Below are 288,358 nucleotides of genomic sequence, written 5' to 3' on the forward strand. Positions count from 1 at the left end.
TAAGGAGATCTGCCAGTAACCTTTTGCTGGTCAATAGTGCTTATGTGCTTCACTGGTCCCAGCCATTCTAATAACACATCCACCCTTGGCATTGGGTAGGCATCAAATTTCATGATGGCATTGACCTTCCTGAAGTCGATGCATAATTGAACCGTACCATCTGAATCAAAAACTATGAGGCTCCTCTATTCACTTTTGGATTCTATAATCATCCCCATCTCCAGCATTGCTCATACTTCCTCTTGGACCATCTCAGACATCCTTCCTGGTAAGGGTATAGAGTTCACTTGGACTACGATAGTCTCTAGGTGATGCTGGACCAAACACGTTCTCCCTGGGCAGTTGGAAAACACCATGGCAAAGTCCCCAATTAGTTGGAGGATTTGTTTCTTTTGTGCAGTGGAGATCCCTTCACCCCCTTGTATTGTTGCTGGAACTTTGCTGCTTGACATCTGGGGCTCCAATTTGGGTTCCGTGCCCTCCAAGTTTTGAGAAGGTTCATGTGGTAGACCTTGATTTCCCTCCTCCTCCCTGGTAGATTGATCTCATAGTCCATGGGCCTTACCTGCCTGCCCACTTTGAATGGACCCTGCCATCAGGTCATTAATTTAAACTCAGCTGAGAGCAGTAGTAGAAGAACATGATCGCCTGGCTGAAAAATTTGTAGCCATGCCCTTTTATTGTAATTTTTTTCGAGGGTGCACTGGGCCTTTCTCAAATTCTCTCTGGTGAACACCCCTATATTTCTGAATTACTCTCTAAAAGTGCACAATATATTGGGTTGTGCTTAAGGCTCCCACATATTGTTCTGCCCACCCTTCTCGCTGCAGGTCTGAGATGCCCTGCAGTTGGCAACCACAGAGCAACTCAAATGGGGATAACTCTGTACAGGCTTGTGGGACATCCCTTATGGCAAATAGGGAGTAGCCAGTCCCACTACTTGGGTTTGTCGCTGATAAAGCATTTCAACATCCCCTTCGAGGTCTTATTAAACTGTTATACTAGATAGTCGGTCTGCAGATGGTACACTAAGGTCTTCAGGGACTTGACCTTCAGAAGGTAACATAATTCATGCATCAGTTGGGAAGTGAAGTTAATCCCTTGGTCCATTAATATTTCACAGGGAAACCCTGTGCATGAGAAGAGATTCAAGACCTCTGGAGCTCTAGCTTTCACTTTTGGGGAGCGGAGAGGAACAGCCTCCAGATACCTGGTTGCATAGTCTATGATCGCTAGTATATACTGATGCCCTGTGCAGTTTTTCTAGGGGTCCAACTATGTTTGCCCATATTCTTTCAAAGCGGGTCTCAATCAAAGGCAGAGGGACCAAGGGTGCCTTGGGGATCCCTTTGCTGCTAGCTAGATGACACTCTGGGCAGGAGGAACAATATTCTCTCACTTCATGGTGTACACCTTGCTAATATCTGAGCCAAAGTCTTTTCTCTCCCCAGGCATCCCGTTCAGGGGATGTCATGTGCCAGCTGCAACATGGCCTGGCACGGTACTAGCAGCTAGTCCTGCACCACCCCCATTTGATGATTCTTCACAATTCGACACAAGCATTCCTTCTTGAGTGCAAAGTGTGGGTATTGATTACCTCCCTGAGACACTGTCATTTCTCCATCTATGGGAGCCAGTTGTTCACATGCACAGCTTAACATAGGGTTGCTCCTCTGTTCTAACACAAAATTCCTGTCCCATAAGAGGGCTTCCAGGTCCTGGTGGCCTGGTCTCTTCCTCCCCTGTGGGGGTATGTGGCTGTGTTGCTCAGGATGTTCCTTCCCTGGGGTCATTGGCTTCTCCAAGGTTTACCAAGCTCCAGAGAGCTGGTATCATTAGCCCCTGTTCTCATTTGCAGCCAGGGTCTGGATTTTCATTATAAACTGGATAATTGCTTTTGCTTCTTCTGATAATTAACATGTAGGAGTTTCCTATGCTAATATGCACCAGTTCATTTTCCATTAGCTCTGTACGTGGTAAAATCCTGACTCCCAGATACAAGCTGGGGTCACTTACACAATTCATTTATTGCCCAGAACCATGCAGATGTTGAATGTTTGGTCATTTTTAGTACCCAGAAGAAAGCAATGAATTATTACTAGACTTTACATTCACTAGCTTTAGGTTCAGTTTTTCCACAGGTCAGATTCAGAACAAACATTCGGTGTTTGTCTCTTGTGTCCAGTTGATTTGACATGGCTACTTTATTGAAGTACAGTAATTAGATTTGCTCTTTAGTTCCTTATAAGTGTGATGGGGTGTATTGGCCCCGCACTGGTAAGGTGAAAGTTATTTTAGCTGCTCTGGATGCAGGAAGCCACACTTCCTCACCTGGGCATGCCCCCACTGGAGGAAGCATTCAAAATGGAGCAGCTCAGTTGCAGCTGACCAAGGAGGAGAGCAGTTGTGTGCAGCAGCGCCCTGGAGAGAAGCTACTGGGACTCCAAATAGCTGGAACGAGGCCTCTCAGCCAAGCCACTGGAAGCCCTTTGACCTCAGGAGCCGAGGGTGACGATTCAGTGCCAGGGGAAGAGACTCTGGAGATGGACCAGGAGAGGTCCCAAGACCAACCTGTGGCAACGATGGAGAGATCAGAACAAGGATAGAAAGCTACCCAATGAACACACATGAGCACCAGACCCCAGGCCACATGTAGGGGCTACTGTTTCAAAAGGCCCTGGGTTGGAACCTCGTGGAATAGGGTGGGCCCAGGTTCCCCTACTTCCTCCCTTTATGTTGTAGCTTCTAGGCAAGTCAACCTTGGACTCTCACCACTGGGCAACACTATCCTGAAGTGTAGCTGCTAGGCAAGGCAGATTACTCGTCATTGGGCGACACCACCCCCACCCCAAAAATAAGGTAAACCAGTGATTCCTCTTAGATGGACATGTCAAGTTCACAAGTACAGTGAGTCTGCAACCCAGATGCTTACTGTAAACATAGTTCAATCTGTTTCAAATAATCCAAGATTATTTGTTTAGATTTATAAAGCACAAATATTAGGAGCATCTATTCCAAGCTCTTGGGCTCATTCCAAGCTCTGAAATCAGTGGGAGTGAGGTGCCTAAATACCTTTTGAGGATCTATGTTTGGGCGTCTGTTGAAAGATTTAAAATTTGCAATAATCACAAAAATTACATTAAACTGCTTAAATCCATTGCCACTGACCATCATAAGCACCTGGCCCAAACTTAATTATCCCATGTCCAAAAATTAAGCCCTCACCTCACCTCTTCTCCAAAAGCCTAAGAAAAAAAGACTAATTTTGCAGTAAATCTAGACGCGTAACAAAGGGTGTTCCAGAGTTGAGCAGATGTCGCAAAGAATGTCCTGCTGGCAGCTCCCTGGCAGCTTCTACATTGATGGTACTCCAGCTTGAGTGCCTTTGCTGAATGACAACCATGGCTGAATGGTAAGGGGAGAGAGACTGTCTATCAGGTCATCTAGACTTCAAACCATTTATGGCTTTTAAAGGTCAACACTGATACCTTGAATCCTGTAGGCAGCCAGTGCAACTCAAAAAGCATTGGTGTTATGTGTTGTCAACTTAATCGGATTAATAAACAGATGGCATATTCTTAATTAGCATCAACTTCTGAATGGTCTCAAGATGTAGCCCAAAGCAGAGTGTGTTACAGTAGTCTGTGGTCTTGTCACCTTGAGATTAGAGCAGCATAGCAAGGTCCAGGTCCAGAGTTAAAAGTCTCACACACTTTACCAAGACCTTTGAGGCTAAAAGTTGGGAAGGAGAGGAATGAGGAGATGTGTTAGGAGCACATAATATTACATCCAGAAAATCTACATTAAAAGAATATTAAGGTTGCAAAGTCAACTCCAGAGTTAGGAAATGACAGAAATAAGGTTCAAACTGTGAAACTTTAGTTCAGTCCCCTTCGTGTGTATGCATTAAGATACAGTGATTAATTGTGTGCTCACGTATTAGCCCCATCTGTTATAATGAATGGTATAGAGAAGGCCATTAATGAGCGGCAGTTAACCCTTTCCTGTAACACAAGAATAAAAGTGTGTCCTGTGAAAGTAAAAGAAAATACATGTTAATACAGCTTGAATTAAAAACTTTCTTATACAATCTGTAGTTAATCCATAAAAGTTGCTGGTGCAATGGGTTCTTGAGTCACATCTCTTGATGAGAGATGGCCCCAATCTAAAACCCCATATCGAAGCACCTCAGAACTATGGCTAAATTAATTTTGTAAGTGAAGATCCAGACCCAAACTTTGCTGATTGGGCCCATATATAATTTGGTACGATTTATCTTTTTTTAAAAGGACTAGACATTTATATGAACAAGATTAGCAACTGTAATTACACTAGCTAAGATTAAAGCAGCTTTGCAAATTTGTGCTGTAAATTTACCATCCTGGACATAGGTCTATTTGTCCATGCTTTACTATGCTACTCAAAAATGAAAAAAATTATAATTTACTTGTCTATTCAAAAATAAATTGAAATTGTAAACCTGGGCAACGTTTTTTTCCCCCAAAGCTGGAAAAAAAAACATGAAGTTGATCAATTCTTATGCTTAAGGATATAAACTGATCACCAGCTAGATAAGGCATTGGTTCCTTGTGATACTGCACAGTTAAATAGGTGTTTTATAGCAGTTTCACATCATCCTTTAAAGTGTCCAGGATTGGCCTCTGTCAGAGAGAGGCTACCAGAGCAGATGACATGTTGGGTTTTTTGGCATGGAAGCAGTAGAAAAGTCAAGTTTGTGTATGGAAATGCACATCTTGTGTTAAGTACAATTTTGTCTGGACTGTGATGCCCTACTAATGTTGGCTTAACTCCCATATTCTTCAAAGCTCTCTGACTCTTACAAGATAAATGGGTATTTAAATTGTAGGAAGCACTTTGCTGTGTTGCATTAAAATTAATGACAGGTTTCAGAGTAGCAGCCGTGTTAGTCTGTATTCGCAAAAAGAAAAGGAGTACTTGTGGTACCTTAGAGACTAACCAATTTATTTGAGCATAAGCTTTTGTGAGCTACAGCTCACTTCATCAGATGCACTAACCAATTTATTTGAGCATAAGCTTTCATGAGCTACAGCTCACTTCATCAGATGCATTCAGATGCATCCGATGAAGTGAACTGTAGCTCACAAAAGCTTATGCTCAAATAAATTTGTTAGTTTCTAAGGTGCCACAAGTACTCCTTTTCTTTTTATTAAAATTAATGAAAATCTTGCTGTTTCAACTGTGGTAGACAGAACAGTGGAAAAATATTTAGCTCGGGGACTAATTAATAAAACAGGGGAATTGAATGCATGGGGCCAAATTAATCAGACATTGATTTGGCCCATCCATAATAAATGGTATAATCATATATTTTGTGTGGCTAATGATGTTAAATTCCCATATAATACAGTTCTCTAGACACTTGTGCAAGTCGAACACATAGCTTTATCCAGCCCCACTTACTCAAACTTGCACTTTGTTCAGAAATGATGAACAAGATATGATTAGGGCTGACGATTTAATTGCAGTTAACTCACCTGATTAACTCAAAAAAATTAATCATGATTTAAAAAATTAATCGCAATTAATCGCAATTTTAATTGTACAGTTAAACAATAGAATACCAATTGAAATTTATTACATATTTTTAATGTCTTTTTACATTTTCAAATATATTGATTTCAGTTGCAACACAGAATACAAAAGGTACAGTGCTCACTTTATATTACTTTTGATTGCAAATATTTGCACTGTAAAAATGATAAACAAAAGAAATTGTATTTTTCAATTCACCTCATACAAGTACTATAGTGCAATCTCTTAATAGTGAAAGTGCAGCTTACAAATATAGATTTTTGTTTTGTTACGTAACTGCACTCCATAACAAAACAATATAAAACTTTAGAGCCTACAAGTCCACTCAGTCCTACTTCTTGTTCAGCCAATCACTAAGACAAACAAGTTTGTTTACATTTACGGAAGATAATGCTTTCTGTTTCTCATGGGCGGCATGTGAATCGCGGGCTGGGGGAGGCCAGCCCCGCCCCTTCTATAGGGTTGCCAACTTTCTAATCACACAAAACCAAATGCCCTAGCCCCTTCCCAAGGCCCCGACCCCCACTCATTACATTACCCCTCCCTCAGTGGCTCACTCTCCCGCACTGTCACTCACTTTCACTGGGCTGGGGCAGCGGACTGGAGTGTGGGAGGGGGTGAGGACTTTAACTGGGGGTGCAGGTTCTGGGGTGGGGTCAGAAATGAGGGGTTCAGGGTGTGGGACAGGGGTCTGGGCTGGGGCAGGGAATTGAGGTGTGGGAGGGGGTGAGGGCTCTGGGCTGGGGCTGGGGATGAGGGGTTCAGGGTATGGGAGGGGGCTCTGGGCTGGGGTGCGGGGGGTGAGGGCTCTGGGATGGGTGCAGACTCTGGGATGGGGCTGGGGATGAAGGGTTTGGGATGCAGGAGGGGGCTCTGGGTTTGGTGGGGGCTCAGGGCTGAGGCAGGGGATTGGGGCATGGGCTTGGGGTGCAGGCTTACCTCCGGAGGCTCCCAGTCAGCAGCGCAGTGGGGGTGCAAAGGCGGGCTTCCTGCATATCCTGGCAGTGCAGACCACGCTGCACCGCAGAAGCGGCCAGTAGCAGGTCCGGCACCTAGGGGGACGTGCACAGGCGGCTCTGCTCGCTGTTCTCGCCCGCAGGCACCACCCTCCCAGCCAATGGGTGTGCAGAGCCTGTGCTTGGGGCGGGGGCAGCGCGCAGAGCCCTTTGGCCCCCCTGCCCAAGAGCCAGACCTGCTGGCCTCTTCCAGGGTGCAGCACGGTGTCAGAATAGGTAGGGACTAGCCTGCCTTAGCCGGGCAGCACCAGCAGCCAGACTTTTAACAGCCCTGTTGGCGGTGCTGACCGGCACCACAAGGCTCCCTTTTTGACCAGGTGTTCTGGTCAAACCCTTCCACGTGCCTTCCATGTGCCCCAATACCCAGAGTGCCCCCCACCGTGGCTCCCAGCCCCCGCCCCAGGCTGGCTAGTGCCCACGGCCCCCGAGCCCCGAGGCACCAGGAGGGAGAGTGTGTGGTGGCGTTGTTGCAGCCTCCCCAGCCCCAAGAAGGCAAGCGGCATGACCCCAGCCCCTGGAGCCCAGCAGCACCACCAAAGCAGGGCCCTGGGACGGACTGTGAGCCTGGCTGTTTGGGAAGGCACAGCCTCCCCTACCCGCCGCCCATGCTGCTTCTTATTTACAATGTCCCCTGAAAGTAAGAACGGGAGTTCAAATGGCACTTTTATAGCCAGAGTTGCAAGATTTTTACGTGCCAGATATGCTAAACATTCATATGCCTCTTCGTGCTTTGACCACCATTCCAGAGGACATGCTTCCATGATGATGATGCTTGTTAAAAAAAAAAAAATTGTGACTGAACTCCTTGGCAGAGAATTGTATGTCTCCTGCGCCATGGTTTTACCCACATTCTGCCATATATTTTGTGTTATGGCAGTCTCGGATGCAGATGTGACAAAACACAAAGAAGGTTCCAGTATCAGATTTCTAAAGATAGCTACAGCACTCGACCCAAAGTTAAGAATCTGAAGTGCCTTCCAAAATCTGAGAGGGATGAGGTGTGGGGCTTGCTTTCAGTAGTCTTAAAAGAGCAACACTCTGATGCAGAAATTACAACCACCAAAACCACCGAACCACCAAAAAAGAATATCAACCTTCTCTTGATGGCATCTGACATAGATAATGAAAATGAACACATATTGGTCTTGTCATAAATATAAAGGGAAGGGTGAACCCCTTTGAAATCCCTCCTGGCCAGGGGAAAGCTCCTCTCACCTGTAAAGGGTTAAGAAGCTAAAGGTAACCTCGCTGGCACCTGACCAAAATGACCAATGAGGAGACAAGATACTTTCAAAAGCTGGGAGGAGGGAGAGAAACAAAGGGTCTGTGTGTCTGTCTATATTCTGCCTTTGCTGGGAATAGACCAGGAATGGAGTCTTAGAACTTTTAGTAAGTAATCTAGCTAGGTACGTGTTAAATTATGATTTCTTTAAATGGCTGAGAAAAGAACTGTGCTGAATAGAATAACTATTTCTGTCTGTGTATCTTCTTTGTAACTTAAGGTTTTGCCTAGAGGGGTTCTCTATGTTTTTGAATCTAACTACCCTGTAAGGTATCTACCATCCTGATTTTACAGGGGGGATTTCTTTATTTCTATTTACTTCTATTTTTATTAAAAGTCTTCTTGTAAGAAAACTGAATGCTTTTTCATTGTTCTCAGATCCAAGGGTTTGGGTCTGTGGTCACCTATGCAAATTGGTGAGGCTTTTTATCCAACATTTCCCAGGAAAGGGGGGGTGCAAGTGTTGGGAGGATTGTTCATTATTCTTAAGATCCAAGGGTCTGGGTCTGTAGTCACCTAGGCAAAGTGGTGAGGCTTTTTACCAAACCTGGTCCAGGAAGTGGGGTGCAAGGTTTTGGGAAGTATTTTGGGGGGAAAGATGCGTCCAAACAGCTCTTCCCCAGTAACCAGTATTAGTTTGGTGGTGGTAGCGACCAATCCAAGGACAAAGGGTGGAATATTTTGTACCTTGGGGAAGTTTTGACCTAAGCTGGTAAAGATAAGCTTAGGAGGTTTTTCATGCAGGTCCCCACATCTGTACCCTAGAGTTCAGAGTGGGGGAGGAACCTTGACAGGTCTGTACTTCTTTGGATCGTTATTGAGCAAAATCCGTCGTCAGCATGGACGCATGTCCTCTGGAAGGGTGATTGAAGCATAGGGTGACCAGATGTCCCGATTTTATAGGGACAGTCCCGATTATTGGGTCTTTTTCTTATATAGGCTCCTATTACCCCCCACCCTCTGTCCCGATTTTTCACACTTGCTGTCTGGTCACCCTATTGAAGCATGATGGGACGTATGAATCTTTAGCGCATCTGGCATGTAAATATCTTGTGACACTGGCTACAACAGTGCCATGCAAATGCCTGTTCTCACTTTCAGCTGACATTGTAAACAAAAACCAGGCAGCATTATCTCCTGCAAATGTAAAAAGACTTGTTTGTCTGAGCGATTGGCTGAACAAGAAGTAGGACTGAGTGGAGTTGTAGGCCTTAAAGTTTTACATTATTTTATTTTTGAATGCAGTTATTATTTTTTACATAATTCTACATTTGTAAATTCAACTTTCACGATAAAGAGATTGCTCTACAGTACTCATATGAGATGAATTGAAAAATACTATTTCTTTTGTTTTTTACAGTGCAAACATTGGTAATAAAAAATAAATATAAAGTGAGCACTGTACACTGTGTATTCTGTGTTGTAATTGAAATCAATATATTTGAAAATATAGGAAAAATCCAAAAATATTTAAATAAATGGTAATCTATTATTGTTTAATAGCGCGCTTAATTTTTTTAATCGCTTGACAGCCCTAGATATGATATATCCTTTTTATTACTACTGGATTTTGCCAATGATTTTATTTTCTTATATAGTGCTTTAGGGTTAGATTCTGCCATCCTTACTCATGCTGACTAGTACTTTACTTAGGTACTTCTCAGTCAAATAAAAGCAGGAACTCCAATGAAACCTGAAGTGTGTATAGACAGCTCTCCCAAACATCAAGTTCTTGGTTCGCCAGTGTGCTTACCTCCACCAAGGGTGCGAGATGATAACAGTGAGGAAAGGCAACAAGATATGAGCGTGCACCTTTACGGCTGCTTAATAATAGTGGCAGAACATCCTAGCTATGTTCTTAGAGCAGGGAGCAGTGAAGGAGGCAGCTTCCAGAAGAAGCAGTGTGATGAAGTGTATTAATCATAGGACTAGAAGTTGGCCTCTACTACATATTTGATGTGTGGCCTTTAGACAGTCACTCCAACTCAATCTGCCTCAGTTCACCTAATCTGTAAAATGGGAATAATTGTATTTGCTTATCTGCTAACCTACCTGACAAAGATGCTGAGAAGATTAAGTAACTGGTTAGTGTTTGTAAAACCCTATGCGTATAGAAGCACTAAATAAGTTATAAGTATTTTTATTTTCAGTCAGTTCAGGTGATTCTTATAATTAGGCCAATAGCAGCACTCCCTGGACAGTCTGGAAATTTTCACTGTCATTTTTTTTTCTTCCATAAGTTTTTAAACTCTGTGAATAGTGTGAAACTGAAATGAGTGTGAATATTTTCAGTTCTAGAGTATATTTAAAAACAGAAGCACCATTCATTTTCATCAAAGTTAGGTTGCAATGGAAGGGTTTGGGCTGACCCTAGTAGACCTCCAAAATGGGAAGTGGACTAGCCAAAAACAAGCATTTTTAGTTCACTGCATTGCTGATACTGTCTCAAAATTTGCTGAAATGAAGGGCATGGCTAAGAAAAACAACTGTTGCTTAAACAGCCCCCTAAAATATGGATTGAAGGCAGATGGATGGACACATGCATATTCCCATATACAATAATATCTGCTAAATAAAGTTTACATATAAGACATTAGCAATCCAGAATTGCAAGCTGGCTGTTGACCGTCCCTGGAGTCTACATTCCCCAAGACCTTATGAAATCAGGTTGCCAATTTTATAAAAAGTACAGTGCTGCTCCCACATGTCTAATACAAAATTTCAGGAAATTGCACTCATGTTTCTTCCACTGGCACTCACTAACAAGACTCACTTTTCAGTGGAAAGACATTCAGAAACACATATTAAACAACTACTACCCTCCACATGGTCTAGGATTTCACAATACTGAAGTAGAGTCTGGCGCATAAACCCCAGACTGCCTTTTACATTTCAAAGCAAGAAGATCATCAAAATGTCATACAGAGCTCTATTACATCAAATCAGTAGAGAGGCAACTTGCGTCCTACAGCTGAGTGAAATGAAAGATAGAGGAGAAAAGCAGGCAGGCTAGTAATCCAATGGAGATTAGCAAAGCTAGATTAAGGAAAAAAGGGCATCCAGCCTGTCCAGTTTCCTTCCCCACTCTGAACTCTAGGGTACAGATGTGGGGACCTGCATGAAAGATCCCCTAAGCTTATTCTTACCAGCTTAGGTTAAAAACTTCCTCAAGGTACAAACTTTGCCTTGCCCTTGAACCCTATGCTGCCACCACCAAGTGTGTTAAACAAAGAACAGGGAAAGAGCCCACTTGGAGACGTCTTCCCCTCAAAATATCCCCCCAAGCCCTACACCCTCTTTCCTGGGGAACGCTTGATAAAAATCCTCACCAGTTTGCATAGGTGAACACAGACCCAAACCCTTGGATCTTAAGAACAATGAAAAAGCAATCAGGTTCTTAAAAGAAGAATTTTAATACAAGAAAAAGTAAAAGAATCACCTCTGTAAAATCAGGATGGTAAATACCTTACAGGGTAATCAGATTCAAAACATAGAGAATCCCTCTAGGCAAAACCTTAAGTTACAAGAAGGCACAAATATACACAGGAATATACATTCCATTCAGCACAACCTATTTTACTAGCCATTTAACAAAAGGAAATCTAACGCCTTTCTAGCTAGATTACTTACTAACTTAACAGAAGTTCTGAGCTGCATTTCTGACCTGGTCCCGGCAAAAGTATCACACAGATAGACAGACCCTTTGTTCCCCACCCCCCTCCAGCTTTGAAAGTATCTTGTCTCCTCATTGGTCATTTTGGTAAGGTGCCAGCAAGGTTATCTTAGCTTCTTAATCCTTTACAGGTGAAAGGGTTTTGCCTCTGGCCAGGAGGGATTTTATAGCACTGTATACAGAAAGGTGGTTACCCTTCCCTTTATATTTATTACAAAGCCCCTGCATGATCCAGTGCTATAGAAGGACAGTAGACTCCTGGGCCTCTCCAGGAAAAGGGGAGTGAGGATTCTCACGAGAGTGGTCTGTGCCTGTATATATGTATGTCATAAATATAAAGGGAAGGGTAAACCCCTTTGAAATCCCTCCTGGCCAGGGGAAAGCTCCTCTCACCTGTAAAGGGTTAAAAAGCTAAAGGTAACCTCGCTGGCACCTGACCAAAATGACCAATGAGGAGACAAGATACTTTCAAAAGCTGGGAGGAGGGAGAGAAACAAAGGGTCTGTGTGTCTGTCTTATGCTGGTTTCTGCCGGGGATAGACCAGGAATGGAGTCTTAGAACTTTTAGTAAGTAATCTAGCTAGGTACGTGTTAGATTATGATTTCTTTAAATGGCTGAGAAAAGAATTGTGCTGAATAGAATAACTATTTCTGTCTGTGTATCTTTTTTGTAACTTAAGGTTTTGCCTAGAGGGGTTCTCTATGTTTTTGAATCTAATTACCCTGTAAGATATCTACCATCCTGATTTTACAGGGGGAATTTCTTTATTTCTATTTACTTCTATTTTTATTAAAAGTCTTTCTGTAAGAAAACTGAATGCTTTTTCATTGTTCTCAGATCCAAGGGTCTGGGTCTGTAGTCACCTAGGCAAATTGGTGAGGCTTTTTACCAAACCTTGTCCAGGAAGTGGGGTGCAAGGTTTTGGGAAGTATTTTGGGGGGAAAGACGCGTCCAAACAGCTCTTCCCCAGTAACCAGTATTAGTTTGGTGGTGGTAGCGGCCAATCCAAGGACTACAGGTGGAATATTTTGTACCTTGGGGCAGTTTTGACCTAAGCTGGTAAAGATAAGCTTAGGAGGTTTTTCATGCAGGTCCCCACATCTGTACCCTAGAGTTCAGAGTGGGGGAGGAACCTTGACAATGTAAATAGATATGATGCCAGTAGCTGGCACTCAATAATATGTAGCATAGTTCCTGGATCTTGTACAACCATTTGAACTTGTGTGCTCTACAGATGGTTTCTTCTTTGCAACTTCTTACATCAGCTCTCGTCAGGGGTGTAAGAGAGAGTGGGGCATTCCCCCAAGAAGACAACACAGGTAGGGAAAGGAGGGGTCTATTGGAGGGACTTAGGACCTGTTGTGTGCCCCAATATTTGGTTAATTCAGAGAAGCTTTTGGTACACATTCATACTGAGTCAAACCTTCAGACTTCCTCAGGACTTCCTGTCATTACGGCAACAGAACACAAAAATACAGCAGTGCCTACTACTTTGTTTTTTAACGTCACCTCCTGGCGACCGTGAACATAATTTGTCTGATGGTTCAACAGAGAAGTTACATAATCACAGGCCTATGTTTCACTTGTTTCATTTTATGGAAAACGTCTGGATAATTAATTGTGTAACAACCTTTTGGTCTTAAGAGGTCTGTCAGTACAAATATATGTACTTCAAATAATATTAGTCTCATTTAAGGTGGACATTCTGCGGACAGTGAGGTGAGAGGGAACTAAGAAATTAGGTCTGTGCTTGCCTGCTGGAGCAAAGCATCTTGAATAATCAGCATATACACAGATAACACCCAACCTATTAGCTGAGCACTAGCCATACACAGGAACAGTTCAGATCTGGAAACTCCTTCTAATATCCAGAGCTGAATGGCAGAGGGATTTGAAACATGATCCACTGCCCTGCTGGTGCTTGGAGATCTGTAGACAGTGGAGACAGCGCGATTGTATTCTAAATGTTGAGTGAAATATTTTAGTTCAACCTCAAGTTATTGGGTTCTGTGCAGGAATCGCTGGGTGAAGTTCTCTGGCCTGTGTTAGAGGAGGTCAGACTTCATAGATTTTAAGGCCAGAACTCAAGAATTTTGCAGTACCTTGAAATGCTTTAGAAAACCTCCCAGAAGACTGATTCATCATGAAGAAACTTTGTTTTATCCCCATCATTACTATGTGATGTACATAGAAGCAAAATACACCCCCGGGCTACCTTATGCTGAGAACTCACCACCATCTTCTTGAAGTTCCCACATACCAATGGAATGCTCTCAGTTACCAGAACACAGAGGCTGGAGCGGCCAGCTGTGAATATAGTGGGGTTTCTTTTCTTTTCTTTTCTTTTTTTTTTTTTTTTAAAAAAAGCTCATTTCAGAAAAATGCCCTGACTCAAATGTTCAGTTGGGTTTGTAGTTGCATGCAGGCATCTGGGTTACACACCAACTGGTTTAAAATTGTTGTTTGTCCACAGCAAAGGCTTTGTAGCAAACTGACAGTGCTGCATGTTCAGCCAAATGCTAACTTGAGCCACACTAAGAAAGAGGCTGAGCTACAGGAGAGGATTTAATTTACACACTGAAGGAGGCAACAGTTTGCATTAGAAGAAACACTAGAAAACAAAATATCCAGACTGTGTTTCACAACCTGCTTGTAAAAAGCCCCGAAGGGTATGTCTACACTGCAGAGAAAAACCTATGGCACCAAGTCTCAGACTTGGGCTTGTGGGGCTAACTATAGCAGGGCAGACATTCCCACTCAGGCTGGAGCCAAGACTCTGAAACCTGGCAAGGGGGGGAGGGTCTCAGAGACCAGGTTCCAACCCGAGCGGGAATGTTGAAACTGCTACTTTTAGCCCAGCAGTCCGAGCCCTGTGAACCCAAGTCAATTGACCCAGGCTCTGAGACTTGGTGTTCTGGGTATTTATTTGCATCATAAGTCATTGTTGGGCTGCAGTTTTGCCAGGTGAATCCATTTTTGGTTTAGCCAGAGACCACACAACATGGAATCGGAGTGACAGGCAGAGGAAGGTTTGAAATGTGATTCACTGCCCTGCTCATGATCAGAGACAGTTGCTCAGATGCCATGGTGATGAGCATGAAATAAATGCCTTGATAGATTAGTTTATGCGTTTTAATATTCAATAAAGGGACTTTTCATTTTTGTGGCATAGCTTTATACATATGAGGTAGCTGGCCTGTGAGGAGTCCTTACTTTTTTTCAGTGTTGCATATGGAACACATGCTATGATGCTTGTGTGCATCTTACTTGTAACAGAGACAACAAAGGGACAATTCGTTCCAATTAGTGTTGGAGGTATTCATTCCTTAAGGCATCTGAAAGCCTAACCCAAATATAATTAAAACCAAGAATTCTTTAAAAAGCAGCATGACCCAGTAAACAGATCCTAGAGCTGGCATAAATCTCTTTTATCTGTCTAGGTGCTTATACAGCCTTAATTACCATAATACCTGAGCATATTTTAAAAAATCCCCAATAATCTAATACCACAGCAACCCATAAATAAGCCCCTGTCTTGAGCCTCATACAAACAAAGGAGAAAGGAACAAAGAAGAATGTAGCAACTTTTGGAAGTAAATTGAGGACAGCACTAGTCACTGGACTTTGATGGAGAAGGCTCTGGTACCTGTCTTCTGAAAATGACATCACACAATGGCCCGAAGTTTCAACCCAGGGAATCTCAAGTGCCACAGCAAGAGGTAGGTCAGTAGACAATATCCCAGATTGGTCCTATATTGTTTTAAGCTTGAATACTATAGTGGTCTTGATGGGCCCTCACTGGCAGCCAGCTATTCAGTGCCGCTTGCCAAGCACTGCCAGCATCTCTGACTCAGAACAAATGCCTTGAGCAGTCATACTGCCATATTCTGCATTAATTACTATCTGCACATTCATGACTGTAATCTAGTTTGCAGTAACAATGGGTGAGCACCACTGTGGTGAGACGCATACCTAGAATAAAGGTTGTATATTCCAAAATGTCCAGAGTTGGAAAAAGTCACTTCTGACCACAGAAAAAACATGGGCTTCCATGTTCAACACACAGTTAAACAGACAAACAAAAACCACCTCTCACATTGTGAATCATATTTACCTCCTTGAGACAAATCACTTCTATAGAGAGGTTGCCACCGAAGAGGCGATACCCTTTGGACATGTTCCTCCTGACCACAAACTGTTTCTCTAATTTATCAGGGTTGAGTTCAGCTGCTTTAGATCCACTCTGTAGTCTCTGCTAGACAGAGGTGAAAGTAAGCCGGTACGCCCCGGTATGGCGTACCGGTAAGAGCCGGTGCGCCATACCGGGACCGGCTTTCCCAGACCGCAATTTAAAGCCCTGGGGTAGCAGCGGCAGGGCTGCGGCGGGGATTTAAAGGGCCCCGGAGCTCCAGCCTCCGCTACTGCCCTGGGCCTTTAAATCCCTACCTGAGCCCTGCTGCTTGAGCCCTGGGGTAGCGGCAGCGGGGCTCTGGCGAGGATTTAAAGGACCCCGGAGCTCCAGCCGCCGCTACCGCCCCGGCCCTTTAAATCCCTGCCTGAGCCCTGCTGCCCAAGCCCCGGGGTAGCGGTGGCAGTCGGGAGCCCCCAGGGCTCCTCAGTGATTTAAAGGGCCCAGGGCTCCACTGCAGTAGCGGCAGCTGGAGTCCTGGGCCCTTTAAATCGCCCCCGAACCCCGGGGCTCCCAGCTGTCTCTGCAGCTGGTAGCTCGGGGGGTGATTTACAGGGCCCCGGGCTTCCAGCCGCCATTCCCATAGCTGGAGCCCCTGGCCCTTTAAATCAAGATTTAAAGGGCCCGGGGATTTAAGGCCCTGCCTCTTCCGGTTGAGGCCACGCCCCCTGCTCAGGACTCCGGCACACCGGTAAGTCCTCTAACTTACTTTCACCCCTGCTGCTAGGCAACATAATGGCACTCAAGATAGAATTGCTGGAATCAGGAGGATAATAATACAATTCTGGGTTCCATCAATGTTCTGATGTTAACTCAGGCCATGACACTGAATCAGCTTTCTGTGTGGATTTATATGCACAATAAACAAAGATCACAAAACCAACCACTACTGTATACAAGAAGGGCTCTTGGGGTAAATGATTTATTACTCAATATCACTGAGTGAAACCTCCTTCGAAGCAATGATAAGGACTCTAGTCCAACCCAGTTAATTGATTAAGTCAGTTCATCAATACCTTGTGGTCAATGATATCAAAAGCAGCTTGATAGATATGACATTGTGTTTATGGAAAGCTGGCTCTCAGACAATGTCATCCCAACTATCAGCCTCTCTGTGCTGTACTGTGGCCTGGAATCAGAGTGGAAGAGGTCAATGAATCCCATTCAGTCCAGATATTCCTGGAGTTGTTCACCTATCACGTTCCTGATCACCTTCCCAAGAAAAGATAATGTAAGACTGGACAATAATTAGGTCCTCAGAATCAAGTGATGGTTTCTTAAGTGGAAGTTGACAATTGGTGTATTTCAACTGCTCTGATATCTTGCCCTGCCTGAAGAAAGCACTATTAGTGGAATTCTTCACCAGGATAATGCATCTGTGGTGGCTTTCACAAGCCAAGGGAGGCTAAGATCTTGACCATGGATCTAAATTCCGAGGACACTCTCTGAACACTGTTGAGGCTCTGCAGAAAGGTAAACAACTGTAAGTTTTACTGATCATGTTTGCACTGTATAAGCATCACCTACCACTGCCTAACATCCCAAAGTCCTTTCCAAGCATGTAACGGGCTCAGAGTATAACTATCAATGGATTTCCTGGGAACAGTCTCTTCATAGGCTCTTCCAAAGTTCTTTCTAAAATTTGGCAGGGATTTGCCGAGGACATTACATTCGCCTGTCTGGAGCAGGTGTAAGAAGAGTAGTGAGGCAGTGCAGAGAGGCTTGCACATACCACTGCCCATGCTGTACCTGTAATGTGGCTAGACAGAAGATGTCAGTTTTCAGAGATGTCAATCTATTGCCTTCACCATTACAGTATTCCTTAAGAAGGAGAATATTTTTAGGTGGAAATATTTTCAGAGCAGCCTAAGGTCCTCATGCCACATTATAGTGTTCACTAGAATAATCATAGAATATCAGGATTGGAAGGGACCTCAGGAGGTCATCTAGTCCAACCCCCTGCTCAAAGCAGGACCAATCCCCAATTTTTGCCCAAAATCCCTAAATGGCCCCCTCAAGGATTGAACTCACAACCTTGGCTTTAGCAGGCCAATGCTCAAACCATTGAGCTATCCCTCCACCCAACTAATCCTTGGTTAGTGGTTGTGTCTTTCCTGTTGCTTTTCAGAAACCTTCAGTAGTAGCCAGGTCTTAAGGTGTATTCTTGGCTGGTGTGCTTATTTGATCGCTCTCTCTCTCGTTATTAAAACTAGCTAAATAAAATGATATTTCAAAACCATCAGGGACTTTCCTGGTCTGAATGTCTTACAAAAACATTTCACCAACCACACAGAAAACTATTTAAAGAAAAAAGGGAAATAGCATGTTTAGAACAAGCTGAAAAAATAAGCGTGATCTAAACTTCTCCTTTTTTTTTAATTCAAAAGTGTGTCCTTTCCATATTTTTAAGGAAAACGTGCCTATGTGCAACAGTATGCAGTGCCTGATTGTCTCTGAAAGGAGAGATCATCTGTAAATTCTTTAATGGTAGAAAACAATGACAAATCTTTCCTGTTACTCATCAGGACTGAAGTCTTGCTGATGATTACTGCACAGTTTCCTGAGCTATCACACTTGCATTGGTTATAGCTATATTTCCAGAGTATAAGGTATCTGACTGATTTTGTACTTAATTTAGCACAGAATATTTACAGCAAGCAGATGAGTCAAGTCTGAGAGAGCTTTTTCATGTGCTAACATTTATAATAAACTAGGAACAGGAAAAAACTCAATAAGCTTCTAATGTTTAAAGTAAATATTTTATGATTAAAAATGGGAAAATATGCAGCAAATATAATATATAACAAATAAGTAAGGGAACATTTTAACAAAAACTAATCAGGGAAATGTTACAGGTTTAGTAAATATTTTAAAAAAATTACTCATTTAAATTATATACTTTATCATCACATTTTTGTGGTCTTTTTTTAACTTTTGCTACAGCTTCCATCTGTCACTTTGCTCTCTGATGTGCCTCACAAGGGAAGGAGTCTGGTTAGAACAAGGGAGTTAGCAGCCAGATACCCGGGGTTCTGTTCCCTGCTTTGCCACTGATTGTGTGTGATCTTGGCTAGTCATTTTAAGCTCTTTGTGCCTTGATTTCCCTGTAAAAATAAGTATGCTAATACTTAGGTATTTCTCAGCAGTGTTGTATGACCAAGGGCCTACTAACTCACACATGTAAACCTATTGACTTAAATCCTAATCCTGCACAGACTTATGCACAAGCTTAACATTATTAACCTTGATTCAGCAAAGCACTTGGGTTCTTAACTAAGCACTTACTTAATTCCCATTGACTGCCATGGGACTGAAGCACATGCTTAAAATGAAGCACATGCTTAAACGCTTTGCTGAATTGGAGCCTGAGAATAATCCCACTGAAAATACCAGGTCTACTCACTGGCCCCATGTCAGGAAAGCATGTAAAACATGCTTAAATCCAGCTGAAGCAAAACTGCAAGCATATTTGTGTCCCTATTTGAACTCATATAGACATCTAGGTACTGTCAGGTAGTTCAGACAAAACATTTCCGAAGTGGCCTCCTTGGGCCTGATTTTTCAGCGATCCCAAACATCTATAGCTCCCACTCGCTTCAACTAGAGTTGTGAATGCTCAGCGTGACTGAAAATCAGTGCAATATTAAGTTTGAGCACCCAAAATCAGTAGACATTTTTGAAAATGTTGGTCTAGGTTTCTAAAAGGATGCAGTTGGTACATTTTATATCCAACTTTATTTAATTTCAGCTACAAAATTCTCCCCTCATTTTTGAAAAAGTAACCATAAGACATACACAGCACTTAAATATGTTAAAATACTTAATATCTACTTCTGCAAAAGGACAGAGGTTCAGAAGGGGCAGCCAGCTACACCTCAGATAGTGTCTATTATGCCCATTTTGAAAGTCCCCTGTATGAGGAGAATAACTTCATCACATTCATGGACCACAGTGAAAGAGAAGAATGGGAAACCATTCAGGTACTCCACCCACATGACGAATCTGTATCTGGGACATTAACTGTATAGAATTTATAACAGACCAGTTCCAGCACAGACATCTACAATGGTTTTGGGAGCCTGCTTAACTACTTTTGAAGGTAGCATACTTGACATACACAGTAGGTTTATGCATTAAAATTCAGCCTGCTGTATGCAGATTTAAACTCATAAATATTTATTGTGGAAGGTCTATTCACTAGCCAATATATGTAGTGCCAAGTACAGTTAAACATTCATTTGTAACATAAAAAATAAGAGGATGTAATGAATTTCTGTTTAGATTCTAGACCTGAAACAAATGACAGCTACAGTAACCTTTTAGCCTTTTCTGCTATATATTTGAAAAGTAATGGCAACATAAAGAATCAGATTGAAGGAGACATACATGTTTCTGATCTACACCAGTACATAAGAAGAAAGATGAGCCAATGATAGGGAAGATAATGAAGCTATTAGTTAAGTGTCAAAGGAAACAAAATACAGTAGGATATGTCATGGGATTAAGAGATTGATGAACATGAGATCTGGTCAGAATTTTAAATTTTGCATGGAAAATTTCAACTTTTTGGTAAAACGGAAATATTTTGACTGAAAACAAATATTTCAATTCAGAAATGCCATTGCAATGCCTCATGGGAGTTGTCATTCCAGTGCCTCATGCACCTATTCTCCTCCATAGGTCAGGCTTCCAGCCTGACCTCCTCTTCCATGATGCACTAGAGTCTCCCCTCTTGGAGAAGAAAGGCAGTGCACCATGGGAGAAGTCAGGCTGGGGAGTCCAGCCTGTAGAGGAGAATGGGAACATGAGCCCATCGAACTTACAACTCCCCTGAGGCACCAAAGTGGCATATCCAAATCAAAATGTTATGTTTTTCAGCTAAAATGTTTCAGTTTTTGATTTTCAGATATCTGTTTTTTCATAGAGTCACAGATTTCAAGGCCATAAGAGACCATTGTGATCTAATCCAATAGTTTTCAACCTTTTTTCATTTGTGGGCCCCTAAAAATTTTAAATGGAGGTGCAGAACCCTTTTGAAATCTTAGACATAAATCTGTGCACCCCAACGGATCCGCGGACCACAGGTTGAAAACCACTGTTCTGTGGTAATGACAACCTTTCATGGCCCCCTAGACATAGTCTGCAGACCTGTAGGTTGAAAACCACTAATCTAGTCTGACCTCCTATATAATGCAGGACATAGAACTTCCCCAAAATAATTCCTGGATCATATCTTTAAGAAAAACATCCAGTCTTGATTTAAAAATGGCCAGTGATGGAGAATACACCACAACCCTGGGTAAATTGTTCCAGTGGTTAATTACTCTCACTGTTAAAAAAATGTATGCCTTATTTCCAGTCTGAATTTGTCTAGCTTCAACTTCCAGCAATTGGATCATATTATATCTTCCTCTGTTAGATTGAAGAGCCCACTATCAAATATTCATGCCCCACATAGATATTATAATATATTGACCGAGTGGTTCAAAACAACTGTAGAGGGAACCAGAATCTGGCCTGCTGTGTTTTTTGGTAAATTCGTTATTATGTGAATAACACTTTGACATCTTTCTAATTACTATGGAGCGATTTATAAATTAAAATGTGGACAAGACAAACAAATTGGAAACTCTTTTTTTCCCTTTAAGAACTCTTGCATTTGTACACACATCACTCAAAGATTTGATGATGTCAATGTGCTGTCACCAGGTCACTTAAATTGCAGTTTTCTTTCCATTGTTTGTTGCTTTGAAAACCTCTGTGAAAGCAGTGTCTGTCACAGAAGCTGGTCTTGCCAGTGAAGCTATGTATGTTGTACAGTGTATTTTGAAAGGATTTAACTGATGAGGGAGTGGGAAGTGAAGCAAACAGTCGGTTCTCTACTTTCTTACACAGCTCCATCAGAAAAGTCATGTGGGCCTGATTTTTTCCCTGATACTAATCTCCTAATAGCTTGTTTTCCCTCCTCTGCAATGATGGGTTGATCCAATCTTTCCTGGGATTCACATGATAAACTAGAAATTTTTCTAACCTGCAATAGAAATTCCTATGCTTCCACACTGCCTTTTACTTTCAGAGGCCCGTGTATTAATACTTGATAAAATGGAAGGAGAAGGTATTATTTGTCTCTTGCTTGAGGAAAAATCCTTAATTTCACAAGGGTCTTCTAGTGAAAGTATCTGATCCTGTTACTATTTTTTTCTTTTAATTGCAATGGAAAGATCTTATCTTTTTATTACCCCCTTATTGTGACAAGTGCTCTAATGGCTCACTCTCCACAAATGGCTTGGCTTATATATACAACTGGGACAGCAGTTTATTCCCCCCCCCACGCCGCCCCCTCCACACACACACACACACACACACACACACCCCTTTCCTTAGCCTTAATCATTTGCCTAACAACTGAATTCTGCCAAAGTGGTTCATGAATCCCTTCCAGTGCTGCCGTTTCCTTCTCAAATGCCTGTTCTATGTCTGTCTCTCTCTAATTTCCAGGCACAGAGCAGGCTTGTGACTCCTTCTCTAATAACTGCCTGAGGTGCAGGAGACCACTTTACAGGAATTCAGGGAATTCACACAAGCCTATGTTAAAATAACAGTAAAAAGAAATTTGTGGAGGAAGGGAGCTATCGCATGTGAGGCAAATGCCCACTACACCCTTAACTCAGCCTCATTGTGGCTTTGCACTGTAGTATGTTTAGCAGTGTAAGGTACAGTGTGTGGAAAATATGGTTTTATGGATAAAGCACAGAACTAGGACTCAAGAAATCTGGGTTCTCTTCCCAGCTCTGCTACAGACTTCCATGCATATGTCACTAAACCAATTTGCACTTCCTTTCCCTACTTGGGCACTAAATCCAATGGCTTAGGTCTTCTCTCTCCACATGGGACACTGCAGCAGCAGGTGGGATGAGCTCACAGGTGGAAGACTCTGGAAATTCCAAGACTTTCAGTGTTCCCAAAACAACCAGCTCCAGCCAGTGTGCAAGGGATAGGTAAGTTAGGGCCTTCTAGGTGTCCCTGCTCCCTCACTGAATCCAGAAATACCAACCTTGGACATTAACCTCTCTTCACGTAAGAAACTGTAGCAGCCAGGAGGAACCTTCATAGCGTCATGATTCAGTCAATTCTGAAACTTCATCTATGGAGATTTGGGGGTGGGGGAGTTGTTGGTGCCCTTCATCCCGCACCTCTCCCATCACTGCAACACCTCACCTGGCCAGCTTCACTCTCCCTGCACTTCATGTTTCTCACCTCCACTGTTCCCTTTCTTCCTCCCATTCACCTCCTTAACCCTTTGTCGACTTCCAGCTCTTACTCCAGCAATCCCTTCCCAGCTCCACTTCAACCACACTATAATCCAAATCAGACAAGTGCTTCCTCAAAAAGTCAAACTAAAACATGAAAAATAAATACATAGCAAACCTGACATGAGCCTGCCATCACGGTAGTCACTTTGTTTATGTCATCCTCCTTTCTTTTCCCTTTGTCTGTTTTTGTCTTTTAGACTGTAAACTCTTTGGGGTAGGGACTCTCTCTTCCCGTATGTTTGTTCAGCGCCAAGCAGACTGGGGCCCCAATCCTGATAAGGGCCTCTGGGCACTACTGAAATATAAATACTAATAATCTATATAACATGGGGATCAAAATATTTCCCTATCTGACAGAGGCTTTGTGAAGCTTAACTTATTAAAGATTGTGTAGTGCACTATGTGGTGTATGTAGCTATGAAATTGTGGTTTCTTTATTTTGGGGGGGTACTGTATCTTTAAATGTCTAAGAGTGTTGTCTCTAACAGAGAGAGCAGCCTTTTTGTTCTGAGACCTACCACAGTCTGTTTCAGACGAACACACACACTGTGCTCTCTCATAGAGCCTTTGCTCTCGTTCTTTTATGCTGTATTCCATAATCCAAAATAAAATTAATTCAGGCTGAAGACATGGTTGTTCTTGGTCAGTGAAAGAAAATATCCCCAATTATTACAAATCCAGGAGGGAAGGATAGGGAGATGCCCTGAAGTGAAATTCTCCTCTTTATAGACACAAATGAAGTTTATTTGTAGCTGTCCTGCAGAGAGAAAATAAAAGATTTCAATAATTTTATTAATATTTGCTGAATGCCCCCAATACGCAGTCTAAGATTGGCATCCAGCATCCTGTGTCCTATAAAATGTATCTGTCTCCTTTCAAGTCCTGCAGTATACTTTCCCATTACATGCAGGCTGGAGCTGAAGGCAGCAAGACCATGTCACAGACATCAGAGACCCTCTGGAGTTGTCCTTTACAGGGGGAAGTAAGTGCTGTCTTTATGTTTTGTGAAGCCTTTGTTATACTGCCAGCAATGCTGCATGTACTGTAAATTTTACTTGTTTAATTTTTCAATTGGTTAAATGGGTTATTTGGAATCTCTGGACACATGTACATCAATTTAAAAACAAAGAATATAGTAACAAAACTGACAAATAGCTACCACTAGAAGAACTCCCTTCACATCGTAATTAAAACTCAAACCATGTGCTTGAAACCAAAGTTGGAGTAATTAGATGAGCCATGCCTACGTCCTGAGTGTAATCCAAATCAGGCTTTTTTGTCCAAGTGGGGGAGAAGGGGGAGGGAGTTCCATAGTTAAGGTCTGAGAATGCCTTGCCTCCAGTCCCCTATACTCATATCTGAGGTCTGTTAGCAAATATGCCTCAGCAGACCTCCGCTGTTGGGATGATGCATAAGGAAAGCACCCTTGTTGCCAACCCAAGAGTTCAAAAATCATGAGTCAAGCCTGAAAAAAAATCAAAAGATTGGCTTAAATACTGTGAAATTTTAAAAATAAAAAGTATTCTTTTTCATTTGCCTTCTCATTTTTGAGCCTCTAGAGTTCACATTTTTAAGCTGTTCACTGCAACATGAGGGCTAGAAACTTGCTCTTTGTAAATGGAAGTGGAGATTCACACACAATCACAGGAGTTGGGCTTTAAGAAAAACTAGAGCAGGTTAGAATAATTGTGACAAAACCTTTTTTTCATTCAAATTGACTGATTTGTCTTTATTGAAATGTTCTGTGCAATGTTTGGACAAAATTCATTTGGAACCCAGGAAGCTTTTGAAATCTGCCACCAGTGTCCATGACTTCCAGAGCAGCCAGCCAGGTGGACTGCCCCAAGGTGGGGATCTTAGGGATTCCAGGGTCTGTGACTCCATAGCAGCCAGATAAGCAGATGGCCCTGTTAGTGGGGTCCCTAAGGCTTCCAGCATCCACGGCCCTGAGACAGCCAGCCAGCCAGGTGGATTACCCCTGAGTTAGAGAAGTCAGGGCTTTCCCTTTTGTGGAGAAGTTTGAAATTTTTGGTTTCATTTTGATTCTAAATTAAACCAAATTTCAAAACTTCGTAATCCTTCGCTAAATGGAATTACGTTTCTCTGTACAGCTCTAAGAAAAACACAAAATACTGCAAGATTAACAATAAAATCATAAAAGCAGCAAAGAGTCCTGTGGCACCTTATAGACTAACAGACGTATTGGAGCATAAGCTTTCGTGGGTGAATACCCACTTTGTCAGATGCATGTATTCACCCACGAAAGCTTATGCTCCAATACGTCTGTTAGTCTAAAAGGTGCCACTGGACTTTTTGCCGCTTTTACAGATCCAGACTAACACAGCTACCCTTCTGATACATAATAAAATCATAAGCATTGACAACACTGAATTCCAACTCTAGGGGCTTGTCTACATGTAGTTCTTGTACTGATTGAATTAAATCAATAGAAAAATTGGTTTAGATAAATCAGTGCAACCCTCTGTCATGGAGAGAATTATACCCGTATAAAGGTGCTTATACGGGTATAATTTGTTTCAGTAAAATTTCACAGAATGTTCAGCAGTATAGCTGTTACTGCTCTTGGCATTAATGTATCTCTAGCTGATGTGTTCTGCAATGCATGCTCATCTGAAGGCAAATTACTTTTTAAATGTGTCCAGGGGTTAACAGGAGGCTAGTAGCTGTGAACAGCAGTGCCAGAAAGTTGCTTATGGAATCACAAATCAATAGAATCAACATAAATGGAACCTGGGGTTGAAAGTTTTCTAAACATACTCTTTAATGTACAAATAGGGGACATACTTTTGGAAGCCAACCCCTGAACTCAAAAAGCATTTAATAGCTACAATCTCTACAGTCCTCACAATGTAATTTCAGGTCTCTGCTTCTATTAAGAACCATTTTATACTGTTTTCAGAGTAACAGCCGTGTTAGTCTGTATTCGCAAAAAGAAAAGGAGTCCTTGTGGTACCTTAGAGACTAACCAATTTATCTGAGCATAAGCTTTCGTGAGCTACAGCTCACTTCATCGGATGCATACAGTGAAAGTTGTAAACTGATCAATTATATAGTCTGCATAGACGCTAAAATCAGGACTGAGATGCAATTCTGAGACATAATTTTTCATGACAGGATCTCAGAGTCAGCAGCAGCAAGCAGCACTTTCCCCCTGTTCCATTAGGGATATTATAATCCAACCCTATTTGAGAGGAGCCTACTGTATCTTTGTTTTCAAAATGGAAAAAGCATCACTGTTTTTAATTTTCTGTCTAACTATGTTGCCACATGCACACAAGACACGTACGCACTGTGCAAATCCAGAGGCAGAAAACTAAAACCTTACACTGCCATCCTGTGGTGAAAGGTAAGAAGATATTATATTGTCCAGCTTAATAGAGTCAGATTATTCTCTACAAAATGTGAACATTGGGCTGCTTTGGAGATCTTGAGGCAGAATTACCAAGAGCTCTGCACTGAACTAGTGATCATGGAAATCAATTTCTTACTCCTTGGAAGAGTAGATCGAGATGTTACGAAGGTGTGACACCCTCAGCTTTGTATGAAGGGAGAAGGTTTTCTGATACTCTGGCTTGTTCTATGCTAGGAATTTAGGCCAGCATAACCACATCACTCAGTGCTATGTCAACTGCGGGGCTTCTCCCATTGACATAGCTACTGCCTCCTGGGGATGTGGAGTACCTATGTTGATGGGAGCGCTCCCGTTAGCATAGGTAGCATCTTCATTAAGCACTACAGTGGCACAGCTGCACTGGTGCAGCTCTGTAAGTATAGACAAACCCTCAGAAGCAATCCCCACCAGACCCTGATCCTGTCTATGCAGGGATCAGAAACTTCCTGGTTTAAGCATGATTGTTGCAAACCAAGTTCTATAGCTTGTATCCCTGACCACTGTGGATAGGGAATTGTTTTATATTAAAAAAAATTTAAATCTATGACAGTTTTAGAAAACTCTGTCCACACTGTGTAGGAAAACTATGCTAAAACCCTGATAGCAACAACCATGCACACAACCCAGCATATTTTTGATCCCATTCTGTATGGTAGGGGATGGAGCACATTCTGCTCTCAATTATGCCAGTGTAAATGCAGAGTAACTCTATTGACTTCACTGGAATTACTCCAGATTTTACACCAGCATTGTCGAGAGCAGAATCTGGGGTAGTATTTTATTTATTTATCTCTGTTCTTGAAATAGCACCTGAAACCTACGCACCTTGCAAACACAGAAGACATGCTCTCTGCATTCTGAGGCGAGCTTAGTTAATTTGGTCAGGGTGCGGTCATGTGACTGAGTAGCATTCAGGGAGATGCTACAGAAGTCAGTGGGAGCTGAAGCATTCAGCACTTTGTCGGATCTGGCCCTAAATGCAGTTTTTGGAGTGGTGGTTGTTTTTGTTTTGTTTACTTGGGAGGTGTGGGGGGGTTGTTTTTGTAGACTTGTGAAAACAGGGTGAACTCCATTTTGTAAATATGTCATAAATTCCTGTTCACTGGATAAAAGGACTGTTTTCCAATGAATCAACACAGGGCTTTACATTTTTTTTTTTTTTAAAAAGAAACAAGCCAAAAGGAAAAGGCCATAAGTCAGCTAATAGGGGAAAGAGAGAAAAAAGAGATGTTATATAGATAATGTGCAAAATATGCAATGAAAAGATAGAATGTTTACCAGAACGTCTGGTCTATAATTGAATGCTGCAGGGGACGGTTCTAACTTATGCTCTGACACGTCAAACATGGTTTTAGTCTGAAGCCTTTAGACCACAATTTACTATTTCAGAAAAATGTGGATTTAGTATGGTGAGCACTATACCCCTGGAGAGCTACTCTTTTCTCTTTCAAGCTGTGGGACATGGAAGCATTTTTTCCAAAAAAAAATATGTAGAACGTGCATTTATCTAAATACTTGACAGCTAGGTTTGACACTGAAGCCTACAACTGGCTTCCCCAGTCCTTACCATGTCTCCTTTGAGGTACTGGTCCTATAAAATAAGTCATAAGTTAGGCCTGTGTTAACTCAGGAACTGCCTCTCCATCTGAGTTGTGTTGCAGGAACTGTGAGCTGCTGGCATGTAGTGGCTTAGAGGACCTCAGGTAAAACTACTAAGAAACAGTGGCAAGGCTTTCTCAACTTAGGGTCCTGAGCTATGGAACTGCCAGTCAACAGAGATCAGGATGAGCCCAAGTTTTGCCACGTTCAGGGCATGATGCAAAAGTCACCTTTTCATAAAGGCTTTCCCCAAATAATGGAGTGGAAAAACAACCAGCAGCATTCATATGAGAGACAGAATTTTTGGCTAAAATAAGGGAAAGGAAAGATTTAGATCCCATTTTAGGTAGAATTCACTGTGATTCTCAGTGTATGAACTTATGATAATAGGTTCCTTAGTAATACAGTTAGACCATAAAGAACTCACTCCCACCATCTCAGCCACTTAATCCTAGCTTTACAGTCTCAATCTGTAGTTTGCAGGACAACATTATGTGGCTGCCGTGTGAGCATTCTATATTCATGCTGCAGCTAGTATGTCATCTCTGGTCACTCATGTAGGTATACACATATTCCCCCATCCCACTTAAAAGTACTGGTATCATCCTCTCTTTTGCAAGACAAAATTCCTCACTTGCTAATGACCGTCCTGTGGCCAGTCTCTTTACTCAACAAGAAACTGAAGAAAATACTCTTCTCATATCACCCTTCTCAGCGCAGCTTCCTTAATCCCTTTTGCTTTCCTTCATCAGGCTTCTCACTCTAGGACAGTACCCCTGGGGTCCGCAGACTATGTCTAAGATTTCCAAAGGGGTCCACACCTCCATTCAAAATTTGTAAAGTCTGCAAATGAAAAAAGGTTGAAAACCACAGCTCTAGGGTGTTTCTTCACTTTGCTTCAATCTTGGCTATCATTTCTGTGCAGATGAAAAGCACCCTGTGAACCACTTCAAATTTTACCTTGAAATCTTCCTATTCAAATTAGTGGATGAGGAATGTTTTTATTTCACTCATCTCAGTCATCCCTCACTGTGACTAGTGTAAAGGCATGCTTGCATCTTCCCAGTTGAGCATTCTTTTCTTTTGCTTTAGCCATTGTTTTTCATTGTTTTCTCTTTCTGTATAAACAAGAGTTATTAGATCCAATATTTTGCAACTTCATCTCACTCTGTTGAGCATTCTGTGGCATTTTGTGCAGAGGAGCTATAGACAAATATTGTATCATATGCAGGCTTTTAAAGAAGTCCATTTGTGCCACCTTGTGGGAATAGATAATAACACAAGCCACCGTATCTAGCTGCACGACTGCCATCAACTTGTCTTGAATGTGTGTTCAGAAACATTTCTTTTTCATATTTAAAAGGAATAAGGTCTATTCAGTGGCCTGTGGCAGAAGTCTGTAAAGGTTTTTGTTTGAGTAATTGAATCTTTATATATACTTAATGAAAGCTCTACTCTTTTATTTAAAGCGTTGCAGTTAGGAGGAGGTCCTGGAAGCAGACTGGAAATTCCCCAACCCTTTTGGCTACTTCACCAACGCACCCATAGTTGTGAGTGCAAAGGCTATGTCAGAGCCTTGCCTCATGCTCTTTGGCTCCGTCTACTCCAGGATTACTTTACAAAAATCTTCCACTTTTGCTAAATGGGGTTAAGCTCCACTGGTTTAGCAACATTAGAAGCCTTAATGTAGACATCCCATTAGTGGCTGACACTTCTAAGCACCATCATCTCACCTGCTCAGAGCAAGTGTACTAGACACAATGCATCAAATGGTGTCGGGTGCCGGCAGGCTGTCTTGTCTACACCATGACACTAGCGCTCCTAACAATGGTGGAACTGAACAAGTTTTAGCCTATTGTAGACATGTCCTTTTTGGTCAATGAACTTGTCAAGAACTTTTTAGAGGACCTGTACTGAGGGAGGAGGAAATGCTGAGTCACACAACTCTGCCCTACCAAGGGGAGTGGAGAACTGCTGAGTCATGCATCTCAGAGAAATTTGAGCTTCAAGGCCTAAAGCCAAATCCTAACAGTCTCATGCAAGTAGCCCCTTGGAAGGCAATGGGATTGCTTTTATGAGTAAGGATGCCTTCCCTAAGGATTTACAAGATCAGGCCCTAAGGACTTGCCTGCACTGGAGATGGAGTTGTAGCTACATTCATGTAGATGTGTTAGTGCAGTGAAGATGTATTCCAATTTGCACCTGGTTTGAGACAGGTAAGCTGCCCTGGCACAAGTCAGTTTTTACACTGGTGCACCATATATACACCAGGGCTTTGCATTAGTGCCGCTATGTCTGTGTAGTTGCAGCAGTGCAAAAATACCCCTTTTGTGCACAAAACCCAGCTGGGATCATTTAAATGCTACCATTCATGGACCCATTTCTTTTCTTTCTATTTTGCTTTCAGGTTTCCTTTAAAATAAATAAGTAAATACAAATAAAGAAGCAAAACTAATCTCTGATATGCTTCCACAGAAGTCCATAAAGTTTCACCGGGGTGTTTTTGCAAAGAAATGAAATGCAAGAAACGATGCTAACTCAGCAATGAGGCTCCATTTTCAAACACAGAACCTGAGGTAGCATAAAAGTTAAGATTCTCTTAGTGACATTAACTCACTGACATTGCACATCTATAATATTGATGACTATTATTTATTAGGATATTAAGAGTTTGCTTATTCTCCCTAAGGCAATAACAAAGCTTCTGTTGACTTGAGTGAGAAGAGGATTGAGTCTCAAATGTACATTTTATTATATGCAGTGTAACAGAATGAGTGTAGACTCTGCACCTGTAAAATTGGCACAAACCTTGGCAGAGGGTCCACAAACCTTGGCTGAGGAGAAGCACGGGAGGAATTGCAACAATGGAAAGCATCTGCAACTGCACCTCCGCTGGGGCTCAGAGTCAGCCAGTTTAGCTTCAGTATCAGATAGTGTCAGCTGGATAAGAAGTGTGGTTAGAATGGCTGGGGGATCATACACATCTCCTTTGAAGCCTCCTCGAGGGGGGCTTTTGTGGAGCACCTTGCTGAGATTAAAACTGTCCTCCCCTAGCGCAAATCCCAAGGTAAGGCATGTGGCAATGCCACCGTTTGCCCTCCCTGAGGTGAATCATACCAGCTAGGGTGCAGTGAGTTAAATTAGCCCAGTATGTACAATGCAGGTGAGGTAATACTACTAAGAGAACCCTATCTTTTGAATGTCCTAATGGCTGTGTTCACATGTTTAAACTTAGCTGCACTTAGCCCTCTACTACCTCCCTAGAATTACTACAGTAAGGTATCAGTGCAATTTAAATGTACTATGACAGATCTACACAGCGGAAGTCACCCAAGCTGAACAGAAAAACAGACAGCCATCCTAAAGAGACCGCATTTAATACACTTCAAGTTTCTTTGTTAAGGATCGAATGCCTAAAACAGGGTGGGGTATATTTTATTTCAAGGGAAGAGGAGTTCAGGTTAGTGAGATAGAAGCTAAAATAAGTTAACTGTAAAGTAACTTTTTTACCTTCTCGCAAACCAATCCTGTATTTTAAAATTCCTTCAAAGCCTTCACTCATTGATCATTTGAAATCTTGTTTGCTCAGGGAGCTGTAGCTACCAGCCCAATGCCTTACAGGCTGCAGTCCTGGGAAGCTGATATCTAGAGCAAATGACTTTGTTCATGTTATGCAGTTAAATAAGTGGGTGTGGTTAATTCTGATGTCCTTTTCTAACTGAAGACTGTGGAAAACATCTGCTTTTTAATGTAAACCATCTGCTATTACCAGACACAAAGTCAAGCATTTTAACACAGTATATGCCTCAGAATTACACTTGCTGAACAGAACAGTATTACAGATTCGCCTCCCAATGTTCTCACCACACACCAACTCAGGGATTTTCCCTTGCACCTTATCTGGGATTGATCAGTGCAATTATTTTGTAAAGGTCTTTGTCAGTGAATTCAAAATAACTAGAAACAATAATTATTATTATTTAGGATTTAACTTGTAATCTTCCAGCTGAGATGCTGCCTTAGCTTTGCACAGTTACAGGTGCAGCGAAAGTCAAAAATTGTTATTGTGCAGTTGTGTGTGCAGAGCGAGGGCGGGGGGCAAAGGGTTGCCGAGCTAGTTCATTACTATTTGACATGTGGAATACTCATTTAAATACTTAGCATTGTTGCAAAAGCTACCCTGCTGAGTTTTACAGAGGTCAGGAATTTGCAAACACCAGAGTATTAGGAAGCGTGAGGGAGGTTTTCCTTGCCTTACTGGGAATCACCCCTTCCCAATGGAACAACATTGACATTTCTAGCCCTGCAGGACCATGACATATCAGACTTCAAAGTCATGACATTTTTACACCTACAAACCGTGTCACTGGTAAAGGTCTGCATCTTGTCCACTCTGACCCTCAGGAAGCTGTAAATTTTTGGATGGTGGGTAGGGTGCAAAGAGTGTTAGGCTGATTTTTAAAAACTGGCAGCTGTTTGGAGTGGCTCATGGTTCAGAATGTGAGAATAAATACTGGAGATGAACTAATGTAAAAAGAGTAGATGTGGCTGTCAAAGGCTCATGATAAATTCATTCATCACATGGTTCTGCAATTTTGTCAAATGGATCTCACCTCACACTGGATCTTGTTATAGGGGGCTACTGCAGTTTGACAAATATTACTTGTTTAATGGAGGTGATCTAATACAGACTGAGTAGAATTATACTCATTGAGTTTTGGGATACTTTGAGTGGTCTCTTAAGGCACAAGTTTGCCTAATCAGGGTTGTTGCTACTGGTGGAAACCGAACAAATCAATGCTGTAACCCAGAGCTGATCTTGAGTCTCCACTCCCCTCTCCCAATAGGTCTAGAGGATGCTGTTGCTAAGTGGTCAGCTGTTTCCCTTTCCCCCATGACTACTTCTCACCATGGGATAGAGAGGTTTTCAGTGGCTCTCCACACCCTAGCCTGTCTTATTGCTAGGCCCAAGGAAATTTCCTGAGCAGTTCTCTTGCTCCCTGGTGATGTGTCGCCTTCTCTTTTAGCTCTTTGGTCTCAGCAACCTATCTGTTCGTGGGATCCCTTTTCTAATCCCTTGAGCAGAAACAGGGACATCTGAAGAGGGAGGGGCTCACAAACACGGAGAGCAGGTCTCAGCATCCTGCCCAAACTCACTGGCATAGGCACTTTGTGCTGCCTACTACACACAGAGGGAGCCAGAGGGAGCCTTACTGAAGAGTGGCAGGAACAAAAGGGAATGGGAGGCAGCAATCAAAGACATAATCTCATTGGTCAGAATGAGAGTTGGGGGTGGGACTCTTCAGGCCAGCACATCCATTGGAGTTCCTGTGCACTGGGGGTCTCAGAATGCAGTCCAGAGTGTGTTCTGTTACTCTCCTTGATGCTTGTTGCTTACATAGGTTTTGATTTCTCATACGCAAAGAGCAAAACATGGATATTTCACTCTTACTTACTTTTATTTCAGATTAAACCAAAAACAAAACAAAACAAATGAACCCATAAAGTCTCCATGAGGGTGAGAGAGAGTGTGTGAGAGAGAACAGAGACTCACTGTGTAACATTCTGTATCTGAGTTAAAAAACCAAATGCCAAGTGCCTCCTACCTACCCAAGCAACAGTCAGGCAAGATTTCTGTACATTTTAAAAGTGTTGTATGCAAACAAACAAAAGAATGACCACATCTTCTTTCAATTATATTGCTATACTATACACACAAAAACTATGCTAGAAGAACACTATTAAGGTTGTAAAGTCAAGTACTCAAAAGTTAGAAATGTCAGAATTAAGGTTGCCCAACCTTAATTTGCCCGCCTTGTATATATGTGTTAGGGTAGCGTCTTTAATTACACTATCACATACTATTTTTTCCACAGGATCCCCGTCAAATTCAGTGCCCAGGATGGATCTGCTCTGGGAAGGAAGCAGGCATGTGTAGTAAAAGAGATTGTCAGTAGGCCCCCTGCTTCATTTGTTGTGGAAGTTAGAAGGTGTGTACTATTTGCAAGTACTGGGACAGGCAGGTTCGAAGGTAGGTAATGAAGGAGGCAGGAGACTGCAGGGAAAGTAAGGAGGGTCTCATAATTAAGGCAGTTGAATGCTGTCTTGGTGGCACACAAGTGGGAGTCATAAGGGGTAGAAGCATGGTGTCTCAGTTGCTCTCTGGAGATTGTGCAATGCACAGTCTGGTCAGCACTAGGAGCTATCAGAGTTTGAAGCATGCTCATTGAGAACAGAACCTTTGGAGAGTTTAGCTGCTAAAACCTAAGAAAACTCTACTGAGCATGTCTGACCTGTGATTTGTGAAAAACTTATAACTAGGGCTTCTGACTTTTGGTTCTAACCAATAAAACACCCCCCATACAAAAACAAAGAAAAAGAAATAGGTGTTAATCCAATAAACTCTGGAAAAACACTGGAAATGGTTACTTGAATCTAAGGGCTTGTCTATGCAGAGCAGCTATGGGGGTGTGATTTCTAAAGTGCACTAATGTGTTGCACATTAATTGGTCCACGTAGACCCTGCTGGTGAGCCGAAAGGTTCCCTAGTGCACTTCAACAAAGTGGTGTTTGAAACAGTACTATGTTAAAGAGCACTTGGGAACATTAAAAGAGATTACTCATTACGTTATACACTACTGTAATGAGCCACATATATAACATACAGTACTCATTACAGTAAATACAAAAATTAAGACATAGAAAACCCTGATTGGTTTGGACATCTACATAAAACTCCAACTTTGCTAAAAAGACATCCCCAAAAATGAAATTAATAATCCCCACCTCCAAACAGAAGCCCACCTTCCAACTTGGACAAATTTGGGCAAAGAGCCACACTCCTGCCAAATTTCAAGTTCCTCCTCCAAAGCATTAGGGGAGGCAGGGTGCAAAAGCATTTGAAAGAGAAGGAAATGGAAGAATTTTTAATGTGGGAAAAACAACATATTTTCCCCTTCCTCATTCTTGGAAATGGCTGAATATTTTTGGCTGAAATATTCAACACAAGTATGTTTAGCCTCAGGCAGATGCCCAGCATGGAAACTTTCAACCTGTGCAATTAAAGTTCAGCGAAATTATAAGCAACTGAAAACAGGGGCTTATAATGAGAAGTGTCAGGCAACCCTCATACAGTAGGACCCCATTTATCTGATCCTCCATTATCTATCTCTTGGTATTAACTGAAACGGGTGGCAGGGCTTGGGTTGTCAGCCCTGGGTGGTGGGGCTGACAGCTGGAGCACCACCTCCTGGGGTTGACAGCCCAAGCCCTGCTCATTCTCCTAATTATCTGAATTTTTGATTATCCAGTCTGGCTGGCCCCAGTCCCAATTAGATAAATTGGATAAATGGGGTTCCACTGTAGTAGGTGGTGCTACCAACCTGTCTATAATTCAGAGTGCTGTGTATATCTATTCAATCTATATTTTCTTTATTTAAAGAAAATTTCTTATACTCATGAAAAGGCCACTGGTGGTCTAGAGTTTTCATTGATTATCCAGAAAATAGGTACAAACAGTGGCAGTAAAAGCTTTCTCACCTCATGGGCCTCACTTTGGCCTGAAGAGACATCCTTTGTGTGTGACAGGGTAACTCAATATACAGTCTTTGGCCTTTCTGCTGAGACCACAAAATAGGTGCTAGTAACTCTCAAATGTGGCGGTGGCTTTTGTGATGTGACCTGATGGTTTTTGTGACATAATCATTTCCCGTAGACTGAACAGCCATGAGATAGTAATGCCTTTCAGCTACTATTGTCCTGGGCTAAATCTGAATCAGTGACCTAGAGTTCACAGGTTTCAGAGTAACAGCCGTGTTAGTCTGTATTCGCAAAAAGAAAAGGAGGACTTGTGGCACCTTAGAGACTAACCAATTTATTTGAGCATGAGCTTTCGTGAGCTACAGCTCACTTCATCGGATGCATACCGTGGAAACTGCAGCAGACTTTATATACACACAGAGAATATGAAACAATACCTCCTCCCACCCCACTGTCCTGCTGCTAATAGCTTATCTAAAGTGATCATCAGGTTGGGCCATTTCCAGCACAAATCCAGATTTTCTCACCCTCCACCCCCCCACACAAATTCACTCTCCTGCTGGTGATAGCCCATCCAAAGTGACAACTCTTTACACAATGTGCATGATAATCAAGTTGGGCCATTTCCTGCACAAATCCAGGTTCTCTCACCCCCTCACCCCCCTCCCAAAAACCACACACACAAACTCACTCTCCTGCTGATAATAGCTCATCCAAACTGACCACTCTCCAAGTTTAAATCCAAGTTAAACCAGAACATCGGGGGGGGGGGCGGTAGGAAAAAACAAGGGGAAATGGGCTACCTTGCATAATGACTTAGCCACTCCCAGTCTCTATTTAAGCCTAAATTAATAGTATCCAATTTGCAAATGAATTCCAATTCAGCAGTTTCTCGCTGGAGTCTGAATTTGAAGTTTTTTTGTTGTAAGATAGCGACCTTCATGTCTGTGATTGCGTGACCAGAGAGATTGAAGTGTTCTCCGACTGGAGAACTTCACAGCCTCTCACCCTGATTCTCTGGTACAATGAGGCAGCTTTGTGCGGCTCCACCTGTCCAAACCTGTCCTAAAGTTATCAAAGTGTTATGCTGGAGCGTGGGTAGCTCCCCGTTAGTGTGTCTTTGATCTCTGCATAGTAACACACCTCACTGAGGCGGCATCTACATTTTGAGCTGAGGGTGTGATTCTCCCCAGCTTCTCTAGACATGCGAGCAAACTAGAAAGAGTACAGTAGTTGTGGCTGCACAGCCAGCGGCAAGCTGTGGCACAGGCTGAGTGCATAACCACAGGATCCAGGCGGGCTTGTTCTGGGAGCCACGTGCTGCTGCCTGGGCTGCCACAGCTACACTAGCGTTGTTAGTGTGCCCACTTGGTGACAGCTAGTGCCAGTATGTCTGTGTGAGCAGGAGATCACACCCCTAGCTCCAAGTGTAAACATTAGCCTGAGCGTGAGGGGGGTGCTAACTGGCTTCTGTTTAGGCTGAATGAGGGAAAAATTAAATGCTCCTTTGTTTAGTGATCGCTGAAACAAAGGATGCCACTGCCCAAAGATTAGACTGAACCCAAATGCTGGAGCTGGGGGCTAACTGGCAGAGCAGTGTGTCTCAGAAACAGCCAGAAAGCAGGCAGAGAGCAGCAGAAAACCAGGAGACAGCAAAAGAAACATTTAGTGTGGCCCTAACAGAAAAGAGAAGGAGAGTGATTTTTAGGGTGGAGTGCTGGCTGAAAAGGCAGGCTCGGAACCGTGAGCAAGGGAACTGAATCATGTTGCCTGTTCCCACTGTGTTCAGGGAAACAGGACTTTATGTACATTTTGTAAATAAACAGGATTGCATCAAAGAAATACCTGACTCTGTCATCCATTTCTCCTCCTAACAGAAACAACCTGGAAGGCCCTGAATATTGGCTAACTGCTTGGGTCAAAAGTTATAACAAAACCTAGCCATGGGGGGTGATTCCACCAGTGTAAAGGAGTCCTTCAGTGGTGTAAAAACAGTGTAGGGGCTCCTGTGTCAGCAGTGGATGGCAATTCTTATGTCATGCTAGTCCCTGTGCACTGGACCAGTAGGTGGGGCTATAGGACAGTTTAGACTAGCCTTCTGAATGCTCTAAAATTCACCTAGGGATTGGCCTAATTCTCACCAACTCCAGGAGTGGATAAACTTCTGGCTAATGTCACCAGTACTACTAGTCTCCTGAGAGGGGAAAGGGTGAGGGCAGCTCTGAGATGGCCTGCTATTGGGAGGGGAGGCACATGTTTTTAAAGGGTGGCAGAGTTCCCGTTCCAGCATGCATTTTACGAGAGTTTCTAAGGAAGATAGCCAGAATTTCTCCAGGGACTTGTGCTCCATCATGTGACCATCATCACCCCTTCTGGTGCCAGCCATAGATTTGTTGCCACAATGTAGCCCACAGGGTGGTGATGCTGACCCTCCAGAATACATTACCAGCCAGAATTCTTTCTGGGACTACTAATGTAGCATGGCCCCACTATTTAACCCTTTAGGCCAGTCCCTTTAAAAGTCAAGATAAGGGATCATATTGGGACACAAAACCTTTCCTGGGCTTTCATTTTTCTTTCTATTACACAGAATGGGGTGACACTATAAGAAACAGGTAGGCTGCTCTGTTCTCCAATTTTAAGTGCTTCGAGATGCCTGGAAAAAGCGCCAATGTTAACATAAAATAGATCTTGAAAGAACTCCATAGAATACGGGCATGGTTTATGCATCCTGCCCTCTATACCAGTCAATTTGTGTAGGTTGCGGAAGATTGGCGAGGAGCTAAGTCGCGGACCACGTACGTGACTGAATGTAAGTGGAGGATGCAGGCAGTTCAATGAACTTTGTCCAACAGACCCTGCCAAAATATAGTTTAGCATAGTTCAGCATATTTTTTGCCTGTAAACAAGTCAGTTTATATAACAAGTATAAATCATGAATGTAACGGATGTAACCAGCTGTTGACCCCATGTAACCTCGAGATAAGCGCGGAGAATATAACACCGCAGGAGACTCCCCCCAGCGGAGTCCTGCCTGGTCAGCTGTCCCGAACGGCCAAAGTCCCCTGCAGGCTCTCCGCGTGCCCTAGGGACTCCCCGCGCAGATTGGAGTGTAAGTTCTTCAATAAAGCGTAGCTTGCTATTCTTAGGCCTGAGTGTCATCCTTTCACTGGTATCTCCCCACCTTGCGGGCACAATTTGTTAGATCATCTGAGTACCATGTTGCTGACTGATAGAAACTAACATATTTTCATGTCTCTTATTCTAATCAGTCATGATCAGATAGGTGCCAGATGCTTTGACAATGAACACAATCACCTATGTTTGAAGCAGGAAGCAAATATTTCAATTGCTTTTTTGTTAATTATTTAAAGCAGTCTGAGCAATAGTGGCAAAACATTCAAATGAATAGCAAAAAGTTCCACAGAGATGCTGTTTATATATAGAAATGTATATTTGTTCTGGTTTTCTTAGGTAAATATAACAAATGATTGAAAAACATTGTTTCAGCAAACCTATGCAATGGAATTCTGTTCTGTTGATCCTTGTTTGCCATGATCATTTGGCTATTTGGTTCTAACCTTACTTTTCAAAACCTGTTTCATATTGGATTTGTGCCTCACTTATACCAATTTTCGGTTTTAAGGGTCAGAGTGAAAATTATTTAATTGGTACAGTATTTCAAAGGCAGGGAATTTCAATGGGATTTAAACACATGCTTAAAGTTAAGCACCTAATTGAGGAATCAGGCGCTGTGAAAGGAAGAATAATTTTGTGCTTCGAGCACTCTGGACTGGAACTCTGCTCTGGCCCAACTCTACCACAGGCTTTCGGTGTGACCTTTATTTGGAATCAAATTTTTTTAAGTGGCCACTAATTATTGGTACATAATTTTTTTGGATGTCCATCTTGTGTCACCTTAGGCATGATATTCAAAGTTGAGCACGCAAAGTTAGGGGACACTTTTGAATATTTTAAGCTTAATCTCTCAGCGCCTCTATTCTCCATCAGTAAAACAGAATTAATTAAACTTCTCTATCTCACACGTGTGTTGTGAGAAATTCATTACTGTACATGAAGGGCTCAAATGATGCAGTCATGAGTACCACTGAAGATCTTATAAATTTCTTTAAATATATAGTTCACTGGATTTAAAGATCATTAATCTTTGGTCATTAGTCTTCTGTATTTTTTTAATATTACCATTTGCTAATGATGTCCTATGCTGAGTTATTTATCTTTGGGTAATTCTGGAATCAAATATCAGAGGGGTAGCCGTATTAGTCTGTATCCACAAAAACAACGAGGAGTCCAGTGGCACCTTAAAGACTAACAGATTTATTTGGGCATAAGCTTTTGTGGGTAAAAAACCCACTTCTTCAGATGAATGGAGTGAAAATTACAGATGCAGGCTCTCAGGGTTCCCTCCCCACTCTGAACTCTAGGGTACAGATGTGGGGACTTGCATGAAAGACCCCCAAAGCTTATTTCTACCAGCTTAAGTTAAAAATTTCCCCAAGGTACAAATCCTTCCTTGTCCTTGGATGGGTACAGCTGCCACCACCAAGTGAGTTCAACAAAGATTCAGGAAAAGGACCACTTGGAGTTCCTGTTTCCCTAAAATATCCCCCCAAGCCCCTTCCCCCCCTTTCCTGGGGAGGCTTGAGAATAATCTACCAACCAAATAGGTAAACCAGGTGAGCACAGACCAGACCCTTGGTTTTCTAGGACACTAAAAACCAATCTTAAAAACAGAACTTTATTATAAAGGGGAAAAAAAGTAGAAGAAACACCTCTGTAAAATCAGGATGGAAGGTAATTTTACAGGGTAATAAGATTCAAACCACAGAGTATTCCCCTCTAGGCAAAACATTAAAGTTACAAAAAAGAGGGATAAACCTCCCTCTTAGCACAGGGAAAATTCACAAGCTAAAACAAAAGATACTCTAACACATTTCCTTGCTATTACTTACTATTTCTGTAAATTAGATGTATCATTCAGTAGGAGCTAGATTACTTGCTTGGTCACTCTCTTTGTCTCCGAGAGAACAAACACAAAGAGACAAAGCAAAAACCTTCCCCCCCCACAGATTTGAAAGTATCTTCTCCCCTTATTGGTCCTTTTGGTCAGGTGCCAACCAGGTTATCTGAGCTTCTTAACTCTTTACAGGTAAAGGAGGGATTTTATGCTACCCTTAGCTGTATGTTTATGACACAGGCATAAATATACTGACACATAAAGAGAAGGGAGTTACCTTACAATTGGAACACCAGTGTTAACAGGGCCAATTCAATCAGGGTGGAAGTGGTCCACTTCCAAAAATTGATGAGGAGGTGTCAATACCAAGAGAGGGGAAATTGCTTTTGTATTTTTATTATCTGTTTTTTTTAATATACATAGAAAAAGAAGAAAATGCTAATATTAAAATTGTGTATAACTTTTATTCTCTTTTAGACTCAAAAACATTAATGTATTTGAAAACAATCAGTGTATTACATAAAAATCTTTGTTAAAGCTATACATCTGACAAAATATGGGCTCAAACGTATAAAACTTACATAGGTGAGTAACCTTCAATAGGACTACTCATGTGAATAAAGTTACTCATGTGCATGCTTGCAGAATCAGGTCCCATTTTGGGAATGTATACACAAGTGCATTCATGGCCAAATCCTATATTTCTTAAACAGGCAAAATTCCTATTAAAGTCAGTGGGAGTTCGGCCTGAGTAAGAAAACAGCATGATCTTTTGACCATTGGGCGAAAAAAAAAAAAAGAGAGAGAATATTCAGCCCTATCCACTACTCCCTCATGCATCTGTGAGTTGTAGGGTGACCATATATCCGAAAGTAAAAACAGGATGGCCTGGGCTCACCCAAGATGCCCTTCTCCCCACCCACAGGACTCGCCAGAACTACCCTTCGCTGCTCAGGACTGGAGCTGGGGCCACCTCTCCCTCTTCCCCCGCCTGGGGCTGACAGAAATCCTTGAAATTTGTTAGTATCATAGAATCATATATTTTAAGGTCAGAAGGGACCATTATGATCGTCTAGTCTGACCCCCTGCACAACGCAGGCCATGGAATCTCACCCACCAACTCCTGTAACAAACCCCTAACTTATGTCTGAGCTACTGAAGTCCTCAAATCGTGGTTTAAAGACTTCAAGGTGCAGAGAATCCTCCAGCAAGTGACCCGTGCCCCACGCTGCACAGGAAGGCGAAAAACCCCCAGGGCCTCTGCCAATCTGCCCTGGGGGAAAATTCCTTCCAGACTCCAAATATGGCGATCAGCTAAACCCTGGGCATGTGGGCAAGACTCACCGGCCAGACACCCAGGAAAGAATTCTCTGTAGTAACTCAGGTCCCACCCCATCTAATATCCCATCACAGGCCATTGGGCACATATACCACTAGTAGTCAAAGATCAATTAATTGCCAAAATTAGGCTATCCCATCATATCACCTCCTCTATAAACTTATCAAGCTTTGTCTTGAAGCCAGATATGACTTTTGCCCCCACTGCTTCCCTTGGAAGGCTGTTCCAGAACTTCACTCCTCTGATGGTTAGAAACCTTCGTTTAATTTCAAGTCTAAACTTCCTGATGGCCAGTTTATATCTTGTGTCCACATTGGTACTGAGCTTAAATAATTCCTCTCTCTGCATGGTATTTATCTCTCTGGTATATTTATAGAGAGCAATCATATCTTCCCTCGGCCTTCTTTTGGTTAGGCTAAACAAGCCAAGCTCCTTGAGTCTCCTTTCATAAGACAGGTTTTCCATTCCTCGGATCATCCTAGTAGCCCTTCTCTGTACCTGTTCCAGTTTGAATTCATTCTTCTTAAACATGGGAGACCAGAACTGCACACAATATTCCAGGTGAGGTCTCACCAGTGCCTTGTATAACGGTACTAACACCTCCTTATCTCTTCTGGAAATACCTCGCCTGATGCATCCCAAGACCGCATTAGCTTTTTTCACAGCTATATCACATTGGCGGCTCATAGTCATCCTGTGATCAACCAATACTCCGAGGTCCTTCTCCTCCTCTGTTACTTCCAAGTAATGCATCACCAGTTTATAACAGAAATTCTTGTTATTAATCTCTAAATGCATGACCTTGCACTTTTCACTATTAAATTTTATCCTATTACTATATTACTCCAGTTTACAAGGTCATCCAGATCTTCCTGTATGATATCCCGGTCCTTCTCTGTATTGGCAATACCTCCCAGCTTTGTGTCATCCGCAAACTTTATTAGCACATTCCTGCTTTTTGTGCCAAGGTCAGTCATAAAAAGATTAAATAAGATTGGTCCCAAAACCGATCCCTGAGGAACTCCACTAGTAACCTCCTTCCAGTCTGACAGTTCACCTTTCAGTGTGACCCGCTGTAGTCTCCCCTTTAACCAGTTCCTTATCCACCTTTCAATTTTCATATTGACCCCCATCTTTTCCAATTTAGCTAATAATTCTCCATGTGGAACCGTATCAAATGCCTTACTGAAATCGAGGTAAATTAGATCCACTGCATTTCCTTTGTCTAAAAAATCTGTTACCTTCTCAAAGAAGGAGATCAGGTTGGTTTGACACAATCTACCTTTTGTAAAGCCATGTTGTATTTTGTCCCATTTACCATTGACCTTAATGTCCTTAACTACTTTCTCCTTCAAAAAATTTTCCAAGACCTTGCATACTACAGATGTCAAACTAACAGGCCGGTAGTTACCCGGATCGCTTTTTTTCCCTTTCTTAAAAATAGGAACTATGTTAGCAATTCTCCAGTCATATGGTATAACCCCTGAGTTTACAGATTGATTAAAAATTCTTGCTAATGGGCTTGCAATTTCATGTTCCAGTTCCTTTAATATTCTTGGAGGAAGATTATCCAGGGGCCCCGATTTAGTCCAATTAAGCTGTTCGAGTTTGGCTTCTACCTTGGATGTGGTAATATCTACCTCCATATCCTCATTCCCATTTATCGTCCTACCATTATCCCTAAGCTTCTCATTAGCCTCATTAAAGACTGAGGCAAAGTATTTGTTTAGATATTGGGCCATGCCTAAATTATCCTTAACCTCCACTCCATCCTCAGTGTTAAGCAGTCCCACTTCTTCTTTCTTTGTTTTCTTCTTATTTATATGGCTATAGAACCTTTTACTATTGGTTTTAATTCCCTTTGCAAGGTCCAACTCTACATGGCTTTTGGCTTTTCTCACTTTATCCCTACATGTTCTGACCTCAGTAAGGTAGCTTTCCTTGCTAATCTCTCCCATCTTCCACTCCTTGTAGGCTTTCTGCTTTTTCTTAATCACCTCTCTGAGATGAAAAAAGAAAAGGAGTACTTGTGGCACCTTAGAGACTAACAAATCTATTTGAGCATAAGCTTTCGTGAGCACAGCTCACTTCATCGGATGCATACAGTGGAAAATACAGTGGGGAGATTTTATATACACAGAGAACATGAAACAATGGGTGTTACCATACACACTGTAATGAGAGTGATCAGGTAAGGTGAGCTATTACCAGAGGAGAGGGGGAAAAAAACAATTTTGTAGTGATAATCAAGGTGGGCCATTTCCAGCAGTTGACAAGAACATGTGAGGAACAGTAGGCGGGGGGGAGAGGGGGAGAATAAACATGGGGAAATAGTTTTACTTTGTGTAATGACACATCCACTCCCAGTCTCTATTCAAGCCTAAGTTAATGGTATCCAGTTTGCAAATTAATTCCAATTCAGCAGTCTCTCGTTGGAGTCTGTTTTTTGAAGTTTTTTGTTGAAGAATTGTGACTTTTAGGTCTGTAATCGAGTGACCAGAGAGATTGAAGTGTTCTCCAACTGGTTTTTGAATGTTATAATTCTTGATGTCTGATTTGTGTCCATTTACTCTTTTACGTAGAGATTGTCCGGTTTGGCCAACGTACATGGCAGAGGGGCATTGCTGGCACATGATGGCATATATCACATTGGTAGATGTGCAGGTGAACGAGCCTCTGATAGTGTAGATAATGTGATTAGGCCCTATGATGGTGTCCCCTGAATAGATATGTGGACACAGTTGGCAACGGGCTTTGTTGCAAGGATAGGTTCCTGGGTTAGTGTTTTTGTCGTGTGGTGTGTGGTTGCTGGTGAGTATTTGCTTCAAGTTGGGGGGCTGTCTGTAAGCAAGGACTGGCCTGTCTCCCATGATCTGTGAGAGTGATGGGTCGTCCTTCAGGATAGGTTGTAGATCCTTGATAATGCGCTGGAGAGGTTTTAGTTGGGGGCTGAGAGTGATCTGTTATTTTCTTTGTTGGGCCCGTCCTGTAGTAGGTACCTTCTCGGCACTCTTCTGGCTGTGTCAATCTGTTTCTTCACTTCAGCAGGTGGCTATTGTAGTTGTAAGAACGCTTGATAGAGATCTTATAGGTGTTTGTCTCTGTCTGAGGGGTTGGAGCAAATGCGGTTGTATCGTAGAGCTTGGCTGTAGACAATGGATCATGTGGTGTGGTCTGGATGAAAGCTGGAGGCATGTAGGTAAGTATAGCGGTCAGAAGGTTTCCAGTATAGGGTGGTGTTCATGTGACTGTGGCAAATTGCCGGTACGATTATGATGGGTCCCGTGCTTCCTCTTCTTGTGGGGGGTTCAGGGAGCAGTTGCCTGCCCCAGAACTACGGTATCTACTGTCCCAATAGTAACCCAGAGAAGGGTAGTGGAGAGGGAGGGACCTGGGCCCACCCTCTACTCTGGGTCCCAGCCCAGGGGCCCTAGGGATAGTGGTAAACCACTTGAACTAGTGCTTCCTTCCCCTGGGCTACTTCCCTCTCCTGCTCTTCAACTTGTGGGGCTTCCTGCCCTTTCTCTCAGCACAAGCCAGGTGTCTCTTTACCTAGGGTCTTGGTCTTCTAGCCAGCCCCAGTACTTCTCCAAACTCTCCTCTGCTCCAACTCCAAACCACTCTCAGCTCCAACTCCTCCTGGTCTGATTGAAGCAGGGGGGTTTTATCATGTGACTGGCTTCAGGTGCTCTAATTGGCTTCAGGTGCTTTAATTAGTCTATAGCAAACTTTCTTCCTTCTACAGGGAATAAGGCTCCCTTCTAGTACTCTCCTGCTGCCCTCTGGCCATGCTGTATCACAGTGACCATCACTTATTAGCACTGTAGTGTCCAGGAAGTGGAACTCTTGTGTGGACTGGTCCAGGCTGAGGTTGATGGTGGGATGGAAATTGTTGAAATCATGATGGAATTCCTTAAGGGCTTCTTTTCCATGGGTCCAGATGATGAAGATGTCATCAGCGTAGCGCAAGTAGAGTAGGGGCGTTAGGGGACGAGAGCTGAGGAAGCGTTGTTCTAAGTCAGCCATAAAAATGTTGGCATATTGTGGGCATACATGTTGGCATACTGTTGGCATACATGCGGGTACCCATAGCAGTGCTGCTGATTTGAAGGTATACATTGCCCCCAAATGTGAAATAGTTATGAATGAGGACAAAGTCACAAAGTTCAGCCACCAGGTTTGCCGTGACATTATCGGGGATACTGTTCCTGATGGCTTGTAGTCCATCTTTGTGTGGAATGTTGGTGTAGAGGGCTTCTTGCTCATCCAGCTTGGTCTACAACTCCTACCTATTAATTTTTTCCCATTTCTTGGGATGCAAGCTTCTGATAGTTTCTGCAACTTTGACTTGAAGTAATTCCAGGCCTCCTCTGCCTTTAGATCCACAAGCTTTTCAATCCAATCCACTTCCCTAACTAATTTCCTTAATTTTTTAAAGTTAGCCTTTTTGAAATCAAAAATCCTAGTCACAGATCTACTTTTGTTTATCCTTCCATTTAGTTTGAACTGAATTAGCTCATGATCACTCAAACCAAGGTTGTCCCTTACAATCATTTCTTCCTCACAGCTCACCAAAACCAAATCTAAAATGGCATCCTCTCTTGTCGGTTCAGCAACTACTTAGTGAAGGAATCCATCAGCTATCGTATCCATGAAAATCTGAGCCCTATTATTATTACTAGCACTTGTCCTCCAGTCTATATCTGGGAAGTTAAAGTCTCCCATGATCACACAATTCCCATTAGTATTTACTTCATTAAAAACATATCCAGATCGGATCCCGGCGGTCTATAGAACACCCCAAGCACTATCCCAGGGCAGGCTTTAGTAGTTTTCTTCCCCAATGTGATTTTTGCCCAGACAGACTCTGTCTTATCCATTCCATCACTTCTTATTTCTTTACAGTCTACCTCATCATTGATATACGATGCTACTCCACCACCTTTACCTTTATTTCTGTCTTTCCTAAACAGCACATACCCTTCAATAGCTGTACTCCAGTCATGACGACTATTCCACCATGTGTCTGTTATCCCTATAATATCTGGTTTCACTTCCTGCACTAGTAGCTCTAGTTCCTCCATTTTGTTACCTCGGCTCCTTGCATTAGTGTACAAACATCTTAATTTTTGCCGTTTGGCTTCGCTCACATTCTTTACCTGATTGGGCACAGACATTCTACCACCAATATTACCTATTAGATTGGTATGTACACTGCCCTTCCGCCTAATATCTATTCTCCTACCCACGGCTGTATCCTTTCTTGCTTCGTTTTCTTCCCTCTCAAAGAGAATAACTGGCGTGGAGATTACCTGGACATCTCCCAACCATCTCCCCCACATTCCTAGTTTAAAGCTCTCTTGATCAGTTGTGCCAGCCTCCATCCTAGAAGTCTATTTCCCTCCTTACTCAGGTGAAGTCTATCCCGAGATGTCTGTGGGAAATGCTGCCATGTATCGCAAATGCAACCTTCTGTGTTGCAAATGCTGCTTGAATAAAGAATTCGGCTTTGAATGTCTATAAATGACAAAATACTGAACAGTATTTCGTCATTATACATCCTCAACTCTGTTATTTAAATTAAGAGCTATGTGGGAATTGGGTTTCTTTTGCATTGCAGAGAGTACACCATTTGTTATCAGAGACAGCTTCCCACCCACAAGAAGGAGCTAGAGCTAGAACCTCTAATGGCCTGAGCTGTGCAACGTATTATATAATAGGATGTAAACAGTAAGCACCAGGTAGATCAGAGTAACAAAAGATAAGGAAGCAGTCAGTGCTGCAGCCCTGTTTGTAATATCTCAGATATATGAAATACAGGTCTGTTATTGAAAAGTTTCAGGGATTTCTGTGCATTATTGACAGAACCAGAACATGGTGTCAAAAGTAAATGTGCCACTGCAAGTACAAAGCAATTAGCAGATCTGATTGTTAGACTTACATAAGCAGACAACTAAACACAAAACTCCGTCATAGCAACCAACCTGCTTCTGTTCCTGAAGCCATGGACATGGAAGGGGATGTGTTCAACAACTGACTGTTCTTCAGAGCACAATTGGAAAATTATGAAATTGCCACAGGACTGAATGAAAAAGATAAAAGAATACGGGCTACAACAGAAAGAATGCCACATGCTCCGGCAGCACCTGGACATGCCACCAACAGTCAGAAAAATTTTGGGTGCACTCCAAAAACATTTTGAACCTACAAGAAATGTTAATATGTGAACACTATCTCTTCCAATGTAAGCAAGCATCTACAGAAACCACTGCCCAGTATATTGTCAAGCTGCACAAAATGGGGCAGATTCATGTGAGTACAGCATTTTGAAAGAGGATTCTTTAGTCATAGGAACCAAAGACAAAGTTCAGATAAGAATGCTCAGAAACCACAAGTTAACACTGGCAGGAGCCATAGAAATGAACAAAGTGAGTGAACAAGCTCTCACTCCAATGAAGATGATAAACACACATGAGACTGAGAGTATACATTATATATACAAAAACAAATATAGGAATCCACAGGAAATAAATAATAACACCACATAAGTACTGGAAAAAGGCAAACACACCTCACAGTGAAAGCTGTGGATACTGTGGTACAAGACAAATGTCCAGCTTACGGACTATATGCAGGAACTGCAAGGTAACATTGAAGTGGTGGCACAAGGAAGAAATAGAATGCCAAATAGATAGTGGAACATCTGTAAATATAATGGGATAAAAGGACTTCCTCAACATCATACAAGATGGAGCAGCAAAACTGCAGCCAAACAATGCAAAATTAAAACTGTATGATGGTATCATCCTCACAACACTAGAGCAATGTGTGTTACAGGCAAACCAAGGGAAGGTATACTAGCTAGAATTTCAGGTTGTGAACTCCAGTCAGAAACCACTTTTATCAGCCAGTACAAGTGAACACATAAACCTCTTGCCTACAATTCATACAATCAACTAACAAGCAAAAGAAACCAATGCACACGGACAAACACAACCAGGTGGTATCTCCATGACTTGATTCCTGAGGAATTACAATGATGTTTTTTGAAGGAGTGGGGTTCCTCTCAGGCACACTACACTTGCACTGGCTAGGTGGTTGCATCTCTTTGCCACATCTACCATGCAGAATCCCCATAGCATTAAAAGAAAAAAATACTGAAAGCAATAAAACAAATGGAAAAGGGTGGCATTATTGCCAAAGTGACTGAACCTGCAAAATGGATAAACATGGTGGCCATAGAAAAACCAGGAAAACTTTGTATATGCATAGACCTAAGCAATTTAAATAAGGTGTTGTTGAGGGTTCATTACCCAGATACCCACAAAAGAAGAAATTATACCTGACCTTGTTAAATCAAAGATATTTTCAGCGATGCATGCAAAAGATGGATACTGGCAAGTTCTACTGAAGGAAGAAAGCAGTTATCTCACCAACTTCCGGACACCAGCAAAATGATACAGATGTCTGATAATGCCATTTGGAATCAAACCAGCTGCAAAAGAATATCAATGCCACCAGCAAGATGTATTAGCAGGTCTCAAGGGGATTAGCATTATAGTTGAGGACATTTTAGTGTACAGGTGTGGAGACATAATGGAAAAGATCCAATATCAGATCATGATCGTAATCTCATTAATCTCCTAGAAAGAACCAGGGAGGTCAACCTAAAACTCAACAAAGAGAAGATGACTCACAGAGGTACCACACATGGGATGCCTGCTGACCTCACAAGGTCTGTGTAGGGGGCAGTCACCCGGCTCCGGCTCAGCAAGGGTTAAAGCCAGCCTTTGGAGGGGGCTGGGGCTGAGAGCCAATCAGAAAAGGCTGAGAGGCAGCCAATCAGGGCCAGGCTGGGCCCTATAAAAGGGCTGCGGGGCCAGAAGGTAGGTAATCTCTCTTTAGCTGTAGAGAGAGAAGGACCTGGCTGCCTGGAAGCTCAGGATACTGGGAGTAGTGCAGTGCTGGGGAAAGGCAAGAGGAGCTCCAGCCTGGTAAATTCCCAGGCTGTGGACCTTGCTAAAGGCCAAAGCAGGTACTGGGGTTGCAGAGGTAGCTGGTCTGACCCCCTTGCCAATGATGAGTGGCGATTACAGACTGCAGTCTGCCCCAGGGAAAGGGGGCTAGATGATGACTGGCAGTAGCCACTGAGGCAAGGTGGGCTTAGGGGGATGGGGTTCCCCTAGGAGGGGAAACCCACAGTGTGGGGGTACTGCTGGGGGCAGAACCCTGAAGAAAGGGGCACCAGGTCTGGAAGGGACAAGAAGGCTTGAGGCAGGTGAGACACTGGCCAACAGAGGGCGCTCTGAGGCTGGAAAGAGCTAATTCCCAGATGACCAGCAGGAAGTGCCATGCCAGTGACTCATCGCTCTGTGACCCGATCCAGAAAAGGTGAGAGCAATATAGCAAATTCCCAAACCTTCAAACACAAACGCCTGCCATGGCTTTTAGGATTTGTAAATTACCTGACCAATATCCTTCCTTGTTTTTCAGAGGTATGTGAGCCTCTTAGACACTTACTAGATACACGTGCAATGTGGATTTGGCTACCCGAGCATGACACAGCTCTCAAGCGCATTGAAGACTTAGTCACTGCAACCTTGTACTAAAATATTATGATGTGAAAGAAGCAGTTACCATATAGTGTGGTGCCAGTGAAACTGGACTTGGAGCAGTCCTCCTGCAAAAAACACAGTAAGTAGTCTTTGCATCAAGGTCCTTACCTCTGACAGAATGACAATATGCTCAAATGGAAAGAAAAAGTCTAGCAATAGTACTTGCCTGTGAAAAAATGTATCGGTACATACCAGGTGAAAAATCCATACATACTGAAAGTGATCATAGGCCTCTTGAAGTCATTTTCAAGAAATCACTATCAGCTCTAAAACGCCTCCAATATACACTATTAAACGACAATGTCACCACCTAGGTGCATGCTATTAAAAAGGAACCAAAACATATATAGCATATTTCCTCCCCAGTGAAACTGTGCTTCAAGAAACAGGTACAGATGAACAAGAAATCCTTAACCTAATTAAAAGAAATGGAAAATATTAATCAAGCCAGCTAGGACTATAGAAAGTCCCTGAGCATAAACTACAGGATAAAGAGCTACAATTTCTGACATCTCTTATGTTAAGAGGATGGCCTGAAACACATGAAGAGGCCACCTGTGAATACTGAAACTCTTGTGATGAATTCAGTGTGAAGGACATCATTATATTCAAAAGCAACCAAATACCTAAACCCTTAAAAAGAGAGAGATCCTTCTATACCAGCCCTTCTGGGATAGAAGGTGGTCTGTGAAAAGCTAGGGATGTAGTATTGTGATGGGATCCCCGGGGTACAATCTGGACATGGGGTACCATTGTGCCCCCTTAACTCTCCAGCCTGGGCTGTCTCTCACACTGCTTTGCTAGTGACAAGCAGCAAACCCCTTCAGGACCTGTTATCCCTCAGTATGATAGCATGTAGAGCCCCACTCCCAACTAAATTGCATGTATGTTCCTTGAGCCAATCACAGAGAGGCACTAGCAAATTTCCCAAGCCCCCAGCCTTGCACCCCAGAACTGTACCATCTTGCCCAGGTCAGAAACCTGACCAGTGTAAGTTCATTATCCAGTCTGCCCCTCCCTCAATGTGGAGAGGACACACACTGGCCTTTGTAACCTGAAATAAGATTTCCCAAGCACTTCAACCAAAACACATTGTTTTAGGTAAAATATAAAACAGATTTATTAACTACAGAACGATAGATTTTTAAGTGGTAGGTACAAATGGTCAATGATACCTTTTATTTTCTTTGGTAACTATGCAGTCTAAATCTTGAACATTAACAGACTAGATGGTATTTGGATCAAGCACTTTCTTTCACCCCACTGGATGTTGCAGGTAGATTACAGTTCTTAATCACAGGCTTTCCCTTTAAGCCTGGGACCAGTCCCCTCAGTTCAAGCCTTTGTCTTCCAAGGGTTCTTATCGCCTTCAACGTAGGTGGAGGAAGAGAAAGGTAAAAGCACAATGCCACTGTCCCTTACTTTATACCCTCAGTCTATATATGCCTGGAAAATACTAGCGTGGACGTGTCCTGGTGGGCTTTGTTGAGTCACAGCAATACCCCCCATTGTGGGATGCTTGCACAGTTCTCTTACAGTTTTGTAAATCTCTTGTTTACAACTCACCTGCTGATTGATGGTCGTTTCACACCCTCCTAGGAGTGGATCATCTTCTTTGCTGTCACTGGAGAACTGGCAGTGCACACCTCTCAAACTTACAACATACTTCAGTGGTAACCAAAGAGCAAAATCTCGTAACTTCATACACACTAACGATATACATATTTTGACAGAATAATGGGTTTCAGAAGATCATGACACTTCATATGATACATGGCATGCTTTTTATGAAATATCACAACAATAGATGAATGATGAATATGGAGGTTTCAGAGTGCTTCTTTGAGGTACAGAGTGGAATTCGCAAATTTTGCTAAAGATTGGACATTTAACCATGTTACAACCTCCCTTACAACAGTCAGTCCAATGGCAAAGCTGAATCAATGATCAAAATGGCAAAAATTCTTTAAGGATTTTTTTAAAGAGAGTAAGGAAAACAAGTGACAAGCTATCCTAAAACGGAGAAATATCCCCACTGAAGGCATGACCAGCAGCTCTGTTCAACCTCTAATGTCCAGACACACATGCACACTGGTACTTATAGTCAATGTGCTATTACAGCCTGAAGTAATGGAAGGAATCACAAATCCAATTAGAGAAGAAGTGCAACAAAGCTACAACTAGGCCAGAGACTTTCCGGAGGTACAATCTGGAGAACCAGTTAGAGTGTGATTATTTCTTTAAGTCAGATCCTGCAGATGGAAATGGGCAACATGTATGGAACAGATAAACCTCCACTCCCATACTGTTGTGGTTGATGGACATACCTGTCATTGGAACAGTGAATTAATCCATCCATTACAATATCCTACAGCCAAGGAAACCTGATATGGGGTGAGGAGAAAGGCAAGATCCTCCATACATTGATAATTTGAATACATTGAATTTGCTACCTAACAACACACACATGACAGGAGTGGAACCACTAGAATATGCCACCTAACAACCTGAAAAGACAAGTAAAACCAACACCAATGACAAGTCAAACACATCAGCCTTTCCTGGCCCATGAAGAGACATCAAACCCCATACTTTGTATTGATTGAATGGTGAATGTTTGACCCTCTCAAACTATATCAACTGTTATTGCAGTCAGGTCTGTTCTGGTATTTGTTGTGTTATGAAGTTTTCTTACAGAACCACACTGTGGTGTTGAGGTATACTGCCCTAAACAAACATGATAAAGGGGATGTTATGTGAGACAGCTTCCCACGCACAAGAGGGAGCTGCAGTTAGAACTTCAAAGGGCCTGAGCTGTGCAACATCTTGTATAACAGGATGTAGAAGAGAGAGACAAGGTGGGTGAGGTGAGGTACTGTATGTTATTGGACCAACTTATATCAGTAAAAGAGACAAGCTTTTGAGCTATGCTCTGCTCATGTGTAAGCTCAAAAGCTTATCTCTCTAAAACATAGAACATAGCTGTAATTCTGCAAAGCTGTAATTTGACTCCAACTGGTTCGGTAGCAGCTAATGTTAGTCCCCAGACCCCCGCCCCCCCTATAGTGGCAAAGCCGGTGTCCCCTTCATCCCCCACACCCCCACCTTACAAGGGTAGGATGCCTCGGGTTACAAAAATTGCCCCCTCGGTGAAACTCTATCCTTTAATTACCAAGACTGTTGTGGCTTGCCCAGGGGCAAACTGACGTCAGGCTACCACTATGCAAGTTTACACCCATGTGCCATTCAATCCAATAAACTTAGCAGCTTTTAAAACACAGGCTGGGGAATTCTCAACAAACCCAAGCTGGTTTATTTCAGTCTTTAAGGGGTGCCTCAGTAGTCACAAGCCGAATTAAAACAACTGTAATATCCTCCTAAGAACCCTGCTGTCTGAGGTAAAGCCAAATCAGGTTACAGCTAAGGCAAGGGAAGTGTCAGCTTCTTTTTTTTTTTGCTTGAAAGCTATCTGTCAAGTCCCTACCCCAAGCACTCATAAATGGCTCAGGGCATCTCAGGGCATTTCTGGGTATGGCAGGCTTTTACAAAATATGGATCCCAGAGTTTGAACTATGGGCTAAACCCCTGTACGACTGTGTTTAAAAAAAAAAAAAAAAAAGGGCAAATCATGACCCCAAAGGCTAACAGGCCATTTAAAATGGCTAACAGGCCATTTCTTGAAAAGGAAGTTAGTGAAAGCCCAGGCTCTGGGCCTGCCGAATCTCTCTAAGCCTTTTCAGTTGTATGTACATAAACAAAAGGGGGTGGCCCTAGAAGTGCTCACACAGCTGTTAGAAACATGGAAACGTCCCGTGGCTTATTTTTCTAAGCAACTGAATCTGGTTGCAAAGGGTTGGCCAGCATGTTTACGGGCAGTCACAGCTACTGCCCTAGTGCTTAAGAAAGCCAAAAAGCTAACATTGGAAGGGGTTATGCAAATTTATACTCACCATATGGTCCGAGCCCTGCTAGACACCAAGGGTGGGCTCTGGTTCACCCAGGCTCGGATTGCTCGGTATCAGGCTAAGCTGTTAAAAAACTCTAAAGTCAACTTACAGCTTTGCCCCTCCCTTAGCCCAACCACCCTCTTGCCAAAAACAAAGAAACAGGAACATGACTGTTTAAAGATCATAAATGTCCAGTACTCCAGCCGTCCCCGGATTTAAAGAATGTACCCCTCCCAAATGCAAATTATAAGTGGTACACTGATGGTATCAGTACAGTAATAAATGGGCAAAAAAGGGCGGGTTATGCTGTTGTAACCCTCCATAACACTGTAAAAGCTAAAGGTTTGCCTGCTGGGACCTCTGCCCAGCTTGCCGAACTAATAGCCCTGACCCGTGCACTTAAACTGTCAAAAGAGAAGTGGGCAACATTTTTACCAATTCAAAGTATGCTTTTGGGGTGCTACATGCTCATGCTGGCCTGTAAAAGCAAAGGGAAATGCTAACAGCTCAAGGCTCTCCAGTCAAGTATGGGCCCCAGATCCTCTGGCTCCTAGAAGCCGTACAACTTCCCTCGGAAGTGGAGGTGGTACATTGTAAAGCCCATCAAAGGAAAAATCAAAATATGGCCAGGGGTAATGCTAGGGCAAATAAAAAGGCTAAGCGTGCTGTCACCCTACCATCCCCTCAAACTAAAAACGTCCATATGCATGCCCTTATCCCATCAGTAGGGAAGCTTCCAACCCCTCAGTACTCTGGGGAAAAAAAAACAGCTAACTGACAAACTCAGTCTCTGGAAAAAGAAGGAATAGCTCCATTCCCCGGAAGGAAAGGTCCTCCTACCAAAGGGCCTAATCCGGCCAGTGCTGCAAAAACTATATCAAACCACTCATGCCGGCAGGAAAGCACTTATCCAACTAATGAAAAAATACTTTATCACTTCCAAACTCCAACCCCTGGCTACCCAGGTACAAGCGGACTGCTTAGTCTGCCAAAATAACCCCCGACCGGAACATCCTGTGCCACCAGCTGCCCTAGAACCCACTCCAGGCCCCGAACGGGTGTGGCAAATAAATTTCACTAAGTTTCCCCGGACCCAAGGGTTCAAATATCTCCTCGTCTTAGTAAATCGGTTCAGCGAATGGCCAGAAGCCTTCCCATGACGTAATTGCACTGCCAGAACAGTGGCCCTCAAGTTTGTTTATGTAAGCAGTGTCAGGATGAGCTCCACCCTGACATCTGGTGGTGAGGTGTGGCAAGTTGTGGAAAAGAACTTCAGGGGCCGATCTCATTTGCATAGCCACACCCACCACGCCTAGAATGAGACCATAGCTGCCCAAATGGTCACTTTGGCTGCTGTGGGATCCCCAGTGTCTCTGTTATTGGGGCAGGAAGAATAAATTGTTATTACCCTGATTATGGGAACTGTGCTTGGAACTGTACGTGGCCTTTTGTTATGATGGAGGGATTCACCATCAACTAAGTAGCACTCGCTAGGCAAGGGTCATGGGTTCCAAAACTGTGTGAATGGAGAGAGGCTGGGGACAAGTATTAATACTTGGTGGCATGGGCCCCTTGGTGAGGGCCTTACATGCTAATTGCACTTCCTCCTCTCTCCACTGTGGAATATCAGAGCTAATTTTGATTTCATTAGAAGTCTAGTTATAGGCTGCTGAGATCACTTTGGGCTGACAGTGCACCAGCACTGGGGCTCCCCTACTATAAGCTGAATTCACCTAAGAGCTGAAATCACTGAGTGTTGTGTTAAGTAGTGGGGGAGCCTGAAGATATATTGTGGAGCAGTTTGCGGGACGGCTGGTGAAGCAGTTCGACGCGGCGCAGTGTGTGGATGGCAGGAGCTGCTTGTGGGCCGTGGAGCTGAGTGAAGGAGTTCGTGGGGCGGCTGGCGGAGCGGAGCGCAGCTGAGCGAAGGAGTTCGTGGGGCGGCTGGCGGAGCGGAGCGCAGCTGAGCGAAGGAGTTTGTGGGGCGGCTGGCGGAGTGGAGCGCCGCTATGGAGCTATGGGGCGGTCAGCTTCAGATCATGTAAGGTGCCTCTTACCCCCGTCCCATTTCCACCCAGGTTGGGAGGTAAAGCTCCGCAGATAAACTTTCGAACTCTGGGGCTGCCCTGACCAGGGACAGAGACTTTTGGGGCATTGGACTTTTGGGACTTTGGGTGATTTGGGGTTGCTGGACTCAAGAACCAAAGGGAAAAGGGCATGCCCCAATTTGCCTGGGGTGGGTTTTTTTTTGCTCATGGGTTGTATTATGAATCCTGTTGGTGGTGTTTCCCCAACATAATGCCACATTGTTTCTCTCTGTTATTAAAAGACTTTTGCTACACTCAGACTATGTGCTTGCGAGAGGGGAAGTATTGCCTCTTGGAGGCGCCCAGCGGGGGTGGTATATATTTGTCCCAGGTCACTGGGTGGGGGCTCGAGCCGGTTTGCATTGTGTTATTGGAATGGATCCCCTAGATATTGAACCCGGCCCTTGTTGCTGCCAACTCTGACAGGCAGAAGGGTTACATTAAGAAGATCATTCCTCGCTTTGAACTCCCCCAGTGAATGAAATCTAACAACGGAACACACTTCACATCAAAAATCATCCAAAGCATCTCAAATGCCTTACAAATCCCCTGAAAACTCCATACGCCCTGAAAACCGCAAGCCAGTGGTGTAGTAAAGCGTACCAATCAAACCCTTAAACAACATCTCTCAAAAGTGTGCCAAAAAGTATCACTGCAATGACCTGATGCTTTGCCCCTCGTCCTACTCCATATTTGCGTTCTCCCAAAGGGTAAATTAGGGCTTAGTCCCTTTAAAATTATGTTTGGAAGGGCATGGCCTGTAAATGGCACCCCGGTTCTGTCAGGGAAATGGAAGTTGGGTAATGTGTTTTTGTCTCAGTATATGTGTTCCCTGTCTGCTGTTCTCTTGCCTCTTCACAGGTATACCAAGAATTCCCAGCCTCTCCCCTTGAACTCTCCCGTCCACTCCTTACAGCCCGGTGACTCCGTGCTTGTTCATACCTAAAAAACAAGCCCCTCCAAAAAAAGTAAAAAGAACCCTATACCGTCCTGCTAATCTCCCATACAGCGGCAAAAATGAAGAAACACAAGAACTGAATCCATCACTCTCGTCTAAAGGCAGTACCCGCCCCCTCGTCAGCAGAACAGTGACCAACCTGCTGACTCCTCATCTAGTAACAATCTCAGGCTAAAGCTACTGTTTAAAAAACACAAATAGCGGGCACCTTAATGCCAAAATGGGCCCACTCAGGTACTGAAGACCCTGGGTTGGAAAGACTCTGGTAATAATTAATTGGGTAACATTGTTATTCTCTATATTGTTATTTCCAAACTGAGCATATTGAAAGCATAACTCCTTTGTTTCGCTTGCATACCATGTTGCTACTTTAACAAACCAAACTGATTACTGGGTATGTGCTCCAACTCCACTGTCCCCCAAAACGGAAATGCCCCTTAACATGCTGCCCCTGACCCTAGCAAAATTAGCCTCCACCAAAAAGCAAAAAAGAATGAACTTGCTGTTCTGGAACAAGACCTCTTTACAGCAAGCCACCTATCAGGACCAGGAGTATTCAGTTGCAGTATTCACTGAGGGAGTATTATGTTTTACCCGAAACCAATCTGATTACTATAGGCGTCCTGTGGGAAAAAGCTCCTGTGTTATTACACAGTGGGCTGATGGGTATTGGATAAAGACCAAAAGGGGAGGCCAGCAGTGTGGGTGTAATGGTTCCTCCCCTTTTTAGGGAAACTGTTACAAATAATCTTACCACAAAAAAAGGGTTTGGAAATATAACTTGCCATCCAGTTAATATCTCCAATGTAGCAAGCCAATGGTGGGTTTGTAGTGGTCCTTATGGCAAGTGTAACTTAAATAGCATAATTAAAAGCACTCCCACTTGTACCCAATCAGAAGAATGGGATGCCCCCTTAGGGGCATATAAACTGTTTGAAAAAGCAGCCAAAACAGCCTTAAATATCCCAAAAATCCCCTTAAAAAACAGTCCTTACTGGGCCCTACAGGGTCACTATTTTGTATGTGGCCAAAAGGCTTACAAGGTGCTGCCAGCCAACTGGACAGGTAGCTGTTATATAGCTCATAGAGTTCCTCATCTGTCAATAACTGCCACACTGCCCAAAGAACAAAAAACCTCAGTTAAGTCACAAAAAAAAACCCCTGCGGCAACGAGCTACGGCATTGGAGGGCAATATAAAAAATTCCCTCACAACTGAAAAGCTTGTAGGGTGCTCTGTACTAAAAATAGCGCCACTGTTTACCGGGCCAGCCATGGCATGCATAGGCCGCTATACTGTAAGGCTGCAAATGGTACTTAAAAAAGTTGCCTTAAAGTTAAAGGACTCGGTTAGTAATTTAGGGTCAGCAGTAAAAACATTAAATAAAGAGGTACAGCAGCTCAAAACCTTTTCCCTCCAAAACAGGCTGGCTTTGGATTATCTCTTGGCATCCCAAGAAGGGGTTTGTGCCCTCGTCGGGCCCCGATGTTGTGTATATGTAAATAATAGCAGTTATAAAATCTATAAAAAGGTGATACAGGCTAAGGCCCATGCCCGAGCCGGAGCACAGGTTGCCTATACTGCCCCCGAAAGCAATTGGTTGCAAACCTTGTTTTTAGGCTGGGGTTTGTCGTTTTGGCTTGGTGGTTTATTTAGCTTGTTATTGAAACTTCTCTTTCCTGTATTGCTTGTATTAATGGTATTATGCTGTGCAGTATCATGAGTCAGGACCCTTTTGCAAAAGTTAATAAGTCATTCTCTTCAAGGCTATCACAAAGTGCTTATGCAAAGTCCTATTGTAAAAAAATAAGTAGCCCAAGTAAGAAAACTCACAGCCAAGGCTGTTAAGTGTTCCCAAAGAAGGGAGTAGTTGTTGGGGACACTGGGGCATGGCCACTAGGTATCTCAAGGGAATAAAAAACCAAAAGTGTCGATAAAGCCCCCTCACACTAGGCCCAAGTGTCCTTCCCCTCCCCCCCCCCCCCGCCTGAAGGCACGCGCAGCAGTTACGCTAAGGATCTGCAACAATATGTTGCAGAGTCAAACTGCCTAAAACTAAACAAGGCCAAACAGGGCAAATATAAAAGAACAATACTAAATAAAACAGCTTTATGTATGGTTTAACAAATGGTACAAAAAACAAGAAAACTAGCTGGTAACTGAATTGGCTGGCTATATAAATACTGAGGGCAGCTTGCTATTAAATAAGTATGCTAAACAAAAATGTATAAAAGCCTGTGTAACTTCCTGCTTTGTGTGCAGGATTTAAGATTCTATTCTCCCTGTACCTTGTTTGCAGCTGCAAATAAACTTTTCTGCTTCTCCACCCCGTTGTAATTATTGGGTGACGCATACCGGGTAACAAACCCCTGCTGTTGTTCGCCTCTGGCACTGGGTGCCAGCAACACAGGGGAGGCTCGTTCATCCAAATTGGATACAATTAACTTAGGCTTGAATAGAGACTGGGAGTGGTTGAGTCATTACACCAAGTAAAACTATTTCCCCATGTTTATTCCCCCTTAGACCTCCCGCCAACGTTCTTGTTAACTGCTGGAAATGGCCCACCTTGATTATCACTACAAAAGGTTTTCTTCTCCCCCCCACTTTCCTGCTGGTAATAACGCATCTTAAGAGATCACTCTCCTTACAGTGTGCATGATAACACCCATTTTTTCATGTTCTGTGTGTATATACATCTCCTCACTGTATTTTCCACTGAATGCATCCGATGAAGTGAGCTGTAGCTCACGACAGCTTATGCTCAAATAAATTGGTTAGTCTCTAAGGTGCCAGGAGTCCTCCTGTTCTTTTTTCGTTCATCCCTGCGAGCCTCTTAGCCTCCCACTGTGCCCTGTAGCCAGAACAGCGCAGACGGAGCACCCCTAGGCCGCTCCTCCGCGCTGCAGACTACAGAGCCCAGCATGCAGCGCGACTTCCCTTGCGGGCCCACGCTGAGGCTCACCCTAGCAAGTTAGTACGAGGGGGAAGCGCGCGGGGGGCAAATGGGAGCAATGCATTTTGGGAGTGGTAGTTCCTTAGGTGCTGGGAAGGTCAATATGGAGCTTTGCCTGCCGGGAAGAGTAGTTCTTGTGTGCCGCGTTGCATGCCGGGATTCAGGCGGGTTCCTGAGTGTGTGGAGCACCTATTGAGTTCTGGGCGGTAAGTACGCGCTCGCTGTTGATTGTGAGGTCAGCACGTGGTGCCGGAAGTGTGGGCCGGAGGGGCGTGGCTGTCACTTTCCTTTCCTAGAGCGGGAAGAGTCAATGTGCGTGAGTCTTTCCCTCGCTGGCTCCGGGAAGCGAGTTCCGCGTTACTGTCCCTTTAAATCTGGACGGGCGCGGGTGTAGAGTGCCCTGCGCGTGCGTATCGGGGCCGTGACCTCGCGCCCAGTCGGCGCCGCTCGTGACTGTTTGGATTTTTTTTTTTTAAGGGGCGGGGGGGGCGGGAGACTAACAGCTCCGCGTTCGAGCCCCTTATTGAGTCAGTGGCGCGAGTGTTGCCATAGCGACCTTCTCCTTGGCGGCCTGGGGCCGGGACAAGCCGCCGCCGGAGCCATGGAGCAGACGGAAGGAGCAGGGGCCGCCGAGGGCCCTGGGGCGGCGGTGACCGAGATCCGGGTGCCGGGCCCGCGAGCGCTGCGGTTGCTGGAGTGGAAGGTGTCCGCGGGAGCAGCGGTGAAGATCGGGTCGCTGCTGGCGTTGTGCGCGCCCCTCCCGCCGCCCGGCCGCGCCGCCACCCCCCCGGCCCAGGGCCCCGGCGCCCGGCCCCCGCGAGCGGCCGCCGAGCGCCGAGTGAAGGCGGAGCGGCCCGGCGTGGTGCGCGAGCTCTGCGCGCGGCCCGGACAGGTCATCGCGCCCGGGTAAGGGGGCGACGGGAAGCGCGGCCGGCTTGACTGCGCCGCGGGCCGAGGGAGGCGGGCGGGAGGCGGGGATGCGGCCGCCGCGGGCTCGCAGAGCCGGTGCCGGCCGCAGCATCGCTCAGGCCCGACTGAGCCTGCCGTGACCGCCCCCGCCGGGCCGCAGCCCCGGGGCTCGGGCAGCGCTTCGGCGAAAGGGGGCCTTGGAGGCGGCGGGCTGGGCTGGGCGACTCGCGGGGTCTCTCGAAACCATGCGCGTCTCCGCCGGCCCCCCACCCCCAGTCTCCTGTGTGTGGAAACTTCGTGGCTGCCGCTGGCGGAGCGTCCCCGTGGCGGTGCGGCCCCTCAGCTCCCCCGAGCGACTAGCTCGAGGCGCAGATGCGCTGTCGTAGGGGTGGGAGTTGTTCAGCTGAAATTACGGTTTCGGACCAGTTCAGCTTCAGAGAACTTGGTTTTCTGTTTCCTCTGCTGAGTGTCCGCTGTGTGCTTTGTGCTCCCTTTCCTGCGGATAAAACAATACAACGATCACCAGTTACACCGGGCTTCTTCCATCTGCTGCTGGTCATATCCCCTCGCTTACGGGACTGGGGCTCCCAACCCCGAATTCTAAAACGCCCCCACCGAACTGACATAAGTTATTAATCTGTAGTTCACACCAGTGTAAAAGTTTAAGTAACTTTGAAACACCAGAAAATTTTAATTTAAACTGACAGCATACATCTTACTTGGAAAAAGTTCTATAACCAGGAAGACTGAGTTTAGCGTGTCTGCTGCTATACCACTGAAATGTGGACACTTACAGCAATAGAAGGGATTTTTTGGTCACTGTAGTAAGTGCAACTTAGGAGAGATGTTAGCTTGGTCTAGGCAAAAATTCTTCCCAGCAGAAAACTTTCACAGTCCTGAGTGATGTAGCTAGGTAATCCTAAATTTTAGGAGTGCACTAGGCTAGCCCTTGATACTGCTGACATCTATGTTAAAGAGAAGGCAAGGTGAGTTATAGAAATAGCTTTCATAATGATGTTTTCTCTCTCTTTGCCTCAAATTCCTCATCTGTAATATGGGACAACAATATTTCTATGCCTCACAGGGTTATTGTGTGGCTAAACTATTTCATATTTGTGACCTGTTCAGATCCTATGACGATGAGTGTGACAGAAAAAGCCTATAAAGAATTATACTGATGGTATGTCTAGCAGAGAAAGGGATAACATAGTCCAGTGGCTGGAGATTGAAGACAGACAAATACACCCTCTGCATATGCTCTAGAACACCACTGAAACATTGTACGTGGATTATCATTTAGTGTTAATACAGTAGTGCTTTCAACACAGATCTGTGCAAATAGATGCATGCAGTTTTTAATGTATTTTTGAAGCAGTAGTTTCCTGTTTGTTTTTGTACGTTGCAGGAGTGAAGATCAAATAGTGAAGGAATCTAACATTTTTCTGTTAAAGTTGTAAGTTTAATCTGGAGATCAGTTTGCAGTAATAGAAGAACTCTTGTTTAAAAACTACAACATAGTTGCTATAAACACTAAAATATTTGTATACCAACTCTAGGTATTAAAACATTTTAGTGACCCAGCTCTCAACATTGAGAGATATTAAATGACAAATATTTCCCATTGTTTAACAGTGTTCATACAAACTATTGATTTGACTTCTGACTTGTTAAAAATGTTAAATAGTTAGTCTTTGCATTCCCAGCTATGAATAGCATGTTTCAGCTCTCTGGGTGAAATTGGGCTAATGGCTTGCTACCCTACTCTTCAAACAGGTCTTTCTCAACAGGAAACCATTGAAACCTTCTACTTCCTTTGTTTTACGATGGCAAGTTATTTTCTTTTATTGCAGATCTTTTGATATTTAGGTGGATGCAACCAGGCCTAAATTTTCTTTATGGAAAATAAATGGCATATACAGAATATCTATGTAACTTTGGGTCTTTTCTAAGATCCAAGAAACTAGTATCAAAGCATATATAAACAAAATTATTTTTATCAGTCAGTAATAGAAATAATAATATAGAAGACCATTGAGTTCTTCTTCCCATGGAGAGCACTTTCTTTTAGTCATTTTTATTCTTGTGGTAGAACTGAGTGTGTGTGGGGGGAATAGAACTACAGGTTTCTACAAGTGCTGCCTCAGTATGAGGCAAAGTATATTTTAAAAACATTATATGTTTTGTCGATACTAATCTGGAACAAGGGTATGCCAGAAGGTTCTGCTAAAGTTATCCAAGGGCTTTGTGGTGGGAAGGATACAGAGCGTATGAGGACTAAAACTCTGAAACAATAAATTTGGTATTTAGATGGTGTGGGCGAGATACTAGATTGTGTGGGAGAGATACGGTGTGGGCCCCTTACTGAATGCGGGAGGCAACCTAGTGACAGAGGATGTGGAAAAAGCTAATGTACTCAATGCTTTTTTTGCCTCTGCTTCACAAACAAGGTCAGCTCCCAGACTGCTGCGCTGGGCATCACAGCATGGGGAGTAGATGGCCAGCCCTCTGTGGAGAAGGAGGTGGTTAGGGACTATTTAGAAAAGCTGGACGTGCACAATCCATGGGGCCGGACGAGTTGCATCAGAGAGTGTTAAAGGAATTGGCGGCTGTGATTGCAGAGCCATTGGCCATTATCTGTGAAAACTCGTGGCGAACGGGGGAAGTCCCAGATCACTGGAAAAAGGCTAACGTAGTGCCAATCTTTAAAAAAGGGAAGAAGGAGGATCCAGGGAACTACAGGCCAGTCAGCCTCACCTCAGTCCCTGGAAAAATCATGGAGCAGGTCCTCAAGGAATCAATCCTGAAGCACTTACATGAGAGGAAAGTGATCAGGAACAGTCAGCATGGATTCACCAAGGGAAGATCATGCCTGACTAATCTAATCGCCTTCTATGATGAGATTACTGGTTCTGTGGATGAAAGGAAAGCAGTGGATGTATTGTTTCTTGACTTTAGCAAAGCTTTTGACACGGTCTCCCACAGTATTCTTGTCAGCAAGTTAAAGAAATGTGGGCTGGATGAATGCACTATAAGATGGGTAGAAAGTTGGCTAGATTGTCGGGCTCAACGGGTAGTGATCAATGGCTCCATGTCTAGTTGGCAGCTGGTGTCAAGTGGAGTGCCCCAGGGGTCGGTCCTGGGGCCGGTTTTGTTCAATATCTTCATAAATGATCTGGAGGATGGTGTGGATTGCACTCTCAGCAAATTTGCAGATGATACTAAACTAGGAAGAGTGGTAGATACGCTGGAGGGCAGGGATAGGATACAGAGGGATCTAGACAAATTGGAGGATTGGGCCAAAAGAAATCTGTTGAGGTTCAATAAGGATAAGTGCAGGGTCCTGCACTTAGGACGGAAGAACCCAATGCACAGCTACAGACTAGGGACCGAATGGCGAGGCGGCAGTTCTGCGGAAAAGGACCTAGGGGTGACAGTGGACGAGAAGCTGGATATGAGTCAGCAGTGTGCCCTTCTTGCTAAGAAGGCCAATGGCATTTTGGGATGTATAAGTAGGGGATCAGCGAGCAGATCGAGGGACGTGATCGTCCCCCTCTATTCGACATTGGTGAGGCCTCACCTGGAGTACTGTGTCCAGTTTTGGGCCTCACACCACAAGAAGGATGTGGATAAATTGGAGAGAGTCCAGCGAAGGGCAACAAAAATGATTAGGGGTCTGGAACACATGAGTTATAAGGAGAGGCTGAGGGAACTGGGATTGTTTAGTCTGCAGAAGAGAAGAATGAGGGGGGATTTGATAGCTGCTTTCAACTACCTGAGAGGTGGTTCCAAAGAGGATGGTTCTAGACTATTCTCAGTGGTAGAAGAGGACAGGACAAGGAGTAATGGTCTCAAGTTGCAGTGGGGAAGGTTTAGGTTGGATATTAGGAAAAACTTTTTCACTAGGAGGGTGGTGAAACACTGGAATGAGTTACCTAGGGAGGTGGTAGAATCTCCTTCCTTAGAAGTTTTATGGTCAGGCTTGACAAAGCCCTGGCTGGGGTGATTTAATTGGGGATTGGCCCTGCTTTGAGCAGGGGGTTGGACTAGATGGCCTCCTGAGGTCCCTTCCAACCCTGATATTCTATGATTCTATGATACAGTTATGTACCTTAACCAAAAACAAGGACATCTTTACCATGCTGTGTCAGTGCAAGGCTTATATTTGTCTTTCTCATTTCTAAATCATAGTTAAATTAACATACGTAATCTTATGTGACTTGAGACAACATAATTTTCAGACTGCTTGCACATATTAAAAACTAGTGGAGTGTGGATTTATGTTAGACTTAGTTTCCAGTAAGTATAAACATTTTGATGTTGGTGCATGCACAAAAGTTGTGCACAAATTGTGTTGGATTCAATTAATGCTTATCCTCTTGATTGGAATTAGCAGATGTTTGCATTAGACCCTTCAGAAAAGAAATACGCTGGTTGACTTCTAATCTCATAATATTCTACTGTAGCTGCCATATAAGCTGCGCTTGGTGTTGTAATATTGGTTTGGGGCCAGTTGTCGTCATCTTGAGTTTTGAATATTGAGTTAGTACATTTATTTGTAGGTCACTGTTAACTTAGTATTTTAGGAATAACTATAAGAGAAAATTGACATCCTGTAACAGAGATGGAGGATGGTCCAGTGATTATGGCTCTATTCTGGGACTTGGGAGAAACAGATTCAGTTTCCTATTCTATTCCAGACTGTAAAATGTGATGATAGCACTTCCCTATCTCACAGGAGTTTTGTAAGGATAAATATATTAAAGATACTACAGTTAAAGGGGGGGCATATTAGTACCTATATAGAAAAATTACATGTGTATACACTGATCTCTTGGGATGTTGGAAGGGATTTGTTGGCCTTTCAGTTTGGTGCAGTTGGGTCAGATGTTGCTTCCAGCTTCTTTTGTTAAAAACCCAAGATGTACAGAAATGTTTCTAAACTTTGTTTCTGAAAGTACTGGTGAAAACAGTTTATAAAATTTGTATTCAAAACCACTGTATGGAAATGTTGTTGTTTACAACTCAAACACATACCATTGAGCTAGTTCATGATAGCTTAAAAGTTAAATTGACTATTCTCTCTACCTGGGTGGTAACAGAAATACAAACAGTACGCAGTATAAACCGATTTATATTTTTTTAGAATTATTTCCATTTTAATAATTCCCTTTAGGCATGGTTAATAACAAAACAAGTAACGACATCTTTATTGTGACTGTCCCTTTAAGGAAGGTACATTAGAGGTCTTAAGAGGTTGGCAATTTCCCTGTTTAACATTGAGCTATGATTAAAATGTCACATGGAGGTGAGGGTGCACCTGTAAATAAAAATAATCTACCAGAGAGATCAAGGAGCTGAGGACTGTAAATGGCAGGGGTGGCAGCAGCAGTTGTGTTAACATCAAAGAATTCTCACCAACTACCATGGCAGCAACAATGAAGAACATGCCAAAGAATTGCTGGCCTGTGCTCTGTGTATTTTTAGGGTGTATATTTGTTTCTTTCTTTTTTTAAGTGGCAATGAACTTTTTAATACCAGCTGTTTCCACTGAGGTTAGTGTTAAAGGGTATGTCGGGCATTGTACTGGAATAGTGTTTTATGTAAGATTACATAAACAAAAAAAACCAAAGCAATCTTTATAATGTGAAGCTGTTATTCCATCTCTGGGTCCTGATACCTACACAGACCATTTGAGTTCGCTTTCATTATTCATGTTGGCAAAACCTCTTAATGGAATTACTACCTCAGAATTCCAAGATGCTTGCCTGCTTTATCTTAATATCTGGCTCTGTTTATTATGTGATACATTTTATGGTATATCTTAGTCGGAGCATTCTCTGTTGCTGAAATGTTTTTAGGATTCCAGTGAAAAAGACATTTAAGAGGCAACTGATTTTTGATCAAAGCGGAAAAAATATCAGTTGCTAAAAATCTTACAGTGTAAGGTGTTGCTGTTTGGATTTTTATTTAATCTATAATTTGACTTTAAGAAAACTGAAGGGAGAGCAGGAATTGGGGTGGGGGAAATGACCTGACTCCCGTTAACCTCAGGACTTAGTCTGCTAGCTACAGAAAAAAAATCTTTGCTCTCGCTCCCTCAGAGATACATATTCTACATTTTAAAGGAATCCTATGTCTGTGTACTGTTGTGTACTATAGCTTATTTTAACGTGATTAGATTTTAATAATATTTTAATAAATCTTGTAGGTAGCTACAGCTAGTCATATAAAAATATTTTCCTACTATATTGTTTGGTACAGTTCACTTGCATGTGTCAAATATTTGGCCCGCTATAGCAGTGATAGATACGTTTGGTTTATTCATATGCTTTTTTGCAGTATTCAGTCAGTGAAGAAGGCACGACGTACTACATCTCTCCAACTTTCTTTCCTCCTTTGACTTCACTCTACTTTTTTTCTTTCCAATAATAGTTCACAATGTATATTTTCCTGTTTGTTCCCCCACAATGTCTCCTATCTTCCTTCTCTCTTCCCTTATTGTGCACTCTCCATTTTTCTACAGGGTTTCCCCTATCTTTTCCCCTGTATTTTCTCTCCTCTCCCCCAATTTATATATACACATTTCACATCTCTCTCCATGTATCTCATCAATTTAGTCTTCTCCACCATTGCATAAGGCTTGGACACTCTTTTGTCAGGCATTTGTTAGAGGGCTAAACCTAGCAGCCATAAATAGATATGAAAGATGGTGGAGACTGTCTAAGAGGTAATGCCTAGGGTGAGAAACCAACCCCACACTTGTGACTGAAATTGGAGCAGTTGCTGGGATTCTTAGCAGGATGCTGTAAGTGGAGAGTCTTCCATGTTCTACTACTTCCCCCATCCTTTTGTTGTGGTGTTTTGTTTTGTTTTACCCTCCATAGTGAATAGATCCATTCTGTACCTTTTCTGCTGCTTATAACTTTGCAAAGGAGTCCCAGAGTGAAATTGGCAGCAGCGTAACTGGCAAGAATCAAGTCAATGAGATTCTGGATAGTACCAGTGAAGCCTAGTCAGTTTTCACTCTGGTGCAACTTGGCAAAGCAATGTGCAGGGGTATTGGAGAGTTGTCTGTCTGCAGATGTAGGAGAATAGCACTGCTTACTTTCATATTTATAAAGTTATTTTTGCGTCCATAAAGGCTATAAATGCAAATTTAAATTCTGCTGAAACTGCTGGGACCTATCCATGAAAGCGTCTTACTTGCCCTGGATGAGTGGGTTGTCTTGAGGGCCAGTGTGACTTTTTTTCTTTTTGGTGGTGTTCAGGAATATACACTTTGATGTAAAAATATGACCATGGTTCATGACATATTGCACAAGTTTATGGAGAGTGTCCTTAAATTTTTAATGTTTCCATCTCTTCTTTGCTTTCCCGATGGGAAGCTATGATGATCCTTCCCTTTTAGGGGTGGTTATTGTCTGCAGTGTTGTTTTTGTTTTCATGATAGTCTACTGAGACTGACTTGGTATAAAAGTGAAGCTGGCAGTGAATCTGTGCACAAAGCTTGAAAATCACGTAATTGCTGGAGCGTTACACATCAATTGGGAAGACTGGAAATTGTCAACAAAAACAAAAGTTAAATGGACTGAAATTAAAGTTAGAAGTAGGATCCTGCTTTTCCAAAAGGAGGAAAAAAGTCTCAACATTAGCATACTGGAATCTGCAATATTATCCTCAAATTCTGTGAACACCGCGGTTTTCTTCCCCATCTCTATGAAAAATGTGACTATGCTGGAAGTAAACATCTGTAGGTGTCTTTTTAAAAACTAATTCCTTGTTGGAATTCTACAACCCATAACGTCTGCACTCTTCACTGAGAGAAGATTTGAGCACGAGAGTTTGAGCTTTGAGTAGATGCTGGCTTATTATGCCACAGGTTTCAAGCCAAAGAGAATTTATCAGAGCCAAATTATGTACTGGGAAAAGCACAGGGTTAAAAGGGCTGCCATATTTCTTTTTCAGCTAGTTAATTTCTTTTTGTATTCTATCCTAAAATGTTCAGGATATACATTGAGGGGCCCACTGTCATGAGCAGGTTTTGGGGCTTAGTTATATTTTGTCTTAAGTTCTTAATAGGTACAGTGCTTTCTGCTCTCTGATTTAGCTCCTCAGAGACTGTTGATGAAATCCAAAAGTCTCTTGTATTTCATCTCAAATCATTATATTTTAAAACTGTTTTGAAGCTTGAGAGTTGGATTTGAATAATGAAGTGGTTTGGTTGCATCACAGTTGAGTCTGCCTGCTGTGAATGCAGGCTTCCTGTGTTGTAGACAAGGTTTGGTCTCAGAAGTGAGCTAAGGTCTCTCCATTTCAAGTTTTAATTTTTACATTTGTGCTTTTTGACCTGTTGCCTAAGAAGCTAAATGATGCTGTGTGTATTTCATTTTAACTTACAATACGCACACAACGTGCCTATCAGAGACCTTAGGCGCTTGTGTCATAAAGGAAAATAGTCACATAAAAAGATTGGACCAGTAGATATTCCTAACCCCCAAACAAGAAAGTAATTAACCAAAGATTAAATCCAAACTTAATCAGTACCCCTTTCTCTCACGATTAGTGGGATGCAGTGTGCAAGTAGCAAGTTGTATATAAGTGTAATTTGAGGAGAGCTATTTGCCCAAATCTTTGGTTAATATACTGTATTCATAGTCTCTGTCCTGGATCTAAACTGACACCATTGCATATTTGGGTGTTTTTTAAAAAGGTTAATTCAATTAATTCAGTCAGTAATAATGAACTGTTCTCTTCTTAAACCTTTGAGCCCCAAAGTACATATCTCTTATTGAATGGGCCATTTAAAGCAATTTTGAATCATGATTGAAATGTATACTTCAAACTCGATCGGTTTTTGGATATTGGTGAATTGCTATTAATTTAAATGTTTAATAAATCAGCATTTGTTAAAGAATTCAAGGTGTTTTGTTTTGTTGTTTTTCAGAGGCATTTTGGTGAGACTGGAAGGATGTAGCCATCCTGTTGTTATGAAAGGTTTGTGCGCAGAATGTGGCCAAGACTTGACTCAGTAAGTATTATTTAGGCTTTTTTCTATTTACACTGGCAGAAAATTAAGATTTATTTTTTTTAATGTTGTTGATCTTAGATTCTCTTCTCTCCATGTCCCTTCTAAAGCGGTGGACCTTAGCTGCTACTAGCAGCTGTGAATTAAGGGTATAAGAATAACTTGGAATCTGAAAGTATTGTATCAGCTTTTGATGGAGAAATCTATGTAATTGCGCTCAAAATATTTCATAAGAGACAAGTTGACAGGGACAGGAAGAGAAACTGGTACACATAAGCCTTCCTAGATATCACTGTACTGATAGAGTAGAGATCAGCAAGTTCATGCCAATATTTCAGAAAGCTGAGTTCACTACAGTATTTAAAGCACTATATAAACATGATTTCATCCTGAATTGATATTTGTACTACTTGAGGTGTACATCTGTCAGCATAGAGCAACTTGTTAAATTAATAACTTTTTTCTTCCCTTTAGGTTCACATGTAACTAGTCACAAAACCCAAATAAGTACAGTAAATAGTGTATATTTAGTTCAGCTGTAACTTAGAAGAGATTATATGACTGCAAAGGTTGTTAATTAATTTAGGGATTATTTAGATAGTCTAGTTAATGCCTGACAAGCTGAGGTGTAAATCTATGCAGCACACTAGAATACTGCAAATTAACTGGTTGTGTGGCACCTGCTACCCTGCACTGCAGAGTCCCAATTGCTCTTTGGATCTGTCAAAGTGCATGGCATGGAAGCAATTCTGTTCTTGCTGAGTTTCATGACTAAGGCTAAGATTTTGGCACAGGGAATTTTAATAAAAGTCACAGACAGAATGTGGGCAATAAACAATAAAATCACGGCAATGTACACAGGGTTGGCACTGGGATTAGCAAGCAGGGCAATTGCCTGGAGCTCCATGCCCCAGGGGGCGCCATGAGGCTAAGTTACAGGTGGCGGGGCTTGGGCTTCAGCCCCAGATGGTGGGAACTGAATTAGTGGAATTTTGAAGAAGTCGCAGAGGTCTCACAAAATCACTGAATCTGTGATCTCTGTGACTGACTTGTCGCCTTACTCATGACTAATGCAGTCGATAAAGTGCCTTTTTATAGAAGGGTATTAATGCAGTGTGTTAATTATCAAAAGATATCGCTTGATTTGAAAGGAACTGCTTTGAGATCTACTGTACACAAAAGAATCCTTAATCTAATAACCCACAATAATGAGGGTATAAATTCAATTAAAACTATGAGCCAGTATAAATGGCTAGAATACTGAAGTTTGAATTTCTGTTCTGTGTAACAAATTTGACACTGCAGAGATCTAGTTAGTGTTCTCTATTTCAAAAAGATGTGAATAAAGGGGAACTTGTTCTTTGTCTCGTGCAGAAATTAATTTGCTTCCTTGATAGTTCACACTAACAGCTGGTTATCTTCTGGTTGTTGACCGCATATACTTACAATAAGTGGTCCTATGTGAGAAACGATGCAATCCTGAGCGAAGTTGTGGAGACATTAAATCTGATAACTTGGTTCAGTCGTTGCTCAGAAGTCTCTCTTCATGATCCCACACACTGAAATGTTTAGTCCAGGTAGTAGTAGTATAATTTTAATGAATTAAAGCAGGTAAATATAATCTTGTAAGACAAATAACTAATTTGGTAAAAGAAATTAGGCATCTAATAAAATAGGAAAATAACACATACGGCTGTATTGTAATGCAAGTATTAAATCTACCTGTTTCTGGTTCTTAGAATGAGAGTGCCATCCTAATTATAGCATCACTGCTACTATAATTTTCCTTAGCTCCCTATATAATAATTTTAATATTTTCCAGATTAACCTAGTCTGATTATATAGTGAATGTCACTGTCCTAAATATAAAGGGAAGGGTAACCACCTTTCTGTATACAGAACTATAAAATCCCTCCTGGCCAGAGGCAAAACCCTTTCACCTATAAAGGTTAAGAAGCTAGGATAACCTTGCTGGCACCTGACCAAAATGACCAATGAGGAGACAAGTTACTTTCAAAGCTGAGGGGAACAAAGGGTCTGTCTGTCTATGTGATGCTTTTGCTGGGACCAGAGCAGGAATGCCAGTCATAACTCCTGTAAAGAGTTAGTAAGCAATCTAATTAGATATGCATTAGATTCTGTTTTGTTTAAATGGCTGATAAAATAAGTTGTGCTGAATGGAATGTATATTCCTGTTTTTGTGTCTTTTTGTAACTTAAGGTTTTCCCTAGAGGGATTCTCTGTTTTGAATCTGATTACCCTGTAAGGTATTTCCCTTCCTGATTTTACAGAGGTTTTCTTTTACTTTCATTAAAATTCTCTTTTAAGAACCTGATTGCTTTTTCATTATTCTTAAGATCCAAGGGTTTGGGTCTGTGTTCACCTATGCAAATTGGTGAGGATTTTTATCAAGCGTTCCCCAGGAAAGGGGGTGTAGGGCTTTGGGGGGATATTTTGGAGGGAAGACGTCTCCAAGTGGGCTCTTTCCCTGTGCTTTGTTTAACACGCTTGGTGGTGGGAGCATAAGGTCCAAGGACAAAAGGTAAAAGTTTGTACCTTGAGGAAGTTTTAACCTAAGCTGATAAGAATAAGCTTAGGGGGTCTTTCATGCAGGTCCCTACATCTGTACCCTAGAGTTCAGAGTGGGGAAGGTACCTTGACAGTCACCTGTATTCCCAATAAAGTATTGGACCGCTTTGAAAATACATTATCAGTTTATTTTGTTCAAAATGCTTTCTGGGTTTGGTTGAACTTGGGAGAGATAAATGACAATACAGCAGGGAAAACTTTCTATTACGCTTGTCGGAATTACACTAGACGCAACTTTAAAGACTCACCACTCTTTCTGATTTGAAAAATGGGTTCACAGCCAGCATGTAGCGGTACCTTGTTAAGTGTCTCAATCAATGATACACGTCTCTTTGTTAAATTCATGTTTTTGTGCAATAAATAACCTAAAATGAGTTTTAATGTATTTTTAGAAAAGAGACTAGATATCTGTTTGAATAAACTATTGGAGGCACACTGGAATATGAACCAAAGAAATGAGGAAGGAGAGACAGGGTGAAATGCATTTTATAGATTGGGTGAAGGGTCTAGATAATGAACTTGCGTTTGATTTTGGGAAATGATAGTATTTTCAAATACTACTTGACTCAATGAAATGGGTCAAGCAGGTTTTTTTTTTTTTCAGACTATTGTTTCCATTATGTAACATTTGCATAATTCTTTCATAATGTACCCACTAGTAGAATATTGGGTGGTGCTGCATGTCATGATGCAATGGGATTACATGAGCTGTATGGAGAAGCTTGCACAGACGCTGTAGACCAGGGGTCTCAAATATGCTGGCAGCCTGCAGAGTTATTTGCTGTGGCTCGCCAAGCTCCCCATGCCTCCCCCTGCCCCCCCCCAAGTTATTTCCTCTGGCCACCAAACTCTCCTTACCCGCCGCCCCGCTCCCCCCTTCCCAAGCACACTGCGTCCCTGTTCCTCTGCCTACCTCCAGGCGCTTCCTGCCACCAAACAGCTGTTTGGCAGCACTTAGAGCATTCCAGGAGGGAGGGAGAGAAGCAGGGAGCTGTGCACTCAGGGGAGGAGGCGGAGAAGAGGCAGGGCCGGGGTAGGGATTTGGGGAAGGGGTTGGAATAGGGGCAGAGGAAAGAGAGGCAGAGTTGGGGTGGGGACTTTGGGGAAGGGGTTGGAATGGGGGCGGGAAAGAGGTGGGGCAGGGTGGGGCCTCACGAAAGGGGTGAAGTGGGGGCGGGGGCGTCAGTGATGTGGCCCGCGGGCCAATGTATTAATCCTCATGTGGCCCTCGTGGTCATTTGAGTTTGAGATCCCTGCTGTAAACCTTAAGCTTGGCTGTGTCTTCTGTAGTTCTAAAGACCCCTTGCTTTACATCAGTTTAGTGTGTAAAAAATGAGGGGGAAAGTAGTCGTTTTCTCTTGTTTTGTGGATCATCCCTTAAATTGGGTTCTAGTCTTAAAAGGTCTGCTTCCTGTGTATGTACAGGTTTGTTTTTGTGAAACACATTTCCTCCCCACCCTTTTTCTTTCCTTTTGTCTTCTTAACAGAAGACTAGATGCTCATAGAAGAGTGAACTTAATTCTGGCTCCAGTTGCAGTACCAGATTCTGGCCTTAGTGACACCTGTGAAACATGATTGAAAACACAGATAAATTTGTTAGTCTCTAAGGTGCCGCAAGTACTCCTTTTCTTTTTGCGGATACAGACTAACACGGCTGCTACTCTGAAACAGGACAGGGTGAAATTTGGTCTGCTGAATCTCTTGTGGGTAGTGAGGCATGAACCAGAAATACAGGAACTTGATGTAGATATCTCAGGATGAGGTTGCCAGGCTGGCAGTTACTTGTAAACGAACCCATTTTATGTAGAAGTTAAGATACCAATATGCTGCCTTGTGGTGTCACTCCTTGGTGCGTTTTCAGAGAAGAATTGCACATTGTAATCTGTCCTGTAGAAGGTAAATGTAGAGAGAAGCAAAGAATGTACAGTAGTTCTTTACATTCTTTGTAGAAAGAAATCAGTATGCAGCCATGCTGCTATGGGTATGTAATAGCATTGCCCATATTCTCAAGTAAGTGCTTGCAAGACATTGTGTGCTTCAGGGAGTGAGTCATTTTAAGTAACTTCAAACAGCTAATTTGGAGAAGAGGAGAAATTTAATCTCATACCTTTGGTTAACACTAGGTTAATCATTCAAATTTAAATAAACTGTTTTAATGATGTCCTTTTAAATCTGTATTCAGTAGTTCTAAAACGTTCTAAAATGTTGAGCAAATGCAACAGATGTAAAAATTAATAAAAGATAACTTAATCCTGATGTCCATCTTTATATTCTATAAATTAGTCTTCTTAAGAGTTCTAGTAACAAAAGTTACAGCAAATAGTCATACTTGTATGATATTATAAGCAAGCTTCTTGGGTTCTCTCATCCATTTTGTTCAGAAATCGGTGCTATAATGATCCTCTGAAAAAGGGTGCATCATACTGAATCAATATATTAAAACGAAATCATGATTTTTGACAGCTGGTTTGACATTGCAGTTTTTAATAATTAACCACTTTCATTGGTGGAAATTGTTAGCTGAAATGTACTTGACTGAAACTTTTGATTTTCTTCCCTGTTTGATTAGGCTACAAAGCAAGAATGGAAAACAGAATGTGCCATTATCCACAGCAACTGTATCTATGGTTCATAGTGTTCCAGAACTGATGGTTAGCTCTGAGGCAAGTTGAATCACACTACTTTTATTCCACAGTTTGAGATTTCACTTAGCCAGGGGTTCCTCAAAGAGATGTGCCCATTTAATATAAAATATTGGATTGGCCTCACTTTGAGACGGAAGCTGAGATTTCAGTAAATATGACTAAGATCTGCAAATCTGCACTATAGACATGTATTTAGTTTTTTCTAATAGTGTTAGCATGTACCGATATAGATTATAGAAATGCATTAGCAATTGCATCTGATTCTGCAGTATTTTAATTTTTACTTACTGCAAAGCTATGATGCCCTTGTGGTGGTGGCAGCTTTGAAATATTCTGCTTTCCATGAGGTGTTTCTGCCTTTTCAGAAACAAGCAATTGGTGAAAGTCTTATTTTTACCACTTGTAATAAATTCCAAAGGCTGAAATATTTCTGAAACCCAGTTTCTCCACATTTCAAGGGAAGGAAAGAGAAATGACCCGTTGTCCTCAGTAACATTTTAGTATCTGTGACATAAACTTTGTATTTGAAAAGCTTGTGAGGCCTAAATATTGCAATAAAACTGAGCAGTGAAGATGTTAAAATAAACAGGAATGTTCCTGTCTCACTGGCCTTTTTGGGAAAAGGAGTTGATTATTTTAAATATAATAAAAAAAAAAATCCCTCCTATGTCCCTGTTTTTTTCACCAGCTTTCTTTGCTTTTTTTCTTTTATACTAACTCTTCTTCTTCTTCTTTCTGTCCTTCTCCTCTACTTTGTTCTCTTTTTCCTCCTCTTTCAGTTTTAAAAGTTTATAAACAAATAGTTTGGGGGAAGATGCAAGAGTCTAAACAGATGCCAATTTTGGCCGAGCTCTTCAAAGGCACAAAGGGTGGTTAGGACCCAACTCCCATTTGTGCCTTTTAAAAACTCAAACGTTGACTTATGTAAATTACTTGCATACGTAGCTGGGCACCAGCCAGTTATTCCAGTAAACTACCTGACCTAAATAAGGAGATAAGTATAACTCACATTAGAAGGCCAGTTTGTGTTTAATTATAACAACTTGTAAGTATGTTAAAACTTATAAGAGAAACAAATGGATCTCTTTAGTTCAAAGAAATGTACTCAAATACGGCTTTTCATAATGTTAAATTTGCTTACTAGCCATTGATTTTAAATCTCTTCTTAGAGCTTAAAATTATCTTTAAAATCTCCCATTTGTTCCATTTGACGAACTTCAGTTATTTCCTCTAGCACTTTTTGTCTGTTTTGGAGGACAAGCTAAATATGACTTTGTTTGTTTGTTCTTTTTGTCGTTTGCAACTTGTATATTTTCATCTGTTACACCAACTTCTCTCTGCCTGGGGTGTTAGTGAAAGAAGAATTCACTGAAATGGAGGAGGTTAATTTATTTTCAACTTGAATACTTTATTCTGTTGACGCAGGACGCTCCAAAGGGAGCGTTATTAGAAGTGATTTTCAGTTTTTGGATGCACAGTTTGAGGCACCTGATTTTTTTTGAATATGCTCAGCTCTTTCTGAAAATCAGGCTCTACTAACATATCGCAAGTTGTGTATCAAAACTAGTAGGAGTTACTTTTGAAAATCTTGGCCTTTAATGATTTTTGGTGCCTTGATATGTGTTGTAGATTGGTTGCTTTTAATATAAGAGCAGCAGTGTTTGACAGGTTTCTATACCTAAATTATGCAGTTCCTTTTACTGAAAGATGTCTGGAAAGCTAGTGAAAGTAAAGTGGGTGGGTGGCAAAATCTCTTCTGAAGTTACTGAGCATTTGGGCTTCTGCTGAGTCATAAATTTGATTTATTTAAAATTTAATTGACTTGTCTCAGTTTATGCTTAGTCTGTAAATCTCTTTATTATAGCAAGCTGAACAACTAGGGCGGGAAGACCAGCAGCGACTACACCGAAACCGAAAGCTGGTGCTGATGGTAGATTTGGACCAGACGTTAATCCATACAACAGAACAGCACTGCCAACAGATGTCTAATAAAGTAAATATTATTTACTATTATGTTCTTGCTATTACTGTGGCTTGAGAAGTTTTCTGTTCAGTTCTAATGAAGTGACAGTTCTGTAAGAATGTACATTAAAATGTAGGAGAAAAGCTAGTCAAGGAGTGAAAATACATGAGGGGCACAAGATTATGAAGCATATTTCAAAATGTTTGTCATTAGTTAATGAAACACCTTGATTGTTTAAAATGAAATTATTTTTAAAGTAACTAATTTACTTTCCATCATTTATATAGTTCTGTGCTTTCTGTTTGTCAGCTTGTACAACAAAGCTAAGCTAGTCATTTTTAATTCTTGGTTTTCATGCTAATACAGGGTGTCTTTTCAGGTTACAGCACTAGAAAAAAAAAATAGCTGAACAGACTGTCTTTTAATTAAAAATAAAATGAAAATTTCCATTCATATTAGGTTAATTTTGTCCCATCTCATACTGTGTTTAACTAAACCTACCATATATCTGGTCTAAGCTTCTAGGGTCTTAATTAGTAGGGCATCTTCATCTTGAAAACTAAGAAAATGAGTTAAAAGTACCTTGGATGCTACATGTCCATCTGTGTGAGTCTGCCAATCCATGGGTTTTTCAATAACATCTAATGTTTTCCTGTCTCTCGTTGCTGCGTGAAAGATTCTCTCTCTCACAGGAAAATAACTATACAAAGTAAACTACTAAAAATAGACTTTTTTCGATCTTATCTCTTATAGTTCCGGTGTTACTTCTAACTAGTAGGTAAAACATTCTGATGCAATTAATTTACCCCCAAAAAATCCTCTCTGCTGCCCCTTAGCATTTTTTCTGTTTCCCTGACCTCCCACCTAGAAACAGTGCACAGGACGCTTCTAAGGGAGTGTTGTTAGAAGTGATTTTTCAGGATAACACCAGATGATTTTCCAACTCTGTCTTTATTCTTGCTTGCAAAAAAGTATTATTGTGCTGCTTCAGGTAAGTGTCAAGTTGTTTCCTTTTCAGAGAGGTTGGTAGGCACCTGCATAGATGAAAATTTAAAGTTTGTTTTTATGTTTCCTAGTTGGAAACCTTAAAACAAATAGAGTAACTTAACCTTACACTTCCACAGGGTGGATTTGGTTTAAATCATTATTTAAATCACTAATCAGGAAGACTCTATTTAGTCATGAATTTCTACATAAAAGTGCATTCTTGTTGATTGTTATAACCTTAATACATATTCTTCACAACTCAGAGATAGATGTAGGTTTCATTTTTAGAAGGGGTACACGATACATTTTTAAAGTGATTTATTTTGAAAACTTTTCAGATTATTTTTATAGCTATATCAGAAAATGAATGATTGGTTATTTCATTTACCAAAGGTAATTGAAGCAAGTATTCCTGAAGTCATTGAGAGGTGAACTTATCTCCAGTTCAACAGGTTAATCATTAATATTTGGAGGATTTTTTTTTGCCATGCTGTATTAGGAGGAGAACATCACCAGATAGACATTTTAAATTGTTTTATTTAACTAAAACAGCAATATGTATTCTGGATTTTTTTCTCCAACAGCAAACATATAATATTATAACAAAACAAGCATATGAATTTTTGAATGTAGTTAAACATTCAGGGTTTTTAAAATCAGGTTTGTTTTTATTAAAATTGTTTAACTAAAATAGTTAAATGGAATATTTAAAAACAACAAAAATTAAATAGACTATGTCAGCCAGGACAACATGAGAAACTTAAGATATTGGCTTCTGCAGCTAACTCAGTCATCTTCACCTTCATTTTCCTGTTTGTTCATAATCTGGAAAAGAAAAACAAGCTTTCCTGCTTTTTCAGGTCCCAAACGATTTCTCAATTTGAAATAAATTAGTCCAAAGGAAGAGAATATTCTTTCTACACCGGCAGAAGAAGCTACTGATGTTAAAAGTGAGGTTATCATTTCACCAGTCTCTGAATCCAAGTGCTTAAGTGACTTCCACCAGTTCACTGGTGTGACTTTCTTTAAAACATCATCAGCAAACATATATTTCTTGAATGGTTCACCCTTAGCTCTGAAGTTTATTATAGTTGGTGTTATGGAGGGATGATTACTGGATGTCCATGTCATAGCCAACTCCTCTTCTTCAGCAGTTAAGGTTTGACCCTGGTACTGAGTATTGAGAATATTTGTAAGAAAATGAGCTGGAGATAGTGCTTGTCCCATTCATTTTTTTAATGCTTGTAATGTAACTCTGTCATTGCATATTTCTCTTTTTAAGATCTCACTCAGTTCCTTCCAGATTTCAACAGCGTCAGCAATAAAACACCTATTTTCCTGCATTTTTTTCAAGGCTACAGAAATAGGCTTCAGGGTACTCAGCATGTGTTCAGCATTTCTCTTAAGCCCAATGTTAAGAACTTTGGCTGTGACAGTGCCATCTATTTTTTCCCGATTTTGTTCACAAACTGTCATCAGATTAGGCCAGTTCTTGATCTAGTGCTCAAAACAGTCCACTGCTGAGTTCCATCGCACGTCTTGTGGGAGAGTTAGCTTGATTCCTCCCACTTTTTTCAGCTGCTGCAAAGTGGTTGTTACGGAAGTATTTTGTAATTTCAACAACATTAGTGTTTGTTTCTGACACAGTGAAGTCTTTGGCTAGGAGGTGCATCAAATGAGCACTGCAACCGTATGTTATTAGCTTGGGACTCTCTCTTCTAAATAATTTCTTCTTATCTTGGATACATTTGCAGCATTGTCTGTGACCAAGCTGCGTACTAGACATTTGAATTTTTTTTTCAGTTTGTTATAGCTTTTACTGCTGCTACTTGTAAGTATTCTGCGGTGTGTGCATTTCCTGATATATCAATTGTTTCTGTAAGGAAGACATTCCCTTCTTCTGTTGTCACACAAGCACATACAACAGGATCATTGTGGACATTGCTCCACCCATCAAGACTCAGGTTATCAATTTTACTCTCTAGACTTTTTGCACACTGCTCAATTTCTCTTTCATACACTTTTTCCAGCAATTTGCCTGCGACATCTGCTCTGTCGGGTAGACTGTATCCTGATCTTAATGACTGAACCATGTTAATGAAGTATGGGTTCTCAATCATATGGAAAGGGGAGTTTGTTGCATAAACAAACGGGGCAGTTTTTTTCATCGGTTACTCTTTTTGTAATTTGCTGGTTCTTATCACCAACTTATCTATGGTTGTTTCTGGATGATAGAGGGTTTTTCTTCTTCTTTTTGCTACAGGTGATATACTGTGGTTATGTGACATACATGTTGCGATTGAAACACTATCATTGGCAGATAACTCTGAAACTATAGAAAATGATGGTGGTCTTGAAGGTGGATAGTCTTCAGAATCCTGTATGTTGAGGATGGATTCTCCTAAACAAAATAAGTCAATGCAGTTATTTAATATTACCATACTGCTCATTTAGTATTACTCATTGCATTCACTGACACTCAGTACTACTTTAAAGGTGAAATTGTAAAAGGCAGATCTGCCTATTTCAGCTATTTATTTTCATCACAACTGCATCTAAAATGATAGTACCATAGAGTAACAACTATATTTTTTGCTCAAACATGAGAATTCAAGAATAGTCCAGAAGGAAGACAAGCAGTCCTTAAGAAAGGAATATGAAATAAAAAAGTTTACCAGCGTAAAGATCCTGCATGTTACTTTCATCATTTTCAACGCAGCTTCCTCCTGAGAAGGAACACGTCTCATGATGTTGTTTCATTTGGGCAACCAGGCCTTGCATTTCTTTGTTGCACTGTTTGCATTTTGCACGCATGTCTGTCTTACCCACAGGTAGACATTAAATATTAAAATATTCCCAAACTGGGTCTCTTTTATGGCCTGCTGTCATAATAGGTTTTCTCTTCTAGTGTGAGAATGGTATGGTAGATATCAAGTCAATGAAGGCTACACTCAGAAAGACCTCAAGACTTCTGGAATATGCTGCTCACACAGTTTCACTTGTTTCCACTGCCTATCCCTCCCTTCTCACATTTATCTCCAGACTTCTTCTTCTTGTCCAGATCTATTCCACCCCCAACAATCTTCTATGCATTGAATTTTTTTAAACTATTCACTTTTAGCGAGAGGTAAGGGATTGACTCTGTACACAAATTTGCAGAGGGACAGTAGGGTTTAAGGTCTGTTATTTCTCACTTCTATTTATTATTTATTTTAAAACTTTTTTGCTGTTGGCAAGCATGTTACCTCTGGAGACACAAATCCACAGTTTGAGAACTGCAAAACTAAGTATCTCTGATGGTATCTTCTAGACTGAGCACTGAGTCCCACTGGGTAGATAGAAGGATTAACCTAAATAATCTATACAGAAGCCCCTGGAACCCCATAAGATTGGTCCCTAATCCATGAACTATTGGAACTCCTTTACAAAAGTTTTCTTAAACATTACATGAATATGTTATCTCCTACTAAAGAATTAGAATTTATAATCCCTATTCCATGATGAGATATCTTTGAGCTATAATGTATCTTAATTAAAACTATCTTTAGATAGGTTTTTTCCTCAAAAAGCATTTTATCAAAAAAATCCAATTTAAATAAAACAAATCTATTTATTTTTTTTATTTCTTAAATCTTTGATTTTTTTTAATCCACCCTGTACTTCCATATGCCTGACATGGTTATACTTGTTAATGTTTTCCCTCATTAGAGAGGGATCAGTGACGACAAAATAAAATAAATGACCTGCATAGTTCAATGACTGTCTGTCTGGGTAAATCCATGTTTATAAAACAAGTATTCAGGGGGCTCATAAATGAGTGCTCAGCTTACTTTGACATTTCTGTGTATCCCTTCCTGAGCTGCTATATGCATTTTCATAGGTAGAGTTTTTTTCATTCAACACAAATTGGCAGTTTGTTTCATTTTTCAGCCCAGTGTGTAGTAAAACTGCTCACATCACTGAGAGTAAAACAAACTCTTTAAGAAATGTAATTAGATATTTTCATAAAATTTGTTGTGTAAACAAACCTTTGACAGCCTGGGTAACTCTTTCAATATTCTAACGTAAACAATTGCTGCAAGTCAAAAATGTGTTGTACTGCCTTATAAAAACCAAAATATGCTTTGGGTCAAATATATGTCCAAATGAAAATCTTATTCAGCTTAATTGGGCTGAAGTAGGATCTCCGAATAAAACTGAGGTAAAGGGAGGTGCTTTTAGGCATGTTTGTTTTTGTACTAAACTTAATTGCTTTATAAGTCTTGCTATGGGGTTATTTATTGTCTTCTAGGGAATATTCCATTTCCAGTTAGGTCGAGGTGAACCTATGCTGCATACTCGTTTGCGTCCTCATTGCAAGGAATTCCTAGAAAAGATTGCCAAGCTGTATGAATTACATGTTTTTACCTTCGGTAGCAGACTTTATGCACATACAATTGCAGGTGAGTAGCATGCTACTTGAGTTATCAGCCTTTAAGATTTGATGCGACTTTGACTTTCTGTTCTTTTCCAAGTCTCTGTCCATTTATACCTTGAAAGAAGATTCTGTGCAAACTATAATGCCATTGAAGACCCAAAACTGTAAATTAATAATGCAAATTAAAATATTGCATTGAATAAAGAATAGAGTTCTATAAGCAGAATGCTTAACTTTTTTGGACCACAGTCCATATACTAATTTCTCTTTTACTTAAATACAGTCGTGTTTATTTTTTAGGAAATGAGCCACAACTTTTCTTCTGTCTTTGCATTTAAAGAAGGTCCTTACTGGGTGGATTCGATGCGGTATCTGGGTTTCACCCTATGCCTTCCTCAGGCAGTCTGAAAGCAACACTCCCTTCAGGAGAGGGAGTGAGAGACATAAATCTTTTGTCTCCCTTCCATAGAAGTATCAGTGTTAATGTCAATCAGCTGACATGAGAACATAAGAATGCCCATACTGGGTCAGACGAAAGGTCCATCTAGCCCAGTGTCCTGTCTTCCGCCAGTGACCAATGCCAGGTGCCCCAGCGGGAATGAACAGAATAGCTAATAGGCAAGTGATCCATCCCCTTTCGCCCATTCCCAGCTTCTGGCAAACAGGTTAGGACACCATCCCTGCCCACCCTGGCTAATAGCCATTGATCGACCTATCCTCCATGAATTTATCTAGTTCTTTTTTGAACTGTTATAGTCTTGGCCTTCACAACGTCCTCTGGAAAAGAGTTCCACCGGTTGACTATGCGTTGAGTGAAGAAATACTACTTTTGTTTTTAAACCTGCTACCTGATGGTTTGATTTGGTGACTCCTAGTTCTTGTGTTATGAGAAGGAGTAAATAACACTTCCTTATTTATTTTCTCCACCAGTCATGATTTTATAGACCTCTATCATATCCCCCTACTTAGTCATCTCTTTTCCAAGCTGAAAAGTCCCAGTCTTATTAATCTCTACTCATATGAAGAGGTGCTCATATGGAGACCTCAAAGAGATGCTTATATGGTAGTTCTATTTGTGCCTGTCTCTTGGAGCTGCGATTCAGTATTGGCATTTATTAGAGAATAACGTTTTGTATTTCAGTGTGTTCATATCCTTTCTCATCAAGTTATAGATCTTGCCTCTCACAACCTCATTAAAACTTGTTCTCAAATGTTTTAATTTAAAAGGAAAGGGAAATCTACAATATCATTTTCAACAGACATAAATGAATGTTAATGTTAGACACATTACCCTAACATGCAAGTTGAGGACACGACCACCAATACATGATTGAACTGTAAACTTGGCTGTTTTCCCCTCCTGAACCTCATGTTTCAGTGTAGTATTTTGTTAATTTCCTTAGTTTTTGCTTTTAAAAATACTCTGCTAATATTCCGTTAGGATCATGTCAATAGCAGCTAAGTAATTCATTAGTTTGTGACGCCAGTGGAAGAAATAAAAATACACATTAATCTGTCTCAGTCTAGTGAATGTTGTCAGTGAGTAAAATTGTACCTATTGCTGTTATCCATATCCTTTTCCTTTTCCTCCTGTTGTATTGTGTTTTGTGTGTTTGTAGAGTGTCAAGCACAACAGGACTCTGTTTTTTATTAGGGCCTTTGGGCCCTGTCTAGATACCAGTGTTAAATAATGACCTGAGATGATAAACTACAAGGGATGACAAACTACAAAATAGGGGATTTTGTAGAGAATTTTGATCCAAGTAAGGCATTGAAGATGCAATTTGATGTGCTTAAAGATTGCAAGAGACTCCTGTAACCTGAAACTAATGATTTAGAGGATCAAAGTAACTTTACTTCTGGAGAGAAGGGAAGGGTGTGTCATCCACTTTGGGACAGAACCACAAGACTTGTTCCCTCATTGATTATAAATCATTCGTTATTTGGTGACTGATATACTTGGTGAAGCTCCCTTTAGAGGCTATCAGTGTCATTATAAGATTATAAATTTTGGGGACAGGGACTGTCTTTATTTCACAGCACAGGACACAATGTTTATATGTTAACTTACTCCCATTTTCCTGATGAGAGTGGTTCTGGTTTGTTCAGGGAATGAGGAAATGGGACTTAAGCTTGGTTCTCTTGCATAGTAAACTTTAGCACTAGATGTGATATGACATTCTAGCTTTTGCTAGTTTCTGCTGTAGTATCCTGTGCTGGCAGGAAGAGAAAGTTAAGCTGCTAATGAGTATGTGAGAGTGATGGCTAAGCTGTAGTAATGTGAAACTTGACATAGTCTGTGCATGTGTTGAACGCTTGATGGCGGTATTGTTCAGAGAAATAATTTATAGTGGGAAATATTCAGTTAGTATTTAGCAAGGGGTAGCAGATAGCTGGAAGGGAATAGATGAGACTTGAGGAAATAGAAGATGAAACAAAGGAGTCTTTTATCCATATGGAAAAACTTAAACCACTCTGCCTTGCCAGATTTCACATACACCGTCTGTATGCCTCCCCAGATCTTCTACACACACTTTTGATGGCCCCTTTCTGCATGCTCCTGAGATCTTTTTTCTTCTTGGTAAGGCCCCTATATCTGAGACCAGAAAACATGATTCCCCGGCACGCCTTTGTTTGCCCCTCATGTACATCCAGGTCCTGTACCCTCTTCACTGTATCTCTTCCCTTCCATATTTTCTGCTTTTGATCTCCTATTTGTATAAATTTTGCACAGGCTGTCTTATGAAAGGAGACTCAAGGAGCTTGGCTTGTTTAGCCTAAGCAAAAGAAGGTTGAGGGGAGATGATTGCTCCCTGTAAATATATCAGAGGGATAAATACTGGAGAGGAATTATTTAAACTCAGTACCAATGTGGACACAAGAACAAATGGATATAAACTGGCCATCAGGAAGTTTAGACTTGAAATTAGATGAAGCTTTCTAACCATCAGAGGAGTGAAGTTCTGGAATAGCCTTCCAAGGGAAGCAGTGGGGGCAAAAGACCTATCTGGCTTCAAGATTAAACTCGATAAGTTTATGGAGGAGATGGTATGATGGGATAACATGATTTTGGCAATTAACTGATCTTTAACTAGTTATGGTAAATAGGCTCAATGGCCTGTGATGGATGTTAGATGGGGTGGGATCTGGGTTACCCAAAAAAGAATTCTCTGTAGTATCTGGCTGGTGAATCTTGCCCACATGTTCAGGGTTCAGTTGATCGCCATATTTGAGGTTGGGAAGGAATTTTCCTCTAGGGCAGATTGGAAGAGGCCCTGGGGGTTTTTCGCCTTCCTCTGTAGCATGGGGCACAGGTCACTTGCTGGAGGAGTCTCTGCACCTTGAAGTCTTTAAACCATGATTTGAGGACTTCAGTAGCTCAGACATAGGTGAGAGGCTTATTGCAGGAGTGGATGAGTGAGATTTTGTGGCCTGCATTGTACAGGTCGGACTAGATGATCATAATGGTCCCTTCTGACCTTAATATCTATGTATCCCCACACCAGATATGTCCAGATGCAATAGGGAACAGTGGGCTGATCTCCCACTGAGACTGGCTGCCACTTACAGACTTTCGGGCAGTTCCTGTGGCCACCCATCCTTATAAAGAAAAATCATATGTCCGATTCAGATCGGAGGAGGTAGAATAGATGGGTGATATGTTTCCAACCCCAATATATAGGGCCCTACCAAATTCACAGTCTATTTTGGTCAATTTCAGTCATAGGCTTTTAAAAATAGTCAGTTTCACAGTTTCAGATATTTACATCTGAAATTTCATGGTGTTATAACCGTGGGGGTCCCAACCCTAAAAGGGTTGTGAGGGGGTTGGAAGGCTATTGTAGGGAGCTCGCAGTATTGCCACCCTTACTTCTGCACTGCTGCTGACAGTAGCACTGTCTTCAGAGCTGGGCAGCCATAGAGCAGCAGGCAGCGCAGATGTAATGGTTGCATGGTATGGGGGGGGGGGGCAGCCTTACAGGTGGGTGACTGCCCAGGGCCCCATGGTCAGGGTGGTGTGTTGTGATCTCCCCCCCCCACCCCCGAATAGTCAGCCCAAGGCCCCTTTAACTCCCCAAGCGCTAGGCCCAGAGCCAGGGAGGGGCAGGGCTTAGGTGTAAGGGTTCTGGAAGCTTTGTAGAAGTGAGGGGAGCCACTGGAGGGGCTAGAGGCTGTGGCCCCCACTTTTTAACATGAGTGTAGTTGGGGGAAGGGTGGGGACGGGCAAACTGCAAGCTTCTGGCAGGCGCAGCGTGGCATTGACGGGCTGCACTTCACTGCAGCGTTGCTCCCCCAAACTGCAAGCCTTAGGCAGGCATGGAGTGGCACTGGCAGGGGCTGCACTTCATGGCAGGGAAGCTAATAAATACGCCTGTGTTTAAAAAAGTGTGGGGGTGTGACCCCCGGCCTTCCCTGTTCTGGTGCCATGGGCTAGGGGTGCCCCAGCCCGGGGCTCCTACAGTGCACTGGCCTCCAGCTTCTAATCCCGGCTGGGCTGAGGAGAGACTGGACTTCCTCTTCTCCTGCAGGAGCAGCTGCTGGGGCTTGGTCAGACCCATCTCCAGGAACCTCCCCTGGCTGCAAGAAGTTCTGTGGCTGCTCCCTGTGCAGTGACTCCTCCCCCTGTGGCTGGAGAGTGGTGGGGGAAGGAGGCGGGGCGGGAGTGCGAAGCTTCCTGCAGCGAGAGGAGGTTCCCGAAGGTGAGTCTGATCCAGACCTGGAAGCAGCCCCTGCAGGTGAAGAGGAAGTCCTGTCCCTCTCAGTCCTGGAAGGACTGAACAGCTGTAACTCGATGCATGGTAGGAGCCCCAGCTGGGGCACCTTAGCCCTGGCTCTCTCTAGCAGATTTCATGGGGGAGACTAGATGACAGAATTTTCATGGCTATGAATTTGGTAGGGTCCTTCCAATGTGTTATAACCTGGCTGTTTTCTCTCAGTTAAGTGAGTAAACTTTTTCATCACATGTATAATTAGTATAAGTTGTTCGCATAAAATCTCTAGATATCTGGACTTTCAGCCTTATCAGATAGAACCTTTTTATTGAAAGTTACATGCTTTTTAAAATGGAATAACTTCTTTAGTTAGCGGCTATAGCTAATTTTATAATATTTATATAATACACAAGTGAATATAAAAATTTAGTGATGCTATCTATGTTATTTAGGCTCATGACATAGCTACTGTGAACCTAGCTACTGTAGAAGTAGCATGGTGATAAATCTAATGAAGATGCTGCATGTGTTGCAAACCTGATTGATTTCCCAATGAAAATGCCTCTTGAGCAGTAAAAATCATATTGCATGACAGAATTTGAAGAATATGAAATAAACATAGTTGGCCAGTGTGTCAAACCAGAACAAAAAATAGCATGACTTGCCTATAAATGTAAGTACTGTATATGGGATAATTTTAATACAGATAAGTTCACATCTTCAAATGTCTGATTATAAATTTATTTGGCAATGATTTTTGTTACACATGCCAAATATCTTATGGTATTAACATGATGTGATATGAAACACGTGTAAGATTGTGTCTTCAGTTTATGTAGAAACAACATATGTTCAGCAACTGGAATACACGTTTTATCTGTAACTTTCAGCTGAACATATTGACCCATCTCCAAGTTTTAGCAAGAGTGTAGAGGCTTCTGCCAGAGATGACTGGTGCCTGCTGAGAGTGGGCGGGACACAAGTTAAAGGTTTGGGCTCCTCCAACAGCTTGAGTCAAGGCCCCCCCCAAGCACACCTCCCTCTTACGCTCAGCAGGCCCTCCCTGCAACTCCCAGGTGTTAGTTCCGCGTGGAGACACAGCAGCAAACAGCTGGAAGCTGCAGGAGGGGCCACTGCACGGAGAAAGGTAGCAGCAAAAACAGTAGCTCTCCGTGCTGCTCCCAGCTGTTTGCTGCCAGCTCTCCCCATGGGCTGCAGCTCCAAGGTTGCTGGTTCCAGCAGCTGCCGTGGTATGGAGGGGGCCTGGTGGCACCATGTGACTGAGGGGCCCAGCAAACCCTTGTAGAAATCTGGGGAGGCATGTGACCCCATGTCGGTCCCGTTCCTCCCCTCCCCTTTGCCCCCCCCCATGCATCACCTCTGGTTTTTGCCCAGCGGGGAGGAGGGTCTTGGGGCTTTAGCCCTGTGGGGTGCACCTCTCAGGGCTAGGGGCTTCAATAGGAGTGGGTCTGAAGCCCCAGCAGGCGCCTCCCACGGGGCTGAAGCCCTGGCTCTTGAACTTCTGAAGATTGTCATATGTGGCTCGGAGGGTCAGTAAGTTTGACCATCTCTGATCTATGGCGAAGTAGGTTGTTCTAGAACTGAAATAGGTCACCAGGGGCTGAGAATCCTTGACTCCCATTGGAGGATCAGGTCAGTAACTCTTGCCAGATTCTACGGTAGATAAGGGAATGGCAGACTTAAAGTTGAGACTTAATTTCTGTGGTAAGCCCCATTTTGGTTTTATTTTGATATCCCCACTAAGGAAGGCTATAATTTTTGGAATAGGAATTTTTAGTAAATTTTAGATCAGAGGTGCAGGGGGAAAAAAATACGTCATTGAAAGGTTGCCAAGTGTAGTTTTCACAACATCAGCATTCATGAGTATACTTTGAGATGCTGAAAGGTAAGCCCCAGGGAATGGGGTGTGGGGATTGGAAAGTGAGTACACGCCACAGCATTGGTGCCTGTCCCATGGGGCTGGGCCTGGCTCTGGCTCTCTGCTCTGAGTGCTGTGACCTGGAAATGTGTATAATATGGTAGAGGAGGTAACATTTGAACAAAAGCATTCCCATACTGAAACACTAATGCTCTAGTTAACATGTCTCCTATGTTGGCCTGTGCTAGATGTTTCAGAGAATGACTACTTCTCTAAAGCAGCCAGCCGTGTTATGGTCAAGGATGCAGGGAATAAGTCCAGAGCTTTCCTGCCCAAACCCCTCCCATATATGGTCAAAGAGGCACACTTGGGGCACTGGGCCCAGTGGCTTCCTCTCTGAACTGAGAGCAACAGTAGCAGAGAGATACCTCTACCACCTCGTGACGTCCTTCGTTCAACTCTGAAACTTGGCCTGTGGACCTTCTTTATTACTCACTGTATTGCTGTTCCTCTGTTACCACTGCAATTTTAGCAAGAGTGTTGAGGCTTCAGCTATCCTCCCATAGTCTCCCTGGGCACACATAGCATTTTCTACTGTCCCTTGCTTTACTCACTTCCTTCTTACTCCAGCAATTCCTTCTCCTCCCCACTTCACCCATGAGTTGTCACCCCTCAAACTACCCTAAAACTAAGTTTGTTGTTTGTTTGTTTTTGGGGTTTTTTTTGTGGTAGAGAGAAAATATATAAGCAGATACATAACAGACATGTATGCCTGCCATCAATCTGATCGTTGTGCTAGTTTGTGTCCCTTTCTGCACTTTTCATCTCTTTCTGTCTGTTGGACTGTTAAGCTCTTCAGAGCAGGGATGCATTCTTCCCACACTGTAGCCTAGCACAATATAAATGTTGATAGTTTAATTGTGCAGAAATATAGTATGGAGTGCAGGTGCTGTAATCACTTGCACATTCATCTTCTGTCATCTGATCTTTATTGTAATCAAGACCATTCATTTTTCTATGACTGAATGGTAAGCTCACCCAAAAGGTGCACAGATCCTGGAGCTATAGGACTCAAGAAGAACCAAAATAGAGTAGATAGACTCTTGTGTTATACCCAGAGGCTTCATTAACATCTTGATTAGGTTTTTGGTGATTTTCTGTGATGGCATCCTAGTTAAACTTTATGGTTTTCCTTCAGATTTATACAAAATAATTACATATGTTTTCTCCCCAGGGTAGCTTGTGAAAGTGTTTAACTTTTTTCCAGTTTGTGACAAGTACTGGGTTGTAACTGTATTCATTCCCTCTTCCTCCTCCTAGAGATATTTGTCCCAGATAAAACATTTCTGTTTACCTTCTGACATCTGATAGACTAGTTGAGCTTTTAAATGTATTGAGGTCAGATTTAAGATAGCATACTTTAAAATATTAAATATCACTATGTACCCCTGTGCTCTGTATTCATTTATCTAAAACAATTGAAATGGTTAAGCTGTAAAATTAACTAATTACTAACTTTGAATTATAAACTTAGAAACAAACGAGTCCTGCACTTTTAAGAAGTAGGAGACTAAATTCTTCTCTCTGTAGTTTTATATTATGTCCATCACCACAGTGTCTGAGCATCTTGGGGTAGAAAAATCAAGTATGGTGATGTATCCGTGGTATTGTCCTCTTTGTCTCTCATTCCCATGTTCTGGTGGTAGTGGTTGTTACTTTATCTTAATTATTTTTAATGGTAAACAATTCCATAGCAGGGCAAGAAGTTCAATGGGCTGCAACAACTGGGGGACAGGGTGGTGGTAAAGGGGGGCTGTAATGAGTGTCACTTAAAGAATTTTGGATTTCTGTAGAATCTCTGTGATGTCATACAGCTATAGAGAATTTTCTAGAAGTATAAAAGCAGGAAAATGAAGAGCTGATTACACAAAGATGACAATGGAACATGTAATTGATTAAAAATTGTATTCAACAAATGGGTGGCTGCTTAAAAGAATAAGTAGACCTATATAAACTCACGGTTTCTAGTTAGGACAGTTTCTTCAGTTGTCCACTTTGGTTTCTATCAAAGGCTTTAAATAGTCCATGTTTGGCTGTACTTGTATGTGAAATGAGCTTTTTTTGATGTGTGCTAAGATGTGACTTGATGGGTAAATGTATTAATGAGTAAAATTCATTTGTGAAGCTCAATGTTAAATGCTGTTTTGAGAAGTACATACATTGTGCTATGAAAAATATAGAAAATGTATGCTAACTAGTGAAAGGTAGCAGTTATAGCCTAACAGGAAATGCTATTTATGGCTTTATTGTTGAAAGCAAGCAACACCCCCTATTTTTTCTTCTAATGTGTAGCTTGGTAAGTAATAACATTAAGAGTTTTAAAATTTTTCACTTGACATTTTCTGACATACCTCCCAAGAGGAAAAATGTGTGTAGTTCTAATTCTTTTTGTGAAGAGGAAGAAAACCTTTAGAAATGAACTACAAGGAACTTTGTGTTTAGTCAGTACCTGCTGGTGGATTAGTTGATGTTTTTTGTTAATACGTGGTCTAGCCACTGAGTGTCTCAGTTCTTCTTGTATGGAAGAAACTCACTTCGTAGCCAGTACTGGTGAAAAGTTATTCTTCTTCTTAAAGATTTAAAGACAAACATTTTGTTAAAGCAAATTAACCTTATTCCATCAAAGAAATATTATGTGCCTCCCTTATGCCATTTCTGGGAAATATATAAACAAATGGATATTATACTTTGTTTTTCCATTGACTTGGCAATGTTTTAGAAAAGTAAATTTGAGAGAGAAGCTCCTTAGTAAAAAGTATGCCTTTTGGTTACTTAGTGTACTTCATTCAATTTAACACCAATTTATAAGGCTTCACTGAAAGTTTGTGTGACTAATCCATACTGAGCTGTATTAGAAACTGGTACGGTCATATGAAAGCTTAAACTCTTAAGATAAAGATGTAATGGACCTGACTTTTTTCAAATTGGGTCTTCAATTTGTGGGGGGCAGTTTTGCATCTGTAGTGAACTGTCCTTATTTTTCTTTTTACTTGCCATCAGTTGCCAGGAAAAAGCATAAATGAACTAGACTTTTCCCAAAGCCCTGTTAAATAACTGTGTACTTCTGCATCTTCCATCATTATTGGCTGTCAACACTTATGTATGTTCAGGTTTCCTACCACATGTAATGTGACAATGTAGCAAGTACTAGATTGTGGTTTCGCTGACGAATTAGGCAGGAATGTACTAATGAGAATGGAAGGCTTCTATTTTACTCAGATGACTGGCGAGGGGGAGGAACAGCTGACGGTGTGACAGTTGTACAATAATGCCGTATATGATGATTTACATACAGTTTGTCAAAATATATTCTTTCTGTGTGTGGCAATGGTTCTCTGTAGTTAATATTTTCAATTCATTATGCCTAGGTACTGCAAGGGTCTCTCTACAGGGGATGATTCTACATGCGTTTGCTGCAATTCTTAAGCATAGTCGGGTGAGTTAAGGTTGAACTTCTGTCCTTAACTCAGAATTTTCTTGCTTTTTATGGGTTTTAAGTTATTCCAATTACACATTTATATTAATACATATAGGTCCAAATTTTCGAAAGAGATTAGGGATTTTGTTTGCTCAAACTGAGACACCTAAAAGGGGCCGGACTTTCAGAAAGTTCTGAGTACACACGCTTTGAAAATTCATAAGGTCCCTGGAGTGAGCTTCAGATTTGCCTTCCCCCCTGCCCCGACATCAGTAGTCACTTCTGAAAATTTGGGCAATAGACTATAACATGGCCACCTTTTTTGAAATTTGTGTTTGTATAAATAAGTAATGATTGTGTTATCTGCAGGAACAGTGAGAAGTTCAAGCTAATCTCAAAGCAGGTTATAATGTAATCAGTTCAGCAAAATGGCAAATTCAGAATAATACATGAAACACCACTTTTTTGTTTCAGAGCAGTTATGAGACCACAATGTCTGCTTATAAAGAAAGGTTAATTACATTAACAGAGAGGTCAGCTGCATTACCATGTTTGTATATGGATGAATTTGCCATTTTGCCAAACTAATTGTATTTTATCTTGTCTTTAAATTAGCCAGCATACCTTCTCCTATTTCTTCTTAACAAACAGCGCAGTCAGCACAGATTTATGTAAATGGGTCTAACATTTCAAGAAATCCTGTGATTTATTCTTAGTTCAAGTACAAATGCACTAAAACAATGTTATAGGCACAATTTAAAACAACAAATGCAAGAGTTCAAACTGAAACTGCCCCTTAATTTGCCCATTATGCTTAAGCATTGCAGTACTTTGCCAGCTCACATGAGACTTCTCTGCAGACCCTAGGCACAATGTGCTAAGGACAGGATTTAGTCTTAAAGTGTTCTAAATGTAAGTTGCCAGAACCTTATTTAACTGACAGCTATGCTTACTTCCTTTTACCTTGATTATTCACTGATGCCACAAGTTAATTTTTGTAACTTCATTATTGCTTTTATGTTAAAGGAATTGGGATTGGATATTAGGAGTCCTACCGAATTAGTGACAGATATCTAACCTACTATGTTTATTCTTTACCTGGTATATAACAAATACTTTTTGGAGCTTAAATATCTCAATATTTGGTTACACCAATATCACAGAGTTTATTTTAAACTTCTAATTGAAAGGCTGTGTTGCTCCATTTGTATTCTGTTAATGCACAAAGATGGGCTTAGTGTAGTATGGTGTGATAGACTCTGAAAACAGATTATGTAGAATGTTAACAGGGAGAAAATGTTGCTGTGAAGGAATATTAACTTCAAACTCTTCTTTCAAAAGGATTTTTGGACCCTGAAAAGAAACTTTTTTCTCATCGGATATTGTCAAGAGATGAATGTATTGATCCATTTTCTAAAACGGGGAATCTTAGGTATGTATGGGGGTGCGAAACGTCTTAATAAATAATTCAGCAGAGGAAATGAGGGCAGAATGTTGGGAACATAAGTATTAAAGGGAGAAATTGTCTTTATCCCTTCTGTACCCCATAAATCTGTACCTTCACAGAGAGTAATAAAACTGAGAAGTGCGAGCTGATGCTTATAGGCTTCATCTACTCAATGCTTCAGTGGGTGTTACACCCTGTAATGTTCAAGCAAGATAATTTAGACTCTCACATTCAGTGATAACCTCTGTTTTCAGATGTTTTATGCCTGCAGATAATTGCAACTCAGGGCAAGTCTACACTACAGCGCAACATCATCATAGCTGCACCGAAGCAGCTGCGCTCTTGTAGCGCATCTGGTGAAGATGTGCTTTGCCATCGGCATAATTACTCCACCTTCTTGAGAAGCGTAAGCTATGTCTGCGGGAGAGCATCTGGACAGTGTGGACAGCACGAAACTTGTGTCACTTGCGGGGAAGTAGGGGACTTTTTCACACCCCTAGGCGACATAAGTTAGATCAATTTAAGTGATAGTGTAGACTGGCCCTACATTTTTTCCCTCTGTGGTTTGCAGGCAACCAGTGTTATTTTATTTCATTTTGTGGTTCATTTCATAATATAATTTGTGCGTTTTTATATTGTAGAAATTTAAGCCAAGATTTTTCAAAATAGTAGCCTAAAGATAGACTCTTAAATCTGTATTTAGGTACTTACATGGCCTGACTTTGCTGGGTCCGCATCACTTTTGAGTTTCATTGATGATCAGCACTTTTGAAAAATTACACTTCAGTGCTTAATTTAAGCTCCTTAACCCATATTTTAGGCTCCAATTTTTGGCAATCTTGGCCTTTTGTCTGTGTAAAACATAGGATTGCCTGATATTTAATAATAGCCATATTGGAGCTGTTATGGGGAGGGGAGGATTCCTCACCGCAAATCATACATTTTTTTTCTTATCCTGGGTATATTTTTGGATCTATTCTGAGTATTCTCCTGTCAGGTTTATACTAAGACTTCTTGTTTAGAGGTAATCTTTGTGGAATGAATAAGTGTGACCAAGTTACTATATAGGATATTGTTTAGGTAAAAGAACCTAGACTGAAATTCCGTGTAATACACTATGTATACTCAAATTTAAACTTTGGGAGGGCTCATATTTTTGACCACTAGAACCAAAGGGGACAAATAAATGTAATTGCCATTTTTTTTAAGACTTTTGTGTAACTCACTTGAAAAATTCTTTCTAATAATTGTTCATAAAACTTTTTAAAACCACAAAAAGATGATTGGTAGAGTAACCAGTAAGAAGAGCTGCAGACTGTATGATAACTGTTACAGGTAAATGAATGGACTCATCTAGAATCCTAATAAATATGTTGATTTTTCAGAAATCATTCATGTTTTAATTCCTTTAACACACACAACTAACCAGAATGTCAACCCAGAGTGTTTTAAATAGTAATCTTAAGACAATAAAAACAAGGTTTTTTTTGTTTTTTGTTTTTTTAGAAATCTCTTCCCATGTGGTGACTCTATGGTTTGCATTATTGATGACCGAGAAGATGTTTGGAAGTTTGCACCCAATTTGATAACTGTAAAGAAATATGTATACTTTCAGGGTATAGGCGATATTAATGCACCACCTGGATCAAGGGAAACTCAGATGAAAAAAAAGGGTAATTCCATTTTACTTATTTTACTTTTGGAGCAGCAGTTGACTAGCAAACCAAAACCATGCTAACAAAGTGTTGTCTAAAACAAAAAACTAATAGTGGGGTTTCAATGTCTACCAAACTCATCCATTTTGCATTTGACAGAATTTTATTTTCCGCAATCTGTAAACAGTGGAAGAACAGATGCTATAGCAGTGGTTTTCACCTGAGAAAATGGGTCTGAAAAGGTGATGACTGGGTAGGCCAATATATCCAGGATTTATTGAAACTCATAGAAGTAGCTGGAAAGGAACCTACTTTATTTACAGTTGAGTATTTTGGAGAGAAGCTTTCATTTTAGGATAGTTCGTATTTTTCTGTACATGTTTAGTTCCTGTTGAGCCTGTTTACTGTTCTTTTGCCATTGTTATCATCTAGAAATGAATTCAGTTCTATGTTAATTTTACTCTAGTAATGTTTCATGTGGTTAAAAAGTATAAGAATGGAATGAATAGCCTGACAGTCTGCTTCTCAAAATATAGAATGAGATCAGCATGCTGTAGTGGCAATAGTGGTTACCAAGGGGCAGTCAAGTCACATGTATGCCTTTTTATGAACAATGTGGTCATCTCTGCTAAGAATGGCCTTGGCTATTCCTGCCAAGAATATTAACTGCATTTGTCTGCTGCTTGTCAGCTGCCTAAAAAACCTGTCTAAAAGCTATTTATGGAGTAATCCTTTTCCTGCATATGAAGCACACTGCTCTCGTTTGTTGCATCTCACTAGTGCCTTCTTAAAGGGTTTGATCAACATATTTTGATGGTAGTAAAATATATTTTTCAATTTCTAAAGCATTTTTCTTGGTTGTGTATTCAATCAGTTCTGAAAACAGACTGTAGAAAAAATATGGGCAGAACTTGTAAGTTCATAAAGAGGATGATCTTATGGCTAATACTCTGGATTGGGACTCTGGAAAAAGCTCTGACCTTTGGCACATCGTGTGTCATCTAAATGGGAATGATACTTCCTTACCTAATAAGATAAAGCATTAAGTTTTGTGAGGCAGACAAATAATATGATGATGAGGGCAACATAAACTGGGATTTTCAAGAGGCTTAGGCACCCCACTTCTATTACGTTTAAATAGGAGTTGAGTGTCTATAAATCTCTTAAACCCTTTGAAAATCCCAACTGAGAGTATTCTGATCCATAGATATGTTTAGCTGTAGATTGAACTCATTTAATTTATGGAGGAAAGGAATGATGAGTTTCTGAAAGCATAATTGAAAGCTCATCTACTTGGAAGGATAAAAGAGGGAAACTTCATCTTATTTTTTGTGTGTGTTTGTTCAGTAAATCATTCTTCAAAAACAACTGAACCATCTGATCCTGCAGTGGTAACAGCAAAAGATTCTGAAGAATCAAAGAATATTTCGAGTGTGGAAGAACAAAGTAATGGTCTTAGGAAATCTACAAAAGAGATATGTACTACAAATGGTAGTAACTTTATGAGCAGCGAAACTTCTAACTTGGGGTTGAATTCCAATGACAAATTAAATGTTAGAGACTCCTTAAGTGATACCATTGATCATAAAACAAATGCTGCCGTCATTGATTCAACAAGTGTTAAGGAGTCTCAGATTTCTTCAGAACAAGATGATAGGACAGTTACAGAGAAGCAGCAGACCCAAGACAAGCCAACAAATAACTTGGACTTTGAATTGTCTAGTGACAGTGAAAGTGACAGTGGATTAGATGCTAAGAAGTCGTCGTCCTCTTCTGCCTCAGATAGTGAAAGTGAGGGAAAGAGAAGCTGGAAAAAATCAAAGCAGCCTGTACAAGCTGAAAATTTGCAGCAAGAATGTTGCACTGATGTGAGTGGGGGAAAGGATGGTCAAGTGAACCATTCTGGGGAGGTGACGGCTCCACCTAGTGTATACCCTCATGGCAAGACAGTTGATCTTGAAATGCAAGAAGAAAGCGAACAGGATAGCCTTTGTGATCTGGGAAATGGGTGTGCAGACAAGAAAGAAGCAGAGACAGAGTCCCAAAATAGCGAGCAGTCTGGGATTACAATGGGTGAGTCTTTAGATCAGAGCATGGAAGAAGAGGAAGAAGAAGACACAGATGAAGATGACCATTTAATATACCTCGAAGAGATCCTTGTTCGGGTGCACACTGATTATTATACTAAGTATGATAAATACCTGAAAAAGGAGATCAATGAAATTCCAGACATAAGAAAAATAGTACCAGAATTGAAAAGCAAGGTATTGGCAGATGTTACCATAATATTTAGTGGACTCTATCCAACAAATTTCCCCATAGAAAGAACCCGAGAGCATTATCATGCTACAGCACTTGGAGCTAAAATTATAAAGAACCTAGTACTGAATGCTGATGATCCCAACAAGGCAACCCATCTGATTGCAGCAAGGGGAGGTAAGTAGGTGAAATTTATCAGTTTTCTGTTAATGAAAATATTGTTTTCATTCATGATTTTATTTACACAAAAAGTTGGCTGAAGACTTGGAAAGGTTAAATATGGGCCTTGATCTACTTGCCATCTTTAATGTTGATTTAAATTATGGGGGAAAGTAGCTTAAAGGTTTACTGCAAATCATTTTTTAAAAGGTCTTGTATCCTTTTTGCTTCCTTAGGTTTAAGAATTTTTTTAAATTGGTTTTTCTTTTAAAAACAAACATTCATCAAATCTGGTCTGTCTTGGTCTTGCGTGTGTCAGATGGGAAGTGTATTGCTAGCTTTTACTCTTTGATGAAAGGGGGGAAGGTGCTGATTATTCAACGAAGATGTTGTTCTAAAATTATCAATGTCAAGTATTTAACTGAAATAGGTGTAACTGAAAAGAAACAAGTGATAAGCAGTCTTGACTTAAAGTTCTCCTCTCACTTGCTCAACTTTCATAAAAATAAAAACACTTTTTAAGTCCTCTTTATAAACCATGAACAAGCAAACTAAGAACACGAGTCCAGTTTTGTCACCTTTGATTTCTTTTCCTAGCCTGCCTACTTTCTTACAAGATTAGAATATATGCAAAAATAAACATTAATTTCATTTCAAAGGATTACAATATAAAAACATCATAGTATATTTTTGTTAGCGTGGTGAAGCTTTTTTCACCCAAATCTATAACTTCAGTGCAAGCTCATAATATCCTTTCCACTTTAATCGTCTGACCAATTCAGTCTTCCATCTTTTTTCTTGAAAAAGAAATATTTTTTCATATTCATCATGAGTTCTGCACTGAATATTGAAAACAATGGTAATTTCTAGGTTCCCAAACTTTGATTTGTAGCACATCATGGCAAAGAACATTTTTGATGAACTTGGTTTCAGTGGTTTAAAAACTGTTTGGCTAGATGAATGGTGACTAAGCCCCTGTCTTCACTGCCAGAAAAGCGGGTGTTGTTACAGTGGGATAACTAGCTTGGATTAACAATCTCATTGTAAAATCCTAATGGAGACATGGCACAGGTAGCTTTTACTGTGATATAGCCAGGTAAGATATCAGTGGGCAAGGTGTGTTTGTAATGTTGATCTTGGCTAGCTAGGTTGTGGTAAAAGCTACTTGTGCCTCACCTCCACCTCACTTTTACAGTGAGATACATAACCCGCGTTACTTATCACACCTTTTAATACATACCTTTCTTAGCTGTGAAGACATAGCCAAAGTGTCCAGATTGGGAACCATTTTAGATTGAGTGGAGTTGGGGACTTCCAGTGCTTGCAGGTGTGCTAGTTGGGACTGTGCATTCATATAATTCTCATTTTGTGAATGTGTTTGGTGTATGCTTCTGAAAACTTGGGTCACAGTATTTCATGACCCCTTGGGCTCTGCTGCAGTTGCTGTTGAGCAGATCTTAGTCTGAGAATTGCGCTGATATCAATGCAACTCCATCATAAGAATTAAGCTCAAAATGTGAGTCACATTCCATTGGAAATGTAAAGGGCTTGAGTATTTTAGTCATAAAAATCACTAAATTGATCTCTTATGTGTTTCTTCAGGGTTTTCTATTCCAAATTACAAAATGCCTCAAAGGGGCTTTGCCTCTTATGGCCACTAATCTGTTTGTTTGTTTTTTTGCATAAAAACAATAATCCTGAATTTATGACCAAAATATTTCCATGACAGATTCTCTCAAGATAATTACACACTTACATTTGCAGTATGATAAAGAAGCTGGAGCAAGGGGAAAATAATGCTTGAATGTTTAAGTATTGAGGAAAGAATACAGGAACTTAGCATAAGAACTTGATTTTTGTGTTTATTCTTGTCTCTTCTCAGGTGGTGCAAAGTAAAAGCTCAGTGCACTATTTTAGGAACACCTAGTTTTGCAAGGCTATATAAAAGTTTCATAATATACATATTCTACCTTGTTTGCCTTGCTGTTCCATAAATAGGAAGGGAAACTGACAATCCAGTTTTCTGGAAAAAGTCCTTGTGTATTTAGTTATCTAATTTGTAGACCTAGGTATAAAAACTTGTTCTGCAGGGCTGTTGTGCATATCCAAAAATATTTGTAATAAATTTAAATTGGCATTCTATTGTTTAACAGTGCAATTAAAACCGCAAGTAATTGTGACTATTTTTTAATCTCGTGATTAATTGTGATTTTTTTAAAATCATTTGACAACCTTAATTTTAAATGAAAACTTCAAGTCTGCAGAAATAGATGGCTTGTGTCCCCTCACTCACCAAGAAGAGCTTCCCTTTTCCAGTAGTGAGTGGATATTTTTAATCTCCTCTGATTTTGATATGAGGATCTAGATCTCCAGGCTCTCACTCAATAACGTAATTTAAAAGGCAAAAAAACCCCAAACCAGCTAAATTTATTTTGACTATGTTGGTGGTTTCCGTTATTTTGCTCTCAATATTTCACTTACCACAAAGAGTAAACACTTGGTATTGCTTACAAATTAGTACTGCAAACTGTGTGTTTTATTTGGCCTTTTTGCATGCCTTTGGTGACTTTAGCCTTGCAAGCTTGTAAGTAAAAACATAAGGATGGCCCCACTGGGTCAGACCAGTGATCCATCTAGAATCCTTTGACCCCCTACCGTCCCCCCAAGAATTCTAATAGATTAGTGAGGCATAATTTCCCTTTACAAAAGCTATATTGACTCTTCCCCAACATATTGTGTTCATCTGTCTAATAATTCTATTCTTCACTGTACTTTCATCCAGTTTGTCTAGTACTGAAGTTAGGTTTACCAGTATGTAGTTCCCAGAACCGCCTCTGGAGCCTTTTTTAAAAATTGCATTACATTAGCTATCATCCAGTCATGTGGGACAGAGGCTGATCTAAGCATTTGGTTACGTACCACAGTTAGCAGTTCTGCAATTTCATATTTGAGTTCCTTCAGAACTTTCGGTGAATGTCATCTGGTCCTGGTGACTTCTTATTGTTTAATTTATCAATTTGTTCCAAAACCTACTGTTACTGACACCTCAAACTGGTACAGTTCCTCAGATTTGTCACCTAAAATGAATCCTCTGCAGTGAAAACAATGTAACAAATTCATTTAGTTTCTCTGCAATCGCCTTGTCTTCCTTTGGTGCTCGTTTTGCACTGTGATCGTCCAGTGGTCCCACTGATTTCGACAGACTTCCTGCAGCTTAAAAAAATAAAATTGTTTTTGTTTTGTCTTTTTTTGTTCTTTTACTCTGCTCTTTACCCATGGTGGCATTTTGATCCTCTGACGGTTCTTTTGGTTTAGTTTGAGCCTCTATCATGGTGTTTTTAAATAGTTTCCATGCAGCTTGCAGACATTTCACCCTTATGACTGTTCCTTTTAATTTCCGTTAACTAGCTTCTTCATTTTTGTTTAGTTCAGTGCGATTGTGATGGGTTTCTTTGGTATTTTCCTCTCCTTTGAGGATGTTAAATATAATTACATTATGGTTATTACCAAACGTTTCAGTTATATGCACTTCTTGAACCAGATCCTGTGTGCCATTTAGGACTAAATCAAGAATTGCCTCTCCCCTTATGGGTTCCAGGACTAGCTGCTCCAAGAAGCAGTCATTTATGGCATCTAGAAATTTTATCTCTGCATCCCATCCAGAGGTGACATGTACCCAGTCAATATGGGAATAATTGAAATCCACCATTATTTTTGATTTTCCTGTTTTTATAGCATCTAATATCTCTGTGTGTTTCATAGTCACTGTCACCATTGTGGTCAGGTGGTTGGTAGTATATTCCTATGCTAGACTCTTATTATTCAAGCATGGAATTTCTGTCCATAGAGATTCTGTGATAGTTGGATTCATTAATGATTTTTACTATATTTGACTCTATTCTTTCTTTCACACATAGTGCCACTCTCCCACCAGTGTGACCTTCTCTGTCATTACTATGTATTTTGTACCTGGTATTACCCTCTCCCATTGATTATCTTCATTCCACCAAGTTTCTGTGATGCCTATTATATCCGTATCCTCATTTAATACTAGGCACTCAGGTTTACCTATCTTACTGTTTAAACTTCTAACGTTTGTATGCAAGCACTTATAAAATTTGTCAATATTTAGTTGTCTGCCTTCATGTGATGTAATTTAAAGTATCCAATATAACTCTCTACTTCCTTAAGTAGTCACTTTTTTAAAAAATACATTTTTGTCCCAGCTAGTTCCACCGTCATAAACACTCCAATTTTGATCAAACAAAAATATGTTCTACTTTTTGATAACCACTTTTATAGAATCTGTTTTAGCTATACAAATGTCTCTGCTTTTTAGAATGCTGAGCTTTAGATATGAATGCCCTTTTTAATCTAGTCTGTAGTCACAAATCTCTCCTTCAAAACTCTCCTTAACACTTTCCTCTGCTGTGATGCCTATAACAAATCATCCAGCCAATGCCATGGCTTGTTTGAGTGGGAGTCAGGGATAGCTGATTTCTTCCGTATGTGAGGACGGATGTTTGAGCCACTGAATTGTGCAATAGCCAGTATACCTACAAAATCTTTTAATCAATTTTCTTCTCTTCCTTCTCACTTCCCTATTGTTTGTTACACTTAGTGTATCTTATTTCAGATTAGATTATCTGGCAAAGAATAATATCCTCCTGAGTGTACATACCACACTTTGTCCAGTGAGGCTTTGATCTGTTTGGGGTAGTTGGTCACTATCAAAATGCAAATGATAAAGTTAGATTTTATTTTTTGTTTCCTTATGTACAAAATAAACTTTATGTAGTGGAGCCAAGAAAATATTTCTAAACTCTCCACAATATTGTTGCAAAAAATATATGCATCAGTTTCCAGTTCTGGTTGTTCTTGAAAGCAATTGTACAGATAACTTCTGGACGTATTTATTGTGATTTCTTTGTAAAATTGACCTCTGTGATGTAATTTTAATGCTTGTTCAAAAATATCAGTATTATTCAAGGCTAGCTGGAGAGTAAGGCACATAAGGGGTTCTCAAACTTCCTTGCACCATGACCCTCTTCTGACAACAAAAATTACTACATGGCCCCAAGAGGGGGGACAGAAACCTGTGCCCGCCCGAGCCGGCCAAAGCTGAAGTCCAAGGGCTTCAGCCCCAGGCAGGGGGCCTGTAACCTGGGTGGTGGGGCTTGGGTTTCAGCCCGTGGTCCCAGCAAGTCTAAGCCAGCTCCTGTGATCCCATTAAAATGGGGTCGCAAACCACTTTGGGGTCCCAACCCACAGTTTGAAACAGTGAAACATTTTGCGTGTTTCCTTTTTTGTTGTTTCTGAAATGTATAACTTCACTATTAACATGATTTTGTTAGGAGTGTATGGTATCTTTCTACCAAAATTAAAAAACAAAAAAACCCTGAGACTAAATAAGAACTCAATTTGCAAAACTGTTTTTTATCACAAATGTCTTTAATGACTGCACATCCTTCAATGAATCATCCACTATTGTTAGCTTAATATAAATATTAGGTTTAACTTTAGGGTTTAATTATATTAATATGCTACATCATCGTATGTGAACTGAGTATTAATGATTTGAAAACTAGTTAACAATACTGTACGTGAACACTATTGCAATAAAAATGAGCCTTCACTGTATGGAGTGTTAAGTAATAGAGAGGGTAGCTCATCTTTACAACCCAATGATCAGGAATGTAGTCCTGTGTAACCGTTTTAGCAGATTTCCATAGCAGTGGTGGGAAAGAGTTCTTACACCAAGGTAACACCATTGTACCTTTTCCCACACTACTACAGAACAATTGAGTCATACAACTTGTATGTGGCTGTGGAGTTACTTTTTCTCTCCTATGTACAGATAGTAGTGATTGTGCTAGTGATTGCCCTTTGGAGTAGAAATTCTGAACTACTGACCTAAGATTTCTAGGTGGGAACCGTGCCCTTACAGCATAGTTGGGGACACAATTACTCAGCTGTCTTCATGCCTTTTGTGCTCATTCTGTTGTGGCTGCTTACAAGCTGGTATGTGAATTTCACTAGGGCATCTGTGTTATATGTTATGGGTAACCTGTAGAAATTTTGCAGCTCTGTCTTTTCTTCAGGCAGTCCCGCCTCTTTAACATTATTTCCACATGGATACCATATGTCTTTGTCTAACAACTGTTGACAAATGTACCAAAAGACCACCTAAAGACATGTGCCTGTGGGATTTGTAGGTAATTGTGTGGCTGGTAATTAGTTTGCAGTACAATCCTGGCTCCTTACACGGAATATATGAAGTGACAAAACAAGTAATATGCTTGGAGGCATTTTGTGACCTCAAATCCATGACAATAAACCGCAACAAAGGCTCCAAGGGCGCTGGAGTGAAGTCAGAGTCTAAAACATAAATTGTGCACTTTATTACAGTAGTTGATAAGCAGATGAAGATGTAAAATGCTGGCTGGATCTTTTGTTTGGTGTCTAGTGTTTTCTTGAGACTGAGGCACAATGAGAATTTTATACATCCTTAGATTGTAAACTCTTCGGGGCAGGCACAGCCTCTACCTCTGTCTCCACAAATCTATCAAAACAGAACTCTGATCCAGATCAGGGCATGTGGGTGAAAAATAATATAAGTATCCACTCTTACACACACAGACTTTGATGTCTCCTTTTTTCAACCTGAGATAGGTGAGACATCTTGCTGTTTGCCATATAATGGCAGAGCATTAATAAGCATTTGCAGAAAACTTGAATGTTTCCTTTTAAATATACAGTGTTTCTATGCATTGTGCTGTACGGTCTGACAGCCTTTTTTTCTTTTTTGTGGACATATCTTCTGTTTGAGCTTATTTTACTACAATCAGTTTGGGTAAAGTTCAGTTTATACCAGAATTTCCATTTTAACAGGAGAAAAAGGACTGTAATAAGTGTTTTGAGTTAGAGGATCAATTCCAAATGCTTATAGTTTATGAACCACATGAATTTTTATGACAGTTTGTGATAAAATAATACAAGGTTATTTAGACTGTTTCAAAAAGTGCTGTGACTAAAATTTTTCTAGTGCTGTTTTTTCAGTTTTATTTTTAAAATGTATTAAAGCAGTCTGAGGCATGAGTTTAAATGTGAGAGATTCTTTGGCCATTTGTAGACTTTGGAAGATGTTACACTTGTCAAATTAAAGCCTGGGCGGGAGGCCACTGGCAATTAAAGACCCATAGCATACTGTAGACAAGGCAAACGTGTGTTGGCTGATGTGTCCCAAATTATAATCTGGACCAGTTGTGAGTAAATTGTGGGAAAAGGGGCACAAGGGGTTTTTGGGTTGCATGTGAAGAAACTGGCATCCCGTGGACTCGCTACCATAATAGCAGGAGCGGGATAAAAATAGAGTGGGTATTGTGGGCCAGGAGCGGGATTAAAAAAAGAAAGTTCCCCTGTGCTGCAAACAGCGCGAACACCACCAACACCTATTCCCATTGCTTCAGCTGATCTCTGAACAAATATGAATAGGCTTGGCAGAATTGTATTTTTATCATTTTAATTTTTTAAAACTTTGAAAGACAATATTGACTATTTTTAAGCTTTTTAAAAAATTTATGTAGTTAATTTTCCACAACTGTAAAAATTCACTTGGGGGGGAGGCATCAGACCATTATATAACAACAGTGTAGGTTGAGATTCAAAGAGTTAAAACTTCATAACTATTAAAACACAAATTGTCAACATCACATGTCAAAATATATGGAGTAAATATCCTTAAATCAGACTGAGTTCTCAAGCAGTATTTTTTTCTTAGCATATTTGTAAAATTCTGTTTTTAGAAATTGCTTTTACTCTTTGTGGGTGGGTGGTGAAATTGACATTGGTTTTAAAAAATCTAATCTTTCTGCTCCTAAATATAAAATGCTTTGAGTGGCTTTCTTCACTGAGCTTTAGCTAGAAAATAAAGCTGAGCAGTTTCTTGACAGGGCTTGTCTTTGGCGATATTGGGGTAGTAGTAAATGGGACAGTGTCACCAAAATGTTTCTTCTTTTTTAAAAGCAGAATAAATTTAGTGACCTTTTCACCAATTTCATCCCAAGTTATTACCCAGTCGTCATAATTTATGACAAAGCTATGGGACTGTAGAAAGCTACATGACAAGCATTTTAATGTATCCAGTGTTGTAGCCATAGATCTGTTCCAGGATATTAGACAGACAAGGTCGGTGAGGTAATATCTTTTATTCGTTGGACCAACTTCTATTGGTGAGAGAGACGAGCTTACACAGAGCTCTTGTTCAGCTTTGGGAGTTCAGTGACATTAATTTTGTGAATGGGCCATAATAAGATTGAAGATTTAATCTGATGAGGTTCAATAAGGATAAGTGCAGGGTCCTGCACTTAGGACGGAAGAACCCAATGCACAGCTACAGACTAGGGACCGAATGGCTAGGCAGCAGTTCTGCGGAAAAGGACCTAGGGGTGACAGTGGACGAGAAGCTGGATATGAGTCAGCAGTGTGCCCTTGTTGCCAAGAAGGCCAATGGCATTTTGGGATGTATAAGTAGGGGCATAGCGAGCAGATCGAGGGACGTGATCGTTCCCCTCTATTCGACATTGGTGAGGCCTCATCTGGAGTACTGTGTCCAGTTTTGGGCCCCACACTTCAAGAAGGATGTGGATAAATTGGAGAGAGTCCAGCGAAGGGCAACAAAAATGATTAGGGGACTGGAACACATGAGTTATGAGGAGAGGCTGAGGGAGCTGGGATTGTTTAGCCTGCAGAAGAGAAGAATGAGGGGGGATTTGATAGCTGCTTTCAACTACCTGAAAGGGGGTTCCAAAGAGGATGGCTCTAGACTGTTCTCAATGGTAGCAGATGACAGAACGAGGAGTAATGGTCTCAAGTTGCAGTGGGGAAGGTTTAGATTGGATATTAGGAAAAACTTTTTCACTAAGAGGGTGGTGAAACACTGGAATGCGTTACCTAGGGAGGTGGTAGAATCTCCTTCCTTAGAGGTTTTTAAGCTTAGGCTTGACAAAGCCCTGGCTGGGATGATTTAACTGGGAATTGGTCCTGCTTTGAGCAGGGGGTTGGACTAGATGACCTTCTGGGGTCCCTTCCAACCCTGATATTCTATGATTCTATGAAGTCTAGTAACATACCAGTGGTGCTTAGAGATCAAACTGCAGTATGAACTGGAATTCTTTTACTTCCACCTATTGTCAGTAAATCTTGTTCCTCTGAGTTTGGTTCTGCTGATTCATACTAGGCAGGCTCTTTTGTTTAAAGTGTATTGTGGGGACCAGAGCACTTAGACTTTGGAGACCATCTAAAGAGGTCTGTCAGTCTACTACCTGATTTGGTTTAATACTTTTTAAGGGGTGTCAGGTTTAACATATCTTCAGCACAGGTCTGTGGACATATAACATGGATTGCTCAGACTGATCTTAAAAAGTCCAACTTTTGTAATGCATTTAGCTTGGGTAATGACTATAGATAAGTCAGTTTGCTTTCTGGTTTTCCTGCACTAGCTCAGTGCTGCACTGTTGAGGTTGCAAAGGCTACGAAGGGATGGGTAACATGTAAACTTAGTGAGAATTTATAAAGGAGAGAATCATGAAATGTTCTAGTTCTGTAAAACTTTGTTTTTACAAAACATAACTAAGCTAAGTGCCCCTCTAATAGTCCAGCTATCAACTTCATACACACTTAATTCACTTAGGGCAAAATAATTTGTTTTGTTCAGTCTTGTCTTAAGATACCATTGTTGTATAAAAGCTTCAGGATCTGGCTTTTAAAGAATGTAGGCATGTTTACCTATTTATCACTAGCCCCTGCTTTCTGAAGAGGGGAAATACTCGCCCTGTTCCCAGAGCTAAGTATGAGGCAACTGGTAGGACAGCTAAACATTTTAAATAGTATTGAAGTTTAGAGTAAATTTGTCCATAAAAATTAAGTTAAAATCTTATTAGTCATTCAAGCCGCTGCAGTATTTAGACTATTTTGTATTTTAGATGTGCCAGAATAATCTCCTCAAAATATTTGTCCAGAGGACTAGAACAATAAAATGTGTATAACCCAAAAATCACAATAAAAATAGTATTGCATTGTTGCTTTTATTATTTGTTAGTTACAGATTGGGAAGGTCCTGTGTGCAATAGTTTTTTGCCACTTTTAAACTGAAAGTGACCAACAATAGGAGTGCTGTTTCCTTGCTTCTGTTGCTAAGACATCAAACAGCTCTGAGAAGGACATTGTTTTCTACTTATTATGTCCCATGTTGTCATGCTTTTCTTTACAAAAGGTAGTGAATAGCCTGGGTTCATTTTTTTTAATGCCTAAATTGACACTGGTCAACAAAATTTCTTTTGCAGTTTGTGACTGGTATTTTTTTTAAACAGAATGCAAGATAAAATTCTAGGCATGATCATGAAGCTGGAAAGGTTTCATGAGTGCATAGAAACTAGCCTGTTTCTTTAGCTGCAGACACAAATGATGTTTATAAGCCCAGAACTGTTCTGTTTCCTAGGAACAGAATGTATTAAAATAATAAAGGCAACTTCTATAAAGACTCCTACAGGCTTTATCTCCTTTATTACTGCAACATAGAATTTAAAAGTAAACAGTCTTTTCCCAATATTATATAAATGCAGTTCTGCTCCTCTGAAACAAATATGATGTCCTGTGGGTTTTTTTCATCATAACATATAAACCAGGGGTCTCAAAGTCCGGCTCCCCCCCGCAGCTCCCATTGTCTGTGGGAGAGGGACAGAGATACCATCACAAGTCACTGGGCAGAGTCAGCCATGGAGGCAACGTCACTTTTTTCCACAATGAATATAAACAAGTCAAAATACTGAACACAACAATCTGATGCACACTTTGCTGCAATCCTGAAGGTTTCAACTGCTCAGTCACTAAGGCCAAACATCAACAAATTGACAGAACTGAAGCATTGCCAGATGTCTAGCAAACACTAAAAACTCTCTGGCAGGCAAAGAATGGTATAAAGCTGTATGACCGTTTTATTATTTCTAAGAAATTTGAAATGAAAAATACAATATAAACATTTTCTTTTCTGAACGCCATCTTCAGTGACCTTATTGGATTTGAGGACTGGCACTGGCCCTAAGGTAAATTTGATTTTGAGACCCCTGATATAAACTGTCCTCCCCATCTAGCTCCTTTTTTTCCACTTCTTGAAGGGATAGATTCAAGACCATTTGAAGCCTAACAGTTATGTGGTGGGGGAAGGGAGAGAGGGTAATCTGCAAAGGAAATAAATCTGTAAAGAGTGAGAGTTGAAATATCTAGCTGGTTGAAGTAGTTGTTCCACGCCCCTTCAAAAGCGTTACCAGCTGGAAGGTCTAGAATATTCATAGAATCTCAGGATTGGAAGGGACCTCAGGAGGTCACCTTGTCCAACCCCCTGCTCAAAGCAGGACCAGTCCCCAGCTAAATCATCCCAGCCAGGGCTTTTTCAAGCCTGACCTTAAAAACCTCTAAAGGATTCCACCACCTCCCTAGGTAACCCATTCCAGTGCTTCACCCCCATCCTAGTGAAAATTTTTTTTCCTAATATCTAACCTAAACCTCCCCCCAGTGCAACTTGAGACCATTACTCCTTGTTCTGTCATCTGGTACCACTGAGAACAGTCTAGATCCATCCTCTTCGGAACCTCCTTTCAGGTAGTTGAAAGCAGCTATCAAATCCCCCCTCATTCTTCTCTTCTGCAGACTAAATAATCCCAGTTCCCTCAGCCTTTCCTCATAAGTCATGTGCTCCAGCCCCCTAATCATTTTTGTTGCCCTCTGCTGGACTCTTTTTCCAGTTTTTCCACATCCTTCTTGTAGTGTGGGGCCCAAAACTGGACATAGTACTCCAGATGAGGCCTCACCAATGCTGAATAGAGGGGAACGATCACGTCGCTCGATCTGCTGGCAATGCTCCTACTTATACAGCCCAAAATGCCGTTAGTCTTCTTGGCAACAAGGGCACACTGTTGACTCATATCTAGCTTCTCGTCCACTGTAACTCTAGGTCCTTTTCTGCAGAACTGCTGCCTAGTCATTCGGTCCCTAGTCTGTAGCGGTGCATGGGATTCTTCCATCCTAAGTGCAGGACTCTGCACTTGTCCTTGTTGAACCTCATCAGATTTCTTTTGGCCCAATCCTGTAATTTGTCTAGATCCCTCTGCATCCTATCCCTACCCTCCAGCATATCTACCTCTCCTCCTCATCTGCAAACTTGCTGAGGGTGCAATCCACGCCATTCTCCAGTATTTTTTCTTTTGGATTGATACTTTCTCAGTAAGAGTGGGCCTAAAAGTAAAAAGTGCATATGGGGGGTTAAGGTTCATGTAGTAATACTCTCTCTCTATCCAATTAAATTGACTTTCACTAAGTTTCACTCTAGGAAGGTCATGTATGCATTAAACACTTTAATTCTTTTCGCTAACTGAAATCTTGAGAAGGCAGTCCCCAAAACATCCCCAGTTTATTCAGCGTTCATTGCCTTGTTCCATATTTTCAGTTAACTGTATGATGCAGATTATTGTAACGGCTCTGTATAATTGCATTGTAGAAGTTGTCAGGGAGAAAGCTGGAAGTTTTGGTGTCCAAGTGGGGGACAGTAGGGTTTTTGGGCCTGCACGGCATTTTTAGTGTTCAGTGTTGTTAACCTATAGAAATGAATGGGAGCTGCTCACATCTCTGAAGTACTGTTTCAGGCTTTGTACAGATTAAAGAAGACAATATGGTATCTGTTTTTATTGCTTTCTTCACAATCCTGAGGACTAAAAATAACTTTTTTTTTTTTTTAATGAAACGTTAGGTTCTGGAGCACCATTGCACAGGAATATTTGATTCTACAGAATTCTGGAATATGTGGAACCCTGAATGTGGCTGAACTCAGTTTTTTTTCCCCATTCAGTGGGGGTCTGACATGTGCTCTCCATAAATTTCTCTCTTCTTCTAAAAGTGTGTGGGAGAATTTCCTTTCTTCAATCCCTTACAAATGAAAATGAAATGATGGTACATATACCCCTTTATCACTTATGTGGGACCTGGGCATTATATATGCAGGCAGTTCTGGACTTTGTGCATCCCACAAATCTTGGGTTCCTCTGGGGAACCTTATTTATTAAATCTTTTATCTTTTGTAACTTTGGTAAGGTAGTCTGCCTGAACCCAGAATGTAAAATGTCCAAAATAGTACAACTAGTCTCCTGACTTATACCTAGTACAAGAGACTGCATCAGCCCAGCCCTCAAACTTTTTGCTAACCTCTTGTTTTTAATCAAGATAAAGAACTGCTTCCTGTTCTTTATCAAGAACTTATTCCTCTCTTTCTTATACCTAATCTCTTCCTGTTCGCCTACTTAATACCAGCTCTCTTAAAATATACATTTTCTTCCCTTTTTCTTTTAGTAGGCTGGAGAGCTCCTCTCAGTTTTTACTTGTTGAGCTTGCTGATCATGATAATTCTCTGGAGAGATCTGTAGAAATCTAGATGCCTTTTTGCTCTTTCCAGTGACTCTGCTATTGGTTTTCATCTACAATGCATTATAAGTCAAGGCCTTTGGCCACAATGGTTCTCGGGTTCCCTCTTTTTCTTTTGCTGATTTGTTGCACTGTCCCAGGGCGCATGTTGACAACTTGCTTGCCTGTCCTGAGTAATTTTACATTCAGTACTCCCATTTGAAACTAAAGAATCCATGATTTCTGCTTTAGTGTAGGAGTTAGCGCCTGGCACACTCATGGCAAATCAAAGAGGATGACCACGTGTTTGACAGTTAGTTTGACAGTTAGTGGTACAACTGCTTGGTATAACAGCACACTGCATACATTAATGTTATGTGAAATATGCTCAGGTTTTTATGGGTACTGAATGGGCCCCTCTTTGGCCACTTCTGCTTTAGACTGTGATATCTTTTGATACAAGGCTGTGTTTTTGGAAATCTGTATCTTTTTTGTTCCTTTTATCTTTTTGCCTGTTTGCTCAGTGTAGAAATGCTCAAGTGTTATGAATTGATTGGTTCCACTTCCCATTTGAATGATCTTTAGTGGAACACTGGCTGTGTCTCTACTAAGGAATTTCACTAATTTTCACCACTAAGAAGCTTCTTGTAAAATACCTTAGTGCAGCCAAGGCTTAAGACTTGTTTTAACATGTCCTGTAATGTCTTTGAGCCAGCGGATAACTTTCAAAATAGGTCACAGAATATCCTATTTAAAAACATAAGCCTCTTCTATTCAGAACACTGTAATGTTGTGTTTGACTTAATAATAGGCACAGAAAAAGTACGGCAAGCTCTGGACTGTAAACACCTCCATGTTGTAAACCCTGACTGGCTGTGGAGCTGCTTGGAGCGTTGGGACAAGGTAGAGGAGCAGCTCTTTCCCTTAAAGGATGACTACATCAAAACACAAAGGTAAAATTAGTTGCAAAAAAAAAAAAATGGACCAAAGATAGGTTGATCATGTTTCGACTGGTTTTATTCTCATTCTGTGTAGAGAGTTGATTCATAAGGTATAATGAACCCAAAATTGTATGTGAGATGTAGGGTTTGTATGAAAATTCCATACCATATTTCAGCCAATTTCTTGTCCTATTTGCATACAGGACTATCACTGGGAGGCAGTTAATCCAAGCTTTGGAGTTTAGGGAAGTCCCTAAGACTAGTAGTACCACAAGCGGGGACTTCAATTAAGCAGCAGCAGGTCTGACCAGTGGTGCTGCATACTAATGCTGTGGAGGACTAGTAGAGACCAGGAATGGAGGTGTAGCATGACGTAATCATGCAGTCTCCCACCTTGTGAGCACACAGATTCATGGAGTATGAGAAGCCTGACCAGCTAGCCATTTTACACGTGGTAACAAAGAGAAGGAAAGGGAGAAAAAAACAGAATGTAAGAAGAAAAAATGTGGTTGGAAGAGAAAAGGGGAGGATAAATATGAGAGCAGAGGGGGAAAACACTGATGGGAGAACAAAATGGGTGAACTGAAGGAAGGGTGGTAAGAAAGGAAGGAGACAAAAACAATGGAGTGGGGTGAACAGCAAATAGGAAGAGGATAAACCTTGGATGAGAGAGGGGAAGCAGAAGAAAGGTTAAAGAAAAATACCAAAGGGGGCAGAGACCACTATTGATGATGAGCCCTCTTGAAGGAGGTGATGTGACTGAAAGAGCTGATGGCAAGGGGCTTCCAATGGAGTTTCTGCTTTTGCTTCTTGTCCTATACCTTGTAAATCCTGGCTGTGTTCTTGTTTGCACCACATCAGTTGATCTTGTCAATCTTGCAAACTAATCAGAAGAGCCTCACCTTTTTACAGGAGATTGCTTTGGAAAATTCGCAGTGCTGCAAAAAGTGATATTGGTGATTTTAATGAATGGCATCAGGCTAGGGATTGCTTACTGCCATCCTTTGGTGAAGACTTAAGTGAAGTCATGTGCATGGATTAATATTTATACCATAAATAGGGTTTGTGGGTGCCCAATATGTCTAAAAATGAGGCAGTTTTTAATTAGAAGCCTAAACTGGAGTCTAGGAGCTTTGAAAATTTTGGCCAAAGTAAATAAATTGTAACTTCACTAGTTTTTAAAATGTGCCATGAGATCTTATACCCCCAAATATTCAATACCTTAGTTTATTCTTTCACCATAAGATGGTGCCTTCAGACAGAAAGTAATCCTTAGCAGAATGTCATTCAGTGAATTGCCAACATCACATCCTCTAAGACCAAAACGCTGGCTTTCCTGCTTACTTAAAATTCACACTGCAGTTTCAATGAGATACAGTGATGGTCTTTTCTTCTATATACTGAACACATTTTTTTAAAATAAAATGTTGCTCTGGCATCATATACTTTTTTCATATTCTTACGAGGGAGACTTTTAAAATACAAACTAAGACTTGAATTACTAATGTGTAGCAGCATGTGCATTTTTTCTGAAGTCAAATCTTCCGCTGTCAGAGTTGTTTGTGGCAATGATTGCTATCCTAGAGGGCTTACAACTTCAGGTGACAAATTATAAAAGCAAATAAACTCTTGAGAAGAGATCCTGTTTGCAAGTAAATTCATTTTATAAAGAACATTGGAGAGAAATGGATAATTTTATCTATGAAGTATCTGTTGATCTTCAATCTCAGTGTTGTAGCAAACTTTAAAAGGCTGGCATGTATAAATATGTGAGATTAACTTACTTTTGCTGAACGCCCTTCTTAAGATAGGTTTGCCTCCTTACATCACTATATGATGCATAGCTAGTTCTTCTATCCATGCTATTGTATGTGTCTGTTTCCATATGATATTAATCTAAGTGACTGACGCATTTGATGGCATCATTAATGGCTTTTTTTTAAGTAGCCATATATGTGGCTTAGTGCAATAGTGAATGAATTTGGTGTGTTGTAAATAATTTCTTTGAGGCAGAAGTTGCTGTACTATTTTTTTGTTTTAAGAGCAATATTGAATAGCAAATATTTATCATATCCTACAAATCATTATACAAACGAACGTGTGTGTGCATGCGCAGATTTTATCTGGTTTATATTAGTATCTACAAATTACTGTGGTAGACAAATATGTATTAGTTTTAATGCTACAGAGGAAATTGTTTTAAGAAGTTTCAGAAACTAAATTTTGAGAAATGTTTTAAGATAGCTGTTTTAGAATATTTTCATTTTAGTGAATAAGTGTGACATTAAGTCTGTTCTCTCCCTATGCATACATTATTCCTATTAAGTTCTGTGCAATTTTCATGTGTACTGAGAACATACTCCCTAAGAAATTTATTTTCTGTTTTAGAAAAAAGGCAAGTCCATTTTGCCCTGTAATAATCTCTGTGACTGCTCCAGTGCTCTGTTTTGTCAGAGCCTGATGTGTCCTTTCTCTGAAAGGGAAATTCTAATGCTTCCACTGCCAGGTACAAATAATTAATGTAAATTTCTAATGTAACTTTTTAAAAATTACATTTAACAGAGAGAACAGTCCTGCCACATTTCCTGATACACACAGTGTGTTCCAGACTGCTCTGTTTCACCCGACACCCATCCATCCAAAGTTTCAGCCGGGTCCTGAAGTTCGGCTTTATGATCCCAACACTGGAAAGCTAATCAGGAAGAGCTCTCAGTCTTCTGTCCAGTCTCCGTATATCCAGTCTCCTGCTCCTCCCCTCACTTTACCGGTCCACGCGGAGCACTCATCCTTCAGGTATGTGAAAGCTAAGGATCACTTAAGTTTATGTGCAAGTTACATTTTTCTAAGATCATAGGTTTTTTTGTTACTTGATAATATTTCATTCAGTTGGCTTAGTTAGCTTACCTCTTTAAAAATAAAAATGATTTCAACTCTTGCAATATCTTACTAAAGGAAATGATCAGAAATAGGTGAACAACTGTAGTATTACAAATGAGTTTAATTCCTTATAGGGCTTCCTTAACTGTATTTGTAGAAACCCCAAAGAGAATATACTGTTTTTGTATTTTATATACTATAGAATTTATTAGGATAATTTATATCCCAAAACAAGAGTGTTTTGCATGTGAATTTCAGCTCTAAGTTGTATTCATTACTTTGGATTTGTTGTTTGGCTATCAAATAAAATATACAGCTGGCTGCAGTATCAGTTTTGTTTTAGAACTTTTCCTCTTTGCTTACCTCATACACGTACTTTCAGATGGGAGATAACTTCAAAGTAAGATCCCAGAGTAATGTTTGTTTTTAAAGGGTTAACTGACCAGTGTTACAGTGAGTTTCTACTAGTCAGTCTGCACTAAAAACATTAACTCACCTTTGAATTAAGATACTAAAATAAAAGGGGAGAAAGGCTGGCTTTATGATTTAAGGAATAGAACTAGCAACTAAGAGATCTGGGAGCCCTGCCACAGACTTTGTGATCTTGGTCGGGTTATTTAAGCCAAGATTTTCAAAAGTGGGAGTCTGTTAGGCTCCAAAGTATGGATTTTTGGTTCTTAAATAAGTCACCTAATTTTCAAAAGTGCTGAGCACTCAGCAACTCCTCTTGACTTAAGTGACTAAATTAGGTACCCTCTCTGTACCTCAGTTTCTCCTTCTCTAACATGTAATCTGCAATTACTTGGCAGAGTATTGGGGTTAACTTAATTATCTCTGAAAACAGTTGAGATCATCAAAGGTGCTACAGAAGTACTAAGTATTATAAATGCTGAGATGCAAGGTGAACTCTTCTGCATGTTCTCCTTTTCATTGTCTCTAGGGTTTATATTCTTTAAGTCTTCATGTGTTACAGAAATCTCTTGCCACCTCTTTTCTTTGTCAAAAGATTTACATGCTTTCACTTCTCCCTTCCCACTTTCATGGTCTTCATTTCCTTTTGTCTCCTTCATTCCATTTTCCTGGCCCCTTCCCAACATGAATTTATTAAGTTCCATTCTTATATTTGAAAAAGAAATGTTCTTTTTAGCTCCTCTTCTAAATCACCACTTTTTACCCTGCATTTCATTCTAATACTCTTTTAAATGAGTTGGCAAGAAAGAAACTTGAAACAGTCAAGACAGCAAGTATTTTGAAAGAGTAATTAGAAAGGTTTTGTTGTTCCTTATCTGACATTGGGGAAGAGGTATTTATCTCAAAGTTTCAAGAAGCTGGGAAGCTTTTGTGTTGGACTGAATTTATGTATGACTTTTCTAAAATGCTTGCATGTAAAAGTCTGATGTGTTAATGTGTCAATCAACAACTTCAAAAGTGCACGCTCTTAATCTCCATATTCTTCCCTTCTCACTCTCCAAGTTTACAAATTACTGAGCCAAAATTGACATCCACACAGCTGTTTTCATTTTGCTTTGTAATGCGAAACTGGTACCTCGTTTGATTGTCTTCCTCTTCCAAAAGGTATACGTCGGTTGGTATCTTCAGCTGGGAACTTCTGATAAACCAGTCCCAGAGAAGGCCTTTGGAAAATTGTTTCCCCTTGTTAATCATGATTGTTACTCTTTAGCGCTTCTGACAGCCAGCGATTGTGGTACAATTGGGCTGCTTTGATTGTAACCAAAAATACTGCATATTATGTTCAAAATTTTACAAACTCTGTGGGAGAAAGAAAAATCTAAGAATTTAATGACTTCAGGAAGAAGAAAAATGAGATTTTGAAATAAATGGGTATTCTGAATTTTAAAATTTAATAATGTGGAGCTTTCAAGATTACAAGTTTCATCGGTGGGGGGTCAAATTTTGGTTTTAATTTGGCCACCAAGAACAACTTGTATATTGGGGAAAAAACCTAAGGGGAAAGTGACTTCTGCATATGCATGATATATTTTTTTCATGGATTATGCAGATTCCTCAGTTGACCCTGTCTATCTTCAGATTAGCCAATTATGTAGAACAGTACAAAGAATTAATGCTACCTATGATATAGTCATATAAGAAGCTAACCTGTAGACTTCTCAGATTCACTCCTGTCTTGATGTTAACAGGAGCCACTCTAATCTTTGGTTAATTTAAAATCCAATTTTCTATTTGTCAAACCTTCAGTTTCAGAAACATAGGACTTTTACAAAACTGGTAGAGCACTGATTAATTTTTAAAGGTTCACTGGGGATGCTAGGAAAATTATGGAAAATATTGGATAGAGGAATTTCTGCTTAAGTTACGTTTACTGGGGCTTGACAAATGCACTATCCAATTGGAAATCAGGGGACCTCTTTCCTGGCAAATTGGGGCTTTTCTCATGAGTTTGTGTTTAAATACTTTTTTTTTAACCATTTATATTGTGGTAGCACCCAGAGGCCAACTGTGTTGAGGTCCCATTGTGTTAGATGCTGTTCAAACATAGAATATATCAGTCACAGTCCCAAAGAGCTTACAGTCTGAAAGACCAGACATAATGAGGGGACGAGACAAACAAGTGGCTCAGAAAGGGAAATGGGGGAGAGAGACTAAAACACAGTAGCATGTGCACAATTCTTAGCCACAGAAAAAATAACTATAGCTTGCTACCTGCCTACTACCCAAGTTTAAACATTTTGCCCATACTGTGTTCCTGCTTAGCAGCACAGAAACTGGGAGGTAACAGTTACACTTCATTGTCCCATTTGCTCAGTTGTGGGATGGCTAGAGGTGACAAATTATGCTTTATAAAAAACATCATAAACGCAGGAAGCCAAAATGTTTAAAATTGGGGCTTAAATTTAGGTATCTCTATTCCACTATAGTCAGTGGGGACTGCTGGTGTTCAGAACTTCCGAAATTCAGCCAGGTGAATTAGCTAGGTGCCTAATAGGGTTTTATTATTCTAATTTTGGGCATCTAGTTTTCAAAGTTTTGTTCGGTTATTTTCATAGAAGTCTCCTCCAGGACAAACAGTCACCATAGGTAGAGATGTGCTAAAACAGAACATAATTTCAACAGATTCAAATTTCAGATGCATTATGCTGAACCTGTCCCTATGGCTATGGTTGCAGGTCCAATTCAGAATTAGAAAGGACCTATCTTCTGGTTTTGGTTTAGAAGTACCCAAAAACCTGTAACAACTAAATGTGTCAGGATTCAAATTCAGAGCCTGTATATGCTAGTTTCAAAAATGCTAGTTCTGGAAGTTACTTTAACTGCCACTTGTATTAAATGACATTGCTGTTTCAGCAGGGAGTTTGTCCCTCATACCACAGAGCAGGAATTTGAGACCAATGGCATACAAAACCAGGTGGGAGGGGATAGCTTAGATACAGCAACCCAATGTTTTTTGAGTGATTGCACATGTCCATTCCACTGTAGGTGTTTGAGCTCTCCTGTGCATAGTTATCAGATTTTTCTCTTAACAGTACCCACTGCGGTAGCCCCAGTGCTCTCTGCTGCCTCACACATTATTCACAGGCATAAAGGGCCAAACCGCCTCTGGGTTTCAAGCCCTGCCACTCTCTGGGTAAGGCAATGCCGAATAGTGACCCTCACCCCAGCTGCCTTACTTTTTTGGGCGACGGGAACCTCCCATGTGTGACAAGTGTGCCATTTCTAAGGGCTTTAAGTCCCATTCTAAAAAAGACTGCAGCCAGACTAAAATATCTACTGCTTGAATCAGTGCTACATCCTCCATCTTGAGCCATTAACCTCAGTCCAGATATTGAGCATCTTGGCTTTGGTCAGTAGCACACCTCCAGTGCTTCCAGTATCGAGAGGCATATCAGCATAGCCGGTACCAAAGAAGAGGCATCAGAAATTGGACTCAGTATCAGGATTGTCGAAAGATGCAAAGAGCTGTTCTAAAGACTCAGGAGTGTGTTCAAGGAGAAAGCACTCCCCAGAGCATACCTTTAAGCAGGGGAGTTTGTTGACTCCAGAGCCCAGTATAGGCCTGTTGAAATCAGCTCCCAAAGCGCCTTCATTGCCATCTCCTCAAATCCTGTTACCAGAGTGTCTTCCCAGTGTCCTCTACTCCTGTGGCATTTGAAAGTTGCTAAAACCTCTTAGTGATGCAGTCACTGCCAGTTAGATACTTGCCTGGAACTGGCACCCAAGATACTGCCATCAGCGCCTTTACCTCATTACTGGGCAGATTCATTGGATTCAACCATCAGGGAACCGATTTAAAGTGGTATCAGTTGGGGAAAGCCACAGATCTCCCCGCTCCCTTTTCTTCAGAGCTTGAGCCTTCTTCACCAGTACTGACAAGTATGGCGCCTTCATGGTCACAGGAAAAGCCTTTTTTTTTTTTTTTTTTCATCAGACTCTGAAGTGGGATCCTGTGTGTCCCAACCTAGCATGTCCCATCATCAAGAGTATGGCACCGGCCCGCCCTGTTTTCAGATTCAGTTGCAGCAAGGGGCATCCCTGCAGCCACCTCAGCCAGGTCCATCTTCTGGTCATCAGGAGCATCAGCACCATAAGCATCATAGCATCAAATACCAAGCCCAGCACTGAACAGATTCAGGATCCTTCTCATAACCAGCTGCAAAAGGAGCAGGAATTGAACCAGCCCTTGGTACCACTGACATCCCCTTCCTCATCTGCTGAGGTGGTGCTTATTTCTCTATCTCTTGATGATTTTAAGACCCATCAAGAATTATTGAGGAAGATGGCAATGGCGTTAGACATCCACCCAAAGGAGGCCTGGGAAAAGTCTCAAAAGCCAGTGGACATTTTGACATCTGTGTCCCCAGCCAAAATAATCTCATTTATAGGGAGAGTTATCTTGGAGCCTACCAAGATTCTCGTTCAGTCCCCAGATTCCCTGCTGCCTTCTGCGCACACACCAAAAAAAAAAGGTGTAGAAGAGGTACCATGTCCCCTCTCAAGGGTTTGAGCACCTGTATAATCTCTCACCCAGCTCCCTTGTAGTGGCAGCAGTGAATGAGGGAGAGAGAGACGAGCACCAGGTGTCAACCCCCCAAAAATAAAGAGGGTAAGAAGGTGGACTTTTTTGGGAGGAGCCTTTATTCCACAGGCAGGCTACAGCTTTGTATTGCATACCAGCGAGCTTTGTTGGGGTGTATCAATTTCATTTCATACAGTTTGAGTTGAAAGACAGGCTCCAAGATGAGATGAAACAGGAGTTCCAGTTTTTAATAGAGGAGGGAAAATTTGGTCGCAAGAACAGCTCTGCAGGCAGGTCTCAATGCAGCAGATTCTGCAGCTCACAGCCTGGCCTCTATCAGGATGAGATGCTTGCCCTGGTTACACTCTTCTGGCCTCCCTCCCAAGGTGCAGCAGGCAATCCAGGATTCATCTTTCTCACTCTTCTCACAAAAGCTGGACAAGACTTTACGTAGTCTCAGACTCTAGAGCAGCCATAAAAATCTTTGGACAAAAGTGAAACGGAAGGTGTTCTATTCTCATCAGTCCCAGCATTTTCAGGGGTTTGTCCCTCAGGCCCAAGACCTGCCAAGGAGAAGAAGCAGAGGGTACAAGAGACACCTGCCACCACCCTCTGCTTCGGCAGCCACCAGTTCATCAAGACAGGCAGCAACTCTGAGAACTCACTTTAATGGGCAGGTGGAGAGTAGTCTACCAGTTATAAGAGTGCCATCTTTTTCTTCGATTTTTGAAAAACGTCTGTTCCGTTTGTCGTACTTGGAGCCACATCACCACAGACTGGTAGGTTATAAGCACAGTGGAAATGGGATATACACTCTCTGATTTATTTCTACGCCGCAGTCTCCATCCCTCTTCAAGGTCCCCTCTCATGAGACAGTTGCTACAAGGAATACAATCACTCCTCCTTGTAGCAGCTATAGAGGAGTTCCCTCATTTGTTCAGGGGAAAAGGGGTTTTATTCCTGATACTTTTAGATCTCAAAGGTAAAAGGGATCTCAAGCCTATTTTAGATCTACAGCAGTTAAATAAGTTCCCCAAACACCCAAAATAGAAACTCCACATGGTCACAATTGCTTCTATTATTCCTTCCCTGAAAGTGGGGGATGGGTATGCTGCTCTCTACTTGAAGGATGCCTGCTTTCCCATGGTGATTCATCAGAGTCACAGAAAATTTCTGAGATTCATTGTCAGCGGGCACCATTATCAGTTCACACAGCTCCCCTTTGGTTTCCTGGCTGCCCCACGTGTCTTTACAAAGTGTGTAGTAGAGGTTACAGCTTTCCTCCTGAGGTCAGTGGTCCATGTATTCATTTACCTGGACAACTGGATGATAAGAGGTCAATCCAGGTTGAAGGTGGTATTCAGCATGAACATAATCTGATCCACCTTTGATGCACTTGGCTTGCTGATCAACATAGACAAGACAAGCCTGAGTCCAGTAGAGAAAACAGAATTAATAGGAGTTGTTGAGTCCAGGACCATGGCCAGGATTGTACTACCACAGGCAAGGTTTCAGGCAATGCAAAGCCTCATTCTGGATTTAGAGGCTTATGCAAATCTTCATAATATAATGCTGCTCCTCTTCCATGACATTCTTGGTGAGCAGTGAAATTGTTAACTTACAAAGTATCATTGTCATCTGAATTAGCAGCGTCATCTGAATTGCTCTGAGATATCTCAGAGCAATTGTTCAGGTATCCGCAGACTGCATCTGTTACTTGCTTTAAAGGTTTTGTCTTCAAACAAAAAAAAATAAAAAAAAATCTCTAGTTAATGTTGACTGAAGGCAATTGAGAGTTCTGCCCATACTCTCCTAGGGACTGTGTCACACATTTAGGGAAACTCTGCCGTAACATAATTGGTTTCTTCCATCTCTGTTTTTCATAATTCTATACCAGTTCTATAGATGCTCCTCTCTCATCACTCTTTGGATCCAGCAGCTCATCCCACCCTGGGCACTGAGGTGGGTTTGGAGAAGTGAGTAAAGTGTTGGAAGTCACAAAGTACAGAGTTCTAATCCTGGCTCTGGCATTGAATCACTGTGTGGCCTCCGGGAATTCTTTGTTTCTTTATCGGTAAAATAGGAATAATAATACTCTTGTCCTGCAAGGGAGATGTGGAGATAAATTCAGTAATGAGAGCTCTAGAAAAGACCATAAGGAAAAGAATCAGTATTCAGAGCAGTGTTTAAATTGTGTGGAAGAAAATAAAGCATGGAGCAACACGTTGAACTATGGGGATAAACCAAAACACAGAATGGTTGAGCACTGTGCATTTGAGTGAAGCAGGAGAGCTGTGGGGCGAAAGTATGTGATCGTTTAACTGAAGATTGTATCAGAATGCATATGAGATATGAGGGCAGAAATAAAGTTGCATTGGCACTGTGCTTGACTTTGCAACCTACATGATGTGTGGGTTTTTGTTTTGTTTTTGTTTTTAAGATAACTATACAGTTGTGTGTCCTAGGAAAGTCTATGTGGGTTGGGGTTGTGAAGCACAATCTGTAAAATGAGAACACTTGTAAGCAAGTCTGCTTAATTCAACCACAAATTAGTAAAGCCATCAACATAGAAGTGTTGATTCAGTTTGAGTGTTGCTATCTCTATAAAAGACTTAAATAACTACTCTTCAACAAATATTTATGGTTTTCATTTGAGGTAACTGATCTTTTAAACATTTTGAACATAAACAACTGCAATGTTTTTCTTTGAGTGCTTCCTCATGTTAATTCCATTCTAGGTGTGTGCGTGCCCACGTGCACAGCCGTCGCATATTTTTTGCCTTACTGGTATCCATAGGCCAGTCATGGCACCCTCTGGAGTGCTGCACTCATGCATCAGTATATTAGGCACCACCGGCCCTGCACCCCCTCAGTTCCTTCTTACCGCCCGTGGTGGTTTGTCAGAGCCTCTTCCCCTTGCTTTGCAAGTGATCAGTAGTGTTTTCCTAGTGCTATTCTGCCTTCTTTTGTATACAGTTATTCACTGTAGTTAGTTAGTCATTATGTGTTAAGTGTAGTGGTTAGTAAGTTAGAGTCCCTTTTGGGACTTTGCCCCAAGACAGGGCATACGCTGGTCTCTGGGCTTTAAGCCTTGCTCAGTGTGCAAGGATCTGACTCCCAGGAGCAGTAGGGGATCCAGGCACCCGATACTGCCTCCCACGGCTGAGGGGGCTAAAGATCAGAGAGCCCCACTGGTGCTGCATATGCTGATGGAAGCTGCAAAAGCCCCTCCACCACCCTGATAGGGGTAAACCAAGCATGCGACCACCTCAGAGGGCAGTAGTGCACCACCGATCCCCAGAGCAGAGGCCAAGGTCCCTGACTCCGCACCCTAGGTCCCCAGTTAGACGGCTTAGCTTGCTGGCATCACGGGCAAGATGCAGATCACCCACAATGGGACATTGGTCCCCGTATGCCTGGCACTGTTCGCCCTCCTGCCAGATGACACTGCAGCACAGATCTCGCTCCCCAATGTCATGAGACCGATGCGCTTCACAGCACCGGTCCCTGCATTCCCGATACCGGTCCGCTGGCAGGGGCCAATCTCCCCACTCAGGGCACCTCTCCCCTGCTCCGAGGGCCAGCCACCATACTCAGGCGTCCACAGTTCCTCCCTGGTCACCGGAAGGGGACTCTAGCACCTCGCCAAGGCAGCACCAATCTCAGGCAGATCGGTCTTTGCTCATGACATGACGGTCTGGTTTCTTATCCTCACGTCCAGTACCCCGTCCCTCCTTGGGATCTGAGTCTCATGCTGTCGCGGCTCATGGGTCTCCCACCCCTTCGAGCCTCTGGCTTCCTGCTGTCTTCTCCTCCTATCTTGGAAAGTTTCTTTTCTGGTGTCAATCACCTCTGCCCACCAGGTCTCTGACCTTAGGGCAGTTACCTCGGAGCTGCCCTATAGAGATTTCTACAAGGACAAGGTTCAGCTGAATCCGCACCCGGTTTTCCTGCCCAAGGTGCTTACAATTTTCGTAGGAGTCAGGGCATACATTTGCCTGTCGTCTTTCCAAAATCTCATAAATTGGAGGAAAAGCACAAATTGCACACTCTGGACGTCAGAAGGGCTCTGACCTTCTACATCGAAAGAATCAAGCCATTCCGTAAGTCAACACAAACCTTGTCGTGGTGGCAGACAGGATGAAAGGTTGTCCAGTGGATGTCCTCTTGGATCACCGCCTGCATCCGTTTCTGTTATGCTTTGGCAAAAGTGTCTCCACCGGTGATTGTAACCGCCCATTCGACGAGGGCGCAGGCCTCATTGGCAGCTTTCCTTGTCCAAGCGCTAATTCAGGACATCTGCAGGGCTGCTACCTGGTCATCTATCCACACGTTCTCGTCTCATTATGCGCTTACCCAGCAGGCCCAAGATGATGCTGGATTCGGTAGAGCAATGTTGCAAGCCGCACGACTGTGAACTCTGAGCCCACCTCCATGGATACTGCTTGTGACTCAACCTTGAATGGAATCGACATGAGCAAGCACTCAAAGAAGAAAAAACGGTTACCAATGATTCCCTGACTATAATGGTAGTTTAGAGGGACACTTTTTTTTAAAATTGTTAGGGTTGGTGATAGCAGTTAAGTGACCACTCTTTTTAGCAGGGAATAGGTAGGATTCTTTTCTTTATATGCAAGTGTCTTGACAATAGGCATCTTAATATAGAGGTTTTTAAAAAAAAATTAGTAAATGTTAAGAGTTATAAGAATTAAGAATTATAACAATTCATGAGATGAAGTAATGAATGTTGTCTGAAAACCGTTGCAAATGGCATGCTGGACTTAACATGTCATCTTATTTTTACTTTAAACCCCAGTGAACACTAATAATACAGTAAAAGATAAGGACAGACTTGTTAGAAAATGGATATAATTTACATGTGAAAGGTAAAAGCAGCACTGTGCTTTTTAGGTGACACTAAGAGACCCCAAATATTTTAGCTTATTGAGGTGCGAGCACTTATGGCTGAAGTAAATATTGTGGAATTCATTTAAAAATGCATGTTCATCTGTAGAATTTCTAGTCTTAGTTTACGTGCTCAAAGTGCATTTTTTTGCTTTTAATGATTTGACAGTAGTCATTAAAATACTAAATCCGTCGTAGTTTTCATAACATATTTACATCGATGTGTTTAATATAGTCTGCAATGGAACTGAGTAGAGAAGAGAAGTCAAAACCCAACTTTACTAAGCATCTGTGTCTTTCAAGTCATATGAATAAAATGACACACTTGGAAGGTCATAAATAAGCACTTCTACCATAAGGCAGTCCCACAAATACCCTGTATGCAGATGCTTAACTTAGTAGAGGTAAATACTCCCGCTGATGTTAATGGAACCATTCAACTGTATAAAGTGCCTGTGCATGTTTTTAGGATCAAGGTCTAAATTAACAAAATATATGCAATTGTTAGTGTCCAGCTGTCAGAATTAGTGTTCATTACTGTTCAAGTGTCTAGTTAGAATTGTTTTTAATGCTGCTTTTCCAATGTTATATCTCTTGCCACTGTTCTTACTGATCAATGTAGTTTAAGAATGGTATTTGATGGGTTTTTTAATCCTTTCCTTAGCATAATTTTAGTTCTTGCACTGATACCTGTACCAGTGTAGAAGGGTGTAAGATATGTCATCTTCAGAAGTGCGTTCACGCATCCTGGACATTAATACATGTAATAGGGCACTTCAGTGCACAGGTACATGCACGTGCATGTGTACAGAATTTTATGCTCCCCGTTCTGAAAATATATTCCTGAAACTTGTGTTTATTGAATTCTGCTCATACAACTGAGAGGCTGGAATTAGCCTTTAATCTTTTATTCAACATAATCAGTGGAAACTGTAAAGATTAACGTGTTTAATAAAATAAAAATACTGTCTTCACTACAAGCCTCTAAGAAGTCTCTCTTGTGTTTTGTACTGTTTGGTATGACGTCAGTGATGTAAAACCTGTTATTCTTTATGTAGTAATAGTGCTCAATTAAGATTGAAAATACTGGAGAAATGTTGACATTGTCAAGCAGTCACTAGCGGCTATGTTAATTTTTTTTCTGTAAGTTCAGGATGTGCTGATAATAGTGTGAATATACATGAAAATGGATTAGAACATACGTTCCTCTATTCCGCACTCTGTATGAACAGTAGGGAACTCAGACTGCTTCTTTGCATCCCTTGTCTGAAGACAGAAATTTTGGTAGTCAGCTGTATTATTTCTGCGTATCATCTTCTCAGACTATATGAAAGTGACTGACTTTCAGGCTATGCCATTTGGTAAATGCTTAAGTTTGGGAAGTAGATGAAAGCAAACTGTATTGTGACACTATAATGCTGATATGGAAGGGCCCTCTACCTCTTCAACCAAAGAGAGACCACTAAATTTATTTTATTGGCGCTAAGATAAAATGATGCTGCTTGCCTGTCTGCTACATATAATTAAATAAAATGTAACTTCCTGCCAACTCACATGCTTAAACTTCCAAACTAACTTGTACACCTGTAGTTTTGTTTTGTCGTTCCCTTTCTGAAAGAGAGTTGACTAAAGATATGAATACCATCAGAATCTTTCTGTTGGCTAGGGTATTTATTTAATGAAAAATGAGTAGTCATGTATACTGAAAAAGATGCATATTTTGAAGATTTGCCTTCCAGCAGTTGTATTGAGGATACAAGTGGACTACTGCATTTTTCTAACTGTAAATAATATTCTCCAGTGCAGTTTCTTACCAAGATGGAATTTTTCAGATTGTATGTGAGAAATTATCTGACAAGGGGAGAAATATTACAGTGAATAGTCCCTGATGAACTAACCAAATTCTTTTAGGCCCCTTTGAAAATCCCAGCTTATGTGAATGAATACTGAATTTGAGAATGTAAGAGGGAAAAGGATAGCATTTCTACTATATTGTCATATCTCCCATATTTTACATTGTTAAATAGCATTCAGTTGGCAGGAGACTGCAGTGCCATATTAATCACATCTCAACAAGGAATCAGTGACATCTTCTAGTTTGAAATTAGGGCAGAATTATTTTTATAGCTTTGAAAAACTAAGGTGTCTTTCCCCTAAGTATTCATGTGAGGTGGTGGTGGTAATGGTGATCTTTACTATTAAATTACTTTTCCCTTTTTAAAGAGTCAAATTAGTTGAAGTCCGTCTGGCTTTCAAATTTTGTGTTCTTTGAAGGGAGAACCTATATAGAATACAGCTTGACATCTAGATGGCTTTCCTCAGAAAGTAGTGTAGATGTTTCACTTAAAGTTAATAAAAGTAAAGTTGATCCTGCAGACATTTGTCCATGTGCATAATAGGCTCATGTGAGTATTCTCATTGAAGTCAAGCATATGCATAAGTGTTTGCTAAGTCTGGGCTTATACATTTCTTGTACATCAAAGCTTAACAAGGCACAGTTGTTTTGTCTTGTTGCTCTGGCTTAATTTCATAAACTTATACAGCTTCCCCAAACTGTGTATTGATATTGGTGCCCTAACTGGTGGTGACAATTTGAAATGGCTAATGATTTAAGACAGACTTGCGAAGTTGTGTTCATCTTTGGTGAGCAATTCTTGTTGCTGTGGATGACATTAAGGGTCATACCCAGGGCATACTTATGATTCCAAACTTCTGTTATGAATCTTGGGATCTTAGGCAGCTGGCACAAGGTTGGGCCATGCTGAGGCCAGTGTAGCTTGTACCTCAGGCCCAATGTGGAATAGAGAGGCTGTAGGATTGGAAGCACAATGGTGGCTTAAAATGGTTTGCAGAACAGCTAAACATTTGACTCACAGAAAACAGAATCCACTGTTCCTTCTTAGTGAGATTATACTAAACCAAAAAATAGAGAATTTAATTAAGAGCTGTGAAAATCTCCTGCTGTTTCCTGTTTGTGCCTGCAACTCTATTTTCCTGTCTTGATAGATGTCATCAAGCTTTTTCCTATTGGAATTTGTCATTAAAACAGCAATCCCCTTGCAATTACACAGGTGCTCGATCCATATCAATGGATGTTTTGACATTTCAGGTATTTTAAAACATTCCTTTGTAATTTTCTCGTGTAATTTATATATGCTGATTAAGTTAATGAAGTAGTAAAAATCAGCAAAATTCTACTTTGGACTATAAATACACCATGCAAAAGGAAGACTGGGTGATTTCCAAAGCACAGACTAACATCAGTGAAAAGTTAGCAAGTCCTGGTGACTAGGTCACAGAATTAGACCCCATCAGTGCTGTTGCAAACCTCTTAAGATCTCTGATTGTTGATTAAAGAAATACTTTGATCTCAAAGGATGCAAATACCACCTGCAGCAATTGGGGAGCTGACTGAGGATTTGAAATGTAAGAGTTGTTGGTTTTATAGATAAAGTCTCAAGAGACTATATGCAATAGAGATTTTTTTTTTCAAACTTTATGACAGTATGGGGTAACAGCATCTCCTGTCTTGGAAGCTGTCTGCTTCATCTAGAGTGCAAAAGCTGCTCAGAAAGAAGACAAGGAAGGAGGGACCAAGATTTCACTTTGTAACAATCTTAAGAACAGCCAGACTGAGCATAAGAGCAGTCATAATGAGACTTGCTTCTCTGTAGGGAATATACACTTGGTATTATTCAGGCATATCATAAGTTGTGCTAAATTCTAGAGATGTTAAATCTGTAGAGCCCTGCACAGATACAAAATTTCTATCCGCAAAAGAAGTCCACAGACGTGGATATAAAGTAGATATCTGCAGATTTGCTGAGCTTTATAAATCAATATTATGCTTTGAAAATTTCTCAATGGCTGCTATCAGAACTTAAACCATTTCACAGATGTTAAGCTTTGCAACATTATGATTCTCTCCTGGGTGATACATAGCAATATCCCTTTTTTACATGTGAGGAAACTGAGGTCAGACTGGATAATGTGTCCAATTACAAGTTACAAATTGGTAATGTCCAAGTCGGGACTAGAATCCAAGTCTCTTGTCCTCAGGACCATATTTTACAAAGGAGTAATATCTTGCAAGGTTAAATGTTTGTTTTGCAGTGCAGGGGTGCATGATTGTGTTTGCAAAGGCTTACTTTGAAAAACCTGGGGTGACTGTTGGGGGATAGAGAAGATGAAAGCTCTTCAAGACACTACCAGACTTCTAAAGGTGAAGGCATTGGGGCTTCTTGTGTATAACTGTAGTGTTCACTGATAACTTAATTTGTGTATATGTACAAATGTGTGCTTTGAAGATATTCAAAGGCACAAATGTCAGTTACATGCCTTACTTTAAATAGTATGTAGGTGTCCGATTGCCATTTGTGCCTTCTAAAAATTGACCCCTGTATTCTTAGTTGCACACTATAATAAATATATCTGAGAACCTCTTCTCTGGGTTTTGTGTAGTTTATTTCATGTAATTATCCACTGAATATAAATCTGTCCACCCTCTTTTTTTCCCTGCCGTGTTCTTCAGCCTTAAAATATTAGCACCAGTAGGAGTCACAGCTGACAGCAGGAGAAAATGATTGGAAAAGGATGGGGTTGGAACCTAGTTCCATCTCTCAGCTATGCCAGCCGTTGAACAAAAATGTTATGTCTCCAAATACAGAAGTACGTTGGATTGAAAGCTCCCACTGGTGCTAGCTAGAGCCACCCTTATTTTCAGCTTTGTTTGTTGACTTAACATATAGTCCCTTTGTGAGGTAGTGAAATGAAATATTTGGGCTGCTAGAAGTTCAGGTTGTTGAATCAAAACGGTACTGGTAGAACAGTGTGTGTGACCTTATAGCTGAGTTCCCCAGCATCTTTTCTAGTTACCTGCTTGCCCAATTCTTCTCTCGTGCCCATGTAAAATTGGGAGTAACTCTGTTGAGAACAATGGAGTTACAGCAGTATAAATCTAGTGTGAGAAGAGTATCAGGGACATGATATACAGTTTTTATTTCAATGCCAGATGAATGGGTATATTTCTTCTGCACTGTAATAAGTATTTTACTATGGATGATGCTTTCTGTGTAAATGGATTGTCCTGGATAATTCATTGGTGCATTGACAACATTGTATTGCTCTCAAAATTTGTCAGTATAAATTTTGGGGGAAAAGAATACAACTTGAAATATGGCCTTCAGGCTTACCAGTTCGGATAGTTGGGTACCCTGGAGACAGAACGGAGCTACGGAAATCAAATACTGGAACAGGCCAATTTGTCAGTCCTAAAAAAAATCACAATAATAACCAAAAACATCTAAACTAACTCATGATAAATATATATTAAATGGTTTGACGGGCCTAAACTAGCAGTTAGCACAGATTAGCATTGTATTTCAGCTCCACCTTGCTCTAAGGTAAAATGTTTTTGTACAGTTTCCCATGTTGTAATCAATATATAATTAAGTAGAACAGGTGGTGGTAATAAACTCATGCAACTCTTGGACATTATTACTGTTTTTGAAGTACAGTGGATCTAAGATGGTGTACATAGAGGCAGTGGAGGACTTTGCCAATGTGCTTCAGCTCTGTAGCACTGAGATCTGCACCTGTTAACAAACAGTTCTCCATTTCAGGAGAGACTTTATCTTGGTTCATTGTACCCTATTACAGCCATTGCCACAATAAGGAGTGCAGCACTAGTACATTACTTATTTGGTTTTCTTTTTGCTAGTTTAAATACGTACTCTATTTAAAAATGTCATCTGGTATTGCTAGCATCGAATTTCTGTAATACACAAGCCATCACAATTTGCACTTGTTGGAGACGGAGAGGCCAAGGAACGAATAGCCATGGAGACAGATGCAATATCTGTCTTCTCCAGGGTGACGTGAGGAAGCTTGTATTGACATCTTCCTGCACTGTCAACATGTTTGGATAAATAAATTCTGTCCTCCAAGGCTGTCAAACATTTCACACTGACTAAATTCACAAAACAGCATTGTTTTCTTGTTCAGTCAGGCCAATGTAAAGAAAAATAAGGTTTGAAAAGCACGAACTCCCAGTATTACCCATGATGTAGATGAAAGTGTATCCAAAGGCCTTAATAGTCTCCAGTGTTGTAATAAGACCTCGCGCTCGCTCGCGCGCTCTCTCTCTCTGTTGTAGACAGAATAAATCACATTATTTACCAGCACATGAGATCCATGTGACGATTACCTTGTTTTGTTTGACACACAAGCAAAAAAGATTACTGTTTCTAGTCTGTGGATTCAAGGACAAGAATAAGTGTCTTTTTAACATTGGCTTTAACAGCCAATATCCCTCCTTTTTTCCTCTTGTCATTTTTATCTTTTTTAAAGCTCCTGTCCCTCCCAACAAAACCACAGTCTACTTCTAATTTTGAATTTCCCTCCTTCAATCCATGTGTCTACAATATTAATGTTTTAATGAAAGCGTGTGCATGGTTTCTTTGATATCTTACAGATGTAGTATAGCTTTTATCCTTGATGTAATGAACATTTTCTCAGAATGTTGGGGAGGAAGGACTTATCTTCACTAGAAAGCTTTACCAGCAAAAGTTCTGCCAGCATAACGCTACCTACAAAACTGTTTGGAAGATTGTGTTAGCACCTGGCTGATTATGCCAGTACCTGGTCCATACATCTTCAGACTGTATTGGCAAAAGACATGCTGCACTGTGGATAGGCATTCCAGTGTCCTGATGAGCTTTCTATATTTATAACTTTTAAATTGGTATAGACAATTCGAATATGCAGATTTTTGTGGGAGGAAGGGAGAAGAATACAGTGAGAAAGAGGCGGTGTAGTGATCTATTTTTCCAATTCCAGACAAGTCAGATTGTTCCAATTATTCAAAGGCAAGCATAGCAGTACTTCAGTGAAGCTTCCGTTACCATACACTTCATGTTGAATCTGATTCAATTCTATGGAAGCTGTAATTCAAAATGATTTTTCTCATGTGGGACCTGTGAAATTTTTCAGAGTTGTTCAACCACATCAGCAGCAGCTGTTTGATGAAGAGGAGTTACCAGCAAATGAGAATGAAGATCAACCTGGTCCATCCAAACGGAAACGCCAGCCAAGTATGTCCGAGACGATGCCACTGTACACGCTATGTAAAGAGGATTTAGAGAGTATGGATAAAGAGGTGAGCTAAACTAATTGTGTCAGGATTCTAACAGTATAATTGAGTTAGTCAGTTATGCATAATAGTATTTAACTCTGTTAAATTATGCACATACATGAAATGATTTTGCATGTTACCAGGTGCGTGTAACTACTAATGGGGAAAAGCCAACTTACAGTAACTTGAAACAAAAATATTTTAATTGACCTAGAAATACAATTTTTTCAACACTAAGCTGTGCTGTAAAACAAATGTAAACTATGCCACTATAAATAGTTTCATGGATGTAGGCCTGTAAAGTAGTTATTTCACATCAATATAATTTTGGCACAAAAGAAAATGTATGGGATCTTGGTGCATGTTAGTTATGTAAAATATTATACATTGTCACATTGAATTTCATATAAATGAGGACCTAAAAACCCTTAAGATCACTGATTTTTTTAAAAAAAAAAAAAAAACCCCATCTGCTAGTGTGTGACCTTTCAGAAGGAGCCATAGTTTCCTTTTCAACCTTGTGTAACTGGCATTCAGTAATACATGCATATTTGCCTAAGAAAGGAAAAACAGCTGTTTCATGGGGAGTTGGATATGTGCATTGTTTGATTCTTAAATTATGGTGAAGGTGACTTCAAACTTAGTTTCACCGACCAATGAAAGTTAGTGGGGTATAGGAGTAATCCTTTGGAAATAGGCTCATGTTCAATGTCAACTTCACAGACCTTTTAAAAACTAGAAGTACCTTGATTTATTGTTTTGTGTAAAATTCTAGATTTACTGGTATTTCTAATGTCTATTTAGATTCTATAGTATACATTCTAGGTTTAATTTACACTTTTTTTAAAAAAAGTGCTGTGTAAAACAGTGAGTATTACATGGTAAAATGGATCAGATGCAAAAAAATAAGGCCACTTCATGGAAGGCAGTAAGATAATGTTCTTAATTACAAAATAATTACAATGAACTGTTACAAACTGAATTTACCATCTGAGTGTATTGTGAAAGGTTAAGATGCCAACCCCTGAGCAAAAGATGTGTATTCATTAAATGCACTGAGAATATCTCCTTTAACTTAATTTTCCAGCTCTTGTTCGCATCACAAATCAAACAGTAAACATAGAAGGGCAGTATATATTAAATAATTTTTTGACATTAGTTGGGACTGGTATTGTTTGCAACTCCATCTCTGCTTGGAGTCTTTGGAATGCCATCTTAGAGATGGATATCATATTTTTCATACAGCTTGGTCAAGAGTCTGCCTTTCCTTTTGCATGCTGGATTGAAAAGTATAATGAACACTCCCGTTTACATCACATTTGTTTGCTGGTTCTCCCAAATAATCAAATATTATTATTTATAGCACCTGTGGTCCCTAGTTAAAGACCCAGACTGCATTGTCCTACGTGCTGTACAAACACAGTAAAGGGACTGTTCCTGCACCAAAGAACTTTACAATGTAAGTGTAAGACAAGAGATGACAGATGGATACAGACAGACATACTGGGGTTGGCGGGGGGGAAGGAAGTACAAGGAAACAATGAGACACTATTGGTCATCATTGATCAGCTCAGTACACCACCAGCTTAGCTGTTAAGCTTTTTGTAGGCACCACAGCAAAAAAGTTTTTGGATTTTTTTAGGAGGTTTTTGAATTAGAATAATGTATCAGTTTTGCAGATGTTTACAGGAAGCTCCTTCCAAGCATGAGGGATGGCATGAGAGAAAGCAGTTTTCAAACAAGTATGTTGGAAAATTTAACAAGTGTGTGATGGAGGCTGGCATTGTGGGCGGAGGTAGGCATGAAGGACAGATGATAGGTGGGGTAGGGATAGGCTATAAAAGGGCCTTGAAAGTGAAGTAGCTTACTTTTTATGATAGCTGAGGGTAGAATTTTCTGTTAAGTCATTTCTTAGAGAACCTTTCTTGACTCCTCACTACTTGGACCATCTCTGAAGTGACTGTTCCAAACTCTCTATGTTCATTCCTCACACTTCCCTATTTTTCCATGTGCAATGTAAGGGCTGAATAGTGGTCATCTGACAAGAGCAAGCTGCTTATAAGTGTGTTGTGATAGGAGTAGCTATTTTTCTGAATATGGACTGCATTGCTTGCTTTCCTGTTCCTGTGCATGTGACTACTTTTGGGGGTCTCTTGTTTCATGTTTCATCAGGTAACTTAAACTTTTCTTCCAACATCTGGCTCCCAGATGACACAGCTAATCTTCCATTGCTTGGATTTTTCATGTAGGAGCCCTGATGATGAGATTACTTGAACAGGCAATGCTCTCAAGAACAAATGTGATTCTGTGCGAAGTCTAAGAGTCATTGTAAGGAAGTGTTGTCACCTCTCCAATCCAAAGCAGCCATTTATTTCTGGTTATGTCACTTGGTCCTTCTCACCTGTGCTATTCATAGCTGATCTTCTGGTTAAGCCAAATATGATATTAAAAAGCATCAGGAGTACAAAGAATCATAACCTCTGTTCTGACATTTTTGTGCTGAATTTGGAATAGTAATTTTGTGGGGAGAGCTGTAGAGGTAACATGGGACTTATTATGGAAAAGTACTGAAAGCATAATACAGGGAGATTGGTCTGTCTAATACTTCAGATAATGATCCAGATTCCTTCAATGACTTGAAGGATTTCAGAATGCCCTGAAATGACAGAAATGCCTGTAATCAGCTCTATCGTGTTTAAATTAAGAAGTTACAAGTGACACACGAATGAAACATTAGAAACTTCAAAGTTTTCTTCTATTCTTTGTATTCTGAAAGAGCTAAATGTATTCTAGAGTTCTAGGTGCATTACAAACAAGAGTGTGTACTCTGCAGTTTTCCATTAGTTTTTCCTGGTTCTCTTACAGCACCCATTAAATTGAGATACTTATCTCTTTTAGTTGATTACTGAGTATTATTGATAACTCATTCAGTGTTTGTTTGAAAAATCTTTTCTGTAGTTTTTCATTAGATAGACTGCCATTTCTTAACCGTACTTTTTAAGTGTGTTTATTTCTTCTGAATGTTCTGACTGAACTACAGGGTGAATGTTTGTACAGAAAAATGTAAGACTTAAAGATTATAGAAACATATCCATTAAGATCAATACTGTATGAGAACCTCAGTATCTGGAACCTTGTCTTGCCATCTTATCCTCATCAGTTTCTTCAGACAGCCCTTGTGAAAGTGATTCAGCTTCATAGCATGGCGTCTATACACAGTCCAGGTTTCACATGCATACACATCAGAGTTGGCAAGTATTACATATATATGTGTGTGCATGTGATGATACTATGTGGCATGCAGGAGACATGGTGGAATTTGAACACTGAAAGCACAGCTCTTGAGAAAAGACACTGCCTGTTAATGGTCCAGCCTAACAGCAAAGAACTTTGCTCTTTCTTCTGCTCTATCAGCTTCTCTTACAGAAATCATCAGAGGTCACCGGTGTGTAGCTAGGAAGTGGAGGCAAGGACAAGGAAAATCAAAATGAACCAAAATTAACTACTAAAAGTGAATTTAAGATGAAAAAATGACTTGTAGGAATTTTACCTCTAAACCCCTAATGATCTCCCTGTAACTTGAAAAAGAATGCATCAAAAAGAAATGCACTCTGTATCAAAGTGAATTAAGTGTGTAGTGTTCGACAGCATGGGAAATTTGTTGTTCTAGTGCCAAAAAAAAAAGTGTTGGGATTCGGATTATCTTTAAGCATTTAAGCCTCCAAGAATTTTTTCACTGTAACTAATAAAGAACTTCAGTTAGTAAAGTCTGTTCATGAAGGAATCTGCTTCTCTTGCAACTAATTGCAAATAGATTTATGGAACTAACTTTTTTCCTCCCCTTGTTTGCAGTAGAAAAGCAAATGCACATAGCTGTAGAGTATCATCCCAACAAGATGGAAGGATGTTCACAAATTGGAAAACATCCAGAGGAGAACAACAAAAATAATTAAAGGTTTAGAAGACCTGACCTATGAGGAAAGATTGAAGAAAATGGGTTTGTTTAATCTGGAGAAGAGAAGACTGAGAGGGAACATAAGTGTTCAAGTGCATAAAAGGTTGTTAACCTCTGAGGAAAGGACAAGAAGCAATGGGCTTAAATTGCAGCCAGGGAGATTTAGGTCGGACATTATGAAAAACGTACTGTCAGGTTTGTTAAGCACTAGAACAAATTGCCTTGGGAGGTTGTGGAATCTCCATCACTGAAGGTTTTTAAGAACAGGTTAGACAAACACCCCTCAGGAATGGTCTAGTATTGTTTAGTCCTGCCTTGAGTGCAAGGGTCTGGGCTAGATGATCTATTGAGGTCCTTTCCACTCCTACACTTCTGATTCCTCAGAGTAGGTGCATTAAGAACAGCTCCACCTCCTGCCCCCCCACCCCCAAAAATCCTTCTCCAAAACCCAGCCTTTTCTTTCATATGGATCATATGGATCTTTTCTATTTTAGCCCACGTACAGATCTTTTTTTACATTAAATAAGCAAGAAGTAGTAAAATTACCAATACTTGACAAGATTACCAGTATCCTTGTATATTTAGAAACCAAGTCTATAACATCCTTTTCAAACCAGTGTTTCTAATCCTCTTAGATATTAAGAAAACTATACTTCTAAGATTGTCCTTCTATTTAATGGCACTAGGAGAGATTTCTGTGAAATGTATCAAGTATACATTTAAATAGTTACCCTTTTTTAATCAAGTAAAATTTATCTTACTCTCCTCTTGTCTTGTGATGCCATAGATAACCTGTATGCTTGTTGCACAAAATTTCATTGCTGATAGAACTTGGCTTCACATTTGCCTGCAGTGGTTTTTACTTGGCTGTTTGCATGGATATCTATCAGGCAACTGAATAGTGGCTTTCAGCCCGAACAGCTTTGTTCAGATTTTTACCCCTTGAAACAACTTTTTTTTTTTTAAGACCCACATTTTGTTACCATGTCTTCTCACAGCCCTTTCACTTACTTGTAAAGAGTATTTCTCATTATGAGACCAGTTTGTACAATGAATTTTCATTTGACAGTAAGGCAAGCTATCAAAGCCAGGATTTTCCATCCCATTTCCCTGCTCAGCCTCCAGGGAAGCAATCTTCCCAGTTGTTCTTTTGTCTCCTAGTAGCAGCTGCAGAAAATGACCTTCCGATACCTCAGTTCTCTTGCTATCAATATGGAGTCCATTCTGGGCAGAAGTTCCTACTTTCCACTCCCTAGCTTGTGTGGTGATGTCACAGCCATGCCAGACTGAAATAGGAGCAAAAGATAATGAAGCAGGTGTTTGCACCACTTGTCAGCAGCTCCTCTCAGCGCTGTAGATCAGAAGAGAACCAGCCCCAGAGGAGCTTCCAGGATGATTTGGCTGATCACATTTATAGGGAAGCCCAGTGATGGGGGGCTCTCATGGAGAATGGAGATGCCCAAACCTCTCCTTGGCTCCACTGCATTCTCATCCAGCAGAGCCCTCCTTGCAATTACCATACTCTGGAATAACTGGTCCTGTGCAGCCTACCTGTTGAGTAAGCATTTCACTTCCCTATTTACCGGAGGTAGAACCCTTTTTGCTGCTGCTGCTGCTGCCACCTCCCACCCTTGAGTTCCCCAGCTCCATCCATCATCTCTAGGATTGTCTTCTCTGCTACCCACAGCAAAAAAAAAAGAAAAGAAAATTCTCTTCCTCTCAGACAGGGCTCTCTGGGAAGGGGAGAATTGGATCCAAACTTAGTCACACTAAACCCTCCATCTCTTCTGTCTCCTACCAAACTCGGTGGAGATACACTAATTTACACCAGATGAAAATTTAACCCATAATCTGCAAAAGAATACATCACAAAATGTGCATTTTATATTAAAATGGATTTACGTATACACAGTGATTCAGCTGAGCAAAACATTCTCCATGTTTTATTGTTTCTAACAAGTACTTGTGCATACCCCTTATACAAAGGTTAATGTAAGAAAAATTGTTGTAATTCATTGGTCCATTTTATTGCTGTCCCTACTACTTCCATCCTGCTAAGCATATTATAGATTTGCCGTTTTGTGTTCTAAATTAGTAAATGTAGCTGTAACTAATATGATGTGAATTAAGGATCAGCATTTCCCTCACAGTTTAATGACAGCTATTATATCCATGACTACTAGCCCTTTGGTTAGTTTAAAATATTAATTGGATGAGATGGATGTGTATCTACTGTAAAATGACAGTTGCCTTGAGCTCACTTACACACATGGCTCTACCAAATTCACTGTCCCTTTTCATAAATTTCACGGTCATAGAATTTAAAAAATCTTAAATTTCACAGTGTTGAAAGAAAGCATGAATATGTATATTTTAAATGGAAAAATATAAACCCGTAGACCCCTTAAATTTACAAAGGCAGGTGGGGAAAAAAATTGTTTTCAAATCTCATTGAATGTGAGTATGGAGCATCCATTACAATCTACATACCACACAGACTATGCTGACGGCTTGTGCCACATGCTGTCAAAGAAACTGCGGAACCACCTGATCAACATCCTCTACAGCAAACAGGGAAAGGTTAAGAATGAGCTCTCAAAACTGGATACTCTCATAAAAAAACAACCTTCCACACAAACTTCCTCGTGGCTGGACTTTACTAAAACTAGACAAGCCATTTACAACACACACTTTGCTTCTCCACAAAAGAAAAAGGACGCTAAACTTTCTAAACTACTACATGCCACAAGGGGCCACAACAGTGGTTCCCTTAACCCACCCAGTAATATTGTTAATCTATCCAGCTATACTCTTAGCCCAGCAGAAGGATCTGTCCTATTTCAGCGCCTTTCCTTCTGCCCCTCAACCCCCATGAACATGATACAGTTCTGTGGTGACCTAGAATCCTATTTTCGGCATCTCAGACTCAAGGAATATTTCCAATACCCCTCTGACTTCTACATAGAGTGCTTCCGCCGACGTGCATGGGCTGAAATTGTGGAAAAGCAGCATCACTTGCTCCATAACCTCAGCCGTGCAGAACACAATGCCATCCACAGCCTCAGAAACAACTGACATCATAATCAAAAAGGCTGACAAAGGAGGTGCTGTCGTCATGATGAGTAGGTCAGAATATGAACAAGAGGCTGCTAAGCAGCTCTCCAACACCATTTTCTACAAGCCATTACCCTCTGATCCCACTGAGGGTTACCAAAAGAAACTGCAGCATTTGCTCAAGAAACTCCCTGAAAAAGCACAAGAACAAATCCGCACAGACACACTCCTGGAACCCTGACCTGGGGCATTCTATCTGCTACCCAAGATCCATAAACCTGGAAATCCTGGACACCCCATCATGTCAGGCATTGGCACCCTGACAGCAGGATTGTCTGGCTATGTAGACTCCCTCCTCAGGACCTACGCTACCAGCACTCCCAGCTATCTTCGAGACACCACTGACTTCCTGAGGAAACTACAATCCATCGGTGATCTTCCTGAAAACACCATCCTGGCCATTATGGATGTAGAAGCCCTCTACACCAACATTCCACACGCAGATGGACTACAAGCCGACAGGAACAGTATCCTTGGTAATGTCACAGCAAACCTGGTGGCTGAACTTTGACTTTGTCCTCACCCATAACTGTTTCACATTTGGGGACAATGTATACCTTCAAATCAGCAGCACTGCTGTGGGTCCCCACAGTATGCCAACATTTTTATGGCTGACTTAGAATAACGCTTCCTCAGCTCTCGTCCCCTAATGCCCCTACTCTGCTTGAGCTACATTGATGACATCATCATCTGAACCCATGGAAAAGAAGCCCTTGAGGAATTCCACCATGATTTCAACAATTTCCATCCCACCATCAACCTCAGCCTGGACCAGTCCACACAAGAGATCCACTTCCTGTACACAATGGTGCTAGTAAGCGATGGTCACATAAACACCACCCTATACCGGAAACCTACTGACCACTATTCCTACCTACATGCCTCCAGCTTTCACCCTGACCACACCACATGATCCATTGTCTACAGCCAAGCTCTACAATACAATCACATTTGCTTCAACCCCTCAGACAGAGACAAACACCTACAAGATCTCTATCAAGCATTCTTACAACTACAGTACCCACCTGCTGAAGTGAAGAAACAGATTGACAGAGCCAGAAGAGTACCTAGAAGTCATCTACTACAGGACAGGCCCAGGAAAGAAAATAACAGACTGCCACTAGCCATCACCTTCAGCCCCCAACTAAAACCTTTCCAACACATCATCAAGGATCCACAACCTATCCTGAAGGACAACCCATCACTCTCACAGATCTTGGGAGACAGGCCAGTCCTTGCTTACAGAGAGCCCCCCAACCTGAAGCAAATACTCACCACCAACCACACACCACACAACAGAACCACTAACCCAGGAACCTATCCTTGCAACAAAGCCTATTGCCAACTGTGCCCACATTTATTCAGGGCATCATAGGGCCTAATCACATCAGCTACACTATCAGAGGCTCGTTCACCTGCACATCTACCAATGTGATATATGCCATCATGTGCCAGCAATGCCCCTCTGCCAAGTACATTGGTCAAACTGGACAGTCTCCATGTAAAAGAATAAATGGACACACATCAGACGTCAAGAATTATAACATTCAAAAACCAGTTGGAGAACACTTCAATCTCTCTGGTCACTCGATTAGAGACCTAAAAGTGGCAATTCTTCAACAAAAAACTTCAAAACCAGGCTCCAACGAGAGACTGCTGAATTGGAATTAATTTGCAAACTGGATACAATTAACTTAGGCTTGAATAGAGACTGGGAGTGGATGGGTCATTACACAAAGTAAAACTATTTCCCCATGTTTATATCCCATCCGCCACACACACACACCCCCCGCCCTGCTGTTCCTCAGATGTTTTTGTGACCTGCTAGAAATGGCCCACTTTGATTATCACTACAAAAGGTTCTCCCTCCCTTCCCCCCCCCCCCCCCCGCTGGTATTAGCTCATCTTAAGTGATCACTCTCCTTACAGTGTGTACGGTAAAAAGAAAAGGAGTACTTGTGGTACCTTAGAGACTAACCAATTTATTTGAGCATAAGCTTCCGTGAGCTACAGCTCACTTCATTGGATGCATACTGTGGAAAGTGTAGGAGATCTTTTTATACACACAAAGCATGAAAAAATACCTCCCCCCACCCCACTCTCCTGCTGGTAATAGCTTATCTAAAGTGACCACTCACACATTGTAAGGAATGATAATCAAGATGGGCCATTTCCAGCACAAATCCAGGGTTTAAGAAGAATGTCGGGGGGGGGGGTAGGAAAAAACGAGGGGAAATAGGTTACCTTGCATAATGACTTAGCCACTCCCAATCTCTATTCAAGCCTAAGTTAATTGTATCCAATTTGCAAATGAATTCCAATTCAGCAGTCTCTCGCTGGAGTCTGGATTTGAAGTTTTTCTGTTGTAATATCACAATTTTCATGCCTGTAATCGCGTGACCAGAGAGATTGAAGTGTTCTCCAACTGGTTTTTGAATGTTATAATTCTTGATATCTGATTTGTGTCCATTTATTCTTTTACGTAGAGACTGTCCAGTTTGACCAATGTACATGGCAGAGGGGCATTGCTGGCACATGATGGCATATATCACATTGGTGGATGTGCAGGTGAACGAGCCTCTGATAGTGTGGCTGATGTTATTAGGCCCTGTGATGGTGTCCCCTGAATAGATATGTGAGCACAGTTGGCAATGGGCTTTGTTGCAAGGATAGGTTCCTGGGTTAGTGGTTCTGTTGTGTGGTATGTGGTTGCTGGTGAGTATTTGCTTCAGGTTGGGGGGCTGTCTGTAGGCAAGGACTGGCCTGTCTCCCAAGATTTGTGAGAGTGTTGGGTCATCCTTCAGGATAGGTTGTAGATCCTTAATGCGTTGGAGGGGTTTTAGTTGGGGTCTGAAGGTGACGGCTAGTGGCATTCTGTTATTTTCTTTGTTAGGCCTGTCCTGTAGTAGGTGACTTCTGGGAACTCTTTGTTTCGTGTTCTCTATGTATATAAATCTCCCCACTGTATTTTCCACTGAATGCATCCGATGAAGTGAGCTGTAGCTCACGAAAGCTTATGCTCAAATAAATCTGTTAGTCTCTACGGTGCCATGAGTGCTCCTTTTCCATCCTGCAACTGTCTGTCTTCATTCCCTGTTTCTGCGCTGAAAACACTTGTCCATGTTTAGACACTGCTCTCTCTGAATCCATGGAATTCATTGGAATTGTCAGACAGCACAAGCTAGCCTTGCGAGGTGGGGGATTCCGCCTTCCACTGACTTCCAAAACTGTAGCTCAGACAAAGTACATTCCGTTTCATTGGCAAAATTTTTGTAAGCAGGAATCTCCAGCCTACAATTCTTGTCAAAGCCAGGAATTGCATTGAGATGTTAAATCCACCATCAACAGGTGCATTTGTGCAGGGTCAAAAATATGCACAGCTTTTAGGAACCTTGCTGCAACTTGTTGAAACCTTTTGATCTGATTTTTTTTCCTACGTAGCTTGACTGTTCCCTACAGCAGTAATATTGTCTGAGTTTCTTTGCCATGCAAGAAAACACCTACTGAGCACTGGCATTTAACTCAACGTTATCAGAGTGATTTTTGTTTGACTGTTCAGCCCAGAACAGTACATTCATTACTTTGTTGTAAGCTTTGTGGACTGTGACATGTCAAGATTCAAACCAACTTAAGTCCATCAGTCCTCTGGCATTCTTGACAACAAACTGAATTTCCTCATTCAGCTCATTGTTTAGAAGGGTTGAAAGTTCTATTAAAACTGGTATTGTACAGCCCAAAACCAGGAAGTCCAACAAGTAATTACTGGCTCTGGGGGAAATGCAATTTTTTGTTCCCCCATTTCAGTCTTACTTGCAATGTATTGCCTGTATCAAAGATACAGCTATGGCAGTGTTTAGCGATCTTTTTAATGTATCTGAGCAGTTTATCAACTTTACCAAACTTGCACCTTCACAGAAACCTTTGGAAGGTAGTTCTGTCATAGATTATTTGCACATGGTAACCAACTCCTTTTTCGCACGTTCCATTGAATGAATTTGCACAGCTTTGCGTGATTAGGTTTTTCCAGCAGTATATTAGCACTTGCAAATGCATCCACAAGTTCCGTTGTAGCTAAATGACAGCTCTCGGTCATTCTCTTTAAAAAGAGAATAAGTTGGGGTGGTTGGGGTTTTTGGGGCGGGGGGGGGGCTGAGGGGGGGAGAGGTAGAGGATTCATTTTGTTTCCCAGCAGTGCACTATCTGCAACCCTTTCTGTTTTGATGGCTTTCTGAGTCTAAGTGGCATTGAATCATTGCTTGCCGTGTGCGATCCAGCAAAACGTTGTAGCTTGCACAAAACAGTTTGTCACCATCGGTACATGGAATTTGGCTTCCAGATTCTGTCATATGATCCGCTGCAGTAATGATTGTAGAGGTTTTCGATTTACTTTGGACGCTCATTTTAAAATAACCTACTGGAAGACAAGTGAAATTATCAGTTGAAATCACTATGCTACAAAACAACCCTGGATACCTATATCTACCAATCAGTGAGTTGAGCCCTGAGTGTTTGCTGCTGTCATGTGTCAATCAATAAATCTTGTCAAGTTCATGACCTTTCTTTATATTGAAACAAGCTAATAATCACATCTGGAACCTGTAACTATGCATATAATGGCATTAGATTTTACTGTGTGGTAAAAGTACACAAAAGACCAGATTTCACAGAGGAGACCAGATTTCAATGTCCATGATGCATCTTTCACAGCTGTGAATTTGGTAGGAGCCTACTTATCCAGAACTATGGCTATTAAAATTCTGCTCTTACACTTCAGATTTCAGATGTTCCTTACAAGAAATTTCATTATGCATGGCTTCTTAAAATACAGTACACTATACATTGCATAGAAATTAATTTTTGATTACTTTCTATAAATTGTTAACTTGGTTAGCTTCAAGAATGTGCAGAGAACCAAATTTTCATTGTTCTTGTTAACTCTTCTTTCAGTTGACCCATTGCCCTTCTGGAGGTGTGAGCCATGTTTTAAAAGTTATTGCCTTAATTCTGGGTGAAGTGGTCTGAATTTTTTTCAAGGAAGCAGGATGAGAATGGATGAAAGTATGCATGTAGCAGAGTCTCAAAGTTAATAAATGCAATGGGCTACATTGAAGACAGTTATGGGTTGTCTAGGCAATATGACAACCATCATGAAAGTAAGTTTGCCAAAACAACTTGTATAGCTTGTGCTGTTATTTATGTTGTTCAGATTATTGGTTTGTCTAGACATTTGGCGGAACCGGTTGTATTTCCCATTTTCTACTCAAGCACTTCCAGTACCTCCTATGTTCCTGCTCTCTTCCTTTTTTAGTTCTCTTCTTGAAAGGTCCCCTTCTGCAGCCTCCTTCCCTTACATGGTCCCTGAACTTAGCCAAGTCTAGGGGTCTTCAGCCCATCTTGTCTGTCAGCTTCCTATGTAGGAAAGCTAGATGTCTGCATAGTATGGACATTGATCAGAGACCCATTTCTCTCCCTAGTGTGTCCATTCCAGCCAGCTCACAACGTGCAGTGTTCAGCTTTTATTACCTAAAGTTTTAGTAATGCAAGACTATAAATGTCATTTGTTTTTTTTCTTTGTTTCAATATTTTAATTGGCTGTCACTTTAAGTATATGATAGATAGATGTTAAACCTATGGTGCTAGGACTTTGGCATTCAAATACCCCATTGCATACACAGAGCTCATGTGGTTAGCAGTTGCATCAGAAAATTTACATCTATTTTGTAATGAAAATAGACTGCGTAAACTGTTGTGGGAATAAGTACGATGTGCTGCTAATTATTTTCTGGCTAAGACTTTTTTATTTTTGTAGTTCTACATAGGATTAAAGAATGTTTTGCTGTTTGGTGGCTTGTAAAGTATAATGTCAGACTGACTGTCGCATCTATTTTTCTCCTTTGATTATTAGAGAGAACTGTGATAATTGAAGTTGTAGAACACAATTAAGTACATCAACTGCAACCCAGTGTCTAAAAGAAAGATCCCAGCTTATTTTGAGTAACAATGAGAAAAAGAAATTAAGGGATGCAACAATTGTAAAAGCACTATTTAAATCTCTAGGAATGTAAAAGGTGGTGATTTTACCTGTAGAAGAAAAAAATGAAAACCTAGCCCTGGTCTACACTTGGGGGGGGGGGGGGGGGGGGTCTGACCTAAGATACGCAACTTCAGCTACGCGAATAGCATAAGTGAAGTCGGCGTATCTTAGGTCAACTTACCTGGCCATGAGGGCGGCGGCGAGTTGGCCACTGCCGCTCCCCCGTCGATTCTGCTTCTGCCTCTCGCGAGCTGGAGTTCTGGAGTCAACAGGGAGCGATCGGGGATCGATTTATTGCATCTAGACGAGACGCGATAAATCAATCTGTGATGGATCGATCACTACCCACCCATAAGAGTGGGAGATGGAGGAACATGGGAGAAGTAGACAGTGGAATAGAAGTTATTTGCTTTCAGATATTTTATATGTTCAGTTCTGAAGAGATTCAGAACATTAGAGAAGACTGGATCTAGACTAGTTCTAATAGTTGTTTATGCAAACTTTCTTTTCAGCTTAAGGGAATTGGAAAAGGTCGTTGACTATGTATTCCAGTAATCAGCATTGATCATCTTCAGGCACTAGAAATCAGTCTAATGGAAAACACTGGAGAATGGAATTAGAAGCCAGTATCATGGCAATTGAAATAAGTAAAGTTAGGAAACAAATGCAGTGCAGACAAATCCATAGTACAGTTCGAGTTGGTAACTGGCATTTGAAAGATTTATTCACTGTTATCCTAGCAAGTTTTTGTCTGCAGTGTATCAATTTACTGGCCTGGCTCCACAGATTTTTTTTCAGTATTTTACCGGTTTTAATGTTCAATATGCTTTTTTAACAGGGCATCTTTACTCAACCATGCTCAAGGCAAAGTGGCTTTTGAATGTATTCTTGCAACAGATTTTTGAAGTACCAAAAGGTGTTCACAGGTTTTTAATCATTAAAGCAGGAAATAAATGTGATAGCTGCTTTCATTTCACATCAAATACCAAAATATCATCTCTGTTTATACAAATAGAAAAATCAGTCTCTTTTAGTAAAGAATAACATAGTATACTTAATGCCTGCTCCAGTTAGGGTTTCTGTTTTCTCTATAAAGTTCTGTTTAGGCATTTATAAAAACCCATTCTTCTCTTGAACTTGGTGAATAAAAAAATAGCATGGGGGCAAATTACAGGTATTCTACAATTCTTTCAAAATTGCACCCCTGAAGCATCTGTAGGTTATGTGGAACCTTTTGAAAACCTTTTTGATGTCATTCTGTCAGGAAGAAAGTAATTGGAGCTTTTATACCTGGTTTTAGCTCATTTGTGGAGAGATCTTTTTTAAAGAATCTTCACTGTATGTGTGCTGTTATGCTACTGGCAAAATGCTACTTAAGGCAGTGAACCCCACACTTCACTGTGGATTTCTAAGATTGCGGTATAGCTTCTATCTTCTGATATGAGATGCTTCCCCAATTAGTCTTGAGCAGTGTTCTGATTATGTGGCACAAAATCACTTTTGGCTCTGACTTTTCAGTATTTTCATTTTTAATAAAAAAAAACTCATTATTATATGTAAAATGAAGTATAGCTCTTTAATGGGTGCCTCCCAGAGAATAAGTAGTGTAAAAAAGTAATGGTTTATTGAATATTCTTTTCTAAAACCCTCATGTCACACATCTAAAGGTAAAACAATTTCTTTGTATTCTGAGGATAGTTTACCCTGCCACCTTGGTTTTTGATTGATGATAGAACTCTATGCCTGGTGCCTTCTACCTAAGACCTTTAAAGCACAGCTTGTTTCTCCAATGAAGATGAGGCAAAACTCTGTTGAAACGGAATTCAGTAACCATACTTTAGCATATGTCCCTACTTAGGCTATAACTTCTAAACTGAATGCAGCTAACCCTGTCAACACTAGCCTGAGCCATGTTAAAGCACTTTGCAAAATGTTCAGTTAATATAGTGTTATGGTCCTGCGTCTCATCACAGAGTAGCAAAAATTGTTTACTTGTAGATTATGAGGAGTATCAATAGGTTAAACATCCTGAGGCTCATGAGCCGCAAGTGGCTCTTTAATGTGTCTCCTGCGACTCTTTGCAGCATGTGATATTGGTTAATAATTAAATCACACGGTGTTTCAATCTAAGTTATTTAACCAATCAGGATGCTTTTACTATGTGATTAACAAATTGTAGAATATGTGGTCTGTCATTTTGCTGAGAAATATATAGTAAATGAAACCATGAATTCACATACTGTGGCTCTTTTGGGTAATGTTGATCACTGATTTGGTTCCTGAATCACTGAGGTCTGAGTATCACTGTGTTACTATGTGTGTGTTTCAGTTACCCTACTCAATTGAAACAGGTTAACTCCAGCATGTCTGTTGCAGTAGCATTTTGGTCTGCTAGTTGTCTGCTTGTGTTTTTTCTCTAATTTACTTTGCTCTGTTTTGAAGTATACTAATTACTCCAATATAGTTTAACCTAAAGAAGACAGTAGCTTTCAAAACATTTACTTTAGAAAACATGTTTTATACCAGTTTGTAGTAGATTAATTAATTGAAATTTTAAACTGAAAATGTGTTAAGAGTTTTTGGTCAGTAAAAGCTCAAGGCTAGGCTGTTAGATACTAGATCAAGTTACTTATAAATTAAATAACGTCATAACATACACAGTTAATGTTTGTTTAATCAGGCTTTCATGGAAAAATCTTTTTTTAATCCCATACCATAAAATTACTTTGACTTTGATATTACACACAGATAAAATTGCTTGCTTAATTGAGCAATTTTTGAAGAAATGTATTGTTCCCCTTGCTTGTTTTTACAGTGTTCATTTTTTGGCCAAAGTTGCCTGTCTCAAGGAGTAATATTTTACTGATTTATCCACTCATCTTTTTTCTTTCTTGGTATGAACTTCTTAGAACTGCAGGAATTCTATTTAATATGTCAGCATTTATCAAGATTATTTGGACTCTGCATAGGTATGGATTATAAAGAGCTTTAGGGTTGGAGCCCTCTACTGTTAGGAAGAAACTGCTGTCACCATGAAGTCCCAAAATGAGTGACTTCCTGGGCACAGCCATATTGCTAGCTTAATAAAATAATTGAGGCTACCTGTATTCACTTTCATGTTGGATCTTTTTAAAATAACTTTATTGTATCTAAGTTCATGTTGGTTTTGATTTGGTCTGTGTGTGATGGTACAGTAGCTGTATCCAGTGTTCTCTGTCCCCTCTGTAATAGAGCAAATGTGATGTTAGGAGATCTGTGCCTGAGCTGGAGGTTGAGCATGAATATCTGACATGTCACTTCCTTCGCCACAGAAATGTTTGACTTAAGTGATGGCTAGAAGCAGTCATAGAATAGGCAGATCTGCACAAACTGTCGTATGTAGCTGAAGCAATGTACTTCTATTCTGACTGCAGTAAAGGGAGCATTGTAGGTCAATGAGTCTCTAAAACAAAGTGCTAGATTTTGATGAATCTGTTGTATACACATATTGTCCCCTGGGGATGAGATTAATAATCCTTTTAATGTGATCAGAGTTCTGATTTGAACATATTCTTTAGAGATGCTGGATTAATCAGTGTATCAAAACCTAGAACATCCTCATTGCACCCACCCACCAACTTGCATGTCACACATTTCACTCCTGTTATACAGTAAAATTACTTTTTCAACAGCGGTTATACAAGTATAATACAGTGATATTAGCTAACATATGTATTTCGTTGTAATGTGTTCTCACTGACAAACATAAGTTGAGAAAATGCTAGGGTAGAATACAATTTCAAAGCATAGTTTCTGTGATGCTGAACATGAAGACTTCTGTTTATGGGAAGTCAGCATAGGCACATACGTTTCTTACTGTGTTCAGTTAATGCTAGAATGGGGGGGGGACGAGAAATGTGTTAAGAGGAATTAATTATAGGAAATTTTGAGAACTGAGATCCAAGGGCCAAACTCTCCTTTCAGATACATGCATATAACTCCCACTGAAGTTGGTAGGTCTTGTCTGTATGCATCTTGAGGGCAGAATTCTGGCTTTTAGTGTATTCTTACAAAATACAGAATGACAAGGAAAATAATGATTAAGAATGTAAACAACTTGTGTTTACATTGTACGTATAACTTCCCTCTTTTCCTAGCTTTGCAGGTGCTCAAGTCTTTTTGTACACTTCTCTCTATTTTGTACACCCTTTTTCTTTTTCATTGAGGCTTTCCCATTTTCTGGTTTCCATAACTGAGCTTTAAATCATTTCATATATCAAAGGAAACATTTAGAAATTCTGCAGTTTTGTGCTGTGGGTACTTCGGGGTATTTTTTTGTGCAAATTCTGTATGACACATTTGAAAAATATATTGCACATTCTTGCTTAATGGATTAGTTCATTTATGCTAGTAGTAGTAGTACCTTGAGCTTTGGATCTTGAAATTCATTTTAATAAGGTAAGTAAATCTCACCATGTGCTTGCAAGAAGGGAAAAGGGAGCAAAGTGACAGTATCTTTCCTCCTGATTCATCATCCATTGAAGTCAATTGGGAATTTTTTTCCATTATTTCAGTGGGCTTTGGCTCAGGTACCTTGTGTTCAAGGCCACAGAAGGAGTCAGGGCAGAGAGAGGTGCGTTAAACATACATCCTGACTATAACATATATGATTGGCCTGACCCTGCCTTCCTCTTTAGGGTAAATGGCCCTTTTTTTTTTTACCGTCAGCAGTAATTGTTAAGATCTTCATATTCTAGTAAAGTAGAAATTGGGGATTTAAAATATCTTTGTGTGTGAAGAAATTTTGATTTCTCACATACATGGTGGGACAAAGTCCACAGGTAGGTCTTTACTGAAGAGGAATTATACAGACTTCAGATATGGCACACTGAACATTTAATAATTGGACAACTTTGCAGCATTATAGGATGTTCGGTATTACCTTTTAATTGAAATATGAGGTGCGCATAAATGATGGTCTTAAGTTATGGACAAGGCTTCTGTTTTTCAAGGTTTATTCATTTTTCAGGGTTTATTTTTTAGCAAGTTTTGACTTTTATGTAGGTTTCCAAAAATCAGGGGAAGGGGAAAGTTCCAGGCTCCCTCTTGTAATGAGAAATCTGTTCACAATGTTTGCTAATGCATTTTAACATAGCCCTTGTTCAAACAGTACTGTGTTACAATGCACCAGGGAATTTTTAGTGTATGCCAGCAGGGTCTACACAGACCAATTTAATGCGTAGCACGTTAGTGTGCCTTAGAAGTCCCACCCCCATAGTTCGCATTATTGCTTCATGAACACAAGCCCTTAAATACAAGTAACCATTTCTGGTGTTTTTCTGGTGTTTACTGGATAAACGCTTTATTTATTTTTATTAATTTTTTTTGTATGAGGGAGTGTTTATCAGTTGAAACGAAAATCAGTTGTGGATTATTTAGATCACCTTTATGTAAAAGAAATGTGTTTGGAAATCAATTCATACCCTGATTGTTTTTGTTTCAGGATTTCAAAACTAATAGAATACCTTAATAAACAAATAGAATGCTTGAATAAATTCTAAGTAGTTCTTCTGAAAGATTTCCAGGCTAAAATAGCAATTTCTAAGTGTTTCTGAAGCTTCACTTCAGTAATAGTTTATACCCTTTGGGAATGAATTGAAAGAGAATATAATTTCTTGTAGTTTGTGACAACATTCAGCAGGTATTGGTGAGCAAAATAAAATAATGAATATACAAAGAAAGTTCTTATTTTTTTTGTAACTTGAGTAGCTTCTAAAAAGCAACCTCCTTATTCTTTTGCTTAAGAAATTACTGTTTCTAATAAATGGCAGTTTGTGCACTTGTTGTCTTCATTTTAAGTGCACAAATAGTTACTCTTTATCTTTAGGATCTTCATTTTTCCCTCCACTTTCTCCCCCAAAAAGTCATGTGACTGTAAGACTGCTTCAAAATATCTTTTTGATTAAATAATATTGAACTCAACTAGTTCAATGTAAACTGCTTAAGCTGATTGTTAAAGTAAAGCAAATAACAGAAATTTCAAAAGAGAAATATTGGGAAAAGTTGGATCTGCCAAGGTATTTGGATGGGTAAATTCTATAATCTGATTGTTTTTAGATTATCTATTATGTTTCAGGAGATGCTGTCTGTAGTTATAAAATTCTCTTTGGATTACTTGTAGGATAATGATTGAGTCTTAAGGCTGCTGGATTTTGTAAATCAGTTAGACATTTTTCCTCCTCTTGAGGAGAGGGATAAAAACCAGGTCATCCCAGTTGCACTTGATAGGATGTGCCAGATTTTTCTTAAATCCATGAAATGAACACAAATGAATTTGAGGAAAAATTCTCATTTGCTGTCCAATGGATTTAACTGTACAAGAGTTATTTGACTAGAACATGGGGTAAAATTTTGTCCCAACTTTCCTTAGTTTTTCTTTCACATGTTAGTTTTCTGAGAAGCCTCGACGTTTAGACTTGAGCAATGTCCAGTATGACCTCCCTTAATGCCGTAAGCCTGCAGTAACAATTACCCTAGCAGATGCATTCAGTTACTCGAGGTGGAGCTTCATGGAGTAGACAGCATCAAGAGGTGGTGAAAGATTTTTTCTTGGATATCTGAAAGCTACAAATGAAGCTGTTTGCCAGTGAAGCTATTTGGCCGAAGAACAATCAGGACCAGTCTTCTGTTTAAGGTAGTGCCGGGGGAGTTGATCTCCAATGACTTTCCCTTTGCAGCTCACCTTCAGTTGTGAAATCTAAAGAGCTCCAGAGAAATAGACCACACCCTTTTAAAGGATAACCCTCAACTCCTCACCCCCTCCCCCATACAAAAGAGATCTTACTATTTTTAAGGAGGACTAGTCTAAGAAAATCCACATACAACACCAAAATTATTCTCTTTAAGGGACATGTAGGGTGCTATATAAAAATGTATTGCTATTCATAGCAGAAATGCTCCATTGGTTTGAAACCTCATTTATTTCTCAGAGGAAGTGGTCTGTGGTGTCTTGGCCTTTCTGACATTGAGTAGAGTGAAGAAAGGTAGAGAGCATAGGAAGACAAAGTAGAGAAGGGAGAACTCTAGCTGCCCTGTGCTCTCAGTGATGGTTAAAATTCTGAAAATTTTGACATACTGAAAAATCTTTGGCTTATTCTGAGTATGTCAGGTAATCGTATAGCTCAAGTTAATTTGTCAAAGTTATTTTGAGGAATGCTGAAAATCCTTTTCTTCAAAACCGAGAAAAGACACAGTTTCAGAGCACTGCCTAATTCATCTTTAAGATGGCAGAGATATTCGGTCTCTTCATGGCCTCAAGAATGCACAAGGAGAGAAACTCAACAAAAGTAAAAAAAAAAAAAAAACCCACTACATTACATTTATTTATAAATAAAAGTTGACAGATGTGACACTGTCTTTATCTGTATGCTTCATGCAATTAAAGCACTGGAGAAATATACTGGGTCAGTGTTTATTTTAACTAGTATGTGGTGGCCTGACTAAACTATGCAAATGTTCCATTAATTCTAGGTCAGTTTTTAATTTAATACTTTCAGACAAGTTTATGAGCACCATTCATTCATCCTTTAAATTTTCAAGAAACATTGATCCTCGCCTTTTTATCAGTCTTCCCCACCTGCATCAGATCCATACTGAGATGACTTTTTTTCAGCAAAGTCAGAGTATATCTTGTGAAATTCAGTTCAGGAAATGGTGTTAAAATGGTCTACTGAATGGCAAAGAGGACTGTATTGCTTATCCAGTGGGTTATGCTGCATTGTGTCCATTGTGTTTGCTTGTTCATGTGCATGTACTGTCCGTTATAAAACTATATTAGTATTAATTTTGACAGTCTTGCTTGTATGTAGTGTTGTAGACCAGGATATTAGAAAGACAAGGCAGGTGAGGTAATATCTTTTATTGGACCAACTTCTGTTGGTGTGAGAGAGAAGCTTTCGAGCTTACAAAGACCTGCTCTTTAGGTCTGGGAAGCTAATTCAAGAGTGTCACAGCTCGATGCAAGATGGAACAGATTGTTTAGCATAAATAGTTAACACACATTTCAAGGGACATTCAAGGTAAAGTTAACACCCCTCTATTGATAGGGAGGAAAGTAAGGGAGGGGAGAAAAAAACATCTGGATGGGTTGTTAATGGGTTATAGATTGTTGTAATAAGCCAGAAATCCAGTCTCTCTCTTCAACCCATGATTTTAGCAACATTATGGATTGGAGAGACTAGATAACTTTAAACTAGCTTCAAATCTTCCTGTTCATTTGGAGCACTACAGTAAATAAATTGATGCTTTCTCTCTGAAATATTCTATCTATTTGTCTCTTTCCATCCACCTGCTGAGTCCTGTCTGAGATATATATTGTAAGCTGTCTGCAGCAGAGACCATCTTCTTTGATGCTTGTCTTTGTGGTGCCTTGTATGTAAGGTAACTGATCCTTTACTAATGTTCCGAGATGCTGCCATAATTTAAATGAGGATGCAGAATTAACAAAGAAATTTGAAAAAATTAATGGTGATGTGACCCATGGACCCCTCAATGCCAACTGGCAATGGTGTTAACAGTATCTTGATCCTGGTATATACATTCTGGTTCAACAAATATCATGTGAGGTCTTAAATGAAAGCCAGAATTACAGTGGTTGTTAATATTGTTGTAAAATTTATGTACAGATACTATGTAAGGAGATACGTATACTGAAAATTGGGGGAAGGGGTTAGTCTATATCAAGGCAGAGTTGACAGATTTTCTGTGAGACAAGATACTACTTCACCTCTCTGTCAACATGTACGCAAAGCATTGTGAGTTAACACAGCGGCTTCAATATCTATATGTGAAGTCAATGGGATGTGAAATAAATGGGGCAGCAGCACACTGGAAAATAAGCCAGGGGTTATCCTGACTCAGGGTACAGACAATTAAGTTTGGGGATATAAATAAAAGGCAAAAAGACACACCTTTAGTTTTCCTCTTAGGAAGTAAACAGCGTGTTTACATTAATGAAAAAGGGATCTCTGCCAACATTGATAGAAGACAGTACAAAAGACTGACTTAGCATAGAGGTTAGCCTGTTAAGTTAGTCTCTAGAAAGTATGGTATGATTTTGTTTTATATATATAACCCTTCTGTTTCCATTATCCTTACTCACTATCTCTTATGTTGAATCTTTAGTAATAAACTTATGCTTGATTTCTCTTGATTGCCTTAGTCTTTAATGAGGCTAAAGAGGATCTTCGGGATAATGGTAGCATGACAAATGGGAATGAGGATATGGAGGTAGATATTACCATATCTGAGTTTCGCTTCTACCTCAAACAGCTTAATGGGACTAAATTGGGGGGCCCAGATAATCTTCATTCAAGAATATTAAAGGAATTGGCACATGAAATCGCAAGCCCATTAGGAAGAGTTTTTAATCAATCTGTAAACTCAGGGGTTGTACCGTATGGTTGGAGGATTGCTAACATAGTTCCTATTTTTAAGAAAGGAAAAAAAAGTGATCCGGGTAACTACAGGCCTGTTAGTTTGACATCTGTAGTATGCAAGGTCTTGGAAAAAATTTTGAAGGAGAAAGTAGTTAAGGACATTGAGGTCAATGGTAAATTGGACAAAATACAACATGGTTTTACAAAAGGTAGATCGTGCCAAACCAACGTGATCTCCTTCTTTGAGAAAGTAACAAATTTTTTTAAACAAAGGAAACACAGTGGATCTAATTTACCTAGATTTCAGTAAGGCATTTGATACAGTGCCACCTGGAGAATTATTAGTTATATTGGAAAAGATGGGGATCAATATGAAAATTGAAAGGTGGATAAGGAATTGGTTAACAGGGAGACTACAGCGGGTCCTCCTGAAAGGTGAACTGTCAGGCTGGAGGGAGGTTATTAGTGGTGTTCCTTAGGGATCACTTTTGGGACCAGTCTTATTTAATCTTTTTGTTACTGACCTCGGCACAAAAAGTGGGAGTGTGCTAGTAAAGTTTGTGGAGGATACAAAGCTGGGAGGTATTGCCAATTTAGAGAGAGACCGGGATATCATACAGGAAGATTTGGATGACCTTGTAAACTGGAGTAATAGTAATAGGATGAAATTTAATAGTGAAAAGTGTAAGGTTATGCATTTAGGTATTAATAACAAGAATTTTAGTTATAAGCTGGGGACGGATCAATTAGAAGTAACGGAGGAGGAAAAGGACGTTGGAGTATTGGTTGATCATAGGATGACTGTGAGCTGTCAATGTGATATGGCCGTGAAAAAAGCTAATGCGGTCTTGGGACGCATCAGGCGAGATATTTCCAGTAGAGATAGGAAGGTTTTAGTACCGTTATACAAGGCACTGGTGAGACCTCACCTAGAATACTGTGTGCAGTTCTGGTCTCCCATGTTTAAGAAGGATGAATTCAAACTGGAACAGGTACAGAGAAGGGCTACTAGGATGATCCGAGGAATGGAAAACCTGTCTTATGAGGGGAGACTCAAAGAGCTTGGCTTGTTTAGCCTAAGCAAAAGAAGGTTGAGGGGAGATATGATTGCTCTCTATAAATATACCAGAGGGATAAATAACGGAGAGGGAGAGGAATTATTTAAGCTCAGTACCAATGTGGACATAAGAACAAATGGATATAAACTGGTCATTGGGAAGTTTAGACTTGAAATTAGACGAAGGTTTCTAACCATCAGAGGAGTGAAGTTTTGGAATAGCCTTCCAAGGGAAGCAGTGGGGGCAAAAGACCTATCTGGTTTTAAGATTAGACTAGATAAGTTTATGGAGGAGATGGTATGATGGGATAACATGATTTTGGCAATTAATTGATCTTTAACTATTCATGGTAAATAGGCCAAATGGCCTGTGATGGGATGTTAGATGGGGTGGGATCTGAGTTACTGCAGAAAATTCTTTCCTGGGTATCTGGCTGGTGAATCTTGCCCATATGCTCAGGGTTTAGCTGATCGCCATATTTGGGGTCGGGAAGCAATTTTCCTCCAGGGCAGACTGGAAGAGGCCCTGGAGGTTTTTCGCCTTCCTCTGTAGCATGGGGCACGGGTCACTTGCTGGAGGATTCTCTGCTACTTGAAGTCTTTAAACCACGATTTGAGGACTTGGATGAGAGGTTTTTCGCAGAAGTGGGTGGGTGAGATTCTGTGTCCTGTGTTGTGCAGGAGGTTGGACTAGATGATCATAATGGTCCTTCTGACCTTGATATCTATGAATCAATAAATTTATGCAAGTGCTGTGATATTAATTTAAGTGCTTATCCTCAGTTGAGTTATTGAAGCTGGCATGTACAGTGTTCCCTTAGGAAACAGCAGGTCTGGTATTTCTCTGAGTGTTCAGTGGCTACAGGTGAACACTTCAAAGGGGCTTGGGGACTGGGGTATATCTATTAACTAGAAAGGAAAAGTAAGGGCTGGCATAGTCCAGCAGTGATTGTTTTGACCATAGAATAGAATCATAAGGGTTAGAAGAGACCGCAAGGGTCATCTAATATAACCCTATACCAAGATGCAGGATTTGTTGGGTCTGAACCATCCAAGATGGATGGCTATCCAGCCTCCTTTTGAAAACTTCCAGTGAAGGAGCTTCCACAACCCCCCTAAGCAGTCTGTTCCATTGTCCTACTGTTCTGACAGTTAGTTTTTTCCTGAGATGTAATCTAAATCTGCTGTGCTGTAGTTTGAACCCATTGACTATTGTCCTGCCCTCTGTGGCAAGAGAGAACAACTTTTCTCCACCTTTTTTGTGGCAGCCTTTCAAGTATCTGAAGACAGCTATCATCATGTCCTCCCTCAGTCTCTTTTCCAAACGAAACATACCCAGTTCCTTCAGCCTTTGTTCATATGGCTTGCATTTCATCTCTTTGCTTATCTTTGTTGCTCGCCTCTGGATCCTTTCCAGTTTCTCTACATCCTTTCTGTACATTGGTGACCAAAATTGGACACACTACTTCAGCAGAGGCCTAGCCAGTGCAGAGTATAGTAGCACTATCACCTCCAATGATTTGTATGTTATGCCTCTGTTAACTCAGTGTAAAATTACAAGCAAGTCTCCCTAGGTAACAAGGTGACACTCAGTCCTGAGTACTCCGAGAACTGCCATGGGTGATGAGACTATTCTTAAGTCTCTACAATTATTCAGGTTGCTTGTATATATGTCACTTGCATGACTGTGGTGTCACTTCTCAGCTAATTCTTGTTCATTTGGGAGATGGACAGTCCAAATGGACTTGTATAATAAATGCAAACTTGTATTTAAGGTTTTTATATTTCATGAAGTAATTTCTTCATATCCAGGTCTCTATGAAAGATTCTGTAGGCCTAATACAAAACCTAACCCCCATGTAGAGAAGGGCTATATGCTTGCTTGAGGCTGCTCTTGCTGCAGGCTATGCAACTTGAAGGACACTCTCTTCCAGTCTGGGAAAGGACTATTTGCCTGCTTGCGGCTAATGTGCAGGAACGGCCACAAAGGCTTGAGGCAGTGGGAAAAGGGAGAGGCGAAAGGGCACCATATGTTTGTGGTCATTCACAGTATAGAACTAGTTATGGTGTTTTGACAAGTGTCTTCTTTCATGTTTTCTTCCTCTTTCCCAGCGGTAGTTGTGGGTTGATAAGTGAGGATGGATTCTGCTCAAGTCTGGTGGAAGCACAGTCTGTCTTGAGATTGTGAGGTTCTCCTCACTCTTACTCCATTCTTGACTTTTGTCATTAGTTGGCTTGCTTGCTCCTTAATGGTTTTACTTTGACTTGAAGCTAAAGTGAATGAGCTCTGCTCAAGACTGCATCACTAGAGTAATGAGGCTGTTCCACTTGTCCTTGATTGACACTTAATTCCACCAATAAAAATAAGTTTTAGTGATCTTTTCCCAGGAGCCTTTGAGTAAGATCTGCAGCTCAGTACAAAAAAAATACATCATTTATCTCACAGGAGAATCGTGAAGTGCTCAGATGTTCTAGGAATGTATCAGATGCCTATAAATGCCTAACCTTCCCCTCCTTAGGGGGAAGATGGCATTTGACCATTTCAAGGGGCAGCTGAAAATCTGTAATTGTCCTGGGTATATGCCGGTTTGGATTCCACCCTTTTCTTTTGGAATTAAGACCACAATGCTCATAGTCATGATCTTCTGTTTTTAGGGTGGGGTCAGCTGACCATTTTGGCCATGTTGAGTCTCTTTTCAGCTTAATAAGACTTATTTGTTGATTGTTTGTTTGTTCTGTGACTTTGCTGCAGGGTGGTCATGATTTGTGACTGAAATAATAGAACACTCACACAAGTAGTTCTAGGTACCCTTACAATCTAAAGAAAATAATAAATTAAGTATTTAGATTTCTTTTTCCCCTAGAGAATCTAGAAGTTTCCTACACTGTTTCAAGATACATACCTATGAGATAATTTAATCAGCAATGACAGTTTGATTCATTTTCAAAGATTTGACCTGTAGCATTTCTTTAAGTGATCTATCCTAGTTTTCATGTGGTTTAATTTATATATGAGATAACTTGTGAAAAATTCTAAATACAGGATAGAATGTTATCACAATGATTGTTGTGAACATAAGCGAAGGAAAACTTTTTTTTCATTGTACTGATGATCCTTTATGGTCCAAACAAGAGTTGCTAATGAAAAGCTAATATAGTTAGATTTTCTGCATATTTGACTTCAAACTGCCACTTTTTTGTGTAGTCATATGTTTGACCTTCCTTTTTATTATTGTATGCTAAAGTGAAATGAAATATTGCATTGGTGAGAATGTAGGAAAGATGACTGAAATATTCTCTTCAGAAAGTGGTAATAATGACTTAATTTTGTTAAATGGCTTTCTGAAGAAGATATCTAAATGAGGTACCTTCAAGTGTTAGTGTAACTTCTTCATACAATGAAACTTTGAAAGTTAGTAAGGTGGAATGAATGTATACTGTCCTTGCACTATTGCATTACTTAGGTTGAATTTAAATTTAAACATACTGTAAAATATAAATCATCCTATTTTATAGGGATGGGGGGTAGATAAATTGTAGTGAATGCATATAAAGGTTCTTTGGGGTCTGAAGTTTCAGGGAGACTGTGTGATAGGACTGGTGGGTTAGAAGTTAAAAGGTTATAAGTTACAAGGTCAGTTCCTTTTTCTTCTGAGTGACCTAAGAGAAGGACTTGTCTTCATCATAGCATTTCGATATTGGGTAAGAAACATTTTTATTTCATGACTACTACATGCAGGAGGAAAGTGAAGAAGTCTAAGCCCTGGCCTGAATCAAGGATAATGCAATACAGCAGCTGTGTATTCTTCACTGCCATCTCTCTAGTGAATCTCAGTCCTGATGTTACAATTTACTATCCAAATTATTGCTGGGATTCCCTTGAGGAGCGTCTGAATCAGAAACATTAGGTAAAGATTACAATAAAATACATTAGAGAGACAAGGTGGGTGAGGTAATATCTTTTGTTGGACCAACTTCTTTTGATTAGAGAGACAAGCTTTTGAGATTACACAGCACTCTTCTCCAGGTCTGGGAAAGGCACTCGGTGTCGCAGCTAAATACACTGCAACTTGCAATGTCCCTTAGAATATGTGCTAACAGCTTATGGTAAATTATGTGTTCAGTCTTCTATTTAACTGTGACACTCTGGGTACTCTTATACTGCTATTAGACACCCATGGGTCCATGCCAGGTGACTCAGGCTCGTGGGGTTCAGACTAAGGGGCTGTTGAATTGCAGTGTAGACTTTTGGATTCAGGCTGGAGCCCAGGCTCTAGGACCTTGCAAGGTGGGCTCTGAGTACCTTTTCCAGATCTGAAGAAAAGCTCTGTCTCTCAAAAGCTTCTCTCTCTCACCAACAGAAGTTGATCAATAAAAGTTCTCACCCACCTTGTGTGTCTCATACACTGGGACTGTGACACAGCTACAACAATATTGTATACAATAAAAGACATAGTCCACCATAAAAAATGTTTAATCCTCTCTGTACAGTGGGATATCTAATAATTTTCTTTGTATTTGGTGTGCTACCAGTGTATTTAATATCTGGTATAATTCAGTGTACCTGGGTTTGGGACAAATTGGTTCATAATTTTCATAATCTATCATGAGATATTAAAAACATGACAGGATGCACTATTAAAATTCATAGGGGAACAAACAAAAGGTTAGCTCTAAAGTTCTGTATGAGCCTACAAAATGGGGTAGACTATACTAGCATTTTCTACTTTGGCTTTTTACTAGTATGCATTATTGTTATGCACTGATAGATGTGATCGTTTCAGTTAGCAAAAGACAATCCAAAGAGTGGAGCCCAAGTATAGCTATTCATGTTGCAGAGGCCCTCTTTCTTAGTTACTTTCATTAATAATCAGGAATTTATTTCTAAGAAAGATCAAAATGACTATTCATTGTGGGTAAGAACTGAGGCTACTCAATTCAGACAGCTGCTCCTGGGTCCTGATTTGAAATGATCCAACAGGTAAGTAATAATGTAAATAATATAAAGATCCCATATTTTCATTATTTACAAGTCAAACATTTTATTGTGAAATCTGTATACATGACAGCTGTGTTTAGATCTTTAACCATATGTGAGAAGTTGACTGAGGTGCAAGCTGGAACAAAAGGTTTAATTTCTAAGACCTACAATTTTTATTGAAAAAAGATAAGAAAACAACCCAAATGAAAAGATAGGAGAGGGATTTGGACAAAAATTGATGTATATGATTGAGTCTCTATATGGGAAGGGGGAGGGTGTGCATCTTCAATTTCTGCAGCTAATAGAGAATTTTTTTATAAATTACAATATAGATGGCATTTGACTCCCAATTAAGATCCATCATATTTTTTGCCACTAGGGAGGTGTACTGTTGGAGGGTTTTCAGGGAAAGGGGAACATACTTGCCCATGTGGTGGTTGTGCCCAGGGTTTAGACAGAGCCCTGCGCAAACACAATTTATATCCATGAATGCGGATAGCCACGGATAAATTGGTATCTGCAGAGCTCTGCTGAGAACCGCAGTGGCGAAAGCAGCAGCATGTTGGGCTGCTGCTCATAGGAGCCAGTGCCCCATGCCGGCAGCTCCTCTGGTGTGGCTGTACCACCTTCCAGCCCCACCCAGTGGGGCAGGCACCAGGCTCACTGGCAGCTGCCCATAGTTGGTTAGGGTGTGCAAGCAGCTCTCACGATCCCAGGCACGAGTGCGCTGCATGGAAGGGACACATCCAAAAGAGGTGTGTGGAATCTAGCTATTATCAAAAAACAATATTTGCATATGAAGATGTACTGTTTCTAGTATGTTCTAATTAAGGGTTGGTTATCCTCAAGGTACCTAAGGAAAACTGCTTCACAATGAGATTTTTTTTTTGAGTAAAGGACACAATTTGTGTATATAAACAATAACCAATAACAATTAAATGAATGGAAGACAGTTTTTACAGCAAAGGGTGGCTGTAGTGGTAGGTAGCCTTTAGGTTCCGTGGCCTTTATTGATGCCAGTGGAGTCCACCTGGACACAGCCCCTGCATGAACACCACCTCAGCATGCTGCATTGAGGAAGAACCACCTTCGAACCCCTGGGTCCCATGCCTCCCTCTTTGCGGCATCACAGGCATAGCATTAGGGAAGGGTGCTGGGCTCTAGCCTAGCAGCAGATGCTTCTGAAACATTTGCTGCCTCAAAGGAGACCAGCAACTGGCCTAAAATGGAAAAGGGTAGCTCCTGCCTCACAGCCAGTCAAAGGACCCCTTCACTTATCCCATTTACCGTATCTTGTGACCCAATGCAGTCAATCCAGGATTGGCAGAGTGGGAGTTATCATATTTAACCTCTTTCACATGACTCCGACAAGAACACCTCAGCCAGCTACTGCTCTGCTAGTAAATTTGTCATGTCACTGTCCAAAGCAGGCATGGAGGAATTTTAGTATTGCCAGATTTATTATGGTGGTCTGGCTTTTGTTTGAGAACTTCAGAAGCAAAGCACTTACTGACTTTCAGAATTACTGCTGTATAACGAAGGACTTTGAGAATTTCTTTTGAAAACAGAACAAAGGAAAGGAAGATTAAACATACAGTTTTCTCTAATCAGATCAAGGCTACAGCTAGAAGTATGAATCAAACAGTCGGGCACTGGGACTGCAACAGCTACTCTGCTGACTGATGGAAGCTTCACTTGAGCTCTTATTACCTTTCTGGAGACACTAATTCCCCTTTTGAGACTTTAAATTACTGGATTAAAAATGTCCTTGTGAATTTACAGATACCCAAAATTGTGAATTTACAGATACTAACTTGTTAGACCTTTAGTCAGCAAGAGCGTGTTCAAGTAATTGCCATCTGGAAAGCTTTGAGGAAGCAGAGATGTGACCTAATATGGTCACCCTTTCAGTAAACGAATCATAAAATGTTGCTTTAGTTGGAGAAAATGGATGCAGGATATTACTGCAAATGCCGGTGCCTTTTAGTCGGACTGTTAGATGGCTGTGTTGGCCTTGTGTGGACTGCTGTTTAACCTTACTTTATTCAAATTTGGAAAAATATGCGTGAAGGGGGGGGAGAGGGAGAGAGAGGGAGAGGAAGAGACTAATTTGTGAAAAAGGAAAAGATGAAGGATAGTATCTCAGAGAATACAGGGATAATACCCTGCTAAGGAAGAGACAGGAATCTGTTCGGTTATTGCCAGTTATCTCTAGGAGCAGAGCGGGTTTTTGTCAGTTCCTATGATCTAATCCACCAAGATATTTCCAGTCAATTTATGAGATGTCACCAGTACACCAAATTATTTTAAACCCCTGTCCACATAGAGTAATGTATTTGAATATGCACTGTTCTTAACCATTCAGGCTGTAAATAATCAAAGGTTACAATTCCAGTGTGCCTGTTACCAAAAGAGGGGCAGGGTGTGAGAATAGGTATGTCTGTCCACAAAGTGTCGGTTTTCCTTCAGGACATCTGGTACTCTGTGATCAATTACAACTTAGTTATTTCCCCTCATCTTCCAAGCATGGAGGGCTCCTCTGTCATTTATTTTTTTTAAATCTCTCACACTTCACAATGTAGTGCCTGCAGGTGGAGCTGTTCAAAGAAATTTCCCAGTGTCTTACATCAAGGGTGACCGGATACAGTATCATGTGAAAAATCAGGACAGAGGGTGGAGGATAATAGGCGCTTATGTAAGACAAAGCCCTGAATATTGACTGTCCCTATAAAATTGGGACATCTGGTCACCCTACTTACATGAAGAAGCTGCAGGTTCGTCTAATTTTTCTCCCTCTTCTCACTCAGTGCTCCTTGCAGGAAGACGATTTTTGAGTACAGGTGTCAACAGAAAACATAGCAGTATAACAAGCCCAGCAAAGATCGAAGGGGCTCTTGCTTATTGCCTATTGCCTAGCCATGCACTAACATGCTGCCTCCCATGCTGTGCAACAGTGTAGCAGGCAAGCCTTAAATTGATTGGAATTTTAACAGCACATGGCATTCTGGAAGTAACAAGCCAGAGATCCTTGATGTTTTTTCGTTTCTGATTGGCATGAAATATGGTGTCCAGATGAGCCTTCCAGGTGACTAAGTCAGAGGGACAAGAATCCCATGGCACAGGACCCTTCAAGATCATAGATTGGGAATTCCCAAAATGTTTCACCTTCATGACCCCATTTTGAGCTTCTCTGTGTCCCACGGTGTGGTAGAAATTGCACATCTAATCTACAGTGTGACATCAATGGTAGATCAATACTGAGACTGTGTGCTGAATCCAACTTCACACAAATAGGTGCTCACAAATGGCACCATCCATTTCAAGACGCATTTTGAGAGTGCAGAATACTAATTCTCAACAGTGAACCAGAACTCCAGGAGAGAAAGTTGGGCATGTGTTCCGCACAAGACTCAATCTCAGGAAATTCGGATGAGCTGTTTGATTTCAGCTGCTGTCAAATCCATGGCATCAGGCTTGCACTGAAAGGAGTTTTGCACCCAATCATACTTTCATGTCCAAATTGAGAGGGAAAGAATGCAAACCTGTTCATTCATCTGATTGAGATGCTCAGCCATCATCTCTGTGGGAGCCTGAATAATTTCATTGTCAGCCAAAAATTTGCAGCACAGACCGTTACATAAAACTATTCTTTATCAAGTACCAGCAGAGTACTCAGGGTGGCATAACAGATGATGTGGGTCCTGCCTTAAGGTGCTTTAAACGCCACTGCAGATTACCATCTCAGAAAATGTTAGTACAGGCGCCTACCATTTCAGACAGAGAGGTTGCTCTGTTGATAAGACTGCTGCCCACATATAAGGATCTTCTGAATTTAAGTCTCAAAATGGTGGCCTCCTGGTGTGGCATTTGTGAGAAGGTCTGGACATGTATGAGGACAGATGGCATAGTCTTGCAGGCCAAATCTGGCCTGTCAGACCTGTGACCCATCTGCTCATGGCACAGCCCCATTTGGGAGCACAACCCACAGTTTGGAAACTGCTATCATAGATGCTTGTTGATAGCCTCCCCATATGAGGTAGTATCTGTAAGTAATCATAGGACCTTTCTACTACTCGAGTCCCTCATCTTCATGTATTTTCAGAGGAGCTATTTAGTGCCTGCTCAGGACCTAGCATTCTGTCAGACATTCATGTTTCTAGCCCAGTTGCCCAAGGAAAGATTTCAGTTTGTATTTCTTCTTGGAACCCCAAGTATTTGACGTCCAGCTCTAACGAAAGCTCATGGGCTTTCTGATTTTGAAACTGTCCACAAGTCTGGGCATTTCATGGGATTCTGATCTCACTCCTCATGGTACTTGAAAGGGCAAGAATCCCATTTTGTGTCTCAGCCAGGGATATATTAAGAGTTCCTTCTGAATGGATCTGAGTCTTAACTTCCTGAAGGTCCAAGTCTCAGTATTAAGAGACTTGTAACAAATTCTGTACACTTCAGGACTTTTTTGCAGCACCCTCACGTTTCCCAGTTTTTTAAGATTCTACTCTGCAGGGATGCCATCAAGAGAGGTAGAATGACTATGTTCCAAGTAATGTGTGAATCTGCTTTTTTAAAAAAACGTATTGGAGGAGTCTTCTCCATGCTTCTAATTTAAATATTTTTTCCTGTTGGCAAGTACGTTGGCAAAGAATAAGTTTGGTGGCATTACCCATCCTGGGTTCTTTTATGTGCAGTTTTTTCCCACATGAGATGATTCTTAGGTCTGCACAACAACTTTGTCCCCCACTTGAACCCACTCATTCATTTGCCTTCCTCATATTCTAAGCCCTCCACAATGAGGAGAATGTTCTACACTTTAAATGTGATTGCAACAATCAAATTAGGTTTATGCAAAACTAATCCTTGAAGAAAATCTGATCAGCACAGTGCTTCAATCAAGTAATTACACTATATGCTTAACTGGTCGTCAGTGCATTTCTTTTATAACGTTTTAAAATAAAAGGGTTGTCTTTGTCTAATTTTACTTTTGGACTAAAGGTTTTACAGTCTTCCACTACGTGAAAGGTTTTAATGAAAACAAAGAAGTTCCTTAAATGAAGTCTGTCTGTTTAGTTCCAGCAGTAGCGTCTCATGTTTCTAGCTCTGGAGATTCCTGATTCAGTGTTCGGTATCAGCCAAGCTGACAGCAGTCACAATTTTACAATAAGCCAGAGTTCATGTTATTATCCAGTAATTCTTGTTGTTCCCTTCCACGTGTCACCCTGCCACATTTGTTGACAGAGATCAAGTTCCCATTGTATGTTCTTTGCCCTGTCTACAAGGGAGTGTAGAGATTCAGATTTTTTGAAGGGAGTAACCTGTTAGTGAAACAGGCAGCTGAGACTTCACATCCCTATTTCAATCCAGGGAATGGATACCAGAGAGAGCACAGCAATAGCCAGCTGGAACACAATGATTCATTGAGGTCTTGGAGCACTATTCCTTCCCTGGATAACAGACTTGTTTTGGTCATTAGAGTCCATACATCTAATGCGGTTTTCATAATTAAACTAGGATAAACAAATCAGCCCTATACTAGAGAGGAAAAAACTTCTGTACTGGGCAGAGCAAAGTTCCCAATTTCAGTGTGCAGTGCCCACTAAGAGTCAGATTACCAGACTGAACCTGCACCCACCAATACCGCACTGTCATTTTGGTGGTCTGGTGATCAATCTCTTTGCATCTGGAAACAGTATTTAAAGTGCACTGTGGTCTCTGTCAGGGCCTAAGATACGAGGTGGAGAATGACCTCTTGCAAAGTTGGACAAGGTCCATGCTATGTCGTCTCATCTTTGCCACTGCTTCCTAGGACCACACACACAATATATGAAGGAGAGAGTATCAGTAATACTGTTTTGAGCCTTTTTCTGGCTGTGGAGGCTGTGGCTCTTAGATCTGGCTAACTTCACATTAGACTTTCCAATGTCTGTCTTGTAGAGTAGACCTGCTACTGGGAAAAAAAAAATCCACTTAGGCCCAGATAGCTTCAAAATAGAGACTTGGCTAAAGTAACTGTCATTCTCATGGACCTTTAAAAAAAGTCGTCAAATAGAACTTATGCTACTGATTAGTGCAAAGTCTTTGGTTTAACCAGTGTTAAAGTGGAACATAGCCTTGAATTTGTCCAGAAAGGTCTTAATCTCTACGTATGAGTGTCCAAGCAGAAAAGTCAAGTTTCTGTAGTAAAATGTTATCAGCATGCTCAAGAAAGTGTTGTACAAATCCTAACATAGAAATAATTCCTTTGAGCAACAGCCCTTATTCCAGCCAATCAAAGTCTGAGAACATGACCGTGGAACCTCGCTCTCTTCAGTATGACATAACCCAGATCAAACCTCTGCAGGAGGTGATGTTATACTTCCATTCCAATTAATAGAGCTCTTAATATCTACTATCTACAATCAGATGAGGTTTTTGAAGTTGGGAGCTTTCTCCAATGAGACCCAGTATTGTACTTTTAGTCAGACAAGCAGTCCTCACAAGTGTCAATAGCACTCATTCCATAAGAAAATTCAAATCTTCTTTCTATTAAGCATCAAAGTCCAGTCCTTATGGCAGAGAAGTCGTGTCTCCTGTGTGGGGATCTGCTAGGCATCTGCATGGCCATCAGTACATAAGTTCATGAAAACTCTCAATATTGGTCAATCCTATCTTTTAGCCAATGCCATTTTTTGACAGAAGCCTCCTCCACATTTCAGTGGCAAGGGGAAGATAATTATAATGTACTTTATTTTGGAGTCCCATATTTAAGGAATCATCCTGCTTCCCACCTAAAATTCCATTGTAATGGATCTGTGGAGCTTTGCACGATGAAGAATAGCAATATTTATCCCTGCTTACCTGAAAATTTCCTTTCTTTGAGTAATAAGGTCTGCAGATCTTGGCCGCTTTGAAGACAGATGGATGTCCCCTACAGATTAGAAATAGAAATTGACATCCAAGGGTTTGGGTTTATTTCCCATTTTCTGAAGTAGGAGAAATTGAGGGGAAAACAAAGTATAATTGACACAGTCTGTAATTTAGAAAAATAGATTTGAATTATCCTGGCTGTGGAATTTGTCTTGATTGAAAGGAACCTTAGGGGACAGGACATTGCTCTGCTGCCACTGACTGACAGTAGCCCTCAAGCTGCAACCCATTGTAATTACTCGAAAGGAAATTCAGGTAAGTGCAAATAAATGTTTCTGTTCATTAACACACAGGGCTACTAATATGAACCAGCTTCTGGTACATTTTTATCATCATGCATAATTCTTGCCCTGTGGTAAACAACTTGTGCAAGAACAATGGGTGCCATTAAATTATTCACAGTTTTGCCTTTTGCCTAATTGTTACTGTAATAATACAACAATTAACTACTTACAAATACCACCCATAAAGACTTTAATGGTGACCACGGAGTAATAGCATTTTATATTGTGCTGGTACTGCTTTATAGAAGAATGTGTGCTTTCATTTTAATGCATAAATACTTCCTCAGGTTTGGAATGCAGATGGAAATATGCACGTTGGAAACATCTCCACTTCAAATATTCCTTTACTTACAGATGTGTGGTAAAACCTAGTGAAGTGAAGGGTGCTGCTTCAGTGCCATTTGTGTGTTGCAGGTGGATATTAAGCAGGAGTAAGCTGGTAACTTGATGTGAGCTACTCAGATTTCTCATGTAATATCTTCTTTTCAAGAATATAATCTCATACCCAGGAGTCCAGTTAAATTTACTGCAGGGTTTACAGCCATTAGTGTACAGTGTTATAAACTGCAACTATTCAGGTTGCTGCTCCAACTCATTTCATAATATGGTCCAAGTGGTTTTGCCAGTGGGAACTCCTCTAAATAACTTCTTACAACATTTTCAAATGGCTGTTTTTCCCTTTTCAGCATGACAGCTGTTCTTGGTGTGGTGCCAATAGGACTTTAAGATTTTTTCATAATTGCTTTTTTCTCCCAGGACAAAGTAGGATCTCTATATGTATGCCTGTGTGTTCATTCTCTCTCACGTGCTCTCTCTCTCAGTTCAGCTATTTCAGATAGGTGAGAAGAGTAAATGGAATATAGCAGCATGAATGATATATACAGTTCTCATTTATTGCCAGTGCCTGAATTTTTTTATAGTATAACTAGGAAACAGTTTTCAGTTTTTAAATATACAAAATGTTTAAGGGTTTACAAATACTCTTTCTTTCCCTGCCCCCCCCCCCCCAAAAAAAAAACTCCAAACAAAATAAGCCACTGGGAAGAGGAAAAAATAGCAGGGTACATTTAAAATAATGTTTTGTTTGCACAGATCATACCCTGTATCATTTTGTGCTTTCTGTGGTTTATTTCTTATTGCTTATAACAGCACAAGTGGCTTTTTGGGGTGGAATCTCCAAATATAATATGGCAAAATACTTGGTTTCATTAATTTATCCTAAAATTTAGGCCTAGATTCAATACTCTGATCTGTTGAACAGTTGCACATTTTCTTTTCCCCCCTTTGGAAATAATGTCTTTCCGAAGAATGTTTGCCTTCCCCCACTGCCCCTTTCCTTCCAGTCCTCATGTGCTCACTTTCATTTGAGTCTGACAGTAGAGTTTGCTTGTACTGTTTCCTATTTGGCATAGGACTAATTCTAGTAGACTTCTTCATATTCTTCCTGTTTCCCTGAGAGCATTCTCTGTTGATTATCTCTTTGTGATCTGATATTTTAAATTAGAGGTAGTTCTGGTTATTGTTTTTGGTTGGAAGAATTTTCTATCATATCACCCCTTCATTGTCTCTTTTCTAACCTGAACAGCACTAATCTTTTTGGTCTCTCCTTGTATGGAAGCTGTTCCTTACCCTTCATCATCATTGCCCTTCTCTGAATTTTTCCCAGTTCCACTATGTCCTTTATGAGGTGAAATGAACAGACTAGGCTTTCTTGTGAAATCAATGCAAGAGATTTCTGTAATCTCAGGAAAGAATTAATAGGGAAATGCTACCCATATTAGGAGAGGTCATGCATTCAGTTGAAGTTTTGTGTATTAATAACTGCTATGGGAGAAAAATGAAGTATCAGAGCCAACTGTTCTCTGATGCTGTATTTGCCCTATGATTCTACTTCATTTCTCAGTTCTGTACAAACTGAATTTTTAAACACTTCTTTCATTAAATATTAGGAGCAGTGAATGACTTTTGAGCCTTTATTTCTAAAAGTTTGATTATATCTGTTTCTTAAATCAAATGATTTGTATTTGTTGCTAGAACTTCAGTGAATATCTAGTCATTGCTTTCCAGAAGACACAAAGCAACATGAGCCTATATGTGCTGTAAATATATCCCCACAAAAAACTGTGAATTTGTTGCAGTTGGAATTATTAATTTATGTGACTACAAGGTACTGTCAGACATTAATTTAACCATAAATTCATGTATTAAATCCAAAGTTCAAATTATATTTATATAATTGCTCTAAACATGTTTAAAAATCTAATAATAAATCCATATAGTAAAAAACATTCATAAGCAACAAGGTATGGTGGTTCGTCCTCTTTTCAGATTATTTTAAAACTAGCTGCACCCAGCATTTTATCATCTTAGTGACCCATATTTTAAGATAACACTGGTACATTGGAATGTACTATAAGCTTATCACATAACAAAACAACTTCTCTTTGTCTATTAGGACCAGTTTGTAACAGTCTTCTATAATTTAGAGGCCTTTTGTGCAGAAACATTTATTTTATCTCATTAGCCGTATTCCAAGCTTAACATGCTTCCAGAACTTGTCTTGTTAAATGCCACATTCCTCTTAACTTTTGAATTTATTTTTCAAGGCCTTGTTACGTTGGCTTAACCGCCTACACTAGTTACAGAGCGCATATATTTTTCTTAGCCAACCTGAGAACCTCAACCCTTTTATGCTAAAACCTTTCTACAGCTGTCCTCCAATAAAGTGGTGTTGCTTTTCTTCACCGTTCTTCTTTTAATTTGTTTAAAATACTGGTAAACCATTCCAATATCTTAATTCAGTTTGACTATAAAATTACTTTGCCTCTAAAGTGAACCACTTTTCCAGTGAAAATGGTTTGTTTGACACTGTGGAAGAGATTTTGCATGTTCTCTTCAACAAAGACTTTGGTGCTCTGTTTGAACTAGGAGGTGTTATTTGTCTTTCATATTTTATATGTGCATGAAGCGGTGTTGGGCTAGTTTTCTCAAAGACAAGAAATGAAGTATCTTTAATTTTCTTTTGGTTGAGTGTTGGATTATTTATTTAATTTTGTTTGCCTTTTTAGGCAAGTACTTCAAGGAACTGTCAGAAGGCTTTTAATTCTGTTTGCTAAAAGACACACAATTTGTCCTCTTGAAGGGAGACCTTAAGCAGTAACCTTTGGGGATGAATCACTTTTTCTTTTTTAACGTGAATCATACTTTCTGTATTATGTAAGACAGATGTTCCTTACTGTCTTTAGCAGCTATGCAGTGGTATTTAAATAAACCAACAATCACTGGACTGTATGTCAATAAAAAGCTTTAGTATTAATTAAAGCTTTCTTCTAAAATGCTATGAGCAGCATTTCTGTTAGACTGACATTCTAACACTATAAGCAGAAACTGAAGATACTGTTAATGACTCAATTTTCTGTACAACTCAACAGGTCAAACCACTTTTTTGAAAATGTTTCCTCTATTTTGAAAACTGATTATTGTACCAATACGTTTGAAACACATGCTATGTGGTATGGTTTTGCTTGCGGATACTTACATAGGCAAGCTTATTAATTTATTCCAGTGTTGTTCATAAAGTTGCAAGAACTGTTTAATAACTACAATAGGCTAGCAGAATTCAAGGATAAACTACTACCAGACCAACATCAGCAATTCCAGGCACTGGTAGATGGGAGGCAACTGATAGCCAAGGTGGGACTCCAGGCTACTGTGGACATGGCCAACACATTCTTTCACTCTCTAGCAACCGCGGTCATTATGAGCTGGGACTCATGGCTACAGTCGTCTGGCTTTCCCAGGGAGGTCCAAAATACAGCCAAGGACCTCCTCTTCGACAAGTACAAGTTGTTCTACAAAAAGACAGATGAATCCCTCTACTCACTGAAGGACTCCAGGCCATACTAATGTCCCTTAGTATGTATACCCCGGTCCTGAGACACAGCAGAGGCAACCGTTCGTTCCATGCCCACATGCTGTCTACCCAGCCTGCTACCACAGCGCCAGCAGGAGGTCCCACGTAGGCGGCACCGTTCTTGACAACCGCACTTCCCCGCCTCCACCACAGCCACCTCTTTTATTCTCTCCCAATAATAACCAAAAGCTCAGTTTTGGCGTGCAGGTCGAGACCTGCAAACCTCCCCCGATGCCACGTGCGGCGCCCCATATAGTCTTTGGGGGCCATCTTGCCCTATTTGCCCACAATTGGGGCAATATCACCATGAGAAGTTGGGTACTGGATACTCCATAGAATTTCTCTCATTCCCACCTCATCGACATCACCACCCCCCAGACTGTCGCTGGGGACCCATCCCTTCAATGCATTCTCCAACAAGAAGCAGATGCTCTGTTCCTCAAAGGAGCCATAGAGCCTGTCTCACCTCACTACAAAGGACGAGGCTTCTACTCACTGTAATTCCTCATCCCAAAGAAGGGTAGAGAGTGCCACCCCATTCCAAATCTTCAGGTGGTGAATACCTTTATCAGAAGGTCCAAATTCAGTATGGTTACACTGGCATCGATTCACTCCCTCCCCCAGGGAGCCTGGTTCGTGGCTCTTGATGTGAAGGACACTTAATTCCACATGGATATTCACCAAACCCCCACCACAAGTTTCTCCATTTTTGGGTAGGACACCAACACCGTCAATTTCGGGTCCTCATGTTCAGCATAGCACCAGCTCCGCAAGTGTTCACAAAGGTCTTTGCTGTGGTAGCAGCCCACATAGGCCACCTTGGCTACTCAGTATACTCCTACCTCAACGACTGGCTTCTCGTGGTACTATTGCTCCAGGAAGTGACCTCCACAATCCTCGCACTCTCCTGGCATTGATAGGTATTTGTATCAACGAGGAGAAGTCAGTGTTGATACGTACATAGACGATATACTTTATCGGAGCGCAGCACAACTCCATCGGAGCAAGAGGTTTTTTTCCAGCAGACCGCGTCACAACACGGATGACAATCATTGCGAACCTGCATCCCAGACCTCACATTGTGGTCTGGCTGTCTGTCTCTCCTTGGACATATGGACACCTGCACCTATGTTACACTGCATGCACATCTCCATATGTGTTGACTCTAGCTTCTCCATCTACAGACCGAGCACAGCGTATGGAGTCAAGGGTCATTGTTCCCCGGACTGTGCTGCCCTCCTAAGCATGGTGGCCCGATCCTTCCAAAGTCATGGTAGGCATCCCCTTCACCCCTCCCATACCACACGCCACAATCAAAACACACGTCTCCCTTGGGGGTTGGAGAGCCCACCTGGACTGCCACACGGCCCAGGAACTGTAGATGCCACAGGGGGCACATAAATGTGCTAGAACTGCAGGCAGTCCATGTGGTGTGTCAGTCCTTTCCCTCACTTGTTTAGTCCCTCCCACATTCAACTTCTCTCCAACATTGTGACAGTGGTGCACACCAACAAGCAGGGCAGTGCCAAGTTTCCCTCCCTCTACTCAGTCTGTCTGCCTTTGAAACTGGTGCATCAAAACCCATGTGACACTTCAAGCCACGTACCTCGCAAGCACCCATAATTCCCTGGCCGACTCGCTCAGCCAGGACACTCTACTTCAATTACAAGTGGGAGCTACACCATGCTACGGTGTGTCTTTGAGAAATGAGGCGCACACTCCCAGTGGGACCTCTTTGCCATACACAAGAACCAAAAGCTGCCCAGCTATTCTAAAAGAGCAGTAAGGGAGGACTCACAGGGCAATGCTCTCCACCTCCCCTGGACAGGCAATCAGTGCTATGCCTTTCCTTCCATTCCCCTCCTGCCACAAGATTCACTAGGACCGATCCACCATGATACTCATAGCCCCATTCTGGCCCCATCAGTTCTGCTTCACAGACCTCCTCAGACTCTCTACCCGCACACTACTCTGCCACCGCACAGTCCCTGATCTACTCTAACAAGATCAGGGGAGGCTCTAGCATCCCAATCAAGGCATTCTTCACTTCACAGCATGGTATTTGTATGGGGGTCGAAGGTAGACAAGGCATGCTCCTCCCCAGTATGAAAAATCCTTACTCAGAGCAGGAGAGAATCCACCAGGGCATGCTACCAAACTAAAGGTAGCTTCATAGTATGGGCTCACCACCACTCACTGGGCACAGTATCTTTACCAGTTGTCCTAGACTACCTTCTCACCCTCAAAACATCAGGCGGAGTCCTCAACTCTATAGAGGCAGCACTCAGTGCCTATCTCTCCCTCCTGTGGATGGCACCTCATTGTTTACACACCCCAGCACCGTCTGCTACATGAAGGGTTTACTCAATATCTTTTCACCAGTACTGAAGTCCACACCCATGTGGGACCTTGATCTCTTTCTCTCCACCTTCACAAAGCTACCCTTTGAATTGTTGGCATCCTGCTTTCTCTCCCAATTCTTGATGAAAGTGACATTCCTGGTAGCTATTACTTCAGCCATGCAGATAAGTGAACTAGCAGCCATGATGACAGACCCTCACCAACACACTATATTCCACAAGGACAAGGTGTCCTTATGGCTACACAATAAATTCCTCCCAAAGGTGGTATCAGAATTCCACCTGAATCAGTGTATCCACCTACTTGTTTTCCACCCCAAACTGTACACCTCCCACACTGACAGGGTCCTATACTCCCTTAATGTCTGCCATGCACTGGCATTCTACCTACACAGGGCTCGATCCTTTTGCCCATTGCCAAACCTTTTTGTGGCCATTGCTGAATTGTCCAAGGGTCAAGCCCTCTCCTCCCAGTGAATCTCCAAATGGGTCTTGGGGTGATTTATTTCAGCAGATCTAACCTAAGCTCAGACTCTGAAGTTCTGTTGCCACCAGGAGTAATATCAAAGTATTATTTATTTAGAACAAAATTTCAGAAAGAACAGATCCTAGAGCAATAAACAAGTCTAGAGAGATGCCTGCCTTCCCTAAGGTTTACTAATCCCTGGATTTGGGGAAGGCCCCAACTTCTTTAGACTTCTGCACAGAGAGACTCTGTATCAGCGTGTTCCCCTGGATGGCTCCTAAAAATTGACACCCACTTCACTTCCTGACAGTGGCTTTTTAACTGTTTATAGCCCTTTTGATCTCTTGGTTCCCAGCATTGGCAGAACAACTGTCACTTCTGCCTGTAGCCACCAGTGTTTGCTGGGAGGCTGCTTACCTGTAGCTCTTACGATGTTTTCCTACTTTTCTCTCAGCCCCCTATTAAGCTAGATCAATATATTCCTATAGGAAAGTCCTATAACACGGTATACAATAACTTCACCTCATTGACCATGTCACTTAGTGTTGTTAAAATACATTTCCATATCCATTGGAGCAGTGATAGATTTCTCTGCAGCCTTGCAAAATTTTTAACTTCGGTAGTCATCAATTCTGTAGTTTGTAGTTATATTGCTTAGTACGTAAAGGTTTTTATCTGAAAGCTAGACTTAAGCTTTCAGGAAGGACTTAAAATATATACAAAGTTTTGCTGAGTGAGTGAGTTAGTTTTGTACCATGTGCCATCTGTTTGTCATAAGAAAATTTAAATTCTAATACCTCATACAAATATATAAAGTATACTTAGTACTGTACCAGACTTCTGTCTATTAGGTATCTTTCTTTAGATTGTCATGGTATATTAGCTCTTTTGGTTTTGGAAGAATGTTTGTTTTCCACTGAGGCAGTTTCGTTAGGAAAACATTAATAAAATAAATTTTATTAGAGGGCAGGAGATGGCAGCTCCTCTGGCCCTGGATCTAGCTCTTCCAGCTGCCCGGTGAGAGTGAGCTCCTCTGTCTGTGGGAGGAAGGGAGAGTGCCAGCTCCATGGTTGGGGACAACCAGGTCCTCCGGCTGTGAGAGACACACAGTGCCCCTCCAAAAGCGGCCAACTTTTTATTCCTTTGTACGCCCCTGACCCAGACCATTTCTGCGACCTGTCAGCCTCCCATCATATGACAGTTAAGAGAGACTAGAAGGGGTGTATGTCTCCATGCTGTGCTGGATATTAGGAGCTCCAGCCCCTCTCTTTCCATCTTCCTTATGGGATACCATCCTGTAAATCCCCTTTCAACACACGTTTGTCAGAGAATTGTATCCCCTCTGTGAACATGTACTTGCATAGGGGACACCGGCTGCCTATTGAGTTGTGACATCTTGATCTAACCTCTTTACCTCCCCAGACTGCTGTGGGGAAGGCAAACAACCCCACCCCCCTCAGCCAATCTGGCATGCTCCCCACCCAAAAAAAAAAAGATGACTAGCGCACGCCCACAGTAGATGATAAAAACCTGATTCTGTTCTGATCTGTGGATGGGAGGGTGGGTGCTAATGATCACTGAGAATATTTCTTCTGGATAGCAGGGGTATAAATACCTTCCTCTTCCACCAGTGCACATTGATGGGTCACTGTCCCCCTCTGGTCCAGCTATTTACCATCCACTCAGGTAAGTCCATTCCCTTTTCCCCTCCTTTGTAACCCAAATGCAGTAGGGAGTTAGGAGTCCTGTCCCCCTTTCTCTCTCCCCCCTCCATCCCCCCCTGCAACGAGTCACCACATTCAGTTGTGGTTAGCATGTATGGCCCAAATAGAGGGATTGAATATAACAGAGCTGATTTACATGAGTAATGTGCTGTTTTGTATCATGGTTACTCCTGTCCTAAATTCCTCATAGATTTCCACATAAAAATGAGTGTTATCCATGTGACCTAGAATAGACTGTACTGTAATCTCCCTTATTTTTAAAAAAAATTATCTTTAAATGGCATAATTGGGAAAAATGTGTGTATGTGATATTTTTCCAAATGGTCGGGCATTAAAACTATTTTTAAAAGTACACCACATCGAAGAGTTAGTGGGTGTTTTCATCTTGCCTGTCAACATCTTCAAAGACTTCAGAAATTTTGATTCCTTTTTCTGTTTTTGTAAAAATGCCAAAGAGCTATGAGTTAGAATGCAATGTGGCAAAAGCAACCTCATTTGAAAGACATTAAATTGATTTTTGAGCTAAAATTAGTATGATTGGAGGGCTAAAATGACCTAGACTTCTCTTTGAGGCTCTAAGTAGTTAATTCCCAGCATTTCTTTTAAGCATCAACAGCAAGTGGCCCTCTTTTGATCTACTGTCCACTGCTGCAAAATCCCTGCCCTTTCTCTTTGGGATTCATAAGGTATACATATTTTGTCACACTGCATGTAGAGAGTCATTTTTGTCAGGTTAAGGAGGTGGGGGCATTCATAGCCTTTGAGAACAGGGTATGGGCATATTGGAACTTGGGAGTAATCGTGTGGTTTGTCTCAAGTGCATATTTTCAGACCCTAAAGCAGTGGTGGGCATGTGGGCACATGGTATAATTGATTTGCCTTCAGTTTACATTATTGCTACTTTGGCGGCTGCTTCTCTCCCACAGTGGAAACAAAAACTATTTCGGGAAGGGGGTTATGACCCTAGCCACCCCTGTATTCACACCCTACATTTGTACAAAATATGCCTGGTGAGATGCCATTTAAAAATTAACACAAGGGTCATAATATCACTGTACAATATATGTAACAATGCTGTACGTGAAATTATGGATACTCACAAATACTAGGCTTTAAAGTCCCTGACTAAAAGGTGTTTAAACCAGGCATGCATGTCAAGGGGCATTGATAAACAGGTTTTTGCCAAACAAAGGAAAGTGGCCACAATCTCAAACCAGTTGTAGCTAAATTCCATGGGCTCTTCATTCATATTAGAGGTTATAGCAGGAATAGATCATTTCCATAGTAGCGGCCACCAGCGTGGGAGGAACCAACATGGAGCCTTATCCTCCAAACCTTATGGATCATTTACTCGGCATGCATTGGTGAACTTTATCTGGTGGTATCCTTCAGAAGAATATATTTCAGACAGATCTATAAAGAGAGGGGAAACCACTCCCTAAATTATCCTTCACCTTCAGGAGACAAAGAAACCAAGCAATTTGATCTCTGTGTTGGGTCCTGGTCAGGCCAGCCAGTAAAAAGCTGGAAAGAAGACAAGAGTGAGAGAAACAGTCTTGAACAAAGACTGTATTTTACTAGATTAAGTTTCAGGCTTTTAGATGTGTTCTTCACTTTTTTATTTGCTTATAACTGATCTACCCTTATTTCCTTTACTTGGTATCACATAATCCTTGCTCTTCTGTAAATAAACTTGTTTTACTTATAATCTAAGAGTAAACACTGCTGTGTTTTGAATTTAAGTGATGAACTCTTGTTAAAGTAATAAGCTGTGTTTTTTGTCTCTTTAAAGGACCAATGACCCACTTTACATCCCTGAGTGTTCCAGGGGGGAGTGGGACACTTCAGGGCAGACATTTTGGGGGAAATTTGAGATTGGGGATGTGTTGGGGTCACCTTGCAAGTAGTAACTTGCTGGTGGAGATGAGGCTGGGGCTGCTGTGTTGCAGGCAGGGTGCTAGGGTCAGACCTCTGAACCAGGGCTGCACAGCACAGAGAAACTCAAGGAACCACATGCTTGTCTGTTGGTGTTCCGATTGAGAGACACAGCAGGAGAACATGGAAGGCACCCAGGGTTACAGGGAGGCAGTGAGACCTCTCACTGGTCTGGGCTTAGCACCAAGACATTACAGGGATGTTGGTTATCCTAACCCCAAAGAAGTCAGGAGTTAGTGTATTCCCCCTTTTCCTTTGAATTTGGCATTATCCTGGCTTAAACAGAGAAGGGGGATTAGAAAAATCCAGGCATTTCTTTGAGGCCTGGTGTTTGCCTCCTACAGTAGCTCTGCAGCAGGCTGTGACCTTGGTCAGTCATGGGAATAAGATGACCCCGGTAGGCCTAAAAATACTAGCATGCTATGGATTTGAGCATTGAAAATGGTTAGACCATTGATAGTCTGGGGGAGTTGGGGCCTTAACCCACCTTCTTTTTCACTGCTGCCAGGACATGTTGCTTTCTGAAGAAAATTTAAGGTTCAGTAGAGTTGCAGTCACTTGTCCCAGAGAACCCAACAGTCCTGCTTCCCTTCTCATTGCCCACTACCATTCGCATTGAGAAGTAGTGTGTGGCAACACCATCTACACCTTCTTACTTCTTCCCCACCTGTAGTTCAAATGCTTATTTTTAAAAGTATGGAACCTCTTGAGGCATCTCAACACAGCACATGTATTTGTTGTGTTTTAATGTTTATTTCTGCAGCTGCAAACCTAGAATGAATAAGGGTATTTTAGACTAGCATAAAATCCATGCTAACTTCTTAGAAGCAAAAGACAAACTGCTATTTAATTAAATGTAGAAACGTTTTGATAGGCTTGCCTTCTTAAATGGCAAGCAAGTAGACAGAATCTGATTAAAACAGTGTCTTCTGTATCTTCAGTTCCTGTCATACAGTATCATTTGGAAAAAAACCTTTTGCTAAAATTAGGTTTTTAAATAGGAATGCCTGAAAAAATAAAAATTCTTATTAACTGAAGATGTACTTCAATATATGTTTTTGAACAGATGACCCGCTGTACACTGTGGTGGTGGTGCAAAGTTTGTCCCTTTAATTTCTAAAGAGTTTGCCCATTACCAATAATATAACCAAGAATCAATAATATGGCTTCATGGCTGTTTCTATAGAATTCCTATACATTATTTTAAAAGTCATTAAAATGGAATTATATTGGTGGTGGTGGTGGTTACTATAGCTTAGTATGTATCATACTTGCATGAATATAAATTTAGTGTAATCTGCATAAAAATGTTGTCAAGATTACTGTGGAAACCTTTAACTTGAACTTCATTTTTTTTAAGCAAAAAGAGCAAGAAAGCTGTTTATAAGACATTTTAAAATGGATAATTAAGACAAGTCTAGTAACTGTGTGAGAGAGTGATATAATTAATAACTCAGTAGAGCACATACTGACTCTTGACCAATTGGCAGGTTGATGACATCTTAGGAGAAGGCAGTGATGATAGTGACAGTGAGAAAAAGAAGACAGAAGAGGAAGGAGAGAAACCACAGAGTAGTGCAACAGAATCACTAGGAATGAAGATAGAAGAGAGGCCTGGATCATCATCCTCATCAAGTGAAAGGAGCTTAACAGGCAGTATCCCCAGGTATGAGTTTGTCAAATGTAAGCGTGGTTTTTATATAAGAAATTCAACAAAATATTTAAAATGGGATTCACTTATGCTTTATATACAGTCTTCTAAAAACAAAGAATTGGCGTTTTCTACAGTAAATGTTTCATAAGAAATAAGCACAGTTCCTCCCCAGCCCTTGTGACCAAAGTCCGCTCTAAGCTGGGTGGCCACCCAGCAGGCTATGAAGTGCTGTGCACTTCAGGTGTCCCTCCCCTCACTGCCATGCTGCTCCTGCCCTCTGCCTTGGAGCTGCTCCCAGTAGCCTCCTGCTTGCTGTGCAGAGGGGGGGAGGTGGCGCTGATGTCAGGGTGTCCCCCTCCTCCCACCCCTGTACCCCATCTCCACAGAGCCGGAGGGGGGGGGAAGAAGGGGCAGGAGGGCAGAAACACGATAGGTCTCAGGACGGAGGGAGCTTGCTGGCAGCTGCTCTTGTCTGAACGTGCTTATCTACTTAAAAGGGCAGTGTACTTAAAGGAGCAATGCGTCTCTCTTTCCCTCTGTCACCTCCCAACACATACTTGTGGTGGTGGTGTTACTTCTTGATACTTCTTTCAAAGTGTGTTGGTTTAGTTTTTTGACTGGTCTATTCATTTCATAATTTTTATTTCTCTTACACTTAAATTTAATTCTTTGAATAATGTGCTCTAAAACACCTAACCTGTCCTGGCTGGAGTAATTATCCCTATGGTAACTTTTTAAAAATATATATTATATCTAGGTTTTTGGTTTCTACTGGTGGCATACATCTGCACATTACCACAATATGGTGCACATAAAATTCATTCTGCACATGGATGGAAAAAATTAGAGGGAACACTATCAACCAATTTTATATTAAAACCAGAGTTAGCATTAAATCATAAACACAATAAAGGAATGCTATATTGAATAGCCCTACATTTGAAGCCCACTAAAACTTAATTTTTCTAAGTCCGCAGCTATATAAAAACAAATAAAGTATTACCTTCAAGATGAGACCATTTATTGTCTTAAAATTCCAACTGATAGAGGTTCAGTATCCATTTACCACCAAATAGTAAAGAATCAAATGTGAGGTGAGGATGCTCATTATGCCTTCCCTCTGCTTTCCTTTGGGTTTCCATTTAGATGATTACATTTATAAGAACTTAGATTTCTTAAATCCCACATCAACAACTTAAGTCTGCAGCTGTCATATTGGAGGCAAATACATTTCTCTGTAATGGAAGAGAAATGTAAATTTTAAAGCTGTCAACTTTTGATTGTCTAAATCACCTGTTAAAAAAATTTATTTTTTATCATAACTCGGAGAAATCTTTCTATACAGAGTGAGTTTACTGTAATTGACTGAAGCATCTCAGTCTGTGGGTTAAATGGTAGCTGTGTTGTTGCGGTTCAGTGATGAGACAGAACACAGCTTTATGCAAGCAAACAGGCTGGTCAGTGGAGATGGGCTGTTTTGCCCCCACTGCCTTCCACATTCTCCTTTTATTATATTTCTCCCCCTAAGCATTACACACTGCTACACAAAGGAATGTATGACGTTGATTCATATGCTTAGTTACCATCCTCTATCTACTACAATCCTGGTTCTCAGGCCTTGAGCCCAGGCTAAAGAAACCTCCCACAGTTACTGTCCAAACAATCAAGTTCTCAGGGTTCATATCTAGCCCTTGTCCTTGGATAGAGCAATGTGTGCATTGCTCCTAGGAAACAGTCAGGGTGTGCCCCGCCTGCTTCCAGGTGGAATAGCTAAACATTAACCCTTCACTGTGTGCTTCTGTACATTTTAGTGTCCTATAGTCGTATGTGAATTAGGCCATAAATGAATTCACTGGTATTTTAGTGGTACAAGTGTGTATGTTGGGAAACCACCACATGGTATGACAATGTTGATGCTTTTGAGGAGCGCCGCAGCTGGGACAGCCAGTTTGCTATGGGTTAGTCAGTGTTGAGGAGCTATATAGAAAGCCTCTGTAGGACTTGCTATCCTGGTTTTACACTTAATCTTATATATATGATCACTTAAATTAATCAAGTAAGTTGGTGTGACCGAGTACATGTAAGGGCTACACTAAAAATGCTTACTCGGGCAAACTGCAAGGAATAGTGTAGACAACCCCTGAAATTGCACTGATCTTTTGGTATTAACTGATTTTGGATTGTACAGTCCATCTCTTCGGCTTCTGTCTGCATTTCAGGTAGAGGTGTGATAAACAGCTCAAGCAGAAGTACCTGCATTAGCTTTCATCTAACTGGTTTGTCAAAAATAGAAGTGAGGGTGCAGAAATGCAGGCTTCAGCACAGGCTACTCAAACCTGGCAAACCCTCCTGGGTGTATACTTGCTTTTGCAGCCTGCTCTGAAGTCTTCACCACAATGTCCTCACTTTTCTTTTTAGCAAGACAGCTAGATTAAAACTAGTGTGGATATGTCTACATGAGCTGCTAATCACCTATCTGGTTGCATTTTAGACATAGCCTTAGTTTATTACTAAATATATAATTCTTTATAATAAAACAAAGCAAGACATACATATTTGACCCTCATTCTGCACTATGGTCCCTTTATATCACTTACATGCAAAGGTTTGTGAGCAAGGTGTTACCTGGCCAGGGTTGCCAGGTGTCTGGTTTTTGACCGGAATGCCCTGTCAAAAAGGGACCCTGGCGGCTCCAGTCAGCACTGCTGACCAGGCCGTTAAAAGTCAGGTCGGTTGCACAGTGGTGCTAAGGCAGGCTCCCTGCCTACTACGGCACCGCTTGGCTCCCAGAAGCAGCGGCATGTCCCTCCTCCGGCTCCTATGCGTAGGAGCAGCCGGGGGCTCTGCATGCTACCCCCGCCTGAAGCGCTGGCTCTGCAGCTCCTATTGACCAGGAACCGAGACCAGTTGGCGCTGCGGGGACAGCACCTGCAGACAGGGCAACATGCAGAGCTAACTGTCCACGCTGCCGCACAGGAGTCAGGAGGTGGGAACATGCCACTGTTTCTGGGAGCTGCTTGAGGTAAGCACCTCCTGGAGCCTGCACCCCCTCCTGTGCTCCAACCCCCTGCCCCAGCCTTGATCCCCCTCTCCTCTCCGAACCACTCGATATCAACCTGGAGCACCCTCCTAACTAACTTGAAGGGGAAAGGAGTCCAGGAGAGCTGGCTGTATTTCAAGGAATCCCTGTTGAGGTTACAGGGACAAACCATCCCGATGAGTCGAAAGAATAGTAAATATGGCAGGCGACCAACTTGGCTTAATGGTGAAATCCTAGCGGATCTTAAACATAAAAAAGAAGCTTACAAGAAGTGGAAGGTTGGACATATGACCAGGGAAGAGTATAAAAATATTGCTCGGGCATGTAGGAATGTTATCAGGAGGGCCAAATCGCACCTGGAGCTGCAGCTAGCCAGAGATGTCAAGAGTAACAAGAAGGGTTTCTTCAGGTATGTTGGCAACAAGAAGAAAGCCAAGGAATGTGTGGGCCCCTTACTGAATGAGGGAGGCAACCTAGTGACAGAGGATGTGGAAAAAGCTAATGTACTCAATGCTTTTTTTGCCTCTGTTTTCACTAACAAGGTCAGCTCCCAGACTGCTGCGCTGGGCATCACAAAATGCGGAAGAGATGGCCAGCCCTCTGTGGAGATAGAGGCGGTTAGGGACTATTTAGAAAAGCTGGATGTGCACAAGTCCATGGGGCCGGACGAGTTGCATCCGAGAGTGCTGAAGGAATTGGCGGCTGTGATTGCAGAGCCACTGGCCATTATCTTTGAAAACTCGTGGCGAACCGGGGAAGTCCCGGATGACTGGAAAAAGGCTAATGTAGTGCCAATCTTTAAAAAAGGGAAGAAGGAAGATCCTGGGAACTACAGGCCAGTCAGCCTCACCTCAGTCCCTGGAAAAATCATGGAGCAGGTCCTCAAAGAATCAATCCTGAAGCACTTGCATGAGAGGAAAGTGATCAGGAACAGCCAGCATGGATTCACCAAGGGAAGGTCATGCCTGACTAATCTAATCGCCTTTTATGATGAGATTACTGGTTCTGTGGATGAAGGGAAAGCAGTGGATGTATTGTTTCTTGACTTTAGCAAAGCTTTTGACACGGTCTCCCATAGTATTCTTGTCAGCAAGTTAAGGAAGTATGGGCTGGATGAATGCACTATAAGGTGGGTAGAAAGCTGGCTAAATTGTCGGGCTCAACGGGTAGTGATCAATGGCTCCATGTCTAGTTGGCAGCCGGTATCAAGTGGAGTGCCCCAAGGGTCGGTCCTGGGGCCGGTTTTATTCAATATCTTCATAAATGATCTGGAGGATGGTGTGGATTGCACTCTCAGCAAATTTGCGGATGATACTAAACTGGGAGGAGTGGTAGATACGCTGGAGGGGAGGGATAGGATACAGAAGGACCTAGACCAATTGGAAGATTGGGCCAAAAGGAATCTGATGAGGTTCAATAAGGATAAGTGCAGGGTCCTGCACTTAGGACGGAAGAACCCAATGCACAGCTACAGACTAGGGACCGAATGGCTAGGCAGCAGTTCTGCAGAAAAGGACCTAGGGGTGACAGTGGACGAGAAGCTGGATATGAGTCAGCAGTGTGCCCTTGTTGCCAAGAAGGCCAATGGCATTTTGGGATGTATAAGTAGGGGCATAGCGAGCAGATCGAGGGACGTGATCGTTCCCCTCTATTCGACATTGGTGAGGCCTCATCTGGAGTACTGTGTGCAGTTTTGGGCCCCACACTTCAAGAAGGATGTGGATAAATTGGAGAGAGTCCAGCGAAGGGCAACAAAAATGATTAGGGGTCTGGAACACATGAGTTATGAGGAGAGGCTGAGGGAGCTGGGATTGTTTAGCCTGCAGAAGAGAAGAATGAGGGGGGATTTGATAGCTGCTTTCAACTACCTGAAAGGGGGTTCCAAAGAGGATGGCTCTAGACTGTTCTCAATGGTAGCAGATGACAGAACGAGGAGTAATGGTCTCAAGTTGCAGTGGGGGAGGTTTAGATTGGATATTAGGAAAAACTTTTTCACTAAGAGGGTGGTGAAACACTGGAATGCGTTACCTAGGGAGGTGGTAGAATCTCCTTCCTTAGAGGTTTTTAAGGTCAGGCTTGACAAAGCCCTGGCTGGGATGATTTAACTGGGAATTGGTCCTGCTTCGAGCAGGGGGTTGGACTAGATGACCTTCTGGGGTCCCTTCCAACCCTGATATTCTATGATTCTATGATTCCTGCACCCCCAGCTCCTCATCTCTAGAACCTGCACCCCCAGCCAGAGCCCTCATTCCCCTCCGCACGCCCCAACCCCCTGCCCCAGCCCAGAGCACCCTCCTACACCCAAATCCCTCATCCCCAGCTCCACCCCAGTGAAAATGAGCAAGTGAGTGAGCGTGGGGAGAGTGAGCGACAGTGGGAGGGGGGATGGAGTGAGTGGGGCGGGCCTCAGAGAAGGGGTAGGGCTTCAAAGAAGGGGCGGGGCAAGGGTGTTCGGTTTTGTGTGATTAGAAAGTTGGCAACCCTACCACTGGAGTGCTCAATCAGTCTGGGAGGATCCCCAGGTGGTACAGAGCCATTGTAATGGTTCTGCTTCCCTTTCCTTTACAACCCCTAGCATATTGGGTGTTTATAGATGGGGAGGGGAAGAGGAAGTGGAAGTTGGCAGAGCACCTCTCCTTTCAACTATTCTTGGCTGCCAGTGCAGCCCTGTGGGCTATATACAGCTGGTCATAATATACTGCGCCCTTAAAGCTGATTTCTGAGTTTAATGGCAGCCCTGAAGGTGCAAAATAGGGGAATTAGGTGCCTTATAGACATCTTTTTTGCACTACTTCCTCTGTTTCTCAGTTCAGCTGAAAAACAAGCTTACTCTGTCTGGTATGGAACAATTACATTATTTAAGAAAACCTGTTTTGTCATAAAATCAGCATTGATTGCATGCTGTTGAATCAGATTACTTTATTTTGGGATTATATTACTTTTGCTTTTATTTAAACTATAACTAGTTAATGAGATCTAGTTCTAGTGCCATTTAATTACAGTATCTATGGTATAACTGTTAGCAAGTCCCTTTTCCCATATTTCCTTTTTGATCAAACCATGCTGTGCTGGGTTAGGTCTCAGAGCTTGAACAATTTAAGGTGTTGGGCCAAAACTGCAGAGTTCAGGGTGTCAGCACACTTCAGAACGCAAGTGCAATGTGCTTGCTGGATGCAGCAATGAGATCAATTTGTCCTGGCGTATCCATCCATAATTCAGCATTGTGTACTGAATCCTTTATTGAAAAGGAGTACTTGTGGCACCTTAGAGACTAACAAATTTATTTGAGCATAAGCTTTCATGAGCTACAGCTCACTCCACCGGATGCGTGCAGTGGAAAATACAGTGGGGAGATTTTATATACACAGAAAACATTAAACAATTGTATATAAAATCTCCCTACTGTATTTTCCACTGCATGTATCCGATAAAGTGAGCTGTAGCTCACGAAAGCTTATGCTCAAATAAATTTGTTAGTCTCTAAGGTGCCACAAGTACTCCTTTTCTTTTTGCAGATGCAGACTAACATGGCTGCTACTCTGAATCCTTTATTGTAATTTGAATAGAAAATAAGTAATCAGTACAGCATCTTGTGCAGCCATTCTGGTATTCCCTACTTAAGGGTTACTACTTGCCTTTCAAGGTAATTAATAGCAGGGTTTAGCAGGGAAAACACAGAATACTAAACCCTACAAGGTTAAAGAGCCCTGAGGGGAAATCCTCCCCTTGTAGCAATCAGCTTGGCCACAGACCTCTAGGAACTCCTTATTGCTGAAGTGCAGCAAATAAGATAACCCCCTGTAAATTTGATCAGAGTTCTTGTTTAATTGTGTCAAATTACTAATCAGGTCCAAATCATTTCATAACTTACTCCAGTCATGTTCATTATGATTTATGTGAAAACACATTTCTCTTTATCACTTGTAATTTTAGGGTAAGTGTCCTTCTCATAAACTCTCTATAAAAGATATCAACGTTGTTGATTTTTTATTTTAAATACTGTACTGATAAAAGTCAAGTATTTAAAATGCTTTCTGTAGGCATGGTTACTGTAGTTCATGATCTTTCCACAGAGGACAAGGATTAATACTCAAGACTCTGGTGTGTAATTATTACATTATTTCCTTAAAATTATTGAACTATATATTTTTTAATAGTTCTAAATATACATTCACATTTTCACTAACTTGAGAGAATAAAATTATTTTATATCCTAGTATAGGTTTTGTTTGTGCTGTGGATGCCACTAAATAGGTTGCCAACTGCTCACACAGCTATTTCCTGTTCTAAGTGTAGAAAACTGTGGTAACTCTAGATGAGAGTTGTTGGAAAATGCCATACTGTTAATGGTAACTACTGTATTTAGACTTATGGGTATTGCGCAGCACTCCTGAATTAAGCGTAATATTTTTAATGACTTTATTCAAAAATAATTTTTGAAAGATCCAGAATTAAAAATACCAAACGAAATTTCTGTATATATTGCCCAACTTTGAAGGGATAGATGGATTCCTGTTGTATCATAAATGTAACTTGGCAGGGGAAAATATTCCTGATATTATAAATGAAATTCACAATTGCAGCACCTAGAAGAGTGCTTTAAAATGACTGGAGTGCATCACATTTCTAACAGTCTGTTAACAAACTGGGTTCCTTTTATGTGGAATACGTCAGCAATTTAAAAATTATTGCAGCTTCGGTTAGTTTTTTCCAGTGGCAGTAGTGACACACTCGAGAATGAAATCCAGGATCCTCTTCTGACCACAAGTGTTGCAGTTGGCAGAACATCTTGCTATTTTCACGTGAGCAGGCTATTCTTCAGAATTTAGTGTCACTTCTGTTTGAAAGAGATTTTGGCAAGGGCTTTAAGAGGAGAGGGGCTCTGAGTACGTGCAGCATAATATACTTAACCATTCATTCTTAATTAAGAGAACTGTCAATTTTAAATGAGTGTGCATTGTTAACATTAAAAATAAAGTAGGTACCATTTAGAAACCTGTTTTAATTAAAAGCTCTAGTATTATCCAAAATCCCTACATAGAAGAATTAATACTGTGGCTTTCAGCACTGATAAAAGCTTTCTGAAGTCTCTTAAACTAATCCATTTATTCCTACAGAAGATAACATTCTGGATTCCTACTCCAAAATGCTCTACTGTCAGTAAGATCAAAGGGAAATCCTTTGAGTCCTATCAAATTAACCGTTTGGCACTAATTGCCAGCAGTGTTTGCAAACCGGAATATTGACGATACTGGTGCCAGAGGGTTAAATACAGCAAATAGCAGGAGAAGCTGTCTAACAAATGCTTTAATATTGTATATTGAAAAGCAGTAATATACAGTAAATCAGCATTTGGTATTAAAATATAATTTCTTAATTCAGTGTCTTTGCATAATTATAGAGAAATATATATAAAATTATACTGTGTCTCGCATGCTCTCTGACTAGTGCTCTGAGTGGCATTCATTAATGACTTTATTTGGAGCCCTGGTTAACCCTTCTTGGCTATAAGGGTACAACAGAGGCAGTTAGAGTAGATTTTCTGGTGTTTGACATGATCTTCGATGTAAAATGGAATCTGATGCAGTGTTGTGAGAAGTTGAAAAGAGTTATTGCAGAACTGTGGCCTGTTAATGAGTTTACGGAGAAACATTAAAACATTTAATGTTTTAACATTTAAAACATTTGTCCAAACTGAACTTCTTACAATTTGCTCAACCATAAATCAAAATACAGTAGTATTCAGGAGCTTGTCATCTGTGAGATCTTTGCAGACCTATTCAGCCAACAAGAGCTAGAAAGAAAAATGGATGAAATAGGTCTTCTGAAATAAATGAATTCTTCTCAAAAATGGCCTCTATGAATATTTTATATAGACTTACTGTCTTGGGTACAGGTGCATACAGAACAGGAAATGCATAGGACAGTGTTAAGTTAATTAACTTTTAACCTTCCCCCAGTTTTTTTGACCCTTTTGATACAGTATGTGGTTTTGTATATACTTTTTGGACTTGGACGCATCTGACTTGATTTTATACCTATTTTGGTGTGCTTGTAGTAATAGCCAGGTTAATACATTTTAATCTAGTTTAAATTTTAGAGTTCTGGTACTTCAACTATTAAATTCTTAGCCATGGTTTAACATGCATTAATTAACATGTTAACTAATACCATTATAAATTCTAGTGTAGACACTACAAAAATATTTGTTCTGCAGTACAGATGTCTTGCTAGTTGTGTTTATCCTCAAATGTTTGTCCTGTATATGCATCAGGATTTACAGTTGTGTTAGTGTAACTCTCACACCTTCTGAGTGTGCTGTTCTGTCCCAGATATTGGCACTGAGACCACTTACAGATTAATGAGTTTACTCTACAGCCTTAGCTAATAGCCATATGGCTTTTAGCTCATGCAGTAAAGGCTCATGCACTAAGCTCCAGAGGCCCCAGATTTGAAGCTGCCCACTGACAACTGGGGTCTGTTCGTGTTACAAGTTGGGGCTCATCCAGGATTTCAACTGGGAAGTCTCTGAAGCTCGGGACACGCTTCCTCAGCTAAGGAAAGTATGTAGCCCACATACATCCTGGGTGTGGTGTTCTGTCCCATCTAGTGGCACCAAGACTATGTAGAGAGAGAGAGATTAATGAGTCTGATCTACAGCCTTAGCTAAGTGCCCTATGGCTTTTAGCTCATACAGTAGAGGCTCATGCACTAAGCTCCAGAGGTTTTAGCTTCAGTACCACTGTTAGCCGATGGCCAAGGATGTTTGGTGAGGTGCCAGCTATGCCCGTTTTATACCATCCGTGACTTTAACCGCTAGGACGCACTGTCCCTTCGCGGCGGGCAGCCCGGGCTAGGCTGACGGGTGCCCCAAGGTCCTAAACACCCGTGACTTTAACTGCTAGAGCTCAGAGCTCCTTCGCAGTGGGCAGTCAGGATTGACTGACAGGCGCCCCAAGAGTTTGCCCCGTGGAGGCGGCACAACTCAACGCTAGGCTCTTAGTACTCTCACCTAATGGCCAGGCTTTATAGCCAAAACGGATGAGGTTCTTTAATTGTGTTGGCTGCTTTACAGTAAACCAGAGAAACAAGTCAGGCTTATGCACAAATGGTTACCAAAATTTATTAAACTAGATTCTAATCATGTGGTTACAAAATTGCTAGTGCCTACTTATTTAAATGTAGAGATGTTACACACACAAACAAGTTACAAAACTGAAGCCACAATCCCAAAGAAAGAAAACAAAGTATAGAGCTCTATTTCAAAATATGTGTACACTAAAGATAGGAGATCAGGTGTGGGTGCTTCTTACCCTCCTTGCGTCTCTCGATTCCAGCGGTGCCAAGCCAGGATCGGTCACTCAATTCCACGGAAAGACAAATAAGGGACAAGGCTTAGGGACCCTCTTAGCTGCAGAAGCCTTGGGAGGCTGTCACTTATCTGACCAGCAGATAGATAATGAAAAGCACTCAAAAATCATGGTGCTGTAGGTCCCCTACTTATACCTCTGTACTCCTTTATTCTCTTTCTCCTTTCTTCTGCCAAATTGGGGCTGGTCTGTCTGGGCGACGCCAGCTCTCGCAAGAGTAGTTTACACTTGCAAGGGAGAGAAACAATAAGTTTCAACTACTGGACATTCCTTTTATTAGGGTAAATATTTTCCCACCTAGGATATTGGGGTGTGTGCATCACGCTATTTAGTAGGGGCTAAGAGCCATGTCTGTCACAGCTTCTTTGTCTGCTGTGAGCCTAATCGTTGTATATGTTCCCAGAGGCACATTGTAGCAGCACACCTGTGCTTCTCACAGCTTCAAAGGCTGTGCTGGAATTGATGTTAAGTGCCCTGTTGTTTTGGCTCCCTTGTGTTCCCAGCAATGCTGGTCTGAGAGGCGGGGCTGTCTGTCTGGCTACATACCACCCACTGACAATCGATCGGGGTCTGTCGGTGTTACATTAGCACTTTAAAATTCTATTAAAAAATCTAGTGTCACTATACCCTTGGTATATATCATTCTGAAATACTAAAGACCCCTTGTTTCCTTTCAAAATTAGGACAAATAATATTTGAAACGTGCTGTCCCTCGTGCTATATATATTGATCACAATTTACTTTGTCTATTTCTGATGTGACATTTTCTCATCTATCTTCTCTTTAAATTTTCTAATACATAGAACATTATTAATATTAACTTACTGGACAGAGGACGGTTGTGCTGGGATAACATAGTTGTGACGCTTGTCTTATTTTCTTTGGGTATCTTTGCTTCATATAAAGTAGGTAGCCTTGGAGTGAAAATACTATACAACGTGTGATTTCTTTTTTTTCTTTCTAATCTTTGTAGAAATGTTTAGATATTGTGGTAATGGATGCATGAGGGATCTATTCCAAATGTTCATCAATGCTGTGGAGCTTGACTATTAATCAGAATTTGCACTGGTTTCTTAAATAGAGTTCATAGAATTTGAAATGTGCAGCAATCTAAAGGTGTAGAGCATTAAACAAATTCTGGTCACAAGAAAAGTCACTATCATTAGCTTGTTATATAAAACACTCAATTTTCTTTTATTTAGGGGGAGATTTCTAATGCACAAAGAGGAGTTAAGGGACTGGGAACTTGGTACCTAATTCTTCTTTTTGGCCTTGAAAATCTCACCCCCTATCCCAAAGTAACAGCTACCATTCTGTAGTAATTATAATACTTTTACCTTAGGGAAGTATTTTCCTAACATCCATCAGTTTAGTTATTTGGATTAAGATGTGAACAATGATGAACTTCTCTAGAACCTGCATTATTTATGTACTGATATAATGTCCCCTTCTATTTTGTCCCCTCTGTAAACAGTCCTAGTCTCCAATATTTTGCTCGATATAAGATCACACAGCAACAAAACTGTACTATAAATTTAAACCAATGTTGATTCATACAGCAAAATAAAATTCAGCATAAGTACCTAACTCTACATTTATTTTGACACTACAATAGTCATTTGGGCTCTACAGTACTATTCATCGCCACGTTTGCTGTCAGTAAATAGGCGTATGCAGTTTCAAGATTCCAATTGTATAGTCAGTTTTCTGGCCGTAACCATACTTCTAAAAATCATTTTCATGTTATGGTCTGGTCAAAAACAATAGAGTGTGCTGTGTGTTACACAAGAGAAATTAACTTTAGACAGTTGCTAAAGTGATTTCTTCAGGGTCAGCACAAGACTTGTGATACAGAACAAAGTCTGTGAAATAGAACTATGTGCACTTCAGCTCTGATAGACAGATTAATTGTATTAAAATATGACACACAAACTTGAGATCCCAAGTTTGAACCATACAAAAAAAATTCTGCCCTCAGAATAATGACTAACAGTTTGTCCTCTTAAAAGTTTAAACTTTGCAAGTTATGCACCATGACACTGTTACAAGAAAATATATTGTCCAAAAATTTGAGTCACTGTAGGGAACTTTAAAAGTGCAGGTGCCCTCTGACTCTTTAAAAATGTTACTGTTATTTACATAACAGGCTTGTAGTTGACTTCACTCAGATGGAATGCATGAGAATAAATGAAAAAGCCACAATGCCCAAGATAAGGTGTATTAATATTTTAAGTGTGGTTGGGCACACTGCAACATCCTTTTATATGATTTCAGTATTGTCTTGAATGCCAGTTTTGGGACATTTTATACTGTTTCATCAATAAGGCATTACGGATATAGCTTCAATGTCATTAATGGCTGCACAGTAAAAGGATGACTTCTGTATTTATACTTCTCATTTAGAGTTTTCTTTGCACCATTCATCATCTTGCATATTAAATTATATGCATTCAAGCCCTTCAATCTTTGTGTATGGTAGTGGAAATACTACATTTGCATGACAGAATGATTAGTAGTTCTGTCTTCTCATTATAGTTAGGTTAAGCTTTGTTGTCTTTAGTTGTTTATTGCTCAAGTCATTTTTCTTTAAAGCTATTAAAGAATAAAAATGCCCTTTATAAAAAAGTTCCCTTGTCAGAGAGTCGTCTTGATATTTCCAATTATCAACAAAAGTCCAGGGTTCGCTGTTAATTTTTATGCTATATAAGTAAACTGCTAATTACAGATGCTATATGTATTTTCATGGGGGAGGAGAAGAGAATAGAGGCGAAACCAAAAGAACACTTAATTGGTTTTTGGTCCTTCAGTTCATTTTGTTAAAAGAAATTTGGTTCTTTTAGCTCTTCACAGCAAACAGAAAAACATAAAAGCTTGGTCCTTCCTTCCAAATTTGAAAAATCAGCTACTATTCTGACTATAATCTGTTCTGCAGCTATCCAGTTACAGTATCTTCTTGTAACCAAAAAAAAAAAACCCCACTAGCTTCTATTTTACGCAGAGTGTTTTAAATACAAGCAACATAGTCTAGAGAAGTAAATGAAGTTTTCTTGTACCAAAGGAGGGGAGGACCCACAGAATTTGTTTTATTTTTCTGCATAAGATCGTTGCATTTTGCACTGAAATGAAACCTATTTATAAAAATGTAATATCTTTATTTTTAGTAGCATAACTTAAAGTATGCTTTCTCTCTCCATTGATCTAGTGGGTCCAGCTGAGGGAGATAATAAGTTAGAAAACACATGGGGTCTTTCATATTAATCTCCTTGCCATACATTCCACCCAGACATAAACTATTCATCTTTTTAAAATGTTCCCTTGCCTATTTTTAGTGCATTGTTCACCTTGGTTGGTGTCTGTCTCCTTTGTTCTGGAAAGTCTTTCTTCTTGGAAAAATATGACAATTTAATAAAAATATGGTCATTAAGAGAAACCATGCTAATTACTTTACTGCAATGTCTATAAGGCACATCATCTTGGTAGCTGTAGCTCTTAAATTTACATGATTGAGGAGTTGCTAAATTTCCATATGTGTTCTCTTAGATCCTGGCTCTGTTTGAAAATCTTAGTCTTTTTTACCCTCATTTTTCTTTTGCATTAACTTCACTTGTACTGAAATGTGTTTACTGGGAAATGGGAGCTGAGCCATCATTCACCATTTTTTCCATACAGAATTAAAGTGGTTTCTATAATGGTCCAAAGAGAATACATAGAAAAATGAGTTGATGCACCTTTTTTTAAACACATTTTTTAGTTAAGCTCTGAATAGCATTTGTTTATGGAAATAGCTTTATTGATTGGCTTATACTTCACTTACTAAGTTGTCTCTGAATCTTTTTGTCCTTAATACTAAATCATATATCTCCTTGGCATTTAATATTTTGTATTAACAGTATTGTACTCGAGTAGTTTTCCATCTTATTTATCTCTTTTTTGCAACTAATCTGTTCAGCTTGTTTTTATCTTTGTCATGTACGCAGGAACAGTTCTAGTCTTATATAACTTTTTTTCTCTTTCAAAAAGAACTCCAAATGCCTCATTTATGGACTGATCTCATCCATTTTGTTTCTCAATTCTGTGCAGGGTCCCTAGCAAAATTGTGCAAAACACCATTTGTAAATAATTTACACAGTTAGTATACATCATAAATTTTTTTAAATAAAAATTGATTGACAATTCTGTTTGCTGTCATAGATGAAAAGCTGAAAAGCAATGAGAAAACTAGGATACATTGTAAATGATTCAGGCAATACATATGCTTTTGGGTACACTCATATGAATGCATGCAGAGTATATTTAAACCCTCTAGAGTTCAACCTGCAGCTCAGCTGACTTTGTCTCATAACCAGTAACTTGATCTTTTGCCTGAGGACTGACCAGTAGTTTAAATAGTGTTGACATCTGATGGCACAATCTCACAACCATCCTTCCTGTTTCATTTCCCATCAAGCAAAGGGATGGCTCTGTATGTGCAAGCTCAGTGTAAATGTAATAGGGGATTTGGGGTTTTGGTTAGAATTATTGGGCTGGATCTTGCTCTCATTTAAGTCAATGGCAAGACTACCATTGATTTCTGTGGTGCTGGATCAGGTCCACAACACTTTGTATGGAAAAGTTCTTGTGACACGTGACCAGAAAGGGTTAAGCATCCTGCAGGATGAATGACTCAAATTCATCCCTTAAAGACATATGGGGAGATAATGTTTGTTTTTGTGTCGTTCCATGTATATTGGTAGTGGTCAACAATGTAATCAACAGTCCCTGTCTATGCTGTTAATTCAGAGATCAAAAGAACAATTTAACATTTAAATGAACTGTAAACATAGGATGTGGCTGTATTCATCTCTTTGAAATACAGCAAATCATCTGCGAATGGTGGAACAATAGGCAATTGCCTTATGTTAATCTGTGTGAATAATTACTGGGCAATGCTTAGGAAATAAACCTACTTCAAAGTCGCCCTGATTGCCTATTGTTTACCCAGGACTGTATGGTCAAGTGTATGCTAGAATTTTGTATAGAAGACCCGTGGGTCCTGATCCTGTCATCTCAGATCTGCTTAAGCTTCATCAGGGGAAGTTTGAGTCACAAGATTGAGATCCCAGTTTAACTGAAACACCCTGAATATGATATTGGACATTTGACTGTAACCTATGGATTAAATTCTAAAAGAACTCTTTGCAGCTACAAAGCTCACCATCTCTGCTATGAATCTGAACCTCACGAATTGAACTCATGTCTGTATGTATATTGATCTTTTAACCATGCTCTCTCTCTCTGTTCTTTTTTTAATAAATTTTAGTTTAGTTAATAAGAATTAGCTGTAAGCGTATATTTGGTTAAGATCTGGAGTATTCACTAATCTGGGAGGTAATGTGTCCAGTCCTTCGGGATTCATACAGCCTTTTTTGTATGATTAAGATTTTCATTAATCCTCCTCATGTCTGACTGGGGTGACTAGGTGGAGGCCTGAGGCTGGGTTACTTTAAGGGAACTATGCTGTTGACTTCTGAGTAACCAGTGAGATATAACAGAAACTGTTCTGTGCTGACTTGGTAAATCTAAGTATTGGAATATCTGCCATTTTGGGGGATTGCCTGCCCCATTCTTCGCAGTTCACCCTAATGGAGTGACCTCAGCTGTCTCTCCTGGGATTCCAGTCACAGTTATATTTACAAAGCTGTATATGCAGAATATGCTGTATTGTGTAAATTGAGTGAAACTAGATTTTTTCTAATGGCATTTTAGTAAAAAAATTTTAAATTCTTTACTGGAAAGTAGTAGGGCTGTCAAGCAATTTTAAAAAATGTATCGCGATTAATTGCATGTTAATAATAGAATTCCATTTATTTAAATATTTTTGGATGTTTTCTACATTTTCCGTTATTTCAATTAGAACACAGAATACAAAGTGTACAGTGCTCACTTTATATTTATTTTTGATTACAAGTATTCGCACTGTAAACAAAATAAATAGGTGAATTGCAAAATTCTAATACAAGTACTGTAGTGCAGTCTCTTTACCATAAAAGTTGAACTTACAAATGTAGAATTCTGTACAAAAAAAAGCATTCAAAAATAAAACGTAAAATTTTAGAGCCTGCAGGTCCACTCAGTCCTACTTCGTGTTCAGTCAATCACTCAGACAAACAAGTTTAAATTTGTTTACATTTGCAGGAGATAATGCTGCCCGCTTCTCTTTTACAATGTCATCTGAAAGTGAGATTGTGCATTCTTGCGGCACTGTTGTAGCCAGCGTCGCAAGATATTTACATGCCAGGTGCGCTAAAGATTCGTATGTCCCTTCATGCTTCAACCACCATTCCAGAGGACAAGCGTCCATGCTCATGACCGTTTTTGCTTGATAACAGTCCAAAGCAGTGCAGACCGACGCATGTTCATCCTCTGAGTCAGATGCCACATGCAGAAGGTTGATTTTCTTTTTTGGTGGTTCGGATTCTGTAGTTTCCACATCGGAGTGTTGCTCTTTTAAGACTTGTGAAAGCATGCTCCACACCTCGTCCCTCTGAGATTTTGGAAGGCACTTCAGATTCTTAAACCTTGGATCGAGTGCTGTAGCAATCTTAAGAAATTTCACACTGGTACCTTCTTCACGTTTTGTCAAATCTGCAGTGAAAGTGTTCTTAAAATGAACAACCTGTGCTGGGTCATTATCCGAGACTGCTGTAACATGAAATATATGGCAGAAAGCGGGTAAAACAGAGAAGAGGACATACAATTCTCTCCAAGGAGTTCAGTCACAAATTTAATTAACACATTATTTTTTTAATGAGCATCATCAGCATGGAAGCATGTCCTCTTGCCGAAGGATGAAGGGGCTTACGAATGTTTAGCATATCTGGCACGTAAATACCTTGCAATGCCGGCTACAAACGTACCAGGAAAAGGCCCATTCTCACTTTCTGGTGATGACATAAATAAGAAGAGGGCAGCATTATCTCCTGTAAACATAAACTTGTTTGTCTTAGCAATTGGCTGAATAAGCAGGACTGAGTGGACTTGTAGGCTCTGAAGTTTTACATTGTTTTGTTTTTGAGTGCAGTTATGTAATAAAAAAAATCTACATATATAAGTTTCATTTTCACAACAAAGAGATTCCACTACAGTACTTGTATGAGGAGAATTGAAAAATACTCTTTTGTTTCATTTGTACAATGCAAATTTGTGTAATAAAAAATAATATACACTTTGATTTACATTACAACACAGAATACAATATATATGAAACTGTAGAAAAACATCCACAATGTTTAATTCGTATTCCATTATTTGACAGTGCGATTTAAAACTGCAATTAATTGTGATTAATTTTTTTAATTGCAGTAAATTTTTTTGAGTTAATCACGAGTTAACAGTGATTAATTGACAGCCATACTGGAAAGTGTTCTATTGGCGGACCTCTGTTTTATAGTGGTTCCTTTTTACTTCCTCAATGGAAATGAACCTTGTAGGCTTTATGTATAAAATAAGCTCATTCAGGAAGAAAACAAATTCTTTAAAGATACTGTATACTCAGAATTCTCGCTCCTGAGTCTCTCACTTCCGGGGTAAGACTTGAGTGAGTATCTTGTGCATAACCTTCAAGGAATCAGAATTATAGATGAGTGAATTCCCTTCACCGAGTCCATAGCTCCCATTGGCCGGGAACTGTGGCCAATGGGAGCTGCGGGGGTGGTGCCTGTGGGCAGGGGCAGCGCGTGGAGACCCCCGGTTCCCCCCGCCTAGGAGCCACTGCCAGAGGGACGTGCCAGTCACTTTTGGGGAGCCACTGGATGTAAGCACTGCCCAGCCAGAGCCAGCACCCTTCATCCCCTCCCACATCCCAACCTCAGCCCAGAGCCCACACCCAAACTCCCTCCCAGAGCCTGTATGCCCTCCTGCACCCCTGCCCCAGCCTGGTGAAAGTGAGTGAGGATTGGGGAGAGTGAGCAACAGAGGGAGCGGGGGCATGGCCTTAGAAGGGCAGGGGCAGGACAGCTAGGGGGTCTCTGAAAAATTTAAAATCAAAATGGGAGTCCTCGGGTTAATAAATTTTGAGAACCACTGAACTAGAGCATATCTTTTAGTAAAACATCCAGTCTTGATTTTAAAATTGCCTGAGAATTCACCGCAGCCCAATTTTCCATTTTTCCTAACAGGACACCTAGTGTCTTTCGTAAAGTTACACCAATGAGGAAAAAAAGAGAGACAAAGGTACATAAGAGATGTCATAGGCATTGTTTCTCAAAACTGAATTAAACTGAAGTGACATTGGAGAAATGCAGAGGAGGACATCAGCTTTATATTTGTTGGGTTTATCTATTTTTAGTTATTCATTTGAGCTAAGGAAATTCATTGTCACTTTACAGATATGGTATCCTGGTTATCCTCTCTCCTAATTATAGAGGTGGTGCTGAGCATGTAATACTAAATAATTGAGTGTCCAACCTTGCACAATTGCTTAATGAAACAAACCATGTGTTTCTGCATTAATGGAATGAGTTTTTTAAAAAAACTGTTCCCCAAAATAAAAAGTTTTGATTTCTAAGCAGTTCAATTGAACTAAATATGCACAATTTGGAAAAATTGTTAGTTCCTATTAAGGAGAGCAACAGTGAATTAAATTTAGGACCTATGGAATTAGGGCTTAATCTAACCTAGCAGGACTTCCACAAAAATCTGCATCAGCTGGAAAACACAAATGAGTTCGTTCAAAAAGTCAGTTACCATTTTCTGCCTCTTAGACCTTTGAACAAAGGGGATGTTTCTTTCTTGTGACACACATTCTAGTTACTCTGTTTAAAACATATCTTTAAAAAGGTTGTGTCGAAAGGTAGATATGTTTTGTCCTAGAGTGAAAATTTGTCCAAATTTATTTTGGAAATTATATTTCTAAACATCTATAAATAAACATGTTGATATATGGGAAAGTGCCAGGAGTTATTTTTAAAGAGGTTTATTTTTTAGGAGCATAAATGTTTTGATGATGCTGTGTTCCATAGTCTTGTAGTTTGTGTTATATGCACATACTGCTCCGACGAAAAAAAACAACCTCTTAGCATGGCTTAAATTAGATGTTTGAGGATCATCAGCTTCATGGAGACAAGTTACATTGTAGTAATAATAAAAACATCAGTAGGACCAGCCAAAAACGGCCACTGCATCATAATTACATAGCAGGTCATTGATTTTTAATACTGTTTTTCAGGAGGAATGCTCTAGCCCCAAGTAAAAATTAAACTGCCACATCTTGATGAAAATTATTTTCTCCCTTAATTTGCTCCTACATCACATCTGATTGAGCTACTCTTCCTTATGGGGATTTTAGAGAGAGAAACCTCATCTGATTTCCTGTAAGCCTTCAAATCTGATTTCTGTGTTTTTGTCACGTGTCAGTTTCAAGAAAAGGAGGCATTCAGTTCAGTTTCTCCTTTCTTCCTGTGTTTTCAATTTTCACCTGTATAGCCATGCTGTAGTGATGTTTTATTCTGTCTCTCTAACATACGCAGATCAAAAATATTCCCATTGGAATAAATACATAGGCTTAATTTATCTATCCACATAGGAATGAAGCAAAAATGTTTGCCCTTACCAAGTTTAAGGTGTTATATATCATAATATTATGTAAACTGCTCCAGCAGGTATTCCGAAAACTTAACTACTCAAGGAGTGTAATCATTATATTAGTCAATAATTGGACTGTAATTATTATGATTTCTCAATTAGGTTATGCATTTTGCCTCTGGTTTTTAGACAAAGATCTATGGAAATAGTGTGTAGTATACTACTGCTTTAATCAGTGTATAAATTGAGCTGTATAGCATTCCATTCAGAGCAATTTAAATCATTTATTTTAATAACTTTTCCATTTGTACTTCAGTTATTTTCTAAAGAAACGTGCATTCTCATGGATTGATTATAACATTTAAAACATGTTGATTCACAACTAAACAGAGCCTTTACACTAGATTTGGTACATCTTTTTGCTACCTAAGAGGGTACGTTATAACTATATACATTTATTTAAGCAATTATATAGCTTAATTAATTTTTTTTCAGACTTTTATTAATTGTACTTTTTTAGTATGTTAGAAAATCATGAATGATATATTGCTTATTTACTAGATAATTAACTTTTTGCTCTTGATTTGTGCTAACCTACATTAAGATGGTAACTGGAATTTTTAAACACACAGAAGAGCATATAAGATTTATATAAGATTTAACAAACAAAACAACCCTAAATGTGGTGGATACATAAACATCCCTTATCAAAACAGGTTTCACATTTACAAATGGTTTACAAATAAATTTGTAAATATTTACAAATAAATAAAAGGAACAGAGGAATTAACTGTAGTCAGTGAATTAAACTGACTATTGCGGGTCAGCCTGGGAAAACTTTCAAATATGCCTAAGTGAAAGTGACTGGAGCTTAAATTCCTACTACCCTAAGTTTCTTGAAAAGGAGACAAGTCTCCTAAGTTATTTAGGCTGACCTTCAGATTTCTAAAACTGGTAGATGTTATCCCCTCCCTCCCCATTTTTATTCATTGACTGGAAGAGAGAGACAAGTTTTCCTGATTTTTTTCAGCTCCCAATCAATTTCTCATCTTTGAGTGAATTAGTCCAAAAGGAAAAAAAATATTCTCTGTGCCTTCAGAAGAGGCTGCTGCTCTCGAAAGCTGGTATAGCACTTCAACAAACTCTGTTTCTAGGTGCTTAGCTAGTGCCTTCCACCAGTTCAGTGGTGTGGCTTTCTTTGAAACGTCGGCAAATATGTCCTGCTTGAATGGTTCACCTCCAGCCCTGAAATTTATTATGGTTGGCATGACTGATTGGGTAATTATTAGATGCCGATGCCATTGCAGCAACTTCTTCAATTAGACCTCTACCCTGGTACTTTGGGTTGAGACTAATAGCAAGAAAATGAGGTGGAGTTAAGTGTTTGATCTATTTGCTTCTTTACTGCCTACAATTCAGCTTTGTTGTTGGGGATTTCTTTCTTTGATATCTCTTGAAGTTCTTTCCAAATTTCAGCAGCATCAGCAATATAGCAGCAATCTTTCTGTGGTTTGTCCACAGGTATGGAAATAGGTTTCAATATGTTTAATATATCTTCTACGTTTCTCTTTAATATGATGTGGACTGTTTTGGCTGTGATAGTTCCATCTATTTTGTCATGATTTTCTTCCCAAAATGTCAGCAGAATAGGCCAGGTCTTAATAAATAGCTCAACATAGTCAATCACTGAATTCCATCTTACATCTTGGAGGAGAATTAGTTTGGATCCTCCTCCCCCCTTCAGTGAAACTGAAGCAACCTGGCTGTTGTGGAAGTATTTTGCAATTTCCGGAGTTGTACTTAAGTTTTTGGCTAAAAGATGCATCAGATGAGCATTGCACCCATATGTTATAAGTTCCAGGTTTCCTTCGTTATCTTCTTCTATATTTCTTCTCATCTTTGCTACATTTGCAGCATTGTCTGTAACAAACTATACACTTGACACTTGAATTTTTGTTCAGTTTGTCACAGTTTTACTGCTACTTCTAAGGGAATGGGCATTCCCTGATGTATCACTTGTTTCTGTAAACTAGACAACTCCATCTTTTCTTGTCACACAAGCACTTTGTACTTGATCATTGTGTACATTGCTCCACCCATCAAGACTCAAATTATCGAATTTCCCATCAATGTTTTTTGCACACTGTTCAACTTCCTTCTTAGACACTGTATCCAGCAACCTTCCAGTAATGTCTGCTGTGCCAGGTAGAATGTAGCCTGGTCGTAACGATTGAACCAGGTCCATGAAATGTAAGTTCTGAACAAGACAAAAGGGACAATTTGCATAAATAAACTGAGCAATCTTTTCATCAGTGGAGTCTTGATGGAATTTTCTGGTCCTGATTACAAACTCATCCATGGTTTTAGTGGATGATGAAAGACTTTGTTGTTGAGATACAGGTGATTAAATTTAGTGAGTTTATCATTGTTGTTGAGATACAGGTAACTAAATTTAGTGCAGCACTGCTGGTGGCACTAGCAGATGACTCTTAAATTGGAGACATTGCAGATGATGGATGTTCATAACCCTCTATGTCTAAGCTGGACCCTGAAAAAAGATGGGTTTAAAAAAAATCACTTTCATTCACTATTACTCAGTGCACTACTTTAAAAAAAAATTAGACTGTAAAGGAGTCCTCCTGCAGCTGTTGGTACCACTTTTTAAATTATGTAATATATTTTCCCTGTAAAACTGGGTTTAGAATAATTAAGAAATCATTAGGATTTTCTAAATCTATATAAACCCTATCTCTAGCAAACAAAACATGTTTAAAAGTTGATTCATAAATGCCTAATAAAACTTTTGCTTTTGAACAGAAAATGTTCATCTAAGAGGTTTGATTATACTGAGCAGTAGAAAATCATTTCAGAAGTCCAGCAGTAACAGTAAAAAAAAAAAAAAAAAAAAGTAATTGGTAAATACTCCCATAACTAACCAACATACCAATTATATTCTGATCAAAAACATTTTGAAATTCATGAGAAGTCATTCATCCAAAACACAAATTTATGACAATAATCTAAGTTATCATTTACTAGCATAGTAATACATGGTAGGCAGTGCCTAAGAATGGTGCAAAAATAAGTTTACTAACCAGTAGATCCAGATTCTTCAGACATGTCCATATCATTGTTTCCAAAGCCATTGCCTTCTGAGGATCATTTTTCATAACATTGATTCATTTTGACAACCAGGCCTTGCGGCTTTCTTGCACTGTTTACATGTGGCACGTATTCCTTTTTTTACCCAGAGATACAAGAATTTCTTTAAAATATTCCGAAATAGGTCTCTTTATGATATGCAGCCATGGCAGTTTTTTCTCCAGTTCCCAGATGTTGAAATCAACACGGGAGCCTGCACCCTGAAGACTGTTGTCATTTCTTCCCACAGTGTCCTGCTTTGACACCAGTGTTGCTTCGTTCTGGTTGCACGCTCTGCTCCTTCTCCCTGGCTATATATCCTGTCCACCCACCGCTTTCCCCAGGGCGGGGAAGGGGAACTAACAGTCCAAGACTTCTGTTTGTGTAACCCACCTGCCTTTTGCACTGCAGTATTGTATTATTTTTTAAAGACAGAGAGGGAGGCAGTTGAGAAATTAATGGATTTCTGTTTGTATCTCTATCTGTGTACACATGCAAGGAGACAGAGCAAGGCCATTTATCTGAAGTGTCCAGAACCATCCAGAAGCAAAGGCTGGTAGTTACTGGGCACCTCAGTGTTTTCCCCTAAACTGGAGAATAAGTTTCCATAGTGGGTGGCATCATAAATATTCATAATGTGAGAACTGTCAGAGCTCTTGTAGGGGGAAGCTATAAAGCAAGAACATGAGACCACCCAGGTGGGCTCAGTGCATGATCCTGATGATGAGATGCATGATGGTGTGTGTCCTACAGGTAGTGTGCATCCCAACACCTGTAATGGCTTTAGCAGTCTCTTGCACCCAGTAGCATAGCCCTTGGGTCTCTTCCCACCCCAGGATCAAGCCCTTAATAGAGTACATGACCTACTGTACTGTATTTACAAAGCTTGACTTCAAAAGTTGGATGTTTTTCTCCTGGTTCTTTCTTTATCTATAAAAGCAGCCTTTAATTCAAAGTTTTTGATACAGGTTCATGGATGCAGTGTATTTATTTTTTTATTTCAATGTTTTAAGTGATCATGGGATGTTTAGGCTTTAGCATATTTTGGATTAAATTCAGATTTCATTTTAAACAGGTTTATTTGTTAAAAGAAAAACTTAGTTTCAATAACAAAATCCAAAAAAAATCTGATTATTTTATTATTTTCAAAATATATCCTTGATTTTTATCCACCTTGATTCAGTTTCTAAATCCTGAGGAATAGCAATCATATGAGAGTTTCTGCTGAACTTGTAAAGTAGCAGCTCATACTCAACTATGGCAATATGATGACCATCCAGTTTTTCAGTCACACGATGAAACTATACTTCGTTCACCAACTTTAGTAGCATTTATACAGAGTTTTATATGTAGCAGGTTTTATAGAGGTTTTTAATCTATATTTACAAACGTTAGGTCATTCTCATCGTACGCTTGAGGTAGTCAAGTATTATCCCTGTTTTACAGATAGGGAAACTGAGATAAATGACTTCCCAAAGGTCATGGCAAGTTGCTGTCAATCCTAATTTGATTGAGAAAGCTATCTCACTTCAGAGCCTGGGGTGAAGGAAGTGGTGCGGTTGGGTGGGGAAGGAGGAGTCTTAATGGATCATATTAACATAAAGAAATTTGCAAAATGTGGGCAGACGGGACAGTGAAGGTTAGGAGGTTGTCAGAGGTGAAGAGGCAATAACATGGTTCACAGGTATAGCCTTCAGTATGGGAGGAGTAACTGTTACGTGGTGGTGGTGGAGAAAGTCTGTGTTTCCTGGTCTTTATCCGGAGATGTTAATGGTCATGGAAACAGGGAGCAGACAAAACAAATTTAAAGGGAGAGCCAAGGTTTGATAACAGTGCAACAAACTGAATAGAGGAAGGAAGGTGATTCTCAGATGTGACTGGGCAGAGCAGAGGGGAGAAGTTTATTGGGAATCCCACTAGACTGAGAGAAGTTTGAGGCGCTATCTGTGGGTTGAAGGTCAGATGGGTTGAATGGATGGTTGGAGGGCAATATAAAGTAACACTTAGTGTGCAGCAATGCAAAACAAGGTAAAATGGATTTCTTGCCTACATATAATTAACAAGGAACAAATAAGTAAATAAATAAGGGTTTTATTCTACAATTTAAACTTTTCTTTGTTACACATTCAGTATTGTTTCTCTTTATTACCATTTTTGAATGTTAGTACTGTCTTCCTAAGTAATTGACAGCCATCACAGTTTTTAAAAAGTGTTTGTTGTCAATCTGCTTCAGAGATGATACATTGCAGTACTCTATTTCATTTTTAAATGATTAATGATTTTACCTCTTTGATTATTTACTTAAATTGGGGGGTGTTGTGATGAATAGTAACAGCTATGTAATTCAGTGTGTACTTGACTTAATTTTATACATAAGCATTGAGTTAATCGGATGGGGCAAGTCCATACTTTGAAGCTATTTCTCTGTCGATATAGTGGCCTAAATTTTCAGGCCATTACTACAAATATGTCTATTACACAATGAATTGCAGGTATAAATGGTAGCTGTTAGACTTCTAGTTATTGATTGCCCTTGTTTGTTCAGTTCTCGTACAGAATATGAATAAGCTCAATTGTTCCATATAAATGAATAGCCATGAGAGAGTGACAGAGTTATTGAGCCTCATCCCAGCCTCTCATTTCATAATAAAGTGTGTGGACAAATGGTAGCAACTGGACCTGCATTCTCGTAATAAGTTATCTATACACTGTCATACATGGTTTTATGTATATGCGATTGTTTACTGTGTATGCATATGCTGTATAATCGAAAGGTGGTGAATGCTCATCTTCATACTTGAGTAGATGCAAGGACATTCTAATGGAATCCAATAATCCCACAACCATAACGTCACGAAAGTGGATTCTGTAGTTTCATAATATCAAATTGGTGGTATTTGCTTCAATTTTTGGAGATGCAGTAGAGAGACAGTATTATCTACTTGTTAGAAGGGCTGGGAGTCTATGGTTTCTATTCCCAGGTCAGCCACTGACTTGGTGTGTAACCTGTATGCCACAGTTTATCTGTCTTGAAACAGGGAAAATGGTGGTTTACCTCAGAGTGCCAAAGCTTAATTTTTTGTAAAGTGCTTTGAAATCCTTAAATGAAGGAACCTAGTGCAGTACTCGTGTACGATGAGCCCCTTTTCTACAAGTTTTAAAACAGTCAAGGACTTTTTTTAACCAGACAGTACAATTACCAAAGCAATGGAAATTTGTGCAAATCAATTTAAGGTATGTAAAGCACAATTAGCTGTTTTCTTTACCTCTCAAATCAGTGTAACCATTTCAAACCATAAACCCATTGAATTGGTGATACATTTTAGCTTTTCCTCTGAAAACTATATTTTAAGAACAAAATTTTTACGCAATTACATTTAATTATGTAGTTCGTGTGAGAATATTTTATTGTCTCTTTGGGTTATTCACATAAATTACTGCTGCTTCTTGTATAAGTTTTCTGAAGATGAAAGGCAAGTCATTGACAGATATAAATTAGTAAAACTCAAGTAATTTAGAAGAGTCAACTCTATTTAAAGGTTTCAGAGTAGCAACAATGTTAGTCTGTATCCGCAAAAAGAAAAGGAGTACTTGTGGTGCCTTAGAGACTAACAAATTTATCTGAGCATAAGCTTTTGTGAGCTACAGCTCACTTCACTGCATGCATCCGATGAAGTGAGCTGTAGCTCACGAAAGCTTATGCTCAAATAAATTTGTTAGTCTCTAATGTGCCACAAGTACTCCAACTATATTTAAAGTAACTTTTGGCAAGGATGCTGGCCTGGCAAAGCAAGAGATGTTGGTTTTATTAAAAAGAGATTCTAATTTAATTTTGGTGCTCCCCTGAGACAGTCAAAATCAAGTTACACGTATTTATACATGGATGGACTATAAGTAGATGAAATGTGCAGTTTTCTTCTGCAGCTTCTGGATAAGATAGTGTTTCAGAGACTCAACCCACGCACCATCACTGTAGCTAAGAGGTATTAGTTATTATGAAAGGATGGGACAGACTATGAAGCATCATTTTTAATGCAGACATTAGCCAGAGGCTGAGAAGAAAGATAAAGCTCCGAAGCAGTGTCCAGGGACATTTTCCTGGTAGGAATCATAAAAATCTCTCCTTTTCCCAGGAGCTGGTGAGGGGGCACAGAGAGCATTTCTTACCAAAGCATAACCTCTGGGCAGGCTTGCCCTCCTACTTGTAAATAAGTCTTTGACTAGTAGGTTTAGTCATATCGCTATTGAATGTCTGAATTTAAATTAATTCCGATCTTGAATTTGTATGCGGATGAGGGAGTGTATGTTGGTGAGAGGGACAGTTTGCTGAGATAAATTTGAAAAGTTTAAGATACTGAGAGATTTTGAGGGTAGCTCTAAAATGGAGAGACAGCAAATACAAGAGGAACGGTAAAAAGCATAATATAAAAAAAAAAACAAAGGGCTGGAGAGAGAGAAATTGGACACTGATGACAGCAAAAGAAGAGATCCACTAAGGAGCTCGCCATCCTGGTGTTGAAAGCATGTAATCGTATGTGCTTGTACAGCATCTACTTAGCATGATGGCACCACTGTCCTGATTGGAGCTTCTTATTGCTATTGTAATACAAATATTGTAAGATCAGTGCAAGCCTTTTGGGAGGAAAAAATTATCACCAGTTTGACCGCTCATTCTATTGCTCTCCTCTGATTGGAGAAAGCGGGGATTCTGAAATTTATTTTTCCACTGAATGCCGTAATATTGTTCATGTAATATAGTGCCTTCCTTCAGAGACTTTTTTTTTTTAATTTTATATTACTTTTAAAGGCCCGGTAATTGAGTAGACTTCCTATTATGTGAAACCACTCTTCTGGGTAGAAAGTGCCATAGCATCTTTCTAAATGTAAAAATGTTGAATGAATAATTTCTGTGGACTCAATGAGGCTTTTATGGTTTTGGGGTTTTTTACAGTTGATCACTAATTTTCTGCCTTAAGTATTGTCTCTCATCTTTCTTAGATCATCAGGCTTCAGTGCTGTCAGAATTGTTTCAATTACCTAAGAGAGGTAAATATTTTTAAAGGCAATTCATAAAAACCCTTATGCCAGTTTGATTTTTAAAGGATACCGTCAACCTTATGATGCCCTCAGAATGATGTGCCTTAAAAATGTAATTCCTACCATGTATGAAAGTCAGAATTATCCCTGACGTTTGTCTTGAGCAAACTGGGATGGTGATAAGATATGAAGAAAACACAAAACCATGATTTCTTAGGCGTCCTGACATAAATCTGTGCTGTACACATGCAGAATTTTGTTTTGAAATTAATTGTTTCCATGATAAAAGCTCTTTTTGCTGATACCGTGGTCTCTCATGTATGCCACATATAAGGTCCTGTGGAAGGAACAATGTTTGTAGCCAGTGCCATGCTGTAACAGTGAAGACTAAATGCTGGCTCCTGGTGTGAAAATGTTCATATTTCATGACAGACAATATTACTTTTGTCCCTCTAAAAACCAAGAAGCAATAATGAGTGATTGGCATGGACCTGACAGGAGCAATACTGCTATTTTGGGCCAAGGTAGCAGCCTTACCATGAAGAACCACCATTTGTTTTATAGTTTGTATGAAATACATATTTTCACTTCAAATATATTTTACAAATGTCTTTCAAACACTCTATCTGGTGCATACAGAATAGGACTAAAATATACATGTGTTTAAAGTTTTAGGAAAAATAGTATATTTGAACAGTGTGAGAAACTGTATGTCATATATTGCTTAGTAACAGAGGGACTGAGTTAAGCTTGTGCATGCAATTTTCTTTGTCATATCTTGGCTGTTGAGTGCTTTACCATGAAACATTTACATTCTTCTAGTGTAGTTTTGTTTAAATAATTTTTGTCTTTGATTTCTAAAATAAATTCAGATAAAAGACAGATTTAACAATAACCAAGATTGATGGCTGTTAGCATTAGTGTTTTTCTATCATGTGCGAGCCACTGTAGCTTTATAGTGTAGGATTCAAGGAGGGGAGTAAATAAATGGAATCTGGGCATAAAAGATTTTGTGCAAAATAGTTGGTATTGTTGCAGATTTCTGCTGCATGTTTTTGTCCATTAAAAGTGAGACAATGTTTTTGAGAGAAGCACATCAAATATTTCAATATATAATTGGCAAATACTGAAAAATCTGTAAACATTACTGATGTGTAACAGTGAAAAAACAATATCAGTCACTAGAGGGGGGGCAAAGGCTAAGATGCAATACACCAATCCAGAAACAAAAATATACTCTGCTCCATGAGTCTCTCTGTTCTTCTGTTATATCATGTTTACAAAGACAACACTTAATGACAGTCAATGAAAACATTAGGATAGCATTGTAGATGCAAAGCTGCAAAACAGTCAGAGCTGTTTTTATATAGAAGGCAGAGTGTATTTTAATTTCAAAACAGCTGAAAAATCCAGGCATATGCAGTATTAGTAATCTGAGACATTTTGCCCTCTTTTTTCCAGTTAATTTCAGAAGCCACAATTTAAGAATATTAAACTCTACCCATCTGCAGTTCTTCTCCAGTGAAATCCAAGAGTCCTGGCTTTATGTAATTTCATAGCTAAAGAATTCCTGCCTGGAAATGGAATTGAGACTCTTCAGTACTTACTAATTTGCCTCTTACAACCCAGGAACTTAATGAGAGGCTTTTTGACTCTTTAGACTTAAGTTATCAGTATTGAAAACAGAAAGAAATGGAAAATTCCTAGCAAACTGGGTCTATCTGGATGCTTCTCATGTCGGCATTTTGTGGGTTTTCTACTTCACATATCCAAGTTATAAAGCATATCACCAGATCGACGCAAAACAGCCAACATTTTAAATCAAGAATTCTGGACTCCATCTAGACAGGTGCCTGCTATAAAAGATGCAAGTGCATGACTGACCATGTGGCTCATCACCATTCATGCCATCACAGTAAAACCATAAGAAAATAAGTAGTTGTAATGGAATGAGGTGAATGATGTCAAATATTAACAATGGTTTTTAAGCAGTGTTTTATAAAAAGCCTTAAGAAAAACAGCTTTTGCCTATTTGTTTTTCTCCTTGTTTTATTTTGGTTTTTATGGGAGGATGGGCATTGATTCTCAGAAGCTTTATTGCTTCTCCACAGGGATTATATTTGTGTATCTTATACCCAAAACATAATTCATTGGCATCTGATTCCAATCAGAATAGTAGTGGTGTGTCAACATAAATTCATGTGAGTTCCAATGTTTAAAATACTGCCACCATTTGCTGTGAAACAAAGTGAAAATCAGTTGTTTTGTATTCCAAGGTCTGTAGCTATCTCAGCTCCACAACAGATTGAAAATTTTCACATAACACTCCAGGTCCTGCTCATGCTTTGTGGTTGAAACTAAAAGCAGTATGTGCAGTGTACTCTAAATTTTGAGGGAGAGTTCTGTGTATATTTTTAAAAGGTGTGAACTTGTTCTATTATCAGATAAAACTTTTCAAAATCTTACAGAAATTGTTCCTTTATTCATACTTGCATTATTTCTGCATGAAATCATGAATACGGTTTTTTCTTTTCCTTCTTCAGAATTGTAACCTGAATTAATTAAACTAACACACAGGTTTTGTGGATAAAATTCACTACATGCACAGTAAATCCTGCATCTTCCAAAGAAAAAATCTTACAAACCTAAAATATCCTGCAGCCTTTGCTCTCTAGTTTTCTTCTTGATACAATATTTCTCCTGTTCAGCAGCTGTTAATTCAAGCACTAGAGCTGGGCAGCGAAAGGTAATTCTTCAAGTATATGTCTCTGTGGGTGCTCCACTGCCCAACTATGCCTCATGCTCCCGTGAGGGCATATAAGGAACTACAGACCCACCACTACTCAGTTCTGCTCAAGACAGAGCATTTTTGGTATCTGCTGTTCTCAGCTTCCCACTTTTCTCACTTGTGAATCTTTTTTATTCTCTGAAGTTTTTATTTCATTATTTATTTTTCTTAATTTCAGCACATTTGTGTTTTGAAAGGGGATTTCCCTCTCTCCCTTCTCTACTACTTGTTTCGTGCTTCAGCACTTCCTTGGGGTGTGCCAAAAGCCTTGGTTTTCAATCCCTACCAGATCTGCCACAGGTCTTTGCCCCGTAGCACAGGGTACTCGAGCTTCTGCTGTCTCAGACACACCCATGTCCCATCAAAGTGTAAAGTCTGCACAGGGTTCAAAGGAAGATCTCAAAAGAATAGAGGCTATTTTGAAGCTTCTCTAAATGGAATGCTCCCTAGTTTTGTTGGATTTTGCTTCCTTCCCCCCATACATCAGCCTCAATATCTCAAACTTCTCTGGTGACTGCTTGAGCCCCAGCAGCAGCATCTCCAGAGATGAAGATATCAAAGAAAAAGACTTTCCTGTCAAGAAAAGGGGTAGTTCACCCATATATATGACTGCCAGAAGACCTCTCATCCCACAAAGGGTATCACTGAAGTTCTGACTGATATCGGTACCGAGGTGTCCTCACCATCTAAGAAACCTCACTCAGAGAAGCCTTCTCTTAGGCAACACAGAGAAGTTCCTACCTCAGTACCGCTCAACACCTCTCGGTGCACCCAAGGCTTCTTCACGTGCTGCAGTACCGTTAGCTTCACATCAGTGCGCTGAGCTCGGAGACGTCCTGTCGGCTTCTCCGGTACTGCATGCAGTGTCTCCAGCATAGTACCGATCCCCATTCCAGGCCCTGGTACTGACATAGGCTCCAACTTCACACTACCATAGTCCTCCAAAACCCTCCAGATTTGTTTCCCCAGAGGACCACCTCATATTGGAGGAAACAGAGTCCCCTCTCCTAAGGGCCCTTTTGTGGCGCTCCTTTCTCTTCTACCACTTTGACAGCTGTAGCCTGAACCCTCCCACATTGGGCCAAGATCAGAGCCCCAGCCCTTGGTCCAGGCACAGATATCTGAGGCTTCCCCTTTTAATCTGTGGGATGACACATTCTGAGACTCTGAGGTCTCCATACGGGGCTCTGTTTAGGTAGCATAGCATCACATCCCTCTAGGTTCTTACCATGAGGAGGCCAGCAGACATCCTACATGCCTGGGATACGAATACCCAGGGGGGCCCTTTCCCTATCCTCCACCTCAGTGGGCTTAATGGAACACCGGGGAGCATTATAGTAAACGATTTTAGAGGATATCCACTAAGATGAGGCACCAACACTTACCAGTACCATCCCACTCGAAGGCACAATCAGATCTGCCAGTTCCATATGTTGCCTCAGTACCAGAGGAGACCTCCTCCTCCTCTGCTGCAGAGTCTCTGGCTTCTAGGTTGGAAAGGAACTGAGTGGCAATGGGTCCGTGCCTCCTTACATGCCCTTATATGGGAGCACAGCTGCTCTACGCAAGTGCAGGCCCATGGATGTTCTTTATAGTCTGTGGCTGAGAGTGTACAGGCACTTGGGTATCCTGTGGTGGAGCATCCATAGGGACAAAATATCTCAAAGAACTCAAGTTCTTCTTGTATAGATAAGTAACCTCTTTTTCCATTTCATGGAGGGTTTTGAGATTTGGTTTCATTCCAATATTCATCTGAATTTTTCTGACAACCTGCAAGCATCTGTGGCTTAAGGATAAGTAAATGGCTTTAAGAAAAACCCAGGAACTCATCCTTACTCCCTAGAGAATTACTTGAAGTGTGATAAATGTTTTAGAGATACTAAAAGAGTTGATGGTGGATAAGTTAATATAATTATTGTCCTTGGTATAGCCCCAAGACTGATCTGTTATTTGCTTACAAGATTATTAGTTTGTTCATTTGGTCTTTATGAGCAATATATGCCTAGAACATTTATATCTATACTTGGTTGATATAACTGTTGATTTTATACTTAGGTGGGTCTGGGTGAATTAATAAACTATTGATTGGCTAAGAATAACAGTGTCCTGATCTGAGAAATACTGTGCAAGGCAGCAGTAGACCTAAAAAGAATCAAGTGTTAAAATTATAGCCTCAGTGTTGCCTTATGAATTGGTTCAGTCTTTTTATAAATTTTCAAGAAGTTCAAATACTCATACTCCTAATATCTGTGGGTGTTTTTAAAATTTGTGTGGGTAGAGTCTGAAAAGTTCTGTATTTAATAAAATTCTTATTTTTCTCAATAATTTTAACATCAATTCTGCTCCATTTACAAGTGTCACTACAATTTTTGTAACTGTCAGTACTTGCAAATTGAATTGGGAGTCTTAAAGTTCATTCTGCTTCTCTGGATTTCTGTTTCATGCATCCACTGTTGCCAACAATGAGGAGTCTGTTGCTATTTAAATGAGGAAGTAGAGTAGACTACAGCTTGCTATTGCATAACTTTAATGAAACCACAGTGGCAGTGGTAAAAACTTATCAGTACATTTAACCAGACACAGATTGGAACACGCTTATGAATTACAGACATGTTGGTTTGCGGTGGGGATTGTGTGGGTTTTTTGTTTTGTTTTTCACAATTCTCTTTTCTGACTTATCACTCTACAAGATTGTTCTATGTAAGAGAGATTAGTGTGAAACAACATATTTGATATTTCACAAATATGAGCTGCAAGTTATCAGTGAGAAGCACAAAGAATAATGTTATGTATTGTTTCTATTTTGCAAATAGTTTTGTTCTACAGTTTAATAAGGAGACATGCCTTTGGCTATATGTATTTAATATAGATGCTGAGAGCTCTGGAGCATGTTGTATTTCATAAGGAATAAAGGCTACAGTAGATGACCAAAAATAATGGGTGATGAGAGCCAGTATGTTACCAAGTCAGTGAATTTTTAGATTAAGGACTGCAAAAAAAGATTTGAGTAAAAGATATACAGCAGAATTTAGGGATCTGAGAGAAGCTACCAACATAGTTTTCAGTTTACATTAAAATGAGCAAGCTGATATGAATGCTATGAGAAATACCCTGCTATTTGCCTTAGGATAATTTACCTAGGCATCCTTGCCTCCAGTGAGGTTGGATGCTTCAGTGCAGTTTGTATTCTGGTTAGCACTTAAGGTTTTTCAAATTAAATTTATGGGGATCTAAATGTCTCTTGTGAGCAGGGAGGCCTTCAAAATACAGTAACAGATATTTTAAAAAGCTTTTAATCCTACATTTTATACCTATATTAAGCCACAATACTGTAACAAGAACAACAGTGGTAGTCGGTGCAATACAAAAATGAGACAAGTGGTTCAGAAGCACAGCTAGCCTCTATTTGCTCTCTGGTTTCCCTAATGAACTCTCAAAGTACTCTTTGGCTATTCATAATTACTGAAGTGCATTAATCCTTACCACCACATGACTTTAATGGCTGTTAGAAAGCAATGTAAACAAACAGTTAAAATGTCTGCCTAACCTTATGTTGAAAAAATATTAACAGAGAGTAACGCTCTTCCAGTAATTTAGATGATAAAAAGCAGAACATGAAGACAGATTGTCCCCAAGAACAATTTATGTGAATAATTTACAATTTATAGATCGTATGGTTAAATTCAAAGTAGGCTCTTCCTCTGAGGGTTTGTATGTGCGATCATTGTTTTTTCCTCATATTTTTTCTTGAACTGTGGATTATTTGATTTATGGTGGAGGACAAGTAAAATGTTTTTCAGTCAAATCAGGGTAATGCTTCAGACTGTATGTTTTGTAAATTATATTACCAACATCAGCACACCAAGATGAAATTAATACAAATATACATAATTAAATACATATTCTATCATTTCCATCTCTTGATATCTGTGAGAGTCAAACTTCATAGAAAAGTAAAAGTGTGTTTCAGAAGAACACTGATGTATATATTACATTTAATGGCATAGTAGTCTGTTACCCAAAGAAAAAAATTACACATCACCTATCAATAGTTAGCTAAGAGTTAAACAGTTGACAGAGCCCTTTCACCATCTTTATTTATGGTGTCCTTTATTCTTGATGCAAGCCTTGATACAACGTTCATCTATCTCTCCCATGTTAATCCAACAAGCTGGCCCAAAATGCTAAACATTGAAGTATAACACTTGATCTCTCAGGAGATGACTACCTGCATTGGTGTCATCTGGTAATCAGCTAATTTTACTGGACTTTCTAAAACCTATTGAATGCACCCAGATTTACTTTGAGAGTTATGGATGTAAAGTATAATAGAAATGGTAATTTATAATTAAACCTAGCCTAGATCCGTTCTGAAGGCAAATGTCTTTAGATACTAACTTTTTGGACCCAATAATGGCCATTGTCTTGCTAACTAGGTGTAAATAATGTAGCAATTACAGGGCCACAAATTATCTTCCACTACTTATCCTGTTACAGATTAACACTATTGCTGGCATCTCTCTGGTGCAGTGTTGGCCTTCACTTGACTAGACTAATTGTGTTCTTTCTTTAAGACAGGATGCTTCTCTCTGTATCTAACTCTGAGTATAGTAATATATTTGAAAGTAACTCTGTTTGGGATCCTCTGAAAGGCATGTTATGCAAAAATGATTATATAGAATACAGAATTACTCTTAACATGGTCTACCAATTGCAAATCGGAAATAAAATGTCAACCTAAGTTTTATTTTAAAATACCATTAATTTTTCATCACCACTTGCCCAAGAAAAACTTAATTTCCCCTTTGTCCATACTTGCATGTTCATTGTTAATCAGCTCTTCTGTCCCAAAACACACAACCACATCAAGCCCATGTCACTGCATGAAAAGATGAGATTTTGATAGGATGGTGATTCATATTTGATCTAAGAAACCTCAGCCAATTTGTAATTAGAAAAAAAATCCAAATTGGTGTGTCTGGGAATGAATCTGCCTTTTCTAAAGGTAGGTCATGGGCTGTATGCTCCAAGGGATGCATAGCACACCTACTGGGTTCTTCTGATTTCTGAGAGAAACAGCAATGTCAGTTGAGTGTTACACGAAATGGCAGGTCCTAATATAAGTGTATTCCCCAAACTCTTAAAATTGTACCTACATAGAAAGAGAGCACAAGTTTCCCCCATCTGGGTCCTTGGCTAATCAAGAACAGCATTTGGAGGGGATTGAACGCTGTTAATGCCACCATCAGCTTGCTGGTATTCCCCAAAGTCTCATCTTGTCCCCCTGCAAGAGTTCAGGGCTTGGTTTGTGTTGTCTGCAGTATTTAAAAAGACACTGAGTTATTTTCACACCTTGTTCTTTTGGGTAAGGCATCTGTTTTTAAAAACAATCTCTCAGTTAATAAATATGCTAGAAACGTCATGTGTTGTATGTGGGGTTTTTTTCCCCCAAACACTTTATTTATTTGCAATTAACCCTCAGTAACATACTGATAGCAATGTCAAGGTAATTCACAAAACAATAAACATAAAAAAAAAATGTAATTTAAGAACTTGACACAGTGCTCTGAAAAAGCTATAAAACAGCTTCAGTTCACCAGCACAGGAATTAAGTAATTTATCCTACATATGCTTGTTGACATTTATAATGTCTAATTTATAAAGCAGCTTAAGCGTAGCCACAAAAGTGAGGGAAGAAATACAAATTCTGAATCTGTAGACTCAGACAACAAATCCTCATCTAAACTATGGTGATAATCCTTTATTGTATCTCCCTTTTTTCTTTAGTTTTTCAGTCAAGAGCAATTTAAATCATCACATTCGAAGAAAATATACTTTCTTCTCAATGATCATCTGCAATTTAGCAGGGAACAGCACTGATACAATACCCTCTGACATGAATCTTACATCTGGATGTAATCTGACCTGTGGATCTACAAATACTAGTTTCTTCCTCACTTTTGTTTTTGCTGTATTGAGATTTACTTTGAAGGTTTTCCCCTAAGTCTTTCAAATTACTTTTACACTTCCAGATTGCTCCCTTGATTATCTTTAGATGGTAAAGTTATAATTAAAGTTTGGCAAAGTATAGAAAGGGCAAAGCACAGCCATGCATATAATTTTGAGGCAGTATGGAAAATTTCTGTTTGGGGGGTGGAATGGGGACTTAAATTTTTGTTCTAACATAAGCACTGCTAATTAACTGGAGAGGATTCAACCTCTCATAGTTCAGGTTGACAAAGAATAGGAATGTTGCAGTATTTAAGATTTTCTTTAAATAGTAGTTTTGTGGTTCAGCAAAAGCGTTATCTTTAACTCCTGTCAGAGTTCTTAATCTGAGTGAGATGTGTTTATGCTGTAGATGAGTGGTCTCCAACCAGTAGAACACAAATTAGGAAATTATTTGAATCCATGTGAACTTTATTCTTTCTAATTTGAATAAACACATGTGTGACAGTGTTCAGTTGGTGGCATTTTGTGTATGGTGCATGAAAGTGGCCGTGCACAGCCAGGTAGTCATGGTGGTAAAACTGGATTCAATAATGAATTAAATAACAAGCTGTGATTGATTGCAAGATTATATTACTCACTGTTCGCAAGCACTCTGAAAAATTATAGACTTGGCACATTAGAGAAATAAAAGTAATAACTGTTAACCTCATTTGAATACAGAGGCCTTTGGCATTGTTTGTTTTAAAGCCACTCAATGGATATGATGTAGCATTCTGCATACTAGGATGGGATGGTTGAGCAAAAATAGAGCTTTCCAATCTATCAGAGATCAGAATATTTCTGGAATAAAAAAATTAGAAACACAAGCTTTCAGAAAAGGAGTATTGGCTTGACTTCACATTCTTAACTGTGACAGATTGAATCAACAGACTAATGCTGATGATATTTGATGTGGAGTAGAATTAATTTGAAGGAAATATACAAAAACATAAACCTTTCTCTGTGAAGGCTAGGTTCGGCTGATTTCTCCAGCCAGACGCTTGATATTCAACTGCCATGGTCTTTTTGCGAGAGCAAAGAGCAGGCTGCCTTTGAGTGTGAGAGACTGACTTAGAAATAAGATGATGTGGTGGTGATGGTGGTGTAACATAACTAGTCTGTGCTCATGTGTGTACACCTTCAAAAGGACACTCAAGTTGTAAAAGTTAAAAAATAGGGATAAGAAAATCAAAAACCCAAGCTGTCTGTACAAAGTTGTGAATGAAAATCTGGACAGACTTCAGAAAGCTATAATAAACATTTTATAAGATGGTCATATTCTCCATCGGTTAATCCTGAGGGAATTCTGTGCCAAAAAAAAATTCTGTGCACAATGTTTTAAAATGCTGCAAATTATATTTGTCAATAAATCAATTTGGAGGCTCCAGCATGGAAGTGGGGAGCACAGGCCACTGGCTGCATGGAGGAGGAAAATCACCCTGCAGCCCCTCCCCCTCCAAGACACTGACCTCGGCAGTGAGGCTGACACAGCGCAGGGGTCGGGCCTACCCCAGAAACACCCTCAGGCCCCACCCCTCCACACCAGGTGTGGGCATGCAGGCTCAGCTCAGCAGAATGCAAGTGTGGAGGGGATCCACCTGTGGAATGGGAGGGTTCTGGATGGGGCAATCTGGGGGTGTGCGGCTCAGTGGGGGGTCTGGGTGTAGGGGGGATCTGAATGCACAGGGGTTCATTCTAGGGTTTCAGATACAGGAGCAATGGGATGCTTCAAGGAGTTCCTGATGAAGGTGGTTGGGGCTTGGCAGCAGGGCTGGGTGTGGGGGGGCTCAACAGGGAGGTCCAGGTCCTGGGAGAGTGGGGCTTGGTTGGGGTGGAGCTCAATAGGTTGGTCTAGATGGGGGGGGGTGGGTCACACCCTCTGGGTGCAGGACAGGTAGGGCTCAGCGGGGTGGGGGCTCAAGTGGGAGAGTTTAGTGGGAAGTGGTCTGGGTGCAGGGGTGGGGGTCCAGATGCAGGGGGATAGGGCTCAGCAGGGTGGAGGGTCCAGGTGCAGCAGGGTGGCTTGGCAGTGGGGTCTGGGTGCAGGGCAGGAGACTCCGCAGGATGGGTGTTCAGATGGGCGGGGGCAAATAGGGGTGCGCTCTGGGTGTAGGGAGGCGTTCAGGCTCAGTGGGGGGGCCAGGTATGGGGGCATCCAGATGCACAGGGGTTGGGTGGACGGGGGAGCAGCTCCATGTACAGTGACCCCATTCCCTGTAGCTGAGGAGTGATGGGGGTAAGGGGTAAGCTGGTTGTGTGTGCAGCTGCGGGAGATTTCTGGGGGTGGGTCTGATCCAGCCCCAGCCGCTCCTTGCAGGAGAAGAGGAAGTCCCATCCTCCCTCAATCCCAGCCAACCAGGCCTAGCAGCTGAGCCCTGTGCAGGGTAGGAGCCACCAGCCAGGGCGGACGCACCTGCGCTGCTGGGGAGGGGCATGTGACTGCTCTTGCAGCTTCCATTTGCTTCCTTGTCAGTCATTTTTTTTGCTGGGAAGTAAAGAAATTTGAGGGGGGACATGAATTCTACACACGCACAGTGGTGCAGAATTCCCCCATGAATAATCTGTGGAGGGAAAGGTGCTGGGAGGAGAACTGGGTATACACCTGAAAAGCACTGGAGACCTGCAAGATGATATTTTCCAGTTTCACATGTCAAACTCTCTGCCATGCAGCTTTTTATTAAATCCACAAATTTGTTGTTTAGCCAGTTAGTGGCCCATATTTCTGATCTCCATAGTTACCATAGTCAAATTTATTTTAAAATAAATTATATATCCAGTCATTAGTATCCCTGATCAATTTTCTCTCTCAGAATGCACTCAGTATTTAAATGATAGGAGCCAAAACCACTGCGAGATTACAGCAGAGCTGAATTCTTAACATTATTTTGGAGAACTAGACCCTAACACTGTACTCATACACTATTTTAGGTTTTCGTAGAGGAAGCTGGTTCTATTTGTTTTAATTCATTGCTTTGCTATTATGTATACTTGCAGACTTGAAATTATAAGATGGTGTAAGTAAAATAAGCAAATTTAAAGATTGTACATTACATTTTAAATGTGTACATTATATCACATTTGAATCTCCTGTGTAAATATGATTAGAAATAAGCACAGGACGTTATTCTTTGTCATCTGACAATCAGGAAGTGATCTTTCACACGTTAGTTTGAGTGGTGAAATTCCCACGCCAAAAGGTTTAAGATAAAGTTACAGCATGAGATTCTGTTCTGTACCTTAAAGAGGTGCAGCACGGAACTTGTAGCCCAGGGTAGGAGGTGAGGCTATGGTGGCTTTAAGCCCCCTTTGCTCACCTCAGATTGTGGGCTGCTCTGGGGGTTGGAGAGGTCCCCTGCCATGTAACTTCAACAGCCCTGAGTACTTATCCAAGTTAGGACAGTGTCTCTAGTGAACATCCATAGTGCTGCAGTCTTGCTCCCAGCACACACTTTTTGCCAAGATTTGAAAGGGATTCCCTCAGTGTGTCTTTTGCAGTTCTGGGGGAATCTTCAGCCAAATGTGGGGCTTTTCTACCTAGCTTAAAGGGACCGGAGCAGGGGTGAGGCTCTCCTCCAAGTTCACGGGCGTATGACTCCATATTAACTTTCAAGGACTTTAGATGGAGGGCAAAAAGTTAGAAACCCAGGAGGTATAGAGGTATGGTTGCTCTACCATTGCTCCATAATTAGTAGGTTAATAATTAGCTCTTTTGAGAGAGAGCAAGAGGAAAACTATAAAATATGCATTAGTCTATGCTAATACACAGAGGCTTGCCTATACTGTGGAAATCATCTGTTGTTAAAAATGGGTATTAGCGGTGGGTTCAGCAGAACTAGTGCTAGGAACTGCTTAGCTGCAAGTATAGACAAGGATAGAACGTGTTTGGTGTCTTCAAAAAACATGCTCTGCCTTTGTCTAAACTTGCACCTAAGTTTGTGTTCAGCACTGCTTCAACTGCACCAGTAGCTGACTCCAGTTAACAGGTAATATTTGTGGAGCAGAGATGGTTAGAGATAATTTTGTTCAAATAAGGAATGGCAGTTGTAGTTTTTAAAGGAGAGATTAGCAGCTTGGTTGCCATGTATTTTTTTGTCCGAATGTTATCTTGTGCCATATAAGGATATTAGTTCAAATAAAAACAGCTTGCTCATCACAGGAGCAGATGTGTGCACAGATAAGGTGAATAGATCTTTGTGTGTATTTGTATAAAATAGGATTGAGAGATTACATGCCCAAATGCATCCCTGCATTTCCATTATGAAAATGTCCGATGAACAATGTGGAGTTCAGTGTATTGGAAAGGAATATCTAATTTTGTGGTGTTTTGTTTTTTTTTTGCAAAGTAATACCAAGTGTTGTGGTCTAAACCAACCATTCTTGCATTTTCCTTTTAAAGGAGTATTGTCCACTTCAAAATGGTATGTTGAGAACACTTCATTAACCTTAATATCATTAATTATTGCAAAAAGTAAATAAAAAGCAGCAGTTAGGAACAAGTAAAAACTTTACTAAAATATTTCTACTAATCAGTGGTAGTAGAAATATAAGTAGAATTTTAAAGATGTAGTTTACTTGTTATATCTTTGCTCTTTGCTTACTTTTTGCAAGTCTCCCAACTTGGACAATGAAACTCAATGGAGTCTGTTTCCCTTCTAAGTTCTTAGTGTTGAAATGTTATATTTTAAAATTTATATTAAAAACATAATACTGTTTATTAAAATCATACATTACAAACCTTTCAGTATTCATAATTTTTTTTAATGTTAGATCCATAGATATTAAGGTCAGAAGGGACCATTATGATCATCTAGTCCGACCTCCTGCACAACCCAGGCCACAGAATCTCACTCACCCACTCCTGCGAAAAACTTCTCACCTATGTCTGAGCTATTGAAGTCCTCAAATTGTGGTTTAAAGACTTCAGAGAATCCTCCAGCATATGACTCGTGCCCCATGCTACAGAGGAAGGTGAAAAACCTCCAGGGCCTCTTCCAGTCTGCCCTGGAGGAAAATTGCTTCCCGACCCCAAATATGGCGATCAGCTAAACCCTGAGCCTATGAGCAAGATTCACCGGCCAGACACCCAGAAAAGAATTCTCTTTAGTAACTCAGATCCCACCCCATCTAACATCCCATGACAGACCATTGGGCCTATTTACCATGAATAGTTAAAGATCAATTAATTGCCAAAATCATGTTATCCCATCATACCATCTCCTCCATAAACTTATCTAGTCTAATCTTAAAGCCAGATAGGTCTCTTGCACCCACTGCTTCCCTTGGAAGGCTATTTCAAAACTTCAGTCCTCTGATGGTTAGAAACCTTCATCTAATTTCAAGTCTAAACTTCCCAATGACCAGTTTATATCCATTTCTTCTTGTGTCCACATTGGTACTGAGCTTAAATAATTCCTCTCCCTCCATGGTATTTATCCCTCTGATATATTTATAGAGAGCAATCATATCTCCCCTCAACCTTCTTTTGGTTAGGCTAAACAAGCCAAGCTCCTTGAGTGAAGTGAGCTGTAGCTCACGAAAGCTTATGCTCAAATTGGTTAGTCTCTAAGGTGCCACAAATACTCTTTTTGTTTTTGCGAATACAGACTAACACGGCTGTTACTCTGAAACCTTTCATAAGACAGGTTTTCTATTCCTCGGTTCATCCTAGTAGCCCTTCTCTGTACCTGTTCCAGTTTGAATTCGTCCTTCTTAAACATGGGAGACCAGAACTGCACACAGTATTCCAGGTGAGATCTCACCAGTGCCTTGTATAATGGTACTAAAACCTCCTTATCTCTACTGGAATTACCTCGCCTGATGCTTCCCAAGACCACATTAGCTTTTTTCACAGCCATATCACATTGGCGGCTCACAGTCATCCTATGATCAACCAATACTCCAAGGTCCTTCTCCTCCTCGTTACTTCTAATTGATCCGTCCCCAGCTTATAACTAAAATTCTTGTTATTAATCCCTAAATGTCTAACCTTACACTTCTCACTGTTAAATGCATATGTCTAAGATTTCTTCTCAATTTCAAAGCAAGCATATTGGCTGTAACCGTTTTAAGTGCAGCTACCTGAGAGAGTTAGTTTGCTCACATTTGGCTGTCATGCTACTTAAAAATAGATACGATCAGTCAATTAAAATTAGTGTTTCTTCCAGGACTTTTTCTCTAAAATTCATTAAAACTAAAAACATGCAGAACAGTAAGAGACTTAATAGCAAAGATCTAACCTTGCCATACACAAACCGATGAAAAATAGTTCCATTGATGATGATTGAAATATACAGATGGGCAAAATAAGAAAAATGCTGCTTGAGAATCTATTAGTGTTTGATTTAAGGATATTTACTTTGCATATTTTGACATGTGATGTTGATAATTTAACTTTTTGAATCTCAATCTCTAGTGTTGTTAAATAGTTATTGTCTGACCCCACCCCATAATTATGCACAACTGAAATTTTAAAGTTGATAAATTGAAATAACTGCTTAAAAATAAACCAATATTATTCACTGATATTAAAAAAAATCAAATTCTGCCTGGCGTAGTAGTATACAGTAAATATTCTCAGTGTGTTTTTCTTGGATATCATTCTCCAGTCCTGCAGGAATTCTTAGTTGAGCTTAAGAGGAAAAAAGTGACAAGTTCAGAGTTTTTTCTTTTAATTGAATGGTATCATGCCTTTGTTGATGTTGTAGATTAGCAGCTAAAATTGCATTAAATATACATGAAAGGTGGTGTCACTTATCTTATGTCAAGAAAATATAATTGAAAACTTCGGCATATCTGGTTGGTAGCTAATTATGTAATTTGTCCTTAAAAAAATATAATCAAAAAACTGTTAATACCCAGAACATGTACAGCCAACATCCCTTTCAAGCCTCCGTGCTTCATTAGTTTTAATCCAATTAGCCAAGTGTTAGGCTGTGGGGGATTTGTACTATGATACAGAATAAGGTATTTTCTAGTTTATCTGTTCTAATTCATGCCAGCTCAGTAATGATTGTAGGGTAAATGTTACTGCATGAGGACTGGGCTATCTAAATGAGTTGTTTTCATACATGGCTTGTTCACATGGTGCTTTAGAGGGGTGTACATTTTATTCCTAGCTAGTGTGGTGTTCACTAACTAGCCTATGTGAATCCTGCTTATGCATGCTTTAGTGTTCCCCAGTGAGTAGTGAGCATTAATATAGTACTGTGTGAAGGAAGGCTACATTAATGTGCACTAAAGAATTTTTAGTGCGCGCCAGCAGGGTCCACACAGGCTAATTAGCATATGACACGCTAATGCAAACTTAAATTTACATCCCTGTGGTGCAGACTAAAGAACTGTGTCTACAAGCCTTCAGTCATTTTCCTAGTGCACTGGGTATCATATTACAAAGCTTACCATTGCTATTCTCTCTCTTGTGCACAGATTCAATTTGAAGGCTATAGACTGTGTGGACATAGAGATTTAGGTGGCCTTTCCAGATTAGAATTCAGAATCATGATTGGGGCAGTGTGGGGAATCTTGCACTGCTGTTGCCTGTACTGTGCCTGTCCAGGGGTGTACTATATGGAGGATATCAGTTCAGTGTCTTTCATAATTATTAAGGGCTGAGCCCATGATTCTGTGACATGGCAGTGAGAGGCAGAGAAGCCTCTGACTCCCACATACGGGAGCTTCATGCCAGGCAAACTAATCTGGTGACAGAAAGGACTGCTATAAATCTGCTCTGTTGCCTACGGTCTGGACCTTTGTAACCCATGAAGGGGGGCAGTGAACTCATGCAAATTAATTTCTCCCTACCAAGCCTTTAAATTGCCCTTTTAAGACCTCTCAGAGACTACTGTAGTTCTGATGTTGCAGTAATTCCTATGGAGCTGCCACAGAGGGCAGTGTTCTCTTCTGGGCTAAGGGACTTGGCCATTTTCCCTCCATTTCCTGGTTGCGTAGGGTTGTATTGGAGACCTGCAGCCCAGCTGCCAACTCCACTTCAGAGCTGTCAGCCTATTGTTCTGTTTGGGCTTGTGCAGCTTCTTACAAGATTTCTGTGGCTGCTGGTAAACAATAGAATAGTCATTCACAGAGACTTGAAGGTGTAGTCAGATTCCACACACCTGAACAGAGTTCAGTTGGCCCATAGCTGCTAATGTTCTGTCTCCCATGTGATGACTGCTCAAGCTCCGTTCACGTAAATGGGAAAAGAACTGCCTTCCTCCAAATTCGACAAGAATGTATTGCCGCCCCCAATGTCTTCAGTGTCATCCTAGGTTACCTGCTTGACCACACCTTGGGCAAATGCATTTTAGGCATATGTCTTGAGGATGAGAACCTCACTGTTGCTGACTTTGCTGGCAACGTAGTGCTAGTTATCAAATCAATGGTATAGCTAGTTGTGGCGCTTAGTCCTGGAACCATCAGCGGCAAAAGTCAGCCTGAAAATAAATTGGGGGTAAAACCAAAATTTTTCAGATCAGCAATTTCAAACACATAGCAGGCACTAGCTTCTTAGCAGGTGATAAACACCCTGATAAATAGAGAGGTGTAGCTGAGGACATATTGGTGGTCAGTATTTAGACCTATGGGACTGAAATATAGCCTCTCGCTGTCAAGATTGAAAAGAAGTTGGACACCATTTAGATGAAGCATCTCTGAATGATCAAAAACATCAATTCACATCAAATGACAAGATCTGTTTCTAATTAAATAGGTCCCAGTCTCAAATGGCTGTCCAACACTCTCTAAGGTGCTATGGTTATCTGCTCCGAATGCCTACCAAGTTCCTTGTGAGAACCATCTTCGACTTTGACTAAGTGAAAGTAGGATGGAAGAGACCCCTCCTGCCCGAAGACCTAAAAACACAATGGTTGGACAGCATTGACAGAGACCAGGCATCCTATCCTGTAACCCGCCAGATTTGGCTCAGGGCAGAACATAACATATTCAGTGGCCTCTAAACTGTCCAAGAGACAGCATGATAACTAACCATAGCCATTACACAGCTGACCCTGAAGAGGAAAGTACTCCCTTAAGATTTCAGTTCCACAGCTGCAGAACCATTCTGAAGCACAGAACTTCTGTTTTGCATCTAAATATGAACAAGAATAAGACTGAGCTTGTCATAGTTATGTTTGCATTAGCATAACCTAAAAACTTTTTTCCTTAAACAGGAGTGTGACATACCTGGGCTATACTCCAGACTAATGATTAGCTATGTCACCCCTACCCTGTAACATGGGGTGCCCTTTACAATGCCTTGCTGCTGTAGCCTCCAACCTGGACTGTTCACAAACAGCCTCCAGCATGTAAATCTTATGTTTGTGTGCTGCAGCCAGCTAGCCACACCTTAGCTTTTACTAGCCTTGGTTATGCTGCAGGGTAACCCCAACACACACCCAGTCCCAGATCTTCCCCCAGAAATGTGTGTCCTGTAGTGCCCAACCATTTTCTCGACAGTACAAATATATTAAGTCCAATTATTCCTTTAGGGGAATAATATGCCAGCTCATTATTTTAAATAGTTATCCAGACACTTCATCTTAAACACACTAGATTAGATAAAACAAGTGTATTAACTACAAAGAGAGATTTTTATGTGAGTACAATTAATGAGTCATAATCAGAAATGCTTACTGATGCTTAATTTAACGAACTGTTAGATTCAAAGCAAAATTTTCTCACCACATGCTTTCAGTAGTCATAGAATATCAGGGTTAGAAGGGACCTCAGAAGTCCAACCCCCTGCTCAAAGCAGGACCAATCCCCGACTAAATCATCCCATCCAGGGCTTTGTCAAGCCTGACCTTAAAAACCTCAAAGGAAGGAGATTCCACCACCTCCCTCGGTAACCCATTCCAGTGGTTCACCACCCTCCTAGTGAAAATTTTTTTCCTAATATCGAACTTAAACCTCCCCCACTGCAACTTGAGACCATTACTCCTTGTTCTGTCATCTGGTACCACTGAGAACGGTCTAGATCCATCCTCTTTGGAAGCTACTTTCAGGTAGTTGAGAGCAGCTATCAAATCCCCCCTCATTCTTCTCTTCTGCAGACTAAACAATCCCAGTTCCCTCAGCCTCTCTTGATAAGTCATGTGTTCCAGTCCCCTAATCATTTTTGTTGCCCTCTGCTGGACGCTTTCCAATTTTTCCACATCCTTCTTGTAGTGTGGGGCCCAAAACTGGACACAGTACTCCAGATGAGGCCTCACCAGTGTCGAATAGAGGGAAACGATCACATCCCTCGATCTGCTAGCAATGCCCCTATTGATTCTTGTTGAAGGCTAAATCCATTTAATCTGTGGGTTTTTGTGTGATCCACACAGAGAGCAGCCTTATTTTTATTTTTTTTAAATGAGACTACATATAAATATATAACCAGTTTTAGAAGTTACTGGGTGGGGGAGTGAATTTGTGCAGTTTTAGAAGTTTACTTTTTATTGAAACTCATTTTTGTGTCAATATTTGGAGTTTAAAGGAAAAATTCAGCAATCAGTTAATCTTAGCTAAGTAAATATTTATTGAAGATTACTTTTAAAAATGAGTGTTCAAGATGGTTTATGGCTGTCAGTGTTTTTGTTTTTCTTATTTGATGCTTCCATATTGTTTAACAGTAAACAGAAGTTACCTTTAAAAGGCAAGCTAATTGTATTCCCTGCACGCATAAGGCTGATACATTCTCTTTATCATTAAGAGGAAATTAAAAAAACCTTCCATTTAAAGTGCAATGCATAGAATCTGGAAATAACGAGGAGTGGACATGAATTCATGAGGAAAATATACATTTCAAACTGCTTGTTAACAGATTGTTTTATGCCATCATGGGAATGTGCTGCTTTTCTCTTAGGGTTATAAATTATTCAAGTAATGTTATATCTATTGTCTAAATTTACAAATATAAAATACATTATTTTATCGATGCCCCTTTTCCTCCACCCAAACTAGCTCTGGCTTGATTTCATAATACTAATTGAAATACTTTCGAATGGCTGTAAAGGTACTGTTTATAGAGCACAAATTTGTCAAAGGTGTTTGTCTTAATGAGAACAAACATATTCTCAAAGGATTTCCCTACATTGTAGCAGAAGATTGATAGTTGTCTTGGAGGTTTCTTTTCAGTGAGTTAGAAAGTTTTCGAATCTAAATTCATCTGAGTGGAGCTGTCATTCTATCTTTTTTTCATCAGAATAAGAACTGACAGGATATATTGCATTTAATCTTCCACGTTTCCAAGGGCTCAGTTCAGTACAACCGAGTGGGGGGGGGAAGAAATATGTCAGCAGTATCCCTTAAAGCATCATGAAAATTAATTTGTAGAATAGAATTCTGTGTCAAAAAACAGCTAATTCTACAAGTCACTTTGCTCAACTAATAGATATCTGTAATGACCAAAAGAGAGCTGTATCTTCAAAGGCTGAAATTAGTGTGAAGTGAGCAAGCAAAACCCTGCCTGCACATGTTTATACAGTTTTTAATGGAAACGTTCAAAGGTATCTATTGGGCAGTTTTAGTAACAGTGCTTCTCATCTTAATTGTATGCTAATAAATGCTGTGTAGAGGTGATTAATACATCTGAGAAATCCTTTTTTACTGTGCATGAGTCTGTATTCAGGGTACTGCAATACCCTCCTTCCCCCACCCCCAAAAAGGTCAGGGTTATTTACAAGAATGATGCATTCAGATCAGTCCTGGGCAAAGCTTTTCACCTCATTTCATTTAGCCTTATTTGGAGTTTAGGTCCAAAATTGAACCTCAAAACTCAGGATGCCTCCATGTGCCATTATCACCACCACGCCCCATTCCCCAAAAGAAGAAGTCTAGCTTCCTAGTGAGATAACAGGCAGTGATGCACCAGCAGTGTTTCTGGGGAAAGGTGTTTTGGTCCTACTGGTATAAGATCAAGGCACAAATAAGGTAACACAACCCACTCCACTTCCCTTAAGGTTTTTATTTTGAGATTTGAGGTGAGCCTATCTTGTCGTCCTCCTTGAAAAAAGGTAAGGAAGAGGAGTTAAAAGGTTACCAACATCTCATGTACAGACTCCATCATATCAAAGGATCTGGACTTCAGAGAACTTCTGAAGCTTCTTTCCAAAGGAAGAATACATTGAATTTCTCAAAAAAAATTATACTAATTTCATTGCTCTGGATCTCTGACAGGCTTACAAGCTCATATCCCGGTCTGTTCATATCTATATGTTTTTGGAATGTACAGTTCAGAATATTGTTTTTCAAAGTGTACTTGTTGCAGTATACTACATCTCTCTACTCTTGAAGGTATAGTGGGCACTCTGAATAAATGTCTCTTTTCCTTTTTGCTGATAGATAAATATTAATTGAACTAGAGTTATTCACCATTTTATGTGTTGTGGACACATGCACAGGCCAGTATTACGCTACCTAATGGTTAAAAAAGTGGGGGGCTCTTAATTTAAGAGAAACCCACTGTACATGTTCATCTGTCTTGATTATTGATGAGAGAGTACACATTACCACCAGGGATATGGCATCTCTAAGGTTCTTTATTTCTAATACATTGAAGCCCAGACATACTGAAGCGCACACAGCTTTATCCTTTGCTGGTGTGGCCATCTGAGGGTAATCTATATGGACTCAAATTCCTTCTTGGCAAGAGAAGTGGACCTCAGAACCAAATACTTTTGATTATGGATGTATCACAGTTGATGTGTAGGAGCTTCCTTGGTGAGCTTTCACACCCAGGAACATGATTCTTTGAGGAATCTAGGATGCATTTCAACCTCCTATAAAGACTGTGCTTAATTCTTTGGAGACTCAAAAATTTGCAGTCTAGCAGTATTAATCCAAACAGACAAAACAAGCAGTTGGCTATTACATGAAAGAGGAACATGGTCAACCCTCTTGTGGGGAAGCACACAAATTTATAAATTGGCCAATATGCAGAAAGACGCCTCTTGACATCTCCATGCCTTGCTAGAAAATATAACTCTCTTGTAGACGGAGAATCTCTTGAAGGTATTCCCAGCTGTTCTCCGTAAACAAGAAACTGTCAAAGCAGGTTTTTCCTTGACTTGGGAAATCAAGGTGGATTACTTCCCCACAAAAAGGAGCTGCCTGTCTTGTGCACAGGAGAAAAAACATACAGTGGCAGTTTGCATGTTCTCCCTTTGGCTAACGAGTAGGGACAGTTCATGCATGCCTACCTTCTAATGACAGTTATAGAAAGGACCCCTCGCAAAGCTTAGAAGAGTTTCAGAGTTCAGTGATACTATTAATGGCCAAAGAATGTGAAGATTCTCCTTCTGCTGAATATAGCCATAGCCAGTCCCAAAAGACTTCTAGCCTTGCCAATCCTGAAAATTCAGTTCCAAGGTAGTTCTCTCCATCCCAAACTTGGTGTTCTTGCTCAAAAGTACTGCTCCTCCCAACAGGTGGAAAATGAAAAGTTATAATGGTTTGAGTTGTGCTCTGGTTTTTTGGCTACTCCAAAGGAGTCTACTAAAGGACACTGAAGTGGTGAACTGCTCCTATCTAGTGAATTGTCATTAACAGGCCTTTGCTGTCTCTGTCCAAAGATATTCGCCTTCTGTTTAGTATCCCAGGTTTTATATATAGGATACAAAAAAGTCATTTATTATTTTTAAGGTAGCTTTTGTTTGGGGGGATTGGTTGAGTCTTCTCTTTACAGCTATTTGCTCCGTTTGATTCAGTCACGTTTTTGGGTTTGGGTTCTCATGAAGAAGTTAACTTATCTTACTCCTCATGCTATCTCATGCATGTACTGTACATTATATGAGAACTGAGCTAAGGAGACTGACAAGGGTTTAGTGTTTGAGTGTTAAATTGAACTACCTCATCAAAATCTTACGAGTTTTTGGACAAAAATGGCAAAATCTGACCTTTCAAGGTTTCCATCATCATTCTTTAAGCTGTACCTGAATAAGATCAGGAAAACAGGCCCATTTCATTTTACGAACAGAAGTAGAACTGAAGATGCAGGTTTGCAATCCCCTCTCAGAAATTTTAAAGGGGAGCATCCTTTTGGGGCTTATTTCTAATTAGTTTAGACTAGACGTTTACAGGACATTATCAAATACAATAAAACTGTTGGCTTTGCTGGTGTTCTTCATTGTTTTGTAAGGTCTCTAATCTTAGTTCAAATTCTTCTCATTTGCAGTTTTGTTCTTTGCTATTTTTATCTGTACCTATTGCTCTGTATTTCCTATGAGGCACCAGCTAATATAGCAGCATTTCATTTATTTTTGCCTCCTCATTAATATTTTTGCTTTTCAGTTTGAATTTCATTTTGACAAAAAGATAGACCCAAAACTTACCTGGAAAATTTGCCTTAGTAATATTTTATTGCTGGTATTTAAATTATAGGGAAAAGACTTTTTTCCTTCATGACTAGGAAAGGAAGGAAATTAAAACAACTTTTTCAGTTGATCCTTTAAACTTTGATTTGTTAGTTGCTCAGAAAGTAGGAATAATAAATTAACAGTAGCTAGGTTTACAGTATCAAGGTTTACAGTATAGAATAGTGGTTACAAGACCAAATATTTGTGATCTAGTTCTGTTTGTTAGGAAACAGGTGTTTTTATCTTTTGCCTAAATCTGATAACAGCTTCAAAAACCGTAAGCTGCCTGTTTTCCATTGTTATGGGCAAGTAGATCATGGTGTTCTTGTATTTTCTTTGTCCACGCTTACAGGGGTCACAAGCGTAAACTGGATGAAGATGATGCTGCCAGTGAATCCAGTAAAGAGTCCAGCAACGAAGATGAGGAGGGGAGCAGTTCAGAGGCAGATGAAATGGCAGCAGCACTTGAAGCTGAATTGAATGACTTCATGTGACATTCTTATGAGAGGAGATTTGTAACTGTTTTACTGCTTGTAACAGATCTGATTTCAAATAAGCCCCTTATGTCAGTACTCGAGGTTTTTCCAAAATGTGTGTGTATATTTTGCAAAGCAACACAAGAGGTGACACATTATTTTACAAAATCAGAAATAGATGTTTTTAAGGTGTTTTACTAAAGGAAAATATGCTTTTTTAAAAGGAAAAGTATTAAAGGGGGACTTGGTGTACTATGCCAAAGACGTGTTATGAGCTCTGTAGAACCTTCATATACCACCAGGACAGTAGTAAAAAGGTTTATGATTTAACATACAGTAACTTTTTTTAAATATCTCAAGGTATGGTTTTGGTAACCGGCTTCAAAGGAAAGGAGGCCGCAAAGAGGATGGAATTGCTTGAATAATACAGCAGGAACCTGATGATCTGGTCGTACTTTTTTCCGCAATTAAATACTATCAAATATAAACGAATTTTTAAAATAAACAATTTATATTTGTATAGAAACTGAGAATGTAATATGCAAGCTTTGTGAACTCTGCACTTGACCTACCTGTCACTGGCTTCTAAGAGAATACAAAATGACTGAATTTCATGCTCTTAAGTTACTTTGTGGACTAGCGGGCTCTTTAGGGAGACCACTTAAATTTTTAACTTTGCTTCTCTGTAACCTGGAATTTTAGCACAGCATACTGTGTGATCCTGTACTGCCATAAGGAGCTTATTCACCCATTTGTGTTCTTGGAAGAAATGCGTGCTGCTTTATTCTAGATAGGATTTTATTTCTTTGGGAGATCTGATGTAAAGTTTTTGTATATTCTATTTCATATTTGACCCACAAAACAGATTTTCTTTCATTTAATAAAAATCCATTTTGTAAATTCTGTTTTCATTTCATGGGTTGCAAAAATCAATGACTATATTTCACCTGCTTCCATCACACAAGAAACTACTCACCTTTGCATTATTCTCTGTGAAAATTGTGAATATCCTCTGAAGCAACAGCAAAACTTTAGTTTTTTGATAGATACTCAAATGTCCAAGTTTACAGTGTGCTTGTTATCCAAGCTAACATAGAACAGTTACAAAATAATTTGACCAGAAGATCTGTATTTTGATTATCTAAAAGAGCATTCTTTTTATTACTTTTTTCAAATATTTTCAGTATTTTTATAAAGATGCATAAATACTGTATAAAATTACGCACGTTGTGGAAAAGATTCAGATAATATAAATATTTACTGCCATTAAAATATAGAAGGCCCAAGCATGTTGAATAGTATTTGCAGAGAGGGAAAGAGCTAAAATGCTAAAGCTAATTTTTTCTGATGTCAGATGAAACACATTTCTTCCCATATTAAAATTATATATATAGTGGATGTTTAAAACACACCGTGGGTCATTGGTGGGAACTGTGTTAGTATGAAATAACATTTTGATTCTTCTGTTCATTTTTAGGTCCCTTACTGCTATTGGGTTTCAGACTGAGAAGTGTATTGATACTTATCAGACTAGTAAACCAAATCAGTTCTGACTTCTAATGTATATGGCTTGGGTTTCGGTCTTTAAATTTTTAAATACTGAGTATGTAACTGAATTGATATATTAGGTCATTGTGAAGGGAGAATTGTGCTGATTAATTATACACATATTGATTTTGCATCAGCTCCAGAGCAGATTGCCAGTTTGTTCTTACGGATTAAGCATCACTTAAGAGTTAAGCATTGCTTAAGAGTTTGCTGTAGTGTGGTTGCTGCAGCACGGGAGTGAAATCTCCATTACCATGCATTGTTCTGCCATGCTTCTACAGCAAAGGTAACGTCACTGAAGGGACTGAAGAGGTAGGAAAGTGGCACTAGAAAAGATCTACTTGAAACACAGTTCAGGGCTATTTTAATAAAAACTAAGAATTCCTTCCCTCACCCCCCCCCCCCCCGCCTCATTTTTTTTAAAAGCTGTCTCCCTGCATTTTGGGAGCTACATTTTCTTCAGATTAGGAACCTCCACTCTTGATTTCCATCCTTTTTCTGAACTAAGTAATATATCTGGGAAATATTTCCCCATCTTATCACCACCAAATATTGAATTGTTTATGATCCCTTAGAGCAGCAAGGGGATCATAAACAATCTTTTTCATTCTGCAGACAGCTGTTGGAGAGGAAGTGAGAACCTTTCATAGACTTCTCCTTCCAGTCAGCCCCATTTCCCCGTTGCTTGGTTTTCAGAATGTTTAAGTTTGCTGATCTCTAGGGGCCTTAGAACTCTTCATGAGCAAATATCAATGAAGGACATGAGGCTAATCACCAAAATAGAATTTAAAACCTTACCATTCCAGTAAAGCTGAAATTTAGCAGAACTCAATGTTTTTGTTCCATAAAATAATTAAGAAAATGTCTCCTCTATGAGAATAGCACAATTCAAGCTGTTCTGACAGACCCCAGACAGAGTACCCATTGTCTTAGTGATGAGCTAATGTGTAACGAGGGAATTGAGAACATTGATATAATGGCTTTGGATAGGAAATAGATGAATGAAAATAGAATCTGAAGGGAAGTCATCATTAGGTGCTCCAATCAAGCCCACTCTAGCTTTTACCTTTTGAACCATGCCAATATCTGTTCTTTGGGGGAGCACATCAGAGACAAAGTGGGATAGAACCATTTGGGGGATTGCAAGTTCTATTTGCCTTACATTTCCACAGCAAGATGCAAGGACAGTATTCCTAATGGGGAGCACCAAAAAATATTTTTCTTAACCAGGAGTTTTTGTGGAAAACATTTGATTCATTAGTAACTTCTGACCATTTAAAATATCCTCATTCTGAGAAATGGACAATCATACAATCCTTCATACAGCCCAAGCCTAAAATGACCTATCCACTGAAATGCTCTCTGAGTACACTGAATGCTACTCCAAGTCAGATTGTAAAAGGGCATCTAGAAATACTAATTAATCTGTCAACAAAATGAAAAATCAAATAGTCAAAAAGTTTTATGTAGCTTTCATTGTGCAACCTGTGCGGGTACTAGATGAGGTTCTCTTGTGATTAAGCAGAACTTCATCTTTTTAGACTATATCCCCTGTATCTTTATGCCATAAATAGTTACCTTTTGAAACCCAATGGTTTTTCTTAAGGATGGAATGTCGGCTTTACCATTGAATGGCCTCTCAAGTTCAGCAAGTGCCATTAACTCAATGTTGTTGGGGGTTTTGAGATTAGTAGGAGAACTCACAGGTATCACACATTTATAAACTTCAGTTAGATGACTCACAAAGGATAATCACTCTTGCTCTTTTCTGGTTGTAATGTAGAGTGCTATTTTAGAGCCAACTCTGAATGTGAAGTGATGATGTAAAGATCCAGTCAACAGCAGTCAGGTTATTTTTGTGACACGTAGGACATTCATAGAACATTTTTAAAATTGTATCTTAGGGGGTTTTGTGTGGTGCCTGTCAAATAGAATTGAAGCAATGTTATGTCATTTTGGTGAAAACTTTTACATGGATGCTGAGTTGCACTCTAAGGTAGCTGCATTTCAGTGATGGGTGGAGTGATTCCTGTAGATGTAAAGTTTGAAAAGCTCTTTGGGTGAGGAATGCTATATAGAAATGAAAGATATATTTTCTCTTCCCTTTCCTTATTTTATTTATGATCACTACTTTTGGATTAACCAACAGTGAATGTCTAAGCAAGTATCTTACAAATGACCAAGCTTCAGTCAGGCCCAAGATCATATGGAGTCCCATGCAAACATTGAAGTAGGAGCCTTCATCAAATAGTGAAACCTGCACCTATGTTAAGATCAGCTTCCATTGTCGGGTACAGGATTTGGAAGAGCCTAGAGCTAGCACTGCAAAACTTACTCCTACCAAGTACATGCCTAGACCCCAGTGCTGGGGAAGTCAGCTCCATAGAACACAGCTGAAGTCAAAGCCAGACAGTTCTGCAAATTAAGAAAAGACTAAGTATTTCACAGAATATTCTGTTCTTTAACATAATGCATTCAGATAGCTATAATACAATAATAGCATAAATATTTTTCAGGACCCATGGCTACCAGTGAGTTTTCAGAACGTACCAATCTATTGCCTATCTCTGAGAAAGCCAAGAGAGATTAATCTTGCTTTTGTCTTAAAGCAGAATCTCGCTGTCATTCGGAGAGCTGTTTCTTGTAAGCCAGTCACCAAATTTATTTTGTGATTGTAACTGAAATTTCAAGAGGGCACAAAAACAATGTCCTGGCTAAACTACTCGTACAAAGGCACTAGATGTATGAAGCTGTCATTTGCTACCACTAACTTCTGCCTTTTTTTTCTTCAAAATACAAGTATCTTACACAGGTTACAAATGTGCTTTATGACATGGCTTCTAAAACTCCTATACAAATGACCTATATGCCTTGGCTTACTGTTCCAAATGTAATTTCACATCCATAGGGCAAATCTTTGTTTTGGAAAAACAAGCTATCTGCTTGACCTATTTCTGTGCATTAGATCCTCAACAATAACCTGCTGCCAGGAAGGAACCCTTAGTGCTAATGTAAAAAGCAGAATCCCACTTAGATCATCTGAGTTAAACTGACCATGCAGTGCTGCTTTGACTAATGGTACTAGGCATGGAAATGGCCACAGAATGAGGATACAGTACATGCTGCCCCGTTAAACTCTCAATTTGACTTATGTCACTTCTCTAACCCTCCAGAGGAGACCACTTTCTCGTGTTCTAACAACTTTGCCGGAAACTGAAAAGAGGAGCAATTTTGTTCATTGTAAGATCTGTAGCTATACTCCATTTTTCCTCCTTTTTTCAAGCAGTGCTTAATAAAACCCAGTCTTATTTTTCAATAGAACCATGACATGCCTTCACATTTTTATGTGTAGACACTTCCTGAGACCTGTGGTATCACAATGAAGATACCAAGTGATGCCCAGGCATTCTTCCATTCAGGATTCACTGGAAGGGTTCTTAGTCAATGATCGGAGACTGAGCTGAAAGGCTTCAAGTATACAAATACTTCTGCTAGCAGGTTTTGTGCATAGGTGGCGTGCTCCTGGCAACTCCCCCAGTGTTGCATGGAACCAATCTGCAGATGAAAAATCTCAAGTTTCCCATAAACTATTAAATCACGCTTATCCGATAACAATTATATTAATATTTATGAAGCAGTTAAAGTATACAAATGTAAACACTTTTATTTTTATAAAATACCTGAAATAGAAATACTAAAAAGCAGATTTTTTTTAAATATAGAAATAGTCACTTGTAGCTAAACCAGGTAAACAGGCAAAATAAAAATGTAAAGTATATTATATCTAATTGCTGTCTGGTATTTCAGTGAGAAAACTGAAAGCAATAACAGATGTGTGCACCGTTTCTTGCGCACAAAAAGTGCATGATTTCAATTCCCCTGCCCCCTCTGTGTAGTCTCCCATATCCTGTCTTCCTCATTTGCCAAGTCAGTTCCATTCTCCACCTGTTGGGTCACTTCACAGCTTATCTGGCCCTGGTCCCTTGGGCTTATCCCATTCTTTGCCTCTAGCCATGCTGTACACACTCCTGTCACTTGGGGGAACTTTCTTCTGTCAGTCTTGTTCTCCTTTCTCTGTTGATCCCGATTACCATATGCTTTAACGAACTTTTCTTCATCCTACTCACCTCTTTCTATTCTTATCAATACAGATGCACATTGGGCTCCCTTTCAACTGCAGCCTACAAGGTAATGCTTGCTTCAGTGCTTAAGGTAAATGCTCGCTGAAGTGTAAGTAGGGAACAGGCCTTTAAGCCTAAAGTTTAGACTTCATATTAGCTAAAGCTAAAGATATTAGCATGGGTGACTAAGAGATATCAATAGAAATGACACATGGCATAACCTTGGGTCGTGTAGGAAATATGTTTTTGTGTTAACAGGTTTTAGCAGGTCTTGTAGGGGAATGTTTGGATGTTTTGGAATATCAGTAACTGCAGAATTTGCATTGATGCAAATGGTAATTAGAATGAGTTTTTATATTAATGGACAATAAAGTAGTAGAAGATATTGGGTTTTAGAGTATGGAAGATTAAATATGGTAGCGGAAATGTAGATATGGATTAATTAATTAAGGGGTGTTTTATAATTGATTATAAAAAGGATAGTTCACTAACTTCAGAGTAGTGTATTCATCTACCATCCAGGTACCGTTAGAGGCAGCATTATATATCCATTCTCATCCAGGGACTGATCACACCTGAATGCACCAGTTCATCTTGGAATGTGCATTTAAATGCAGTGTGTGGATATATTGTAATGCCAGTTTGCTTTAACTATTTTATTTTAAATAAAGTCTTTAATTCCGTTATTCATTGTGTCATTCACAGTCCTCCACTAAATTAAATGATCTGTCACTGCCCAAGAAGCTTATACCTTAAAGAGTTCAGTTTGGGTCTATTTCTTATCTTTATACAATTAACTGAGAACACATCAAAGTTACAGGTTGGTGACCACAGCAGGACTGTGGGGTGCCTGTTGTGTGATATGGGGTTCACTGTGGAGTGAGAAAGTCCAGAAAGCTCCAGAGAGCAAACTCGCACTTCTCATAGAATCCTTGATACATTCTGCACCCAGCTGCAAAGTGTTTTGAAACAGTCGGTGGGTTTGTTTTGCAAACAGAGCACTGCTTATCAATCCAGAGTGCCTTCTGTTTGCTAGCAGCTGCATTAAACACATTTGTAGCGGTGTGTAGGGGAAATTATTTTTTAAGTATATGATTTAATGTTTTTTGTTGGTACTGGAGGCTGTAGAAACCCGGTTACTGGCTCAAGGACATAAATCTGAGATCGTCTGGGTACCCTGAGATATCAACAAGCATCTGACGGTTGGGTCCAGGATCTTCCCACAGTCGTAAAGGCCGTAGTGACTGGCCAGAGACATAACATTCCTCGGGGACTGCCAGGTGGTAGCATACCCGAAAGAGAGGAGATGACCGTGCACCTACCTTTGATTCTGGTACTGAAGAGGAGTGTGGGAGGTGAATGGGCATCTACCTCCACCTGTATTGATTCTGGTCCAAAGAGACCACAGACCTTCAGAAGAGTATTTGAAAGCTGACCGAGCACCTATTCTTGATTCAAGTAACCAAAAAGAATGAACGTAGCCTCCACCTTATATTGATTCTGGTCCACAGAGGGGCCTAAGATTCAAATAAGGATATTGGGGAAACTGAGTCAGGTTGCTGATATATAAACTTTTATATGAGTTAATATTTACACTAGTAACTGTACTGAGTGAGGAACACCTCCTCAGAAACTAGTGGTACAGAAGCCCTAGGAAAGGACACTTAGAGGTTTACCGTGTCCGGGTTCCAGAGGGAACAAGCAATTTTGGTGACTTTAAAAAAAGTCTTACCTTGTCAGTCATGTGGGAGTGGGGGGTGTCTGGACATCATGGTGAATGCAGCAGACCAGCCAGATCCTTTTGGGTTTGTGTATTCATTGAGTACAAAGCTAATGATAAGCAGCGTAAGAGCTGAAAGTTAAAGGGAGTAGCAATGGATTGTTCATTTATTGCATGCAATGCATTAAAAATAAAATTTTGACAACAGGTAGAGAAACATGAATTGGCTGTAATAGAGGATAAAGATATTACAGACCAGGCAAAGTGCCATGTACAAGCACTGGTGAATCTTACTGCTAGGGTGTCATGATTTTGAAAAGGCTCGGATTAGAAACTGGCATCTTAGAAGGCTTGCCCTCCATTTCCAGATCCATGCCCAGCTATGGAAGGAATAAGCTATGGAGCAGTAAGTTTGAGGAATTTTGCGATCTTGCTCCAGAATTTTAGAGATTTGTAGCACAGCTACACAGAGTGAGTTGGCTGAGCTTTGTGCTGTTTTATTGGAAGGGAATCAGGATTTTAGAACAGACGCTCTGATGATTTGATGTTTTGGGAGATGAAGGCTGATATTCAGCTTCCAAGGGATGTTTTTCTCTAATAGCCAATGTGCCCCTGGAGAAACTAGATCTGTGTCTATGGTTTCCCCAGGACTGGAGCCAGAGGAGGAAGAAGGACAAGAGTATAGTGGAATACTAAAAGGATCCAGAGCTCAAAGACTGAGAGAGCAAGCAGTCTCTGGCACAGAGAGCAGTTCAAACCATAGGAGCGTTGGTTTTGTTGAAGGAGCGGCAGGAATCTCAGAAATGCCTTCCTCTCTCATCTTGAGATTCTAGACACTGCTGAAAAAAGGATGTTGGAGACTATTACTGTTTTGTGAGGAAGCACGGGCAATACTGATGTTCTCTAGCCCTCTTTATACAGAATTAGATTGCACAAGAGGCCAGGGACCAAGTTCCCTGTAAGCTGTGTGGCCACAGCGAGCCCATTGGCCCAGCCCTGCCCCGCTGGAGCTGCCATGGCCAGGGACAGGAACCCCTCCCACAGCCCAGCCCCGCTGGATCTGCCATGGCCCAGAAGAGGGGCCTCTCACCCAGCCCCAAGCTGCTGAGGCAAGAGAGGGCTGCGGGGAGTCCTCGCTCCCCACTGCAGTCTTGGGGCAGCCTGCACCCCAAACCCCTCAGCCCCACCACGCAGCTTGCACCCCAGCCCTGAGCCAGCTCCCACACTCCAAACCCCTCACCCCCGGCCCCACCCCAGAGCCTTCACCCCTAGCCGGAGCCCTCATCCCCTGCACCCAATCCTTTGCCCCAGGCCTGAACCCCCCTCCTACACCCTGCACCCCCAGCTAGAACCCTCATCCTCCCCACAACCCAACCCTCTGCTCTAGCCCTAAGCCCTCTCCCTCACCCCAATACCCTCATCCCTGGCCCCACCCCAACCCTCTGCCCCAGCCCTGAGACCCCTCCCGCACTCTGAAACCCTCAGCCCCACCCCCACCACACATCATCTCCATATTGGTGCACATAACAAAATTCATTCCACACATAAATGTAAAAAATTAGAGGGAACACTGGCTGGGGGACTTTCAGGCTATACTAACCTTCAGCTTTCTAGCCTACCATCCACCCACCCCTCTGCAATGGTGACTTAATAACAGATCCTTGTAACTCAGAAGAGGGTGAAGAGTCAGAGGAACCAAACGAGGGACCTTGCCCTGTGGCAGTAGTGGGTGTTAAAACATTGGACTTGGTAGCTAAAAAAGTTGGTCAGTTAAAGAAGGGTGATCTAATTGGTTTGCATGCTATAAGAATTGAGAGTAATAGTCAAATGTTTCCACTGGATTATAGGGTTAGTTTAAAGAGTTTACAAATGCCAGTGGATCCTTCTTCAGGATAAACTCTCCCATCAGACTTTCAGTCAGGAGCTCAGGGTTTTGCTCAGACACTGGCTAAGTTGGAAGCGATTTTATTTGCAGGACAGGCAGGAATTGCACAGTTAGCAAATGTTAAACAAAAAGGGTAAGTCTCCTTATGCCTATCATGAAGGATTAGCCACAGCCTGTGATGGCATTGACATTCATGGAGACATTGGTTGTCCTCAATATGTGGATTTATTAATTAATAATGGTTTGCCAGCTATTAAAAAGAAGATGGATTTTCATATAAACAAGGGATCAACAGAAACCCAGGTGTTGGAGTTGATAAACAAAGCTGCTGACACAGTAGTTGAGAAGGGGTCAGGTCATAAACTTTCCTATAGCTGCAGGAGGAATTGTCCAAGCTGAAGGACCCAGTTGTACCCCTGCAACCAAACCTCACCCAGTGGTGTGGAGGTTAGAGCCCTTTTAATCTCAGACAAGAGGGAATGCTCCCAGTTAGCTTCCATGTGGGCCCTTGCCCAGGTTTAAAAACCAGGAGCTGGGAGCACAGAAACCCTTTTATGGGCCCAGTCGGTCCTATGGCCCTCTATGCACTTACCCTTCACAACTCCCTCCTCAACCACTTCACGAGGAGGCTGGGTGAAGCCCAGGAGCCTCCGCCCAATCTGATTCATCAAACCAATGGGAAGACATGATGGCAGAAATTTGCTGAATGAATTGTAGCCTAAGGGAAGGAATTGAAGTGGTCAGACAGGTAATTAGATCCTATTGAAGAAGGGTAGTTGCCTCCTCTCTGATGGAATGTGATACCTGGTTTTCTGGGCCAGTTGATCAAGCCCCTCTCTCCAGAAACCAGGTCAGGGTGGGAGAGTATACTCATACACAATTGAGCCAGCAGGCCCCACCGTGTCACATATGGGTCTCCTTAGGTACAGACAGAGCAGGGATACCAACTGTATCAGATCTCAAAAGTGTTGCAGAATAAAGTGATATGGGTGCAGGTGTATCTACAGTATATGATCCAGATCAAGCCATCTCTCCTTTGGCAGGGAGAGGAGTCATGCATCTTGAGACTTTCACAAAACAGCCTGTTAAAACAAGGCTGTGACACTCATTGATAGTCCACACAGGGGACTTATGCAGGACTCGTGTGTTTGCTCTGGCCAAGGTACCAGAACCAGGCAACCTGTTGGGAGCAGATTTTCTGGTGAAGCATGAATTAATTTTAGATTCGATCAAGAAATTGATTTGTGAAACAGTAACAAAGTTAGGAAAAGAACCCCTTGGTGGTTCCAGAATACATGCTGCTGCTATGGTTTCTACACCAGCCTCTTGTGACCTCAGTGTGGTATATAATGACCCGGTGTTTGAGGACATTTTACAGCCAGTTGTACAGCAAACTGTGGTGGCTTTTACTACACACACACATGACTGTGGGTGTATGGACACACAACTCTTTATTACAGAAGATCCTCCTTCTCAAAAGCTATAGGACATTCCTAGAGAAGTTATATCAGATTTGAGGAAAATTGTATATCCTTGTTGAGTCAAGGTGTTATCAGGAAATGTCATTCAAGTTGTAATTTTCCTTTATGGTTGGTAAGAAAGTCTGATGGCTCCTGGTTCCTTATAACAGACTTCTGGCAACTTAATAAAAACATTCCTGAGTGTGCTGCTACTGTAGCAACAATGCCAAGCATGCTGAAAGCATTTGGCCCAGAATCAATTTGGTTTTCCACTCTGGACCTTTCGTGTGACTTTTGGTCCATTCCCTTGGCCACAGAGTGTCAATATTAATTTGCTTCCATGTTTGAGAAGGAGAAATTCACTTGGAATTGGCTCTCCAAAGGATTTCATTGCACACCTGCAATTTTCCATGGGCAATTTTTAAAAGGTTATTGCATGGGTCTTCTAAACCTTCAGCTTTTTTTAATACATAGGTGACATCTGTTTGGCTACAAGACCAATGAGAAGCATGTGATAATGCTGGAAGCGCTGTTGCAAATTCTCCAAAGAGCAGGATTTAAAGTGCAACCCCAAGATGTCGGCTTATCTCCAGAAATGTTGTCTTCTTGGGATTCATGCTGTCCAGATTTGAATGCACTCCAGAATGATAAAAGATGACTGCCATATGCACACTCCCACTACCCACTTATGTCAAAGCCCTAAGAGCATTTTTGAAGTTTACTGGTTTATCATCAAGATTGCATACCAAATTCTGCCACTTTGGCATGTCCGTTGTATCAGTTACTTAGGAAATGTGTTTCTTGGGCATAGACCAAGGAACATGCAAGCAGTGGCAGCCCTAAAGAAGTCCTCTGCTCCAGTGTTAATTAGACCAGACCCACCTAAGCTCTATCACTTACATATAGGTGTTAACAACACAGCTATTGGCATAGTAGTGTCTCAAGAACTTCAGGGAGTACTTCAGCCTATAAGCTATGCTCCTAGATGCTTGATGTCTGTTCAGGAGTGTGAGAAATATTTGTTAGCTAAAAGTTGGGCAATTCAGCATTTCACCTTTTTAATTGGTTTGAACCCCATTGTACTGCACTTATCCTATACCCCAGTAAAATTTTTGGTATCTAACAGGGTAAAGGATGGACAGGTGTCCAGTGCACAATTGGCCCATTGGTCCCCTCTTTCGATAGGAAAGGACATCAAAGTGGAACTGGTGCAAGTTCCCTCTCCTTTGCCAGTAAGTTTGCTGTAGGAGGGAGAGCCACATGTGTGCGCTATTAGCAATCCAAATGTTCAGTTGAGCCTATATTTGAACCATGCCCCAAAGAGACTGAGTTTTCAAAATGCTTAAATATTTTTGTTGATGGCTCTAGCTGTTATCACTGAGCGAAACTGCACACTGGATTTGGGATACATCTAGTACCTCCTCAGGGAACAGGTGATGAATCCTCAGAAATAAACCATGCATGTACTCCTCATTCAGCTCGGTATGCTGAATTGGCTACTGTTGCTTGGGCCTTAGAACAGTGTTTAACTAAGTGGCAAAGGAGATACACACTGTTGAAAGATTATGTAGTTCTACTGTATTCAGATTCTGCTTGAGTGTGTAACTCCTTCTGCCTCTTTCTTCTGAGTAATCCTAATCTAACTTACATCCTCCAGTTTCAGAAACTGAACCACATCTGGAAAAGGCAGAAGAAACATACTCTGCAACCAGAACATTGCTCTTGGACTTCAGGCAGATTTTCAGATGCAACCTGAAAAGGAGTATCTTCACAGACTATTGTTTCTATAGTTTGAAGTAGACAATGATATCTTGTTTCAAGTTTGTGTAGCACAAGAATGTCTATTTGGAACCGTGTGGATGTGGAAAGAATTTTTAAAAATGTTAATTATGCATTGCAACAAGAAGGCAACAAAGTAGTTAGCCCAATTTTACAGCGTATAGATGGGGTGGCTCGGGAAGAAAGATTTACAGTTTTTAGTATGTGTGAAATTGCCACATGGTTTAGTGAAACCCAGATTAACATTAATGAATTAATTGCTGTCCATAATGATCAAGCCAAAAATCATTATATGGAAAAAGAAATAATTTGTTCTGCATTTGGAGAATATGTCTTTGACATAGTGACTCAGCCATTACAAAGCATGGAATTGGGGAAAGTACCTGATCCGGTTAAGGATAAACAATTGTTGAATTTGTATGGTCCTCATTGCATGTATAAATATTGGAGAAAAGGTTGGATGTCTTAAGATGTGTAAAACGTCAGGCGAGGGAGAGGCAGCACGTTCAGGGGAGCAGGTGGAGTGGAGGTGAGCGGGGGGGGGAAGGAGAGGAACTGCTGCCCACCCCAGCTCGCCTCCGCTCCACCACCACCGCCTCCCCCAAGCATGCCACCGCTAGTCTTCTCCCTCCCTCCCAGGCTTGCCGCGCCAAAAAGCTGTTTGGCATGCGGCAAGCCTGGGAGGGAGGGGGGAGAAGCGGAGCAGCAGTGACACGCTCCGGGGAGGAGGAGCGGAGGCGAGCTGGTGCAACGGGGGCACATTTCTAGGGGCGCTATGACCGGCGCCAGAATGCCACCCCTGTGCCGTCCCAAATGTGCCGTCCCAAGCACCTGCTTGTTTTGCTGGTGCCTAGAGCCGGCCCTGTTAACCATTATAAGCTTTCATTTGGGAAAGCAAGGTAGAAGTGTGCCTTGCACTTGGAATGTAAAATGGTGAGGTCCATGGTATAACAGAAGTGGATTTCACAGATTTCACCAGTCCTGGAGAAAGCTCTGTCTTCTGCACAATCGAGCGTCACTTTTCAGTAGACAGAGCTTTTCTCATGCCAGAGGAGCAGAGTTAATAACTGTGGTCCTGGTTCATCCCAGGATGTGAGGTGATCTTTTAAGCATCCAGGGCCCAGATCATTTCAAGTCTTTTAATGAGCCTAGGAGCTTTAATTTGACGCACTATTTGACAGGGTCCATGTGTAGGGAACAGTGGACAGGTCTGATGTGCTTGCATCATTAATCTTTGTTGCTGAGGAGATGCAGTGCCCCATTCTGATCAGTTGTAGTTCTCTCAGGCCTATAGCTTTCCTGCCCATACAGAGTATGCTGCTGTATTAATGAGGCAGCTTGTGCCAAGTTAGGATGTAGTCTCCCAGCCAGCCAGAGATGACAGAAAATGTTCCTAATGTGATGAACCCATTGTTCTTTCCACTGTCTGTTCTGATTCTGTTTCCTCACAAGGAAGAGCTCTTCACTCAGTAGATGATAAGCACGTATTACAATTCAGTCCCAAGAATTTAGAACAGTTAAACAGTTGGGTGAGATTTGAAGGCTGCCATACAGGCAAAGCTGCCATCAAACTATTACTGACTGGTCAGAGAGAGCATTTTGGGGACACCTTTGCAGCCTGGACAGCTACATTTAGAATATGTCCAGGTCCACTCTTCAAGGAGTAGAAAAGTCCTATAAGAAGCATGGTGAAGTAAGCCCTTCTCCAGGCATATGGTTGTTCACTGACTGTCCTGGCCTTTCTCAGTTCATAATGTGGGGAAAGGCAATACAAAAGGAATTTCTGATGAGTCATTTCCCCTTATTAGCTGTCTTTGAAGATCATATTCCAGTTACATTCAAGTATTTAATTTTTTTTTTCTATAGACCGTTTTTTCATTGAATTCTAAAGTATGCCATCCCACTGTAGCCCCACAGTAAAATGATCCCTTATGGAAAAGTCCTATAAAATGGGAGATGAACTTAATAGAAATGACCAATAGGGATCTAGAGAAATTACTGCAAAATCCTGTAACTTTAATGGTGCTTCATACATTTTCTCTGATTTTTTTAATCACTGTGCAGAATTCTACCGAAGAGTTATCATTTTGTGTCAAACTCTATATTACTTGTGCCAAAGGGGGATATCTTCAGTTCTCCTGTAGATGTATTCCCAACATTGATTCTTGGGGAAAAAACAAGTGACCATGTCTCTCATCCACAAAGGTAGCTAGGCACCTAAGTCCTGTTTTCAGGCACCGCTGCAATCCACAAAATTCTCATTTGGCTGCTACCTATCCCAGTAGGCACATAAATTCACACAGCACCTACTTTATTACAGTAAAAGTTCCCAGGCCCTAAATTTCTGCCTCTGGGAATGTGCACTTTTGCCTCAGTCTAGGTGGACTTACCTGATTGGAGCAGGTGGGAGGGAGGGGGAAGTGCTGATCGGCGGGGCCTGCTGATTGGCAGGAGATGCTGGGGGAAGGGAGAAGCTGATAGGACGGCTGCTGGTGGGTGCTCAGCACCCACCATTTTTTCCCTGTGGGTGCTCAAGCCCCAGAGCAGCCACGGATTTGGCACCTGTGAGCTTAGGCAGCTCCCTGCCTAGAGAGCTGGCTTTGTGGATTACATTCCTCTCTCTCCCCATTCATTGTATGAGGAGCCTAGGAGCCTAACTTGGCCTTGTGGGTCGCAGTGTTGTTACTTTGATTTTTCTAGGCACCTAAAAGTGAGGCACTGCAGCAGCGAAGTCCCTTTTTGGATGAAGCAACATTAACCAAATTCATGATCCTGAGAGAGGCCAAGTCTGCTTCACTCCCCCTGAATTGAATCAGCTCGGCAGCTCTAAGTTGCCAAGAATGTTTGTCTGCCTCGCCTGTCAGATTTTGGACGGCATCACTCTTTCACAAGCTGCTCATGCTAAAATAAAAGCCATCATCCCTATTGATCATTTGTCAGCAGCAAAAGCCTGTATACATCAATCTCCTCATGTCGCCATCAGACCAAGTGCTGGTACTTCTGCAGAGCCCGGTGAGGCATTAGGAAAGCTTTTTGCATTTTCTGCTCAGACCTATCACAATGGAAATATATGGCCCGTTAGGACAAAAGTATTGAATGTGTGTGTCACTTAGTGCCACTTTAAATGGCCTTGGTAAGTTCATTGTTTTTAATTAAATGGATGTATTTGGTCTTTGTAGGGTTCAACATGTGCTCGGGTGAATGAATGTTTTCAGAATTTAACTCAGTCTCTCCAAATTTTTCTCTGGCACTCCCCAATAAAGCTTCCCTTTATTTGACACTGAATAATGAGTGGGAAAGAAAATGTCCAGATCGTTTGTATACTTTCTCCACCCTGTCCTTGAATCCAAGGATTCTTACTCTCTCTGCTCACAAGGGAACCTCACTGTGCATAGGCAGTGTTGGGGGGTGGAGGGAGGGGGGAAAGGAGGGTGTTGCCCCCTCCCCCAACAGCAAGCCTCATGGGCAGGCAGCCCGAGTATGCAATGCAATGAGTTCTGCAGAGGAGACAGTGGTGGTGCTCCCAGTTTGTGCCCATGAGGCAGGAAGTCAGAATTTTGTTTATTAACAGAGTGATTAACAGGTGATTAAGATAAGAAGGGGCTGTTTCTTATGATCTGTTCCAAGCTTGGTGAACTGCAAAAAGTGAGTAACCTAAATGATAAAAAGTAATTGTAGATTTTTCTATGCTTGTTTCAAATTCTTGTATTCAAGAGGTGGTAACAAAGTTATTAATATCTTTCTTTGAGCAGATAACTGATTTTTTAGACAAAGGAAATGCAGTAGATCTATCTACCTGGATGTCAATAAGGCATTTGATACGGTTCCACATAAGAAATTATTAGCTGAACTGGAGAAGGTGGGGATTCATATGAGAACTGAAAGGTGGATAAGGAACTGGTTAAAGGGAAGACTACAACAGGTCATACTGAAAGGTGAACTATCAGGCTGGAGGGAGGTTACTAGTGGAGTTCCTCAGGGATCAGTCTTGGGACCAACTTTATTTAACATTTTGTTACTGACCTTGGCACAAAAAGTGAAAGTGTGCTGTGATGTTCCCCTCTGGTGTTATCTGGACCAGTGATATGCTAGGTCACTCCAATCCTTGACACTGGGAGCCAGCCTTACCCTGCTCTGTGGTGAGAACCCCCACTCCTGGGCTGTTCACGCACAGCCTCTGGCATGTAAGCTGCTCCTTGGATTGTGCAACCGAATAACACCAGCCAATATCTCCGGTCCCAGACACAACCCTAGGAACCTCAGTCTTGCAGTGTCCAGTTATGCCCACAGGATGCTGAAAGCTTATATGAGTTTGTCAATTTAACAAAGAAATTGATATGTACCAGGCTTGTTATCCCAAGGGGAGTCTCTGACACACTTCAAACCAAACGCACTGCTTCAGGAAGAATAAACAAACAGATTTATTAACTACAAAGATAAATTTTAAGTGATTAAGCATAACAAGTCAGATTTGGCCAAATGAAATAAAACTAAAACTCATTCTAAGCTGATCTTTACACTTGCAATGCCCTTACACACTTAGATGCTTCTCACCACAGGCTGGCTGGTTGCTCTTCAGCCAGGCTCTCCCCTTTGATCAGCGCTTCAGTCGCTTGGTGGTGGTGTCTATAGAAGTAAGTGGAAGAGAGAGGAAGAGCATGGCAAACGTCTCTCCCTTTTATCATGTTCTTTCTTCCCTCTTGTCTTTGCCCCCACCTTCAGAGTCAGGTGAGCATTACCTCATCGCAGTTCTAACCTGACCAAAAGAAGGGGGGTGACTCCCTCGAGAGTCCAACAGATTCTTTTGTTGCTGTCTAGGCCAGCATCCTTTGTTCCTGTGAGGCTGGGCAGGGTTTGTCCCGTACATGCCCTAATGAGGTGTGAACTGCTTCTCAGCTCTTGGAGAGTTTTTGCCTGGGTTTATTTTAAGCCATGAGGATACAACTACATACATGAAATTATAACCTATAACCTTACTATAACATTACTGTAACAACAATGCTCAGTGTATCCTGAGCCTTCCAAAGACACCCAACATGACAAACTGCACTGGAAACCATACAATCATTTTACAAAGATGAACATGGCAGTGCTGGGTGTTCCCCCAAGGTACAGAGCATCACATGTACTAATAAAATTTGCAGATGACACAAAGTTGTGAGGTATTGCCAGTACCGAGGAGGACCAGAATATCATACAAGAAGATCTGGATGACCTTGAGGGGGCCATTTTGGGATCAGGGGCAAAAATTGGGGATTGGTCCTGCTTTGAGCAGGGGGGTGGACTAGATGACCTCCTGAGGTCCCTTCCAACCCTGATATTATATGACTATATGACTCTAACCTTGTAAACTGGAGTAATAGAAATGGGATGACATTTAATGGTGCAAAGTGCAATGTCATGCATTTAGGGACTAAGAACAAGAATTTTTTGCTGTAAGCTGAGGACTTATCAGTTGAAAGTGACAGTGGCAGAGAAAGAGTATGGTTGATCACAGGATTGGGGTATTGGTTGATCACAGGATGACTATGAGCCATCAGTGTAATGTGGGTGTGAGAAGGCTAATGTGGTCCTGGGGTGCATAAAGCGAGGTATTTCCAGTAGAGACAGGGAAGTGTTAGTACCATTATACAAGGCACTGGTGAGACCTCATCTGGAATACTGCGTGCAGTTCCGGTCTCCCATGTTTAAGAAAGATTAATTCAAACTGGAACAGGTGCAGAGAAGGGCTATGAGAATGATCCAAGGAATGGAAAACTGACACTGTGAGAGGAGACTCAAAGAGCGTGGCTTGTTTAGCCTAACCAATAGAAGGCTGAGGGGAGATAGGATTGCTCTGTATAAATATATCAGAGGGATAAATACCAGGGAAGGAAAGGAGTTATTTAAGTTAAGCATCAATGTGGACACAAGAACAAATGGATATAAACTGGCCATCAATAAGTTTAGGCTTGAAATTAGATGAAGATTTCTAATCATCAGAGGAGTGAAGTTCTGGAACAGCCTTCCAAGGGGAGTAGTGGGGGCGAAAAACCTAACTGGCTTCAAGACTGATCTTGATAAGTTTATGGAGGGGGTGGTATGATGGGATTGCCTATAATGGTGTGTGGCCCATCAGCAACTCCCAATAGCAAACATCCCCCATGGCTGGAGACAGGACACTAGATGGGGAGGGCTGTGAGTTACTACGGATAATTCTTTACCAGTTATCTGCCTAGTAAGTCTTGCCCATGTGCTCAGGATCTAACTGATCTCTGTATTTGGGGTCGGGAAGGAATTTTCCCCTGGGTCAGATTGGCAGAGCACAGGGCACTTGCAAGTTTAAAATAGTGTAAATGGCAGTTTCTCTGTAATCTGAAGTCTTTAAAGACATGATCTGAGGACTTCAGTTACTCAACCAGAGGTTAGGGGTCTATTTCATGAGTGGGCGAGGTTCTGTGGCCTACAATGTGCAGGTCAGACTAGATGATCACGATGGTCTCTTCTGACTTTAGTAAGAGTATCTGAGCAAGAATATACATTACAATTTTAATGTGTCCCATAAGTGACTTGCCACAAGATATCAAACACGTTAGTGATAGAGCTGAGTGGGTCTAATATTTATTTAATTTTCATTCTCGATATAGGAATTAGGTACAATGTTCCTGTAAGATATTTCTAAGTTGTTATCTGCAAAAACACTAGAGTTTTCAGTTGCCTAAGTAGCCTCTGGAATCATGGTTAAAATTGCAGCCCCCACCCCAAATCTGAAATGGCACTCCCCTATGGGCAGGCAGAGAATTTGTTGTCCCCACGCATGGCCCCGTTGGCCTGACTGGAGGCACCCTCCCAGGTATAGAAGTCAAACTACACGTATGCCAATGTGGCATCCACTTATGCAGCAACTTTGTACTAGCTACACAATATAAGGTCATTCAACTAGCATCCTTTTGGGTTGTAACTAGAGTTGCTGTCCTGAGAAAACAGGGGTAGGTCCTGAATACATACCTGAGCCATGGCTGTGTAACTCCCGAAGAGGGGCCAAAAGCAATTACAAGCCAGCTATCTCAAGTATTTTGTGCAGTAGCTAAAATAATCTGTCAGCTTGATTTTATGGAGCGCTGATAGCATATTTAAGAGTTGGTTCTTTTTGTCATCACTATTCTTTGCATTGCCTTCACTTCTGCATTTTTAAATTCAGGAAGCAAGCAAACGAAGTTAAAATAGACAGGAAAAGTACTCAACAGTATGGAAATTGCCCAGCACAGATGAAAACTCTTCTTTGAAGATGGAGATGGAGCATCAAGTATGTATTCAAATGGAATATGTAAGTAGCAGAAAGCAACTCTTTTAGATAGCAGATCACTTCACCAGTACAGGATGTTGAAATACAAATGTTTCTAATTGCAGTGGGACCTATAATGGATCTAGTAGTGTTCTTTTGCTGTAAGATTTGTATGTCTGTTATCATAAGTAGCTAGTCAGCAATGACCATATTATTGTGTGAAGTATGGAATGTACATGTTTCTCTTCTGTTTCATAACCACTTGGGTTAATAAGGCCCCCACAGTATGGATAACGTCCATATTAGACAACTGGGAACCTTTAAGACTACAGGGAGGAGAACTTCAGGACTATTAACACAGCAGCCCCCAGGTGTTAGATAGGATTAGACAGCAGGGCATCTCTTTTTCCTGTATTTGTGGGACATTGATCTGATTCAGGACTGAAATGAAGGAGGATGGCAACTTGGGTTTGGCTAAGACTAGAATTTGTACCATGGCACAGTCATATGTCAAGTGTTTTTTACAACTTAGTGAGAGAAGTAAGCTGTTACCTTCAAGAAACAAGCTGTTTCTTCAAGAAACAAGAATAGTCCTGAACAGAGAGGCCACCTAGTATAGACTTCTCAACTCCCTTACCACAGTAGAGATGTTCTTCCTAATCTGTCTGCTATTGCAGTTAATGGAGAGTGCAAGTTTAGGTTAATTTCAGATGCTAACTTGTTAGCTAAAAACCAAAGTTTTTTTTAAAAAAAAATAGCATGTTTTTGGTTCAGGGTGAAGGCTGGAAAGAGTGTTCTTTGTGCCGGGAGCGAAAGGAGCTGTTTCCTCCTATTTGATTCCTTCTGCGTTTAGGGACACGGGACTTTGTACGGTCCCTGTAAATAAACAAGATTGCATCTGAGAAATACCTATGGTCAGTTTCTACTCCCAACCGGAACATTCCCTGAGCCCCAAACTTTGGCAAACCACCCAGGTCGAAAAGGGGCAACAATATCCTTTCATTTCATGCCTGCAGTCAATGCAGATGCACTCTCTTATGAGTAAAAAGAAAAGGAGTACTTGTGGCACCTTAGAGACTAACCAGTTTATTTGAGCATGAGCTGTAGCTCACAAAAGCTCATGCTCAAATAAATTGGTTAGTCTCTAAGGTGCCACAAGTACTCCTTTTCTTTTTGTGAATACAGACTAACACGGCTGTTACTCTGAAACATCTCTTATGAGTGTGTACAACGGATCCGAGATAGCATTCTGTGCCCACAAGCCAGCTAGCTAGTCATCTGAACCTTGTTTGCGTTTGTAATTTTTGTTTTTTCAGGTCCCAAATGAGGTCCCTCTAAAAATGTGGCTCATTATATTAAATAATTTAGACGTTGCAAAGCTTAGTTATTGATTTGAACCTCATTTTTTAAAACATAAAAATAGGTTTTGCACAGCCTGCCTGACAGAGAGATTGTGTGGGCAGGTTTTTCCAGAAGATGACTGTAGAATGATTATTAAGAGCTATACTTTTATTATAATAGCGCTGGGAGGATTCCTTCTGAAAGGATGTTCAGTGAGTTTCAGCTCCTTCCTTGTTGAGAACATAAGTCAATAATGCGTTGGGTAAGTTTTGACGCATTATCCACTAATAACTGATACGCAGCACTTGAAGGATAAATAATAGAATGTTTTTGCTGCTTCCCCCTCCCCCTTACTTATTATCACATTAGCATTTTCCAATGTGGATTATTGTCATTATCAGCTAATTCACCAAACCACTGCTTTAGCAATCATTTCCTTGCTTCCAGGCATTATGCAAAGATAGCTGTAGCGTATTCAAATTAATTTGAAGAGTGACTTTGAACTAGATAATTTATTTGAACATTTTTTAATAGTTATTTTATTTTGCGGAAAATCAAGACTTGACCAACCATTTGAATGTGTGTGTTTAAGGTGTTCAATTTCTTGCAATCCCAAGTGCAAATTCCCCTCTTTAAGCTTGTACCTGCTTTCAAGCCACCCCCTACACCTGGAACAGCCTATCAGTTCCCATGTGTTAAGTGCCTCCCCTCTGTTTTTTCAAAGCACTGGAAGGCCCATCCCTCTCCTGAAGCATTCCAGATAGGATGATGATATGCCCTTGTATAGTGTCTTCCTTCCGAGGGACTCCAAGTGATATAGAATCGTTAATGGATTCACTTCCCAACACCCTGTGAAGCAGGGAAGTACTGTTAACCCCACTTTGCACAGAAACTAGTTGACCTTCCCAAGATCACACATGAAATCTGTGGCAGAGCCACAAATGGAACCCAGATTTCCTGAGACCCAGTGTTGTGTCCTAACCACAAATATTCCTCCTGCCCTCTGTTCAGATTTGTTTGGTATTCCCCTTTGTTGGGCCTTTCAGATCTCAGCTCTTTTGGGCAAGGACTTTGTTATATATCTGGCACCTTTTCTCCATTGTGCACCTGCTGAGCTATGTGACTGATTATCAGCATTCGTGATGAGCTAATATCTTTTCTCAGTTTTAGACATGGGGTAATTTTAACTTTGTGGCCTGAATATCTTTATGTAGAGCTGGGATTGTGAGGCTCAACTGTCATGAGTTAGACCAGCGTCTTCTGTGAGTGACAAACATGAATTATCCTGTTATAACGTACACTTCAAAACTCTTTGTGCTGACACCTCCTTACATAGTGCCCATTTGAACTCTGTAGTTTGCAATACTGGCTTTGCAGCCTATCCATATGTCAGGCTCGTCAGCTGGTACAGTAGGAGAGTACAAAAATATAAAAGAACTGGCAGACCTCTGAGGTGGATAGAGAGCAAAGCCAGTAATGCAAACAACAGAGTACATAAAGAGATGTAGGTCAGTAGTTAAAAAGAAAGGCACCATTTCCCATCAGCAGATCCTACCACACTGTACATGAAGAGACCAGTGTATCTTGGAGCTCAGCTGAACTTAACTTGCTACTCAATCAGGGAAGCTTCTTCTTGGTTTCTCTGCAGACCACAAAAGTTTTGAATAATCCTGGATTTGGCTGCGGCTTTGTTTTCTGATACTGACGGATCATTTCCAAGAGATGCCATGAGCAGTTGCTGGTGCATCAGGCAGCCAGCCTGCCTGACGTTCCCTTTGTGAAGCCCTTTTCAGGGATCACTCTGCAGCTTGGCTTTAAAACCCACAGTTTATTTCCAGGCACTCGGCTCTTTTGTGAGTATATTTACAGAGGACCAGTAAATATGTTTGATGTACAATGGTAAATATTCCAGGCACTACTGAGGAGGAGTTGCATCTGATTTTACTGTTACTTTATTAGCGTATCTCCCAAATGCAAATGCCAGACTCATGCTGGTTATACAGCTGAGCCTGCTGCAGCGGCGTCTCCTGATCCACAGATGCTAAATTGGCCCCCTGAAGCAATGGAGGCTGGTTCCCGAAAACGAGCTCTCTGTTGATTTCTTGTTTGGTTTTAAAGCATTTTTATGTGTGCCAACTCCCACTTTGGTTTTCTATCAGCATCTGTGTAGGATTTTGTGTGGTAATGCCAGAGGGGACCAAAGCTTTGGGCTGTGCAGTGTACCGAACAGAATTTACCAAGATGTTAGCCAAAAGCTAAGGCTGTACTTTCCAAACCTGGTATTTAGAGTTAGGTTCCTACATTCACATTCACGTGCTTCTCTAAAAGTGGCCTGATGTACAGAGGTGCTGAAGTGACTGCAGCTCCTATTGTTCCAACATGCTGCCTACATCATAAGTCAACGGTCACTGCAAAGGAACTTCAGGTCACTTTTATTTAGGAGCCTAAGTTTAGGCGGCCAGATTTGCAGATGGTGTTCCTTGTATCCAACATGCTATGGGTGAAATCCTAGTCCCATTGAACTCAGTGACAAAACTCCCTTTGACTTAAATGGGGCCAGGATTTCACCTCATAACTTTAGAAACCACTGTGTGTTGGCACATAGCACCTGGGTGTTTTATTCGTAGCAGGAACTCCTCTTGTATTGTGGCAATTTGAATACGGACTCCAATTCAAGATCTTTCTTGATATTCAAGGCTTTTTTTGAAACTGGCCCTCACTCCCTGAGAGCTTGCCCCTTCCTCCCTCAGCCCAACTGTGCATTGCTGGAGCCGCAGCACCATGAAAAACAGTGCGAGGGACGTTAGCACAGGAGACAGAACTCTCACAGGGACAGGAACGCTGTGTCTGAGAGAGGAATGCCCACAGGCCTTCCCGTGTTCACAACTAAATGCAAGCTCATTCAATCAGTTTGTGTGTTCCACATGTAAACATATACATCTATAAGCCAGTCAAGCTATTTCTCCTCTAGGCTGGCACAGAAGAAAGAGATTGTTGTTGTTTCTCTTTCAGGTGCTCAGATACTACAGTGGTGAGGCTGTATAAGTACCTAGATGGATTAGATTATTGCCTCTTACAGCTTTGACAAATGGAAATATGACTGGCCAAAAAAGCTTTTAAATCCAAGAGCTGTACTTGCCAATAGCTTGTAATGCTTTTTTTAAGTTCCTCATAGAAGTTAGAGACACAAATGACTGAAGATCATCGTACCATCCCCAATAGTACAGGTTACTTCCCTACAATATTGTATATTCTTCAGTGCTTTGGGTACTTTAGTAAGTAGCCTCCATTTCTGCACATGCAGCTTTCTGTGTGCACTTTTCATGTGATAATGCCTGCACACACACCCATCAATTATAGAAGAAGCATGGCCTGGTGTTTGTGTTTGTTTGTGTGTGCAAAGCTGCATGCATAGAAATATCAGCACCTAAATGTTTATAATGATGAGGCTTCCATCAGTCCCCTTCAGTGCCGTAGTCTAATGGACCACATAGAGCCATAAAAGTTACAGCTGCAAGGGGTGCCTTAGTTCATCCATCCCAGCTTCCTGTTACTGCAGGATTATTCCTTATGGTTCACTTGCTAATGCCTTGTCCAGTCAAATTTAAGGACTCCTAAATGATGGAAGTTCAGTCACCTCTTGGACTATACATAGCAGCTCTCCATCAGGAATATTCAACCTATATTCTCTCAATTTTATTCCATTACTCCTAGTTATTCCTTCCTGCACTATGCAAATAGTTCTTCTTCCACCCTGAGTGTTTACACTCTTTGGATGTCAAATACATAGTTACAGGTTTCAGAGTAGCAGCCGTGTTAGTCTTGATCCGCAAAAGAGTATTTGTGGCACCATAGAGACTAACAAATTTATTTGAGCATAAGCTTTCATGGGCTATGCCCCTGTAACAAAACTGAGGCTCTTTAATTCTTTGTCTTTACTCATAAATCAACCCCCTCTGATCATTTTGTAGCTCATCTTGGTGGCACTCCCTGTTTGACAGCATCATCCTGGTAATACAGACTGGTTTCAGAGTAACAGCCGTGTTAGTCTGTATTCGCAAAAAGAAAAGGAGTACTAGTGGCACCTTAGAGACTAACCAATTTATTTGAGCATGAGCTTTTTTGAGCTACAGCTCACTTCATCAGCTGCATTTAGTTTGTTAGTCTATAAGGTGCCACAAGTCCTCCTTTTCTTTTTGCGAATACAGACTAACACGGCTGCTACTCTGAAACCTGTCACTAATCTTACTTCGTTCATTGTATGAAAACATTACTGTATAACTGAATGGTTTAAAAGCATTTTAAAAGGAAAAATGCCTACCTGCAAACATAGCATCACTGCTTTGGCTATGAAAGTGTTTCATTTAAGCCAAGTAGTCGTTTTCTTTTCTCCTTACTCTTTACTGCTTCTTTAAATCTCATTGAAAGCAAGCTTTTCTTCCTAAAATGATATTTCAGGGTTTCCACTCAATGATATTGACTTTCTGTTGGAAGCAAAGGTAAAAGCTAGTAATTTAAAATGTCCGGTCAATTGCTCTCCTGCCTGCATTATATGCCTAATTTCCCAAAGTACATATGCCATTATACGCTATACGATCATTAACACAGCAGGTGCAGTTAGAGACAGCCTGCAGAGTGTTAATAAAAGGTATAATGAAGAACAAAAGACATTTTCCAATGACTACAAAGAAGTTGTCCGAGGGAATTAAAAATTGTTGTTCTGTGTCATATTGTACATTCCATACACTTGCCTGCTCTAATAAGCGTGGCAATCCAGTATCACGCTCTTGGTGCTTAAATATTTGCAGAAATAGACAAGTGAATTTGATAAAGACCAAGGAAAAGGTTCCTCTGGATCAGGGAGCTGGACAAGCCAGATTTTACCTGCAGCAACTAACTCTTTATCCTCTGTTGCTTAAATGCTAATCTGGTCATTAATGGCAGGAGTCACATAAGCATTTTCTGAGTTCAGTAATACGTTTGCACTGAGCCATGTCACTGCTGTTAGTACCCTAATTACATAACTCAGTCCCTGTCCACTGCCTTCATCTTCTATTTTTAATACAGACCGAAGGCTGCTATTCTACATAAGGACGGGGTCATTTTTTAAAATTGCGTAATTATGGTCTCTCATTCAAATGTAACATTGTTTCAGATGAAAGCTCTTGCACATGCCACACTTACAAATCCTATTATCAACTGTTGGACAGTTTGACTTCTGGAATAGTCCGTTCTGAAGCTTAAATAGAAAACACAGCGTGTTGTGCAGATACCAGAACATAGCGTCCACTTTGGGATTTCTTTTAACTACATCAGGGCCAGAACAGAAAACCAGAGTGTTTTAGTTATTAAACAGAAAATATGGACAGTGTTCCCCAACAGTTGCCTATTTTTGCTTCAGCATTCATTTTTTTTTCATATGTGTTGAGAAACAGAGTGCAGGGAGACACAAAACTTCTGGTAGATCAGCTGCAATTGGTAGCTGAAGTCCAAGGTCCATACACTTCATAGTCTGCTGACTAGTCCGACATTGACCTTTATGAGTATCCAAGTAGTACGGAGTAGCCATGGCCAGGAAATGCAAAATTCCACTTGAACAAGGGAATGAGAACGATGTTTTCTGAGTGGAAATTGTCTAATGAGATGAATGCCAGTTCATCCCTGGGAAATTGACTGATAAAGCTGTATATGGACACAACCTAGGCAAAATTCTTGTATTCTGTTGAACTTGTACTTTGTGTTTGGTCTATAACATAGCCAAAAAATCTTTTTCTTTTTGGCTTTTTCTTGTAATGTTCATTTACTTCAGTATCCAGAAAATCTAGAGATGGAAAAGATCTATTGGACTATCTATCTAGCCCATGTATCTACTAGTGCAATATTGTTTTCTTTTTGTACATTTATTAGTGTTTTGTCTGGTCAATTTTATTTGGGTAAAGTGATGTTTCTTCTACCACATCTCCTGGGAGACTCTTCCACAGGTTAACAGAATCATCTACTCTCTGGGAGATTTTCCTGACAGTCTTAATTTTTCCTTTCTTAATTTCATCCGTTCACTCTTAGTTGCACTTCCTTTGAATTTGCTAAACAATTCCCTTTTCAGATAGTTAAAAAGTGTTCCTTTGTTCACCTGGCTTTGGCTGTCACTTAGTCTAGCTATACATGTTTAAGTTTTCTACTATTTTCTTGTAAATGAATCCCACTATCCTCCTAACTGTTTTTACTGCTCTTCTTTGAACTCTCTCCAGTATACCAGCATCTTTCAGGTAGCATCACCCTAAGAAATGAATGAAGTGTTCCGGATGTGATTGTACCATTGCCATGTACAGAGGGACTTTTACATCCCAGATTTCATGCTATGATGCCTTGGCTATTTTTCCCCTGCCACATTGCTTTGTAAATGTACTACAGGCTACTCCTGTCCAGGTTTCTCCCACTGTGTACAGATGTTTCATATCATTTCTCTCCCCTCCCTCCTTCCCTCTTCCTCCCCCCCCCACCCCCCATTTGAATTAGAGTAGCTGCTTTATTTCCACACTGAATCCCATTTTCTTACTTTCTTCCTAAGTTTCTTACCTCTCTAGGTCCCTTTCTATTATTTCTCTGTAATCATTGGTGTTTGCAATTTGTCCCAGTTTAGTACATCTGGGAATCTGCTCTTTATTCCCTATTCTAGCAGATTAATGAAAGCACTGTATAACACAGAAGTTAACAGAGGTCTCTGCAGCACCTCCCAAGGCACACTAGTTGGTCTTTATAGTAACCATTTATTTATACTCCACCTTGTTTACAAACCATGTGACACGTTCATAACCATAGCAATTCGTGCTGAGATTAAGGTTTTATAAGACACTATGAAATACGATAATATTTTATGCTATGTATAATATAAAACACTTCTCGAATTCAATAAACAATAGGTCAGTACATTACATCAGTTTTCCCTACAACTGCTAATTTGACTACAATTACTGTTGTTTGTTGATCTAGCAAAAAAAAATTCGGCAAGCAACATATGGGAGTTTTGGAGGTTTCATTTTTTGTTGTGTTACCATTGAAGTCTGGTTCACAAAGGATAATATTCACTTGCAGAGAAAAAACATTGCTTTGTTTTTGTTACAAACCATTCCAGACGGCTAGAAATTAGGGATTTAGGACTGAGGTTTTCAAAAACACTCAGCACTGGCCTCTCCCTGATTTCGCTGAAGTCCATGGGACAGCTCCCCTGATTTCAGTGAGCAGAGTTAGGTCAACTCTTGAGTGCTTTTGGAAATCCCTCTCTAAGGGTGAAATCCTGCCTGGCCCCACTGAAATAAATGGAATTTTAGCCACTAATTTCAGTGAGGCCAAAATTTAACCCTTGGATGCTGTCAGAGAAGGATTCCCCGGGCGCAGGAATATCTGACAGCCATAAGGCTGTCTTCCAAGGGCCCCAGCATAGGAGGTACATCATAGATAGGCTGGGAATAAGGCGGGCAAGGCAGAATTGAAGCACACAGCTCTGTGGACATTCTGGGCAATGCTACAGCCCATAGGCAACCTGGGAAAACTGTCATCATTTACACAGGTCCCCAGGGCTTTCTAAATTACCCTGGGTGCCAGAAAGCAGCCCAGGACTGGAGGGACAAGGGGAGCTTAAACCCAGCATAACCCTCATTGCTCCAAACTGTCAGTTCTGTATTGCTCCTCTTTTCTTTCTCCAAAATTTCCCTGGTAAGAACCAATTCTATCCATATTGTCTGTGTTTCTGGTCTTAGATCTGGTCAGAACAAAATCTTACCATGCACTTGGAACCCACCATGCAACAACGGCAAGGAAGGGTCATTTGTTCCATTTATTTCAGGGAGCACAATTATCCTACCATTCCCCCACTGTATTGTTTAACATTTTATTTCCTGTCCTAATGAGCGAACGAAGACTTAGCTCACTCCAGTTCCTTCTCTCAGACTTTCGTGGCACTTTCTCCTCCTGATCTTCTGACTCTGTTATCCAAAATACTCTCCAAGTTTGTCACTTGTGAGTCTAGGGGTATGTGGAGCCGGGAGGTGTAATTCCTAGCTTGGGTAGACATACCCACACTTGCTCTCATTGTGCTAGAGCCCTAAAAATGGAAGTGTAGCCACCAGGGTGGCAGAAGCAGCTAGTTGCCCCAAGTACAATCGTGTCTGAGACTCTAGGTACGTACTCAGGGCAGCTAGCCCTTCCTGCTGCTTACACTGCCACAGCTACACTTCTGTTTTTAGCGAGCTAGCTTGATCAGAGCTAGTGCGGGTGTGCCTATCTGAGCTGGGAATTGCACTTTTCAGCTCCAAGGCAGACATGCCCCAAATTGTTAAACTGAGCATCTAGAGGTGCAGTTTCTCTGTCATTATTTGTTCAATTATTTTATTAGGGATCGAAATCAGACATATGGGAGAAGAATTGCTCTTTCTGTTTTTGAAAATCCAGTGCTGCATTTGCTTTTCTCTAATCTTCTGGCACTCCCTGAGTTATCCAGGGTTTTTTTTGTTTGGTTGGTTGGTTTTTTTAAAGGCAGTGGTACAGTAATTTGCTAATGCTCTTGGGGCCCAGTTCAATTCCTTTGACATTAATGGGAGTCTTTCTGTTGACCTTAGTTAAATCTTAGTACCCAGCATGCATATCATTCATACTGAATGACTTTGGAGAATGTGAACATATACAAGTATTTTACAAATCAGTTTTTTAACAACATGTCTTTTAATAAGGTTTTCCTCCCTTCTTCTTTGTCAGAGTTTCTTTTCTTTCTTTTTCTTGCTGACAGCTGATTTTCAAAGCTGCAATTCAGTATCTCAGTATTTTCCATTCATCGTTAAGTTCAGCCCCTCTATAATTTATTAATGGTATTGTAAAGTTGTTGTTCCTGCAAACCCCAATAAAAAAGATGTTTTAAACTACCTAAGGGCTTGATGCTGAATAATCTCCACTCCCACAAATTGTCATATGGGCAGAGTAAGGGTTTGTAGGCCCCAAAGGAGCTGAATTGGGCATTTCCAAAACAGATCTGTGACTGAAAAATCAAACCCCAGCACAAAAATGTACAGTGGCAAAAAAAGATTGAAATTAGTTTAGAGTAAATAGTGAGATTTAAAAGATACGTTCTCAGTGGCAACCGATCACTAATATATAATGAAAATAGTCCACTGGTGGTAAATAGTCATTATTGTAAATCTAAGTATTTTAGACATTAATTATGTTTAATTGTCTAGACAGGATTGACAAAGAAAATATTTTCTCTCAAGTCAGCTAAGATTTTGTGCTCAGGAAAGCATTAAATAACAGAGCATCATTTTGCTAGTTAAATTGAACTTTGGGCTTCTTCTTCCTCCATAATAATGAGTATCTGCATCACACGACACATTCCAAAGTTATGAGCTGACGAGCCATTATTCCTTTAAGGAAAAGACTTCACTGAAGATTTCAACTACTTTAATCTGTACTAATGATGAGGAGACTTACAGAAATTCAGTGAATTTTGCAGTTCAGTGACCAGGGGCCTGTTCTGAAGGCCAGTGAAATCAGTTGGAAGACACCCATTGACGTTGAGCTTTCAGGCCCTGTGTGATATTAAGAAAAATCAAGAATACTGCATCAAGCCCATGCACGGCATTTATTATTATCATGGTTAATTATGTATTTGTTTTCCATAGTGCCACAATGTGCTAGGCCCTGTAAAAACAAAAAAGTAGGCCGGATCCCAGCCCTGAAGCATTTGCACTTTAAATTATGTAAAATATTTATCAATTTTTAAATAACATTTTAAAATATAACAACCCTTTACCATTCTTTCTACACTGTCATTTTTAAAAATTAAATAATGTAAATAATAAAATACATCAGTAATAACATTTCTGTCTGAGAAGACTTTCCACGTTTATTCTTCCTTTTTTCTGCTTCCCACACCACAAAGGTGGAAAGGGAATCTAAATTGCACTAAAAAGAGAAACAGGAAGTATAGTGCAGTAGTAGCCACACAACAACAATCCCAGCACAGCCATCCAAACCAAGTCATTGATCTATTGCACACGATGGTATTACAACTGAAACTAACAGAACTCCTAATGGGGGACAGGATGTGAACGGGCATAGGCATGCAGACTGAATTTTACCCTCTCATCTTCTCAGGCGCTTTCTCCATATCAGCATTGAGACGCTAAGTCATGCAGTGTGGAGATGCTGATACTACGGTTGTCTGGGCCCCGTGCCCGTTGTATGGCTAAATGGAAGATCCAAGTCTTGTGTGCTCAGTCACTCCAGTATATCACATGAGCATTAAAATTGCTTGGAAAACAAAACGGCACTAGGTATTGGAGAACTAGCACACGTCAATCCAAAGCAAGTGCACTACTTACACGTCTGTCTAAACCTAACCAGACGGTGTGTGGGATTGGGGGTCAGTGCTTTTAAGGGCTGAGCTCTCCAGACAGTCTGGGCTGTGAAGCTCTTGTTGTTATGCACAACCAGCTGGAACCAGACACAACATATAATTAGCAAACACCTTAAGCACTGTCATCACTAAACATCACAAATGGCCTCCCTGTGCTAAGCTTCTCTACCAGTTCAGTCCACTACAATGAGCAGGGTGGATTCAATGAGAAAGTTGTATCCATGGACATCCAGCTGCCATCTCACCCTCCTCAATCCAGGATGCTTCCATGAGAGATAGTCATTTGCCATCTCTCCACACTTTTTATTTTTCACGTGCCCTCTTTTTTAAAACAGTAAAACATTTAACCCGCAGAAAAGAAAAGTAGCAATGCAGTCATTACAAGTAGGGCAGTAACCTAAATCCAGGGTCACTGATGTGTTGATCTGCTTCTCAGGTGTGCAACTGAGCGTGAATCTTTTCTTCTTCCTTAACTCAGTTACAGTGGTTCTTAAGTGGCACTACATGAGCCTCCTCGTCTAGTCTGTAGTTCAAACTGAAAACAGTTAGATTCAGGATGCAGGTAATGCCCAACGTTCATCTGAAGGCATTTTATGTCAGATCCTGCCTGTCAGATTCTATAGCCTCCGATTCAGAAAAGCGTGTGGAATTTTAGCATGTGCTTTAACTATAAACACGTCCTTATTCGCTTTGCTGAATTGGGGCCAGAGAAAGGAAAACATGATTTTCTCACTAACATGGTGAATTTGTAATGCGCGAAACATGTGTCTCCTCAGCACACAGAAAACTTTTATATGTTGCTGATTTCTCCATTGTACAGCTGTTCTGAAACATTCCATTAACTTCCATCTCCCAAGACTCTTCTTAGTCTTATAATGAGGATTCAACAACTTTTAAAATTAATAGCCAATTTGTTAGCTCAGTTTCTCCGGCAGATTGGTAATTACAATGGTGAAAATCAACTAATGTTATCCAGGATGGTTCCTAAACAACTTAGCAACTGATTTTCAACCTGTTCCTGACTTTTCCCATTTTAGAGCAAATCCTTAGGTCACAAAACAGTTTTAAAATACAATATTGACCTAATTATTAAACACCGCTCTCGAAGGACCTAGCTTTGCTTCTTTGCTGTTTTAACAACTTTCTAGTGACTTACATTTTAAATGCTGTGGGTTTTCCATATTCTTAAATCAATGCTCTGGCTTTGTACTTATGTCAACAGCCCTTAGGCCATGGCTACACTGAGTGTGGCAATCTTGTTGTCATTCCTCTAGCAAACTGTGTTTAAACACAATTCTTGCTACAAAGGAGCTAACGTGCTTGTCCGTGATATTGCAAACATGGCCCAAGGACTAGCCATAGAGGCACAGTATAGGAAAATCTATATCCAAAAGGGTAAACTTTTGCCCTAGTGAGTTGTCCAAGTAAAACTATCCAAGGGTATGCCCACACAACTGCTGGGAGGTGTAATTCCCAGTGCCGGTAGACATACACATGCTAGCTCAGCTCGAGCTGGTTCCTAAAAATAGCAGTGTCACCGCAGCAGCTTAGGCTAGTCCCCCAAGTATGCAGGATTGTACCTGGGCAGCTAGGCCAAAACAGCCTCTGTGCCACTCTGCTATCTTTAGCACATGAGCTCGATCTGTGTATGTCTGTCCGCTTTGTGAATCACAGCTCCCAGCTGCTGTGTAGACATACCCTAAAAGTTTAATTTACTCAGAAAAACAGAGTAAGACTCCATCTTGTTGTCTTCTTACTCATTTCCACCTGTGTGTTGCCACTCTATTACAAACAGACGTTATCTCTTTGTTGTTCATCGCTGTTTCAAACTCCACAATCTTTACTTCTTCTCTGGGTCTCTAACTTGGTATTAAATGAGGATATTGATATAATAGGCATCACAGAAACTTGGTGAAACAGTGATAATGGGACACGGTAATACCAGGGTACAAAATATATAGGAATGACAGAAGTTCATGCTGGTGGGAGTGTGGCACTATGTGTGAAAGAAAGCACAGAGTCAAATACAGTAAGAATCTCAAATGTATCAAACTGTACCATAGATGCAATGCTAACAATGTTAGGAACCATTAGAAAAGAGAGAGATAATCATATCATATCATAATGTCACTATATCAATCCCTGGTACGCCCACACCTTGAACACTGTGTGCAGTTCTAGTTGCCCCATTTCAAAAAAGCTATATTAGAATTGGAAAAAGTAGGGAGAAGGAAAACAAAAACGATTAGGGGTGTGGAACAGCTTCCATATGAGGAGAAAATAGAAAAGACTGGGACTGTTCAGCTTAGAAAGGCGACAACTAAGGCAGCATATAGTAGCAGTCTATAAAATCATGAACGGTGTGGAAAAAGTGAATAAGGAAGTATTATTTACCAATTTACATAACATACGAATGCTGGGGAAACCAATGCAATTAATAGGCAGCAGGTTTAAAACAAGCAAAAGGAAGTACTTCTTCATACAACACAGTTAATCTGTGGAACTCATTGCCAGGGGATGTTGTGAAGGGCAAAAGTATAACTGGGTTCAAAAATGAATTAGATAAATTCAGGGAGGATCGGTCCATCAGTGGCTATTAGCCAGCTCCATTCTCTGGCTGTCCCTAAACTTCTGACTGCCAAAAGCTGGAACTGGATGACAGGGGATGGATCACTCGATAATTGCCCTGTTCTGTTCATTCCCTCTGAAGCATCTGGCACTGGGCATTGTTGGAATACAGGATACTGGGCTAGATAGACCATTAGTTTGACCCAGTATGACCTTTCTTTTGTTCTTATGTTCTTAAAAATTCCACGATCTAATTATGCATGCTGTGGGGAAAAAAAAACACACTTCCATTTATCAGTTCTGAATTTGAAACCTTCCAGTTTTATTATCCATCCCCTTGCTTTCTTGTGTTATGAGATAGAAAGAAGAGAAGCTCTAGATCTAGCTTCTCTATACCATTAATACCAGATACTAAAGATTTGGCCTGTTACTTGCCTTGTAAGATGCTTGTTCTGTTATACAGTTTTGGAGAGCATTATCACTTATTAGGATGCAATAATCATGTTTGTGACAATAATCCCTCAATGTTTATTCATAAAATGATTTCTAGGATACCCAAGGAATGTGGTCAAGTTGCATAACTAAGAAAGGGAGTAAATGATTAAAAGGCTCAGTAATGCAACATGGTGTCTTTTACTTCTAGGGCACTGGCTCAAATCATCTGTACTGTGACCTAGGTGGGCTGAGACCAGGTGCTAGTAGATAGGTGTCCAAATAACAAGGATGCCAATTTGTGCCAATAGTTGTGAAGGGTTTTGTTAACAGTCTGAACAGAAAGGGCAATGTGACAAGAAGTTGTAGGAAGATAGGTGGTGACAACTGAGATTTTAACGGGTCAAGAGGGCAGATGTGTTATTCATAGGAAAGATAATGGTGTTTTCAGTGGAGGAGAATGAGACACGTGAATTAAGTGACAGGCTTTGGGTGGGTTAAAGGAGAATGAGGCAAAGGGTTATTTCATATTTTAAAAGTATGAGCTCATAATAATCATTAGATAACACTGCCATTCTTCTGCAGAAACCTAAGTAATCAGGAATTCTTCTAGCAGGAAAATATGACAAACAGGAAAATATGCAATCTAGGCCACTATTTCTCAACTACCAGTCTGTGGACTAGCACCAGTCCCGGAGATCTCACTGACACGGTTTAGGAAGGCAGCAAGCTAGTCCCTGGTAACAAAAAGGTGGAGAAACCCTGATCTAGGAGAGTTAATTAAAAAAACAAAAAAAAAGTCTGAACAGATGGAAGGTCTATAAAATCTTGGCCTGTTACTGAAAGATAAATGAAATATTTTAAAGATAAAATGGAAAGTAAAATCTTTCAAATGGAACTCAGATCACCTATGAATTCATAATGCTTCACAAATTCCAAATCTATGAGTAGACTGAAAGCTAACATCAGAACATACGAATGGCCAGAGTGTGTCAGACTAATGGTCAATCTAGCCTGTCTTCTAACAGTGGCTGATGTCAGAAACTTCAGAGGGAATGATCAGAACAGGGCAATTACTGAGTGATCCATCCCTTGTCATCCAGTCCCCGCTTCTAACAGTCAGAGTTTTAGGGACACCAAGAGCATGGGGGTTGCATCCCTCACTGTGAGTTGTGCATGGGTGGTGAGTATTGCAGGCCAGGGGGGGCTGAGCCTCCCCAAACAGCCCTGTGTGGCCCATGCTCTGCTCCAAGACCCCCTCCTGCTTGCCACTTCCCCCTTGGCCCCAGCCAAGGCAGGCTGCTCCTCTTCCCGGAAACGGGCTCAGGCTAGAGCAGGCCGGCCTATGGCCAGGACTTGGGGCAGCTGGGGCCGCCCAGTGCTGGGGGTCCCCCTGACGCTCCAGACACTGGAGCCATGGGGCCTGGAGCTCTGGGGCTGGGAGGGCTGGAGCAGGGGTGCCAGCAGCCACAGTGGGGCTCAGGGCTCCGGTGAGGGGAGAGGGTGGGGAAGGGGAGGAGAGGAGAGCCGGGGGGGGGGGGTGCAGGTCCGGAGGCTAGTCTCCCTGAACAGGCAGCTCACGCACCGCCTGTGGTGTTGTGTGAAGAAGTACTTCCTTCTGTTTGTTTTAAACTGCTGCCTAGTCATTTCATTGAGTGCCCCCTGGTTCGTGTGTTATGTGGAGGGGTAAATAACACTTCCTTATTCACTCCTATGACTGCCTTTTTCCCAAACTTGCTTCAGTCTTGTTCCAGTCTGCTCCAGCCCTGCCCCTCGTTTGGTTCCTGTCTCCAGTTCTCACCCTTGGCTCTGATCCCTGGTTCCTGACTTCAGTTCCAATCACTAGGCCTGATCATCTATGCCTTAGTCCATGATAATCTGGGCACCAAAACTAAACAAAAAAGAGGTAAGGAAGGGGAGTAGCAATGGGTTGATTACTGAAATGGATTCAACTGAGGCCAGCATCTCCCTCTAGGAGATCCTGGTGTCCTACATACCTTATTTCCCAGCAGAGACATCTGCTAGCTTTCTCTTCAGAGACTAATAAGCATGATTGCTACAGCTATAAGTTACCACTTATTAAAAACAATAAAAGAAACTACATATATGCTAATAAGCTTACTAGAGTTCATCCCAGCTCTAACATGGGCTCTGTCAGGAACAGACTTTCAATTTCCCACCACAGGGGGTTTCTGTGGTTACAAGTTCAACACCGGTTCAACTCAGAACAAGCACAGTCTCATGGAAGGCCAAGTCCTTCCAATCCTTGCCTAAGCAGTGGGACTGCCCATGAATCAGGGACCCTGTGAATTGGCTGGATCAGGAAGAAAGCTCCAAGTCCATATAAATTCAGGCTATTTATCTTTGCTTTGTCGGCTTGCCACTGGAGAATTCAGTTTGAACTAGTAGAAGAGTGTCTCCTCAGGTGTTAGTGGCACGTGGGGGCTTCAAGGCTGGTAACAGAGGAAGTACATTAACATCCCGCCCCCTGCCCCCCCCCCACACACACGAGAAGGTACACACAATGCCACAATAACACATACACAATTATATTTTTAATACAATGGTCCCCAAACATTTTAACCCTAATTCAATAAAGTTTATCTTCATTCCATAAGGTTTGTTCAGGATATTGTCAGTCTGTCACAGCAACTATGCCCCTTCTGTTATCATGCAGAGATGCCTGAAGGCCTTGATGAAACTTACTTTCCTGATGTCTATTTCAATACATTTCCTCTTACTTCTAAGAAACTTCAAGACTGTTCACGGTCACAGATATCTTTGGTACGATTACAGATACTCCATATTTACAACTTTCCCACAATTTCCCACCATTGACCCACAATAATTTGGAGCATGAGCCTGTTCCCTTATTTACATTGGGTGAAATCCTGGCCCCACTGAAGTCAATGGGGACAGATTTTCACCCCTGACTTTAATGGGGCTCCTTTCACAAGGAGTGCAGGATTAGACCCTTGGGATATATCTACACAGCAAAAAAAAACAAAACAAAACAACCCTGCCAAAGCAAGTCTCAGGACCTGGGTCAACTGACTTGGGCTCGTGCTGCTTACACTGCACAGCTAAAGAAAGGCAGTGGAGACATTCAGGCTCCAACAGCCTCCCCGCTCACCAGGTTTTAGATCCCAGGCTCCAGCCCAAGCCCAGACGTCTACACTGCTATTGTTAGCCCTGTGAGCCTGAAGTCAATTGACCTGGGCTCAGAGACTAGCGGCTGCATGTCCTTTTTTTGCTGTTTAGACATACCCTGGGACTGTACAGACTAAGTCATGGCCTATGTTAGAAAAGTTGCACCGTTTAACTAAACTGACTTTAAACCAATCTAATCAGATCAGGGCAAGCACATAATATAGGTGCAGATATAGCTGCATTTCAATCTGTTTAACCCTCACTTAAATCCTTTCTCTTCTCTATATCTAGTGCTATCAGCCATTCAAATTTTGATTATTTGTATTTGATGGGGCCGCTCTGCATCCTACAACCTAGGTCTGTTGGATTTTAAAAATCCCCCAAATATCTGTGTTGCTAACTTATTACCATATCAGAATGTTGGATCACAACATTTATGCTTGACAGTAACAAGATGCAAGCTTTGGGATAAAATGAATTGGTCTTGGGGGACAAACTTTAATAGGCGGGACCCTTATATACTGTATCTCTGAAACTTTATAGAGAGTCATTTAAGAAACCAAATATACTTTTTAGGGCATTTCCCTCCACCAAATTGTCCTAATTTTGTGGACTAGACTTCTAGATCAGTCCTTCTTATTCTCCAGAGTCTCCCTTGGTGCTTACTTTTGAAGGGACACATGCTATTCCATTTTACCACTATCATTATCACTTCTATCAGCCATGTATTAAGATTTTTGGATCAAAGCCTAAGGTTCTTAGTTGGTTTTTACTTATTCCTTACTCAAGCAAAACACTCATACACTTTCAAGTGATAGTCTGAGTAAAAACTTCCTGATCTGGCCGATGGGCAAAGCACAAACCTCTATATCTTATTCAGCACTGGTTTTTTCCCAAGTAATTTTCTTATGAGTGTTCAAAATATTTCCCCTAAGGCTACATCTGGTTGCCATCACAATGCTTCATGAGTTTCCAGCTTCCATATCTCTGGAATCTAAATTTAGTGTTGAGTAAACTGACTAAGCTCCTTTTGTGTCTGAGTGGATTTCCTCAGTCTCTTTTTTTTTTTTTTTTAAACCGTAAACAAACCTTCTTAGCAGCTGTCACCCTCTGCCAGATGAGTGAGCAAGCCTAAGATTATTTCACTTTGTCTTCCATGAGCCAGATGGGCTTTTAGTTTTCATATTGAAAAATCACACTTTTTTTTAAAGAAGGTCCAAATATTTGCATTATCTACAGGGAAAAATCAAATGGAAAGTTCCTAACTAGCCAGCAACTATCAAATGTGCAATTAGATGAACCTGTATAAAACACACACAGGGCAGACTTGCAAGTTTCCCTCTTTGGATGGGAAAGCTTCCTCTGTGGTTTTTCTGTTGAAGCAGAAAGCAACTCCACACCCACTAAGCAGAGCAGAAGCGACCTCACCATCACCACCTCCATCTGGGCCACGCCCATAGTTTCTCTCCAGAGTTTCTAGCTCCCCTGCTTTTTAAGGTCTCTTTGATGTCTGGCTTAAAGCTGTATTTCATATTTAGCTTGTCTCATTGCATTTTGTTTTACCATCGTCCATTGGGTTGTCCTTACGTGATCTATTGCACATAATTGTGTGTATGTTGTAAAATAGTTTTGATAGTAACAGCACAATTTTAAAAAGTGTGCGTAATATAAACACTATACAACAAGCATGGGTCTCGGAACCTTTTTCAAGTCACTTGCCGCATCTGAGGCTGACAATGAACATTCACATATAGAACAAAAGGAAGAGGGAGGCAGACCCAAAGAGAGGCCCTCCAGTGATCGTTGCTCTGAAATCCAGCAGCCACCATCCTTGCTGTTCCTGACAGTACTTACTGAAGGGAATAATGGTGCTGAAATTCAGATGAACTCTGGGAAGCAGTTGCCTTCAACTACACTGGTCAAAACCATACTGGGTATTCCTGGGCTACCTCTGACTTGTGATCTACCGTGTTGCAACACATGGATTGCCTATTTCGAAAGAAAATGTTCACGAATATGGATCTGGTGTCAATTTTCAATTTTGACTGGCGTAAATATAGATTGTGGCTTGTGCTCTGCAAAACGAGAAAGGAAGCCTTCTGCCCAGTGTATTGATTTGCCACAGTTCAGAAACTTAGCTTTTGTATCATCTCCTCATTAACATTTTCTTTGATAGGCATGAATAATTGGAAAACTAGATGTACATGAGAAACTGAATTACCGCGGGACTGCATTTCTAAAGTGCACGCTTACACGCGCCAAGTGAATGAAGAGGTTCAGCTACCATACAATAAAGAAGTCAAGCAAAATACAAATCAGTTGTTTTTTGGAGCAACTCAAGTGCATCCATATCTTATGAGGTAAGGGCAGTAAGGGGGCCTTCAGATGATGAAAGCAGTTTTCAGAAGCTCTTCAGCATTATTTCAACCAACAACAGACTTTACAAAGAAATTAAGCAATGGTTGAAAAAGAAAAGCTGGTAGGCTTCGCGCAACATTTTCAATGCACAAATTACAGAAATGTACTGTCAGGCATTTTTTAAACTTATTTCTGACTGCTTGTCTTTGTCCATATTTTCTTTTGTTATTGATGAAACCAGGGATATGAGTGGTCATGAACAACTTGTGGTTGCTGTGTGGTTGGCTGATAATAATGGAGGTTGCAGAAGAGTTTGTTGGGCTGTGCGGTTGCCCAATGATGGATGTAATATCTCTATTGAATATAATTATAGATGTATTATTGTGAATGGGATGAGACCTCAAAAACATCTGAAAACAGATTTACAATGGTATGAGTGTACTTCAGGGAAAGACTTCTAATGTGGTGACAACCACTGAAGAAATAAAACCAAAAAGCTTTGTCGACTCATTATTTGAATGATAGCCTCAACCTTATTTTGCAAGATGCAACAAAGAGTTGTCTAATGGTTAGAAGCACACAATGAGCAGTTCATTAAGTCCACAACATAATCCATGCCTTTGCAAAATGGCTAGCCATATTTAAAATCATGCAAGCAGCATTCCCATTAGATAGCCCTAAGTCATTAAAATCCTTGTCTCTAAGTGGACAACAAGAACACCATGTATCAAATCAATACTGGTTAATTATCAAGCAAACCTCAACACTGGCTAAACAGCAGTTCAGCAGAAAAGGACCTGGGGATTACAGTGGATGAGAAGCTGGATACGAGTCAGCAGTGCGCCCTTGTTGCGCTGTATTAGTAAGAGCATTGCCAGCAGATCGAGGGAAATGATTATTCCCCTCTATTCGCCACTGGTGAGGCCACACCTGGAGTATTGTGTCCAGTTTTGGTCCCCACACTACAGAAGGGATGTGGACAAATTGGAGAGAGTCCAGCGGAGGGCAGTGAAAATGATTAGGTGGCTGGGGCATATGACTTACAAGGAGAGGCTGAGGGAACTGGGGTTATTTAGTCTGCAGAAGAGAAGAATGAGGGGGGATTTGATAGCAGCCTTCAACTACCTGAAAGGGGGTTCCAAAAAGGATGGAGCTAGGCTGTTCTCAGTGGTGGCAGATGACCGAACAAGGAGCAATGGTCTAAAGTTGCAGTGGGGGAGGTCTAAGTGGTATATTAGGAAATTCTATTTCACTAGGATGGGGGTGAATCACTGGAATGGGTTACCTAGGGAGGTGGTGGAATCTCCATCCTTAGTGGTTTTTAAGGCCCAGCTTGACAAAGCCCTGGCTGGGATGATTTAGTTGGTGTTGGTCCTGCTTTGAGCAGGGGGTTGGACTAGATGATCTCCTGAGGTCTCTTCCAACCCTGATATTCTATGATTCTACGATTCCATGACACACTGGATACTGTTGTCATTGAAGGTGGAGTAACCAAAGAAAAGAAATTTGGGGTGGGAGTGGAGAAGAAAAGGACAGATTTAGCTCATGGAAAAATTTAATATATTTGGACTGAAAACTGAACCAAATTTCCTGATGCCTTGCACAGCTGCTTGCTGCTCCATCCCCACCCCACCTCTTCCCACCCCTGCTCCACCACCGCTCCACCACCACTCCCCTGAGGACTGCAGCAGGGCAGTTTGGGGAGACACAGCCTTCCTTACCCGGCCCTCCATACAGTTTTGCAACGCCGATGTGGCCCTCTGGCCAAAAAGTTTGCCCACCCCTGACCAAGACACATGGATGATGGAAGTACACCATATGTATTTAAAATTCATGAAGAAAAATTTCATAAACAATTCATTCAACTGCTTGACATTGTAACATGTGAGCTGGCCTGGAAGTTTAATCAGAAAACTCTGAAAGTACTTCACCAAATTGTGAATCTTATGATTTCAGCTGCCAATGGCGACATCTTTGAAGTTCTGAATGAAATCTGTATTTTATATGCCGATTACTTTGATTTTGACTCCCTACATGTTCATTTGATGATGCTGAAGGATTTGCTGAAAAACAGCCAACGCCAACAAATGACAACCAGCATAAACAAAGTGCTGAAATTGTCTACCATTGTGGAAATACTTGGAGCTAATGAGAGGGCACACTGTTCTCCCTTCCTGTCCTGTCCCTATTCAGAGATACTTCTCACATGGGGCCCTAAAGCAGGAGGCAGAGTCCCTCCTGCAGGTGGGGGCAATCAAACTTTTTCCTCCGAACTTTATTAGAAAGGGTTTCTTCTCCAGGTTCTTCCTGATCTGGAAGAAAACAGGAGGATAGAGACTGATTCTAGACCTCCAATCTCTAAATACTTTTATTTATACACAGCACTTCAGGATGGTCACCCTAGCAACAATCATTCCATCATTAGATTCCAGGTGCTAGTTTGTGACCCTCAACCTTCAGAATTCCTCCTTTCATGTAGCCATACACCCAGCGCACCAGCACTTCTTCAGGTTTGTCGTGGGAACTGATTATTACTAGTACTGTGTCCTGCCCTTCACCCTATTTACTGTCCGGAGGATCTTTAGGAAGGTCTCCTCCTTCATTGCAGCCCACCTGTTTGGGAATAGTCAATTTTCCCCATCTGGACAACTGGCTCCTAAGTGGCCGGTTTTTCCTGGAAGTCCAGTCTGCCACCAAGAAGGCCCTAGCTCTATTCCTTTCCCTAGGCCTTCACTTCAGCATAGATGTTGGATCATATTAAAGAAGTTCTGTATTAAAATCACAAATGAGTTTGATTCCCCAGAGTTTAAATTCCAGGGTATTACTAATTAAGAGGTCTCTTGGTTTTTGGTACTCTTTCTCTCCCTCTATGTGTGAAACTTGCAAGCTGCTAACTGTGTTAGTACATTCTAAGACAGAGTCTGTTCTCAAAGCAGTTCACAGAGAGAGAGACTCAAAGCAATACTCTAACAACAGAAACAGCACCCAGAGACTCCCCACCCTTTTGTTGTATTAACAATTGTGATTAAAATAGAGATAGAGGATGTATGTGGATGGATGCTTGGTGTGGATAATAACTGAATGATCAGGGAGGTGCCAGCCTAAGAATCCAGTGTCCATCGGCTGAAGAAGGCGTCAATTGGAAATAACCAGAGGGACCCCCCCCCCCCCCGGAGGGCAGACTGGAATCCACCCAACAGCCTCAAGGATGGGAGAACCAAAGAACAAGATAACATCTTGGAGCCATCAGGAATGTGACATCTGCTGATTGATTCAGCAACAGCATGATGAAGCAATTCCCATAGACTGGCATAGGAAGAAATTCCTATAAAAATAGACTCTAAAAAGTGAGAACTTTGGGGTCTGATTCTGCAAACCAACTTCCAGGAGCATCGGATGAGCATCTGACAAGGCCCTGCTCCCTCCTCATGTCCAGGCCACCTGGCCAGTGGCTTGGCATGAGCAACTCTAAGGCTGGTAACTATGATAACAACCTTGCAGAACCTGTGTGTGTGTGTGTGTTTGTATGAATGAATGTGTGAATAAATATGAGATTGAATGGAATGTTATAGCTATAACTAACTGCTTACTATGATTCTTTCTGTATTCACAATAAATGTGGTATTTTGCCTTTTTCCCTTTAATAAGATCCTGCTGGTTTTTATTTTATTGGTACAACATTTAGAAATTGATCTTGATGCCTGTGCAACACACAGACTTTACAAGGGCCACCCTAGACTCTGTGGCAGCCAAAGCGTACCGACCTGCAGACAGGTTCGTCATGATATCTGACCTGCTCTCCACCTTACAGCAGAACCCACAAAACACAGCAAAGGTTTGTCATTTGCTCTGAGGACACTGGCAGCTCAAATGTTCATAACCTACATGCAGTTACTGTCTGTGTCTTCAAGCCTGTCTCAAGGCAGTCTATATTCCCAGCATGTGCAAGCTGTTCAGGGAGGTGTCGGTCCCTCAGACAGTTCTCAACTCACTCAGTTGGTGGAAGGACTCTCAAAAAGTCTACATGGGAATCCCCTTCTCACATCTGCCTCCCACACACGTCACTACAGATTCCTCCCCTTTAGGCTGGGGCCCTCACTTATAAGCTTATACCATTGAAGGCAGAGGGACTCTTTGAGAGTTGTCACTACACTTCAACGTCCTTGAACTCTGAGCAGTCCGTTATGCCTGCCTTCTCATCCTATCTCTCATCTGGGGTCCCAATGATCAGACTTATGTTGGACCACTGAGCAACCACAGATTATATGAACTACTGAGGAGCAAAATCTGGATCCTTATGTGAAGCATCAGTGAGGCTATGAAACTGGTGCATATTTATCTGCCAGGATCACAAAACACCATTGCAGATTCACTGAGCAGAATTTTCTATTGAGACCATGTTTTGGAGCTGACTGATGTGGTCTTTCTTAGAGCTCTACTTTACCCAGGGTCATCCCCTGGTAGACCTCTTTGCCATGCCTTCCGACTTGAAATGCCACTTCTTCTTCTTCTTCTTGAGGAGAGGATGTGGGCTCAACTTCCTGGAAGACACACTCTTTGCCACTTGCTTATACACCTTCCCTCCAACTCCACTTATCCACAAAGCCCTGCTCAAACTGAAATAAGAAAAAGCAGTTATAATTTTCCATAGACTTGGTATGGCCAAGACAGGTGTGGTTCCTGAACCCAATCCATCTGGAGACACACACACCTTTGCACCTTTCCCTTATGACAGATCTCCTGACCCAGGAGTCAGGATCCATAACCTACCACAATCCATTATCCTTGCACCCAAAGGCCTGATTCCTCAATGGTTCTCAGGCCTAGACAAAGAAAGCCTTCCCAAGTCTATTCAGTTCTATTAAATAGCAGGAGACCTACCACATGAAGGACTTATTTGAAGAAGAAGAGGAAGCACTTCAAGATCTGGTGCACCCAATGTTCCATATCTCCTGCCAATTCTCCCCCAGAGTCCATATTCGACTACCTACTAACCTTGAAATCACTGGGATTGTCCCTGAGCTCTATCAAGGTTCTTTTAGCCGCCATCACGGCATTCCACTCACCAGTCAAGGGTTTCTCAGTCTTCACGCATTCTTTCTGAAGGACCTTTAACAGGCAGCTGGGGACATGCAGAGCTGTGAGCCACCATGTTACCTCTCTGCCTCAGCAAGAGTGACCTTTGCTGGAGATTAAACTGTGTCAGCTCCATGCCACACCTGTCTGTCTTCCTCACCAGCAAACTCCTCAAGATCTGCCAGTCTTAACCTTGGGTAGCAGGTAACAATCAGTGAACTCCAGTCCCCTGAGCTCCTCAGAGATGTCTCTGTGCAATGCACAGCCCCTATCACTGTACATTTACAGAAGATATTAAGTTTGTTGCTCCTTTAAAGAGTCAGTACGTTACAACTTATTAACTTACCTGGGTTAAACTCACCCTTCCCTTCAAGCACAGTACTGAGTTGGTTTATAGTAAAAATAACATATGTCCTTTTCTTAGTAAACTTGTTTTAAGTGATACCAAGTAGAAGGAATAAAGGTAGAAATGGTTACAAACAAAGAAACAAAAGTAAAAGTGTGCTTTCTAATGGCTAAGACCTAACTTAAACTGCATTCTTTGTTCTAGGTCGTTTCTTCCCCAAAGTTCCTTTCCCAGCAGTAGTTGGCAAACTCTTAGCCAGGATCCCCATAGAATCCAAGGCCCTGTTTTTCCTTGTCTCCTCAGATGAACGATAATTCAAAGTCTTTCTGTGTGTCCTTATGCCTCCAAACTTTGCCTTGTTTCAAGGGTCAAATTCATGGCTTAGGATCCTGCCTCCTCTGGGGAGGAGCCGGGGGTGGGACTCCATCTTGATGAAAGTGTGCCTGGATATGTTCCTGCTGCAAGTTCACAATGCAAATGTTCCCTTCTGGGGTTTCTCAGGATGAAATGTGAGTGTTTCAGTGTTTGTGGGATTGTTTGTATGTTTAATGGATTTGTTAATGAAAGGACTTACGATAAATTGCAGCTGTTTCTCATGTTCTCCTTGGGTCTCTCATTCTAATAATAATGGTACTAATCTTTCTGAGGCTGTAGCCGCTCAGAAGACTCAACTCTTATTGATCACTGCAGTCTAAGAGATTAATCGATACTCAATACACCAATCTATCAATTAGGTCTACGACTAACACGTAGAATACTAAAAGTGGAACAGTTTGGTGTAAGTGTCATCTGTGTTGCCTAACTAATGGGAGAAGTGAGGAGGAAAGAGAAGAATCTTCCTGCAATCTCATTAATCCAGACTTGCACGCCTCTAAATAAATTTACCTAAAATTACCTCATTATGCACATAATTCGGCTGTCCTTTCTAAATGATGAGCTTTTGTGATGTACTTTAATGGATGTTGTTTATTTGGCATCTAATGTTCCACCACCCTTACCCAAGGAGGAGCTGTTAAGAAGCATTAGTTCAACTATAAATATTTGTTTTCAATCAAAGGATCATATGCTGTGATAAAAATTTTGTATCATGAATAAAACAGGGTGGGGATAGCATGCCTTCAAAATAAGCTTTTGTCCCATAGTTTTCATAAATTATCCTTTATTTGATAGCATTTGGGGGGGAAGTTTAGGGCATGTAATGTAATTTGTTTGTTTTTGGTTTTGTCAGGTAAGTTAATTTGTTTCCTGTATATGAGAAGTTAATGTTACTGGGTAGTCAGCATTATGTTACTGTAAGCTGAATTGAGTATTAGGATAACAAGAGCCTTTATATGCATGTTGTTTAAATGTATAGAAATAAATATCCTACAGATGTGGGCGGCCACCTTGGTCCTTACCTTTAAAAAACTTTTACTGATATTCAAGTTGCATTGATCATTTTCAGGGTAAACCTACTACTAGTGGGTAGGCTGTTAATATCCTATATGAAGTCAATGGCAAAAAAATACATGATCAGGGAGTTAAAATTGCTTTGTGGAACACTGCTCTTGCAGAGCACTGAGTTGAGTAAAACTCAAACTTCGGAAAACCAAACAATGAACAATTAAGGTTGTCCATGGAACCTTAAACTCTGCCCTCTTTCAGCTGTGCCCCAATATGACTTGATAACATACATACTTTTACTCTGCCAATCCCACAGTTGCTGAAAATGTACAAGCTCTTCACCTCCTTTTAAATCCATTCACTCTTACCCACAGAATTCCATCTAACACTATTAAAGGAGAAAAAAGTTGCCTATACTTGTCCCTCTACTATCTTCAAGCAACGCCTCAATATGCCCATAGCTCATACTCGCTGGTCCTTGGCATTATAAGATTCAGGAGGTTCTCCCTCACCTGAGCTTCCAACTCTCATCTTCCCTACCATCCATCCACCCTCATTTATCCCCCTCTTCATAACCTCCCTCCCTTCCTTTGCTGCAGCCCTCAAATCCCTCTCCACCAACACCTCCATTGCTTTTTCTGCCTAATGCCCCTCTCCTTCCAGGAAACATTCACATGTCTAATTTTTTTCCTCCATACTCTTTTATTACATTCCCTCCAAATTACAATGGCCATCCGTGACCCACAAAGTGTAGCTCTCTCCAACCATTCAGTCCAAAACTCCTTTTTGTCTTAGGTTTGGGGTTGTTATTAATTTATCCTTAATTATGTTAGTTGAAATGTGAGTTCACAGCCATCACAAGGTCTGTGATTCATCCAGTATCTCTCAGTACAACACAGCAAAAGGAAAACATTTGGGGAAGGCAGAGTTGTAACTTGGGAACTCCTCCATCATGAACTCAAATTTGGATTACTATTGCTAACTCATGCCCCCATGAGGCACACCAAATTTCAAAGCAATCCAATTCACCATTCAGATTTTAGAGCAGTTACAAGAGTGAACCTTTAAAGCATATAAATGTTGGGTCATTTTTCAATATTGGCACATATGCAAGGTAAACGTGTATATTTTCTTCAATACCATTCTCAGTTTGGAGCCCCCAAAGATTTAATGGGTACCACCTTGGGTAGAACGCAACAGAGTTGAAACCATTTTGACCTACATCACATCAGTAGCATGATCGTTGGTCGGGGGGGGTACCACCAAAAAACTTTTTTAAATGGCTGTTTGGAGTGGGGGCTTATCTCCAGAACCTCTGGCTCAAATAACTCCAAATTGGGTCACTAACCCTAATGGGCACCTTTCTGAGACTCATCAAACTACAAAGAAATCCAATTACGCATGTTGATTTAGAGGCTTAGAAAGATCAATTTTTAAGCAGATGTTGTGATGCAACCTTAGCTATGATAGTGCTGGTACACCATTATGATATAGTCGTCTCTCTCTTTCTCCCTTACACTATCACCCAATAAATATTTTCCTAGCATTATCATTCCTCTAAAGCTCCCAGATCTTTTCTTTAGACTAAATATTAATCCCTTTAAACTTTTCTCATAGGTTATATTCTCTCATATGCTCATGGATTCTGAACTGTAGTTTCCTTGAGGAAAAGCTCCTAGGATTTATTGGGGTTGCTCAAGGAGTAGGTCTGTTCACTGATCAAAATTCAATAGAAGGAGTCTCTTTGATCTAATAGAATATAGAAAGTTCTAGAAAGAATATGGCAACTGTTTAGTAGCAGGTAAACTACTACTACCAATCAGAGAGTTGGATCATCAGACCTAGTTGTAAGGAAACCCCTCTCTCCCAGAACCCCACAGTGTGTCAGATCAAAAGAACTGTAAATATAACTTTTCTGTGTCCTGCCAATCCTAAGGAATTAAATAAGCACTGATGCAGTTCTGAAGTTATCATGAATTCTGAGAGAGAGAGCACCAGCAAGAAGAAAAAGACAACAGAGAGATGAAGATACACAGAGCTGAAGCTAGATCACCATGAGTGAAATTCAGTCCTTGGTGTAAGCTTGAACAACTCTATTCACTTTAACTGGGATTATGGTAAAGTTGTTTGTTTTTTGCGGGGGTTTAGTTTTTAAAAAGGGGAGTCAGTGTTTTTTGTAATATTTAAATGAAGACCATGCTCATTCACAAAAATTGGCATCAATGGGGCTACTTGTGGGGTAAGGTTGTCAAACGGACTACTCTGTGTAAGGGTGACAGAAGGCATCTAACCTAAGGCCTGAGGGCAACTTTAGTCCTTGAGGGTGCTTCTGTTAAGATTTGTATTTGATTATGCTTCCCCAGCAGTCCCAGGTACAGCTCTGGTGTGAGATGAGAGCATGCTGAGCAGGTGTTATCTTTTCCCTGCTGCATCACAGAGGAGGGAAGTTGTGGGGAGGAGAAGGTAGCTCTGATTGCTTCATTGCCTACTTCTGTTCCAGGCTCTGGGGGTCCCAGGGACAATAGGATAGGAGCTCAACTTGTTCTGTCTGAGCTTAGGGAAATAGTTAAAATATTGCTTAGTGCTGGTTGGAATTTTCATTTTTTGACAGAAAAAGCACGCTGAATATTTTGTAAAAATTAATGAAAAATTCATCCTGCTTTTCACCTCGCTATTGAGATGTTTTTGAATATGTTGAAATTAGAAATTTTGATGTGGGGTGGGTGGGAGGGAAAGGGACACATCTGACCTCTGGATCTTAATGAAAGAATATATTCAGTCCTTAGATTGAAAATATAGGTTTGTTATCATTGCCCTAAATGATTAACAGAAATTTTTTCTGAATATAAATTATTATAAAATGTATTAGGCCCTGTTGTAGAGAAGTGTAAATATTATATGTACTCCAGTATGGATTGTTTTTTAAAGGTATTAAGCAGTGTTTGTCTCTGCAACCTGTTAGAGCATATTTTATTATTAAATAATGTGTAATTAATAATTTATATAAAAGTCTAATTTCTATTGAAATAACATAGCTTATATTAGTCATTAACTGTTTTTGAAGATGTTAGAAGATTTAAAATGTTAATTTATGAAGAAACAAATTTGACAGAGGATTATTTTTAATTTTCTCCATATATTTACCCTTTTACCCTAGATCCTTGGCTTTCACAGTCACTACTATAGCTTCTTACCTGTGGCCAGGTGAATGGATTGGTTTTATCCCTGTACAAACACCACTAAAATCCCCAATCCTGCAACTGATTCAGCAGTGGCAAATTCCTGTGCCTGCATGGAATCAATTGGAGAATTGGGACCTAACACCATTAGTGGCAGATTAGCCACTGGGCCAACGGGGCCCATGCCCAGGGGCCCCAGCCAATTGGGGGGACCCGGAAAAATGGGCACACCCCAACCCACTCCACCTGGCGTTTATGCTGGGGAGTAGAGTCAGGGAACAGGGGTTTGCCCCACTCCTGGTGCTCCTGCAGGGGAACAGGGGAAGCCCCTGTGCCCTGGCTCCATTCCCCGGCAGGAATGCAGGGGGAGTGGGGGGACTGCAGGCTGAAGGGGTGGGGAGGAGCCCCCACCTGCTCTGGCCCAGGGCCCCACAAACTCCTAATCTGCTTCTGAACACCGTACTATAGCATGGATAATGAAGATTGCTTTAAATTATGCTGCCATAATTCTCTCCACAGAAAGCCAAATAATATCCTTTGGGAAGTGAATCTGTTTAATTCAGGACCAGCAGTGTTCTAACACAGTGGAATTGCTTGAAAAAATACCTGTCGTTTCTCTCAACATACATGAAATTTTAAATGATCATTGCTATTACTGTCATCCTATATAGAAATCACAGTGGCCCCAGTTTTCAAAAGTGGGGCCCTTTAATACTGAGTGCTCCAGTTATGGCCGTCCAATTTTAGACCCCTGTAAGGGCTCTGACTTTCAGAATTGTTGTGTATCCACAATTCCAGTTTAAGCTGCTGGGAACTGAGGATGCTCAACATGCGTGAAAATCAGCTCCCTAATAAGTGCCTAAAGTCAGGCAATCAGAACTAATGGCTACTTCTGAAATTTGGCCCAGTATTTCTCTAACTCTTTCAACACTATGTTATTGCCAGTGTTTTCAAACCTGGGTGGTTAACATTAGGCTCCTAAATCCTACAGTTAGATTCCTAAAGAAAATTGGTCTGACTTTCAGAAGTGCTGAGCACCCATAAATCCCAGTGAAGCTGGTTGTAGCTGCACGTACTCAGCACCTCTGAAAATCAAGCCACTTATTTAGATGTCAAATCTGGATTTAGGAAACTAACATTGGGCACAGAGGTTTGAAAACATTAGGAAACTATTCTGACTTCCTGGGGTACCAAAACTCAATCTCTATACAATTTGTGGCAATGTACCATGTATTAATGAACCTTATTCTCTGTTTGTTTGAGTTACAGAAGGATGTTTTTCAGTGTGAAACTGAAATTATGAAACAGGATATAATAGTCTTTATTATAACTCATTTGTTAACTCCTTGTGTCTCGTGAGTCACTCAAAGAGCCATTAATTACAAACAAAAGAGTAAAGGTTGTTGGTGACATTTAATCTATCTCCTTGGTTTTATCCATGACAGATACCCAGGGAAAAGAGAGAGACGCGGTCTCTAAGGTGCCCTTTCTCAGTGAAGCAAATTCTCTGTTTTCACACCATGCCAGGATGGAGCACAATCAACAGAAGTCATTTGGTCAGAGCACATTGGCAGAATTCATTTAAATTTTTCATACACACTGTTGGGCTCTAAATTAGCTATCACCTCTCAGTAAAAAAAGGTTCCTGAGGGATTATTGTGAACAGTTCAGTGAAGATGTCTGTTTAGTGTGCAGCATCTGACAAATAGGCTGATGGGATGCTAGGAAGCATTCTTTTAAAAAAAAATTATCAAAAAGTACAGAAACAGTTATAAAAGCATTGTAATGATATATCCACATCTCCAGTGTGGCTTGAGACAATGATAATGGGTGAGTCTTTCACCTTTTAGTCAGTAGTATTACCATCAAAGACTGATGGCCTGTGATGGGAATAGAATTGATGACCTCAGCATCCATGTCTGTAAGTATATCAGTTTTGCACATTTTACAAGCACTATGTTTTACATCTTTCCTGAGCACTAGATGACTTTAAACCTTAAAGAGAGAGGGCCTGATCCTCCAACTCAGATTAGTAGCTGATCTAACAGAGAAAGCATGTTGACCCCTTCCCCAGAGTACCCTAACTCAAGGCTGGCTGGGCCTCAAAATGAGCATAGGCCAAGAGCAGTTACTTCTTGACCCATACCTAGCGCCCTACCAAATTCACAGTCCATTTTGGTCAATTTCACGGTCATAGGATTTTAAAAATCATAAATTTCAGTATTTCAACTATTTAAATTTGAAATTTCACAGTGTAATTGTAGGGGTCCTGACCCAAAAAGGAGGTGTGTGTGGAGGGAGGGGGGTCACAAGCTTATTGTAGGGAGGATTGCGGTACTGCTACCCTTACTTCTGGACTGCTGCTGCCGGGATGCTGCCTTCAGAGCTGGGTGCCCAGCTAACAGCCACTGCTCTCCGACTGCCCAGCTCTGACGGCAGCGCAGAAGTAAGGGTGGCAATATTGCAAACCTCTTAAAATAACCTTGTAAACCCCACCCCCTGCAACTCCCTTTTGGGTCAGGACCCCCAATTTGAGAAACACTGGTTTCCCCCATGAAATCTGTATTGTATAGGGTAAAAGTGCACACAAGACCAGATTTCATAGGGGAAGACCAAATTTCACACTCCGTGATGCATTTTTCATGGCTGTGAATTCAGCAGGGTCCTACACATAACCTAATTCAATTTCTTTGCTTGTCCTTCTGATGTGTAGCAGCTCCTGGACCATGTGGAAAAGGAATGGGGAGGCTGAGGTAGAAATATCTTCTTTGACTGGGCCAAATAGGCAGACTTGCTGAAAGAACCCACATTCAATGTTCAGAACTAATCACCTCAGTTTCTATGAAAGCTGAACCTCTTTTTTCAGGTTGTACCAGCCCAATCTAGCCAAATGCATAGATGGAAACACAAAACATTCATTTAATGAAAATGCAATCACTGGGGAAATAACATGTCTGTTGTCGGTTACCCATATATCGAAATGCATTGTAGTGAGCGTGACTATTTCCGGGTGGTTCTCTCGGGGAAGGAAGTTGCAGAATTGGAGATATCAAGAATATCATAGTCATTTCTAATTGCGTAAGGCTTCCCTCATATTTAGTGATTGCTCCCTTTGGCTGCCACTGTCACAAGTCTGGTAGCTGGAGGAGGGCTTAGCATCAGACTCGCATGGCAGGAAGAGTGGTCCAGGAAACTGTGTAGAAATATTATTTATTTGTCTATTCCACAGAGGCAGCTGTGGATGTTAAATGCCATCCTATCAATCGGTCTCCATGAATCTGATTCTGCTTTCATTTCCACTGATGTAAATTAGAAGTAGCTTCTCTGAAGTCAGTGAAATTACGCTGGAGTGAAAATGGAATGAGGTCTCTCCTGAGTTTAAATTTAGCGTGTTTCCTGCCCTTTTTATAGGTAGAGATGACAACTTAGCCATTGTCTCACTGTGTAAACTGGTAGAGTCGGTCAACAGCAAACACACTTTTAGCAGTCAGCAAGGTCTCCTCCTCGAGATGTACACTGGTAGGCTGTATTAACAACAGGAAAACAGATTGTTCAACATACAAAAAATTCCCCGTCTTGAGGGATTAGTCCTATGAATGCAGACTCATCATCATCATGTTCCTATTACGCCTCTGGCGTTTAGGGCAGTGACAAAGCTCCTCCACTCCTGTCTGTTTCTGGCAAGTCTTTCAGTGGTTCCCCAGCTCTGCCCCAGGTTTTTCAGCTCAGCTTCCACAGCTCTTCGCCATGTTGTTTTTGGGCAGCCTCATTTTCGCTTGCCTTCAGGTGTCCATCTTATTGCTACTCCAGTGATGGAATCAGTTTCCATCCAAAGCACATGACCGATCCATCTCTAACGCCTCCTGGCAATGATGGTGCTCAGATCCTCCTGGCTGCACTGTGTCGATAGATCTTGGTTTGAGATTGTTATGGGCCAAAAGATATGGAGGATTTTGCTGAGGCAAAGACAGTTTGGATGTGTCATACTTTCTGATTCCCCAGCATTCTGCATTATAAAGTAGTGTTGAAAGTATGCAGCACTGATAAATTTTGAGTTTGGCTTTGGTGTTGTATTTTGATGATTTCCAGACTGTATTTAAGCTCCTGAAGGTGTTCCTGGCTTTATTGATTTTTTTCCGGATGTCCTGGCTTGTCCCACCATCCTGGCTGATGGTGCTGCCCAAGTATGTGAATGTTTCTACATCGGTGAGAACATAATCCTCTATCCATACTGGTGGTGGTGAGACAATATTAAAGGTCATGATATCTGTCTTATTGCGGTTGATTTTCAGTCCAATTTGCTGGCTGACTGTGTTGAGTCGAGTTGGGTTTTTTTGCATATGGTGTTGGGTATGTGATAGGAGAGTGAATGCAGAGTGTCAAGCACTAATTTCCCAAAGGCTCTCCCTCTGCTGTGTCTCAAGCAGCCACTCTTAGGCCTTCTCTATGCTAGGCTTTTTTTTACTAAAAATTGCTACCACTCTTACTGTTAGGTCAACTCCATGAATAGTATTAACTGTGGAAGGGATAGTGTAAACAGGACACTCGTGTTTCGTTAAGATGTCATTTTAGACATGCTCTTATCAGGCTGAGAGACCATGCATAGGTAAAAATGCCACTGGCTTCAGGGCCCTGACTACACATCGCACTGTTAAACAATAATAGAATACCATTTATTTAAATATTTTTGGGTGTTTTCTACATTTTCAAATATATTGATTTCAATTACAACACAGAATACAAAGTGTACAGTGCTCACTTTATACTTATTTCTGATAACAAATATTTGCACTGTAAAAAACAAAAGAAATAGTATTTTTCAATTCTCCCAACACAAGTACTGTCGTGCAATCTCTTTATCATGAAAGTTTAACTTACAAATGTAGAATTATGTACAAAAAATAACTGCATTCAAAAAAAAATGTAAAACTTTAGAGCCTACAGGTTTACTCAGTCCTATTTCTTGTTCAGCCAATGGCTCAGACAAACAAGTTTCTTTACATCTGAAGGAGATAATGCTGCCCGCTTCTTGTTTACAATGTCACCTGAAAGTGAGAACAGGCATTCGCATGGCACTGTTGTAGCTGGCATTGCAAGATATTTTCATGCCAGATTCACTAAAGATTCATACGTCCCTTCATGCTTAAACCACCATTCCTAGATGACATGCGTCCATGCTGATGACCGGTTCTGCTCAATAAAAATCCAAAGCAGGGTGGACCGATGCATGTTCATTTTCATCCTCTGAGTCAAATGCCACCAGCAGAAGGTTGATTTTCTTTTTTGATGGTTCAGGTTCTGTAGTTTCCACATCAGAGAGTTGCTCTTTTAAGACTTCTTAAAACATGCTCCGCACCTTGTCCCTCTCAAATTTTGGAAGGCACTTCAGATTCTTAAACCTTGGGTGGAGTGCTGTAGCTATCTTTTGAAATCTCACATTAGTACCTTCTTTGTGTTTTGTCAAATCTGCAGCAAAAGTGTTCTTAAAATGAACAACATGTGCTGAGTCATCATCCAAGACTACTATAACATTAAATATATGGCAGAATGCAGGTAAAACAGAGCGGGAGACATACAATTCTCCCCCCAGGAGTTCAGTCACAAATTTAATTAATGCATTATTTTTTTAATGAGTGTTATCAGCATGGAAGCATGTCCTCTGAAATGGTGGTTGAAGTATGAAGAGGCACACAAAAGTTTAGCATATCTGGCACGTACCTTGCAATGCCAGCTACAAAAGTCCCATGCGAATGCCTCTTCTCACTTTCTGGTAACTTTGTAAATAAGAAGTGGGCAGCATTTGTGACACTGCACTCCATAATGTTTTATGGAAATATGTTTGAGTGTGACTATAATGTAACTGGAATATGCTTTATGCAAAAGGCCTCTTGTAAGGTATCATTACAAAGCTTATAATC

General features: G+C 40.7%; 1 protein-coding gene across 2 annotated transcripts; it reads left to right on the plus strand.

Annotated features, from left to right (window-relative positions):
* The first annotated feature begins 60,934 nt into the window (after positions 1 to 60,934).
* On the plus strand, positions 60,935 to 233,755 carry CTDP1 (CTD phosphatase subunit 1). 2 transcript variants are annotated; one of them, XM_073331810.1, is made up of 13 exons: positions 60,935 to 61,380; positions 70,328 to 70,411; positions 75,567 to 75,660; positions 77,507 to 77,635; positions 82,884 to 83,034; positions 94,420 to 94,510; positions 96,032 to 96,198; positions 97,528 to 98,616; positions 112,859 to 113,000; positions 115,551 to 115,781; positions 132,754 to 132,919; positions 180,528 to 180,703; positions 232,302 to 233,755. In XM_073331810.1, exons 1-13 carry the CDS (start codon positions 61,076 to 61,078, stop codon positions 232,441 to 232,443), a joined length of 2,967 nt encoding a protein of 988 aa, XP_073187911.1. In that variant the 5' UTR covers positions 60,935 to 61,075; the 3' UTR covers positions 232,444 to 233,755. The 2 variants fall into 2 exon arrangements, with proteins under 2 accessions (XP_073187911.1, XP_073187910.1); XM_073331809.1 differs by lacking the exons at positions 60,935 to 61,380; positions 70,328 to 70,411; positions 75,567 to 75,660; positions 232,302 to 233,755 and adding an exon at positions 199,258 to 199,413 and having other exon boundaries at positions 77,492 to 77,635.
* Positions 233,756 to 288,358: the final 54,603 nt, after the last annotated feature.

This window comes from Lepidochelys kempii, chromosome 2 (genome assembly GCF_965140265.1).
Source record: "Lepidochelys kempii isolate rLepKem1 chromosome 2, rLepKem1.hap2, whole genome shotgun sequence".
Lineage (NCBI taxonomy): Eukaryota > Metazoa > Chordata > Testudines > Cheloniidae > Lepidochelys > Lepidochelys kempii.

Coding starts and splice junctions, on each gene's coding strand:
- CTDP1 (XM_073331810.1), top strand. CDS start 61,076: ATGGAGCAGACGGAAGGAGCAGGGGCCGCCGAGGGCCCTGGGGCGGCG. Junction 96,199..97,527: donor AACTCAGATGAAAAAAAAGG/GTAATTCCATTT, acceptor GTGTTTGTTCAG/TAAATCATTCTTCAAAAACA. Junction 132,920..180,527: donor TAGAGAGTATGGATAAAGAG/GTGAGCTAAACT, acceptor ACCAATTGGCAG/GTTGATGACATCTTAGGAGA.